The sequence below is a fragment of the Colossoma macropomum genome, unplaced genomic scaffold, assembly GCF_904425465.1.
Source record: "Colossoma macropomum unplaced genomic scaffold, Colossoma_macropomum, whole genome shotgun sequence".
NCBI lineage: Eukaryota > Metazoa > Chordata > Actinopteri > Characiformes > Serrasalmidae > Colossoma > Colossoma macropomum.
The window spans coordinates 43,299,168-43,587,525 of record NW_023494787.1 but is presented as its reverse complement, the minus strand read 5'-3'; the positions used below and the strand labels follow the sequence as shown (position 1 = coordinate 43,587,525).

Here is a 288,358-nt window from a genome sequence, read left to right as displayed (position 1 = left end):
CCCAAAACTTACACCTGCTGTGGGGGTGTAAATATTTAGTAACTACTAAGCTTAACGTTAAAACTAGTTTGTTTGGGGCAACCCGTTCTGATTTAGTGATGCATAAACCTTAGTAAAACGTAGTAAACACTTACGTTACAACTGGTTAATACTAATAGAGGTTGGTGAAGTAGCCTAAACCTGTACTTTCATAAAAGTATTGATGCTTTGATGAAATAAAGACTCAGTGAGGAGTAAAGGTACCTCTCCAAAAAGCTTCAGTAAAAGTAAATTCATTAAGTCATTACATTCTGACTCACAGAGCTGCAGTGGAATGTAGCCTGATTTAGGTTAATGTCTAAAAAAGGTTCAAAGTGCAAAAGGGAATCAAGGCTTATCCCTTCAGCTCGTCTGTTTATCATACAGCCTGAATGTAATTAGCATTGTTTGCATTTTGTACTCCGAGTATGTGTGTGAGGTGTATATGTGTGTGAGATAAACAGATACAGAGGACCAAGTGCAATCAGTTTGCTGTACAATTTTTTGCTCAATTTTGAAGGAGCTTGTTGGAGCTTGTTACAGACGCAGAGAACCTAAATCTGTGTTTTCTTTTTAATTAGGTTAAAATTGTTCTTGCAGTAAACATGTGCTAAGTATACCCTTTGAATAAATAATCAATAAATGGCCGATATATTTCACCATATTTCTCTTGTCTCAATGTAACCCGGGCAGGCCTAATCTTGGGTGATACTTCCATAAGCATTCCACTGACCAATCACAAGGCTGACGTCTCTTGCCCCGCCCACACAAAACAGTTTCAGAGTCAGAGAAGCTTAGCTAGCTAAAGTAAGCAAAAGTAAGCAAGCTAGACCACCCGTCTGTAGCTGCCTGCCGCCCGTTCATTCATTTATCCAGACATGACATCCTTTGCTTGTCTGTTCCTTCATTCATGAGTTGCTTCGTCCGTCCATTTCTTTGTCCTTCCGTCTGCACATCTGTTCGTCCTTCCGTTTGTTCATTCGTCCATCCGTCCATTTGCACGTCTGTTCGTCCGTGACTTTATTCGTTCACTTACTGTCACATAAAAGCTGGATAATGATATTAGTTCTGTATGAGAGGCGGGGCAGACTAGGCATGTTGAACAGAGAGCTGTCAATCAAGCTGTCTGCACAGTTCTCAAGCTGTGTTTTATCATGTTTATATCTTTTTTTTTTTTTTAATAAAAACTTTGCAGGATGTTTAATATAACAATCAAGTTTAGTATCATACAAAGATTTTTAATGTTTTACTCTGTGTTCTGTAGGACTTTAAAGGACGAGTCCAGTGTTCAGCTGTATCTCTATTTGCCACATCCGTAGCATACAGTTGAAGACCACAGACAGTCATTTCTTAGAGATGAACAGAAAGCCCATTGACTGAAAACACTTACAATAGCAGCCAATGAGAAAGTGTTTCATAACTTCCCATTGGCATTTAATATGCAGTACTGTAAGTCATCTAAAATGGCTTTATTATTTCTAAGGAAATTAGATAAAAGATAATCCACTTGTATAAGGAAGAGGAAAAATAAATGAAAAATAAATAAGAAGATAAAATGCAAAGAAAATGTGACTCCTAACAATCATGCAAGACCTGGTAGACACCAGAACTGTCCCCGTCAATTAAATAGCACTTAAAGCTTTCATCTTTGAGAGAGAGGAGAAAATCAAGCTGCTTCAGATCAGAAAACATCCACAGGTGTTTCTGTCCACCCTTCCACTGTGAGAAGACAACTCAGCACTAATAGTCTGAAAGGATGTGTAACTGTCAAGAAGCTCTTACTGAGAAAAGGAAATTTTGCAACTAAAACAAAGGAGCTACTGGTGTTCTCTGATGGACTGACCACACCAGAGTCCAGACCTCAACATCAGTGAGTGTGTTTGGGATTACTTTGATCATGAGAAGCAGAAAATGCAACCAACTTCTAAGACCGAACTTCGGGGATGTGGAAAATCAAGCTCTTAAAAATTCCACAGATGTTTCTGTCCATCCTTCCACCACAACTCAACACTGAGAGTCTGAAAGAATGTGTAACTGGCAAAAAGCCAAAATAGACAAAACAAAAGAATTTTTTTTCACTAAAACACTAAAGCTGGACAATTAAAATGTTAAGTATGGTTTTATAGACTGAGGAGTCTAAATTTGTGGGGGTTATTTAGATCATGAGAAACACGAAAGGCAACCAAGTTCTAAGACTGAACTTTGAAGGTGAGAAAAAATATCCCCGATTTCTTTGAAAAATTCCCAAAAAGAATGGAAGGTACACTAAAAGTAAAGGGTGGACACACTAAATACTGAAAAATTTGATATAATATTTAGTTGTTGAAGCTTCTGTGCCATTCTCTGTTTTACAGATGCAAATGAAAATAAATGACAGTGTAGTCTTTGACTTTACTATAGCACAGTACCGTAAGTGTGTTTTGAGTCAACAAGTTTTCTGCACTTCTTGTACAAGGAATGTGCCAAAATTACTGTCTGGTAATTGAGCATATTACATTATTTGTGTTACTTGTTTAATAAACTCATTATTATTTCATCTTCATTCGCTGAAATGGCTGTGTTACTGTGTCCTTGCCAAATTGTTTTTTTGTCCTTCACATTCTCATTTTGCCTCTCCTCTCTCCCTCTTTCAGTCATAGCCACCATGCGGGACCTGAAGAAGAAGGATAAGCTGGTTGAAGCAGCGGGAGATGCCTTTGGGAAAACCCTTACGCTGGAAGCTCTGGATGTTTGCAGCGATGACTCAGTTAGGCAGTGTATCAACAGTGTCAAAGACCGCCACATTGACATCCTCAGTGAGTCATGCGTGTGCTGAGTGAGCGCCAGGTGCCCTTTGGCCTCATAAGTAATGCTTTAGGGCTAGAGTACATAAACAAGCCTGCTTTGTTACAGTAGAGGCCTCTCAAGTTGTTATGGGTTGCTGTACATTCTAAAACATGAGACACATTCAGGCATGAAAAGGCAGGCAAAACCTGGGGGAGGGATGGATTGATTGGATGTGAGTGGCTTAGAGGGTAATGGAGGCTTATATTTGTTATTTATACAACAGTTAGTTCCGGCCACGCAAGCTGATATTTCGCCATAACATCACGGTTTTTTCACTTAACACTGTATCACTCCGCTGAGACACCGTTGCTAAGCAAAGACTTTGACAGCTGTAGGAGATGCTCAAGACATTTGAACGTTTTTACTTCTTACTTTGCCACAAACAGAAAATGGATACTTTTAAGATCACATTTGACCGACAGCCGATTTGGTCAGACTCTGAAGATGAGACTACACTAAATTCCCAAACTGTCATCACCTCTGAGCAGCTTTTCAGTCGGCAGCTGTGACAGAAGAACAGCTAAACAACCTGGAATCAGCCAGAAATGAACCAAATACCATTCGCCAAACAAAATGGGCTGTAAGATGTTAATATTGATCTAGCAAAAATGGACAAAACTGAGCTACACTTGATTTTGCAGCAGTTTTGTGGCTCAGTCTGATTTGGTCAGACTCTGAAGACGAGACTACACGTTTGGTCAATGGTATTTGGTTCATTTCTGGCTATTTCCAGGTTGTTTAGGTGTTCTTCTGTCACAGCTGCTGACTGAAAAGCTTGCTCAGTTGTAATGACAGTTTGGGAATTTAGTGTAAGGAGCTGGAGAACGAACTGCCGGCTGTGCAGCGAGTGAGCGGAGCTCGTTACTCTGACGCAGCAACAAGCTGATTGTTAAGGAACTATAATTTGCCAGAACTGCTAACATTAAAACATATTAAGTGCCACGTTCACGACCCAGTTTATTTATTTAACTGTTGTATAAAAGCAATAGAACACTCGAGGTCTTGTGTTATCACTATAACATCACGGCTGTGATGATCTACGGTGACCAAATCACAGCCGTGATGTTATTTTGCCATAACACACTCCCTCTCGTGTTCTGTTGCTTAAAAATCACATTAACGTTATGGCCACGCATGCATATGGTCAGCCGCATTGTTTCTAAAACAGTATGACAACTGATATCTACAAAAGGGACAAAAGTACAGACAAAAAAAGTACAAAATTTAATTTTCAGGTTGGCTGCTACTGCTGTTTTCAGCTATGCGTATTCTTTTCTCAGAAACCACACAAGCAAGTCTATTGAAGATTACTTATCAACGGATTACTTAACGCAGTTTGAGGCAAGTTCGTGAGGATTTAGGCATGTGGTTTACACTATACTAATTGGTGGGGTATAAGCTTCCATTACTTGCAGACTTGTAGTTCCAGTACAAAACCAAAAAAGTAAACTTCAGACACCAAACATGTCTTCACAGACTGATCATATTTTAGGTAATGAGTAAATTAGATTTTTTTAAACTATAATGCGAAGGTATGCAGACGGTTCCTTTAATCCTTCAGTTTTAAGCATTTGAGAAACCTTTTAGACTTTTATGATCTCCATGATTCCCTCTGATTCTGCCTCTAGTAAACAACGCTGGAGTGGGTCTGCTGGGACCACTGGAGAGCATCAGCATGGAGCAGATGAAGAGGGTGTTTGAGACCAACTTTTTTGGCACCGTCCGCATGATCAAAGAGGTCATGCCCGACATGAAGAAACGCAGGGCGGGCCACATCATTGTCATGAGCAGCGTCATGGGCATGCAGGGTAGGACAGGTTCTGCCTGGTTCATTTGGAGACACTGGAGACAAATTGTTTTGCTTTGTTGGGTTCAACACCAGGTGGCATTAGTACCCCTGCTGAGAATCTTTAGTGTCATTATCGTGAATACACCACAAAAAGCAACAATAACATTGTACGAATAAAATTATAACGTTTTCAAGAGACAGCAGACAGTAACATGTCTACTGAAAGGGAGTTCTTGTGATTTTTCAAAAATATCTACATGGTAAATTGATATAATGTAATAAGATGTAAACAGATGTGGAATTTGTTGTTCAAGAGAAACTTACAGGATTGTTCACAGTGGTGGTGATAGGAACCAGATGTCTGAAGTGATTAATGCCTCTAAAAGCTCCAAATATGTTGCTCTCAATAGTTTATATATATATATATATATATATATATATATATATATATATATATACACATACACACACACACATATATATATATATATATATATATATAGGGATCTTTCCCCCAGTTTTCTCCCTAACTCTCTTGGATTCCCAGTCATGAATGTAAAACATATTTTTTAATCCATATGGTGGAGATGGTGGAGAGGTACATGCATGTTGTAAGGCAACATGCCTAACTTATTTATTTTAAATATTAAATATAAAAGCTCAGAAGACATGCATAGGTTTACTGATCATTTTGTATAGTAAATAAAATGACTGTTTGCACTGTAGACATCATGACCCCTGGTTCCTATCACCAGCACTGTAAAGAAATCAGTGTTGATACATTTCTCTACAGCAAAACCTTTCACATCAGACCACTCTGAATGACTTTGTTTACATCTTAACCATGGAATTAAGAAGAAATTCAGAAAAAATGGTGGAATTCTCCATTAAATTAGAGTACCTTAAACCAGTGGAAAACTCTAGGATAATTCCTTTGGTCACACCAGATGCCAGTAAATGCAGTATATGCAGTGTTGTTGGCAAATTAACTTACATGTAGAATATTTTTCAAACCTGCTTCCGTATTTCTGGCCTGTCATATATGCTTCAAAAAGCTGTCCAGTTTAAGGGGGGAATATATATTTTTATTATATTGTGTATCTGTGTGTGAAATGTCTGCAGGAGTGGTGTTTAATGACGTCTACACAGCCTCCAAGTTTGCCATCGAGGGCTTCTGTGAAAGCATGGCAGTGCAGCTGCTCAAGTTTAATGTGAAGTCTGTACTCTCTTTCTTCACAGAAGTGTTTTGCTAATGTCTAAGTGGATCTAAATGGATTACATAAAGTGCCATCTTCACATCCCATCTCTCCCTTCAGGCTGTCTTTGATTGAGCCAGGGCCTGTGCACACAGAGTTTGAGTCGAAAATGATGGACGATGTAGCCAAGATGGAGTTTCCCGGAACAGACCCAGACACTGTCAGATACTTCAAGGATGTCTACATGCCGTCTTCCATCGATATCTTCGAGGCAATGGGGCAGATGCCAGAAGATATAGCTAAAGTGAGCAAAGACTTCTGGTCTTAAAGCAGTAACTCATGGTCTTAATGTTCACAGTTTGATTGCAGTTTAGAAGCTTAAATAACTTTAAAGGAGCAGTCAAGCAAAACAAAATCTTTACATAATGTTCCCCCAATTCCAATGTAGTCAACCATAGGCAAGTTTGGTGTTCTAAACGAAAGAAGCAGATTCAGACACCAAACATGCCTGATCAGTTACACCTCAGGGAAAGAGAGAGCTGTGCAGAAGTATTGAAGTTATTTTTTAGCTTCATGTATTTAATACGTGCAAAGTCAGTCAGTTTTTTCAAGTACAGGTCATTGATTTTTTCTATATCTAACAAAACCTCGAATCTCCATTTTTTGTAATTTTTCAGGCTCATAATTACTTGGAAAAACGTATGGTTACATTTACTCACATTAAAAGTAATGTTTTTCTCTCCTGTAAAGTTATCATTTTGCAGATACAAGGTTTTGTTCCAACAACCGTAGTGATATATATCAAATTTTCAAAATTTTCTATATTTAGTGTGTCCATTGTTCATTACAGTTTCCATTCTTTTAGAACGGATCACTTGCTTTCAGTTTTCCAAATAAATCTGCAGGGATATTTTTCCGCACCTCCAAAGTTCAGTCTTAGAAGTTGGTTGCATTTTCTGCTTCTCACAATTCAAGTATTCCCAAACACATTCAGTGATGTTGAGGTCTGGACCTTTAGGTGGACAGTCCGTTGTTCTGAGAACACCAGCAGGTTTTTTGTTTGGTTTACAATTTTTCTACTTTTTTGTCCATTTCTTTTTCCCAGTAACAGCTTCTTGTTAGATATACATTCTTTCAGACCCATAGCTTTGATAGCAGAGCTTCATTTTCTCCAATCTGTCAAAGCTGAAAGCCTTTTGTAGTGTTTAGCTGATGGGTACAGTTTTGGTGGCCTGCCACGTTTTACACAGTTGTTAAGAGTCTCATTTTCAGTAAATCTTCTTAGAAATATATCCTGAAAAATGAATAACTTAAACTTAAAGGTGTCGTTGGCTGTGGTTGGTATAATGTAGTGGGTAACACCTCTGCCTTCTATGCTGTAGACAGGGGTTTAATCTCCCACCTGGGCAAGCACCCTACACTATACCAATAAGAGTCCTTGGGCAAGACTCCTAACACTACCTTCACCTACCTGTGTAAAAATGATTAAATTGTAAGTCACTCTGAATAAGAGCGTCTGCCAAATGCCGTAAATGTTTGACTGGAAATTAAATAAATGAAGGGTGGTATCTGACATACTATATTGTTTTTTTAACATCCCTTTTCCCCTCCAGTGCACTAAGAAGGTGATCGAGTCGAGCAGCCCTCGGTTCAGGAACCTCACCAACAGCCTGTACACACCCATCGTGGCCATGAAGTACGCGGACGAGACTGGCGGTCTGTCTGTACACACCTTCTACAACCTGCTGTTCAATTTCGGCTCCCTGATGCACATCACCATGAGCATCCTCAAATGCCTGACCTGCAGTTGCCTGCGCAGACGCACCATCTCACCCGACTGAAGGGGGCAGCAGTGAGACAAAGACAGAATCATACCATATACCCCAGAATGTCCAGATTAACGTATGGGCCTTGATGAACAGAGCGGCACACGTGAACACATTCAAATATGTATTCATGTATCCAGGGGTTCCTCAGACGATGCCTTAGAACAGTGGCTTCAGTTCTAAGTTCCCAGCCCCATAGACTTTTCTGTTTTCTCTGCTCTGACACACCTGATCTAACTTATCAACTAATAATCAAGCCATTTGCGAATCAGGCAGGTTGGTACAGAGTAATGATGCACTCTAGGTGGGACACAAGATTAGAGCGGGGCAATGTCACCTTAAAGAAATAGGTTACTGCCATAGCAGAAAGTGTTAAAGAAGAGTGGGTCAGTAGTAAATTATTGCGTTATTTATGATGACCGAGACACAGGAATGCAGTCTGGAATCTGGAAATGTAACAGGAGGAAAACAGACAGTCTGAAAAAGCTAATCTAACATATAAGATTAAATCTCAATACTTACTGCCTGTAATTATCGGCCTACGCTAATGATTTCGGTGAATTCTATTGTGAAGCTCTCTTAAAGCTTTTCTTGATATTTTGCCATTTCTGAATTATTATTCTCTGCCTACGCTGTGCATTTTTAAATTAATGTGAATATCTAGGTTATAATGTGATCTCCTTCTAAAGGAGACTTGATTTTAAAATAAAACATTGCGATTTGACAAGACAGATTGTGATTTCACGATGAATGAAGTTTAACCACCTTTTACACCAACGTCCTACTGTGTGGCTCTACTGCTGACGTTCTTTTCCAGTTGTGGTGATTATACACCATGGATTGGAGTCGTGCTTTCTTTCACAGATATAGAATGAACTTCAGACGAACAGCAGAGGGCAGCAGAGCATTTTCTGCCTCCATTTTCGCACTGTGAAGGAATTTGACTTTCCAACCTGAAATAGATTTCTCTGCAAGAACTTGGGTTCATAATGTTAAGGATTAAGGCTGGAGGTCTGTTTTTTTTTTGTCTTTTATTCACTTTTTTTTTTTGAAAAGTCTTAACATCTCATTAAAATGGAGAATAAGCTGAAATGTCACAGAGAAATAGGAAATCAGTGGAGCATCATAGCAATTATTGGATGTTCTTGGAGCATATAAGGGCCTCTATCACCTCTCTGTAGTTGTTTGGATGGGAAGAAGTAAAGGACAAAGCGAGGGAGAAAGAATGTGTGCAAGGAAGTCTGCACATCCATGGAGATGTAAAGGAATGAGATTCCTGTAGACTCCCTTTTAAGGCCATGGATGTGAGGCAGAGGATCCAGAGACAGATGCCATGAAGGTAGATCGACCATGACTCCAGAAGACCCTCCTGTCTTTTTCAACGCTACACATTTGTCTGTCTGACAGACTGACAGAGAGTAAGTGAAAGAGAGAGAGAGAGAGAGAGAGAGAAAGCCACAGAACAAAACGGCTACGCAAGTATATGTAAGCACATCGCAGATTGGACGGCGCACACCCAGCCAATGATATGTTGATGGATATAAAGAGGTCACGGCCTACTCCCCATCCACCACCCTCACCCGGCCTCCCCCCCTCCATCCCTCTCTTATACCCGGCTTTGTGCATAGTGGGGGAATGTGACCTGGTTCTCATCCCAGAGGGTCTGTGTTAACCCCCTAAACTCTAGGCATATTATTCAGTTATTAGTTTCAAAGCAATGCTTTGGCAAAAAATCTGATTTACAGAATTTATCCCTTACAACAAATATCATCAATCAGCCAAGACACGTTTGACGTCCACAGTTTGCTTCTAGTTTCACCGTGGAGCTATGAGGCTAATGTAGCTAACAATGGAAGCTCATGTTCACCAGTTAGCATTGTGCTGCGCTGCATGCCTAAATCATCAAGCCCTTTGCTCGAACAGTGTTGAGTTGTTAAGCAGTCTAGCTTAAGAGGTTTCTGACACTGTTTAATGTGCTGTTTTCTATACAAATGGGCAACAGTACAAGCAAAATTCAGGCTTGAAGATTGCTAATGTTTTCATGTTCAACATAGTTTTTTCCAAAGCTTAAATCTAAAGGTTCACCCTTCAGATACCACCAGATATCATGTCTTGCTGACAGACTACATTTGAGGTAAGCAAAAATGTGTACATTGAATTTTTTAATTGCTTTTACATGTATTACCCAGTACCTGCTATGAATGTTTAACTAATATCAAACTACCATGTAAGGAATGTAGTAATAAGAGTGACAAAGGGACATTGGACCAACAGGTCAAACAGTTTAATGACGAGCTCCTCAGACGAACTTAAAGCACCCGCCGCCCCCAGCCTCTGCCTGGACGGTCAGTGGTTGTTGCAGAAAGACGCAAAAAGAAACCGAGCAGCTTCTCTTTGTGTTCGCCGGGCCATAACTTCACACGCTTGCTCACTATCACACGCCGTTCTGCTGAGTGGGTCAGTGCCCTTGACCGCTCCAGATCCAGAGATGTTTACTTTAAGGAGATGTAGTATAAACATTTGCCGTACGCAGCGGAGCAGTGGTGGCAGGCCTTTTCTGTTCTGTGCAACAAGTGGAGCCGTGGCTGTGTGAGTATGTGTGTGTGTGTGTGTGTGTGTGTGTCTTCATCAGAGGCGACAGCTTCGTACAATGGGACAAAGGATCTGCCAATCACAATCAAAAGGGAGAGGGAAGGCAGTCCTGAGGGGTTTGGGGAGGGGGTCCATGTGTGTCCTGCATCTACTGGGGGCTCCATAGTCCCAATGTGGGACGCAAGGGGGTTGGGAGTGTGGCCGAATTAGGAGGGGGGGGGCGGGGTGTGGTAGATTTGGGAAAATGAGGGCTAGGCTACTGGGTGTTGAATAGGGAACCTCTTTACTAATTGAGCGAATACAGGAGTTACAAATCTCATTAAACAGGACCATTATTCCTATCGCCCCATTATTAGAATGCAAAACAAGACAAACTATTATGTCATAAGCAGCCTATATTCATATTTTGACCCAGTCCTGGGAACAACTGTCATCGCAGAGTACTCACGCAACATTCACACACAAACAACAAGAAGACACACATGCCATCACAGTCATAGGCACAAACACAGGTTTGGTCACATGTGCTTGAGCTCCTATGGCTTTATGTTGCTTTGACTGCTATGAGAACATAGTTTTCTGTTGTTTTGGAAGGCAGACTTTACTGTGATGCCATAAGACCAGTTTTACAAGGATGGAGAGGGTTGACGAGGAGAGAGAGAGTGCAGGCCTGCGCCGTTATCTTTGGCATGCTGGTTGTCGGACGCATTCCTGGGGCGTCTGGTCGGTCCTCTCAGTGCCTGGGTCAGCTCTGGTTCAGCCCTCTGCAGTCTACTACTACATGCCTAGCATCTGAACAGCCTGCAGTATACATGCAGAGAGGGAGTGGTGTAATGACAGAAGAGTAGAGAAAATTTGTCCAAATTCGGGCCTCAAGGGCAAGAGTCTAGCACAGTTTGGTGACTTCCTTTCCCAAATACATCTACTAAACATGGCAAGTAATGGATGAGTTAAAGCAGGGAAATCACCAAATTGTGCTGGGCTCTAAGGCCCTCCAGTACCAGAACTGATGTGCTGGGTTAGAGCTTTAATCAGACCTAAAATTTTGATGCAAACATGAACATGTTATCTAACACCCAACCAGAACCAGTCTGAATCAGTATGAACCCAACTGTAGCCCAAAAGTTGTCTCAATCCAGATATAACCTGAGAAAATTCTGCCTGAATTCAGCAGCAATCAGAAAATATTCTGTCTGAACCTGCCTGTAACCTGAAAGTATTGTCTGAATCTGTCTGCATCCCAACAGAATTCTGTTTGACCTAACTTTAGCCTGACAAAATTCTAACTGTCTAACTGTATCCTGAGAAAATTCTGTCTGAGTCTGACTGTATCCTGAGAAAATTCTTTCTGAGTTTGACTGTATCCTGACAAAATTCTGTCTGAACCCGACTACAGCTTAACAAAATTCTGTCTGAACTCATCTGTAGCCCGATAAAATTCTGTCCAAACCCGACTACAGCTCAACAAAATTCTGTCTGAACCTGACTGTATCCTGATAAAATTCTGTTTAAACCAGCCCTTAACCCAACCATCATCAAGCAGAAACCGAATTAAACCTCACATTCCTAATGGGTTGTTAATATTCATGGCACACTGACGTAAGCAATGGAATGTGTTTAAGTCTTACATTTAAAAATGTTAAACTAAATCTTCCATTTCAATACAAAAGTCACCACAGCATCTCGCCTTTTGCGTCTTCTTCTGCAGTCTTTCAAACATGTTTGTGCTACATGTGAAGGATTGTGGGTGACTGAAGGTATTGAAGAATACATCAGATGAGTCCTTCAATTTCTTGCAAACAAAGGACACATTTCTGGGCCACGTTCAAAGGATCCTACAGAAAAGGACAGCCTTCAATGACATAAAGGCCAAGAAATGCTGCCTTCCTTCGTCTGGTCCCGCAAGACTAATTACACTAACATTGATTAGTGTTAGCTAGTGTTTATGTTAGTTTCAAGAGATTATGGTTTAATCCAATCATTTGCAATCAGTATTCACACATGAATTGGATGACAAAATGATCATACATGGCTAATTTTAGCTGACAGTGTAAATATCATATGGTTGATTGAGGTACCTCTTCACCATAGGGTTGTGGTGAAATATCTAAATGCATATTACCACAATTCCTCGACTGCCAGTAGAAAGCCTTGCACAATGGGTAAAGTTCAGAGGAGAAGTCTGGGAGTGCCTTTCTTTTCCAGAATAGGAACGCAGGGCCATCTTAACCTCTTTCCTCCACTGGAGTCAGAGACTGCTGCTATTGTAAGTTAGAAACACTGCTGGTGGAGCATATGTGTGATTCACTCAATCTTCTGAAGGCCAGGCCCATTAAACCAGTGATAAACTCCTGGAGGGTAATAAAGAGGTAGAACATCATGCTGTCTCTGCTCTGTAGGCAAAGAAAACACCTGGGAGGCATTACGGCCTGATTGAGAACTCCCCGGCTTGGACGCCAAGTCGTGAACACTCCAGGAGAAACAGCAGGGCTGCCACAGTGGTTTTGTGTGCTTGGCTGAAGAGCATATTATGATCTACTATACCATATTTTACATGTATTAGATCAGTACATCTTTTTATGTCTAATCATGTCTAACACAACCATTAATAGTTGTTTAACCTCTAAATCTTTTCTGTGGCCAATTTAAAATCTCTTTTCTGAAGGACTTTTATGAGATCAGATAGAAAGACACAGGGGACGTTTGCTTAAGTCTCCTGCTGCTCAGATGTTTCTCCTGAGCAAAGAAACTAGAAATATCACGTGTCTCCTATTGAGATTCAGCAGAGATCTCAATGAAGTCACACTGTGGGCTCAGATTTGCTAAAACAGTAACACTCGTGCTTATCTGCAACTGAATGCTCATTTGTCCTTAGAGATAAAGGAACTTTTGAGAAATAAAATTTTCCTCAGGGTCATTCCGGGAGGGTCTCCTTTTACTTCTTCTCTGAAACTGGTGTGATGGTAGGGTGGCGTGGTGGTGCAGTGGGTAGTGCTGTAGCCTCACAGCAAGAAGGGCCTGGGGTTGATTCGCTAGTTGGGTGACCAAGGTCCTTTCTGTGTGATGTTCTCCCCATGTCTGCATCGGTTTCCTCCCACAGTCCAAAGATATGCAGTCAGCAGCTGGATATGGGTCATTCTACAGAAACGTCCACTTTTCTATCTCTCCATAGGAGTCACTAGTGTTACCAATCCTCACTGGTGTTACACATAAGAAAGATAACACCAGAGACATTTTCAATGGAAAATGTAATTAAAAAAGTGGCTGCTACAGAGCATCAAACCACAGAATCATGGAATATCCACTAAAATATGTCATTTAATCCATTTGTATTCTGTTTTTCACAATTACCTAAGAATAAAGTCGGTCACACCAGTGACGTCAACTAAAAGCTTCATATGAAATCATGAGCTAAATGAGAAAATCTCTGATAACTGAAAGACACAGTGGACTCACCATGTGCTTTTCTTCATAGATCTTCAGAAAATAGGTAAAAGGAAGCCAAGTGATGTCATCAGTGTGATTATTACTTCAAAATAAGAGATTTTTGATATGCAGTAACACCAATTACACGACTCCTGGGGACCAGAACTTTCATTATATATTTTATAATATTTATTTGGCATTTGTTTTCTTTATGTCATTTAAACCATATATTTCACAGTCATGTACAGATTATTGCAGTTAAAATTGCAGGAAACATATTTTTTACCTCAAAATGTGGCCTCAGCCTTTACACATGACTGTGGGGACGAGCTCTTCTATGGTGCTTGGAATTCAATATGATTGATTTAAAAACCAATATTGCTGAACTGAGGCTCAAGAAGGTGTAATCGTTATAATAACTTATTGTTTTATTTTAAAATATAAATAAATTGTAACCCTAACATGTTTTTCAAGTGTAATATATCTGTAAACGCTAGGGACACAAAAATGGATGCCTTCTGCCCAATGACTGCTGGGATAGGCTCCAGCACCCCTTGTGACCCAGAAGGATAAGTGGCTTAGATAGTGTGTGTGGTGTAATGGTGCCTGCTTATGGGTGTGAACAGGTGAAAGAGCTTCATCTTTGTTTTTTTCAGCCTTTCTTTCTCTGTGTTTCTTATTCTTTTACATAAACCAGTGTTCTGCAAGTACACATGGGCATTTTGATGTACAGAACATATGCTAGTCATGCACCTACCTACTAAAATCAGGTGAAAGATTAAATGAATAACTTGTATTAAAATATGTTTTTAATGTTTTTAAAACATTCAGTTAAAGTGGAATTCCACTTTTTAAAAGTATTTTAATTCAATTAATTTATAATATCTCCATATTCAAATGGTTAAGCTGTAAACAAAGTCATTCAGAGCAGTTTGGTGTGAATCACTGTATAATAATCCACTTAGAAAGTAAAAGGAAAATAAGTGAAAGTTTTGAAGTTTAGGAGTTTTGAAAACTGGATGATTAAGAAGAACAATAAAATGGGACTCGTAATGACAGTGCAAGACCTGGTAGACCACCAGAACTGCCCCCATCAGATAAACAGCACTTAAAGCTTTCATCTTTGAGAGAGAGGAGAAAGTCAAGCTCCACTCTTGAGTCAGATCTGAAAAAATCCACAGGTGTTTCTGTCCATCCTTCCACTGCGAGAAGATAATTTAATGGTCTGAAAGGTTTTATAGCTGTCAAGAAGCTCTTACTGAGAAAAGGAAACTGGACTGGACTGACGACCACATTATATATATATATATATATATATATATATATATATATATATATATATATATATACATATTTTACCATTAGTATTATTTATTTTAAACAATACTGTACATCAAAATTCTAAACTACATGATACTCAAGTAGACCCACTGGAATACTAAATAAACTAGGTTTGCACTGAGCGAGCCCCGACATGATGAGTGATTCAGAGATACAAAAAGTGATACTGTATTTATTGTTGATCCTTCTCACCATGACGGCTGAAGGTAAATAGACCTGCCAGAAGGTTCACAGCGCAGCGAGATGACTTCTCTGCTCTGCTGCATATGATGAAAAAGAGAAAGAAACCCCACCCGTCCACCCCCTTTTCCACTGACTGTAAAACTCTGATTAAAAGACTCAATCTCATATACTACAATTAACCTTGTCAGAGCTCAGGCTGGTGGCCGATTGTGCTGGGATTTGTCTAAGGAACTCAAGCCGCTTTTGTCACCTGGCAGGACGGAAACATGATCTATTTTTCACTCTGGTCTCTGAATGGAGACGGGACTGAACCTCCCCTACCCCAGGAAGGTGCAGCAGGCTCCTGGAAGAGCTGCAGGCCAGGACTGTGCAGCTCAATCATGGCATGAAAACAAGGGGGAGGAGAGAAGATTAGGGCGTCAGAAAACCGAAACTGGTGTAATGGCCCCGGCTCAGGGGTGTGTACAGGTGATGGAGCTTCAACTGTACTTTTCTTCTCTCTTCTCTCTTTCCTGGCGTTTCTTTCTCTCTGTCTTTAAGTCTTTCACATAAACCAGTGTTCTGCAAGTACACATTGGCATTTTGATGAACTTTTATTAAATGACATTTTTATAACATTTTGTAAATATTCAGTTAAGGTGGAATTCCACTTATTTCCCATAATGTCTGCATAGTTAAATAGTTAAGCAAAGTAATTCAGAATGGTTTGGTGTGAAATGCCCTGTTCTGGAGAAACAGAGTCAGAATTGAAGAGAAGAGTTTAACACCTCTAAAAGCCCCCCAGTGCAAAGTTATTACATATAATAGTTATGGATACGATGTTTGAAGCCTGAAATATTGTTTAACAAAAGTTTTAAGATCAAATTTTAGCCAAAAACATATATTTTTAAATCCTTGATGGCATAATGGTACATGCAGGGCAAAAAAGTCCCCAAACAATTTTTTTTTTTCATGAACTACCTCTAGTTTTTCCATCATCAACATATATTACATGTAAAACTCAGATGTTCACTGGTCATTTCGGATAGTAAAGAAATGGCTATATTTGCTTTGTAGACATCATAACTCCTGGTACCTATCAAAAACTAGCGTAGACCAGCATGGTTGGTCACCAACAAAACCAGCATATGCTGTGTTGTGGACATCAGTATGCTGATCATGATCATGCTGGATGACCAGCTAAACAAGCACCAAACCAGCATAAACTAGCTTAAAATGGAATTCATGCTAGTCTAAGCTATTTTTTTCAGCAGGGAATCGAACTCTGTATTAATGTATCAAGTTGTACAAAGACATTGTGCTGTTCAAAGAAGAATCTTTGACTATTGTGTCTATGATTCAAGAGCATCATACCCACAGTGAAGCATGCAGGTGGGAGCATCATGATTTTGGGCTGCTTCTCTGAAAACAGTACAGGGGCATAACACAGCATCAAAGGAAACATCAATGTTGTTGAATTTGTGTAGAAGATGGATGTTTCAACAAGATGATGACCCCAAACATATAGTTAAAACCATCAAGACCACAGACCACCATTCTTTCCAATACCGTTACAATAACATTTCACAGCCACTCAATGACTTTGTTTGCATCTTAATAACTGAAATATGCATACATTCAGAAAAACTGGCTAGAAAATAGTCGCTAAGTTAGCTAGCTCATTGATTATAGATGTTAGCAATAAATAAAAGCAAAATGCCACTAAGCTAGCCACAAAGGAGAGGTTCATTTTGCTATTTGCTATAACTTTTTTCTCAGTATCAGCTAAAAATTGCTGGCAATAGACAAACAAACATTAGCAATGTAGCCTGAAAGATGCTACACACAATGATTCTGTCTGGTAAAAACTTGTGACAGACCTCCAAAAGCATTCCAGATAAAGCTAATAGATTTTAAGCTACTAGAGACAGTATCGAATAAGCGTCTGCCTGCCAGAACAAGAACGAGGACGAGGATGAGGTTGTGCCTGATGTAGAAATATTGTGTGGACCAGTGACATAAACCTGTCCCCCCCCCCTCCAGGTAAGCTTTGGCACCACCTCCGCTCCCACACTCCATGCTGATAGTGGGCCAAACCGCAGCCTCCGTGTGCCAGTCAGGTTCCTCCCTGCCTGCACCTCCTAGGCCACCTGCCAGCAAGCAACCCCTGCACTGCCGCTCCGCACTAAAGAACTGTTTCTCTTTTCCCAGCTCCACCTTTTCCTCTGGGAGACTCCATCACTTCCATAACGGTATGCTTCTCATTCATCTTGCCATTTTTTATATCTAAATCTACTAAAAAGTCGAAGCCCTGGGCTGCCTGTGTTTCTAATTTAAAGCATCTTGTGGGTTCCTTTGTCCTTGGCAGCATCTGTTTTCAGCTTCCATGTTGTCTTGCAGATGATTATCCATTGTGCTGTCTTGGCCAGGATCCTCTCTGTTCATTTGCTGATCGTCCACAGAGTGAGCGAGGCGCTGTCTGCATGCACAGACATTGACGTTGTGACATGGCCTAGGCTCAGAGACAGACGGAGCGCTCATCACTGGCTCTTTATGACTGCCTCCTCATTAAACAAGCTTGTCACATCTCCAGGAACGTGGGCGACAGTCCAACCTCTCTCCAGAAGTCTGGGTACGCCTTAAAGGAATAGTCTGGCAAAAAGTCAAGTTTATGCAAGTTACTCCTTAATCCAAATGAGCAGCACTGTGCAGGTCAATGGCCATTAAGTGCAAGTTATTCATTTTTTAGTATTTAGTGTGTTCATTCTTTGCCTCTGTGGCAGCTTCCATTCAGGAGTTTTTCCAAGAAATCTGCAGGGATATTTTTCCACAACTCCAAAGTTCAGTTTTAGAAGTTGGCTGCATTTTCTGCTTCTCACCATCCGAGTGATCCCAACCACATTCAGTGATGTCGAGATCTGGACAGCTTCTTTGTTTGAATTGCAAAATCTCCTTTTCTCAATGAGGCTTCTTGACAGCTACACATCCTTTCAGACCCATAGCGCTGAGTTGTCTTCTCACAGTGGAAGGATGGACAGAAACACCTGTGGATGTTTTCAGATCTGAATCAAGAGTGGAGCTTGATCTTCTCCATCTCCTTAAAGATGAAAGCCTGAAGTACTGTTTATCTGATGGGAGTTTTGGTGGTCTACCGGGTCTTGTTAGGAGTCCCGTAGCCTCATAACTCCAGTGCAAAACTAAAAAAGCAAACTTTTAAGACCACACCAGTCTTGGCAGATCAAATACCCTAGAGGTGAGTGGAAAACTGGGGTTTAGTGTAGACGGTGTAAATTAAATTGTTTGCCAAACTGTCTTTCTTTCTTTCTTTCTCTCTCTCTCTCTCTATCTATCTCTTTCTCTCACTCTCTCTCTTTCTCTTTCTGTCGTTTGCCAGGCAGTTTCGGAGGGTGGGGGCCTCTCCTCTCTTTGCCAGCAGACTGCTCTAAGGCCACACCGCTCACATCATTGTTTATTCAGCTTGAGAGCATCACTTCTTGGCAAGTGGATGCAGGCAAATAATGTCATTCCATACACCAGCAACAGCGAAACCAGTTTGAACGCAGGCACACGCTCGCAAACACCGGCCATTCAGACAGAACTGGGACATTTTGTTTATTCGCCTTGTACAATTTTATCCCTCCAGCAAGCGTAGTGCTGACTATTGAGCGCGAGGAGACGTGAGAAGATTTGTCCTCACTGAGTTCTTTGTTGGCTGGTGCCAAAGCCGCCTCCACTTGGCCCAATCAGAACACAAACACGCCTCTGTGATTTGGCTGATGCCTCCTCTCATTCTGGTGGACAAGCGTGCACACACGCTCTCATCACCACGTTTACACTTTGCTCTCCCCCCAGTTTTCACCTCACATTCTTTTGCTTCTTGTTCTCTGGGTTCATACGCGACCGCATTACTCTCTGTTTCCACTTCTTTTGGCTTTCTGCTTTTTCCCTCCAGCTTTAAGTTCACACTCTTTCAGACATGCACGCAAACACACACTCAGACACACCCAGATCAGCCCTCATCATCATCATCATCCAGTTTCCTCCTCCTCCTGCTTCTGCTCATTGAACACACACTTATACTGGCCATCGGGGCGTTACCAGACACTATTGCAAATGTTGCTGTGCTCCAATAAAATCACTTAATCAATAAAAATCTAAATTAATCAAAATTGTTGAGCAAAACTACAGAGCACATTATGCAAATTCACTACAGGCAGTACATTTCCCATAATGCCCCAGCATCTTTCCTTCAAAGCTTGAGTAGCTAATGCTTTCAATCACAGCCCATTTCTTTCTGTTTTTTGCATGGACTAATGTACATATGTACATATTCAAAAGAAAGTCAGCCACACAGCAGAAAAGGTAATGATAGCTCACAGCTATATGATTTGGCTATAGCCACTTTTAACTGTATAACCTAAAAATGCATAGTAGACGACTAAAACAAAGGTATTAATAAAATTAGTAAAGGCATCAGTTATGTTAGCAAAAGCTTCATTTTGCTAGCTAGTTAAAGGGTCATTGATGACACAAGTTTACAAAATTAGTGTATATAGTCAGTATAACAATAAAATACTCATTTTGCAAGGCTGTATTATCTCACTAGTATGAACAGATGAGTCAAAGACAAAATCACAGTTTCACATGTAGTTCTATGCTGCAAAGGAATTATTTCACATGCATGAATAATATTCAAATGAAATGTAAACAGCTAAGACAGTAAATGAACCTTTTCTCATGAAGTTAGAGATCAGTCAGAGCGTGGAGCAGGAGGGAGAATAGAAACAGAACAGGGAGAAGGAGAAATAGAGAAAATGCAACAGAGGAAAAAGGGAAAGGAGCTTCAGAACAGAGAGAAAAAGAGAATACAACACAGTGGAAAAGGGAAAGGAGCATCAGAACAAGAAATAGACAGAGAGGGAATACAACCCGGCCCACCCTTCTGCTTGCCAATCAGTCATAGGGGCAAGCAGAGGGGTATGGCTGTGCCCCTCTTAATTCTGTGTGTGCCCCTACTACAACAAGTAGTCCCCTGCCGGCCATCAAAAGATTTGGAGACATCTTACCTTTACCTTTAAATTTTCACTATTTTCAGTTAACTAAGAAAAAATCTTCATGGCCACCCCGTCTCCTCCCCATTCCTCAGTCCTGCATCAGGCCTACTACAGCTATGAGGGGGGATCTGGCCTTCTAGCTACAGGCAGAAGCTGCCCAGAACTCCAGCCCAAGTTCTCAGAGTTCTCCCCCCTCCCTCAATCAATTCTTCCTCATACTACCACTGCCTGGCTGTATCTATCTAGACAAAACAGAGGAAAATTTCCTGATTGGATTATTTTTCTTTCGGGTGTTTAATCCTTTTGTTTCCGACCGAAACTCTACAATACTTGCAGAGTTTAAATACAACAAGCAGAATGATTAAACAAAAATGAACAAAACATTACAGACATGTATTTCTTTAATTTCACAGAAATCTGTCATACATTTTTACATGTATTCTTACTGATAAAACTCACATCTGTCACACCTGGACAGCAATAAACTTACTGCAAGACAAGTATGTTTCTAGTGGGTTGTGTTTTCTATTACCCTTGATTTTTATGTTCAAATAATCATGCTCAATTGACAACATGCCATCCAAACAGAGTGCAAACAGTCAGGTCGACACTGTCTAAATCTACATAAATAAATAAATAAACCAAGTAAATTGTTGACAGTCTCTTTCAAAGCATCGTTTCACATTTCACAAAGTGTTTAATATGGATAAGCTTGCATTGAGTAGCAATGATCAAAAACCTATTTTTCTGCCTGGAGAATCATGGAGACAGTTCCAGTTTTCCGCTACTTTCTGCAGTGGAAAAATGCCTGAAGTGTCCATATGATGAAGAGCAGCTTTTGTCTAAACAGCAATCTGACAGTTTTCTTTTATAAACTGTTGTTAAAAGCTCATATTGAAACTCTTTTGGCTCAAAGGTGGTTTAAACAGCTGAAAAGTTTGAGTGCTGATGAATGCTGATATCACAACAAAGGGAGAAAATGTGGGGTTTGGCATTATTCCCATGGAAGCACTTGAGAAGTTCGTTCAATTGTCTCTTCAGCATAGCAGCTTTAGTAAAGATGCCAAGATCTAAACATGTAATACACTTATATTTAATATGCCAAATGCAAACTAACAAAGAAAACATGGTAAAGCTCTTTGGTATTAAAAACATTTTTATATGTTAGGTGTCTCCAAACTTGTAATAGGCAGCATACACACATGCCTAATTACATCCACCCAATGAGAGCGCACACCTACCTTGACTGGTGCAGAGCTATCAAATGTTTTCTTTAGTTCGGTCTGTTTTACAAAACAACATGATAGATTTATTGTCCGATTTCTCTGAAATTTGTCTTGTGAACACTGTGAACGCTCCACCCTGACTTGGGTTTGCACTAAACAACTGAACCGTGGGCCGCTAAAAATTTCAGGTCTCTGTCCATTTCCAAGTGAGCCCTCCTTCAGTTCTCTGCTGGCGGGAAAGCATTTTTATGATAATCCACACCAAATGAGGGAATTCAACATCAGAGCATGCTTCTAATTCTTCTTGCAGCACATCAGTGCTGTAATGTCCAAGGTTCAAGTAATTCAAGGAATCCAGAAAAACCTCTGTGCATTAAAAGTAAGACTGAAAACTATAGTTAAATGCCCATGACCTTCAACCCCTCAGACGAAACTGCATTAAATTCTGGCATGCTTCTGTGATGGCTATCGCCGTATGGACAAACCGTTTTCAATAAATGCTGTCCATCACTCATCCACAAATTCAAGTTAAAACTGTACTATGCACAGTGGAAGTCATACACCAACAATGTCCTGAAACGCTGCCGACTTTGCTGGGCTTGAACTTACCTGGAATGGACTGATGCACAGTGGAAACATGTACTGTGGACTGATAAGTCAACCTTACAGATAGTATAAAATTTAAAAGCCAGAGTCTGTCATGGTATGGGGGAGTATTAGTGGATAACCTGCATATCTGTGAAAGCACCATTAAAGCTGAAAGATATACACATTTTGGAGCAACATATGCTGCCATGTAGATCTTTTTCAGGGACATTCATGCTTATTTTAGTATGACAACATCAAGAAACATTCTGTAAGTGGTACAACAGTATGGCTGTGTAGTCATTGAGTGTGGGTGCTAGACTGGACTGCCTGTCTCCTTTTGAAAATGTGTGGTGCATTATGAAGTGCAAAATATAACAACAAAGACCTCAAACGGTTGTGCAGATGAAGACTTGTATAACTGAAGAATGGCAAAAAAGTTTGCCTTCAAAACTGGTTTAGTCAATGTCTTCAGTCCTCAAACTTTTATTAAGTACTGTTAAAAGTCGATGTAACACAGTGGTAAACATGATCTAAAAATTATAATGAACATATATTTCGCTGTTGTATCGAAAACCATTTTTGTCTTTTTTCAGTTTTTGACATAATTTGAAAATGTCTGTTGTCCTTTACATTGTATGTAAATTTCATGATGAATGGACTAATAAAAATGACCCAAAATGACTTGGAAAAAATCCTGGTTCCATTGACTTACATTAAAAGTAAAGTAGGTTTTTTTTCTTCTCCTATAAAGTTATCATTTTGGAGATATAAGGTTTTCTTCTCAACAACAGCGATTTACAAAAAAATATTATTATTATTTTTACTGTTTTTCCACTACTTTCTGGTTTTATTAACATTTCACACACTGTCTCAACTGTTTTGGAATTGAGTTTATAGAATGCCCCAAAATTCCAAACTGGTGTGGAACTTGGTGTGAAAACAGCCTTAGTGCCACCACCATACTTCTCGCTTCATCCTACTCCTCCTTTTTTTGCCATGTTCCTCTGGTCTGCTTTCAGGACAGTCTGCTTACCTCAGACTATCCTGCCTCTAGTCCTCCTCCTGTTCTTCACCTCAGCTCCCTCTCCATTAACTCCTGTCCCGTGCTAAAGGGCCTCCAAGGAATTAGTGGTAGTAGCAGGTACCCAGGTAGCAGGTTCTACGGAGAACAGGGCCAAGCTATCTCTAGAGGTCATTTTCTGCTCTTGTTAAAGAATGACAGAACCCCCTCTCCCTTACACCCCCTCCCTCACCCCGCCCCAGCCAAACCAACTAACCAACAAAGGAATGGAAAATCTGGATCACCCATAACTGTGCAGGAGAGAGAGAGAGAAAGAGAGAGAGAGAGCTCTGGAATCTGAACGTATAGTGCTCCTTGGGCTTGTCATTGTTTGACAGAAGCCAGAGTGTTCCCTGGTGGTGGGCCGCTCTGAAGGAGCTGGGCCGTGCCCTCAGAGAGGGGGGTCACGGGCGCCCCGAGCAGCGCGCACGACCCCTCTCATGTGAACACCCACTTTTCTGGGTCCGGGCCAGGAAAGAATAGAGCCGTGTGTTTGGGATTCGGTGGGAAACTGCGTCTCACGGAATGTCACTTTGCGAAGGGTGTGGGGGGGAGAGAAAGACTGGCATGACTGCTCTTGTCTCTCTCAGCAGAATCTTGCTCTCTCAGCTCCTGTGGCTATGAGAGAACCCCTCGTGGGGTCAGGGGGTCAGCCAGCAGCCACACATCCAAACAGACAAAACGTACTGTACTGTGCTGTACTTCCAGCCATGTAAAGTCCCCCAGGCACAAGGTCTGCTCTCACCGCCACCTCACAAACAGCCCACAGTGGGCATTTTGCTGCCTGGACAACCAAGCCTGGTTCTATGGGGGTGGAAAAGTTTGCATTGTAACTCTGAGTTGAATTTTTGCTTCCTCAGAAGAGCTTTGGGGAAAATGCGGTGTGCTAGTGTATATATTGCAGATCTATTAGCATAGAATGGACACTAAAATGAGCCAGAACAGCATACATGCATCTGATGATGCCTCAAAAAGTGCAAACAGAGTGCTCAAACAGCTGCAGTTAGCATTATAGTTAGCTCATTGGAGGTCCTAATGTTGGGAAAACTGTGCAAACCTAGCTAGCATGTAGACCTACTATTATATATGGAATTGGATAAAACTTGCTAACTAAGCTGTTCACTCCCACTGATTTCTAATGAGCCATCAGTGGTGGAACTGGGCCTGTGGACAGCAGCCTCTTTATACTGGCCCTGGAAAGCCTGTAACATTCAGGGACAGCTATCTTTCCATGAGTGATAAAGTCAGAGGCCACCCTATATTTATTTAATTCCCAGTCAAAACAGTTAATCACAAGTTATTCATTTTTTAGAGTCAGGGAAAAAACAGAAAAATACTTTTTCTGTCTAATACTGTCTATTTTCTTTTCTCAGTAAGAGCTTCTTGACAGCTACTCATCCTTTCAGACTCATAACGCTGAGTTGTCTTCTCACAGTGGAAGGATGGCTGTGGATTGTTTCAGATCTAAAGCAAAAGTGGAGCTCGATGTTCTCCTGTCTTTCAAAGATGAAAGCTTTAACTGTTTATCTGAAGGGGACGGTTTTGGTGGTCTACCAGGTCTTGTTCGGAGTCCTGTTTTCTCTAAATGTTTAAAGAAATGCTAGAACCCATTTTTTGGAAGCTTGTATTTTTTCCACTCATTGTCTTTTGATTTTTGGCTTCCTTATGCAAGTGGATTATCTTACATGCGATCTCAGAAATGTCTTCTGAAAAATGAATAACGTTCTTTATGCTTGTTTTGATGTTCAATTTCATAAATGGAGGGTGATCTGTGACCTTTTCACAGTGCTAAACAATACATGATCACGACAGGCCTGTTCAGTTATATTCACGGCAAATATCTTTGGTCTACTCGTCTCATTAAATGCTTTTTTATTCTGTTGGGTCCTTTGTTGTAGCGCTGGGTGGCCATGAATAAAGCATTTTGTTGCTTTTCAACTGATGTCTGTTTATTAACATGTGCCAAATAAACTTGAACTTGACTTGAAAAACAAGGCGGACAGAGATGAGAAACAACGACAACACACCCAGGATGTGATGAAAATCGGTATCTGGTTCCTGGCACACAATAATGTCCCCATTTGCCTGAAGCGGGTTTGGCAGTTGTTTTTCACAGAGTCATGGCGTACGAGCGTCAGCCGAAAGAAAAGCACCAAAACATGAGGCTTTGCCCAGAGGACAGTGACGAGAAGCCACTGTGACTAATTGAAGTGTTGGATTTCCTCACTGGGCCGGAGCTGTGCACTCATGTGAGGAAGTGATTGTGCAAAAATCTTAGGCCAGCCAAGAGGAATGTTTATAACTGTTTATCTGTGCAGTAAGTGTGTTTGCACTTATAAAGGCACTTAAATATCATAGAATAAACAATAAACAATACACTAGAAAAGCAACAAGAATTTCTTGTTTTCAAAAAAAGTTATTGACGTTGTGAACTGGTTAGAAAAACAGGTTGGGTTACTCTTTTTGGGGTGGCCTGGTTACAGGTGGAGGGGGCCAGCTAGGAAGCATGACACTGTGAGGCTGACAAACACCAAACAGCAATACTTCATCGTAGCTGCTGTAAACACAACACATGATTGCTGGCTTTGCATTTAACCACCTAGTTACTATAACGACTGACAGCAAAACATGTCAAGTAAAGGCTAATGAACCAGAGTCCCACCATTTACAGCGCTGGGTGAAAAGGTTGAATGGTCTCATCAGGTCAACTGTACTCCTGAGTAGCAGCCGATGCTAGGAGCTAACACAGCTCAGCAAGGTTCCCACAACCTGCAGAAACACTTGAGCGTGCTAATGCTGTGTTGACATGTTGCTATTAAAAAAAAAGCATCATTCCATGCTTTTATTGGTTTACTGTTACCGACCAGCAGCAGCACGCAGCCCTGTGATAGCAGCCGCCAAAAATCTGTCATGATCAAAGCAGAGCTTTGGTGGTCACTTTTATTTAAGGCAAACAAGACATGAGGATGAAGAACTTGCCACCTTTGGGTTCATCCAGTCGTATGCGAAACTTCGGGTGGCCTGGTCAAATGACACGTTTTAAGTAAACACATGCTGTACAGAGAACATATTTCTGCTGTAATGCACAATCACTGTTTATTTGCTGAATTTTACATGTTCAAAGAAAAAAAAATAAAACATAAAATGTGGCCTGTGCAAATGTTTTGGAAAAATCTTGTGAAAGTCATGTTTCTGCTTGACCTGTCCAGTGTGTTTCCTGCTTTCCGCTCAGTGACCTCTGGGATAGGCTCCGGTTCCCCCGACCCGACCCAGAAGCATGTGTGTGTGTGTGTTTCTGCTTGTGATTCTATGATTTTGTGTTTCTTGTGTTCATTTCTGTCTTTTGTTTTGTGTTTTGAAAATTTGTAAGGGTCTTTGAGTCCTTGAAAGCACTATATTAGTATAACGTACTATTATTATTGTTATTATTATTATTAATAAAGAAATTAAAGAAATAGAAATTATGCAGAATGCCATATTTACATTTTTCCCTGTAGCAACTATGTTAACTAATTTTCAATTAGAAAATCAAGAAACCATGTGATTTAACTAACTTTTGCATATGACTGTAAAAGTGCACAATAAATTACATTTTGAAATATTTTTTGTTGTCATCAGAAGTTTTTTTTTTCTTGTGAGCAATCAGAAATATGTGTGGGCCTATTTTCCAAGTGAGAGGGTCTAGGCCCCCCCAGACCCCCCTGTAGCTTAACTCCTAGTATAATAACTACAAATACTGAGTTGCCTCCATTACTTTAACTTCTGTGTTTCACTACAAACACCCAGCTAATGATGTTTCAGGAGCTCTGACAGTTCACATGATCAAAATCAGGGCATTCCATCAGTTTTGTGTACTTCTGACAGCTGATCAGAGGCCACAAGCAATGGATTACCTTTGTGTTAAAAATATAGGCTCACTTGTTAGATTTGAAAACAAAAAAACATCACGAATAAAACAATAAATACTTTATCATGAAAATAACATTACAACCCTAAATTAACTATATTTCGGGAAAACTGGCCATACTGTTGACATTCAAGGGTCAGCAAATCTATCATTGGACATCTTAAAGGAATATTCCACCAATTTCTCAAAATATCTGAATAATTCAGTCCTTGAGATGTGAACAGAGTCATTCAGAGTGGTTTGATGTGAAATGGTTCATTGTAGCGAAACTTAAGAGCGAAGACTCTTTTCTTTACAGTGGTGCTGATAGGAACCAGGGGTCACAGTCTCTACAACACAAATACAACCATTTTATTTACTATCCAAAACCACCAGTAAACCTACATGTGTCTTCTGAGTTTTTATATGTAATGTTGATAATGTTAAAATAATGATAAATCTGAAACAATATGTTTTCTTTAGGGACTATTTTGCCTTACAGCGCCCTTCATGTACCCCTCCACCATGAAAAGATTAAAATAAATGGATTAAAATACAGTTTAAGCCAAACATTTATGACTGTCATTAAACAATGTATCAGATATCAGGCAGCACATATCTAAACATTTCACTTTGTGTGAAGCAGCTTTTAGAGACATTAAACTGTTCAGACATCTGGTTCCTATCACCACCACTGTGAACAACTCTGACTCTGTAAGTTTCTCTCTACTTTGTTTACATCTTAACCATTTCATTATGTAGAAAGTTTTGAAAAACTGGTGGAGTTCCCCTTTAAAGGGGTCACCATCACTACATCTGTTGTAAACATGCCTACTGGTCTACTGCAGTTCTGCCACAGTAGTGCTGAGAGTGTTGTTTTCTGGTTTAAGGAGTAGGAAGCTTTTTAAAAACTACAGGCCCTTTGAGGTGGATACTTGATGGCAGCTGTTCGAAATGTTTTCCTGCTAGCTGGCTAACGCAGATGGAAGCTACTGCTAGGAGGCCACTACATCTTTATTGCTGTGGAGGTGGGAATACCAATGTCTGTATTTGTCTAATGCATGCTGGGTAGTGTAGTTAAGAAAACATGGATGGATGGAAACACAAAAATGATACTAAATCATGAATTCTGTCCTGCTGTTCAGGCTGAGGGATGTAGTGCTGCACTACATAGTGTTATATAGCATGACAAGCAGCATTAAATGCTATTTTTAGGCCACTTTAAAACTAAATAGAATAATCAATAGAAAGGTTTTACCAAAAAAACCTTTGTATTGAATTGTGTAAGTTTTCTTAACTCAGCCCAGTTAATGGATTTCAGTTTTGGGGTATACAGTGCAGAAAAGCGGCTTTAAAGATGATGTTCTCAGGAGGCTTATATACTGTATGCGCAGTCAGGATTTGCTTAGAATAACAATAAGTGTGTATCGTGTGTCAGTGCCTGAAATGGAACAGAAAAAAAACATGGCTTTGTTTTAAAATGCATATTTTCCTTATTTTTTTCTCTCTCAAGGATATTGTCTATGAAATTTTATGAGTTTCATCTCCTTTGACCCGCAACTCAAGCTCCCCCCTCCTCCTCCCTTTTCCTCTTCTTTCCTCGTAATGCTGCAAGTCCTCACAGGAAAATAATAAACAGATGAGATGGGATGGGAACGGTCCCGCCAAGCAGAGGCTGCTGATTCCCAGGCTTTTTGGGTAAGAGTATCGAGGGCAAGCCATTGCTTGACTCCACTATCCCAGCGAGAGAACCAGAAAAACTGGCCAGGGCTTTACCGTTACCTGTCACTCATTCATTCACACGATCACTCACTCACTTACTCACTCACTCACACTAACACACACCGTAATTTCACCTCCAAAACACACACACGCAAGCATGACACAAGCAAGTCCCAGCACAAACTTCAGCTACTCTATACACTCATCACTCGCTGCTGGCTTTGAGGTCGAAACGCGCCAGGACGGCGGAGGGAGTGTGTGTGTGTGTGTGGATGTTCTCACACACACACACACAAACACACACACACACGCACACACACACACACACACACACACACACAAAGGAAGTTGTAGTTGCGAAACAGTGAAGTCCTCTTGCTCAAAGACACTCGTGGACTGTGCTCTGCTTCGTGGGTGATTACTATTGCAGCCTGCGCTTTGACGTGCTTACGGCTTGTTGAGCAATTTTTGGAAAACCAAAGTCTCCCAAAGTGTTTAAGTCCCAGAAAGGAGCCAGAAGAAACTGCCAAAAGAAACTGTAGAAAGGCATAAATGCACATATACCACGCATGAGGGTTTGAACCACTTTTGCAATTCAAATATCCACATTTTAAATTAATAGTATTCAAAAAATATACCAAGGAAAATAAATGACAACATCAAAATTGACCAAAATTGAACTTAATGTCTCTGGTCATACAGTGAGGGAACATTCAGGCATTTTTGTTGCCTTTCATTGTTGTTTTGTTATTTAATAAACTCCCAGTGCATACATCCACTTCATAATGTCTTTTGACTTTGTATGCATAAATAGGAACAAAAAAGTATGCATCTCTAAGCATAAACACAGTAGTTTTTGTTAGTTCTAGATTAAGGATGCCTTGATACTGATACTGGTATTGGGTATCATGCTATTCTCATGCTCATTTACTCGTACTCAACCTCATAAAAATGCACCGATACCAACATCTGATTCCAGCTGATACCGTGTGATGTAATCCTAGTGTACGCCACCGCGCTAATGAACAAATGACTCAAGCTGGCAGTGATAGACTGTCTTCTCACACAGAGGAGTGTTTCTGACTCCGTGCCAATAGGACAAAATCAGGCGGTCACTTTAAACATTCCGCCTTATGCCTGTGTTAAGGGGTTAAGGAACTTCCTAAAGTTGTCAGGCACAACATTACCAAACAACACTCAAATGAAAAAGCTACAGAGCCCTCACAAAGACCTTAAACATCCCTTCCAGTACAATTTATTCGATAATATGCAAGTAGAAAGTTCACAGAACCACAATTAATCGTCTCTGGACAGGTTTCTCACTGAAAAAGAAGCACAGAGATGTGTGTCTAAGATTTTCACACAAGCATTTAGACAAATCAGAAACCCTTTGGAACAATGTGCTCTGATCAAATGGAAAAAATAGAACTCTTTGGCAATAATTCAGCTCATGTTTGGAGAAAGAAGAATGATCCCAAAAACACCATAGCGACAGTGAAGTATGAAGGTGGGAGCATCATGATATTGGGCTGCTGAAATGGAATAATGTATGGGGGGAGATGGACGTTTCAACAAGATAATGACCCCAAACACACAGCCAAAATAACTTAAGACACTTAATAACTTTAAGATAACCTAAAAACTTTAGACTTGTTAGGGTGGGAACAAACTGACAAGCTGAAGTCTCTATACCAATCCAGTGCCTTACGAAGGTCAATCTCAAAGTTGGGACAATGGTGCACTCATCAACATTGTCCAATGGACAGCATACTTGTTGTTAGCCGACATATGTAAAGTATGTTAGCATAGCTGAAAAGCCCCCCCAAAAATTAAGCATGTAAATGTGTGTCGCATGTGCATAGAATATATTAAATGCAGTAAAAATAAACTTTGGCATTTTCAGGGGAAAAAGAGTTAACGATAGTGTTTTGTTAGCTTGTGTTTTCACCTGTACTACATACATTAAGAGCATGGACTACAGGAATTGGGGAGGTGGGGGGCTTTAGAGGGGCATAACCTTGTTTGTGGCCGCAGCCCAGCACCCAGAAATTCACAGGCTGTCCCTGAGATCACATCTGACCCCACTGCACAAGCACACCTCAGATCTAAAGACAGAGCATGCCAATCACACTGTCCTTAACCCATCACTTCCTTTAGCCTTTTCCTTCACCCTGAGGCTTCTATCACGCCAACACCACAAACCCTCTCACAGCTACACACACAAAGAGTGACCAGCCACACTCAGCGTTCAAACGGAAATACAAAAGGCTATTCCTCGCCTCTGCTGCGGCCTAGTCCTCTCTCACAAATTAAAGCCAGATTCTCCCATAGATTCAGCAGACTGACAGCTCTGTGCCTGCCAGTGCTGCGAGGGTCCAGGAACATGGGATTAGCCCAACTGGCTCGGAACAGTCAAACAAGCTTCTCGCTTGGCACATCTTCTGCAGTCCTTTTCTTTTTTTTCTTCACACTGTAGGGCTCCAACTTGGCAGCTGTGAACAAACAGAGCAATTAAGACAGCCTGCTAACGGTTGCCGGGGTCCATGACGTAAGACTCGGCTTGAATGAATCACGGGGAACGATTCAAGATCCTCACACTGAGAAATCTAGGCCAGCTGAGAAAGGGAAAGCATGGTTTTCTGACAAACCCAGCAATTCATGCTTTTCATTCTGAGGTGTTTTTGTGTGGAAAGTGACTGTGTTTCTAGTTATCTTGTGCAATTCTAAAAAAAAAGATATTGTGAAACTAACCATTCTGCTTCTGAAGCCTAACTGAGCCATGTTCAAAGCCACTGTAAAACATTCAGTATACAGCTGACCATAACATCAACATTGCTAGATAAAACAGCACAGACCAGCATGGCTGGTCACCAGCAAAATGTTGCATTTTAGATGCTGCTATTATAGTCAACCAGCATGACCATGTTGGGTGACCAGCTAAAACAGCACCAGACCAGCATAAACCAGCATAAAATGGTGGTCTAAGCTGTTTTTTTCAGCAGGGAATCCAACTCATTATCAATACACCAAGTTGTCAAAAAACATTGTGCTGTTCATGGAATAGTTTTTGACTGTTATGTCTGCATGATTTCAAGAACACTGTACCCACAGTGTGAAGTACGCAGGTATGAGCATCATGATATGGGGCTGCTTCTCTGCAAATGGTACTGGGGCATTACATAGCATAAAACATGAATGGAGCAGTGTCCCAGAACTGGGGAGAAAATGGGTGTTTTTAATGAGATAATGACCCTAAACACACAGCCAAAATAACTTAAGACTGGGTTCTAAAACATAAGATTAAACAAAAGCCATTGTAAATTTACGCAGCATGGCATCTTTTTATCTTTTAATAAGAATGTCTATGGACCACCCTAAGAAATTGTGGGCTAAATGTGGGTATAAGCATAGACTTTTTAGGATGTGAACAAACTGAGTGTGACAATTTTAAACAAATCCTGTAACTCCAATGCCAGCAGAATTCTGAAAGTATAATATTAAACAAACAGCTCTGTTTTCAAAATCTGGCTAAGCTATGTTTAAAGTCATTGTATAGTACTCGATATTCATATGACCTCAACATCAACTCTGTATTAATGCATTAAGTTTTTAAAAAACATTGTACTGTGCCTTTGAACCATAGTTTACTGTAAACGAGCTACACTGCTTGATGTGGCATTGCTGATTGCTATTCCTGTTAATAATTGTGATACCCTGGAGGGTGCAGGCAGAGGAGTAGGTGGTGTCAGTGGGCAGAGATCTTTTATTCTTCATCTCAAAAATTAACCACAACAAAAAAAACGCTAGGCTGTGAGCGGAAAGCTCTTCACTAGACTTCAGAGTTGTTTCTCTCTCTCTGGAGCTTCAAGTTCAGTTCCTCTCTGCTCGAATGTTCCTGTCACCCAGGGCTCTCTCTCTCTCTACTGGGGAAAGAAGCTCGTATTAGTAGGGAAAGTACACATACTCACTCTGGCCAAGCCTCTCCCCTGCAGACAGCGCTTGACCACACCCCTGCTGCCACAATAATAAATGAAATCATTTATTGAACGTTGGCGTATTATATAACATTCTGATACCATTTCATCAAAACAGAATTTGATGCGAAATGGTTCATTGTACCAATGTATATTTCTTTACAGTGGTAGTGATATAACCCAGGGGCCTTGTCTATAATGCAAATATAGCCATTGTATTCACTGTCCAAATCGATCTGTGAGCCTCAGACCAGGTGTCAGCGTAGTCATTAGTAGAGCAGAATATCATAAAAGAATGTTTCAGGCATCAGGTCTATACAAGAAAACCAAATACTGTATCCCATTGCTGTTCTGGTTGCTACCTCAGTGACTGCTATGCTCATATATGCTAGGCTATCTGCTAAGCTGCTAATATGTCATAGTACGTTACATCCTCCTTTGCACAGCTCCACATACTCTCAGTACCGTGTACTGCCTGTGTCCTGTTTTGTATTTATTGTAAGTCTTACATATTTATTTATTGTACTGTATTGTCTGCACTGTGTTTATTGTATTGTTTTGCACTTGTGTTCCTGTGTTGGTCCTGGAGGAACAGTGTTTCATTTCACTGTGTACTTGTATACAACTGGAATGACAATAAAGCCTGACTTGACTTGACTTGATACATAACTATTTCGCGTAATAACTATCTATGATGTGGCATTCGAGGCATTAAACTCTCCAGATGTCTGGTTCCAGTCACTGCCATTGAAAACAATTGTGGCTCAGTAAGCTTCCCTAGAATGGAACGTTTCACATCAGACCACTCTGGATAACTTTTTAACGACTTAATCGTTCAGAAATTTTGAAAAATCAGTGGACATTCCTTTGCTTCACGTCCTGTTTCTTCATTCTAATTAAAATGGTTATTATAAAAAGAGAATCAAGTGAATTGCAACAAAGCACAACTGTTCCAAGACCGTTAGTTTGCTTTAGGTTCACGTGTGTGTTGGCACACATGAGAGTGATTGAAGGTGTAATCAGGTCAGGCCTGAAGAACTGAAGGTGCCTCAGGAGGCTTGGCTTACACAGATCAGGTTCTGTAAGTTTCCAGTGTTTGAGTCGGCTTAATATGAACATAAGATTACGTTAGAGAAGTAAACAGCTCAAACAGGTTCTAAATCACATCAATTTTAGGGCTGCCGGTCCACACCTGAGACAGGCCACGTGTCAGCCAGCGGGCCTTTGAGGGCCAGGATGGCTTTGCAGGCAAACATTAGACCAATCTGAAAACCATTTTCCACATTAAGCACTTAAGTCTGTAAAGACAGATTAGGTTTATTACTTTATCAGGTAAATGAAGCTGTACAGGAGCAGAGACAGGAGAGACTGAAGGAGGAAACACGTTGGAAGGGTTTATTGCCTAATGGAAACCACAACAACTAGTCATATGTAAGACATGTTCCAGCAGCTCAGCTGTTTACTTTCTCTTTTTTGCAAGTTAAGACGCCGTCATGCAAATTAAGCTACAACACTGCAGTGGGAGGAGCAAATTGGACAGAAATGAGGTATTAGGAGGCATTTCAGTATGGTGTGAATTACAGGTGAACCAAAGCTAGGTCTCCAGGTCAGGACATAATGTCAAAACTCGGACAAAAATGAGGAAAAAACACAGCCATAGTAATGCTAATTTCTGCTAGCGCCCCTAAAAGATTCTAGTAGATTCTAGAACTAAGCTAACAGCAATTCACTTGAACATATTTTGTCCATTCAAGATAAAACACAGATTTTAACAGACGTAAGAACATAGAGCTGCTGCTGCTTGTACTCACAATCAGTGATGTATTTAGGACCTCCAGAAGGCCTAGAGTGACATTCTTTCTCACAAAATGTCAGCTCGTAGTGTTACTTTCCTAACCCTTGTGTGGTGTTCATGGTTTTGTTACTCAGTGGTCTGGTCGACCCACCGCATTATTGTTTTTAAATCAATACAGCCATAACAGTTTATGTAAAAATGCCAGATGTTTAAAATATCACAAGTGGCCAGCGAAGGTTCTCCTTTAGCAGCTGTAGCCAATCAGCAGCCTGTCCATGTTGTCCACCCTCACACACATGCACACGTATACAAACACATATACACACAGACACACACACACACACACTAACACATATACACACAGACACACACACACACACACACACACACACACACACACACACTAACACATACACACACAGACACACACACTAACAGCAGGCCATGTAGGAGGAGAACAGAGTGAAAGACACAGCACCTCCACACTTTTATTCTCTGCGAGTTCACCTGACACCACATGTGTAATATAAATGTATAGGGGGTGAACAGTGTGAAGATACTGAAAATGGGTTATTTTATATGTTCTTCACAGAAAATGAGCAAAAGCCAAAGGTTGAAATAATAATAAATTGCATATTTTTTCTTTTGGTAAACATTGAAAATGGGTCCCACAGACCCCAACAACACACAAGGGTTAAGACACTTTATGCTGGATTTTGCATTCATTTGTCACATATATATATTTTCAGCTGGAAGTTCTTCTCCATCTTTGATAACTTGCAGTTTGTGTCATTGAGAAAACAAATGACTCACAGAAACACAGTTTAGCTAATTCTTAACCATCCAGGTGAGGATAAGGTGAGAAGCACTGTTCCATGACCACCTGAACGTAAATGCTATGTTGATATGTGAGTTGCTATTTTTGGAATGTTCAGTTTGTAAATAGTTTAGTAACGTTATACAGGTAGGTAGCTGTGGTGTTGGGCACTCCTATCATGGAGGAACCATGCTGAACTTGCTGTGATCTTCTTTTTGTTTGGTAGCTTGGCTAAATTTAGTAGCATATACGCTAACACCACCCTATTTCCATCTCCCTACTCACAAACGAATAGTCAAGTCCTTGCTGATGTCCAGAGGTAATGTTCTGGTTGCTCCTAGCTGATTTTCTCTGTGAGCAGGGCGTGGCGGGGCGGGGGCAAGTGGTCTGGTGTTAGGGCCTTGTATGGTGAAATTGTGCAGATACCCTAGTTCATTCCTCAACAGTGACTGAAGGCTATTTTAAACTTTCTGAACTCTCCCACGCATGGACAACAATTTTGGAGGTTAGTTCATTTGTTTGTCCGCAGCGATTTTTCCGTCTAATGAAACCCCTGAGAGAGACGCGTGGAGTTGTTCTTGGCTAGAGGACTAAAAGGGGGAGGCTACAGCAAGGGTGACCGCTACATCCATCAGATGGGGAGAAAGAGAGAGAGGAAGAGAGAGGCCGTTAGAGGATAGCACCCTTTCTGCTGCACTTTTACGCCCCTTGCCTGAAGGTGTGCTGGGACCTTTTCACTTCTCACCTCTCACAGAGGCACCCATGCCCACAGGGAGAACGGCATGTCTCTACTCGCTAGCCACACAGCAATTTATGACTCCATTCATGCATAAAGAGGAGATGGGGGGGACAGAGGGGCTGGCGTGGGAGAGAGACCATGGAGAGAGAGATAGGGAGAGAGAGAGAATGAGAATGACCTTTCGTTCCTCCTCCATAATCATGTGTCTTTTGGTCTCTTTAGGTTTGTAAGAAGGCCATCGTAGGCCTGCATTGATTATGATGTTTTGTTAGAGCTTCAAATTAATATGAGATTCAATTAGGGCTGGACTTCATTAAAAAGTGCTTTAATATCAATACCAGTACTGATACCTTGACTTCGACAGTGATTCCTGAAGGATGCGTTTGTTAGTATAGTCTTTTAAATTACAAAGCGAATGTGGGTGTGGCTTACACCAAAAATATGTTACATTCAGCAAATAAACAGCAATTGTGCATTAAAATGTGCAAAAGTATGTTCTCTGTAAAGCAGGTGTAAACAAAACATGTCATTTGACCAGGGGCACCCAAACCTTTGCACACAACTGTAAGTGTGAGGGACTGGAAGTGGGTGCATTTACAGCAGCCCATGTTGAATTCATTGTTTTTGTGATGTCACAAAAGCCAGCGCATTAACACATTCCCTATTTAATCCACAGCAGGTTTAAGTCAGGTTTAACAAGATAGAATTTGCTCTGCAGAGCTGTGGCCTGCCAGGACTGGAGTCTGACACAAGTGTTATGAATATTGTTTGCTCTATTGTCTCCACTGTCTACTTGTCTTGGACTCTATAGTGTTTGTAATTACCAACTATTGCTTAAAAAATGATTATTTATTTGTGTTTTCTTTCCAGCTGTTCCAATGTGCCCTGACTCATACTCAAACAACTCAAAGCAAAGTCAAAACACTGTGTCTGTTTGTGTCTGATTTAACCACATTAGCACTGGTTAGATTCATTCAGAGCAGGTACTGAACAGCTATGACGCATGATCATCTGAAAAACTAAAAAAACTTCCCCACATCTTATTCAGAAACAGGAAAAAAGGTCAGAAGTGCAGACTCAAACCTGTCGATATATACAATAATATACAGAATGCAAATGCAGGTGTAATCTAACTATGTAATAATACTGATATTATATAACTTTATTGGAAAAGTAAAGCAAAATGACAGACTTTAGAATTCAGTTTGCTAATTCTGCTGAACTGTTGTCTGTTACGGGTCTGTGGGGGTTTAGCTCACTTTCAAATGACTCACACCGTTTAAAAAGACTTACAAATTGAACTGGAAGCAGTTAACCCCTTAAAATCCCAGGCTTATTACATACTAAGGCTTATTATTCAGTAATTACAGGGACTTTAATGCAAACTGGTTGAGCTGTTCTTAGGTTATAGAAGTATCTAATAAAACTTTGGGCCGGCCAGAAGGCTCTGGCCATTTAAGGGGTTAAAGACTAAGTAAGACTTGGTCTCGAAGGGGACTAAATTTTGGATCTCATGACCATCTTGCTTTCATTTGGACTCTGCCTTTACCTGGTCTCTGCCCCTCTTTCGACCCAGTCTGGGCTCGGCTACTCATAATCTTAGACTTAGAAAAGTGGTCTTGACTACAGCCCAAGTTTTAAATGCTGATGTCCGCAGAAGTGTGACCCAATAATGGCTTTCGACTACTTTAGAATAAACCCAGAGTGGTGCAGGATTTCATGTGCAACCATTACATTAGCACAGACTGAAAGAACTAGTAGTATTTAGCAGACACTGAAGTGCAGCTAAAGTTCTCTGATCATGTGCCATTCGGTGGCCCTAACCTCAGTGCTTTGCTGTGCTTTTTTACAGCACATAAAATATCAGAGATAAAGCGTGACTCTTGTTTATGCATTGTAATCTTAACTGTGACATGTTACGCCTCTGCTGGACGCCAGCCCTCATTTAAAGGCACGGTACATTTTGCCTATGAAAAACAGTCCATGTCTTTGAATTCCAAACCAGAACAAACATTAAAAAGCAGACTAAAAATAGAAAAGACAAACAGAATAAAGTGTTCCATCATTCCAGCTCCGTAAAACTATGTAAGTTCCACCACTTGTGGTACCGCATTAAACACAGAACGTATTTTTAGATCAAATACATCAGATTTCAATCCAACATCTGTCTGACATCCTCTATAACTATGTCCTAATATCCCATGCCCCTTCTCATTTAGTTTATATTAAACTAGACTGGTTTCTGCTAGTGGAACCATACATCACTGTGATGTAGCATGAGTGTATTCGCTAGCTTTGGCAGTACGAGGCGAATGGGTCACTACAGGCCAGAAGATGTGAGAGTTATGGTTCATGGCAGACATTATTAACAAAAAATCGTTTTTCATCAGAACTCAGACTGACTCATAGGCAGACTGACTCATAGGCAGGCGTCTTTTGGTAGGCGGCAAGCATAGGCCAAAGCTTTCAGTGTCAGCCAAGTGTGACAGATGCAGATAGTGGCGACCCTTTCTTGTGGCTGTGAGCTCCAATGGGCCTTTTTTTTCTGGAAGACTCTCTTCAAATGACTTCCCTGTGCAACATGGGTAGTGTTACATGGAGGAACTTCAATGGCGAGCCCTGACCAGAGGTTAAATTAGGCTGGAGCTCACTGGGGTGGAGCTCCAGCACCTGTGGTTCATGTGAACTGGTGCTGTAATTTGCTGGAGATGGTGTCATTTCTTCCACAAACTTCATGAGCCATCGTGAATCCTTCCTGCTTTTTTATTTATTAACTTCATAAATTAGTTCACTGTCAAATTATGAATGTAATTATCTCCCATGTTTTGAACATGTTATTTTTCCCAACCATTCTCAAGCTTAGCATGCAATTTGAGTCAAATATGGGCATGACATAATCAACATACCACATATCAACAGTCTGATTGGTCGCCACTCGACTCATTTGCATAAAGTTCATCCAGAGGTAAATATTACAGGAACCTGATTGCTCCTGTTGGAGAATATGGGGAATATTGACTTGTTAAAGAGAGCCTGTTAACAGCAACCTGTTGAAAAAGAATGCATTTAAAACAGTATTCACCTCTTGGAAGTTTCATCATCATATAACAATGAATCACAGTGGATTTTTTATTTACTCTGTCATCCTCATCCTAAACACAGCTTCTTTGTCATGAAGCATGGTGGTGGCAGCATCATGCTGTGGTAATGTTTCCCTGCAGCAGGCCCTGGATGGCTTGTGAGGGTAGAGAGTAGAATGTGATGATGTGAGAGTAGAATGTGGTATAAATAAATCTGACTGATAAGAGCCACTCAGCTTGTTTGTATAAAGTTGGTGCAGGAGAAGTAAGAGCAGAGTCAGGGTGTGTTTCTGGTGTCAGTTACAGGTGTATATTGTTGTGGCATATCATTTTGCTTGACGTCATTATGTATGCCACATATATGCTTGTTTGTGCTTGTGATGTGTGCAAGCCGGTCTACTAGTGGGCTCCCTGTGCATAGGGAGAATCTGTAGCCTTATAAAAATAAAAAAGCATGGGACATTCCGGTCATTTTACTTTTTATATGTTTTGCTCACCATTGATTACAGCACCGGTTCACATGAACCACAGGTGCTGGAGCTCCACTCCAGTCAAGCTCCAGCCTAATTTAACCTCTGGTCAGCGCTCGCCATTGAAGTTCCTCCATGTAACACTACCCATGTTGCACAGGGAAGTCATTTGATGAGAGTTTTCCAGAAAAAAAGGGCCATTGGAGCTCACAGCCACAAGAAAGGGTCGCCACTATCTGCATCCGTCACACTTGGCAGACACTGAAAGCTTTGGCCTACGCTTGTCGCCTACCAAAAGACGCCTGCCTATGAGTCAGTCTGACTGAGTTCTGATGAAAAACTCTCACATCCTCTGGCCTGTAGTGACCCATTCGCCTTGTACTGCCAAAGCTAGCGAACATGATGGGCAGTCATGGGCTGGAGGCTAGGACCAGCCTTGTGACCAGAAGGTTTGATCCCCTGAGATGACAGGAAATGACTGAAGTGCCCTTGAGCAAGGCACCTAACCCCCAACTGCTCCCTGGATGCCGTGGATAGGGCTGCCCACTGCCCTGGGCAAGTGTGCTCACTGCCCCCTAGTGTGTGTGTGTACTAGTGTGCATGTATGTGGCTGTTTCACTGCACGGATGGGTTAAAGGTCTAATGTCTTCATACAGTATGTCTCGTTCATGTGAATTGATTTATAAACTTCACAGCTGACTTATGTGATTGTAATGTTTACTGTTTTGCCAAACAAGGAATACTGAAAGGCTAAAAGTCTGGAAAGTCTAGTTTGCATACATTTTTAATGGTATCAATTCTTAGAACTCCATATACATACATCATCTAAACCACTTATCCTTCTGGGTCGCGGTGGGGTGCTGGAGCCTATCCCAGCTGTCATTGGGCAGAAGGCAGGATACACCCTGGACAGGTTGCCAGTCCATCACAGGGCAGACAGACAGACATACACATTCACACCTAGGGGCAATTTAGCATGTCCAATTAGCTTAACTGCATGTTTTTGGACTGTGGGAGGAAACCGGAGTACCCGGAGGAAACCCACGCAGACACGGGGAGAACAGGCAAACTCCACACAGAAAGGACCCTGGTTGCCCGGCCGGGAATCAAACCCAGGCCCTTCTTGCTGTGAGGCGACAGCGCTACCCACTGCGCCTCTGTGCCGCCCTAGAACTCCAAATAATAACACATAATCATAAGCTAAACTAAACAATATTGTTCCTGCATTGTTGGCACCCATAAAAGAAAGGCCTGCCCCACCTCCTAAATGCCAGTTTAACCCCTGACCTTGACCGCAGTCATCACAGAGATAATAAAGCATCTTTGGAGCTCCAGCTGCAGACTGCTAGTCCAAACCTGCTGGACTTCGGCCTTGCTGCTGAAAGTAACAACAACACGTTTTCAACTCTGCCTCACCTGCTCCATTCACTGTTCCCAGCTCTAAGACAGCCTGCAGCTGGAGTCACCTGCATCCCCAGCGACGGGCCTCTGATGTGGGTTTGGAGTGAAGCTGTCGAGGAGATAACAGTTGTTACTCCAGCTTCACCCGTATCTATATCTCTTATGGGCCTCTATGGGGAGAGAGTGAAACAATAGCAGATGGTGGGTGCTTGCACTTTCCCCTCAGCTGGGAGCAAAGGGTGAGGGACGGGTGGCTGAGAGCGTCTCACACAGCTCGGGTTCCACCATCAGCAGGCGCATGAGGGAGAGACTAGAAAGCCAGACGTGAGCACCATGGGTCGTTCATTGACCTTCAGCTCATTCAATGACTTATGATGGTCAGAGGTGATTAGAGTAGCCTAAACTGATACTCACATAAAAATATTCTTGCTTTTATGAAATAATGACTCATGTAGAAGTAGAAGTAGCCTAGAAAAACCCAACCTGAAACCTCTACAAATCTGCAGTGGAACTTCTCAGTACATCCAGCATCTAGCTGCAGATTTTGCCACTTTAGTAACCTTAGTAACCATATTTATATTTTTGTGCCAAATAACACTGAGAAATAGTATCCCATCACACTGAGGAAAGGAGATCTATTACATATATAACCTGGCTGCTGCGCTCCCTGTTATTAAGGTTAAACCTTCTAATGTTGGTTTTTCAACAGTAAATTACATGATTTTTTCCATGAATGTAGTAAAAAATTTAATAACGGTACATTTTCTCTATATATTTTGTGTGATGGGGTGGACATGATGTGCTTGACGGACCCTGTTAAAGATAGAGAAAATAAATTGTTGATGTTGAATAAATAAAAAGAAAATACCGGCTTGTGAACTTGACTCTTATAAAGATGTAATTTACTCTTCATAATCTCTCTTAATATGACAGTATATCAGTTTTATTGTTAAATATGTTGGTCAGCCTGGTCTACTCATGGAATTAACACTCAAGACATCTTTTCTGAAGGAGGCATCTGTTCATTTTAAACCATCAAGCATAAATACGATCCTCCTAGTTTTTGTACTTACAATTAAGGTCCTAGGTGTGTGTTTATGGTGTTCTGTGAGACAAACTACTCTCAACTCTTCCCCGGATAGACTGGCTAGACCCTAAAACTGACTCTTGGAGAATAGTTTCTAAAATGTATCATGTTTTAATAACATCCCAAAAACCGTCCCTGTTCTCTATATTCGGGAAAAAGAGCTTGAGCCTTATGGTCTTTGGTATCTGGTGTACCTTAACCCTTACCACTAAAAATGAGCTTGTTGGTTAATTTAATATAAAATCATACAGATTTTATTACACACTTTACAGACCTAAACATGGGTCTGATTCCCAATTCCAACTGTTCCAACTGTCATCTCTGTTCTTCAACAATTTAACACTGTGATAACGTGAAATTCAGGTAGATGTGCTGTAATGCATTTCCCCCTGACAAGGTGGACATTGAGTTATGGGAGCTGATGTCCACTCTTAACAGCTCGTTTTATAATTTACAGTAAGTGTCTGTAGAAACTATCCCAGAATTACCAGAAATCTCTATAAAAGCAAGTGGGAAAACAATAAAAATTGCAGTAACTTGACATTTTTACATCTTGTTTTCAATTGAGATTTTTATTTAACTGAATGAAACGTTCTTATAAAATGTCATTCATGTAAACTAATTAGCTATTGCGCTAGCTAGCATACTTGCTAACCAAACAGTATGTTAGGCAACTGTTTCAAGTTGCTTTTTCTCTTTCCTTCAAACATTGCATTTACTGCATGTAATGCCTTGATCAGACTGAAAGCCCTGATTTGTCCTGACTTTAGGTCACCAACATGACTTTGTCCACCCTATTGTGCCCAAGTCCACTTGTGATGTCCTTGTCCATCTTGTCATCTGCATGTTTTAACAAAATAAATACATTATTGCAATGAATAAACTAATTATTTTAAGTGAATAATCATAAACACTGAAGAGGCGAGTTGTATTATTTGAATTTTTCATCAAATCTCATTGCTGTTAGATTTTGTTCAGAAATTAAAGTGCAGCTGGTGTGGATTTGGCCATAAAAAGCACTGATTTTACAGTAGATTTCATAACTGAAAAAGACCTTTACATGAACTAAAAGTGCTGTTGATAAAGGGGCATTTTTCTTAAAATTGTATTATGTTGTATCACTTCAAAGTAATGGATATATCTTTAATCTGTTTTGCATGATATGCTGTGGCTGATTCACAAATAGTCTGCTTGCAGTTAAAAAAATTATGATGTAATTTAGCTTGACAAATGTTTCATGAGCAGCCTACAGTCTGTTTAATATGATGAACGTTCAAAGAAATGGACGATCTAAAGTCATTTTTTGGAAGTCGTAAGGTCCCAGTGGTACCCTATACTGATAATGACTCAAAGAAATATTTGTCTTGTTTTTATATTCATGGTTTTATATTAAACTGATATATGGAAACAGATATACATTGAGCACAAGAAAGGTCTGATGTTAATGTAATTCCTATTTATAATGTTTGAATTTGAATATTTGAATTATTTGGTCTACACAACCATGTAAAACGCCTGCATTCTTAAAAAATATTTAAATAAAATCCTCTTCCTTTGCAAAAACATCATGAACTTTCAGTTGATACATTTAAGTGTGAAAAGTTCTTCATACTTATATATACAAGAGATTCATGTCTCTTATACATAGCAAAAAATATTGTAGATTCAAATAGCACTCTTATGAAGTGCCTCAGGAACTGTTTGTTAGATGCTATTCTTCTCTTTTTGGGATCCTTTTGGTCTAAAATGAAACGCTAAGGCTCAAAAGTGAGTGGTGTGGGCAGCAGCCATGCAGTGCAAGAGTTGAACCAACATTGAAATTAAACACAAAGAGAAATAGTTACTCAAGTGAAGCCAAGTAAAAGAAGACTATTTACATCACAAATGCCCTTGAGTATAAGTAAAACTATTATTATTGGAAAAATACCTAGAGGAGCACCAAAAGTCCACCAAATATTATTTGTTACTGAGTAAATGGATGTGGGTGATAATAACTGTGATTAGCAACAGCATGTTGGTACCACACAAGTGGTTCATGACCACAAGAAAAACACTGAGGATGACTGATATTTTACTCACTGGCCTTTTTCATTCTGGTACAGGTGTTTCTTAATGTGTGCTGTTTGCCTGCTCTAACAAACCTGATCTAACTCACCTATCACCTAATTAATAAGCGTCTGAGTTGAGATGGGTCACACTTGAGTAGCATGACTCACTACTTTACTCAGTCTCACCTTGGTAAAAAACAAAAGCCAAACTTCTTGCAGTTAATTTCCAAACTTACGTGTGTGGCTTTGCCTTTCAGTCTGAGAGACAGAACGGAGCACTACACGCAGTAAATGCACTGTTTAAAGCAAAGAGGAAAGCAACTTGGCTAGCAAGTTTTGATAGCAAGTATGCTAGCTAGCACAACAGCTCATTTAGCTGAAGTTGTCAGCTAATCCAACTGAAGTTTTAGTAAGTTACAGATCAGATTACTTTAAAACATGCTAAAGCTTCAGCTGTATTAGCTATTATGCTAGCTAGCTAGCATGCTTGCTACACAAACTACAGACTTAGCAAATGTTTCAAGGTTTTTTGCTTCTTTCCTTTGCATGTAGTACTTAGGTTTTCCAGGTTTGTCTATAATGAAAGGCTTGTTATTTGAGGCAGTGTAAACCTGATGGGTTCCAAAAAAATTGGGACACTGTGTAAAATGTAAATAAATGTAAATAAAAACAGAATGCAATGATTTGCAAATCTCATAGAACCATATTTTATTCACAATAGGACATAGAAGCCATATCAGATGTTGAAAGTGAGGCTTTTTCCATTTCATGCAAAACATTAACTCATTTAGATCTTAATGGCAGCAACGCATCTCAAAAAAGTCGGGACAAGGCCATGTCTACCATTGTGTAGCATCCCCTCTTCTTTTAACAATAGTCTGTAAACATTTGGGAAATGAGGAGACCAATTGCTGGAGTTTTAGGAGAGGAATGTTGTCCCATTCTTGTCTGATGTAGGATTTTAGCTGCTCAACAGTCCTGGGTCTTCTTTGCTGGATTTTTCGTTTCATGATGCGCCAAATGTTTTGTGTTGGTGAAAGGTCTGGACTGCAGGCAGGCCAGTTCAGCACCCGGACTCTTCTTCTGTGAAGCCATACTGTTGTGATGGATGCAGTATGTGGTTTAGCTTTGTCTTGCTGAAATATGCAAGGCCTTCCCTGAAAGACATGTTGCTTGGAAGGCATCATGTTGCCAAAACCTATATTTTTCATTCAGCATTAATGGTACCTTCACAGATGTGCAAGACACCTATGCTATATGCACTGATGCTCCCCCATACCATCATGGATGCTGGCTTTTGAACTGTGAGCTAATAACAAGCTGGGAGGTCTTTAGCCTGGAGGATGCAGTGTCCATTATTTCCAAAAAGAATTTCAAATTTCGATTCATTGGACCACAGGACACTTTTCCACTTCTCCTCAGTCCATCTTAAATGAGCTTGGGCCCAGAGAAGTTGGCAGCGTTTCTGGATACTGTTCATATATGATTTCTACTTTGCATGATTCAGCTTTAACTTGCGTTTGTGGATTGCACGGCAAACTGTGTTCACAGACAATAATTCCTGGAGGTGTTCCTAAACCTATGCAGTGATTTCCAGCACAGAATCATGACTGTTTTCAATGCAGTGCTGCCTGAGGGCCCGAAGATCACGAGCATCCAATATGGACCGTCAGCCTTGTACCATGTGTACAGGGATTTCTCCAGATTCTCCGAACTTTTTGATGATATTATGTACTGTAAATGGTGGGATATCCAAAGTCTTTGCAATTTTACATTACGGAACGTTTTTCTGAAATTGTTCCGCAATTGTTAGACACACTATTTCGCATAAAATATGGGTCTATGAGATTTGCAAATCATTGCATTTTGTTTTTATTTACATTTATTTACATTTTACACAGTGTCCCAACTTTTTGGGAATTGGGGTTGTACTTGACTTTTGATAAATGTAGTGCCTGCAGTTAATAACAAACTGAACAGAAATTCTGCACTGAAGACATGAGAACCGACTTAGACTCTCATGAAGCTACTTGTGACCGTCTCTTGTTAGAGCAGGAAAATGTCTCGAGAGCTGGGAACCATTGTTCTAAATTTAAACAGTAAGGAGGCTCTGTATTCCATTGACACACAAAATTATACTTCCACAAATACAAGTCTTCCTTTATGGATCATTAAAATGTTGCACAGTATGGACCTAATTAGCTATTAAATGGTTTAATAGGTAACAAGACATTTTTACATTTCTCATGGGAATTGTTTGGACCACCAGCAGACATTTGGAAATCCCAGCTCCACATGGCTCCACATGAGCCTTTGCTGTGCAACACATGGCCGGTGGCGTTCTCACTATTCATTGAGCTTGAACAGGAAGTGATTTCATTAAAGCGGCCCATTTAATCCTTGTACGCGGTCCTGTGGGAGGCTGCCTCTGACCTCCACACTGACATGGGGGTATGGATCCCCCTCAGAGCGCCTCCTTTAACTCTGTCGGGGCTCCCTTCTGATTTTGCCAGTATTGTTTGTTTTTATAGACGGAATATCGTCTTCCGATTCCAGCCTCTTCAAACCAGGCACTCGAATTTCTCATTGATACTCTACTGTTATTAGAGGTAACAATGGATGAAATGTGAAGTGAGTGGGAGTTGCTCAACCATTGAGGGGGGCAGCTTGAATGGGGGGAGTGTAGTTCTAGGTTTGCACCAGTTCCCACTGTTTAGGGTCCCATTAGGATCATAAGTGAGAAAGAAGGGGGGTTGAAGGGACTTCTGGTTGCAATTTGAAGATGCTTTTTTTAGTCATCCTTAAATGTGGGAAGTCAAAGTCATCGAGCTGGGGGCGTCTGTGGGAAGGAGCGGAGGAAGGGTTGGGTACGGGAAAAAAAGTTCCAGCTGTATGTTGCTCGCTCTAGGAGAGGGAGGCAGGAGCTTTGCAGAGGGGCATAGACATAGGAGAAAGTCATCAGCTCTTATTTACGTTAGATTGATTCATTCCGTCAGGCTGGAGAAGCGAGCACGCTGAGCTAATCCCCAGGAAACGGAACAGCCTGCCCACGCCATTTGCAGCATGCCTCTAATGTGGGAATCCAGAGCCGCATGCTGTTGTAAACTGTGGAGAAGGTCTGGAGTTCTACCACAATCTGTGCGATACCTCATACAGTAAAAATAACATTGCTAATTACGAATGAGAGCTAGCACTGTGATGCTAATTCATCTTGCTAACTGGTACTAGCTCTTGTTGTTGTTAGTCAAGAGCAATTTAGATGTGGTAGAGGTTTAAAATTTATCCAGAGGGTGAAAAGTGAGCATGTGTTTCCTGTTCAGTGTGGTAGGTGTTTAGCACACGTTGCGTGTTGTGTCTCATTGTTTCTAAGGTTCCCAGAGCAGCGGCCAGCTGTACTGAGGAACTCCACGGACTTTAGGCCGCACAGCTGCTGCCCAAAACTGATTAGATAAGGCATGCCAACATACTGCCAGACCATTGTTTAACACTATTTTATCAAATATGGAGAGGAATAAGGACAAAAAAGACAACTTGCACATGTATGATTTGTCTTCAATAGGTCTGTAGTGTCTTTCTAAAGTCCCAGCTTTCTAAGTTTGTGACCATATTTCATTTTTTTAATTTGCAGTCAAAACAAGCATAAGTTACTCATATTTCAGGAAATGTTTCTGATGTAAGAGAATCCACCTGCATAAGGCAGCAGAAAAATAAGTGAGATTCCCAGATTAGTACTTGAATTGTGGGGTTTCTTGAATCATGAGAGGAAATAAATTCAACCAACTTTTAAGACTGAACTTTGAAGGTCCCTGCAGATTTCTTTTACAAACTAAAATAAACTCTCCCCAAAAATGGAGGCTGTAAACACTGCAAGAAATCTTATGATCTTAACTATAGTCAATAAATCTAATATTTCTCCTGTTCAGATTGTTGTAAGCTTAGTTTAAGATGAATCACCTTATTTCTAGACATATCTTTCTACTTTGGCAGATAATTTTGCTTCTTTTAAGAAATGTGGTTGAAACCAGCAATATTATCTGCCAGTATAGTGAGATAATTTTTACTTACTAAAATTAATTAAAACAATTGAAAAGTGGCCAGAAAAAGCTAGATAATCTTATAACCAGTGCACAACCATCTCAGAACAGGAAATATTAGATATATATCGACTAAATTTAAGACTATTTCACTTGACAAGATGCCATTTTTTGCAGTGAAAGATTTTTCACTAACTTTCACTAAATATTTAAACGTTATATAGTTGTTGATGCTTTGTGTAATTTTTCTATTATATGTTTCCTGCCTCTGAAAAAGGAATAACCTGTACTTGATGGCTGTTTTGACAGGAAATTACACAAATACAGTGTTGTTTCTGACTGTTGCACAGTGCTGTATATGCTTTTGAGATAAATAAAGAATAGACCTGGAGAAAGAGATGTTGCAGGTGGAAGGAAACAGAACTTTGATCAAACCATAAATCTTCAAATCTGAGAAAAAATCCCATAAAATCTACAGGTGTTGTAACAGATCCTGCGTGAGCCACGCTCACTTTCCATGCAAGCTTTTCCGCACATGGCGCAATACTAGTCCTCCGTTGCTCACGTCCAGATGATCGTGCCTGATCAGACCACTATCAAATCTGCGTGTTAATTCACGGTAAATCCTCTTCAAAGACGCCGCACCTCTCGAGTCTGCTGCACAGAGGGGGTCGAGGCCTCTGAGGCTGCGGCAGAGAGCACTTGAAAGGGCCAAACGCATGGCAGAGGCAAATCCTCAAGCTGCAGCGGACACGGGATAGCCATGAAATTCAGGGAAAGAGAGAAAAAAAGAACGCCTGGTAGGACAGATCACTGGAAGGCACGAAAAGAGAGTTTAAAAGATTTCAGGGAGGCTCTTGGATGTGAACGTGGGCCAATAGCTCAGGCCAAGTCCATTTTCATGCGCATTGTGGTCAGGAACAGGTGGCCGCAGCATTAGAAAGTTTTTGAACAGCCCTGATGCCCTTATTCTGAGATATCTTGCCCAGCTGTAGAAAACTGTCTATGAAAGTTAACATACAGCTCTGCAAAAGTCAAATATTACCCTTCATCTATTTAATTTCCAATCAAAATTGCCCTTTTAAATTGAGATACTTTCAGTTTTTAGAAGTTGGTTGTATTTTCTATTTCTCACAGTCCAAGTAATCTCAAACTTATTTAGTGGTGTTGAGGTCTGGACTCTGAGGTGGTCAGTCTATTTGACAGAAACACCTGTGGATGTTTTCAGATCTGAAGCGAGTGAGTGGAGCTTGATTTTCTCCTCTCTCTCAAAGAAGAAAGCTTTAATTGTTGTTTATCTGTCAGTTTTGGTGGTCTACCAGGTCTTGCACAGTTGTCAGGGGGCCCATTTTCTCTATGTCTTTCCTTATGCAAGTGGATTATCTTGCATTGTTTTGGATTATCTTCTGTCTATATCTAATCTCCTCAGAAACAGCTCCTGAAAAATGTAAACTTGTACTTAACGGCTGTTTTGACTGGAACTTAGTAATGAATAAGTAATATGTAGTCTTTTACTTTTACACAATACTATACAAATGTGAGTAGTCTTCATTCTACATTTGAGGTTGGAGTGGAGAGTAAACAGAACATCTCGTTCATCAGGCTTCAGCCCTGTACCAGTCTCTCTGCTGGGGAAGTGTAATTTGGAAGTTGTGGCCCCCTTGGCCACTGTGGGAAAGTGTTGCTCTTGTTCCCTGTGCTTATTTGTACCAATCTTTTTTTCTAAATGGGACTTTCACAGCCTCTTCGGTCCAATCAGGCCCTTTTACGTCCCTAATCTCAAGAGGCCAGAGCTCGGAGGGGAGAGGTGCTGAGGGCCACGCATTTTTTCCATTCATAACATGAGAAAAAAATGCTGGCATGCCTCGAATTGGCTTTTAACCCCAGATGTTTACAATAGCGGTCAGTCCTAGTAGCAGTCCGAAATGGGCTTGGTCCGCGGGGACCACAATCATACCGACGCAACTAAGTACGTCTCACGAAAAATCTTTGTAAATCGTCTGGAGCTGTTGATGTTTGTTGAACAGTTGCTGATAGTCGCAGCAGATCCTTTGATTTTCTTGTGTTTTTTAATGATGCAGTCTGCTTGTCGGGAAGGAAATGCCTCCAGCCGTGTCGAGGGGCCGGAGGTCAGGACACAATGTCTGCGTTGACATAATTCAAACTAAGTGACCGTAGGATCACGGAGGATTAGGTCTCGGGTGTGTTCTGGACCCTCTGTTGCACTCTGGGAACTCTGAGCCTGGTGCTATTGTTATCTGTGCTGCCAGATCACAGGCTGACCGCATTACGCATTGCACCGCCTGCGCTGATGTTTCAGGCTCGTCCCACAGCTGCATGCGCTGGACCTGGAGCAGAGTGTGAGATATGAGTCCCAACAGGTGCTGGATAAGACAGGCCCTCAAGCCTGGTTCCGCTGCTTAAGCCAAAGTCCACATACAGGCGCTTGTGTAAGGCCTTGTGTAAGTTCCTCTAAGGATAGGCCTGCATGCTGTAAAATCTGATGCCAGGCTGAATCCTAAGCTCTCAAACCAGTGGTGCAACCAGGATCTCCCGAGCCTTAGTGCAAACAAATGAATGGGCCACCCTGTAAAAACAATTAACTTCAATAAATCAAAATAAGACTTGTTTACTTGTTTAGAATTGCTACGTTTTAATTATTTTGATGCGCAAATGTAGGCTAATGGGTGAAGTGCAGTACTGTGCAAAAGTCACAGACCACACATTTATTTCATTTCCAGTCAAAATGGCTGTTAAGTTATTCATTTTTCAGCTTCAAGACAAAAATGAAAAAGATATCGTCACTGTTCAAAGAAAAACAAGTATCTCCAAAATAGTAACTTTACAGGAGAGGGCAAAACATTCTTCACTTTCAGTGTAAGTTGATGCAAAGAGATTTTATTCCAAGCAATTTTGGAATATTTGTGTTGTTCCATTCATCATGAAAATTCCTTACAGTGTAAGGAAGTTCTGTCGTGCTTGATTCATGTAGAAATGTAAAAATTGGAAAAAAAATGGAGATACATGTTTTTCTTTAGACAACGACAATATATTTAACAGAGAAATATATAGAAATCTGAACAGCGAAATATAATACCTATTATTTTCAATCTTTAATTTGTTCACATTGGCTTTTCTTACATCATTCATTCCTTTCAGGAGACTTTTGTTTAGTTTTTTTGCAATGACATTTTTCCACACCTCCAAAGTTCAGTCTAAGAAGTTGGTTGCATTTTTTGCTTCTCACAATCCAAGTAATCCCAAACACATTTAATGTGTTTCACATCTGAAGCAAGAATGGACCTTGAGTTTCTCCTCTCTCTTACAGATGAAAGCTTTAAGTACTGTTTGTCTGCTGGGGACAGTTTTGGTGGCCTACCAGGCCATGCACACTTTGTTAGTCCAATTTTCTCAATTTTGTAATGTTTTGAATTCCAGTTTTGTAATTTTCTGTTTTTTTATTTCATTTCCTTGGACGTTCTCCTTCCGTATGCAATATGATGATTGTATACTGAAATATTTAGAAATATCTCCTGAAAAATAAAAAACTTGTACTCAGTAACCTTTTTGACAGGAAATTAAATAAATAAAAGGTGTTCTCTGACTTTTGAACAGTACATTGTTTGTTGTACAGTACACTGCATGTATTGATGTAGTTACACTAACGCTAGTTTGATTGTGTTTTTAGCCTATAGGTCAATGGCTAGTTTACAAGCTGTAATAATTGGTTACAAGCACTTACAGTTGGTTAACACCACAGAGGCTGTATGTATTTGCATAATGCATGCTGGGTATTGCAGTGAGAGAAAACTGATGAGCGATAACATGGAAACTATATAAAATCATGAATTCTTTCAGTCTAATGCGGCTGAGACATACAATGCTGTACTCCAAAATACTACATAACACAACCAATAACATCAAAATGCTACTTTTAGGCCAAAATTCCATTTTCAGAGAAGGAGGCAATGGAGATGGGTGAGACAGAGAGGCCTGAAAAATGCCTGTATAACTGCTTTCTTGGATCTCTCCAAGCACTGTCATAGTCAATCCATCCCTTCCAGCCCCTGCAAGAGGCTAAAATTGTCCTTCTCTTTCATTCTTCCCTTTCTTTTACTTTTCTTCTTCATCTCCTTTTCCAACAAGCTGATCCAGTTGAACCTCCCTGCTTTTATCCTCCTGGTTAACCTTCTGTTTTCATCCCCCCATAGGTGCCATATTTCTCTCTCCATCTTGAAGCTATCACAAACTGTGGCTCTGGAAGAGACACAGAGAAATCCACAATGGGCTCTGTTCTTTGTCCGTGTTTGCATGTATGTGTCCTTGGATCCTCTCCCTCAGACATACCAGCAGCTGTCGCTAGCTCAGTGTCTTTTTGGCTCGGGCCAGGAGCAGCATTATTCTATTAATGAGTGATTAGTGTCAAATATCTGGCCTGTGCCACCCGCTCCCAACTGTGGGAAATAGGCGTGCTGGGTGCACCTGATCTCTAGCTCAGTTTAGAGTTTCCTCAAGCTGGCTCTACCAATTAGGAGAAAACAGGGAGAACCAGGGTAACTGGACTTTAACGTGAACTAACAGCGCAACCGAATGCCATTTCACAACGATAATCACAGTCCCCCTCCTCTTCGATAACTGGATTCTCTCCAATTTCGCTGTGCCAAATGGAAGAGAACAAAAAAAAACTGGAGAAAATCCTCTCTGGTTAAATCCTATTCACAGAATGACCAGTCCAGCTCAGAGCAAAAGACTTCACTGAGGCCCCAAAAGACTTTGTTAAGCTAGCAGGATTCACAGGTTGCGCTCTAACTGCAGTTTAGAGGAAATTGACGAGGAAATAAGTGTCCGCATTGACACTGCAAGGTGTTATTTTACTTTTTTTTACGGAATTTTGAATGTCTCCTTGGGAAATATGAGATTTTTCTCATGGTGAAAGCAAAGAATCTTGTACATTGTCCACCGAGGCCAGTTGGTCCAAAGCGCTGGCCAGCTCGGGCCAAACCATAGCTCATATGAGGCATGCAACAAGTGAAGCAGCACTTGTGAAAACTCCTTCCAACATCCCCAGCTTTCAAAAGTAGACATTTCATTTTTGGGAAGGAAATTTATTTGCAGAAATATCCTGTAATCACAATCGTAAATTATTTCTCTGCAAATATATAAAAAGGCATTGTTGAACTTGTCTTTCACCAGCCAAACATTTTTGCCTTATCATCACCATTTTATATTTACTACCAGTTCCAATCAGTTAACAGGGCTTGGCTGGCTCACTTCAGTTTTACGCTCTCTGCTCTAAACTCCTTTAAAAAGAGCTCTGGGAGACTGACAGCTGGGCCAACGACTGATGAGTACCATGTGCTTTTTTCACAGGCCTACACAATCTGTAGGCCTCTCTCTGCGCAGTGATTACCTACCGAGTGATAACTGCCAAATGCCTTTGTTAGAGAAATTTCTGGAACAAGGCAGAGGAGAGTTAAGGAATGCATTTGCATAAGTTTCCTCTTCCCCATATGTAGTCAATCTGCCAAGCCATGCTTGGTGCCCAGAGCTACAAGGCTAAAGTAGCTAACATGTTATGGACGTTAATGCAAACTGTATGCTTATGTCATCACACACTTGGAATAGACTTGTTTATGTGGTATAAGAAGCTGTATCATGTACTGGTATCTATGAAAATGGACAAAAGTATGGACAAATATCAGGCTTTAAAATGGCAGCTACTGCTTTTAGCTCTGCAATACTTTTGTCCATTTTTATACAAAATAGTATGCATGGTAGGTTTGTGATACTGTGTGCATTATACCAGTGCCGGATCATGTGCCCTAGCCATTGCCAATGGATGATACGATCATGAGGTCCAGACATGTCGCGATGTGGGGCTGGGAGGAAAGAAAAAGAAAAAGAAAAGAGCATGGCAAAAGCATGCCCAGTGTAAAGGGATGGCCAGGGTGGCCAATGCCACCCCTGAAATCTGATTGGCTACCCAAGATGAAAGTCCAACATTTCTGCCATGTCATTGGCTTCCACCTTGCTGTGAGGTGGGTGTTTGCACCTGGTAAAATTGTCTAGATCTGCCACTAGCCACCAGCACACTGCTAACTTTGTGACCATTTGTTTTGGTATGGTTTGGTAGCTATTGCTACAGATGTAATAAATTGTGTGTTTATTACTATAAATCCTAACTAACAGCCAAAGCTTACTATGTGAAGGAGCCTAAAGGCTACTGTTACTGTAGCTATGCATAGCTAACTGCTGTAATCACAACATAAAGATTTTTCAAGCCCCATTCATGTTTTGTGAGAGAAGGTATTCTGTGTGTGGAAAGTTGCACTAGCAAGGTTAGTGAAATAAAGGTTCTACCTCATGCTGCTTATTGTAAAGCCAAGCAACTTATAAGGGCTGATTCAGGACATTACTCATTAACCCCTTCAACTCTCAGGCTTATTACATTTTAAGGCTTGTTATTCAGTAACTACAGGGACTAAAATGCAAACTGACTGAGCAATTTTGAGCCTGAGAAAAACACAGAAAACTTGTTAAAATGAAACATAATTTGGGATATATATTTACCTTTGTGGATCTCATAGCTGCAGACTGTGTGTTTTCAGACATTTAAATCATCTAACTTGACTAAAAGTTGCGATAGTTGGAAGCTGTTGGTGATTAACAATGCTGTTGTCAATCAGCTCAAGCCTGGAAATGGCCAGGTGGAACCTGACTGTTTTTTGAGTCATTAAAATATAGCTTATTTTTTTAAATCAACCAATAAATGCATAAATCTAGTAAATTTCCTGCATTCAAAATGATGTAGAAGATTTTCCTCTTAAAGTCAACAGCTGGAAGCTTGACTTTTTTTACATCAGGATCTCTGGCCTTCTTTTGCTAACACTAGAAGAACAAAAACACTTTAATTCTGCATGTTGCCAGTTGATTGTTGTAAATACATCAGCTTAATCGCAACTTTAACCTCAGTCCTTCAACCTATTTTACATAGCTGAGAAAATGTTATCATCACATTTTTGTAAAGTTTAATGAACAGCACCATATAAAAAAAAACATCTCCTAAAGGTTAATGGAACAACCACTGCTTGTCAAGACAACTTTGCATTGGCTACACAGGCTGTAGCCTGAAACAGTACAATAGAATTATATGCAGTTTTGCCTATAAAAACTATTTTTACTCCTGGAACAGCGTTCCAGTGCATTCCAGCCCATTTGCACCCCTGATAGTGTGTCATACAGTGTCAGCAAGTCTGTGGAAGATTTCTTAACAACTTAACATGGTTTGAGGCAAATGTGTGATGTTTTAGACATGCAGTTTTCACAGTGCTAATTGACGTACATAAGCTTCTTTTACTTCTTAGCTAAATTAGCCTTGTAGCTCTGGGGCAAAACTAAGAGGTAAACTTAAGAAACCTAACAAGACTTGGACTTGGTGGCAAATTGTGTACAGTTGATTGAACTTTCCTTCGAACAGAAGAAAAACTCAACAGCAGAAGGTTGGAAATTGTGTTTGAACACAATTGCACACTTCTTCTGAGATTACACTCCCTCTCTCCCCCCCTCCCTCTCTCTCCTGCTCTCTGTTTTACAGGCTGTGAGCTGAAGGGTCCGTGAAAGCGTCCATACACCGGCGAAGAGGCTCCGTGCCGGCCGCGCTGTCTGCGCCCAGACAAAAGGAGGATTTGGCAAGAGCCCCGCCGCCGCATCAAAGACGCTCCGTTTGCTGGCGCTGCCTTCTCTCTCCCTCCTCTCGTCATCCAGGGCCTGTTTGGAGATGTGAGGAGGCTCCAGAGCTGCAGAGCTCCAGCACTCTCAGCATACAGCGGGAGTGCCGAGACCACACATGCTGCCGCACGGCACTTAAAACACTACAGCCAAACACTGTACCCGCACTGCCTGTTTACACTTCCACACAGCATATGCTCCTTCTTCTCTGCTCTCTAATCCAGCTTCCTTCATTGCTCTGTTTCTCTTATTCATTCTCATTGTTAGGCTAGAGCAACACCACAAACTCACTAAGTGTAAATTATCACACAAAGGACTGTACTGAATGAGCTACATAGGGTAGGCTTTCCAAAGAAAAACCTCTTGGATTTATATGGTTTCCCCTTAGCCCTTTTTACAATGGACAAAGGGACATTGCTAGAAGCTAGTTAGCAGCCTTCTTGAGGGACTGAATTAGAGTTTTACCCATACTTCTTGTCCTTTCATAGATAACAGTATGTGATACTGTGTAAGGAAGATTACTTAACAACTCACAACAGTTTGAGGCAGGAGATAATTTAGGTGTACAGTTTGCACAGTTAATTGGCACTGCACATAGTACTTGTTAGATACATTAGCCTCTTAGCTTACGTGCACATCTAAAGAACCATCACTGTAAGACCAACTCTGAGAAATTCATAATGATGCTTCCATCATTAAATATTCTCTTAAAAAGTCTTAGTTCTCTTACATTTTCATAAATAGGCTATTTGGTTATTTTTAATATATAGTGCCTGTCAAGATTCATTGCACTACCCTGCTAGAAAAACCAACATAGTTGTGTTTTGGATGTTGGTAATCCGGTCAGCAGCAATGGAAGCTATTATGCTGATCACCACCAAAACCAGCATATGTTGTGTTTTGGATGCTGGTATGCTGGTCAAGTAGTAGGTCATGGTATGCTAGCCAAGTAGACCAGCACCAGACCAGTTGCTGCACCATTTAAGGTGGATTGGAAAATGTGTATAAGAAGTTGGCAGTACTACCACTAATGTTACCGATAAACAAACCTAACGGTGTTGGCAGTAGCTGAGTGAAAGATGTCAGGAAGCTAGCTAACTTAGGTAACTCTGGCAGTAACTGAGTGAAATATGTCAGCAAGCTAGCTAACTGAGGTAAATTTGCCAGTGGTTGAGTGAAGATGTCGGTAAGCTAGCTAACTGAGGTAAGTCTGCGAGTAGTTGAGTGAAAGATGTCAGCAAGCTAGCTAATTGAGGCAAATCCGGCAGTAGTTGAGTGAAACTTGTCAGTAAGCTAGCTAACTTAGGTAACTCTGGCAGTAACTGAGTCAAATATGTTAGCAAGCTAGCTAATTGAGGCAAATCTGGCAGCAGTTGAGTGAAACTTGTCAGTAAGCTAGCTAACTTAGGTAACTCTGGCAGTAACTGAGTCAAATATGTTAGCAAGCTAGCTAACTGAGGCAAATCTGGCAGTAGTTGAGTGAAACTTGTCAGTAAGCTAGCTAACTTAGGTAACTCTGGCAGTAACTGAGTCAAATATGTTAGCAAGCTAGCTAACTGAGGCAAATCTGGCAGTAGTTGAGTGAAGGATGTATAGCTAACTGAGGTAAATTTGCCAGTGACTGAGTGAAAGTTGTCAGTAAGCTAGCTAACTGAGTAAGTCTGCTGGTGGCTGAGGGAAAAATGGCATTAACTGAATTAAATCTGCCAGGGACTGAGGGAAATAACCATTTCTAAACTGTACATGGGCTTCGAGTGACCTAAAAAGTTTGACCTAGTGTAAGTAAATTACCATCCCTGCCAATATAAAAAATAAGAAACATTTAATAACATCTTTAATTTCGAGAGTAACACTTCTTCTTAGAAAAAGGTCATTTAAAGAAAAGTAACTTTTTTCTTAAGTTGGCAGTTAAGAAAAAACATATTTAAGAAGAATATTTTATCATGCAGTGTGATTCCAGTCCAAAGAATGAGCTGAATTTATGCAAAAACCAAAGGCAGAACCTGGTCCTTATTCACCTACACTGAGAAGTATGCTATGTATAATATTAGCCCTCCTGTTAAACCTTTATCCAGTGCACTGAGTTCAGTACCACCAGTGTGTAATTTACACTGTAGGGGTGAATTTGACACTGCTGATTTGGAGCTTTTGAGTAAATGTTCTGTATTTGTCTCTTGACAGAGCAACAAAGAGCGACTCTTTGTCCAGCACCCCTCCTGCACTGTTCTCTTTCTTGTCCACCTTGGTGCTGAGACAGGAATGTAATCTTGTTAAAGGTGATATATGCACCATCAGGCCAGTGGGAGTCCTGCTGCCTTCCTCATTACAGGCCGATACCACGCGAGAGACGCAGGGAGGAACTCCCAAAGGCATAATTCGGCAGATTGCACCATGATCTGAGCTGCTTGCACTCACTGCTCTACCCGCGGCAGTAAATCTTAATGAGAGCATGACAGCAGCAGGAAAAGAGAGCGTGTCTCAGGGTGAGGGAAAGTGTGAAGTGTGGGAAAGTGAGATTGGAAGAGGTGATTACAGTGAGTGCGATAAGTGGAAGAGGAGGATTGTTGATGGGATCAGGTAGAGACAGGTCGCTCTTATCCACAAATCTCCACTTCGGTTCCCATCACGCCGTTGGTATAAACAGTATTAGCACTCAGAATCTGGAGTACACATAGGGGTCTTGGGGGAAGCCCCCAGTTTGGTCACTTTGGCCTACTGGTAGAGCTGTCCTTAAGTATGATTAGTACAATCTAATCTTTTTTCTAAATAAATCAACCGTCTTCATAACAGAAGGCGTGTTGTAACACAGGTGCTTTCATTTTAAATGTTTATGCATCAACGGTGTATTCCAGTAAAACGCCACCTTTGCTTTGTGATTCATCATCATCATAACAACACTTTACAGGAGAAGGTAAATTTTAGTTCAAATTCAAATTCTGGACCATTTTTATTTGGCCATTTATAATACAATATTCACACAATAGAAAAAAACGTTGTTGTTTTTTTTAAATGGCATAAAAGTAGCAACTAAACAAAACGGAGTTATGAAAATGGTAGTTCCCTTATTTTTTTTATTTTTATAAGTTCCACCATATCACCCCCTACATTTCCTGTAGTGCATTGCAATCTGTCAGAATGACTGCATATCATTGTAGATATGAACATTAACCTCCTAAAATCTCAGGCTTATCACACACTAAGGCTTATTATTCTGTAACTACAGAGACTTCAATGCAAGCTAGCTGAGCTATTCTTAGGTTACAGAAGTCTGTCATGGCCATTTAAGGGGTAAAGGGCCGATATCATGAACGACTGAAGTTCCTCACTAGTTTAAAGTAAAAAGTTCATATGGTCCATATATAGAAACAAAGTTGCAGGAACAGTCGCAATTATGAATTCAATGTTTCTGTGATGTCAAAACCAACATATTCACATCTGTCCACCTCTTCAGCCTACAGCAGTAGCTCTGCCCATTCACATTGAAGTTATAAAGAGTGTTTCAGGCTGGAATGCTTTATAAATGAGACACAATACAGGACTGCCTTATTTCCATAAAGGAACAGTAACAACAACAGTCTGTTTAATTCTAATAGATAAACGGAGATTGAAAATTATGAGGGAGAAAAAATAAAATGCAAGAAAAATGAAGGGCCCTTTAAAGAGGAGAGAGCTTTTTAAGTAAATGACACAGTGACTATAAAGATCTATGTCACCATTCATTTTTCATTTTAATCATTATTGTGTCGAGTAACTGACAACTGTGTCATTAGAAATGAAGACTTTCTCACTCATAGCTTGTTGAAGCTCACAAGAAGAGAAATTCTGTTGGATTTCAAACTTTCAGGCAATACCACGTTTGTGTTTGTAAGTAGAAGAGGAGATATTTTATTATAAGTTGAATTTCATAAAGAAAAACGTTATTGTTAGGTGTACAGTCATTTGTCATGTTTTTTGTCATTTTATAACACTGAAAAAGAAGAAGAGAAGTCAGACTCAAGCCTCTCAATACAGAATGTAAATATAATGTAAATCTAAATATTTGTGCATTTAAGTCTGTAATTACATTTGAATAGTATACGCTACAAAAAATGATATCTTGGCAAGTGAAATCATCTAACATACGACCAATATATTAACCCACCCTATTATTCAGTAACTGCAGAGACTTCAATGCAAACTGGTGGAGCTATTCTTAGGATATAGAAGTGTGTAAAAATATCTTTGGGCCTTCTGGTGGACCCTGGCCATTTAAGGGGTTAAATATTCCTCAGTTTGTGACAGTTGTGAGAAAACTAAAAGATTTTTTAAAGAGGCTATATCCTGCATTTTTCTTGTATTTTCAAGTCAAGTCAGTTTTGGCTGTTGTTTGGTTTTGTTTGGTTGATATATACAATTGTGTGTCATTAGTGTAGCAGTCGAAACTGATGCCGTGTTTACAGTAATGGTACCCAGTGGTAGCATATATAATGTCAACAACAGAGGTCTTAAAACAGAACCTCGTGGAACACCATACTGTACTTTTGTAAGAAGAGATGATTCACCATATGTATTTACAAACTGATAGCGGTCAGTCAAGCAAGACTTGAACCTGGAAAGCGCTACTTCTGTTACTCCTACAAGGTTTTCTAGCCTATCTAGTAAGATAGAGTGATCTATCATATCAAATGCCTCAATAAGATCAAGCAGAACCAGCAAAGATGCATTTCCTTGGTCAGAGGATAATAAGAGATTGTTTACAGTTTTCACTAGTGCTGTCTCTGTACTATGATGGAGTCTAAATCCAGACTGGAATATTTTATTTTATTCATTTTTTATTTCATTTTATTTTATTTATTCTCTGAGGCCTGTGATATTAGATAGGTAGCTAGATAGCTAGATAGATAGATAGATAGACAGACATAATATTTGTGTGGTTTTATGTACTAAAAACAGCCATAATTCATTTTTATGTGAATACTTTCCATCTTTTCTTTATCCATTAGAATTAAAGCCTTTAAGACTGATATATGTAAATGAGCTCGGTTTTGATTGGCTGCCCTGTATTTTACCTTTATTCGAAGGCAGGCTGGGCTGAAACACTCTTTTTTACTTCAACCTGAACGGGTGTGGCTAACCTGCTACAAAGTGCAAATGCATTAATTTCTTTAACATCGCAGAAACAATGAATTTAAAATGAGCTGTTTTTGAACATTAATTTCCATATATATACTGCATGGACCTGAGATTAAGTAAGATGGTTTGAAACAAAGTTTATCTACTGCATCAAACCCCCAAAAGTTTCCCATGACAGGGTCTCTTTAACTTATTAATAGATGCCTTTGTTTACTTGTTTTAAGTAATTTTATCTTATTCTATTATTGTTTATATTATTATATTATTGTTTCAGGAAATCATTCTTAAACATGCTCAGTTATCTGCCAATACGAGACACTAGACACAATTACTTAAAACTGGTGAAAACATCTAAAACTTACAGTACTCTTAGAGCAAATGTGAGAGATATTAGATAACGTGATTAGATTTAAGATGATTTCACTTCCTAAGATCATTTTTTGCAGAAAGTACTAACTCTCAACTCAGTGTGTGTTGTGGTCCCATAGAAGCCCCCCCACCCACCCACTCTCTCATATCCCTCATCCTTCTTACGCTTTGTGTACATCAGTGACAGAGGACACTCTCTCTCTCCCACATCCTCTCATCTCTGCCCCTCATTCCCACGCTGGAGCAGCGGACCTAGATGAGAAAAATTCCAGATCGGGACCCTGTCAGGGTTCGGAATACTTGCGGCGCAGTGTGTGTACGCACGGGGAACTAAGGAAAGCGGGAACGTGAAAACGGCGGAGTTCCCATGGTGACCTTGCCTCTGCTCGTGCTCTGCTGAAACTGTGGCGTGGGGAGGAAGTTCTCACACCAAAACACTCTTTCGTCCGTGTCCGACCAAGGCCACTCCGTTTTCTTATCTGCTCCCCATCGATCCCCACTGTGGAGAGCAGTTTTCCCACACTAAAGCCCCCCGCCCCACAACTCCCACCCCCCAACACACGCACAAGCCATGCAAACAAACACCAAGCCTGACATCTGCTCTAGAGCTTGCAGCTAACGGGGCTTCCCTCAGACCCTCAGAGCTGCAGAGCTTCAGAGTCTGGTACTGATTCACCAGAGTCCCACTGCAGCTGCAGAGAGAGAAAGAGAGAGAGAGAGAGAGAGAGAGAGAGAGAGAGAAAGAGAGAGAGAGAGAGAATGAGAGAAAACAGAGAAAGAGAGAGACAGAAACAGAGAGTGAGAGAAAAGAGATATGGAGAAAGGAAAGAATGATACAAAAATAAAGAGAGAGAAAAAGACAAAAATAGAGAGGCAGGACAGAGAAACAGAAATAGAGAAAGAAACAGAAAGAAAAAGAGAGAGAAATAGAGAGACAGAAGACAGAGATAGATACATATTTACCTATTTACAGACTGAAAGAGAAACAGAAGGTGAAAGAGAGAGACTGAGAGACAGAGAGACAGACACAGACAGAGAGAGAGAGACAAAGACAAAGAAACATAGACAGACTGAAAGAAACAGAGAGATAGACACAGAGAGAGAGAAACAGAGAGACAGACAGACAGTCAGACAGAGAGAAACAGAGAGATAGAGAGACAGACAGACAGTGAAACAGATAAAGACAGAGAGAGAGAGACGGTCAGACAGATAGAGAGACGGATGGGGGGAGAAACAGAGAGAGAAAGAGAGAGAGGTGAGGAGTGAGAGAGAAACAGTTAGAGAGAGAGAAGGAGTCAAACGCACTGAAAAAGAAATGAGTCTATCGGATTTAAATGTGAAGTGAATAAAATATAATATGTCTTCCACTTTATTAACAATTGTGTTGATGTAAAATCATCATATATGTTATAAAATCCATGTAACTACATTTTTTCTGTTTTCTTTTACTGCATTCTAAAGTACCAGGCCAACAAAAATTGTCTTGCTTCAGAAGTATACATTAAAGTTGTTTTTGTTTCCATGTTCTGTTAAATTACTATACACGCAAGTGTTTATTATGACAGTGATAATATTTCAGTCATGTGGAAATGATGTACTCATTCAAACCAAGGAAATTCAACACAGTGCGCAGTGGAAAACAGCAGAGGTGGAAAACAGAAAGGCTGATAAGAGCGTACAGCACTCAGCAGGGCCGAGTTAGTTCCAAGTTCGGCATTTCTGAGTCATGAAACAGGGGCTTGGATTGTGGAGCAGTGAGTGGTATGTGCCGGGATGAGTTAGTCAAGGCTGTTCACACACACACAGTCCATGTGTTTCTGTCATCAGTGGGGTCAGATGTGCAGGACGCCTCCTCCTCCTCTTGCCCCATTCGCCGCTAACACTGCAAACACCACAGGCCCTGGATGGGAGGATCTGTCAGAGGTGGTGCGGAGTGAGGAGGAGGAGGAATGAGATCCAAGTCAAAACCACAACAAAGAGTTCAAAGTCAAGCCAGAGCTCACAGAAAGAAAGTGCAGGTCAGACATTGTTTGTTACAACTTTCTGTGTGGCTATTCTGACCCTGGAAAGACCAACAAGACGAGAAGGCTGCACCTCTTTCTTCACCTGTTCCTAAAGCCCACTCAACACCAGACCACTTAAAGGACTCAGCCAGGACGTGTCGGCGGAAGTCTGCTTTTTTAGCTTTGCACTGCAGCTATGAGGCTAATGAGGCTAACAAGTAATGGAAGCTTATGCTGAACCAAATTACATCTCTAATATGGTCAAAATATGTCACAGAAAAACAGTACAACCCGAACACATATTTTTTGTTGTATGACTTTAAAAATATTGAAGTTGGAATAATAATTTTTCTACAAACAACATATACATCTATAAGACAGACAGACAGCTCAACTGATAGATATACACACACATCAAATTATATAAGAACACTGATATGAGTGTCAAACAATGACAGATTTATTTTAATTAAAAAATGTACTTATTTAAATATACTTATTTAAAACCAGAATACTAACATCTGAAAGATACTAATAAAGTAGAAGAAAATCCCTGATTTCAAATGTTTTCTCTGTTTCATCTTAAAATCTGTGTAAACATGTGTAATAAAGACATTTACCGCATTTGTCTTTGTTTACTAAAGGTGACTTAGTTGTAACACCGTGTTACAACTAACCCCGCAGTACAGAGGCTGTACTTAAGCCTAACTAGCACTTGCTGTTTGCTTGTCAGCTGCTTTATAACCGTGCTACATTGTCGGCAACAAGATGGTAATTAAAGTCATGGTTGTGATTTACACAAACAGCTCAGAAACAGAAAAAAAACCTGTGTTGAAAAAAATTACTTACATGCCCTGAAAACACTCTTTGGCACAGATCTCTTTAAAATGCTGATGAATAGCTCTGAATTTTGGTGGGAGACTGTGGCTAGGAAATGTGGTAATGTGGTCAGAAGCACACAGTGCTTGACCTTCTTTAACAACATAAAAAGTCTGTGTTCATTTGTGCCCTGCGTTAGGTTGTTCCCTGCACTCCCCTAATAGCAGCCATCTTGGCGCTTACATTTTATCTGTACTTTTGTCCATTTTTGTAGATAACAGCTCAGAGGCCACACTAGCAAATCTATTTTGAATTTCCTTGATAACACAAATTGAGTGTGTGATGATTAAGGCATGCAGTATGTAGATGCTAATAAGTTTTTATTACTCATTAGCCACATTAGCCTCATGGCTCCGGTGCAAAACTAAAGAAGCAAATTTCACAGAGGCATTATTTGGTTTTACCTCATTTGAGTTTTTTTTATTATATGAGGGGCCCAAACCTGCCTTTTGACAACAAACGTTTTTGTAATTACATACATATTACATATACATATTTTTAAGTTAATTTTCTGATCTAAGACCTGCTGGACCTTCTTGCTAATCTGTCGTGTTTTACTTTTCATTTTATTTACCAGATAAAGTTATGAAGTTATGTCAGCCATGCATGTCATTGCATAGCAATGTTTTAGTTTAATTAAGAAAACTTGCAATTTGCTTTATAGCCTTTTTGATTTGATTACCACTGTTAGCATAATGCTGATCCCTGTTAAATAAACAGATCAGGAATTCCTCATGAATTCCTTGCTGGTCTAAACTGGTTTATGCTGGTTTATGCTGGTCTGGTGCTGGTTTAGTTACCAGTATACCAGCATCCAAAACACAACATATCGTTGTTGTTGGAACAAAACCTTGTATCTCCAAAATAATAACCTTTTAAGAGAAGGAAAAAACCTTTACTCTTAATGTTAGTCAATGGAACCAGACATTTGGGCCGTTGAAATTTACACATAATGTAAGGGGCAACAGGCATTTTCAAATTATGCCATAAACTGAAAAATGACAAAAATGGAGATACGAGGTTTTCTTCCGACAGCAGCGATATGCTGCCTTTGCTGGTGACCAGCTGGTCTACACTGGTTTTTCTAGCATCAAAAGTCTCAAATTATTGTGAGTAAGCTCTTTTGGGAAATCAACATTCAAAATGACTTAAGTGTGACTGTGGGATAATTAAGCAATACAACATGGGAGGAAGTTTTGCTCAGAATAACACATCAGCTGTGATTTGGCAAGTGCGGTATCATCCCATAGAATGAGACTGCAGAACAGCTCACTGTGAGAGAAAATGGGGGAGGTAAAGCTGTGACCAACATATACCTACAACTTTTATATGTATCATTTGTCACTCATGTATTATGTTTTATTTTTTCTGATTTTTAGCAGAAAAAGATTTTTTCCTACCTTCATAAGTTTACACGATAAATAATAATAATAATAATAATTTTCATGCCGGTGTCAGCTCAAAGTACTTTACAGACAGGTGATAAAGTTAACCCTTGTGTGGTGTTCAGGTCTGTGGGACCCATTTTCAATGTTTACTAAAAGAAAAAATAATGTGATTTATTATTAATTCAACCTCAGATTTCTTGACCTTTGCTCATTTTCTGTGAAGAACATATAAATTAACACATTTTCAGTGCTTCACTCTGTTCACCCCCTACACATTTATATTACACATGTGGTGTTGGGCTGAACCCGCGGGGAGTAAAAGTGTGGAGGTGCTGTGTCCTTCACTCTGTTCTCCTCCTACATGGCCTGCTGTTAGTGTGTGTGTGTGTGTGAGTGTGTATGTGTTTGTATGTGCGTGTGTGTTTGTGAGGGTGGACAGCATGGTCGGGCTGCTGACTGGCTACAGCTGCAAAAGGAGAACCCTACGCTGGCCACTTGTGATATTTTAAACATCTGGTGTTTTTACATAAAATGTTATGTAATTTAAAAAACAATAATGCGGTGGGTCGACCAGACCACTGAGTAACAAACACATCAGCACCACACAAGGGTTATGTACACTTAAGTTGCCACAAGCGGTTCCAAAATAATGCATTTAGTATGTATTAAGGTATGTTTTTAATACTATAGACTTGGACTTTAGACTGAAATCCTTTTGCTTTGAGACCCTTTACCTTAATAATGTTTATTTTATTAAAACAAATGAAAATTGAACATTCCATTTTGTCATTACCAAAACAATCATAACACTAACAAAACTTTACCAAATGTTTCAGTAGTGACAGTTTCGGTTCTGACAATTTGAGCTAATTTTGAGTTTAAAACTCAAGTACACAGTCGAACAATTGTACACACACATATGGCTTCAGATTCCATTAGGAAACCAACAAATGCATTCAGAATCAGCCATTTGTCACCTGTTAAAGCATTAGGATCATTTGCATTGTGACATCGACCCATTAAAAAAGCCAAAACACATTAGGAACCAACAGAAACACTTAATGGTTTCTGTGTGTTTCTTCAGCAGGGTTAGCTAAGCTGTGTTAGCTAATGTAACTGGGTTTTTATGCAATTAAAAACAGCATTTCATAGTAAACAAATGAAAAACCTATGGTGCCTCATTGGTAAGGCATGGGAACAAGCTAATTAAGTCGTGCCCACAACGTAGTAAGGCGTGGGAACAAGATCCTAATGGGTAGCCACGACTTAGCAAGACATGATCTCGTTCCCATGCCTTACAAGGTTGTGGCCACAACTTAATTATCTCATTTCCATGCCTTACTAAATCGTGGCCACACATTAGGATCTCGTTCTAACATGTTAATAAGATGTGGCCACATATTATTCTTATTTATATGGGATGTCACGAGTAGGGCTTCATATAAACCTTAGCTGAAAGAGTCCAGACTTTTTAATGAACCCAACTGTCTTTACATACAGACAATGACAGATAGATAGATAGATAGATAGATAGATAGATAGATTTTTATATTGTGAATTTCAGTTTACACACCCTTGCACAAATATAGCCTATACACTGTACATGAGTTGATATTAAAATATAATACCATTAATTAGAGAAAGATGATCTTACCTGCAACACTATGTGTTCTATATGTGTGTGCTGGATGGTATAAACCACATTTATACTTGCATTCTCACACTTCTTTTTCACTGTCACCCTTGTAATGACATCTAAGGGAGATCTTTAAGCTGACTGGATAACATCTTTAACGATCCTGGATCAACTTATAAAAATAATTCCAGGAACAAAAGCAAAGGGAATCAGGTTGCGCGTTCAGACACCAAACATGTCCAAACATGTTTTCACATTTGGGGTATGATGGCAATTTTTTGCATTTGATTCTTCGCCAACACATTCTCTTAACTGTGGGCCGCAGTCGGCTGAGACGCAACAGTTTTTATCACTCCTAATGATACGGCTCTCCCTCAAAGCTGCCAGAGTGAAACCTGCGATGTCCACCCAGCTCCAATTAGCCCATAAACACTTACTGGCCAGTCTTCCGCAGTGTTTCCGACCTTAATTGACCTGCAGCTCTCTGTTTCTCCACAGGCCTCTCCTCCATAAAAATCACCCAGTGGAAAATACCTCATATGCAGAATAAGCGATGAAAGAGAGTTTTACACATTTTAATAGCAGAGCGTCCCAACCACAGGAGAGTGTGCCATTTTTCCTGAGTGAAAGGAGGCAGAGGAACGCCTTTCTTCTCGTTTGTGTAAAACCCGATCGCTATTTACACAAAAAATCCGTTCATTCATGTCTTCCCCCTCGCTTTGAGAGAGTCCCACGGTGACTGTGCATACTTGTGGTGAGGCTAGTGTGGTTTGTCTTCAAAAGCAGACCGCAGTGGACCGGCAGTCTCTGATCAGCTTTTCCACAGAGCCCTGCTCCTGCCCTCCAGCTGTGTTTGAACTGGAAGTATCGCTGGCCGGGCCTGGCCACAGTTGCACATGAAAGACACATGTCGTCTGCAGTCAGAGGTACTTCAGCTTTAAAGTGACACTTTGGCAGAAAAACTCATTTTTCCTTTACGCCAAATGTGGTAAATCAGCCAAGAGATGCTTGTTAGGCTAATGTAGCTAGCAATTAATGGAAGCTTATACCCCCTAACTGCATGCATGAATTATCACACATTTGCCTCAAACCACATTAAGTTGTTCAGTAATCTCAATTAGACTTGTTTATGTGGTTTCTGACACTATTATGAAACACTGTTATTTATAAACATGGACAAAAGTACGGACAAAATTCATGCTTCAAAATTCGTGCTTCACGATGGCTTAATACGCTTTTCAAACATCTTCATTTGTATTCTAGGGGGGGTCCTAGGCTGCCTCAGTTGGAAGCAAGGCCTCCCTGTAGCTATGCCCCAGATTTCTCAAACAAAAAAAAAATCCACCAAGGCCAATGAAAATGTTACAAAGTGTAATTTGTTATACACCGATCAGGCATAACATTATGACCACCTCCTTGTTTCTACACTCATTGTCCATTTTATCAGCTCCACTTACTATATAGGTGCACTTTGTAGTTCTACAGTTACAGACTGTAGTTCATCTGTTTCTCTGCATACTTTGTTAGCCCCCTTTTACCCTGTTCTTCAGTGGTCAGGACCCCCATGGACCCTCACAGAGCAGGTACTATTTGGGTGGTGGATCATTCTCAGCACTGCAGTAACACTGACGTGGTGGTGGTGTGTTACTGTGTGTTGCGCTGGTCTGAGTGGATCAGACACAGCAGTGCTGCTGGAGTTTTTAAACACCTCAGTGTCACTGCTGGACTGAGAATAGTCCACCAACCAAAAATATCCAGCCAACAGTGTCCTGTGGGCAGCGTCCTGTGACCACTGATGAAGGACTAGAGGATGACCAACACAAACTGTGTAGCAGTAGATGAGCTATCGTCTCTGACTTTACATCTACAAGGTGGACTGACAGAGCAGGAGTGTCTAATAGAGTGGACAGTGAGTGGACACAGTGTTTAAAAACTCCAGCAGCACTACTGTGTCTGATCCACTCGGACCAGCACAACACCCACTAACACACCACCACTACGTCAGTGTTACTGCAGTGCTGAGAATGATCCACCACCCAAATAGTACCTACTATGTGAGGGACCATGGGGGTCCTGACCACTGAAGAACAGGGTAAAAGGGGGCTAACAAAGTATCAGAGAAACAGATGGACTACAGTCTGTAACTGTAGAACTACAAAGTGCACCTATATAGTAAGTGGAGCTGATAAAATGGACAATGAGTGCAGAAACAAGGAGGTGGTCATGATGTTATGCCTGATCGGTGTATGCAGTACAGGATGAACCCAAAGGCACCAGGTTCTTGTATTCTCATGCATTTTTTCTCAATGAATAAATAAAAGTAACCAATTTTTTGCGGACGCCATCACCATGGCAACATGATGCATGCCTTGTAGTTTTACCATAGATACACATACCTAGATGCCGCGTTGGGTCCAGCCAGGCACTTCAACGGCGCCACCATTTTAGGGCGGTCAACACCGCTGCTAGACTGCATTCAGTGCCATTACAGAGCGGCAGTTTAAGAAAGATACTGTCCAAAATTATACTGTTTCAAGAATATTGCTCTCAGAAAGCGGGATAGGATTATATAACTGAGGGAACGCAGCGATCCACACCCATGTTTGTGTGATGTTTATTGTTTATGTGATGTGTATGTGTAGATATGGTCATGTGGTTGGTGATGCACAGAGAACCTGTTGATGTGATTGTTTTTCCTCTGGTTTTATATTAAGCTTATTTCATTTAATAGTCTATCCAGGGGATCTTAACTTTATGTAGTAGTATTTATTTACAGTGATGGTTAAGGCTTTGTAGGTAAGTTATAGCATTCCTTAATCTGTGTAGATATTCATAATAGATTAATGTTAGCACCTTCTTACACAAACCTGAAGTCAGCTTCTTATATGCCAGCTTCTTCTTCGAATTTTCCGGTTCCACCTTAAATGGTGCAGCTTCAGGCACCAGAAAGTGACTGCTGCACCATTTAAGGTGGAAGGGGAAAACTCGAACAAGACGCTGGCGAATAGGAAGCCAACTTTAGCTTCGTCCTTTTTACTGTGTTTTGGGAGTTTATTTCATTTTTATGTGTATTAAGATTAAAAGTGAGTCACACATTGAAGGATTTGCTGATGTGTGTGTGATTGTTTCTACCGGAACGCTAAAGGTCAGGTGCAGACTAAATACTTTTCTTTTGGTCTGGACGGATAATTAGCACGATCAATTATTAAAGAAATAAAAGCTACCTAGAGCAGTTTGTGCAACCTGATTAATCCATGTCTGAGGATTATAACTTTTGTATAAATTTGGCGAAAATCGGTTGAGTATTAAGGAAGTTGTGGCCGATTTAATCCTGAGACTCTTCATCTCTCAGTACAAGAGAATTTGTTCACAAGCGGATCTTGACCACTCCAATATGGCGGACGTGCAGACGTATCGCCTCAGATAAAGAACCACAGACAACACGGCATCTATGTATGTATATCTATGAGTTTTACACCAATGCTGCTCTCACTACCCGATTTGGACCACGCATGCCTGAAAATGTATGTCATTTCGGCTACTGCCTGATATTGGCTGTCTGAGACATAATAAATGGTGCCTACTGAAACAGTATTCTGAGGCACTAAGACAGCCAGTCATGTCCAAATTGAATGTTTATGTAAAACGCTGTCTGAGGTTCCTCAGTCTGGTAGCTTTTTTGAAGGCAGCATAGATCTATCCTAGCCTTCTCAAAGGAATGAAAATGGAAAAAAGATGTTAATGCCAACACCTAGCAGTGAGGTGTCATATCTTAGCAACAGCGTGATGTATCACCACCTTTGAAGCATGTCTTGAACGTGATTCAGTTGCGGGTACATTCATCACAACGCTGCCTTCTAAGACCATGACTTATGAGACAACAAGGCATCAAAACAGTTGCCTTCAGTTTCAGATGCAGCCTTAGATAAGCCAGTTCAAATCAGGCAATCACAGCTACAATAAAGCACAGAACAACACTTGTATGTAAATACAATTACCCCTCTCCACTGTTTCTGCAGACTGTGGGAACTAGCGTGGCCTACTGCTTACCTAGTTAGCAAGTAAAGGCGAGTAGTAAAGTTGATGATTGTAAAGAAAATACAGTTGCATACTATGGAAAAATGACAGGAAAATTGCAGTCTTAACTTATTCACCCCAGACATCTACACCTAGTGCTCATGGCCATAACTAGCATGAAGAGGTCTGGACACCAGTAAATTCCAGAAGGGTTTTATAAGATTCAATCTGGCAACAGCAATGAGACTACTTAATCAGCAGTGACTGGTTCTCAGCTGACCTGAGAACAGCCATACTCTGACCACAAACTTAGCTGCAGCTAATGCTACCAGAGCAACTTTGATTTGAAGAACACAGTTATGTAACACACGCACTACAGGCTAACATTAAAAAGCTATGTGAGAGTTTATAAGTGTATATGAATATGAGAGTTTACCGGAGTAATTAACAGTTTATGTCTGTAAAATCCGAACCCCATAGTTTGTTTTTTATTTGGACCACTCAAACTGCTAGCTAAGTCAGTATACTTTAGCCTTGCTCCAGTAGCTGCTCAGTTTAGGCTACAACCTTCCATAGTTAACCTCATAACATACTACAGTGAGCATGAGAAAGTTTACTGTTAATAAGCATATTGATGACAATGTATATGTAATATACTTGAGAATTCAACAGGTACATTAAGCTGTGTTATGTCTGGTTAACTGTATAAGGAGCCTCCCTTCCTGTTAGCTTGGATTTGGTAGCAGGAAAAAAGAGACAAGCACAGAAAGAAGGAGAGAGAGAGAGGTAAACGAAATATAATTAATGTAAATGCCTTAATATATATAGGTTTCAACATTATTTTCGACTAAAACTAAATGAGTAAATACAGAATTAAATAATTAACTACATAACATTAATCTGGGTTACTGTAGTCAAATCAGTTTAGCAGTTTAGGAAAGAATGGTGAGATGGGAAATGAACGAATAAAAAGAAAAGGAACGTAAATATTATGGAGCAATGTATCAATCCTAAAAATCCTAGAATAGAGGCAATACTATATATTCAGAAGTTAGTTTATTCAATGAACACTTAAAAAGATGGTTATTGAAGGGTTCTTTGTGAAGACAGTGGCTCTGTATAGAACCATGAACATTCAAAGAACCATTTGCATGCTTAAATGGTTCTTTACATGGGGAAATCGTTTTTCAGATTGATGGAAAATGTGTTGTATATTTATCTATATAGAATCTTTTTGAAAATGGTTCTATATAGCACCAAAATAACGATCAATGAAATCAAGCTTGTAACAATATGCTATGTAGAACCATTTCAAAAAGGTTCTACATAGAACCATATACAATAGATTCTCCATCTGTCTGAAGAACCATTTCACAATGCGAAGAACCAGTTAAGCATGCAGTGTGTTTATGGCTCTATACAGAGCCATTGTCTTTACTAAAGAACCCTTGAAGAACCATCTTTATGTATGTTTCTACACACCTGGCACCCAGCTAGAGCGGCAAAGGTAGAATATCTGCCAAGGTATTCTGTCAATTGTTATGGTATCTAGGCCTTTAAATATGAGGGTAGCGATCATGTGCTGTGTTTATTCATTCATTTGTTTATTTGTTTGTCTGGTTACGGTAATAGAGGGTTACTTTTTTAATGCTTTAGCTACAGTGAGGTAACTTAGGCCAGCTGGTGGTCCCTCTCACTGTAGTGATGTCTCTTGGACATGATACTTCCTGGCTGGCCCTCCCAGTCTGTATCCAAAGTGAAACTCTGGCTACACTACTAACTGCTGCTACTTTTCTTATTTTTGCAGTGTCCAATTTCTTTTCCACTGAACTATCGCTTTAATGCAGGAACAACAGCCAGTAGGAACAGGCTGGGGTTTTCTGCACGACGTCAAACACTTCCAACCGGAGACATCAGAGTTTGGAAAACCGCAGCACAACAAGCAGAAACTCTCCAAAACGTAAGGAGCGTACGGGTAAGCCCCTTCCTCTGATTTGTGTAATCACCGACCTAATCACTGACACGCTCTCCCCCCGGGCTACGCTCCAGTACTGATGGAGTCTCTTCCAGCGCCTGCCCCAAGGTCAGGCTGATATTCGGGATTTCTTCCTCTGTTTGTCCGGTGCTGAGGAAGAGGCTGAATTAGAACAAGCTGTAGAGAGCTTGCTGAGAGCCCGTGGATGCGCTGGCAGCGGACACTCGTTTATTCATGAGAAAGTTACCAATAAAACCTGCAAGCCAAGAAAGAGTTTCCAGATGAAGTATTTATAACGGATTGATGTTTAGAAACAATTTAGAAGAATGATGTTCCTCCAAACTGAATTCTACAATTCTAAATATGTAAACCAAAAGTAATGGCAAACCCTTGTGATAAGATCTACACTGAGGCCTAAAGACAAGTCAACTCTACAGTTTTTGGCACGAAAAAGCTGTCGCAAACAAACATCACAAATTGTAAAGACGTTTTGAACGGCAAGCTTCATATGCTCTATAATTATTGGCAGCCTTGGTAAAGATGGGTTGTCATTAAAGCTGTATTTGTGGTAAATTATCTCAATCTCACACTGACAACGATTCAAAATGTGTATCTAAATGCACACAAAAAATGCTTCAGTGATCACAGAATTCAGCTTTTGGCATGGCCATCTCGGTCCCCTGACCTGAACCACTCTCAAAGCCGGTGGTGTGAGGAGAAGAGTAGTCCAGAAGAGAGGAGCTGGGGCTCTGGAGGATCTGGAGAGATACAGTATTGAGAAGTTTCTCATCAAGCATTATTAAGGAAGACTGTTATGCTGGCAAAGGGAGGTTGCACAAAGTACTAAATGTGGTGCCGATCGTTATGAAACACGTTTTTGTTTCATTTTTTTAGTCTAAAACTGTCAGTAAAGGTTAGATTTTGTTCAGATTTTAGTGGGAAACCACAAAGACCCTTTTTAACCCAGCTCTAACAAGGGTGCCAATGTGAATGTGACAATACACAGCAGTAACAAATTTAGCACATTTGCAATTCAAGACAGACAGCCACAAAAATGTTCTGGCAACGTTAGAAATTTTGGACTAAAATCATGAAAGTTTAGTTGATGGATGACCCAAGAATGTGGTCATTTTCATCATAAGCCTGCCATTAAAGAATCTGTGCTGTATTGTGTGGCGCACAGCACACGTAAACGTAAATGACATTGCACAGTCTGACAGAATTTAGACACATAGTATTGGAATCAAAAAGTCCACTCTGCTTTAAACTTGTATCTGTAACCTTCTGACTGTGAAGAACAAGCAGTCCATTACTGCCCCAGCTTCCTGTACACTCTTCAAAACAAAGGTGCCAACAAGGGTCCGTCAGAGCGATCGCATACAACCACTTTTGTTTTTTTTAGTGAAGAACCTTGCAATGAATGAGAGAGGAGCACGTTTTTGGAACTTTTTAAAAGTTTGAAGAATGTCAATATTAACTGCAATAAACTGTATAAAAGTGGAACAGTTGAAGTCTTTTTCATAGTTTCACACAAAGCAACCATTTGAGTTTTTTTGTTTTATTTGTTTGTTTGCATTTTCTTTTATCTTTTAATCTGTCTCCAACAAGCACTGATTTATATTCAAGCAACACAAAACCAAATCATTGCATCTGTTTGTGTTTATTTAGCCAAATGATGTTGGTTGGATTTATTCAAAGTGAGCAGTCACTGCCAAGAAACTCCCTGCCAAGAGGAGATATTTTATTTTGATTTGAAGTTGATGATGAATTATTGTTCTGCTTAGAGTTTCGTTTGTGTTTTTGTAGGAAAAATCATTCAAACTGTCAGTAATGAATATAAATTGAATGCAAACTATGTAATTCAGTATGTAATTATGTCATTTATTTGAACAGTATAGCAAAAGGGGTGTTGATTCTGATGTCCAGAGTGGGTCTATGTGGGGCTTTTAAATGACTCAAACAGTTTGAAAAGACCAAGAAATTTGATCTGGAAGCAGTTAAAGGCTAAGGCCGTATCATTTACACTGCTCCAGCGCGTCGACACACTGCAATGTATCCCATTCGTTTTCAAACAAAAATGTGAGTTCCGCCAGACATAGCCGCGCGGTGCATGATGGGTCCGGCACGTCGAGTCCGGGGGATGCAGTGCGGCAAAAAGTTGAGCCGAGCTGAACTTTATGCAGATTAATCCGGCCTACATGATGCGTCTATCCAATCAGAAGATAGCTGGTGTTTGCGCGATAAGTGTTCACAATGCAATGTATGGAACAGTCGTTCCGTATTCAAACGTTCCAAACATGGAGGAAAAGCTCCAAACAATTTTAAACCTAGACATTTTAATATATATATATATTTGTATTAATAACACACCAAATTTGATTTTTGATTATTAGAAAATCAGCACATTTATTACATAAAATTTGACTTAGCAGGACGTGATTTAATTGGATTGACGCAGGGAACATCTTTGTTAATGCCCACATGCGGTCAGCTGAAGAGGGGGAGTGCGTTCACGCCCATTGATGCACCGAAACAGTGTAAATGCAGCGTAAGGCTTGGTCTCAAAAAGGACTCTGTTTTTTGGACTTGGTTTCTTGGTCTCAGCTCCCTGTAGACTAAGGCCCAATCCCATTTCACCCTTTGTCCTACCACTTAGCCCTTACTCCTCTGTTTTGCACATTTATGTCTAGGGGTAGGGTGTACCGATTTTTATTGAGATAGAGGGGTAGGGCAAAGTGTTAGGGCTACATGGCCCTCCAAACGGAGGTTTTTCAGAGGCACACTCCAAACAGAGTGCAATGAGAAAAATACAAAAAACGGCAAGATGGCTGCACAAGCGACCAAAGAAACCCACAAATGTTAGAATTTTCTCTGTGAAAATACGATAACCATTGTATTATCACAGTTTAGTGTCGTGTCAAAGTATTAAGGTCCTTTTCTTCATAATAGGCATAAAAAATCACTAATAGCATTCTAATGTCTTGGGAGCTAGCTAGCTAAATTATCCATTCCAGTTTAAATAGTCCAGCAATACTGACACATAAAGTGCCAGAATGTAACTGCTGCTCCATTTAAGGTGTAACAGTAAAATTCAAACAAGAGGCTGGTGAATAGCTGACTTCAGCTTCATATCACCGAAGAATTAGGTGGTGGGCGATAACAAATCATTGTCGTTTCCCCCTCTTTGAAGGCAGATGATTCCCTAAATGTAACTAAAGCCCAGCAGTGAGGTTGCTGAACCCTCCACTGCTATCACTGCAGACTGGCAGGGTCACCTACAGAGCACCGCTAGAAGCTGTTAATGAAGTAATGTTCTTTTTATTTGAAGGACCCATTTCCTAGGGGAAGATTTCAGCCACTACTTAAGTCTTTATTTGACACCCCTGGGTGTCAATTAGCCATAGTCTTAGACTTGTCTTGGACTCAACAGCAGTGGTCTTCAGTACAGCCCTCTCTTTACAGCAGAATGTTTTTCTATCTGAACGTTGCCTGTACAGGACCCTAAGAGGCATGGGACTGCTCTCCACACAGCGGGACAGATGGGGAGGCATAAATTAATCATCACAACTAGAACTACTGCACGATTTCCACTAATTACGGGCTGTAATGGAGTCAACAGTGTAATTAAGGGTTTACATGGTACAGAAAGCAGACCACATCTGGAATCCCCCAGGGTACCCACGCCTCGACATGTACAGCAGACTGTGAGAACCTGCACTTCACCTACGTCTAAATACATGCAATGAATAACGACTTCACTGGGGCTCCCAGGGGTGTCTTGTGCAACTGACAGTTATTCTAACCCTCTGGGTCGCCAATGGCATAGATATAGTCTTTGAAATGCCTTTTCATTTCTGTTTCTATTATGATTTGAATTGTTTTTTTGCCCAGTTTTTCCCCAGTTAAGTCAGGTTCAGTTTCCTCCAGCTAACTAAGCCCCCCCTCTAACTCTTGTTTTCTGGGACATATGAAGCCCACCACATCTTTTTAAACTGCCACTAATGCAGTGTTCACAATCACTGACTGTCCGGTTCCATTCGAGAGTACTGTATGCATGATTGGTTTTGTTTAGTATTTTTTTGTCTGCTTTTTCTTTGTGTGTTTTTTTTTGTATTTATTTTCTATTTTTGGCGCAATGCCATTTCACCCCTTGCCCCTACCACTTAGCCCTAGCCCTCAGTTTTGTGCATTGCTGTTCAGGGTCAGGGTGTCGCGATTTTTGTTAAGATAAAGGGGTAGGGCGAAGGGTTAGGGCTACATGGCCCTCCAAACGAAGGTTTTTCAGAGGCTCACTCCAAACTGAGTGTTATGAGGAAAAAAGAAAAACCCACAAATGTAAATATTTTCTCAGATAAAAAATTATGATAACCCTTGTATTCTCTTAGTTTAATGTCGTTTTAATGTATTGTGGTCCTTTTCTTCATAAGAAGCATTAAAAATCACTAATATTATGCTAATGTCTCAGTAGCTAGCCAGCTAAATGTCCTGCTCCACCTTAAGTAGTCCAGCAGTACTTACGCCTGACACGCCAGAATGTAACTTTTGCTTTGTTTAAGGTGGAACAGGAAAATATTAGCAAGACGCTGACGAATAGCTGGCTTCAGCTTCATATCACAAAGGATTAGGGGTGGATTTGCTATAATTTCTAAAAGTTTTAAAAGTTTTAACATGTCCAGTCAAATGACATGTTCTGTTGATTTTCTGCATGAAAATAACACATTTTGATTTACTTAAATTTTAGAGCACGATATCTGTTTATTTGAGTTTATACAATTAAAAGGTGCCTCAACTTTTGCACAGGCCACATTTTATGTTTTATGTTTCCCCAGTATGTTAAATTCAGCAAATAAACAGTATTTGTGCATTAAAGTGTGCAGAATTGCGTTCTCTGAATAGGAATCTTAACTTATTTTTACTTAAAAACAGTCAACATGCAGTGTGACCAGGGGTGCCCAGTCTTTTGCACACGACTGTACATAACTAACTAATCAGTTAGCAACGGCAATAATGACTTTAGGCCTCATTGCTTCTGCTGTGAGAAGTCGAAGGCCCAGAGGTAAATGAAACGGTTTCACATGGGTGTATCGACTCAGCTATAATCTCTCTCTTCTGAAGTGATGCCACAGTGTTTTGGTGGCACACACAGCGGTACGAGGTTAGAAGGATTCCCATGCTGAGGATAAAGCAGGCACAGAGGGACGCCCTGCTGATCTCACCACACTGAGGGTTAAAAACAGAGCAGGCGAGCTGGCCGCCGTGTTTCTGTTTGACTGATCGCTCGCTGAGAAGATACGGCAGCTGCAGGTGCTTCTTCCCCTGGGCAAACAAATCACAGAGGTTCCCTCATTGTGGGAACTTTTTACTGAGACCACTTTTCATTTATTGAATTTACAGTCAACCCTTGGGTTGAAGTTCTTCTTTTTTCAGCAACAGAAAATTATGCAGAAGCTTCAACAACTGAATGTAATATTTTTTCAGTTTTTATTGTGTCCACTTTTTACCCTTATTACAGCTTCCATTCTTTTCAGGAGACTCACTTTCAGATTCTCAAAGAAATCTGTTCCAAACCTCCAAAGTTCAGGCTAAGAAGTTGGTTTACCTTTACGTTTATTGCTTCTCATGATCCAAGTATTCCTAAACACATTCAGTCATGTTGAGGTCTGGACTGGAGGGGTGGTCAGTCTATTGTTCTGAGAACACCAGCAGCTTATTTGTCTTCTTTTCTCAGTAAGAGCTTCTTGTCAGCTACACATCCTTTCAGACTCATAGCGCTGAGTTGTCTTCTCACAGTGGAAGGATGGACAGAAACACCTGTGGATGTTTTCAGATCTGAAGCAGCTTGAGTTTCTCCTCTCTCTCAAAGATGAAAGGTTTAATTGATGGGGGCAGTTGTGGTGGTCTACCAGGTCTTGCAGGTGGTTATTAGGAGTCATGTTTTCTCTTTACCTTTTAATACTTTTTTAAACTCCAACTCTGGAAATTCTCATTTTTTACTTGTTTTCCTTTGACTTTGTCCTTCCTTATGCAGGTAGATTATTTAACCTTTGTGTAGTGTTCATGTTTTTGTTACTCAGTGGTCTGGTGGACCCACCGCATTATTGTTTTTAATATCAGTACAGCCATAACAATTTATGTAAAAATACCAGATGTTTAAAATATCAGTGTCAGTGGTCAGTGTAGAGTTCTCCTTTAGCAGCTGTAGCCAGTCAGCAGCCTGTCCATGTTGTCCACCCACACGCACACATATACAAACACACACACACACACACACACACACACCTACACACACACACACACACACACTAACAGCAGGCCATGTAGGAGGAGAACAGAGTGAAGGACACAGCACCTCCACACTTTTACTCCCCGCGGGTTCACCCAACACCACATGTGTAATATAAATGTGTAGGGGGTGAACAGTGTGAAGTCATTGAAAATGGGTTATTTTATATGTTCTTCACAGAAATTGAGCAAAAGCCAAGGAATCTGAGGTTGAATTAATAATAAATCACATCATTTTTTCTTTTGATAAACATTGAAAATGGGTCCCACAGACCTGAACACCACACAAGGGTTAATATCCTTAGAAACATCTCCTGAAAAATAGAAGAAGAATAACTTTTGCTTAATAGCTGTTTTGGCGTATAATTAAAATGAAGGGTGGTCTCACTTTAGTACAGGACTGTAAATGCACACACAAATCAAATAAAAGTTTGCAATGCAAAACCTACCTGAACTTGTTTTAAAAGTAACCAAACTAACACTCTGTATAATTGAATTTTTTGATTGAATAAATTTTGCGATACAAAATTAGCAAAAACGCCTAATCTAATTTTTGACTGGCTGATGTGAAAAGACACTAGCCACTAGATGCCGTGTGCAAAACATGAAAACAGAATGAGTCGCTGTAGAAAAGTTAACACAGTTAGCAAGAAGAGCTAGTCAGGAAGTATATTTCCTGAAATGGCAAAACAATAAAAAACTCTCTTAACTCAAAGCCCTCCAGTCTCTTAGTGACCATCTGTAAAAAGCAGTAGCAGTTGTTTATTTTACTGTTTCTTTACGGTAGCCTCTGAGGGCTGCACTTATCCTATAATCTCCCCGTCTTCCTAACCTAACGCAGGTGTTGCACTGTGGAGTGACCTGAAGGTGGAAAGTGTGTAGAGGAATGAAGAGCGGCCAACAGGGCTGAAAGCAGCCTATAAGCCCCCCCTCAAATGCCCCCACGACCTAGCTTTGATGGTTTGAGGCCTTCCAGAGCCCAACAGCTGCTCCCAAATTAGAGACCAGGAGACAACACGACAAGGCTGTGGAATGCCAAGATTGTCCCAGCGCGGATGCCTGAGAAATCAGAAGCACTTTGGGGCGACTTGTCTACAGATATGCTGCTTCCACTGGTACACAGCTGCATGTGTTTGCCTTTTAGCACAGTTAAACCTCCTCAGGAGGTTTTTGTCATTGTCATTTTTGTATATGCTTTAAATGTAATTACATAATTAGTTATGTGATTATAACATTTATATTCGATTTACATTCTGTATTGAGTCTGCATTACTCAGCACACTGACCTATCAGATCTATGTTCTCATGGAGCTCCTGTAGCATATTCAGTCATTTTTATTGCTCTGAGTTTAATAATACCATCTTCAGCCAAACAACACATGTTAAACAATGGAGCTGATCTGACTGACAGGACAAACCAACAGTCTGTAGGTTTTAGTATACAGTGTAACACCATATGTATACCAAATTAGTTTAAACTGCAGTTCCTCAATAAAAAATACTCAGACTTTAGATGTTTACAATAGAATTATGTTATCCTCTGTTTAACCCAAGGCATTAATTGAGAAGGTCATTAGCTGAATGTATACAAAATCATCATGTATAGGGTACTTTTGGGAGGTGTCTGTCCCAAACCCCAACTCCTAAATTTAAAGATAAAATAATCATTTGAAAATAATTGTTAATTAATTGTTAATAGTTTTTTTTCCCATTTTTAAAGATCTTTCTATTTCTTTTAAAGTGAAGTTGAAATGTTTATATTCATCAGAAATTTAATGTTTAAATAAAAAGCAATTTTAAAAAAATGCAGTGTTTTCATGTCTCTACCGAACTACAAAGAGTTTTAGTTCATGGGTGGAGCCTTATTTTAGCTGTGCCCCTGCATTTTAGAGCAGGAAGTGAGACTGCATCCCTGTCCCTCATGGCCACATGGTGAGCAATAAGATCCCATTCTTTTGACATAAATGTGCCCCAAAGTGAAAATCAATAAGGAACATTAAGAATTGGCACCATCGAAATACATATTTCCTGCTATTGAATACATTTTTGTGTTTGCCATTTGATTGTGTTGACTAGCATTTTTGACTTCTGCTCAAAATGAGCTAAAATTGTCACCACCAAAACAGTCACTACTGAAACATTCCATGAAGTTTCAATACTGTTATGATTGTTTTGGTAGTGACAAAATAGAATGTTCAATCATTTATTTTAATAATAATAATAATAATAATAATAATAATAATAATAATAAGTTCAATTTATATAGCACCTTTCTCAAATCACAAGATTACAAGAAGATCAGATAATAACAAAATACATAATCAACAATAAATAAAACAACACAGAACACACACACACAGCTCTACATGTCCCACAGCTAGCAAGGAGGATTACAATGACCGCAGTATAGAGTCACTTAGTTAGCCTGAAAAGAGTCCTTAGCCGCAGAAAGTCACTCCACAGCTACGGTGCATCACACAGACAGCCAGCTCAGGAAGCCTCAAAGGCCGAAAATGTCCTTAGCCACAAAGGGCGAGCATTTTCCTGCAGCCAAACACCAACAGTCCAGGCAGCCTCATAGCTGCAATGCAGCGTCACCCAAGTGGCCAGCTCAGGCAGCCACACAGCTGCAGTTCAGTGTCATCCAAGCAGCCGGTCCAGCAGCCACGTATCTGCGATGTAGCGGCAATCAGGTCCCCAGTTCAGGCAGCCTAGTAGCCGCAATACAGCGTCACTCAAGCAGCCAGTCCAGGTTATTGTTTAAGAATACAAACATAAAGGTATAGGGTCACTCAAAGCAAAAGGATTTTAGTCCTAAGTCCAAGTCAGTTAAAAGGGTTTTGAACACTGACTTTGAATTTCATTTGGTAAGTTAGAGAGAGAGAGAGAGAGAGAGAGAGAGATAGATAGATAGATAGATAGATAGATAGATAGATAGATAGATAGACTGCACATGTAGAAATGGCACATTTAACAGAATATATCTGCTTTTTTCATTGAGCTACAAATCATTCATATCCAGTTAATTTGTAAATGCTTATTTTATTGCTGGTGATAAAAAGAAGCAACTTCTAAGGGTCACCTAGATTGAGACGATAAGGCCTGCTGTCGTTTAGATCAAAGGCACTTGCAGATGTTCAGAGTACTCTGTATTGGTTTGACTAGATAAGAGCATCAGCTAAAAGAGTCCCTGAAAATGTAACTCTAACAGCAGTGATCACGCTTCGCTGCTGATTCGCTGATCATTTTAAAACGTGACCAGCCAGAGATGGACATCTGATCTGGAGATGAGGAAGTTTCGTGGTTAAAGCTGCTTTGGCCTGCATTATCAGCTTCATCGTTAGCAAGTCGCCATGGAAACACGTTGACCAGGTCAGAAGGGTCAGGACGGCCAGAGGCCTGGTGGCTTAATCACCCTAACAAAGAGGGGGGGTCGAGGATATCAATGAGTGAGCATTATGGTGAGTCAGTGGAATGCGACTCCTTAAGTCTTCTACTGCGAACCACACCCAGAGCAATAACCCTTACCTGAGGGGAGGACTATTGTGTTTTGGGGGGATGGGGGGGATTAGCAAGTTAGGAAATGAGGAGTCGGAGGCTTAGAACAGTGAGCATGAAAGAAAGGCCTGGATCACGTGAGTGGAGAAAGATCTTGAGAAAGGACTCTGAGGAAATGGGTCAGCCTTCACAAAGAAGGGGGAACTTAGGATGAGCCACACTGGCAAGGTGGATGACTGGATATGAAAGAGAGAGAGAGAGAGAGAGAGAGAGAGAGAGACTAAATACAATACAAGAATGTGAGCACAAGAGAAGGACAACTTAAGAGAGGGAGAAAGACAGTGAGAGAGAGACAGAGCGTGTGTGTGTGTGTGTGTGTGTGTGTGTGTGTGTGTGTGTGTGTGAGAGAGAGAGAGAGAGAGAAATAGAAGGAGAAAGAGTGAGTGCAAGTGAGAGAGATGGTAAGGACAAAAGAGAGGAGGAGATGGAGAGAGAAAGAGATGGAATGGGGAGAGGTGGTATGAAAAAAAAAAAGAAGGAAAGAGAGAAAGACAGAATGTGAGATGGAGAGGGGTGAGGGAAAGTGCAGGAAGAAAGAGAGAGAGAGAGAAGATAGAAAAAGAAAAACTGAGAGTGAGAAGATCAGGGAAAAGAGATAGATAGATAGATAGAGAGAGAGAGAGAGAGAGAGAGAGAGAGAGAGAGAGAAGATAGAAAAAGTAAAATTGAGAGTGATAAAATGAAAGGAAAAGAGACCAAAGAGACAGAGATGAGAGAAAAAGAGACGAGAGAGAGAGAGAGAGAGAGAGAGAGAGAGAGTGAGAGAGAAGGGAAGAGAAGGGTTGAGAAAAATAAGAGAGAAAAGAGGCACATTCTTGTGTGAAGAGTGAGAGATGGAAAGAGAGGTGTGGTGGAAAGTGAGAGTTGGGGGGAAAAGAGAGAGAGAAGGAAGTCAGACTAAAAGTAAGAAGCTGAGAGAAAGAGAGAGAGAGAAAGAGAGAGAGAGAGAGAGAGAAAGAGGGAGGGAGAGTCTAGTCTCTAGGGAGTGGGATCTGTCATGCTGATTTTCTGTTAGCCGCCAACAGTGCGCCTCCTTGTTTTCCTTCAATATATTTTAATAAAAGCAGCATTACAGTGTTCCCCCTCCCTGACCTGAGGCCAGTGTGGAATGTCTGCCCCATCCAGCCCCAGCAACAGCCCCCCACCACAGCTGCATAAAGGAGCAGCTAAACTCTAATCACACTGTTGACCCATAGGACCTCGATACAGAGAGAAAAATAATCCATCATAATTAGCTTGTGCTACGATTCCGCTTCCCTTTTCATCCCTGCTGTTGTTGGGAGGCACATGTCTAGAAGCTTTCACAAACACTGAGGGGATCGCTGCTTTTCCTCCGTGAGACAGTTCAGGACCGCTGGATGCGCCGCGGAGGGGAAAAGCTAAAGCTGAGAAAACAGTTTTACAAGGATAAGATGCTTATCTACGGCAAAGTGGATAAGTCACAATGGCCGGCTGTCCTGGGAACCATACATCCGCTTTGCGAGCAGTGGTCAGAGAGCCTCCACAATATTCCTTTGTGGAAGAGAGGCAGCCTCGGGACGCAAGGTATTCAAACCATCCCAGCACTGCAATTTCTCTCCTCCTGTTACACACTATTTCATTCCATTAGGCCTCACACTGGCAGCACAGCATGCCCCCCCGCCCACAATAAGCCTGGCCCACAATTTGATTTAAAGCATGGAATTTGTGAATGGACACTGTCCAGTTCCTCACACTTCCTCCTCTATTTTGCATTATCTCTTTATTTAGTCTGATCCGGGCCTGGTTCTTCAGAGTGATGGAGAACGTGTTGTATATGGTTCCAAACAGAACCTCATTCAAACTCAGGTTTCATATAGTAGCAAAAACGATCTGCTATTGTTACAAGCTTGACAATAGCAGAATCCAGACTTTTATTATGCAGTTATGCAAAAAAATTATATGATTCTGACAAGTGGGGTTGGAAATGGCCAAGTTTTATTGCACTGTAAATGATAAAATATAATAATAATATAATAAAAGTTTTATAAGTTTTCAGAACAGAAATGTAACTAAATAGTAAATTTCTAGGAAATACTACTTATATCAGCTTTTGATTTTGAATCAATGTGACTATGTGTGACTATGCAAAAAAAACTTTAGAATGATTTCTTTTCAAGTATTATTTGCTAAAAACTTGGTATTTAATTTACTTTCTTTCCTGAAACCTTAAATTATTTAAGCAAAATTATAGTCATGCTCAAAATTAGTAAGTAAATCCTCAAAACTTTGTAGCATAGCACAGTGTTGTCATTCACAGTGCAATAAAGCTTGACCACTTCCACGCCGATTGTCTATCACAGCTTCCATATCTGTGCATCATTGGTAATTACGACTTCACAAGTGTGAAGCAGGACCCTCTGATGAGCACTTGAAGGGAGCACAAGCCTGTCACAAACCTTCGCTGTGATGAAGTTAAACAGCTGGCACAGCGTGGTGCGTGACAGCATCCACATCAGGATCAGCCTCTGCTCCTCGGCCTAAGCCCGTCTCGCCTCAGGATCGGACAGAGTGATGTAACAAGGGGGGGTTGCAATTTGATGCTGCTCAAGCAGTGAGCAGTAGTATGGAGGGGGTCCTAGTGATGGATTTTGCAATCAGAGGCATCGTGGCCTGCAGAACAAACAGCTGTGGCTGACCAAAACATATCAGTATAGAGTCTATCACAGTGGTTTTACTGTAGCATTTAAAGTTATTAGCAGTCATAGCTAACTTGCATTGCTTTTACTAACTTTTACTTAATTAAAGTGAACACTGTGCAGTTGTATTGCATTATCTACGATTATATTGGCAGATTCTCATTATTAAATGGCTCTGGGGCCAAAAAACTTTAATTCGACGCTGCTCCAGCAGCAGTGAACAATAGCGTGGGGGGTTACTGGTGATGGATTTCATGATTAGAAACATTTTGGCTTGCAGAACAGACAGCTCTGGTTGACTTTGGCAGCAGAGTGGACGTCATGGACTGTGCCAGGCCTGGCAGCAGCTGTACCAGTCACCAGCACAACCACGGCATTTAGTGCAGGAAGAAGCACACTTCAAAAAGTAAACACAGACTGTTTCTGAGACAGTGATGGGTTCTTAATGTTAATATATGACGTACTATATTCACAACAGGCCAAAAGTACGCTGAAAAAGGCTAACAAGGCTTTTTGACGAAACTGAGAATATGTTAACATTAAATAAATGAATTGTGTTGTCCTTAAGTATCTGGTTAACACAAAGAGAATTTATTTCCAATGAAAAAAAAAATGCATGGAAATGTTTCAATTTTGCTCCATTAACTATTGAACTTCATGTTTATGTAAGAAAATTTGCATGTACTGTTTCTATTTGATTGAATAGAAATGTATCTAAGATATTTCACAATTTAGTCAGGACCCCAACAACCAAAGACCAACCAAATTTTTCCATTTGTCTGCAGTGGTGCACTCTGACATGTTTTGCTGATCATCTAAGTCAGGGGTGTCAAACTCAACACTAAAAGGGCAATATTAAAAAAATCTGAGCAAATCTGTGGGCCAGCTGTGTTTTTATTTAATTTTAGCGAAACATTTTGCCGAACGGGCCGCTGTTTATTCAAAATATGCCAAAACTGCAACAGCAAAATAGGTTAAATAAAAATAAATTGTTTTAGGTAGTTTTTTAAAACTGCCTGTTTGCTTGAACTAGACACCAGGCATCTTTTCTTTTTGTGTAACCACTGGCCCATAGATTGTCATTGGGGGAAGGGGGTCAGAACTATGTTGCAGTGCATGCTGGGGACTGTAGTGCATCTCAGGCTGAAAAAGGCGATAAAGAATAGAAAATTAAAATAAATTCGCGGGCCCAATAGGACTGAGTCACAGGCCTGACTGTTTTACACATGGGGTCTAAGTGAAAGTAAGTTAACAGATCCTCCACAGAGAACACACTTCTGCACATTTTAATTTGCTGAATTTTACGTATTGTGAAAAGAAGAAATGAAAAAAGAAATTGTGCACTAAAATCTGTATTTAAGTGTGTTCCCTGTAGAGGATGTGTTGACCTCTTTTCACTTAGAAGATCTACAAAACATGTCATTTGACTAGTGGTTGATTAGGCTATTTACTAACATCTATAATATTGGTTGGATTATGTACATGTTTGTAATGAGGACAAAAGTGAAGATACATTCTGACATACTGACTTATTCAGTGGGAAAAGCCCTGGGGTTCACAACTAATGATTATTTCTATGACTGATTGATCTTTTGACTACTTTATGATTAAATCATTATGTCTACTTTACTTCCCTCTCATTTTGCCCCCGCTAAGCACCGGCATCCTTTAAAGTTCCATCTTCGAGACAGGTGATTTCTTCTTTCACTGTGGAATGAACAGAACAGAGGCCACAAAGCCATTTGAAGCCATAGAAACTGTGTTTTCTATCACTATGTAAAATATGCACAGGCCTCCTTTCTGCACCATGTTTTTTACACGTTTTCATACGTTTTTTGAGAGTTCAGTAAGCACTTGATTTGTTTACTCAGAGTTACGATAGAGCAGAACTGATTTCTCACTGATATTCCTATTCATGTGTTTTCTTGTTGGTAGGTTATAATATTTGCAATGAAGAAATCTTAGTTACAGCAGGCTACAGCAGGCTATGGTTGCCAAGCAAAGAAAACAATAATAATAATAATAATAATAATAATAAGTTTATCCCTTCAAGGCTGATGCAAAAAGGGGCTTTTACTTCCCATATACAGTCAATCAGCCAAGACATGTTTGGTGTCTGATGTGTGCTTTTTAGTTTACAGTGGGAGATGCTAAGCTAATGTTGCTAATAAGCACTGGACTTGGACTGTCCCAAAACCAGTATATCAGTATAAAATCAGTAAAGATATTAAAATCTTAATTTATTTAAATTTAGATCAAAAAGCTGTAAACAAGTTATTTAACAAAAAAGACAATAGTAAAATGACATAGGTAGAAATTTTATACATTTAAGCTAAAACTAGAACTACATTATCATCCACATACACTTTGTAGTACGATTCCTTCAAACTGGACCGCAAGGGGTGTCGCTGGGTCATTCTCCATTTGGAGGGGAAACCATGTCACAAAGGTTGCAGGGCTTAATAAGATGCTTAAAATATTAGGCACAGCTCCAAAAGTCGGTATGTACATTTACAGAGTTGACCTAATATCAAATAATACTTTTCCCTTATAATTTTTCTGATTTTTATTTTTTATCCTGTTTCATAGTCGCTCTGCGGCTGTAAAACAGCTCGTCACAAAACCAATTTTCAACATTTGAGAAACCGTTTTTAATATAAAAGAACATTTTTTAGAGGTTTAACTTCGGAATTTGTATAAAACAGATTGATGTTCCATTTATATATTAATGTTATACTACATTTAAAAATTGTGTATTTTATTTAATAATTAATTTGTCACAGAGGTTTTGGTCACTGACGTTATCAGGACTCTTATGTTGCATTTTAACACAGTATTTTCAGCTCTATTAAACTGCTTCTTGGAGTCGGGGCTCATCGGAGAGGAAGCGTCTTAATTGTATTAATAATTTCGTTTATCAGGCAGTTCATAACTTCTATGTGTCACTGGTGTTATGTGCTTTAATGGCTGGGTAGTTAAAAATTTGTCAAAATAATGGCAATTATAATTTTTATTACTGATTTTAAACAGTTGCACAAGGTCACCTGATGGCCAATGAGTCAGCCAATTTACAGAATCCTCAGTCTTAACCACAATGTCACTGGAGTCACAGTCACTGGTGTTGCACCATATTCATACAACACCTGTGACTGTAAAATATGTGTTTGGAATTAAGCTCCTTTTTGCATATGATAATAGGACATGTTAATGGACATATTAAGATTATGAAGTTTTGGGATGAAAGAAACTGATTTTTAAAAAATATTTCCACCTGAATTCTCACTCCAAATGAAGAATGACCCCACTATGCAAGTATGTTTGTCAGCATAGCTGAGGCTGTAAGACAGTTAGCTAGAAGTTGCATCTCGAATTACGATAAAGCGAAGAAAATGAGATGTTGCGTTCCATTTTGTATAACAATAAACAGTGATTTTACCACAGTTAAGAAGGTTTCACTCACCACTTAGCCATGCTACAATCACATGGCCACGGCTTACTGTTTTAATCTAGCAAGCCCTCTACCTCCGTGAGAGAGAGGTTTCTGTGCGAAAACTCAGCGAGCGGGATAATTATCCTTTATATGGTCATGCTTGTCCTAATTATACCCTTCTTGTAATGGAGTGATGGCACTGGGGATCTCAGGCTGATATTTGGATTGAGCCGTTGCCATATGTGTGTGTGTTTTTAACTCTGTCTCTCCTCCTTTCAGGTTGTAAGCTGCAGCAAATCTGAAGCTTTACGGCGGGCTGGAGGGCCGTGCCGGGGCAGGTAGCTACAGGTGCGGCTGTGGGTGCAGTTTCACTCACCTCTAGTGCAAAGGTGTGGGAACCGTTGAGCTGCCAGTGGTGCATGAGTAACAAGACCCGCAGGGGAGTGTGGCGTAATCTCCGCTAACGCTTTTCTTTTCACTTTACCTCCGAGACACGCTCGTACACATAAACGTACACATGCATACTGCTCAGTCATTTTAAATGGAACACCATCAATCTGTGTTTGTGCTCCTTCCCTCTCCTTTTACCTCTAGTCCACTCTCCTTGCGCTTACTCAAACACATACACAATGACCCAGTCAGAGACCACCCCTCATTTATTTCAATTCCAGACAAAACAGCCATTAAGTGCTAGCTATTAAATTTTCAGGGGATATTTCTGTGGAGATTAGATATAAGATAATCCACTTGCATTAGGAAAGAGAAAGAAAATACGTGAAAACACAGAAGTTTCCAAAAATGGAGTTCAAAACATACTAAAAGATAAAAGACAAAAGCCTGATGTTTTGTATGGGGTATTTTTGGTGAGGTTCCCAGTGTTGTGATGTCAAATCAGTAGGCAGCAGTGTTCACTTGCATGTAGCAATCACTAGCGAACTGTGGATATTAGAGTTTGGGCCATAAATGTCAAACCATGAGGGACCCTTCCCCCCCTACACCATTATGCTAATTCATGCTAGCGTCCCTATGGGATTCCTGTACCTTGTTAGCGCTAAGCTAACAGTGATTCGCATGAATAGTTTTGGCAGTTCCTGATTAAACACAGACATTTAGGCCTCTTAAAACATTCCATGTTTTACTTGAAGCTTGTGCTAGACATCATAACATATCGCTGCTGTTGGAACAAAATCTCGTATCTCCAAAATGACAACTTTACAGGAGAAGCAAAAAACTTACTTTACTTTTAATGTAAGTCAATGAAGCCAGAAGTTATTTTGGGCCATTTCTTTTGGTCCATTCATTGTGAAATTTACACATAATGTAAAGGGCAACAGGTATTTTCAAATCATGTCAAAAACTGAAAAATGACAAAAATGGAGATACAAGGTTTTGCTCCGACAGCAGCGATATATTTGGCCTCGTAGCAGTTTTACAGTGACTGTTTCAGTAGTGAGCTCTGGTCCTGTTTTCCATTTCCTGATTTGGCTGCCGATCGTTCTTTCTCACGAAATTGGTCCCACTTATTGGAATCAAAACATGATTGGTTGATCCTTCTGTCACTTCATGATAACGCTGGTGGTTAATTGAACACATTAAAACCTCTCCTCAGTTCTGGACGTCCTAACCAATAGGAGAGCTCGCTTAGCTATAATCTGCCTAGGTACTATGGAGAAAAACAATTCCTGGCCAGTTTTTTTACCGTTTCAGCCAAGTGCACTTGGCTAATAAAACGATTCTCAGTCTGATACTAATCCTGTAAAGCATGCATCTAAAAGACATTTCCTAATTGTAATTTACAGAATTATATTTTTATCCCTTATTCACACTTGTAAACAAAGGTCTTGGGAACTGCATTACATCACAAACCTGTTGAACTTGAGGAGCTTGTGTCTCTGACCCAACGTGCCTCATGGAAACCACAACTGTACACAAGCTTACACACATCAGAGCAAACCAAAAGCAGGTACACTTAACTGACTTCAGCATGTTGGCTCAGACCTCTCTGGGTTAGATTGAGTAGATTAAAGATAGGATACATATCATAGGCTGTAATGGAGGGATAGAGGAGTGTCTATGGTGGTGGGGGGGTGAGGGGGATGTAGCCCGGAGATTGTGGGAGGCAGTGGGGCTGGCAGCTGTCGCTGCTGCCTGGGGGCCCTCGGGTCCCGGCCCTATTCCTAATGGCCGGAGCAGCTGTCGGAGTGGTGTCTGTGAGGACTCGGGACTTGCGGGGAGGGCATGAGAACCACCACCCCCCTGTCCTGGGGGGCGTGTCCCAGGCCTGTCTCCCCTCCTCTGAAAGCGGGTGATTGATGGTGCAGGGTTGACACCGGGCTCGGCCAACAATTGGCCCGGGACGGCCAGAGTACTAGGGTCCCCTGGCCCCCATTCTCTTCTGCCTTTTTTCACAGGCAAATGCAGGATCAATTGAAGTTGTAATTCAGTCATTTTTCTCAATATGTCTCTTTCTGACGTGTTTCGCTCGAACATATGCCGCTCTTAACACTCTTCAAAGACCTTTTAACCGCCGAGGGAACGAGACATTCTGCAACTTATTTGTTTAGTGATTATTTGTCAGATTAGGCGAATCAGCCCTGGCCTGGGACGGCCCGCTTGCATGACCCCCAGACATTCCGTTAGATAGGGCTGGGCATTCAGGGATGCGCTTTGGGGTTGTTCCTACCAAGGGGGTAAAACCAGCTACATTAACAGCATGGCCTCAGGCCTGAGTAAGGGTATCAGTTGAGTATCAGGGTTGAGGTCCAGGTCCTTTTTCTTCTCTGACCCCATGGAACCTTTTCAGCAAGTCACTAGTGCCTGCCGTCCTCTGGCCTGATTTACAGCCGCAGGGAGGCGGCGAGGAGCGGAGGGGGCACCTTGCTGTCCGGCAGCTGTTCACAGTGGTCTTAAGCAGTGATTTCACACGGAAACACAGCCACAGCACTCTGAGTTCCTCCAGCTGGCGCTCGTCCAGCCTCTTTCCAAAACGCATTCCCCCACACAGTCATCTTAACACAGGTTGCTGCACACAGAGACACTGAGGGAATGTACTTGCACTCTGCCTGTGCAAAGTTAGGGAGAACCACTGCCATTCCATGGTTGAAGTGGCAGAGATCTAGTTTTTTGTGTAGGTTTGACATATTTCAGAGTTGTGTGAAAAAAATGTGACATTTTTAGCAAATACAGTGCAAAATGCACCCATACCGCATAGAATGCGTCGCAATGAGAGCACTGATACACATCAAGCTTAAGCCCATTTTTACACTCTAAAAATGTAAGTTTTATGGATTAAAACTTAAACATTATTTGAAAGCTTATGGACCTCCCAAGTGGTGCAACTGTCTAACTGTTGGTCCCTATTTGGGCGAATTCAATCCTCGTTGATTAACCATAATTGGTCACACTGTCCACCATTGCTAAGGACAATGTAAGCCAATGCAGATGTCTGTTAGCTAACATAACAGAATTGGCAGCTAGCATTCTTCTCCAAGTGTGCTGAACTTGTCAACGATTGCATTAGCAGCAGTTTGTAAAGACTTGGTGGCTCACTTCACATGTCTCAGAGGAGGTATGTGCTAGCCCTCACCCAAGCAGCAGCTGGATTTGGCAAAGACTAAATTTTGGGAGGAGAATTAAGTAAAAATACGCCACCCTGCCAAAAAAAACATATTTAGGCCAAATCCCATTTCTTATTTTTACCCCTACTCCTTGTTTTTGAGTGTCACCTTGTCCCTTGGAACTGAGTTACTAGGGATAGTGGTTGAAATCTTCCCTACAAAATGGGACCCTCAAACAAAAAAAGAACATTACTTCATTAACAGGCTACTAGCGGTGCTCTGTAGGCAACGCTGCCAGTCTGCAGTGATAGCAGAGAAGGGGAAAGTTCAGAAACCTTCCTGCCATATATTCACAATACAATGAAACAACATTGACTTAAGATAATACAGTGGTTATCATAATTTTTAACAGAGAAAATACTTACATTTGTGGGTTTCTTTGGTCGCTCATGCAGCCATCTTGCTGGTTTTTCTTTTTTTCTCTGTCTCCGAAAAAACTCCATTTGGAGGTCCATGTAGCCCTAACACTTCGCCCTGTCCCTCTATCTCAACAACAATTGGGACGCTCTACCCCTAGACGTGACCGTGCAAAACGGAGGGGTAGGGCTAAGCAATATGGGGCAAGGGGTGAAATGGGATTGGGCCTTAGTATCAGCTTACTATCTCTTCTCAAACTCACTGTTTTAGAGCTGAAAGATATGAGGCTGGTTACAGTTTGTCTGTTCATCTAAAAGACTTTAGAATGATTGGCTTCCTCTGTGTACATTTCAAGCCACATGTTATCTACTATAGCAATTTGTGGTCTTGTTTTGGGTTTAATTTAATGCAGTAATAGCAAAAGGCTTAGCAGCGCACAGAAAAAATGAACAGTGCTGGAAGTCGCCAAGCAATGCTGCGCACCAATGCCTAATGTTAGCGCTGGTGTGTGTCACCCTCATTGAAGACCTTTTCGTCTTCATTACATTTTTGACAGTGTACTGTGGCCTTTATACAGCTAACATTAATGCAAACCTACAGCTAACTGTTAGCATCATGCAAACCGCAAGGCTAAACATCCCACCGTTGCCTCAAAATACATGAGTTGTTCAGTAATCTCATAGACTTGCTTATATGGTTCCTGACACTGCATTACATACCGTTATCTATAAACACAGGCAAAAGTCTACCACAAAATTAACCACAGTAGTAATATCCATCTTGAAGCTTTGTCTATTTTTATAGTAAACAGTAGCTTCATTAGCCTCATAACTCCAGTGCAGACTTCCGACACTGAAAATGTCTTGTCTGGTTGACTACACTTTGGGTTAAGGAGAAAAACTATATAAATTTGGCCGAACCATAGCTTTCAGTTCAAGGGCTCTGAGGCCAGCCACTCACCCCTGGGGCACGAGATTAAAACCCACCAACTGGGCATGGACCACTTGCACACAGAGCCAGTCTGGGCAACAATCACTGCCAGAGGAGGCCAAAGAATAGAGGAACAGAGCTGAGAGAGCGGGAAACGGGCCAGAAAAATAAATGTCCCCTTGATCCCCTACACATAAACATTCGCTCTCTCCCACACATCTGCAGGCAGAGTCCCACACTGCACTGGTCAGGGGGAGTTTAATAAGTGCTTAGAGCGCTGGTGTGAAAATCAAACACCTTGTCCTACAATGCAACAGAGGTCCATCACTCACACTTATTTGCCTAGCATAATAACTCTGCGAGCAGAGAGAAAGAACAGGGAAGGGGTAAGACTGAGGTCATATTGTAATTTGGCAAACTCTTCTACGTTCCCTCACTGCCTGTATCTCGGATAAAGCAAATCAGGTTTTTATTTGTCTATTATTGCGTCACTGACGTAGACTATATGCATGAACAGAATAATGCATGCAAACTATATGTCTAAAAATGTCCGCTGTTTCTTCTGAAATGAAGGGTCTTAATAGGGAGATTTGTCCCTCTTTGCTGCAGTAACAGGCTTTTGGGAAGGCTTTTACGCTAGATGTTACACAACATTGTTGTGAGGATTTGATTGCAATCAGCCATGCAATACTGTGTGCATACTAATGTGTATATTGTGTATATATTTAGAGTGTAATGTGTGTGTATATATATCGCTGTTGTCAGAACAAAACTTCTCCATTTTTGTCATTTTCGGTTTTGACATAGTTTGAAAATGTGGCCCTTTACATTGTGTGTAAATTTCTAGAAGAATGGACCAAAAGAAATGGCCCAAAATCACTTGGAAAAATTTCTGGTTCCATTAAGTTAAAAGTGAAGTATGTTTTTTTGCTTCTCCTGTAAAGTTACCATTTTGGAGATACGAGGTTTTGTTCTGACAGCAGTGATATATATATATATATATATATATATATATATATATATATATATATATATATATATATATATATATATATATATATATGTATGTATATAGACTCTAAATATTAAGTACTACAAAGGGGCTATGCACCTAAGATTGTCACTCACCTTCACACCCGTGTCAATGTTATGTGACAATAAACATGGTTTGATTTGATGACAGCAATAGTGAGGTCACCTACCTGATGTTGGATGATTAGTTCTAGACACTCCAACTCATCCCAAAGGTAGTGGATGGAGCTTTGCACTTAAAAGAGTATAGCTCCACCGCTCCACAGTGCAGTGCTGGGGGGCTTTGTACCTCTCTAGTCACAAATCTCTTCAGGTGAACCCTAGTCGAGTCTCAAGTCTCTGGGGTGCAGGACTGAGTTAAATCTTAAATCGTTATGAGAGAATTTTAATTTGTTCTTGTTGTTAGCTGCAGGCATTGCATCTAACAAAAGTAAACGCTTACTAAAAGGTTTGACACGGCTTCAAACAACTGTAGCTCTTTAGAAATGCATGGGCCATAGCAGAGCAAATGGATGGTTTCTTATAACATTGCTTATGTACTACAACTACAGTTGGAAGTACAGTATAAGTTTGGCCCAACTAAAAACCATACAGTATTTACACACACGCAGATACGCACAAAGCTCCAGCCCCAGGCTTCTACATGATCAAACCCATGGTACTCATGGGGACTCTGTGAGCTGGACTATATTAAAAATAATGAAGCAGAATTACAAGGCTTGGCCGAACGCAGCTCAGGGGACCAAAGAACAGTTCATATTTTTGTTCCTCTGTATTTATCTGGTTGGGAAAAGCAGAGGTGTATCTGCACTGGGAGGTCACCCCCAACTTTCCAGCCCCAACAGGACCATGATGCCTTATCTCATAGGGGAAAGGAGGGGGAGGAAGAAGGTAGGTGTGAGAGATTGTGTTAATGGAAGAAAAGACCAGGACAGTCCTGAACTGATGATAAGAATGATTTAGTTGTGGCGTGTCATAAGTAAAGCTTTCTGAATCTATTTTTAAATCATTTTGATTTTTATATATCTTTAAATCAAAAGGATTGAATCTTCGAAATGCTCATATTGTTTTATATCTCTGGAAACCAAACAGCTCACATGTGACAACTGTGAAGATTAATGTGAAAAAAAATGAATAAATGTGCAAACATGTAGCTACACATGGCAGGCAGCCGCTTGTCGTACCAAATTCTTGGATTTTTTTAAAGAAAAGATTTGGGTGACAATTGACTTCAAGTTTGTTAGCAACATTAGCCTCATAGCTCTGGCGCTAAACTACACAAACAAAAGTGGGATATTAAACATGTCGTGGCTGATCGACTACATCTGGGGTAAGTGAAGAACTGAGTATTACTATTATTTTAAAAGTCTTTTTTATATTATTATTTATTTCTGAATGTTCGTGTGGTTTTATACATTGATGTACAACCAGTGACCAATTTAAACAGATTCGAAATCTAAAAAGTTCACACAGTTTTATTTTTTCACATGTGAAACCAAAAAGCTGGAAAAGATGAGTATAAACTGCAGAAGGCAGCTTTTGCTCTCAAACTGTAAAAAGTTTTCATAACAACACATAGTTTTGCTCCTATGAAATATACAAGCAGTTGCCAGGTTTTATCAGGCAAAAGCAATCTTATGATTATGTATTTAAAAAAACATAATCTTTCGCAATTATGCACATTTCTGTGACAAAATAAACACAACATAATTAGCAGAAAACAATTTCTTGCCATCTACAGAGATACAAATCACAAACTTCAAGGTCTATGTCTGCGGTTTATGGACCATAGTACAACCCCACGCAGTGATGCAATTTCCAAACACTGATCATGGAGAGATCACAGGCATACACCTAAAGGATAAGGACAGCGGACATAAACGGAGCAATCTGATTGGCCGTTTGTCGGCAGGGGGTCTGCTTTGGTGATTGGCCGTGACAGAGTTTGTGGTGGGGGCTGTAATCCTCTCCACACTCTCTGCAGGCGCTCTGCGGAGTTTTCCCACATAAATCATACTGCACCGGGGTGGTAAAGTCATCACCGGCCATTCGGTCCATGCACACACATACATTCAGCTTTTACAAACTGTAATATGACTGTGTAGCATGCTAGCATGAACTGCTTGTATGTTATGAAAAATTCGGACATTAAATGTGAGACTGACTACAAGCTGTTAAGCCTAGCAAAACTACCATTGATTTACCTCATATTATATAAAAACATATGCTACCGTACTAAGCCATTTCTTGTGACTTAGTGAGTTTACATAGATAGATAAGGGTTCAGTATTACGTCCAATATTTTTGTAAACTGCTTAGTTATGCTGTTCAGAGTGGTTTGATGTAAAATAGTTCCTTGTAGAAAAACTTTCCAATTTGGATTTCATTACAGTGGTGGTGAAAGGAACCAACCCAAATATAGCCATTTTATTCACTATCCAAAACAACTAGTGAGACTTCTGATTTTCAATGATAAAATAGTGGGAAATTTGATAAAAATAAGGTTTCTTTCGGCCCTATTTTGCCTTACAACGCCCTGCATGCGCTTCTGCCCTGAACAGATAATAAAAAATATATTTTAGACCAAGATCTTATCACAAAATATCATAAAAATGTTTCAGGCATGAGGCAGTGTATTCAGAACCATTTCACATAGCTTTCCGTAAGGTAGCTTTAAGAAGCATTGACTGTTTCGACGTCTGGTTCCTATCACCACCACAGTGAACAATTCTGACTCTCCATGTCTTTCCAAAAAGAAGCATTTCAAACTGCTCTTAACAATTGTTAACATATTAACCATTTAATTATACAGAAGTTTTAAAAAAAACAGTGGAATTCCACTTTAAGATGACCAAAAGGGCTCCCTTTCTTCTTTACATAAGCTCCTACCATACTGAACAAATCTTCATGCAATTTTCCAAAATGTCTTTACAAACTGCGACTCATTGTTCACAAGTTCAGCATTACATCCAATATCTTTGGCTTTAAGTATTTAGATATGTCAGCATAGCTCAAGATAACGAAAAAGGAATCCCTTTCTTCCTTTATTAATATCTTATCTAATACTGTGGCTCGAGGCTTTCCACTTAACGTTTCTCACATCTTGTTAGCCTAATTATCTTTACGGTCACGGCCTGCGTTATTTTTTCCCAAGTGCTCCACAAGGGGTATTAGCGGCGTCCCCGGGGTGCAGGAGAGACACGAGGGGGGCAGGGTTAAGAGGCCGCTGGGGGAGATAGTGAGGATGTGTGGCTTTGCTCTCCGCAGGGTGGTCCTCTTTTCACAAAGTAACTTTAACCTCCTGCTTTCACTCTCAACAAGGCAAACATACAGTACCATTCACGCTCCACAAAGAGTGCAAGGACCAAACAGAAACGGACCACAAAGCAATGGTGCATCACAATAGCACCAAAACATGTGGGCAATGCTGGATGAGCATCAGTAGAATGCACGGTGTAGGTGCACGCAGCTGAGCAAATGACTTCTGATGTGTACAATCCATGTTAAGCACATCACTTCAAAAGGACAGTGGCTAATTCATTGAGTTTAGCATTAAGCTACGCAGATTAAAGGGAGATTTTTTCTTTTTAAGTTCGGCCAAAAATCAAATTTATGCAGTTTTCTCTTTCAAAAGTAGACTATCAGCCAAGATATGTTTGGCATCTGAGGTTTGCTTCTTTTGTTTTGCGCTGCAGCTACAAGGAAGCTAACGTAGAAGCTAGATGCTAGGTTAGCATTATGAATAATGTGTGTCTAAATCAACACTCACTTGCTTCAAACCGTGTCGAGTTGATAAGTAATCTCAATGAAAGTCACCGATTAGTTTGTGTAACAGTATGATAGGCAGTTATCTAGAAAAATGCAAAGCATTTCATAGCATACCTACAGCTAAAGCCTGGCTTTAAACCTAGCAATTAGCATTGTTCAAACTACATGCCTAAATCATCACAAAGTGCCTCAAAGCTACAAAAATGGACAAAAGTATGGATAAAATTCAGGCTTTACTGCTGTTTTTATCTAGGCAATGAACTTTTGTCTATATTTACAAATAAACATTAGTGATCTTCCATCATTTCCTGAAAAACTGCTGAAAACACTACTGAAAAAAATCATAAAAACCATTAAAAGTGCTTTTGGCTCCTGGTGGTGTCCAATAATCACTAATAGTGTTAGTTTTAGTTCAGTTTTAGATGGGCTCTTGTCACAATGTTAAGGATTCAAATGGTATAATAAGTGTTCTGGGTCTGATTCCAGATGCATTAAATGGTGTCCTATTTGGATCTAAAGTTGTTATACAAACTTGTGGTCTTTATTACTAATGGTAACCACTAAGCCAATTCTCATTAAAAAGCAAAACCACCAGATTTAATCCTAATGGTTCTAACAGTCTTTTTTCAGCAGGGTTGTTAGCTACATTAGGCTTGTAGCTTCAGTGCAAAACTAAAGAAGCAAACATGTCCTGTGGAAAAAGTAACATTCGGGGTAAAAGGAAAACTGTGTGCACATCATTCTTGGCTGAACCTCCAGTCGTTGGAGTTGGTACTGAGTGTTGAAACTTCTAAAAGTTGGAAAGGACAAAGGTATCCATTTCCTCCCAGCAAACACAGGCAGGAGGTGCGTAAATCATGGCCGCCGACACCTTCTTGTTTGTCTGATGTTGGATCCCCTCTGAGCTCGGCGAGAACCCTGTCGCCTGCCTTTCCCTCCATGCACACCCTGCCTTTTACAAACACACACTTACTCACTATTTTGTACAAACACACACAAAGACGTGCTACGTTTCTCGCTTTGTGTGGGAGAAAACCATGGACCAACAAACACTAACCAAAGTATCCTTGAACCTTAACGTAATAATCCAGAGGATCCCAAATGTTTATAGGAAAAAATAAACAATCCATAAACAAAAACAAATTATACTGTGAGAAAGGACTGTAAAAACAGTGCTACTGATTTGGCCCACAAGACTTTTTTTGTTGCATTATTTAACTAAGAGCCAGACCTGAACTGTCAGGAGAAGGTTTATGAGAATTAGTTGTAGTTAGTTCTAGTGGTGTTTATTTCGCATTGCAGCAAAATAAGAAGAGAAATACAATCTGTCACAGGCATGTTGGAGCTGAAGAGGTGTCTTATTCAAGAAGAAGTAAAAGTGACTACCAAAAGTGAATAGTTTTTGAGGTACTAGCCTTAGGCCGATAATTGCTATTGCAATAATATAAGTGCCAACATCATGCAAAATATCTTTCGTTCTCCGTGACGCACCATGTTCCACACTTACCCACAGCTCCTTTATTTAACCATTTCCTTTATACAATCATTTTAATCTCTGGTTATTTCAAAAAATGTATACAATAGAAAAGATTGCACTTAATTATAGGCTTTACAAACAGAACATCACCAACTACTTAGCTACAAACATATACTTTGAAAGCCACTTGGAAATATGATACATAGATTTTCAGTCTGGCAAAGAATGCTGGGAAACATGCAAATGATACAAAAACTACATGAGCTCTACTCTCTGGTAGAGAGCAAAATGGATGAGCTTGTCAGGAGGAAAGTTGATTTTGCCAGTTGGTTGGTTTGACGGACCAAGCCCAGTTTAGAATCCTGAGCTGGATGATGTGGCCTGAGATGTGCTTGCAAATTGGTAGGACTTACTTGACTTGTTAATCTGTTTTCTGCACCAATGACATGTAACGCTGTTAACATTCAGCTGCTCTCTGGGTTTGTTTAGTTAGTTGTTGTAAATTATTAAGCAATATTAGAAGCTCGACCAGTTGGTAATTACATGGTAATTATAACACCAGCAGGGAAAATTAAAGCTAAAGTGTGACGCCCTGTAAAGCTCACATGCAGTACTTTGTAGCTGAAGTAAGATCTTGATAATGATGTTTATCACCATAGATGACAATCGTTTGTCTAAATTTACATTATCATACAAACCTTTTAGGTACTATCCTCTTTTTGAGATCTTTTTGGTCTAAAATAAAATTCTAAACATAAAGTAAGATGCTGTGAGCTACAGTAAAATAGAGGCTGAACCAATACGACACAAATTAATTCCAAAAACAGAATTACGAAATATATTGGAACGGCAAAGTTAACAGTAGAAAAGTTTACTTTTGAAAATGCTCATAAAAGTACAAATCAATCAAAACTATACTTAAGTACAACTGAATAAATGTAGGCCTAACTACTTCCTACCCTCCATTGAGGGATTTCATCTTTAGGGGCTAAATGAATGTCATTCGCATTCTACTTGTGTCATCATCAAAGCCTGTGACGGCAAAGCCATCTCCCTGGACCTGCGCCAAAGGATCTGCCAAGCATAACCGCAAAGTGTCAGACAGACAATACTGTCTCCGCTTTACAGCAGTGAGCGTGGGTGCGCTGCATGAATTAACCTCATAAGCAGACACAACAAAAACAACAACAACATGCCAAACCATGACCATGGGGAAACATCCCATCTGTTGCTTCCAGCAGGCGTAAAAAAGTTCATATATCCCAAATGAAGGAATATGCACAGCCTACTCTACAGCCTTAGTTAAACTAATTGTTTAAAGGGCCCATATTCAACATTTTTCTTGTATTTCAGGTAAAAAAAAACATAAATGTGTGGCTTATGTAACCAAACCAGTCATTATTATTTTTTTCATAATCTTTTTCATTCATCAAATTCTCTTTACTGTGTAAATTGACCTCTGTTTTTATTTCATGTAAAAAGCAGCCCAAGCTGAAACACTCCTCATAAATTCAACCCAAATGGGCAGAGCTAAACAGCTAAATAGGCAGATATATGTACATCACAAAAACAATGAGTTCAAATGGGCTGTTTTTGCAGCTTATTGTGCACATACAGTCATTTGCAAAAGTTTGGATGCCCCTGGTCAAAGGTGTTTACCTGAATTTTTTTTCCTGATACATTTTAATGCACAGTTACTTTTAATAATAGTTTTCCCTCATAAATCATACTGCATTGGGGTGGTAACGTCATCATACTAAGCCGTTTCTTTGGCTCAGTTTACATAGATAGATAAGTGTTCAGTATTACATCCAATATTTTGGGTAAACTACTTAGATATGTTGTTCAGAGTGCTTTGATGAGTTTTGATGAAGTAGTTCCTTGTAGAAAAACTTGCCAATTCGGATTTCATTACAGTGGTGGTGAACCAACCCAAATATAGCCATTTTATTTACTGTCCAAAACAACTAGAGAGACTTCTGACTTTAAATGGTAAAATAGTGGGAAATTTGATTATAAATTAAGGTTTCTTTTGGCCCTATTTTGCCTTACAACACCCTGCATGCACCTCTGCCATGAACAGATAAAAAAATACATTTTAGGCCAAAATCTTATCGCAAAACTATCATAAAACAATGTCTCAGGCATTAGCTAATATATTCAGAACCATTCCATGGAAAAGTTTCCTGTAAGGTAGCTTTAAGAGGCAATGAATGCTTCGACGTCTGGTTCCTATCACCACCACTGTGAACAATCCTGACTCCCCATGTATCTCTAGAACAGAGCATTTCACATCAAACTGCTCTTAATGATTGTAAAAATATTAAGCATTGTTGAAAAATCGGTGGAATTCCACTTTAAGATGATTAAAAGGGGCTCTCTTTCTTCCTTACATAAGTACTATACTACAGAGAACACACTTCTGCACATTTTAATGCACAGTTACTTTTAAATTGCTAAATTTAACTTATTTGGATAAAAATAAAACATAAAATGCAGCCTGCTAAATATGTGAAACTAAGCATATAAATAGAAATTGTGCACTAAAATTTACAGAAAATTACCATATATAAATTTGCTCCCTGTAGACGATGTGTTAACTTATTTTCACTTGTAATTTACTGGGCTTGTATAGACTGCATGGACTGGAGCATGAATGGTACATTTTGAAACTTTAACATTGTTTACATACTAAAGGAAATTTCATTCATGATATTGGCCCTTTAAACTGAACGAAAGAGATGAAGCACAAGAAGCTTTGATTTCTTGTGGTTCCTTTGTGGATTTCACTGTTGCTAAACGCAACAGCGAAATCCATGTTTGGACATATCGGGGTATCACTGTCGGAATCGGTTTTGCTCTTATAAAACCACAATGATCTAGAAAATCCCATTTTCCATTGTGATCCCGTTCAACAAAATCCCAAAATTGATTTGTCTGACTTGTGTTTCTAATCGACTGTGCTGTAGAAGTAGTCTTGGTGGGTGAGAAACAGTAATGAAAGACAGAGCTTTGCTTGAGAATGCTTCTGCTATTTGGTGCAAAGAGCTCTTAAACATGCCATTGTGTTTATTAAGTGTGTTATGGCTGTAGACGGTAGTAACCTGTGCTTATTCACCATCCAGGTCCTTGGCCTGCAACTACACTGTAAACAATGCTCCGACAGTGGCCCAAAGGCTCCAGGTGCTTGGTGAATGCAACAAGCCTTTCAATCTCCTCAAAACATGACATCACTCTCGGTAACGAACTTCTCTCAAACTGGGCTTGTTAGGTTCACTGTCCTTTCCTCGCCACTAATTTATTCAAGGACCGATGAGGGCTGGTGGTGGGTGGGTAAGGGGGTAGACCACGTCCCCACATGTCAGTATGCTTCCCCCCACCCTTCTCCTCTACCTCCTGTGGAGAGAAACTGTGTCATAATGCAGCAGGCCCTTTCTCATTCAAATGGCTGCCATTGTCTCTGTAAGCGAGCGGCTCTGCTCTGTGCCACAGAACAACCGAGGCTCTATACGTGGTGGAGAAAGAGTACAGCAGGACAGGGCAGGCCGCAGAGAGATGGGGGGGGGGATGTCTGCGCTCGCTTCCGTCCCGCAGACACAATTCGTCTTCTTGTACAGCATAAACAGCAACACAAACAGAACCGAGAAAAGCTTGAGTATCATTCGTCCGGGCCTTTTTTGATCGCATGCCCTCTTGGATGACTCGGATGAAATGGTTTTAAAATGGTCCGTTTTTGAGAGACAAAGTAGCAAAGGAGCGCCAAATGATGCATTCCCAAGAAATTGAAAGATTGAATTGCAGCAGAAAACACAAATACGGAGTGTGATTCTTGGCATGTTTGGTCTTCTTGGGACTTACAGGTCAAGTCAGAGCCAAATAGACTGTCAGTCAAGACAAGCACTCTTGCTCTATTAATAGGTCCATGTATTATTAAGTTTTACATCAGACACCCCACAAAAAAAGTTAGTAGCTAAGGGACATTTAGTTTGTTTGGGTCCTCCATAATTCATGAAGCTTCTCAGATCTCAAATCTGATCTAAGATCAGATTTCTCCCTTATTTACTATAACTTTACTGATCCCTTAATAAAGACGGTTCTTCAAGAGTGCTTTAGTAAAGGCAATCGTTCTATTTTAAACTAAAAATTGAAGCATTTCATGCTTTAATGGTTCTTTGCATGGTAAAATGGTTCTTTAGACTGACCGACAGTGTGTTGTATATGGCTCTATATAGAACAGTGTTATTAATGATTTCTGAAAATACATACTCACATATCGCTGTTGTCGGAACAAAACCTTGTGTCTCCAAAATGAGAACTTTACACGAGAAGGAAAAAAACTACTTTACTTTAAATGTAAATCAATGGAACCAGACCTTTTTCCAAGTCATTCTGGGTCAGTTCTTTTAGTCCATTCATCATGTAATTTACATACAATGTAAAGGACAACAGGTACTTTAAAATTATGTCAAGAACTGAATAACATCAAAAATGGAGATACAAGGTTTTGTTCCAACAACAGCGATATACATGTTACAATGCAGAGCTCTTTGAGAACATGTAGGCTAATTTGTCCCCCATTCGCTGCCATGAACAGAGTGCTTGAAATAGACTAATACCATGCTTAGCTAAAATATTAGTTACTTCAATGAAGTAAAGACTTAATTTGAGCAAAAGTAAAAAAAAAAAAATGTATATATCAGGCCCAGAACTTCCCACTGAGTGCCACAGAGAACTAAAGTGGAACGGCTTAGTACTTACAGCATTAGCATAGGACGTTTGAGTGCTATTTTTGTCTAAATGTTTTTGTCTAAAAGTTCCTAAATGAGAGACAGAAGGAGTCTATGTGCTGAACCAAAACAACAGAAATAAGAAAGAATTTAAACCCACCAAGAAACAATTAAAATGAAGTGAATAAAAAGTAGATCCCTATCAAACACACTTGAGCAAAATCACCGCAGCATCATCACCAAAGCACTCAGAAAAGTACAAATTCATAAAAATGTCAAGAGTGTTAGTGTGAGGTAGTAAATTTAAGTAGTAAACGACCGTCTTTATGGCCACGGAATCTCATTCACAGCCGTACCGACTATGCACTATCTGCTCGGGCGGAGGGATTCGCTGTAATGAGGCATGAGAAAGGGGCGGAGTGATACCGCGGCGGCGCTCGACTCGGACCTGAAGCTCAGCGGAGGAGAAAGTTTCCCAAAAGTTTGCGGAGCGTTCAGGAGTCGCAGTGCAGCCGCGTCCGAGCTGCTGAGGACAGTACGGAGCTGGAGCCGCGAGAGTCTGCGAAGCTTCTGCGAACAAACCGAGAAAGAAAAACGTCCCTCACGCGCATTTTATGAGGCTTAATGTGATTCCTCGGAACTTCAGCCTTTTTGTGTCGTTTTTTAAAAGGATGTATTATTGCTAACGCTTCAGAAGAGGAACCACATTTCCACAGAAAATGGGGAATTACAGTATTTGGATATTCCTGACTATTTTAAGTTTCGTACAGAATTGTGAAGGTAAGCTCGTCGCTTTCTTGTTAATTTTAAGGCTTTGTTTTTGTTTTTTGGGTTTGTTTTTTTGTTTTGTAGAAATTTGTACGGACAACCTGCTCGTACAGCCTGAGGAGAACGGACGGGGACTTTTCTGTCTTGTTCGAATTTTCCCGTTCCACCTTAAATGGTGCAGCAGTTACATGTAACTGTGGCGGTTCCATTTAACTCCTGCACAATTTAAGGTGGAACGGGAAAATTGGCACTTTAAGCTTGGTTGACTCGGTGTGTTTAGCTTTCTCGGTGTCTGAGGACATGCCCTGGCATTAGCCATGCCACTTAATAGCACTGGCTCTACCCCCTCGGTTCAGTGTCCTTAAATTATTCTACATAGATGGGATTCAGGATGGAAATGAACGAGACGCAAACCGGCTGCTGGGCTGAAGTGAGCTTTAACTCGTTTCTGTCGGCGGCGAGGCTGAGGAGAAAGTTGCAGATAGAAAAAAGCCGCTTTGTGTGTTATTTTGCACTGTTTTTGTTCCAGTGGAGCTCATTTGGGCTAAATGTGCTCTAAAGCTGCTGCTTATGATTTAGTCCAGGGTCCTGTTCCTCAGCCTCAGAGTGAGTAGATGAACCGTGAGAAAGAAACTGCTCTTCGTAGTTGGAGGCAGTTACAAAGCCCAGGCTGGGATGTGCAAGTGAGGATTTTCCTGTATCATTTAGGGCTGGGCAATGTGGCAGTATTGATCATTATCGTGATACATTACATCGCAGTATGTTTTTCTTGGATATCTTGAGTACTTCAGAAAAACTTCTCAACTGCACGTTTGAAGGCAAAGACAGCATAATTAGTCCTGTTTAGTTGCAGCTCAGTGTGAATTGTTGAAATATGAATTATTGTATTCATCATTTTTGATTTTTTGTTTTTTATATGTGGCATTACTTTGTCTTTTCCAGCTTAGTAGATGCCAGAAAAAATATGTATCGTGACATTGTGTATTGTGAATTTTTTTTTTTAATTATTGTTATATTACATTTTTATATATCATCATCATATATAATCTCTTTTTTGTGCATTTTCAGTCATTTCATGCATGAACTGAAGTTTTTATTGGAGGTTTGTGGTGGGATTCCTCTGTGTGGAGTGAGTGGGGTGATGAGCCATAACTTTGCCCCCCTCCTTCTACCAACAAAGAGCTATTAACAATTGAACTTTGTATCACAGAGCTATGGGGGATGGGGCCAGAACGTGGGCAATGACACTTAAAATAAGCTTTTTAAAATTTTTTCTTGAAGATCAATTAGCAAATTCAGCTCAGATAACTTGTTGCAAAACTGTGCAGTTTGGTCCACTTGGTCAAAAGATGTAGGCCACTTTTAGGGGCAGACTTCACTTCTTACCCCATTTAAACCCGGTTCCTACTGAAGGTAGGTCAGTTGTAGTTGTGAGAACACATGGACACTGTGTTCAGGGCTGTAAAATAAGAAAGTGCATGGATACTGAAGCACGTTTTACTTTTTAAAATGAGATTTTAATCAGAAATCTGACCCGATTCTAACTAATCTCTGTGAAGGAATCTGAATGGGAGCTTTCCACATGTGCAGTCTGCACCGATCGCACCTACATTTGCACAGATAAGGCTTTATTATTTGAGCTCTCAGCTAGGCAAACATGAACGTATCCCACTGTTGTTGTGAAAGAGTGTGAAGAGTAACAAAAGCTGGGTAAGACAATGAAAATGATGCATTGAATGGATGTGATTTGAATGCATATGTTAATTCTACATGTATAAAATATGCTGCATCAACACAGTTATTACACAACACGGTTATTAATGTTCACATTTGAATAAAGTAAATTCAGTGTATTACACTTTGCACTGTAGTGTTATACTGAAGTAGCACAGTAAATTAAAAGTAGCTTATAAGTGACTGGCATTAAGCCTAGTTCTGGACTCTTTTCGTTTCAGTGGAGAATCTCCTTTCAGAATGCTGTGTAGTCCAGGACTTAGGCTTAATCCCTGTGTGGGAAGCTGACCCTTCAGTTTAACAAGCATCCCAAAGTTCTTCACTTTTGAAAGTTTTGTCCTGCAATGTATGTGAAGTGGCTGTTCTCTCCCCTGCAGGCCTGCGCTGTGTGGACACATACAGACCATGTGAGAATGGAGGAATGTGCATAGACTCAAGATGCATGTAAGTGCTCAGTTGTGATTCTACAACATGCTTTTTTCATTTTCGTCACTTAATCCCCAGAGCTCGTGCCAGAACTTTTGAACCAGGCAGTTGCGTGGGAATTCCTTCTCTCCTCTGCTTGCTGAGAGACTGAAGATTGCTGTTGTTGTTTAGCCTTGCTTCTAAGTGTCACATTGTGTTAGGTGTTGCAGCTGCACGTCTGGAGAAAGGATCTGGAATGTAGCCAAAAACAAGGCAACGGTTATCACTTTTCTTTTGCAGTGTTTTTTTCCCTTGGCGAAGGCCTTCTTTCCCCGTTGTTTAGAGTGAACGTGCTGTGTGGCTTTGAGCTGCTCGGTCTGAGAGCCTGAATGGGTTGCCAGGCAAAATGAGCAATAATGTTGCTCAAGTCTTCGCATGTCTGCTGGGATGACACATGGTCCGGTTGCACCTGTCTTTGAGATTTCAGCCGCTTAAATTTATTGGATAAAAAAAAAATATATAATAAACCGCTCATTGCAAAACTATGCAGCTTGCTCGGCAGTCCAAGGAGTGTTATGGACTTTTGGTGTTGCCTGTTTCCACGGCCTTTGTCTTCACTCTGTATGCTAATGCAAAGTGATTGTTATCACATGAAAGCCTGGGGCTGTTGTTTTAAGTTTCCCGCCTGATTTGGAAAGTTGTGTGTGTGTGTGTGCACTCTAGCTTTCATTCATGGTGATTAGTTTTTTTTCCCTCTGGTAGGCATGAGTACGTGGGAAACATTCTCTGTGGCTAAGTATAAGGCCAGGCCATGGCTATTAGGCTGTTGTTCAAACCAAAAACTCTTTATTGCCTTTTTGGGAAGGTATAGTTTTCCCTCTCCAGTGACCATAAGCTGAGGAAGTCAATGGGATGTGACACTTTGTGATGCTTTGTTTACCATTAATGTAAGATTTGCCCCTCTAGGCCACTTCTGGTCACTGTTATTAGTCTATAGTGCATGGCCACTTCTTTACCTAAAACAACATATGCTGAAAGAAGGCTGCATAGACTGTATCTATTCACCCCACTAAAATTCAGAGCTCTTTCCTAAGCACTTTAAGAGGTAGTATTTTCTTGCTTTTTTACTAGAGATGCACAATGGTATCAGAATCTTATCAATGTCAGTATATAATTGCTTAAAATGTATTAGCATTGGACAGTTTAGATTTGAGCTGAACGTTTAGGCGATGCCTAATTGTTCTGCGTTTTATTGATTTTACTGCATTTTTACCAAATAAATGTTATATTTCTCTGTAATGCTAAAACAGGTGGATCTAGTCCCATTTTCTACATTTTATAAACGTTTATGTATCAGCAATGGCACTGACAGATATACTTGTGAAAAATATTGAATATTGCCATCAGACCACAGTTCTATATCCCTTTTCCATACTTTCCTATATTCCCATATAGTGTGAACTTTGAACAATAGCCATTTGCCTGTGAGATTTTATCCTGTCCTGTCCTTTATCCTAATGTTTTCTGCAGAGAAGTCTGCATGCCAGTCTGAGTCTAGAGAATGGCTGTGGTGGGACATCCCAGCTTCTGCTTTGCACATATAACAAGAGACAAGCTATTATCTTAGAAAATATGTTGTTTTGGTGTCCCACAACTCTGTGTTCTCACAGTGTTTCTATTCTAGAGTTTAGACCAGCAGGCATACTGCAAGTGTTTTAGTTCATGTTGATCTGTAACCTATTTGCTTGCCTTTGTCTTTCATCCCTCAAGGCGTTTTGCATCCCTGTAAATTCAGCCTTTTGTTAGCCGTGAATGTTATGTCCTCAGGCGAACGGTTAATACCTGGTTACTGACCAACTCACATCAGCTCCTGGTATGGAAATGTTATGCAGGATCACACCTGAGGGGCAGGTGATTGTTTGTGAAACACAAAGGAGAATGTGGACCCATATTCTTCCTTAAAAGAAGCACAGATGTCTGGCTAAGGAGACACCAGATAGCCTAGGATGAAAGATTTTGTTTATTGTTTTATGAACTTTAGTGTAAAGGAAAAAAAAAAGAAAAGTTGTGACTCAGGAAAACAAAAGCTACACAGGAATAAGAATATGGAATGTGAATGGCCGACTGTGCCTTTTAATCATTACGCATCACACATCAGGCTGAGTGGTATTAAAACAGTGTGTAGGTAAATATTTAACAGAGTTTATGGACCTGCCCTGCTTTGTCCTGTTTCCTCCCCGGCCTGCTCCCTCATACAAGTCTTGTGACACATCTGTATTCTGGCTTCATAGTGTCATTGAGCATGTGGGTTTCCTCAGAGGATATGTAAGCCAATGGTACATTTAAGCTTTAAAGTGGAATAACTGTGTTAGACTGTGTTTTTGTAAGTGTTTGATAGTGCGTAAGGTGGACAAACTTGTTCATACTGTGCGTGCGGAGCAACGGGGCGTGGAGGGTAGTTTTGTGCGTAATCGGTGCAGCTGGTCCGGGGCCAGTAGCAGGGCTGTTTCTTTAAGCGAAAGCACAAGAGCTTCCAAAAGAAAGGGGACAGTAAATGTCATACCACACAACGCGGTAACATGACCGTACCAAAAGCCTCGGCCGCAGCAGAGTGGTCCGACCGGTCGGCCCTTGCGCTAGCTCGGGGTCCAGCGATCCCGCTTCACCACACCCCTCCTTCCCCAGGGAACTGGACGTAACCAGAGCTCCAAAACAGCAGAAAAAAGAACCTTTTATTCTTCCAGATACCAACCTGTAACCTGGCACCGCAGTGGGGGATTGTGAGAGAAGAAAGGGCAAATGAGAGTGACGGAAAAACAGAGAAAAGGAGTGGATAAAGGTAGCTTTAGCAAACAGCAGTGAAGATTGAAATCAGGCACAAGCAGGAAGAACCAACTGCACCTTGAAATTTTGAAAGACTCATTGGGGTCTTTTTTAGTTTATGGTACATTCTTAGGCAGGCTTGTCCTCTCTAGAGGTTGTGCGACATCACATTTCTGTTCCTTTCTTCCAGCACCATTGCTCTCAAGTGACCGTAATATTTTGCGAACACGGCCCCTGTGACTGCCCTAGTTATCGCAGTATTGGCTGCTTTGTTGGCCCTCAGCCAAGTCCTAACAGGTCCTGTCCGAGGCATTTTATGAAAATACCACTCCCCGTTTCACTTTATGTCTCCTTTCTCACTTCATGGTGCTCTGCCCGGAGAGCTTTAGTGGCCAGTGTAGTCCCTGACAGATTACAGGAGTAATCCCTCTCTAACTGACTCCCATGAGTGCCTGCTCACAATGGCGCACAGTTATACTTATGTGAGCAACTGTGGGGTTAATATGTACAACACTCTTAAGTGGATAGACATTACCTCAGATAGTTGAGTCTTATCGAACTTGGCGTCTTGCATCATTATCAAACCCAATGAGAAGTTTTTTTTTACTTGTTTGTTATTGGATGCAATAATGACCCCACTCTACAAGTGGTCAGTTGCATCAAGAGGACTTGGATAGTCTACTGAAGCATTGCTGTACTGCTGGTATGGTCTGTCACGGTCTTTTCGAGATATCTGAGACACAAAGGATGACAGCGCACTTGTTGGTAGAGAGTCTAGGAACGCGTCTCTAGGTGAAGAGTCAGGAAGTCCTTTTGGAGTGGCCGAGGCAGGGCCTCTGATCTCATCCCACCCCCGCGTGGAGAGTGTGCGCAGGCAAGTGCTCGGCCCACTGTGGGATAAAGCCTCAGCTGAAGCAGAGAGATAATTAGGCAGATTGTGAGGGTGTCATTCAGAGAGGCTCCAGCTGGAGGAATGAGGCGGTGGGGGTAGGCTGGGGATGTATGTTGGGGGGGAGGTTGAGCTAGGGTGCAGGGGACAGCAGCTGGTGTATGTTGTGATGGTAATCCAGTGAAGTCAGACTTTCACAAAGGGGGGAGTGGAGGGCCAGGTGCTGCCTTTGAGTGGCCTGCTGCCCCATGCTGAGACAGACAGGCTTCTGGAGGAACAGAGCTGGCGGTGCGTGGGGCTCCACACAGACACTCAGTGAAGAGATATGGAAGCTCGTTTCCTTGGTTGGTGTCACTGTCCAAGTCTTGGTGGTCGTCTTTAGATGAAAGAATGTCCCACAAGATGGAGATGAATAAGCAAAGAGTTTGGAAAGATACAGTGGAGCTCTTTGTGTTTTATTGATGGCATTACTGTGACCTCAGTAGCAGTTAGTATTATAAATTGAGAGTGTTTTAATGACCTTTGAAAGTTCACTGTCTCTTAAGAAATGATGGGTGGCCAGAGTGGACATTACAGTCGATGCCATTATTGCTTACTGACTACAAGTCTAATAGATGTTATTACTTGCTTACCCCACTCATACTTTCATTTCTGCTCATGTTGTCCACTCTGAAAGAGAGCACCACTGTCTCAGTTTATGCCAGCTCTGATTTCATGTACCTAAGCGATGGTGCTTTCTTCCTGGCCCCCTTATGATGGATTTGAGTGGAATGTTTCATAAGATTCCCCCTCTCCCTCTGTTGCAAGCATTGTCCTTGGCTGAAGCGCATTCAGCCCGGTGGCCATGCGAGGAATGCTTTGAACAATAAAGTCAGCTGAGTCCGATTTGATACGGGCTTGTTGGATTGACTTTGAAACTAGGTTACCGGTCTACGTTCGTTACTGGGAATGACTGGGGTCTGCAGCGAGTGTCTTGAGTTATCTGATCCAGTATAAGCTTTGGAAACCGCCTGGATCTCTGGGCTCTGATTGGACAGGCCATTAGACTAGGTTTGAGTGGGAGTGCAGTAAGCAGTTAGCCATGGTTCCCAGGCCCTGAAACAGGAAGTGATGACTCCCTCTGACCCCTCCATTTCACTTACATCCTGTCAGTCAGGGAAGATTAAGACAATTTACGAACAAGTCTCACACTTTCACTCATTTCAGCCTGCATTCTGACGCTATATGATGTCCCACCAACTCAGAGGCAAAGCAGGTTTTTGTATGAGGCTGGTACGCCTGCTGTGGGCCTTAGAGACACTGTGGATGTCAGTAACCCAAGGCTACCCCTTGAGCGAATGAAAACTGGGAAACTGCTGATTCAAAGATGGCCTGTGTGTCCATCTCATGGAGTCCCTGTGAGAGTGCACCGCAGTCGAGTTTCACAACATTTGTTTTGGTGCTTACCCGATGGTGGAGGAGATAAAAGGAGGAACCTCGGCCCTCATGAGTAGTTTATAGGCAACATGGGTGATAAGCCCATGTGATAACAGGCCAGCACAGTGGAACATGCTTACAACTGCTTTGCCCTGCCTTTAAATTGTGCATCAATGTGTAACACATTGAGCCTTGGACTTTTTTCTTTTACCTTATGTGAAGGTTGGCAGGATTTAAAAAAGCATCATTTTGTGCAATATATCAATGCTGTTAGAACAAAACCACGTATCTCCATTTTTGTCATTTTTCATTTTTTGACATAATTTGAAAATGTGTGTTGCCCTTTACATTTTGTGTAAATTTCATGGTGAAAGGACAAAAGGAAATGACCCAAAATGACTTGGTTCCATTGATTTACATTAAAAGTAAAGTACGTTTTTTCCTTCTCCTGTAAAGTTACCGTTTTGGAGATACAAGATTTTCTTCTGACAGCAGCGATTTATGAGTTTCACATATAAAAAAAAGTTGTTTTCATTGGGAGATGAGTTCTTTTAGCTGATTTTTCCATATCTCTTTGTGTATGTACAAGTAAACATTTAGATTCCGAGGGAAACTAAACAATAGGTAGTGATGAAAAAATCATGGTGAGAGAGATGGAAAAGAAACATTGCTTTGTGGTTGTGAAAAAATGATTCATTGAGTGGTTTTATAGACTGCTTTTTCTGTCTTAATTGAGAGTAGGAGCATATCTTTCTTCAGGTCTGTAGCAGAGGCCAGGCCGTCTCTCCGAGTTCCCAAGGATCTGGTTCAGTTTAGGTGGTGGGGTGGGGTTCTGTGGTCAAACACATTGAAGAATGCCTTGGAAGACCTCGACTCCAGGGTGCATGCGATGTGGTTATGGTTGGCTTGTTAGCAATAGCAGAGATTCCAAGCTTCTTTTTTGTCTCTTTCGTTACATTGCTCAATCAAATGTGATCAAAAACACCACAACGTAAGCTCGAGTAGATATCTTTGTTCTCTTACAGGAACTTTTCCTGTGAGACTCTGGTTGTACATTCAGCTGTTAGGTTTGCCAGTTCTGCTATCATAGACTATTATCACATTAAACTGCAAAACCACTCCCTTCCAGTCTCGGTCTAATCTCTAGAACTGAGATAATGGTATGGCAGTGCAACTTAGAAGAATAGAAGAAGAGGCCTAGGAAATAGACTAGCAAATTTCTCTCTGTTTTGCTGTTAAGAAGAAAGGAGGCTGGTTGTTTAGAATGTCCTGTGGAGGAGGTAACTATGTTCGTAATGGTTCGTTGGAGTTCATGCCATGGATGGAAAAAAAAAGCTCCTTCTCATATCAATAGACACACTGTGCACAAAAGACCCATTGTTATATGCAAACTTTGGACTTTTCTTTGGCAAAAAATGTATTTAATTTTCACGTTTCAGTTTCAACTGCGATGTCTGCTGCAGCCAGACACGAAGGGGGAAAAATTCTTGTGAAAGTCCTGAAACTGTCCTTATGGAACCCTGTCTCATAAGCCCCCTCTACTCTCTCTCTCTCTCTCTCTCTGTCTCTCTCTCCTCAGCCATGGGTTACTGTTGCCAGGCTACAGCTGAGGCCTGTTGGTCCGTATAAGAACGGGCCTAAAAGCCTGGCTGTTTGGGTCACTGCCCCCCTCCCCTCTCCCTTCCCACACAATGGGGTTCTGACTACTTTAGCTCTTTTATTTGGGCCACAAAATGCTCCCCTACCCCCACTTTGGTTCCTCTCTGAGAAAGGGGGGAGTTGGGGGAGGGAGGGTTGCAGGCTCTTGTTGGCAGTGTGGTGTCAGTATGGACTCTTTACAAAGGAATGGAGTTGCTCCCCACTTGTGGAGCTTTGGACAGTGGGGGTTGCGCTGTGTGTGCCAGACATTGCCACAGACCTGGTTTTGTAAGGGTTTTTCTTCTATTCCAATTCGCTCCCTTCCCCTAAAGTGGGCCCCCAAACTCATATTTTCATGGTGCAACTTAAGACAGATAAGAAAACATATCTAGTTTCCTTGACAACAGTAGATTGTGACCCAAAATCCAGAGCTGAACAGCTTTCTTTCGCATTGAGGTGCCTGCCCTGAGGAACGTGCACCTATTGTCTTTCACCTTGGTGTGGGAAGCATGTCTCGAAAATACCTGGGGGGGAGTGGAATCCTTCCGTTGGGAATTCTCCCATGTTCGGCAGCTGATGGACCATGACTGACCATGCAGGGCTCCTTTCAGGATGAGGCAGCTTGTTTGTGCCTCTCCTCTGCAGGTGCCGTGACCTTACGATTGTGTGGGATAGCAGTGTCCGATTACCTGCCCACAGTGACCTCCAGAACAGGAAAAACGGCGTCAGGTTCCAATAACAAGCGAAGACGATGAGGTTCACATATTCATGTATCGTTCGGTCAGCATCCCTAAAGGTCTTCCATGAAATTCTTAAGGCATGGTCTGCTAGTGGTTTTTAGATGATTTTTAGGCTTACAGTATATGTGCTATGGAATGTTTTTATTATAGTTCACTGTACAGTTTTTTTTTCAGAATTTATAAAGTTACATGCAGCTTTCTCTTACTCTAAAATGTTTTTGTGTTCTTAGTGCACTGCCGTTTCTCTAGTGGGTCGCCTTACCCCCAGAACCTCCAGAGGAGCATGTCGGGTTTGTAAGTCTTTTTGGCCCCCATTTATCAAATATCTTTGATGAAGAGTGCTGATACAGGATCAGTTTGGACTATATAAATATAGTTAGAAGGACTGCAAAAGCACATACTGATCCTGGAGCAGCGCTCTTGCTCTCAGAACATTTGATAAATAGGACCCAGTGTGAGTTTGAGTGTGTGCATTGAGCAAGAGCGTGTGCATGGGAGTTGCTGTGGTTGTGTTTGGTTTTCTTTGCATCAGTGACTGAAGTTGTTTGCCTTCTACTCACTTCTGAGATAGCCTGAACTATCAGACTTCTATATTAACCTGCTTTTATTGACAGACCAAATATTACCATGGGAAGTGTGTTGGGGCATATTGGCACACTCACGTGCATGGCATTGTTTCAGGGGCATGCCTGTGTGTGTATGTGTGTTGAAGCTCATCTCTGAGGCAGAATAGCACCATTGTTTGGCCCATAAGCCCCAGCAGAGGTGGCCAGCTGGGGCTGTGCTGACAGATGTGCACAGATGTGGAGCGCCGAGCTGCAGCTGGCGCGAGCCTTCAGAAGTGTTGTGACGTGCCGGGATTAGCGTCTCAGCACACACTCCAGCCTCACTCTCCACTGCCCCTGCTCTTCCTCTGGGGTTAGAGGTCAAGGCTCCGAATCAGTCTTGCCGCCTACGTTGCGTAACGTCTCGCACCTGTCCGAAACCACAACTATATAAGCGTCTTCTTCCGAAAAAGCTTTCAATTACTTTTTGCTCTACGGATGGGATATGAGAATTCTAGTCCGCTGTCCAATATTTTTCGTGTACCTGCCAGAGACAATACATAAACATTTATGAAATATGGACATTAGGGATAGGTCCACATGGCTCAGAAATTATGGATAAATACAACATTTATTTATATAGGATTTTAAATAGGAGTGGGAAACATGGCAAAAATATATCATGATGCTTCATGGTGTTCACTATACATAATAAAATCACAATATTTAGTCTGACAAGCTGATAACAGATGAAACAAAGCCCTATTTGTGCCACATTTTAAAAATACTATCAAAAAATATGATTTTTGTTTTAACTTTTTATATATACTGTGCTGCACTAATTACAGTGCAACAGGACTGATTATGCTCCCTTTGTAAGGAAATATACGGATTGCTCTTTTAAGTACTGACAACATTTACAATATGCTCGGAAAGCCATATCGTGACTTAATGCAACAAATTTAATTACGATAGCAATGAATACAGTCATATTGCCCACTCTTAGTAACAATAAAATTGATAAAAAATAATAAAATATAGACATTTTAACATGGTGACCCAGCAATACCTAAATGTTAAGCTCTTTCAAGGTACAGTAAGTACATTGTCAAACGTCTGATCAAACCTAAATATCTGTCCAGTGCTAATAATGATTAAACAATACAGTTTAAACAATTATCTGCGATACCATTATGATAATGATATAATCTCTGCTTTGCTCCACTTGGATGAAAGTTCAGTTGTCTTGTATAAATGTGTAAAGACATTTCATTAAGGCTGGAATACATACGAGAGAGAACACACGAGAGAGAACTGTTTGCCTCACAGAAAGTGCTGATAGACTTCTTGGCCGTATGTTGGAGAAATAGAATGATAGGAACAGCCAAGGCCCAGACAAAAGAATGTGTGTTTTGGCTGCTGTGCCCCGTGTGAGGACAAATAACCTTTCCTTTCCTGTCCTCCCTCCTGAGACTGCCTGACCAATATCTTCACGCTCACGTGCACACTTTCACAATCCAGACACCAACACTGATACACCCATGTACATCCACACGTGCTTACATCCACACATATACATTAAAACATGTTTGCGTTTCTGGGGCTTTTTCTCCATGTGCTGTGTTGAAATTGCTCTTGTCAGCATATCCAGCAATTCCTCATAGTCTATTAACTGTTAGAAATTCCCACTGCAACTGTTCAGCACTCCTGCCCCAGCTGCTCGTTCCAAAACATATTTGTCTTGATCCGTATTACAATGTCTTGTAATTTTATAGCAAGAAAATAACTCAACAAATTTCCCTAGATGAGATGAGGTTAGGTCCTACCACACATTCCACATTCCACTATTTCTCTCTCGCTGACATGTGCATACATTCGCCTTGCATTCATACCAGATCCTCGAGGTGGCTAGAAGTAATTTTGAGTGCACTGAGAGCTGTGAGGAACCCAGGAGAATAACTAGAGATGGTGCCAGGTTAGGAAAAAAGGTGAATTGATGTGATCCAAACCTGTAACAAATCCTGCCTGAAGTAGCGCTCCCTCTCCTTGTGTGATGTCAAGTTGTTAGGATCTATATTTCTTTCTCTGGGGTAGCAAAGTGTGTGAGTAGTTTCAATATGACGGCCTTCGTCAGTTAAAACATGACCAGATCAGTGTCAGTATTGGCTCAAGGCTTAAATGTCTGTTGGAGAATAATGGTATCGTCCCTTAGTTCTAAGGGATGCTGACTGGGATAAAGCTTTCTTCAGCGTTTTAAATGGCCAATGAGCACGTTTCGAAGAGTGTCAGACTGCGTACTAGCTAAAAAAAAAGCCTGACACAGGTCCCCCTCCATACCACCAAACCTCTCTTTGTGCAGAGGCCCCTGGTTTCATTTTTTTCAGTGACACCCGAAATTCCAGACATAGTTAATTTGCCTCTAAATAAACCCCACCAAGCCATGACAAATAGCCAAGGGGACGGAGGGTAGCGTCTGATTGGTGGTGTGTCAGGCCTTGCTTGCTCGTCTGTGAGGTTGCCAAGGCGACGGGGATCTGGGATTCGGAGAGAGGACGAGTGTTTTCAGAGCAGGAGACGGAGGATTACAGGAAGTATGACATGACATTCCCTCAGTACCGGACCCTAGTCTGTGCCACCCCCACCCCCTACCCCCCAAGCCCTCAACCCCCCAAGCCCTCAACCCCCGCCCTCTGCCTTGCAAAGACATTCCGCCCAAAACAGACGCCCACACCCCACCCTCCGCTCCTCTGCCTCACGAAACATTATCATTACAATCAGACTGCTGACCTCTGACATTTGACCTCCCAGCGTGTGAGAGGTTTCATAAGGAAGGCAGTGCAGTGCTCCGGGGGGGCTTCAGGAGGTGGAGGAGTAGCCCTGGTAACTCAACAAGAACTTTTCCTACTGTCAGTATGGCTGGGGCTGATCAAGTCAGTCTGAAACACTGCATGTCGGCCTGAGCTGGACTGTGTAGTCTGATAGTAAAGGAATTGTTTGGCAAAAAAATGTAATTAAAGGATTTCGCCTTTCCCCGAATGTATTTAGTCTATTTGTATAGATATAGGTATGCATGAGAGTGTCAGAAACCATATGAGTACGCCTGTTTGAGATAACAACTCAGCGTAGTTTTAGTCAAGCAAATAATGATTTAGGCAGGCCATTTGCACCATGCTAATTGGTGAGGTACAACCGTCCGATTTTTTTTATTTGTTAGGAATAATCTCATAATTTCACTCCCACCACAAAACATGTTTTGGTTAATTTAGACTAAGGAAAAAATTGTGTCAATGTGATTTTTTGCTGTGTGAATATAAATAAGCACAGTGGAATCAGGCCATCTGAAACTTTTTTTGACTGCTTCTGTTGTATAGGATGAGCTCCTAAGTGGTGGTCATCTTGGATCTAGAACTCATTTCCAGTTTTCAGTAAACAGGACATTTTTCATCCTCCAGGCCGAGTGCTGTGGCCTCATTTTCTGTCCATTGTCTTACTGGGGAGGGCAAAAAACTGTTGCCACAGTTTAGAGTAGTCCTTGTTTTGATGAAGCCGGCCAGCGAACTGTGCGCTTCCCGGGCCAGCGGTCTTTCACTAGCAACTAGTAACAGCGCCCTCTGGAGCTAGGCCACCACATACCTCTTCAGAGCCCAAAAAACCTATTTAATGAGTTCAGGGGAGGAGCGGCGGCCCACAAAAGAACGCAATAAAGGATGAGATAGCTCAGTGTAAAAAGTGTCCATCCCATAACAGAGAGGCAGAGGAAAAGCAATTGTTTGTCTCTGCCCAGGGGTTTGGTTTACAGTGAAAAGAGAGGGAGAACAGCCATCCCAGGCCTTGTCGTCAGCTTCAAACAGCCTGTTTGATGTGGCCCATCCTGTGGCTCCCTGGGTGGGTGTAGGGTTACCCCTCATACACTGGCCTCTCAAGCCCAGCGGACCAAAGGCTCCGGCTCTGGCCCCCGAGAGACGACCTTTAAAACCCAAAAGGCTGCTTGTGTGTTATCTCACCCGAGCAGTTTCAGGTCACACTCAACCATCCATCAAGATAATATACAACCTGGATGAAAGGCATAGAATCAAGACAGGAAGGAACCACTGCAAATTCATCACAAAGCAGTTTGACCAGTATTGCATTGACTCTATATCATGTACTATGTAGTCTTTTGAGTTTTTGAATGACCTCTTTTTTTATACTGAACAATTGAAGTCTTGTACTGTATGTTCGGCCCTAGTTGTATAGACTGTTGTAGGTAAATCCTGTTCTTTTCAGGCTTGTCTTTGAGTGTGGAGGCAAGCCTTGGCTACGGCGCTCAGAAAGAGTAATGATGGTGGAATGTGGACTGGCACAGACAGAGCGAAATGATGCAGCTGGGAATATTGGGGGAATTTGGAGAGTGGGCTTGTCTGTTTCAGTGGAGAACGGAAGATAGGTTGCATCTGTCCTGGAGCATGAAATTTTGCATTTGTGTGTGTGTGTGTGTGTGTGTGTGTGTGTGTGTGTATGTATGTTTGTCCTAATATCAACTAGCAAAAGCGCTGTTAGTATAAAGACTGAACTGTGGTTTGTGTGCTTGTGTTGGCAGTATGTGAGTCAGATCCTAGCAGGATTGTCACTGGGTGTTGGGTGCTGAGCTGTTCCGCTTCTTGTGCTTTACACCTGTGTTCTGTGTTTCTCATGCTCTGATTGGTTGTTGCTCCACAGGTGTCGGCCAGGGTTTATCGGACAGCTGTGTCAGCACCTGGATCCATGTCACCGCTCCCCGTGCCTTAACGGAGCCGCCTGCAAGAGCCAGGTGGCCAATGGTGTCCCACAGTTCACCTGTGTGTGCCAGAGGGGCTTCAGAGGTAAACCAAATCAAAAGAAGTTGTATGTTTTAAAAAAAAAAATTGAATTTACCAATTTTTTCCCCCTTAATACAAATGTAGTGGGCCAGAAAAGACACACGTAGACTCTTTTTTTAGTTTAGCGCTGGAGTCTCATGTAGCTAACTAGTAACTGCCTGTAACCACAACTAACAAGGCACCCAACTTGTCTTGGCTGATCAGCTACATTTGGGCTCAGAGGAAATTTGTCAATTTGATTTTTGGCTTAATCATCACTTGGAGTTAATTTATTGTATTTTATGCTGAGACATCATTTTGCTTTAAGCATGAATAATACAATAAGAGATAAACTCTAGGCTTATTATTCAATTATTAATCTTGAAGCTTATTATTCAGTTATTAAGCCTAAAGCTTGTTATTCAGTAACTACTACAAAGTATTTGATCATTATTATGAAACTAATAGGGGAGGGCTACATATGACATCTGATATCATATGATATCACAATACATTTTCATGATAGGCAATACGTATCACAACATTTAGTTTTTCTGAGAATTGAGTTAAAATAGTCAAAAAGCATTAGTAGAGTCCCATTAAAAAAAAAAATAAAAAATTGTCAATAAAGATCAGTCCAACCCACATATGGGCATTAGTAGGGGATACTTTCATGTCCCACTCTATCTTGTTATATCTCACAGTTCCTTTTGGTTTATGTTAATGATCATTTTCTGTCTTTTGTGTGTTTGTAGGACAAAACTGCTCTCTGATTGATGCCTGTGCCACCAGCCCGTGTGCCAACGGCGCCCGCTGCGCTAACTGGAACAACCACTACAACTGCTCCTGTCCTCCAGGCTACCAAGGAAAAAACTGCCGCACCGACATAGACGAGTGCCGCAAGCCTGGCAAATGCCTGAACGGCGGAATCTGCCTTAACGCACACGGCTCCTTCCGCTGCGAGTGCATGGTGGGCTACAGCGGGCGGACGTGTGAGGTGCCCACTCAGCCCTGCGCCCCTTCACAGTGCCTTAATGGGGGAACCTGCCACCAGACCGGAGACCACACTTATGAATGTGCCTGCCTGCCAGGTACATACGGACAAACACACACACTGGGGAAAAGCGTGATTATTTGAATGTTGCGGAAATCCGAACTCACCTTAATATTTGTTTGATACTGTAAATGTATTATAATAACTACTTTTATTAGTGTTCCTTTACCTTTTATACATAATAAATTGAGTATTTCAATAATGCGTGCATAGTTTGGAATTAACAAAATATAAGAAATAGTAGAACTATAACAAAAATTATAAATATGTACAGGGCGAAGTTGTGTGAATTATCATTCTGTAAAACTAGTGGTGTGTTGAAGGGGAATTCCACCAATTTTTCAATTTTTTTTCATAATTCAATCGGTGAGATGTAAACAAAGTCATTCAGATTGGTTTGATGCAAAAATGGTTCAATTTAGAGAAACTTACCAACTTGGAATTCTCTGCAGTGGTGGTGATATGAACTGGGGGTCGTCTACGGTGCAAGTATAGTTGTATTATGTGCTATCCACAAGTTGTTACATGTAATATTGATAATGAAAGAATAGTATTTCTTTGGGGACTGTTTGGCCTTAAAGCATTTTGATAACCATTTCATGTAAAAAAAAAAAACTCTTGAGACGTCTGGTTCCTGTCACCACCTCTGTGAACAATTCTGACTTGAGAAGTTTCTCTCAGACAGAGCATTTCACATCAAACCACTCTGTAGGACTTGTATCTGTTTAATTATGCAGAAATTTGGAAAACGGAAAAAGTTGAAATTCCCCTTTAAATAATCTCTTTTATAAACTGTATAAACTAATAAATGTTAAACTGCATTACTGAATAAATGTTAACCCCTCTTTAATTTGTTTTGTTCAAAATTCTATAAAACATTTTCTCTTTATTTAAACACTGTTAAAGTGCAGGTAAATAGTTAAAATCCCCATTCCTAACACACGTAGACTCCCACAGTCATATTCCCACACTCCCGCATGTGCGTCCTCCTTGAGGCTCAGGGTTCTCTTCCCCTGCTGCACACTGCAGGCTTTCCCAGGCTAGTGGTGCTGCTATAAGCCTGCTATAGGTCAAACTGCTGCCTGCTATAAATAGCCTAGAGAGTGGAGGGGAGGAGAGAGAATAAAAGAGAGGGAGAGAGAGCGAGGCTGCTCAGTATCAAGGAGGAATTTGCTTTGTGACCCTCTTGCTTTGCCTCTGGGGAGTGGGACAGGAAATAGCTCTCACCAGAGAGGAAGTCATTGAAACCGTGAGCGAATGTAAAACAAGCAAGCCCGGCAGGGAGGGTGGCCCGGCACAGGAGGGTTCGCTCTGGCCACTGTGGGAACCGCCAGGAGAACATGTAAACACTCCAACACCCACTGGACCTTTTATTAACTCCTGCTTGCAAGCGCTGCTCGTAGAGAGTGCAAGCGAGGGAGAGTTATGATGTGTGCAGTGGGCATTTGGAGTGGCTGATGTTAGTACCTCTGTGTTTCTCGCACCGCCGAGCTACAGCTGTTTTGTCTCTCACAGGTTTTGGGGGCCTTAACTGCGAGATAAATGTGGACGACTGTCCCGGCCACAAGTGCATGAATGGAGGGACTTGTGTGGACGGAGTCAACACTTACAACTGTCAGTGCCCACCTGAGTGGACAGGTATATGACCTTTAACACAAAGTGAAACGTCTAGATATGTTTGATGTCTGAAGTTTGCATCTTTGGTTTTGCACAGGAAGTTCAAGACCAATGTACCTAACAAGTAATGAGAGCTTATACTGAACCAGTTAGCATATCTGCATCATCACACACTAATCTCAAACAACATTGAGTTGTTAAAGGAGAATTCCACTAACATTAAAAAAAAATGCATCATTCACTCATTTAGATGTAAACAGTCATTCAGAGTGTTTCAGTGTGAAACGGTTCATTGTAGAGGTTTCTGTACAGTGGTGGTGGTAGGGACCAGGGCTTGCAATGTCCGCAACACAAATATAACCATTTTATTTACTGTCTAAAATGTCTGGTGAACATACATGTCCTCTCAGTTTTTATATGTAATGTTGATGATGGTAAAATTGTGCTAAATTCAAAAACAAATTTCTGGACGGACTATTTTACCTTAGAACGCCCTTCATGCACCTCTCTCTGTGAATATGTTTAAAAATATTATTTATGCCAAAACTTTATCTCAAAGCAACAAACTTCTAACCATTTTGTGTAAAAGCTTTCTCTGACGTAGGTTTTATAGACATTAAACCCTTTAGATGTCTGGTTCCTATCAGTCATTGCTGTGAACAATTCTGAGCCAGTAAGCTTCTCTAGAATATAGTATATCACATCACACTACTCTGAAAGACTTTGTTTACATCTTAACCGTTTAATTATGCAGAAATTAAAAAAGGGGAGAAACTCTGTTGTAGTAATCTTAGATCTAAAACTTTATGACACACTTTTATGTATCAACACAAGCAAGAGTACATAACATATCTAAAAACGGTTATAACCAGCATATTGAACCCTGAAATTTGTCTTTTTTATATAGATTACATTTGATTTTTCACTTGAATTTCATTTTAAGCTTCTATAGCTTTTTCTTCCAGTTCCTTGTGTGTAATGAGACATGACAAGTACGGAACTGTGTGTGTTCTCAGGTCAGTACTGTGCCGAGGATGTAAATGAGTGCCTCATGCAGCCCAATGCCTGCCACAACGGCGGCACGTGCTTCAACACCATTGGCGGTCACACGTGCGTCTGTGTTAACGGCTGGACGGGCGACGACTGCAGTGAGAACATCGACGACTGTGCCACTGCCGTGTGCTTTAATGGAGCAACCTGCCACGACCGTGTGGCCTCCTTCTACTGCGAGTGTCCTGTTGGCAAGACTGGTACTGTCTCTCTCCTCTCCGCTCAGACACGCCCTCTTTCTCCCATCATTCCGCTGCTTTCATTCTGACACACTGTGTGTCTACAGGTCTGCTGTGTCACCTGGATGACGCGTGCGTCAGTAATCCCTGTAACGAGGGTGCAGTGTGTGATACCAACCCGCTGAATGGCCGGGCCATCTGCACCTGTCCCGCCGGCTTCATCGGGGGAGCCTGCAACCAGGACATGGACGAGTGCTCTATCGGTACCTTTAACATTTACAATATTTACACCAGTGCTGGATATCTCTCCTCTCTGTCTGTCTTTCATTATCACTCTGTCTCTCATTCTTTTACTGGCTGTATTTCTCCAACCACTTTGGCACTAAAAGAAAAATTCTTGGTCAAAGCTGGAAACGAATTCAGGACTTGCTGGGCAGATTTTGAGGTTACTGAAGACCATAAGCCAAGTTACAAGTCTACGAGTAGCTGGCACTGTTCGAGCACGCTAGCAGTGATCTGTGCAAAAAAGCAAAGGAAACTGTCTTGACAGCATGGAAACAGCTCTTTTGGGACACCAAATGTGCAAAGTGAATAAGCTGTTGATAAACATCTCTCTCTCTCTCTCTCTCTCTCTCTCTCTCTCTCTCTCTCTCTGTTCTTGTCTCTCTCTGTCAGGTGCGAACCCATGTGAACACTTCGGGAAGTGTGTTAACACTGAGGGTTCGTTTCAGTGCCAGTGCGGTCGGGGCTACACAGGCCCTCGCTGTGAGATTGACATAAACGAGTGCCTCTCAATGCCCTGCCAGAACGACGCTACCTGCCTGGATCGCATCGGAGAGTTCACCTGCATCTGCATGCCTGGTACAGCCCAAACTCACAGCCACCAGCATGTTACACACCAGAAAACCCCTGGTTATAATACTAGCCAGGTTTAAATCGCTCAAAGTACCCATATCATGGAAAACTGAATTTCTCTCACTTAAATAAAGGAGTTAACAATATGTAAAGCGGTAATATTTAAACGTTGTTTAAGATTTATTCACTCCTCAGTCTATATATGGAAACTAAGCTGCAAACGCAGCCTGTTTTGAATGAACTGTTTCTGTGATTTCATGAGAACCAACTCATTTACATATATTCTCCGATTCAGCCTATAGCAGTTTAGCCCCATCTATTCATATTTAAGTTCTAAGCAGTGTTTCAGCTCTGAGTGCTTTTTGAATGAAGCACAATACAGGATGGCCAATCAGAACAGAGACTATTTATCTTGAATCAGTCTTAAAGGCACAGTAGCAGAACAGCCTGTGCAATTCTAAGGGATAAGGAGAGATTGGAACATAGTCATGTAAAAATGAATTATGACCATTTTGTGGTACGTATAAAATGTATTATAGTCTGTAAGACCAGAATGTTTAGGCAGCGCTAGACTACTGTGATAAAATATCTGCAGTCGTTATGCAAATCCAGGTTGATCTTGTCCCTATTCCTACACTGTATAAATGTATACGTATCGGCAGTATTGGTAGATCTGTACGTGAAAAATATCAGGTATCATCAGTGGCCCACAGTTCCCATATCTGTGCATCCCTAGATTTGCTGAGGGAGCAACAAGTAATACTTAGCCTATGAATCTGTTACCTCACTCAGTTAGCGAGGGGTGGGGGCTAGCCATATGTTCGAGCCACCGCTGGCATCTCAGCATCACGGATGTGTAAGAAGCATCGAGCAACAACCCAAAGCTTTTCTTGTCTCCAGCACACACGCACTTACAGACGCACACAGACTCTCAAAAGTTTCGAACCCGGCACTTACATGCATCCCAGGGTCCCGGGGTCTATACAAATGAGGGCTGGGAGTGTGAGGTGTATAGGGCTAGCAGAGAGAGAGAGAGAGAGAGAGAGAGAGAGAGAGAGAGAGGTGGGGGGAGGAGTGTGTGATGCATGATAATGAGCAGTGGAGTGGTGGGAATGGACAGCAACAATAGGGCCCCTCTGTGCTCCTCTCTGTGCCCCTCGCACAGAGAGAGAGAGAGCAAACTTTTTCCCAGCGCTTTTCCCCCAACCCCCCAACCCCCCACCCCCCTGCCAAAACCCCTTTCATTTCCACAGACACCTCTTCCTCTCCATCCTCCTCATCGTCGTCGGCCACTGTGGGCCTGGCTGGTTTAGTTCTGATTCCACTACACTGCTGCCACCATCCATATTTGAATGGGGTGGCAGTATGAGCTGCTGTTTATGGGGCATGCTAGTGCTCCATTGAGACATGTCTATAGTACTCTGGGGTCATGCCACAGACAGTAGGGAGTAGAGGTTCTGCTCAAAGGAGAGGCCCCAGTGTGTACATATAGAACCATTATCCATAACCTCTGAGACATGAATTTGTAGTGTAGCCTGTTCTTCGGGCCTCTGGCATTGTGAGAAGGCCCCTGAGCTGCTCTAAAGGGCCAGGTTAATATGTAGTCTACTTTAACCCTCAGTCTAGAGTAAGCACTGTCATCTTAGCGGATATATAATGAATTAATCTAGGTCGCGTTTCTGTCATTTTCGGTGTGTTTCAATGCTACACACAGAGTAGAGGGTGACTTTTCTTTGCGTAAAACAAGAGAACAGGAGAAGGAAAAAACATTTTTACTTCCAATGTAAGTTAACGTGAGATTTTATTTCAAAGAATGTTGGGCTATTTCTGTTGGTCCATTCATCATGAAATTTTCACACAATGTAGATATAACTGCTGTGTTCAAATGACATAGAAAAAATAATGTTAATAATGAAACATAATGTTCTACTTTAACTGCACGATTTGTGGAAAATATGTAATTGTGATTTCGTTTCTATGAATTTCGCTAAGAACACCAGCACATCCTTTTTTTTCAGACAGGCTTGAACGTTGAATCTAGTGTGCCAGACTGCCAGTTCATGAGCTCTGCATCAATAGGTTACATTTCTCCACATAAAGGTTGCTAAGACATTGTTAAATAATGCGAGAGAGTTTTTTCATGAAAACGATTCTTTAGCCTCATGCAATTTTAACTGAAAGTTTAGAATCTTTACTTTCAACAGAATTTCTCCATTTGCTCGAATGAGCTATAAGTAATCGGTGTCAAATTCCTACATACCTTTGTTGTAACTGGTGATAACTGCAACTTCTAAAGGGTTAAACCATTAAACAGCAAACGTTTTATTCAGTTATTAACCTTGAAGCTTACGTTATTTTTTTCATCTGTGATGTAAGTTATGTAAGTATGAGTGAGGGAGTGAAGTCTGCACCCACCAGCTCCTTGATGTGTTAAATACACTATTATTATGGCTCTGTGTCTGATGGGAGTGTTTGTATGTGTCTTTGTTGCTCAGGCTACATGGGCACACACTGTGAGGTGGACATAGATGAGTGCGAGAGCAACCCCTGTGTAAACGACGGTATCTGCAGAGACCTCGTCAACGGCTTCACCTGCACCTGCCAGCCAGGTAGGGGACTGTCTCTGTTAACCCGCATGCAGTCAGCATCCACTCAGCGAACTCAGGAAATCATCCAAATTCATTGTCAAGAGTGCAAGGCCACTTGTGGAATGTTTAAGTCAATTAATATTAGACTGGTGCTGCTTCTCCTGCCGGTCTGATGCTCTGTGTAATTACTCATAAGAGCCGGGCCTTTGGGGGCAGCAGGGCTGCGTGCCAGGACAAAGGCACCATTGTGCCCCCCCTCCTCCCCAAACCATCCCCCACTCATCCATAGTGCAGCATGGTTTAGGCGGATGGGGGGTAACAGCAGTCCTGCTAATGAGATTCTTTTCCTGGTCTGCAATTTACATCTGGGGCAGACAACCCCCCCAAAAAACCCCCCATCTAGCTATTGAGTCGGCAGAGCTTGTGCTAGGAGTGCAATGGGATGGGGGGGCTTTTCTGGCGCATGGAGAAAACAATTCCAGTGTCCTCTCCCCCCCACCTCTAACCTCCTGCCCCAAGCATCGTCGCACAAGATCCCATCACAACACTGTTAATCAACATGCCGCATTCTGTCCAAGCAGAAATGGACGTTTTCCACGGGGGCCCCTGCCTATAGATTGCTCTTACTTTGCCCCAGTGCACGTTTTCCCAGCCTACACATGCCAGGCAGTAATTAAAAGCTCAGCGCAAACCACTGCATATCCACAGAGTTGTAGGGAAAGACACTGCAGAAATATGTGCCAGCTACAAACAATGTACTTGTTGAATGGCTAATCGCCATAGCTGGCATGTTTTACTACTTATTTGGCAGTGCGCAAATCCCGCCCATTCTTTTTAGTTAGTTTTGTTGTCTACATGGATAAGAGAAAGAGGATGGAACTAAGTGTAGTTGGTGTTCTGCCTTAGTCATTCCTTGAAAAACAGTGAAGAAAAAGTGTTTTTTTTTGTCCTCTCTAGCCGTTCTCAAATCTAGATTAGGCTAAACATTTCAGGATGTGGGCCTGAACTTCAGCCGGTTATAAACATGTTATGGAGAATTCTCAGAAGCAAACAGTACACAGTCAGAGAAATCCACATTACTGTTTTTGGACAGTCTCTTTTGACTTTAAATGTCAGGGCCATTGTGCAGTTATTGTTGTATGTGGTTGATTAATGTTAATGTGTTTCCCTGAACAGAAAACCCGCTGATGTCAAACACATTTATAATAAAAGTCAGTGGACAAATGCTAAATTTCCCATTGGCCCTTATTTTATGTTGTCTTTTGAGTCTGCGGGTTTTCCGTGTCAAGATTGTTGCATTTGGTAATTGACCATATGCTAGTTAAGTTTAAAATGGTGGAGTGTTCTTGTAAGTAATTGCTATGATTTATTCAGTAACTACTATGAAAGTAATACATAGTTATGAGAATCAGGACTTGAAGCAGCTTCTTAGAGTCGAAGGGATTAACCAAATGCAGACTTTGTTAACTATGTTAACTGGTCACAGCTTGATTAGCGCCTGTGGCCCAAGCTCTGTACACATAGCCGAAACCTAGGCCGGACACCTCTGCCCTCTGAGGCTGAGCACAGTGACCCTTTGCTGCCTCAGTGTGACCCCTGCCCTCTGTGTTTGCCTGTCCCAGGCTTCTCTGGCACCATGTGTCAAATCGACATTGATGAGTGCGCCAGCACACCCTGCCAGAACGGAGCCAAGTGCATCGACCGGCCCAATGGCTACGAGTGCCGCTGTGCTGAAGGTAGGCCAACATTTGTACATGTATACTTGCATTCTTGTATCGTAAAAAGTGAAGTGACCCAGTCTGTAGGTGTGGGCTTATGTTTTGGCCAAAATAAAATCCTCTGGCTATTTTCTAATCTATATATCTAAAAAAGGCTTGGTTTGTATTCTGTATATTGTCTGTATTTCTCTACTCTGTACATTGGGGTGCTCAAACATTTTGCTCTGGGGGCCTAAAGTGCAGTGTTTGTGGTGGCCAAGGGCCAAGAAGACAAAATAATATGTAATTGAAGATAGTAGGTTGGTTTTTGAAAGTACACTTCATTTAATTACTAAATACTTAAGAAGATAATTTTATAAAAAATTGTGAAGTTAAATTGAATATCCTCATGGGCCAACTTTGGCATGCAGGCCTCATTTTGGGCAGCCCTGGTGTGAATAGTTGCTCCAATCATATTTTCATATTCATTTTTTTTAAAAACATAACTCTAATTTCATACTAAAATAGTCTAATCATATTTAAGGATGGTGAAATTTGTGATTTCATGAAGCATTAAATCATTGCCTAATCGAATCGTTGTGAGGTCGGAGATTTACATCCTTACATAATACCCCCTTGACTCTGTCCGGCATCTCCAGAGTTCAAGTCAATATCAGCATCAGACTGGCCATACATACCTGTGTCCCCATAGAAAATGAGTCTGATGTGGAGGTCAGACGCCCCCTTTATCCCTCACTGATCAGACTGTCAACAGACTCTTAATCCCCCTCTTCCCCCTGCTGGACCTCGGGGATCACAGGGTCACTCAGGGCCAGCAGCTGGTGAGGATGGGGGTTACACTCTGCTGTCACCCCGACATCTGCTCATCCGTACCCCACAATAACATACCCACACAGCGCCGTATGGCACAGCCCAAAACTCCCAGCAGCCCCGTTCACATTGTCCTGTCTGGAGGAATGTGTCATCTGTCGTCCTCATTGAACCTATTGGCCAAATTCTCCATGAGGCCAAGTGCATGTAGTAGTAAAGGACTGTGAGAATGCATGTTAAGTGTGTAAAACGCCTGCCTTTAGTTACTTATATGTAAGTGTGTGGTACAATATAGCATGTATGTAATTTACAGGTGGGTGTACGGTACCAGACACCTGGCTGGATTTGTAATCACGAAGATGTTTTCATCTAAAGGCCTCAGCATAAATTCTTGAAATTAGTTTCTAAGACAAATCTAGATAGTTATGCTAGTATGAATTTATGTCTGAAACACTGAAATATTTATGGATGCGGCGAGATGGGAATACCAGTAGCAGATATTTTTTATGTCTGGATTTGTTGATGACAATATACTGATACTTAAACATTAAATTGTGACTGTGTTTACGTTGATTAGCATTATGGAGAAATAACATTATTTCTATAGGGTTACTAATGCAGTAAAGTGAATAAAATGCAGAGATTTTAGCACAATAACTCAGTGCTGCTTAAACGTTCTGCTCTTCCAGACCCGAATGTTTTAAGCAATTATCCACAGATACCGATATGATTCCAATACTGTTGTGCATCCCTAGAAATTACGTTTAAAAGGTCATTTTTATGGCATTTACGCCTAACAAGTAGTTTTAGCATCCCAGGTTGCTCCTCAGGGAATGTCAAGATTGTAAAGAGAATAAAGTTGCATTATGGCAAAGGGGGATTACTTTAAAGAATCTAAAATCGAAGATTTAGAAGGTGATTTGTTCCACACTTTTTTGGCCTCTGAATAATTCCTTGTGAGTTACTTCACAGATTTGTTTTTCTAAAAGGTGAACTTATGAGAAAACTCATGTTTGAGTAAATGTCTGTGAAGGAAAAAGTGTAGTGTGCAAAATGTGAGGTATTGTCTAGAGAAGCCAGCTGCTTGGTATTCTGCTGCTCCTGTTCTGCTGCATGGAGTTGTCCCGTTAGCAGGGGCGCAGGGTATTGTCCCACAACTCTCTGGGACAAAAGCAGTTCTGTGAGGCCCAGTGAAAGGCACCCTCCACCCCTCCTCCCTCCCCCCACAGCGGACCGGCCCGGCCCGGCCCTGCCCCGCTCTGCCACTGCCTGACAACCTGTCGGCATGGAAACCACGGGAACCCGGGCACCACACTGTAGGACCTTTCAGCAAAGAGGGAGAGGGGGAGAGAGAGAGAGAGAGAGAGCGAAGGAAACAGAGGAAGCAGAAAGGAACCTTCGAAAGAGGAGGAAAAAAACACCATCACGCAGACAGAGAACGAGGAAAAGGAATTGGAAGTTTTCAGAGTTGAAAAAAAAAGAATCTGGAAAAGAGGTGGAGGGCGAAGGGGGAGAAGGAGCGTGCGAGTGAAAGAGAGGAAGTCTTCACATCGCAGACAAAACCATGAATAGCAGGGGCTGAATCGGTGTGTGAAATGCAGTAGCGCTGCGAGAAAAGAGACGCTGTCCCACAGACTGTTGTGGATGAGCGCACGTCTGAGTCACACAGAGGGAAGCCACTGTAACCCATCAAAAGTTTGGGGACAGAGCTAAACTTTTTAATCCTTTAAGAACAACACTAAAATCTCTGCAGTTTGATTACTCTGAAAGATTTGTTTACTGATGTTAATTCGATTTGTCTGATGTGTATTCGGTTTGTCTCAAACTACCTTTTTGAACAAACAGAATTATTTGTTATTAAACAAAACAATAAAAAGTGCTTACCATGCTCTTAAGGAGTTCACTCATCCACTCAAACATAGTGCATCCAATAATAAAGTAAGCCTTGTGCATATTTTATATGGTGATACAAAACATAAACACAAAACTCTTGATCTACGTGCTGAAAGTGATAAAAAATTATTTTGCTTTTGCCAGTGAGGACATGCCTGTGGTACTTCTGGTGGCAGATTTGAACTGGCTTTCTTTTTTGGGGGCCAGGTACCGGGCTTGTTGGGTTCATCTGGTTAATAAATGGCCTAGTTTTAAAAACTGCAAAACTAAAGACTTGTAATTGGTAAAACTGTAAATCTCTGACTTTTATTGATTCAATTGCGATTGTTAGGAAATTATTTATGTTACCTTAAACAGTCTCAGATTTCTCCACAATTGAATTTGATTTAATTGTTTTTGGGATTTTTTTGTTGCATTTGAAACCACCTGAGAATTTTGTTTTAGGCCAAAACATAAGTAAATGCTTTATATGAAATATTATTGTAATAGATTATAGTCTCTTCTTCTAGCAGTTGAATCTCTACTTTGAGATACACTTTTACAACCTTAGTACTTGACCAATAAAGTGATTCGGATTTTGATTCTGTGTCTGTCTCTAGGCTTTGAGGGCAGACTCTGTGAGAGCAACATTGATAATTGCCAGCCTGACCCATGCCACCATGGCACCTGCGTGGACGGCATCGCCAGCTACACATGTAACTGTGTGCCCGGCTACACAGGTTACCGCTGCGAGAACCAGCTCAACGAGTGCCACAGCAACCCCTGCCAGAATGGGGGCAAGTGCGTGGACCTGGTCAACAAATACATCTGCCAGTGCCAGCATGGCACATCAGGTGAGAGACTTGCTCCGACTTGTGTAGCCAAAGTGACAGTTCAGTAAAAATCAAACAGTTTTGACTGATTTGCTACATTTGAGATAAGGAGGAAACTAACCAATATACTACCAAATATAAATTACCAAATAAAAGTAGTCCCATTTACAGTATTAATTACTGTTTTTTTTTTGTTTTTTTTTTTGTTTTTTTTAAACAGGCACCAACTGTGAAATCAACTATGACGATTGTGCCAGCAATCCATGTGAATATGGCATCTGCAAGGATGGCATTAACCGTTACGACTGCGTGTGCAAACCCGGCTTCACTGGTGAGATTTTTTCTGCCTCTCGGTTCTCTGTGGGAGCTGTGGCCTTGTTCAGGAAACTAGGCAGGATCAGGTTTCATCTTTTACTTACAATGACATGACCTGAAGATACATGATCTTGGATCAGCTCTCTGAGATGTCTGAGAAATGTAGTATAGTTATCATTAACAGTAGTGTGGGAAAAGAACACCAGTGAATTCTTGTTCGTTCCTTCATCAGTAAAACTCTGTGATCTCTGTCTCACTCTCAGGCCCTCAGTGTAACGTGGAGCTGGATGAGTGTTCATCGAACCCTTGCCGAAACGGAGGCACCTGCGTGGACGAGGAGAACGGCTTCCGCTGCCTGTGTCCCGCTGGATTTCACGAGCCTTACTGCTACTCGCATGTGGACGAGTGCAGCAGCAGCCCGTGTGTGCATGGAGCCTGCAGAGAGGACCCCAACGGGTACCACACTATAGCTTTTTTGCTTGAACATGGGTGTTGAACTACAGCACCTTTACCTTTAAACCCTGGCAGGCTTAAAAATCAGTTGACGAAAGGAATCAGGTGAAAAGGGTGCAGTCCTTAAGCACTGGGGTTTGACACCTTTCCTGTTAAGTAATAGCTTGACCAAAAGTGATCACCTGGTTTTCAAGCAATGAAATTCAGCAGCCACTATTTAGTATTATATAAATTACATCATGCTAACTCATGGCTTGCTGTCACTTATTCTTAGCATTTTCAGTCAAACTATTTTTAGACAATGTAAAAAGTGAATGGAGTGTGCAACCATGGCTGGCTTTCAGTTTTAGCATTTTTAGCAGGCTGCTTCTTTTGTACTATCGATATACGAAGAGTGCATGCGGTGCGTGAATGTGACAGTGAGTGACTCTGGATTGTATTGCACAGGTACCGCTGTGATTGTGAGCCAGGCTGGATGGGCAAGAACTGTGACCTTGACCGCAATGACTGTCTGCCCAACCCCTGCCAAAACGCTGGCACCTGCATCGACCAGCTCAACGGCTTCACCTGCAAGTGTCGACAAGGCTTCAGAGGTGGGTGTGGGATCCTATTCATCCAGCTAATTCCCTTAACTCATAATACATGACAAAGCTGACAGTCCTGACGTATATTAGCCTAAAAAGTATTAGTTAAAGATAATTATAAGTATTAAAAGTTTTATTCATAAGGCTCAGGCACTTTCTAGGAAAATGAGTCTTAAGACATGTTTGAGTTCAAAGACAGCCTGTTTTCTGAATACAAAAAGTCCCTACAGATCCCATGCGAATCCTATTTGTAGTACTTGAGGGATTGAAACATCTCCGTCTCACAAGAATTGGGCCATGTCGCCCCCTACAGGGTGATTCTATGGTCTGCTCATCTTGTGTTACCCAATGCAGTATGTGCCACTCCTTCTTGTTCTCACCAACATATCATTTCTATCTCTTCCTCTTTCCCTCTTTCTCAATTCCTCAGGTAACCTATGCCAGTTGAACATCAATGAGTGTGCTTCCAGCCCCTGTCTGAATCAGGGCACTTGTTTGGACAGAGTGGCCAGTTTTACCTGTCTGTGTGAGCCGCCCTACAGTGGGCCCACCTGCGCTGAGGTGCTCACACCCTGCTCACCCAATCCCTGCGCCAACCACGCCATCTGCACGCACACGCCCGACTACCTTGGTTACCAGTGCAACTGCCAGCCAGGATGGAAGGGTGAGTGGCCCCATCATGCTAGTGCAGAGTTCCACAAGTTAATGCACTTGAATGTTTTTTGGTCATGCCTGCAGCATCTGTTCAGAAATAATTCATTATTTTTTATTTGATTACACTTATTTATATGAAAGTAAGCAAGCAAACAAGTAGGATCACGTAGGCTTCTGCTAGTTTGGTGTGAACACCCTTTTGCTAGTTAGTTATCATTACCTATTGTTGGGAGTGCTATATAAACCTGCAGCATGCCTTTAGGCCAGCCACAGTGGAGCTTTTTTATGGGTATCAGACAAAACTCCTTCACAATGTAGGCTTATAAACTTTGTGAATGTTTCATACAAATATCTGAAAATGCCTTGCAAATATTCATGACAGTTATTTGTTAAATGACTGACCATGCGTTGCTGTCTACACAGGCCAGCTGTGTAATATTGACGTAAACGAGTGCACATCTAACCCATGTAAGAACCGTGGCACCTGCACCAATATGTTGGGCGGCTATGTGTGCTCATGCCGTGCCGGATACACTGGACCCAACTGCGAAACCGACATCAATGACTGTATCCCGAGTGAGTAAAATCAGCTTCTGCAAGTTTTTCTTGCACAGTTTAGTGTCTTTCCTGTTCTGCCACACTCAGAAAATGATTGCCAAGCTCTTTAGTAAGCCTTACTGCAAGTTTACTGCTGGTCAACCTGTACAAAATGAAGCCAAAAACGGGCGTTTTCACACTTGTCCCAAATACTTGAGTCTGTAACCAGGGCTGATTCTGTGTTCGTTTGGGGGAGAGGCTCATTATCACTGGTTTGCTTTCTGTTACAAAAAAAACCAATCGCATGGCCCCACATGCAGCGCCGAGAGTGAATAACTTCCACATGTTCCACATGAGTTTACTGGAAGCAAACCCCAGACAACCGATTTTAGGAGGAGCAGAGATTGGTTCTCTGGACTGTTCCGGGGCTAGAAAACAGCTTTCACACTTGACCAAAACTACCAAACTCACAGAGCAAGCGGACCTGGGTCCAGAAAAAACTCTACTGTGAAAACGCCTGAAGTCCTAACAATCAGTGCATTTGTGGCTGTGTCCTCCAGTCTTTGACTGCTATTCCTCTGTCTGCCTGCAGACCCGTGTCTGAGTGGAGGCACGTGCACAGATGGCATTGACACCTTTTACTGCACCTGTCTGCCCGGCTTCACGGGCCCACGCTGTGCCATCGAGGTGAACGAGTGCCAGAGCGCCCCCTGCAAGAACGGGGGCACCTGCACCGACTACGTCAACAGTTACACCTGCACCTGCAAGCCAGGTTTCACCGGCCTGCACTGCGAGACCAACATACCTGACTGTACTGAGAGGTGAGAGAGCAAGTCTCTGAATGCATTAGTAAATCTTTAAAGTAAAAACATCCTAGTGAATAAGAATATCCTCATATATGGGAAATGGTTAGAAAGGTTCACATGTAAGATTTCTATTAATCCATTCATTATGAAAAGTTCCTACAGTGCAATTTCAAATGAGAAGAGGAGTGAAGTGTGGTCAGAAATAGTGCTAACTACTGCTGTATGTGTTCTGCAGCTCATGCTTTAATGGCGGTACCTGCCTGGATAAGATCAATGGCTTTTCCTGCATGTGCCGCTCAGGCTTTACCGGAGACCACTGTCAGTATGAGGTGAACAAGTGCAACTCACAGCCTTGCCTCAACGGAGGATTGTGTCAGGATGGCTTGGAGTCGTTCCACTGCTCCTGCCCAAAGGGCTACACTGGCAGCCGCTGCCAGGTACACACCCCAGCCTTCACTAATGCGAAGTAGATTGAGAATAATTACATAGGATTCATTGGCTGATGTTTCCATAGCTTTTAATTTTGTGTCCAGTGACACTTTCCTAAAATGTCTATCAAACTCATAAAAGTGTTTTAAAAGTCATTGAGCATATATATAATTCATAAATACACATAGCATGATTGTCACACAACTTCACACAACCACAACTAAGTGTCTGTATTGCTGGGAAGATGCCTGTGGACTGGTGCAGACGCCCAAATCCATGTCAGAACGGTGGACGCTGCAGGCCTAAAGACGGCTCCTGCGACTGCGTGGGCGGCTGGTCTGGACGCTACTGTGACATTCCGGGGGTCTCCTGCGAGATGGCTGCCATTCAGAGACGTATGTGTGACCTCATTGGACATCTACCCATGCTTGAAGTGTTCTATTCTAACTTTGGTCCTGGAGCACCAGTATTCTAGTGTCTTTCAGTATTTTTTTTCACTGAGCCACTCAGAAGGGTCTTGTTAAGTAGCTTATTAGTTGAATGAGGTTCAGTCCAGTGCTAAATCAATTAGTGTTCATTTGTGCTTAGTATTTAGAGTCCAAAGAACTACAGATTAGTGTAAATTAGGGTTTTGTTTCGCTGATGTGACTTTGTTTGTGCTTCTCCAGGTATTCAGATAGATGAGCTTTGTCATCACGGCGGTCACTGTGTGAACACTGGGAACACACACTATTGCAAGTGTCCAGTTGATTATACAGGCAGCTACTGTGAAAGTCAGGTGGACCACTGTGAGGACAAACCCTGCCTCAATGGCGCCACCTGCAGAGGCTACGTAGGAGGATACACGTGTGATGTGAGTGACAGCACAAAATCTGTTCTATAATTAAATACTGCAGTGAACAGGATCAAAGATTATTAAAATATTCCATCATTCTGCATCATAGATGAAAATGGCTGTAATCTATTAAACTAAGTCCACCTGTCTACTCATTCGCTCCTTTGCCCCGTGTTCTCTCAGTGTATGCCAGGGTTTGAAGGACAGAACTGCGAGAGGGAGATAAACGAGTGCCGCTCTCATCCCTGTCAGAACGGAGGCACCTGCATTGATCTAGTGGGCCGCTACATCTGCTCCTGCCCTCCTGGAACACTGGGTAGGTCTAAGAATAATCAGAATCTTTTTCATTTTTGCAGTTATAAGTTTAATTTCTATTGATGCATGTGACAACATAAAATTCAATAATAAAAGACAATACATAATGAGTGGAAGAGTTACATTATTAACATTAAAAATGTGTATAGTTGTAGTGGATTCTTGGAAAACACTGGAAGAGAGGGTGGCAGGTCTATGTGGAGGAAGCAGTAGCAGCCAGCGAAATGTAATGTTAATGTAAAACAATGTCTTCCCAGGGGTTCTGTGTGAGATAAACGAAGACGACTGTGCCACTCCTACAAGGCCTCATGGCATGCCCAAATGTCAGAATAACGGAACCTGTGTGGACCGGGTAGGAGGCTATCGCTGTAACTGTCCTCCAGGCTTCACGGGCGAACGCTGTGAGGGAGATATAAATGAGTGTCACTCCAACCCCTGCAACCCGGCCAACAGCCTGGACTGCATCCAGCTGCCTAATGACTACCTGTGTGTCTGCAAGCCGGGCTTTACAGGTACTTTACAAGAGCATTCTGAGTAGTTTTGGGTTAGGTATGGAAGTGTGTATCAGCGAGTGTGGGTGTGGGAGGGTGTAGGTGGGTGTGCACCCACAGGCTCTAATCACTTTGATTGTGTGTGGATGTCCAGGTCGAGGCTGTCAGAACAGGTTTGGTGTGTGCGAGTCACAGCCTTGTAAGAATGGTGGAGCATGCTCAGGGTCCAGCAGCTCACCACTGGGATACATTTGCACATGTCAGCTGGTGAGTAACCTTATTTATCCTTCCTCTTCTTGTTCATAGTCTACATAGTGTCCCCACAATCAGCAAAAACAAGTCAAACATTGACAGGGCTGGGCAGCCCAAAAAAATCCAATCACAACATATGTTTTGTTTTACTATTTATTATTAGGCTTATTCTGGTATTATTAATAGGCTTTTACTGGTGATTTTTTTTATGTTCAAGATACAACATGAAATAAATAATTATAAATACAATATATAAATTAAACTCTGTATTTTGAAGCATTATTTCACCACTGGGAATAGCTAGATAACTGCTAATCATCTCACTAGTTTGTGCTGTGAGTAAAGGCACACATTGCCACCTAATGTACAGTAGAAGCCACAAATCTCAAGCATTTGCTTCAAAAATGCCTCTGATGTAGACATTGTCTTCAATAATGATCTTTTACTAAATTATTGAGGATAATTTAATCATTTGATAAACAAATTATAATCATAATTCAGTAATTTTATTGCACAGATCAAGTCATACTTCCTCAGTCATTCACCACAATCTTTCTTTTTCTCAGGGCTATACAGGGGCTAACTGTGAGCGCAGCATGTCATGCAGAGAGTTGTCCTGCTACAATGGTGGCACCTGCACTGTGACATCTCATGGCGCACGTTGCTCCTGCCAGCAGGGCTTCGCTGGACCGCAGTGTCAGCACCGCAGCAACCAGAGCTGTTCGTCCAAGCCCTGCCGCAATGGCGGCGTTTGCACCGAGGAGGCTATCTTCCCTTTCTTCAGCTGCCATTGCATAGGAGGCTGGAAAGGTAAGCGCTGTGAACAGGAGCCCCGCATGCCAGAGCTGACGTTGCCCTCATGCCCTATTGCTGACTGCCACGGCAAGGCCAATGATGGTGTCTGCGATAAGGAGTGCAACACCTTCCCCTGCCACTGGGATGGGGGAGACTGCTCGCTGGCTGTGGACCCTTGGGCACGCTGTGCTGACCCACGCTGCTGGCGCGTCTTCAACAACAGCCAGTGCGACGAGTCGTGCAATAACGCAGACTGCCTGTATGACAACTTCGACTGTAAGAGCAAGGAGAAGGTCTGCAAGTAAGTGTGAACTTTTTTTTTTTCTTTTTCATTGCCTATTGTCTGATTGCTTATGCTTATTTTGCATCTAGAATTATGCTTATTTAAGAGTTATGCTTGCATGGCTTATGCTTATTTTGCCTGAAGTCCAGCATAGTCCACCAAAGCTTTGCATTTTATGGTTTTATATACCAGAATTAGTCATAATTATTTTTTTCACCAATAATAGGATCATCAGGGGTGTTTTAGATTAGTATTACACTAATACATACCCTATATTTCAGAAAGGACTAAGGAGAATGAAAAAGTTAACAACTTCAATTAATATAACTTTAAAAAATCTTGAAAGGTTAGCATGTCAAAAATTCTATTTGTCCATTCATCCTTTTTGAATGAAGGAAAAAAAAGTAAAAATCTTAGATTGCCTTTCCAGGACATTAAACATCTTTTTCGTTCTTTTTCTCTCTCAACCTCTCTCACCCCAGTCCCATCTATGAGACATACTGCATGGACCACTATGCAGATGGGCGCTGCGATCAGGGCTGTAATAATGAGGAGTGTGGCTGGGATGGTCTGGACTGTGCGAAGGCGGTTCCTGAGGACCTTGCAGATGGGGTACTGGTCATCGTGGTTCTGCTGCCTCCAGAGGAGCTGCTGCGGACAGGCACTGCCTTCCTGCAGAAACTTAGCGGCATCCTGCGCACGTCCCTGCGCTTCCGACTCGACCACAACGGAGAGGCCATGATCCGGCCCTACACTCGCCGCGAAGCACGCCTCAAACGAGAACTCATGCCCCAACAGGAGGTCATCGGGTGAGCAGTCAGAAATACATATACAGAACCATACAAATTTTCATATTAACATTCGAAAGTGGAGTAGGAATTATTTTATGGTCATCTAATACTTTGACTAATGGCATTTTTTTGTGCAGGTCAATCGTGTACCTGGAGATCGATAACCGCCTCTGCTCCCAAGATTCGGATAATTGTTTCCCCACAGCAGACAGTGCTGCTGAATACCTTGGTGCACTGTCTGCTCAGGAGATGCTGCGCTTCCCTTACCCACTCAAAGAGGTCCGCGGTAAGTACATTTGCATTCCGCACTTCGCTCACTGAGGTAGAGGGCTATCAGTGTCTTAACAAAGCCAAAGACAAAACAATGCATTCAATAAAAACGGGCAAAGAATGTTTAGTGTTTGAGCCATCCTTGTATAGAGTTACTGTTGCCATTTTAAACTCCGTTTTACATCCTTAGGTGAGAAAATTCCGAACCCAACTGAAGTGCCTGATTGGGCTAAGCTGCTGCTAGTGGGTGTTGCAGCGCTCTTCTTGATGGTCATCCTGGTAGTGGGCATGCTGATTGCTCGGCGTAAGCGTGAGCACAGCACCCTCTGGTTCCCTGAGGGATTCTTCCTCAAAAAGGAGACCAGCAGCAACAAGAACCGAAGAGAGCCAGTGGGCCAGGACGCTCTGGGCATGAAGTGAGTTATTTCATCCTCACAGTGCACTCAGACCACTAGTCTTAAAATGAATAACTGAAAAACAAGCCTGCAGTTAATTTGTGGGCCGTTGTCTCATTTAATGGTGCCAAATCAGAAGTTTCCTCACATTTTTAAAGAGTTTAATTTAGCATGTGAACAGTCTATGTAGAGTCCATACAGTCCATATATATGAAAGCTGCAAAAACAGCTTGTTTTGAATTCAGACATATATTCACTATTCACCTTCCTGTTTAGCTTCACTCACACAATGCTTATTGAATGGGGCACAACTTACGCAAATATCATAAGTAGACATCCTAAATGGAAAAAATAAAATACAAAAAAAATTTAGGATATGCAAGTTTAAACAGTTGTATTGTCTCATGTGACAACCTGAAAAGAGTTGTATACTTGCTGTATTTAAATCTGTATACTTGCTTTAGTGAACTTATACGCCTTATACGTTTAAGGATTGAATCAAACCACTTTCGTCCCTGTTTGCAGGCACATGCCAAAGACAGTGGAGGAGTCCTTACTTGGAGACCACAGTGACCAGTGGATAGACACAGACTGCCCTGAGGCCAAGAGACTAAAGGTGATTATCTTGTTTTCTTCCTTTGGCTAACAGTTGTTTGCCATTTGCCACAACAATAGAATTAAAATGAGAGTATATCAGAGGATCTAATTATTCTAGTTCTCTGAGAACAGCCAGGTTTTCCAAGCCAGAATAGGTTGAGGTTGAGGAAAAAAGGAGTCAAATCTAATACAAAAATGCATGCAGAAACATCTCAGATGCAAACACATGGAAGACTGACATGACTAACATTGTATATACATTTTTATAGAAGTGTAGTCAACTGTGAAACACTACAGGTGTGCACAATGCATTTTAACAGTAAACTGGGGAGACAGTGGCCTCTGTTGGTGCACTTGAGAGGTTCTAGACACGGCTGTGAAGTATAATAACATTTTTGTGCTTCAGGTGGAGGAGCCCAGTATTCTCTCAGACAGCGAGGACGCTGTGGACAGCAGGCAGTGGACACAGCATCATTTGGCAGCCGCAGACATCCGCATGCCTCCCTCCATGGCCCTCACACCTCCACAGGGCGAGTTTGATGGTGACTGCATGGATGTCAATGTGCGAGGACCAGGTACATGTCATAAAAAACAGCTTATCCATGGACTGTACAATACTAACATATCACTATAGTTGAACACTGAACAGATTAACTGATGGAATTGTGTTGCTGTAGATGGCTTTACTCCGCTGATGCTGGCCTCATTCTGTGGAGGAGGGCTGGAGCCGGAGGTGGCAGAAGACGATGACTCAGAAGAGTCTTCCGCCAACATCATATCAGACCTGATCTACCAGGGGGCATCTCTGGGTGCGCAGACAGACCGGACTGGAGAGACTGCGCTGCACCTGGCTGCCCGCTATGCACGTGCTGATGCTGCAAAGAGGCTGCTGGACGCTGGAGCGGATGCAAACGCACAGGACAACACCGGCCGCACACCACTGCACGCAGCCGTGGCCGCTGATGCCCAGGGAGTCTTCCAGGTACGTCAGCGCACTAATGCAGCTTCCTGTGTGTGGGAGTTATTAGATGAGGTTTATATGTGCACAGGCCGTTAGATCCATTCACTGATGTCTTCATAAGTCCTAAGAAGAAATAGTCTACGTCAGATTCATGACGTGTTCTTAAACTGCAGAATTGTTACCCAAGAACAAATCACTTAAATGAAAACATTGGTGAATACCAGAAAACTGTGTAAATGGATTTTAAGAAGAAATTGCTTTCTAAGAACGGTTGGTAAATGAGGCCCAATGAGTTCTGGAATGCTGTCCTCCCTCCAGATTGCACTGTGGCTTTTCGTTTCATACATATGTCTTAGATTTATGGTGGAACTAACGTGTCTCTTCATCTTCCCCCAGATTTTGATCAGGACAAGGGCAACAGATCTGGATGCACGAATGTACGATGGTTCCACAGCTCTGATCCTGGCAGCCAGGCTGGCTGTGGAGGGCATGGTGGAGGAGCTAATTACATGCCACGCTGATGTCAACGCTGTGGATGAGCTAGGTGAGTGCAGTTAAAATTTATGATCATTTATTTATGCTCTTAGTTATACTTTGATTTCTAAAGCTTTACTTCAAAATTCTGTTTCACTGATTTCAAATGACTTCATCTATTTTTCTGTATTCTGATTACATTTTCTGTCATTAGCAATGGTTTATCTTTATAGTTACCTGTCCATTGTTCTTGTAGAGGTGCAATTGAACTGTAGGAAAAGTTTCTTAAGTAGGTTTCATATGTTACTGTTAGAATGGCTCAGATATGTGATGGTCATGTTGTTTCACCCTCCAGGTAAATCTGCACTGCACTGGGCAGCAGCTGTGAACAATGTTGAAGCAACTGTTGCCCTGCTGAAGAATGGAGCCAATAAAGATATGCAAGACCTTAAGGTATTGCAGTCCTGTGATGGTGGTCTCTTTTACCTTGCCCACACCATTATTATTAGATATCATGGCATTATTCTCAGCACAATTTTGCACCAACTCATGCAGCTTTCTGTTTATTCATCCTTAGGAGGAAACACCACTTTTCCTGGCAGCCAGAGAGGGCAGCTGTGAGGCAGTGAAGGTACTGCTGGCTCACTTTGCGAACCGGGAGATCACAGACCACATGGACCGGCTCCCGCGTGACATCGCCCAGGAGCGCATGCATCACGACATTGTGCAGCTACTGGATGAGTACAACACGGTACGCAGTCCCCAGAGCCACTCCGGAGCCCCAGGACACCACCTGACTGGTGCCCACACGCTTTCACCCCTCATGTGCCCCCCCAGCAGCTTCCTGCCCGGCCTGAAAAATGCTCCACAGGGCAAGAAGAGTCGCCGCCCAGGTGCCAAAGGTCTGGGTGGAGGGCACGCATCCAGCTTGAAAGATTCGGTGAAGGCACGGAACAAGAAGCTGACACTGGACATGCAAAGTGCTCTGCTGGAAAGCTCAGTCACCCTTTCGCCTGTTGACTCGCTGGACTCACCACGTGGGGGTGCTAGCAATGCTGGATATGTCACTAACCCCACCTCCCCAGCTGCCATGCCTTCCCCAGGCCTTTTCCACACCTCCATGTCTGTGCCCAGCACTCCCATGGTTCATACCAGCCTGCTGGATGGCAGCAGTGGTCCGTTTGCAGTGTCTATGGCTGGCCTAAGTGACCTGGCTGATGGTGGCCTTTCCATGCAGAGTCGCCTGTCTATGCAGGGGGCCCAGCCCACACATAGCTACGTTCTGAACCCCGGGCAAATGGCACTGGGTATGGGCTTGGTCAACCCAGTCAGCGTGCCATTCGACTGGCACACCCGTGTACCCCCCTCATCCCAGTGCGGCCCGCCAATGGTGGGCATGGTGCACCCGGCAGGCGGCCAAGGGGCCATGCATCCGCAGACGCCCAGTGCAATGCAGCCTATGCTCATGCACCAGCAGGTGTTCCGCAGCAGTCAGCAGCCCATGCTTCAGCCTACGCCAGTGTCCAGCACACCCTCACTCAGCCCGGTCAAGCTGCCCTCCATGGCCGAACAGCAACAGCAGCAGCAGCAGATCCACAACCATGCCCTCAGCAACCAGCAAAGCTTGGCCAATATGGGTTCCTCAACTCCTCCAACACCACAGCAGCCACAGAATCCTCCAGCCTTCTACCAGCAGCAGCAGCAGCAGAGTCAAGGTCAGCCCCAGCAGCAGCAGCAACAGCAGCAGCAGCCCCAGGCCCCCCCAGCTCCACAGCCTTCACAAAGCCAGGCTGCCCCATCTCAGGCGTCCCAGGCTCCCCCAACCCAGGCCAGCAGCAGCAGCAACAGCGCAGGTTTAGAGGACTACCCCACCCCGCCGTCACAGCACAGCTACACCTCTGCCATGGATGCCACGCCCAAGCATTATCTGCACCTGCCCAACGAGCACCCCTACCTGACCCCCTCTCCCGAATCTCCAGAGGCTTGGTCTAGCCCCTCGCCCCACTGCGTGTCTGACTGGTCCGATTCCACCCCCAGCCCGGCAGTCGCCGGTCCCAACCAGACCCAGATCCCCCACGTCTCAGAGCCCAACGGCAAGATGCAGGTGTTCGCATAAAACAAGCTGAACTTCTGGGACCTGTCGAGAGTAGAGGAGAAAATCTCACTCTAGGGCTCATGTATTTTTTGTGCTTTTAATTACACGTCAGCCCATTTCCAAGATTTTAATTGGATTAAGGATTGACTTGGTGTTCGTTGAGAAGACCCGTCTGCCGGTTTTTGTCCGCAGAAGAAAAGAGTAAAAGGGAAAAAAATTGTGTTGTCTTAAAAAGAAAAGACAATTTAATGAAGTAAGACGTTCTGTCACAGATGGACTTCTTTTTTTATTATTAAAAAAAAAAAAGTATATGAAGAAGAAAGAAACCACGTCTTTCATTTCAAAGACTTGGGGACACTCACCTGAAACTAACAAACTGTTTAAAAAGTAGAATTAAGAGAAAAAGTGAAAATTTTGAAGGAAATTCCTTTCTTTTTATTTATTGTCACGACATGTTCCTCTAAAAACTGCCTTGTGGGGGCGTCCTCTCCGTCTGTCTTCAGTTCTCACAGTCAGATGCATTTGTCTCTTGCCATGCTGCTCCATATCTGTTACGTGAAGCACCTGAGCTTAACAGAAGTTCCCGTGCATGCTGATTGTTACAGAAATAGAGGCTCGTTGCCTTTGTTTGTACCCCCGTGTCGGCTTTATCCGTCATCACACAAGCCAGTGGAACCCACAACTATAGTTACAGACAGAAAGAGTTGGGCGTCTCGCATTTTTTGAGTGATATTATTTATTTAGGCCAGCATTGACAAAAATCGGCTTCCCAAAATGCGTAGGTATGCATGAATTGGCCAAAATTAGTGATATATTGTAATTTGATGAACTAAAGTGAACCGATACATTCCATCGGAGTAATGTGTAATATTGTCAAGGGGCATCTTTGAAGCACTTCTGAGGCCATGCATGTAAGGGTTAACGTGACAGCTGCCATTCCAGAACAGCATCCATGTAGACTGACATTCATTAATGCATTATCGCTAATCGACACTACTGTTTAAGTGCTGATGTAAGTGGTCAGTTTTAGATCCTGAATTAAAACTGCCTGTCAATGACCTCAAAAGGGCCTAGCTTCTGTCACCCCTCACAGTCCTTCAGCTTGTTCAGAGGTCATTTGGCAACACTTAAACTGTCACCCTCTGCCCTTTTGTCTTTTTTTATTAATTGTACGAATTTCTGGTTTTTTTTTTATTGTTTTTATTCTGTATGTTATAACCATGGTTACCTTTGGAACATCGCTATGATGTGCTAAGCTGTGTTTTTATAGGCTGCTGCTTTCTGTCACTCTACTGTGACATCTCTGTCTCTCTCCTGGTGAACAGTCCTGCTCACTGCCCACAAATGGCTGGCTAGTGGCCATCCCGAGCTTCTGGTCTTGTCCATTTCAACACTGCCACAGCCTCTGCTGAAACCTGACCAGAAGAAAGCGTTTTCGGTTGCATTCTGACCCCTGGTCCCGTGGAGCTCGAGGCTTATAACAGTAGGGCCTTGTTTGCCAGACGAAGGAATGTGTCGACCAAACGTACCAATGTGGCTTACAATGAATAAAATATAAGAGCCATCAGTTTGCATAATGCATAGTGCTAATCGGTGGCTCTTTGCTTCCATTCATTATAAGAAACATTAGTATTTTGATTGAACCGTTCCTTTAGGCCTACTCTTTGAATGAAGACCAAGTAAAAGACTAGGCATCATATAAACAAACAAACCCTGGGTGCTCCATCCTGTTGGTTCATTTCTGTACGGTCCAGTCGTATTCAGGCCGCAATTAGTTAGGTGTGAACTCCTGTATGTGTGAAAGGGGTGAATGTCTGGAGAGGTGACTAGCGGGCTGCTAGCGCTCTGTTACTCCTCAGGGAGGTGTTATATAGCATGCAGTGTTGTCTGCATCTCTAGCAGTCCCCACCCAGCCAGCCTGGAGGGATGGTGCCTGGCCTTCGTGGTCAAAGTGGAGCTAACGCTGCCATGTAGCGCTGCCCCCTACTGTCTGCTACAGGTACAGGTCCTTTTCTCTCTTGGAGAAATCCCGTCCCGAGCGCAAAATCCATTTGTTAAAAAGCTTGACCCATGGTGTACTGTGGTAAGGGTTCACAAGATTGTTGGAAACAAGCACCCTTACACTCTGACTCACTGACTGGCTGAACTCAAATACACCTGCCACATATGAAACACCAAGCTGCGCAATAACAAATGGTTTTGGACCTCAGTGTTTTTTTTCTACATAAGGGCTAAAAACAGGCCACCCTCCAGTTCTCTTTCTCAAATCCTCTTTTTTTTACCCATTAGCCTTCAGTCTTCCCGCAGTGCTCTGGACATTTCATAAACCCAACATCTTGTAAATACAATTGTCTTGTTTAGGTCTATTTTGTGTAAGAGAAGTCTTATGTTTCTAAAAAAAATGATTATGTACTAAAAATGAGAAAAAGTGTACTTTCTATTAGCATTATTTTTGAAAGGATGTGACTGATATATATTTTGTCTTGCATTACTAGAACAGCCATAGATATTTTCTGGCTATTAATTCCTATACTTGTTTAAAGTAGTTTAAATCATTGTATATAAACACCTTTTCACATTGTTTCTTTCTACAGACAAAAGTTGTAAAATATGTTACTTCTAATAAAACAGTAGGGAACTACATTTCTCTCCCGTCTCCTTCGCTGTATTCTGTCCAAACACAGCACTGTTTTAACTGGAAAATGAAGACCTTCTGTAATCTTCATGACCAGGGCTTGACTGGGAGCCAAATTCAGCCCTGGATTTTTGTCTAGACCAACCCACTACAACCACAGTGATGACCTTCCCCTACCACGATCCCCAAAAACTGCAACAAGGCCTGCTGTCATAGTTAACCGTTTTGTTTCAAACAATAATAATCACAGAAAATAATTTATATTATCTTACATTAAAATATATCATTTCATGATGAAAATACAGCTTTGAAAGTGAAAATAACTGATCATGCTTTCATTAAGTTTAAGTGATCCTAATGAACTGCTTACTACTGATTCTTCAGTGCTTTTCATGTACAATCTATTGTGAATGGATTTTTCTATTTCCGAACATAGTCTCAATGGGATTTAAATTCAGTCATCCATGTCGTCATAATCTCAAATTCCTCCACCTCAAACCACTTAAATCACTTGACCAGCAGTTGCACTGCTGCAGAATGCGGAGTCATTTTTGTTGTTTTTCTCTTTTAAGTGAAATAAACCCCTTCAAAGAAATTAATAGACTTGCTAAAAATAGTTTAGAAACTTAAATGCATATAAGCCACTGTTTTTGACTGCCAGTGTAAGAAACTGCGCGGTGCTTTGTGGAAGACTGTATATGATAAACAGTAGAATAGACCAGCATCAGATGAAGTATGAAATACATCCTTTATTTAAATGTTATGTTCCAAACTTTCTGGAAACACAAACACGTATGTATGAATGTCTCGCAGTATCTCCCTGTATTTTGCTCCAATTCCTTAAATTTTAAGAAGATGCCAAGTCCGCGCTGAAGAAAAGCATCAACACCTGCCACACTTATACTTTACAGCAGGGATGGTATTTGTTGAAGAATGCGCAGTGTTAGGTTTGTGTCACACATTCTATATAGGTATGTATATTAGGGGTGAAACGATTAATCGACTAAACTCGACGACCAAATTAGTTGACAACCAATTTAGTAGTTAATTAGTTGGTGGCGTCATCACGCACGCATTTTTCTCGCGCTCACTAGGAATGTTTTGACATTACAGCTCACTGGAGAGTTAAGAACAGCGCGACGGCAGCCTCGAGAACAAATTCCTCAAAAGTGTGGGAGCTAAAGGTTGTCAGTGGTGCTATTTGTGAAGCCGACCTTGGCGGACGTGGGACCACATCCTCCATGTTGGAGCATCTGAAGAGTAAACTTGTCGGCTCACTGGGTGAAGAACACTGCTCGGTAAGACATGCCGCGTCCCAAACCGCACACTAGCACACTAAACAGTGTGTAGAAATAGCGCATATACCACTAGACGTGCTCTCATTAGTGTAGTGTGTGATTTGGGACACGGCGATAGTTGTGCTAGCGAGCTATTTAGCTAATGTTAATGGGGTTGTAACAGAGAAGCAAGTAGCTGTTATTCACAGCGACTATGTTTACTTTCCGGATTACGTTTACAGGTTAAACACTGCATTGTCGTCTTAGCGTCGAGGCCACCGGTGCGTTCAAACATAGGAGAGCGACTGCGAACAGTTTTCTGTTCCCCACGAATGTTTGGCTCCACTCGCTAACAGTTTAGCTTAGGTAGCTGGACGAAGGGTCACCGTTGAAATAAAGTGTTTACACGAAATCATTCTAATTTAACTGTTCATAGAGAAGTTTCCCACAAACGTTCGCCACTTTCCCATCCGCCCCATCAGAGCGCGCCTCCTCTGCAGCGGGGAGAATCTGCTCTCAGAGGAGATCAAGCCTCTCACAGGAGCACGGAGAGATGCTGACTTTCCACCGTTGTAAAATTTAGTTGTAACAGAGTTTAGACAGACAGCAGAGCACAGATCAGACTGCACTGTTTAAATTTAACATTTAATTTTTATAATGTTTTTTTATTTACTTAAAGAAAAACTGATGTAGTTTTATTTTATTTTATTGCTGCTACTTTGCACATGCTTGGTTATAAATATAGACAGGAAAAATATATTTAAGTTTTATTTTTTTATCTTGTTTTAACAGGAAAGTTCATTAAAACAGTGAATTCTTGAATGTTATTAATCTTTATTGTCTTTATTGTTGGTTAGCAAATGCATAAAACAACCTCAAGCTAAATTTAAAACCTAACAGGTACATAAAAGTTATTTAGTAATGTAGTGATTCATAATCCGAATAATCGATTATTCGTTTCAGTAATCGACAGATTATTAGACTATCAAATTAGTCATTTGTTGCAGCCCTAATGTATATGTATATATATTAGACGCGATTTGTGTCGCTTATATTTCATTTATTCAATTGGCAAAATGCAATTTTTTGTCTATAAAATAAAGAGAGGTCTTGATTCTTGATCATAAGGCATCATCAAATTTTCTACACTGTAGAAAAAACTTGTTTTTTAACTTAAAGTGGTTAGTTACTGGGCTGCTTTACATTTGTGAGTTTATTACAGTTTTTATATAGTATGTTGACAGAATAAGACTTATGTTATTTTAATAAGTTCTAATGTTTCTTCCACCTCTCTGACAGCTGCCAGGCCTGTGGACAGTATTCATATGTAGTTAGACCAGCTTCCTCAGAAATTCTAAGTCCATGAATCCTGCTCATGCTACTGAAGATTCTCTCACTCTTTAGATTTCCCCATCCTCTTCTGCAGCATCCGCATGACGGCCAGACTGGCATTGAACACGCGGCCGTGCTGAAAGATCATCTTGTAGAAGGCATCTATAGGCAGACGGCCTGTGGGGTCCGCATGCTTCATGGCCGTCATAGGAGTGTACAGACGGTTGGTCTGGTGACGGAATGGAGGGTTCTTCGCTACAATCAGCTGGTGGGTTTGCTGCAACAGATTAAAGAGGTTTTGTTTTTATTCAATGAATTAGATATTAACATACATTTGACATGTATGGAATCAAAAATTGTCACTTTTACATTCGTCATCTCCACTTTTAACATATCGAAATATATGTCATTAAATGTTCAATATAGTTAGCACACATATTTTAAAACACCACATATACTGCAAATATATGTACATATAATTTTCTTCCATATAGGTTTTCTTATACTATTCAATTCACCACCTACTGAGGGCCCTTCCTCACCTCTGCAACCTCCTCTGGCGTCTGGCCCAGTGAAGAGAACACCTTTCTGGAGTAGGGCAGGTAAATCTCGTGGAAGATTCTGGCCGTTTCTTCATCTGTGCTTGACAGGTCCATGTTTTGCATCTCCTCATAAACCTTCCTCTCAAACTCGGTCACCACTGGACCCGGCTCCACCAAGGTCATCCTGTAGACAGTGGGACAAGTTTAATAGGAAATGCTTTCCAAAATAAACCCAAATGTGAAATAATGATATGAATGAACTCATCAATTATAGAAAAAACAAAGATGGACTTCATGCAACTGCAAGGCCACCTCAGACTGAGAGAGGCTTGCACAGCACCTAGCTGTTAATTCAACTACTTCAGCTACTCCTGCTCTGAGGAAAAAGTTCAACTAGTATCCACTGTAACTCACTTAATGTTAAACTTCATAGCTTGCACAGCAAGGCTCTCACAAAAGCCCTCTACTGCGAATTTTGAAGCAGCGTAGACATCATTGAAGAGCAGCCCTGCAAGCAACAAACATCAGCTCATGCAGTGGTGGAGCATCCTCTAAACTACTGTTATATATGATAAATGATGTCTCTTTATGACGTGGGTGGCAAGTTACAATCCTGGAAATCACAGAACTGCTGTTTCCATGTTCGTAAGCTAAAGCTAATGAGTTGAACTGGCTTTACTAGAGCAGGGAAAACATTAAATTGTGCAGTGCTGTGAATCTTCAAGCAAAAAATTTAATTAACTACTATTAAAATAACTTGATTTCCCTCTTAGACCAAATGTAACTGATAAGCCAAGACATGTTTGGTCTACAGCCTTTGCACTGCAGCTATGAGGCTGACCACTAACAAGTAATGGAAGATTGCATGCATGCTCATTTTTTGGCCAAAATAAAATTCTCACTCTGTTTTCGAATGTCAAGAAGTACTAAATTCAGATGTCCAGTGCTTGTTTGATCATTGATCTAGCATTGTGTTGCAGAGGTAAGCTGGTTTGTGCCAGAGGAGCAGCATCTAGCTCCAATCTTCCTGCAGCTACTTAAAATAGGCTTTAATCACTGTGATGGTTTTACTGAAACATAGTGTTGTGCCCTTGAATTGGGGTAATAAAATATGTAATACTCAAGCATAGAGTTTCATCTTTCCTGTTTTATCAAAGCACTCAAGAGAGCGTCCCCTTCTGGATGTTTACAGACCAATCAACTTCCTTTAGTACACTTCAAGCTCCAGTACGGAAGAGCAGATGAACTTGGGCTTTCTTGTAGGACAAATAACACTATTGTATATAGTATATATATCCTCATACATTTTTATAAAAATATATGCAAACTCTTTGGCCAAGTATGAGCTATAAAGCATTCAGTCGCACATAAATTCTTCTGGTATAAACTGACTGACTACAAATTAACTGATGAAGATGATTATGATGACGAACTCAATCAAACACAGTTACACTCCTTTAAAAAAGATAAAGAGAAAGTAAAACTTGGTGTATTCACATGTACAGTGTGTTTACGGTATTTTGAAAAATAATTTTGCTTGATGATACGACTCTGGACCTGCATGTTATGACATCACATATGCACAACACTGGTGGTTCTGAACGGTCAACCACCAGTCCTGAAAATCTAAAGGAAACACTGTGCTGTTTTTAGCTATTTTTATGTATTACAGAAACCACACAAGCAAGTCTATGTGAAACTGGCTCGGCTGACTACACCTGGGGGAAAAGGAAAATCGCACATTTGATTTCTCACTGAACTACTGCTTTCCGGATTGCAGTTCCCCTGCTGGTCTGCATACAACAGGGGCGTCACGATACACATATTATTATCACTTTTTTTATTCGGGGGTTACAAGACAATAAATGCTGTAAATTGAATATATTTATATTTCATGTTATTATGCGTGATCAAAAAAACCTTTACAACCACTGGAAGTGGAAACAACTGGTTTGGATGGTTGATCAGCCAAACTGTTTGAAATGGTCAGGTGTCTTAGTACAGTAATGATGGGCAAAGAGAGGCAGACCAAACAGTGACAGCATGCCAACACTGCTGAACGTGAAGATCAAATGCCTGTACTAGTATCTCAAATATGCTGATTCACTTGTGAAAATATCAGCCAAATATATCAGCGAGAGGAAACACATTCACAACACGTTATTTTATGTCTTATAAGAAAATGACTTGTGCCAGTTGTCCTTTCAACAAGCACTGCTGTCTTTTAGAGACAACAGTGGAAATGACAAAAAAGTTTTAAGAATTACTCAAAAATCAATTAACACAAAAATAAATGATGTTAGCATTTCTTTTCTAATTCTGTATCAATAATGTATCGTATCGTTATGGAAAAATGACAGTACGCACCATAACGTGAAATTTGTGTATCATTACACCCCTAATAAACAATATGTGACGGTGTTCTGTGTGTACCCTGAACACCCATGACACTGCTCATCACCACGATGTGGCCACTCTGGCGCCTCTTCATGTCCGGCAGCACCTCCTTCACCAGCCGCACCAGCCCGAAGAAATTAGTGTTGAAGAGGTCCTGCATGTCCTTCACGCTCTGGCACTCCAACGGTCCAATCATGCCCATGCCTGCATTATTCACTGCACATGGGACAGGGGTGAGCTTCCCAAAAGCATAGCAAAATATATATAAAACAGTACAGTGAGAACCACTTTGAACACTTTCTTCACTAATGAAGGTGAATTCCACACTACAGAGCAATATAGACATTTTATTTAATGTCCCAAACAACCAGTGAACCTACACGTGTGTTTTCAATTTGTAATGGTAATTATGGTAAAACAGTGGTAAAAAATATGTTTTCCCTCATCCTGTATTAAGTAATGTATCTGAAAACTATTGTAAAACAATATCTCGGGCATATTCTGCAGCATATCCATAATAATTTTATGAACTAACTTTGTTATGTCTTGCTTTAAGGGGATTTAAATGCTTCGGACATCTGGTTCCTATCAGCACCACTGTGAACAATTCAGATGGTAAGTTTGTTTAAAACAGAGCATTTCACATCAAACCACTCTGAAAGACTTTGTTTACACCTTAATGATTGTATTATGTCAAACTTTTGAAAAAAATGTGGAATTCCCCTTTAATTACACAATAAATACCATAGATATACTGTTTTTTCTTTCTGCAAAACCAGACTTCATGCACAATAATAACTTTTCATAAAATGCAAATTATAATAAAAATATCTCATCTTACACTTGCTTATATTATGAATCCTAGCATTCTTTAAAATATGGCCTATTTATTCAGGTCTTCAGACTGAAAAGAATACTATAGAATCATCAAGAACCCTGTGAGTGTGGCAGTGACAGTGCTATACTGTCTGCTTCGTGGTTAGCACTGAAATAATCTATTTATGCTCTTTTGTTAAAACACAGATGAAATGTTTGGAAAAAAATACAAAAACATCTCTTACTCACCCAGAACATCGACCCGCCGCTCTGGCAGGCTGTTCACACACTCTCTGATGGAGTTTTCACAGCAGGCGTCCAGCTGCCGGATCTCCATGGTCCTGTTCAGTGTCTCTCCAGCTGCTCTCTCCAAAGCCCCCCGCTTCTCCACGTCCCGCATGGTGGCCACCACTGACTCAAACACACAACAGATGAGTGTAGTTGATTTATACAGCTGAGCACAACATTTAATACATCTATTTTAAATATTTATTATTTATTTATTATGATATTTATTATAATAGAGCATTTTAAACGTAATGCAATAGTGCTGGATGATATATCGTCTATCTTGTGACATTGCTTTTCAATTTTAGTGATATTTTTAGTAATATATTTAATAGATATTGAGCATCACACCCATGACATAATGTTCATAACTTTGTAGTATTTAATTGTATTTTGTGCTCTTGTAGTATCTAGAACTTGACAGTTAACCCCCTAACAAGCCATGGGTGAGCCGGCAGGCCCGAAGGTTTATTGCACACTTCTATAACCTAAGAATAGCTCCTTTAGTTTTATACTGAAGTCCCTGTAGTTACTGAATAATAAGCCTTTGTATGAAATAAACCTGGATTGTTAAGGGGTTAACTACAATGTATGTTATTTATTATGTACTGAATAAGCAGTAAGTTTTTATTCCTTCTCCATACTCTGTAAGGTTCCTTGGTGCAATTTTGCATGAAAAAATGAATTTAAAACAAGCTATAACAGGTTTATAAGACATTCTTCTAGGATAGAGTAGCAGCACTCAGAAAGCATGTTTCACTTGCTTCACTGATGCAAACCACAACCGATACTGTGATATACTTGGAAAATATCACAGTATTGAATTATCACCCAGCACTAATAAGCAGACAGACTGACTGATTCTGTTAAACATCAGCATTTTTCTAACCTTTGAACCTCTTCAGTTCATCCTTGGCGAGTCGTACCGCTATCGCCAAACCGATTCCAGAGGAGCACCCCGTCACTAAAACTCTTTGTGTTCCCATAATGCCGTGGGCTTCAGTCAGAAACAATTTCCAGTCTAGGACCACAATAAGGTGACAATGCAATGTTACAGCTTCCTGTCTTCGTGTGAGCAGTGACAAAGGCCCTCTTTCACCCTCCAGCTCCAACTCAGATTAACTCCTAATCTGGTTTACGCTCCTCGGATTGTGTTTGAAGTCGTTGCCCCAGGTCTACAACATAAACTCTGCGGCAGACACCATCTGACCTAGTTCTCCTCTGCATGTGCTTAAATACTGCCTCATTACTTTGTTCCTCAATGAGTAACACAAGGTGGAAAAGAGCCAACATGTTCATTTAGACACGGACCAAAAACCCAACTAATGTAAAAGTACTGTTACTTCAATTACACAACTAAAAGTAAAGGTAGCTGCCAAAAAACAAATCAAGCTAAACAACTTCTTAAAGGGGAATTCCACCAATTTTTCTAAATTTCTTCATAATTTAATGGTTAAGATGTAAACATAGTCATTCAGAGTGGTTTGATAAAATGGTGAAATGCACAGTTCTAGAAAATTTTGAGAGTCAGAATTGTTCACACTGGTGTTGATAGGAACCAGACTTCTGAAGTGTTTAATACCTTTAAACGCTCCCTCACAGAAAGCCATTTCAAGAAATGGTTACGAATACACTGCTTGATGTCTGAGACACTGTTTCACCATAGTTTTGGAATAAGGTGTTCGCCTTTTTTTAATCCATTCATGGCAGAGAGGCACATGCAGAACAATATCAGACAAAACAGTCCCCAACGATTTTTTTATTTTCAGATTTACTGCTATTTTACCAATATTAAAGCTTCATGTAAAACCTCATTTGGTGAATGTAAGCAGGTAAGTTTCTCTACAATAAACCATTTCACATCAAACCTTTTTGAATAACTGTTTATATCTCAAAGACAGAATTATTCAGGAATTTTGAAAAATCTGTTACTTCTCCCTTAAGTCCTGAGTTATCTATAGTACTGCAGGAAAAGTACATCCAGCATCCATAAGCATACTGAAGTTTATTAGGTAGAATTCTTTTCTTTTTGGTATTTTATTTTTCTCTTTTTGGTCTAAAATAAAATGCTGAAGCTCCAATGTGAGCCTTTTAACAGTAGTTTAGGTGCTGTCAACCACAGAATAGAATGAAATAAATTCCAAAAAGATAATTACTAAATTTGAATAATAAGTTAAAGGTATTATTATTTGAAAATAACCAGAAAAGTACAAATGAATCAAGTTCAAGTACATGTTGGCTTTAACTGAGTACCTGTTGTCACTACCCACTGCTGTTTTTACATTACACAGACCAAAGAAGACAAAAAACAGACTAAGGAAGAAATAGAGATTAATAATATTAATATTAGAGATAATATTCAGCTCTATACTTACATTGATTTTACATCTGACAATAAACATCCAGCTCACTTTGAAATTACAAATAAGGTCTTATTTTGTTGGCAAGAGGACAGAAAATCAATAAAAACAATTCAAGATTATGTTAATCATTTTTTTCCTCAGTAATAAGCAACAAAATGAACCACCATCAAAATGTTTGCGTTTTCAGCTCAGACACTTTATGAAAAGATCTCTAAGTTGACACTTGTTTTCAATGACTGTAGAAGCAAAAATCTACAATTAGAGTAAACCTCTGATCAAAAATTCATAAAGATATCAAAACTCTGTTAGCATTGACAAGTAATAGCGTATCTTAGCAGGCCTGGGTCTCCTGAAAATAACAACATATGGCATGTAAGACTGTCTCATGTTAATACTTCATTACTGTAATTGTAACTTAATTGACCAAAACAATTACACCATATTATCTTAGCGTTGTATGTATTAAACCTGTTAACAGCTCGTACTCACTGACCACTACTGCCCGCTGGAGAAAGCTGTGGTTCCTGCTGAAAGCAGCTCTCGATGGCTGTAAAGTAATAAACGCGTTCCTGCTAACCGACTTCTTTTCCCAGCGCATTTTGTTTCTCGTGTATCACGTTACTGCCCTCCGTCAACAGGTCAGCAGGACACTGGTCACAAACCTGTAGATCGCGCAGTGCCTCAAAGCACTGTGGGAATTGCAGTTTTTAAGAACTCTCGCGCGCCGCAGCAATCAAAGGATTTCGAGGGTGTACGTTAAAAATGATATATGAAAGCGGGATCACACTCATTCAGTCTCTTAAAGTGAGAATGAAGCCTTTTAGGCCATTTAGCAGTCTATCAAATAAGCCTTTTTTGACGAAGCTGAAATTGGCTTTTTTGAGTTTTCCCGTTCCACCTTAAACGGTGCAGCAGTTACGCAGGGGTAACTGCTGCAGCGTTTAAGGTGGAACGGGAAATTTCAAAAAAGCCAACTTCAGCTTCGTCAAAAACGGGAACGGGGAAATTCGAACAAGAAGCTGACGGATACGAAGCTGAGTTCAGCTTCGTCTTTATGTGAGTACCATTTAAGGTGGGACGGTAAAATCAAAACAAGAAGCTGACTTCAGCTTTGTCTTTATTTGTGTAACATTTAAAGTAGAACATTTAAGGCGGAACGGGAGAATCCAAACAAGAAGCTGGGGAGTAAGACGCTGACTTCAGCATTGCCAGTTTGAGTAACATTTAAGGTGGAACGGGAAATTCCGAACAAGAAGCTGAGTTCAATTTTGTCTTGATTTGAGTAACTTTTAAGGTCGAACATTTAAGGTGGAACGGGAGAATCCAAACAAGAAGCTGGCGATTCAGACGCTGACTTCAGCTTCGTCTGTTTGAGTAATATCATTTCGTGTGTTTTTTAATAGGCGTTTGGCGACACCTGGTGGTGGTTTACTGAAAGCGCTCTCGGTTTGGAAACCGAAAGTGATCTGTTGTGAGTGAAGACCAGGAAAACGAACCTGCACACATTTCAGGACGCATTTCTGGTTTTGCTGTTGTGAAAGAATAACGGACTTTGAGAAATGAGTCGTTTTCAGCAGGAAGTGGAGGTAAGCTGTATTACTACAAATTGTTCTAAAAGGGGTTTAAATCGTTATGTAGTCCGCAATGGAGGTCCAGAACGGCTGAAACTAAGCAAATACACACAGCTGTCAAACCCACAAAGCAGAACGGAAATCGTAAATGCTTGATCTGTGTGCCTAATAACATAATACGTGCATGACATTAGTGCGAAATTTTAGTAAAGGTTGCTATACGGTCCTTTATTTACATCTTGAAGTGTATGTGAGTGTGATTTGTAGGCCTAGTTCGTCTTAGTTCATGTATGTACCCGTTATAAAGTACTTCTGCTTGTTGTCCTTTGTGTCTAATAGGGAGACAATGGAGGAGATAAATATAGTTGCAGTTAGTTCTTAATGTTTTGGACATATTGATGTTTTACAGTATGTATTTATTATATACACCGATCAGTCATAGCATTAACACCACATCATTGTTTCTGCAACCAAATTGTCCAGTTTATCAGCTCCACTTACTATATAGGAGCACGACTGTAGTCCATCTGTTTCTCTGCATACTTTGTTAGCCCACTTTCATCCTGCTCTTCAGTGATCAGGACCCCCACAGGACCACCACAGAGTAGGTACTATTTGAGTGGTGGATCATTCTCAGCTCTGCAGTGACACTGACGTGGTGGTGGTGTGTTAGTGTGTGTTGTGCTATTATGAGTGGATCAGACGCAGCAGTGCTGCTGGAGTTTTTAAACACTGTGTCCACTCACTGTCCACTCTATTAGACACTCCTACCTTGTTGGTCCACCTTGTAGATGTAAAGTCAGAGATGATAGCTCATCTGCTGCTGCACAGTATGTGTTGGTCATCCTCTAGTCCTTCATCAGTGCTCACAGGACGCTGTTGGCTGGATATTTTTGGTCTTTAATGTCACTGAAAGCTACATCACATGACATATTACTCAAAATGCTTATGGATATATTGCCTGATGCGTTCACTTACAGTAGTTTTTGCTAGATTTTGGCCTGTATGTAGGCAGAAAAGTGCATGCGGGGTGTGGAAGGCAAAATAGTGCCCAGGGAAAACTCTTTTGTTTTGTTTTTTTTTTTAATTTTCTGGTTTTATCATTCTCAACATTACAGATAAACCCTCAGAAAATACACGTAGGCTCACTGGTGGTTTTGGTTAGTAAATAAAATGGCTATATTTGTGCTGTCGATGTCAAAACCCCTGGTTCCTATCACTACCACTGTAAATGATCATCGGAGTCATTCATTTTCTCTACAGTTAACCATTTCATATAAAACAGTCTTCATGACATTGTTTATATCACCAAGATTAATTTACCCAGATAACAAGCATATATTGGTCCGCTGGCTTCATAAGGTTAGCGCCCCGCTGACTGTTTGCCATTTCTGGTCCACCCTTGGACCACCAGTTTACTGTCTTGCATACTGTCCTGCATCCTGCAAGTTCTGACTGTTTTTTAATCTCCCCAAACAGATTTTAAATGCACAGAGACTTTTATTTTAGAAAATAAGCTTAGAAAAATATTGCAAACAACTGAGAGAAAAAAATAATGACTAGGCCTAATATAAAATGATTTTATAGAAAATGTTGCTGACACTGTGCTAGATTCAAATTATTTACTAAATAATTTACAAAGTATAAATAAAGAAAGAAAACGAAGGAAAAATAAGTAAATTAGACTGTGAGTGGAAAATGAGTGATGGTAAGTGGAATACTGCCTATTACTCTGCCTATCCACTGGTGGGCCACTGAGCAAAACCCAAGTAGACCACCAGCTCTGCCATCGGCGGGCCGGCAGTGGTCCGCTATCCTCTTGCTATCAGGGTACAGAGCCGTTTTGAAACATCAGTGAAGTTTCCCTTAATGTTAATTGTGTATTTAATAGTTACTCGTCAACAGGAGATAAAATAGATGTTCAGCTAGTAGCTGGTAACCTGTCCACATAATATGAGGGACTTTAATTATTAACCTGTCAGACAGGAAAACTCCATGGGTTTTATGTTTATTTGATTTCCAACTAAGAAAAGCCGATAATGAGAAATAGAAAGTGAAGAGCCTTTTGCTCAGGTTGTTACCTTTGAACTTACTGTATATGTGTTGAAGTTATTACAGGTGTGGACTGTGAAGTGCTCTGTTGTGGTGCTCAAGCATATCTACATGAATCTGAATGCTCTGCTCTGTTCTGCTGACTCAGTTGGAAAAAAGCGTAAGGCGACTGAGGGAGAAGTTCCATGGGAAAATTCCAGTGGACAAAGCGACTTTACTCATGCAACGCTATGGAAATGACCACCGAATGGTCGCCATGGAGATTGTCTTGATGAAAGACAGAGGTAAAGGGAGGGGATGTTTGGGTGTGTTCAGAAAAAACCTGTTCTGCTTCTTTGAAATTGCATTGGATGTAATTTACTTCCTTCGTAACAGCAGTATAGCACCCGTGTCATGCATTGTGTTCCCTTCTACTGCATGCATTATCTAATACACAGACTTGGATGAAGAGGACAAATGGTCTCTGAAGAATGACCCAGTTGTTAGGGTAAGGTGCCCTCTCACTTGGGATCAGGACATGTAAATACAATTATAGGATGCACAGAGCTTGTTTTGCATGAGTGAAACAAGACTGAATGCATTTCCTGCTTACTTTCAGAATGTTGTTCAGAAACTGCAAGCTGAGGAAAGAGAACAGGTAACAGTTTCACATGCCTCCTTTCACCACCTGAGCATTTAAAATGGATGTTTAAAAGAAATCAAATTTAGGCATTTTTTCTGTTATTCAAAATGGGAAGTATGGACAAAATTCAAGCTTCAAAATGGCAGTTGCTATGCTAACATACTTTTTCCATTTTAACAAGTTTCCAAGTTTTCCAAGTTTATTTGTCATTTGCACAACATGTCAGGACATTCATGCATTGAAATGCTTGTGGTAAGGCTCAGGTAATCGCAGGGCAGCATGATATACGTACTAAAAACCAGTGCAGACAAAACAAAGTAAAAATACAAAAGAAAATACTATAACTGGAATATTAAATATACACAAAATATAGAGACAGGAGGGACATACGTAGAAGAGCTCTCTGCTATGTACAAATATATTAAACAAGGGATAATCTGAGAAAAAATATATTCATTTTAAAGAGATATTTAGTGTTATTGTCCATAGCAGTGATATGGTATAATAAATAATACCGACAAAGTGACCGAGTGAAATGGTGACTGGGAAAGGACCCACAGCATCACAGTATGTCAGCGTCAGCAACCACTTAAGCAAGTCTATTTGACATTTATAAAAACTCAACACGGTTTAAGGCAAGTGTGCAGTTAGACGGGGTAAACATTCCCATTGTTGGGAATTTCTCTTGTTTGTCCCTTTCTGATCCCTCCACTGAACCTGTTTGCTCTCTCTGGAAGCTTCGAGGAGTGTATCAGAGAAAAAATGACACAAAAGCATCAAAATTCAGAGACACAATGTAGGTATGTTATAACTGAAGTTTGGGGGGAAGAACATGCCTGAAACACCTCCTTCTTCCAGTCTCCCATCCTATAAATTCACATCCTCACCTTCCATTCCCATGGCGAAGGGTTCACACTCCCCACTGCCCCCCTATCTCCTCCCTGTTCCTCAGTCCTACATCAGTCCTACTATAGCTATGAGGGGGGTCTGGCCTTCTAGCTACAGGCAGAAGCTGCCCAGAACTCCAGCCCAAGTTCTCAGAGTTCTCCCCCCTCCCTCAATCGGTCTTCCCTCATACTACCACCCTGTTGAAGGCAGGTCTGAACTCACAAACTCAGGACAGCATTTTTATACTTCGGCGATTCCAATAGATATATATGATTAACATTAGAGATATGGTGTAATTCATACATTTATAGGTTAAGGAAGTTTCAAACAAGACATGTATGGTTATGGTTGTAAGTCTGGAGCGCTTTGCAGAACAGCTTAGTCTACAGAAACAAATTCTCGTTTTTGGAAATCCGTCATTACAATTAGCTCCATAGCTCGAGTGCACAGCTAACCAGTGGGCTTCCCGTAAACGCCAGTCCAGTGGTCCAGCAGCTTTGCCGTCAGCACGCCAACAGTGGCCCTTTATCCTCTTGCTGTCTGGGAAGAAGCAAACTATGGACACCAAACATGTCTTGGCTGATCGACTAAATGGGAAAATTGTGCAAATTAGATTTTTGACTAAGCCATCAGCCAAGACATGGACAAAATGTACAAAAGTGCAGAGCTTCAAGAAGACCGCTACTGCTATTTTTAGCTATGCACTTTTGTGCATATTATAGATAACATAACGTGATATTATAGTATCAGAAAGCAAGTCAGTTTGAGATTACTTAATAACTCCACAAGGTTTGAAATAAGTGTGTGATGATTTAGGCAGGCTGTTAGCATGATGCTAATTTGTGGGGTACGGTGCGTTCGACTGAAGCTCGGACTAGAAAAAACTAAGAAAACTGCCTCTTAACTGGGAATTCCTGTTTGAAAAGGTCTTATCTCAGCATATGACGTCTAGTCAGCGATAAAGTTCTCTGCTTTGAATAATGTTTGTTTTAGATCATCACACAAACACAGTAGTGGGCTATATATAACACTGACCTTACAGTTCACCGTTTTGAGAATATCACTAGCGTTAGCTGGCTAGCTTGTTGTTAACAATACTTGCTTTTTTGGAAGTGCCCTTGTTTTTCACACTTTTTAGCTTAAACACACAAAGGTCATGATACAATTCGCTCCTTCTGCTTTCCACTTCCAAGCTAACCGCAGCATTAGTTTTCATTTCTTGTTAGCTACATTAGCCTTGTAGCTCAAGTGCAAAACAAAGCAAACCAGGCTGATAAACAACATATGGGCTAAGGGGGAATTTGTGTAAACTTCACATTAAATGAATTACTCTGTGAAAAATTGCTTCGTTGTAATGTCTGAGATTTGATCATCAAAACTGCAGGGTGAAAGGGAAGCGAGGTCATCAGGAGCCAGTGATGACTCTGGACGCTCTGACAAAGTAAGTAAAGTTGTCAGACTCTACTGTGTAATTTAAAGGAGCAGTGTGTAAGATTTAGTGGCATCTGGTCAGTTGGTTTCAGATTGCAACACCTCCCCTTCAGCCCTTCCTCACCAATTGTGTAGTAGAACCTACGGTGGCTGCCATGTTTTCATTTCTTTGATGAGAAGGATCCACCCTCCCCTGCTTTTTTGTGCCAAATAATAAGTACGACCGTCCATTTGGGACAATTTGGGTTCTCAAACTTCTCACAACACAAAAAAAAACGTACACACTGCACCTTTAATATAAGCGATGTAGCACCAGCACCAGCCTAAACCCTTCTGTCTCTCTGCAGTCTAAAACAAACAAAGGGCCCAAAGAGGACAAGGACATACAGGTCAGTCACCTAAAGCCCACTTTCAGTCTTTTGCTTTTTCAAACAGTAAAACACCTCTGCAGCTTTATGAAAACATCTGAGGTTACTAAAGGCAAACAATGGTTGCTGCACGTTTTACCTCACATGTCAGATGTTAGAAGTTGTCATGTTTAAGCTTATGGGTGTGAGTGTGTGTGTTTAGGAGCTTGGGAAGCATCTTCGTATCCTGCCTCTGACCGAGAAGAACAAACGCATGTTTGATCAGGCACAGAAGAACCAAATGCCCTCCGACATCCATCAGTTTGCCTGCCCGACATGTGACCAGGTGTGGTGGCGACGAGTGCCGCAGAGAAAAAGGGTAAAGACCACAAATCCTCACACCAGTATTCTAGTCTGAAGTAGCAGCTATTATATCTGACACGGTCACCTTAGCAAGCTTAGCAAGACTGTGCACACTGGCAGCACATAACAAGGTAACACTGACTGTAGCTAGCGATATAAATAGCTTCACTTCAAATATAAATGTTTAACTTCAAATATAATCCTAAGTGTTATCCACATATCATTACCTAGCAGAACTTAATGAAAAAAAGTCATGTTAAAAGTCACCTGAGTATTACGACTACAATGCTATTTTAATACTAGTTTAAAATTTCAGTTTAATGTTAGTGCCAAGCTAACGGTGGTGTACATTTACTTCTCACACAGGGTTTAAGACTTCTTATGCCAGTTCTACTTAAACATTCACTCTAAATGTTACTGCTAGCTTGTTAGCTGCCTGCTGAGCTGCTCAGCCTAGACATAGTTAAAGAGGACCATTCACTTTATAAGCACATAAGCAATTATTAATAACAGCAAACAATTAATTTAATCTCAAATACATGTAATTTGCAATTACAAGCATACGTGACATGATTAGTGAGGTCCTGCTGGTGTGAGTTTCTTCTTTTTCACCCATGTAAACTAAAGCATGGAGTGGTAATACATGCCTTAATTCACATGTGAACTAAGCAGATTGATTGAGAACATATATTTGAATAAATTATTTTAACCAAGTAATCAAGTAATCGAGTAATCGTGACAGCCCTAAATTTTACCACATAATACAACATAACAGTAGGTGAAATTATTACGCATTTCATAGTCAGTATATGCAGATTCTAGTGGATATAGAGCATATATAACATATATCTGTCACCTATACGTCACTTCTACCTCACACATACAGTACCAGTCAAGTTTGAACACACCTAGTTGTAGAAAGGTTTTCCTTATTTTTACTATTTTAGGATAATAGTGAAGATGTCACAAGAATGAAATAACACTTATTGAACTACTAAAAATATATTACAAACCTATTTTAGATTGTTTAAAGTTCACAATCTTATCATTCTCTCAAGCAGCTTCATGAAGAGCCACTTGAGATGCTTTTCCAACAGACTTTCTGAAGATACATGTATAAAGAGACCTTCTTAGCTGCTGAAACTACTTTGGGAGCATTTCAAGAAACCAATATTCATATTTTTCTTTAAAACAAATTTCAAGCATTTGTTCAAAATGTTTCTAAGATTCTGAAACAAAAATCTTTCAGGTGTGCCCAAACTTCTGACTGGTACTGTATAATGTCTGTTTAAACTGGGACTCATTCAGACTGATGCCTACGACTAGATGGAGGCATATTATTTAGCTGATATGCTGTGGGATGATTTCAAAGCAGAGTAATGTGAGTACATAAACTGTTAACATGTGGGCTGGGATCTTTTTTAGGTGTCTCGCTGCCATCGATGCAGAAAGAAATACGACCCAGTGCCACCGGACAAAATGTGGGGCATTGCAGAGTTCTTCTGTCCAAACTGCTCTCGATCGTTCAAGTAAGTAAAAGTACTGAAAGAGCAGGTGTGCTGAGCTGAGGCCCTGGAGGGTCACAGCAATGTAGAGATTTCCCTGCTGTAACACATACAGCTCATACAGTCGGATGCAAAAGTTTGAATACCCCCAGTCAATGTTTTGTTGATTTTCTAAGTAAAAATAAGTTAACACTCCTGCACCCCCAGCCACCAGAGGGAGCCACCAGAGGGAGATGAAGAGTAGAACCCGGCTGATTAGGACTGATGATGATCAGTTGTGCTCACTCAATTTAAGGAGAGCACACACACGGGTCCCTGCTCAGTCCTGAGTTCATGCTGCTGTGAGCACTTGACCCTTGACCAAGCTGGTAACCTTTGGTATTGCTCTCTTGAGCTAAGGGTCTTGGGCCTTTGGTCCTCTCGAGTAAAACCCCCAGTGTAAGTATTTAAAAAAAATATAAAAAGGGGAAAAAAAAACAAAAAAAGAAAAACACCATACTCTTATGTCCCTTTTATTGACTACCTTCCCTGCAGTTTTCTGAAGTTCTCTTTTGTTCTGAACGCTCTAGCGTTTCTTTTGTTTGTCCTTCTCCCCCCCCCCCACTTTTGTTATCTTTCCCCCCACAAAACCTAAATCTCCTTAAATTGAGTGAGCACAGCTGATCATCATCAGTCCTAATCAGCCCGGTTCTACTTTTTGTCTCCCTCTGGTGGCTGGGGGTGGCTGAGCAGGAGACAGAGACTTTACAGTGTTTTTGATTAAATTGAAAAAAAAAATATATATATATATATATATATATATATATATATACATATATATATATGTGCTGAAACTACTGCACAGGCCATGTTTTTTTATCTCAGTATGATAAATTCAGCAAATACAGAGTAATTTTGCATTAAAATGTGCAGAAAGGTGTTCTCTGTCAAGGAGAGAAAATCACTTAGAAAATCAATGAAACATAATATGACCGGGGTGCACAAACTTTTGCATATGACTGGTTATTAGCTAACAAATACTTTGCCTAGGCGTGTTAGGAGTGGTTTGGTGAAAAATAAAAAAAATTCCTTTACCACAAATGCATTCATTCAGTCTAGTTTTCAAAGTTTAGTTCTTTAGTTTTGCACTGGAGGGGTCATTCATGTGTTCCCAGGGTTCTGTGCTCCTCAGGCCCTTTATTTTCTCACTGAAATTTCTGGAAAGTAGCCCTTTGTTTCCAAGCCTCTGTGTTCCCTCTTTTTCATTTTTGGAAACAGTCTTATATTACCAGCTTCCTCATTGAAATTTTCATGGGAAACATGTTCTCATGTTACCTCATATCATATCTCCTTAATATGAAAAACAAGATTAACATCCATACCTCTTGAATATTTACAAATGTACATATTCTAATGTTATTTGTTCAGTAAGTCTAAATTGAAATTGTGTTTATGATAGATAAATAGATAGATAGATTACTTCATTAATCCCAGAGGGAAATTCTTCTATTGCAGCAGTACTTCTATTGTGGCTGTATGATATGACATAAGATACACAAAATAAACAAACTAAACAAAGTGGCAGTGCAATATGAGTGGCTCAATGTACAATAATGTCCTGGTACAGTGACGAGGTGTAGTACAGCGCGATCGCTTTTGGCACGACTGACCTCCTGTACCGTTCATTGCTACAGCGGAGTGGAATGAGCTTGTTGCTGAAGGTGCTCTGCTGTGTGACCAGTAGGTCATGGAGGGGGTGTGTTGTATTGTTCAGGATAGCAGTGAGTTTATTAAGTGACCTCCTTTCAACGAGCACCTCAAAACCATCCAGTGAGCATCCTGAGACAGAGCCAGCCTTCTTGATCAGTTTGTTGATCTTATTTGCATCTCCCCCTCTGATGCTGCCTCCCCACCAGACTGCTGCAAAGAAGACAGCACCTGCAACAACAGACTGGTAGTAGATCACCAACATCTTGGTGCACACATTAAAGGACCTGGGCCTTCTCAGAAAGTAGAGACTGCTCATCCCCTTCCTGTACACAACCTCTGTGTTGGCCATCCTATCCAGTTTGTTGTCTATATATACATGCTGCTTCCTAAAATCCCATATTAAATACACACTATGACTAAACATTTCAGAAGAATGAGAATCTATTCAGTGATAGATTGCATTAAAATATTTTAGTCATATTTTTATTTAAATTTCACAATATGAACAACATTGCAAAACATTAGCACTTTTGGCATCTGTGCTAACAGTGGAATCTTTGAACACAGACTAAACAACATCTACCCTCCGTTTCAGTACTATTTTTAACATGCTTGTGTTGACTTGCCATCACTATTCCCCAAGGATGCAACGGTACAATGGGCCCACGGTTCAGAATGTGTCATGTTTTTTGGGCCGGGTGCCTGTGTTAATTTGTGTTTCAGTTTCTTTCTGTGATATTTAACAGAGTTTGGGAATTACACTATATAGACAAAAGTGTTGAGACACCCCTCCTAATTATTGAGTTCAGGTGTTTCAGCCACACCTATTGCTCACAGTTGGATAAAGTTAAGCACATAGCTTAGATAGACAAACACTGCAGTAGAATGGGTCGTACTGAAGAACTCAGTGACTCAGAGGATGCCAGTCAGTCAGTTTTGTCCCTCTGTTGAATCACTCACAAAAGAGTTCCAGATTGCCTCTGGAAGCAACGTCAGCAAAAGAACTGCATGTTAGGAGCTTCACAAAATTTTCCATGGCCGAGCAGCTACACACAAGTCTAAGATCAAAATGCACAATGCCAAGTGTGGGGCGGAGCGGTGTAAAGCACACCACCACTGAACTCTGGAGCAGTGGAAACGTATTCTGTGGAGTGACAAATCACGCTTCTCTATCTGGCAGTCTTATCTGCCTGAGTGCATTGTACCAATTGTAGAGTTTAGTGGAGGAGGGATAATGCTATGGGGTTGTTTTTCAGGGGATGGGCTAGGCCCCTTAGTTCCAGTGAAGGGAAATCTTAATGCTTCAGCAGACCAAGACATTTGTATACTGAAGCATTACACATGGACTGTTGTATGCTTCCAACTTTGTGGGAACAGTTTGGGCAAGACCCTGTTCTGTTCCAGCATGACTGTGCCCCATAAAAGCATGGCAAATATAGAAATTTAATGTATCATCCAAAACCATCAGTAAACCTATGCATGTCTGAGTTTTTATATGTAATGTTGATGATGGTAAAATAGTGGTAAATCTGAAAAAATAAGTTTCCTTTGGGGATTATTCCACCTCACATCGCCCTGCATGTATCGCTCCACCTTTTAAAAAATACATTTTAGGCAAAAGCCTTATCTCAGAACTACTGTAAAACAGTGTCTCAGACATCAAGCAGTGCATTTGTAACCATTTAATGAAATACATTCTGTGAGGTAGATTTTAAAAGCACTAAATACTTCATATCTCTGATTCTTATCACCACCACTGTGAACAGTTCTGAATCTGTTTTTCTAGAATGGATCCAAATCTTTTCCCCTTTAAGTGTACAAACATGGACTTGCATCCTTTGATGACACAATTTGCACAGCTGTTTCTTTAAAAGCTGTGGCTCTCTAGGAATGCAGTGTCTCATTTTAGTGCTCATTAAAATCCATTCCTGTGTATTCCACACAGTAATGTTGACAGTGAGGCTAATGTGTGTACATATACAGGCTGTGTGAATGAATTTCTTAACTCAAATACAATTGCAAATTATGCCTCGATTCTTTGATTCATTCTGCTTTTCTACCAGGGGGTTTGGCCGAATGGACCTGGGCTCTCCCTGTTACGGCTGTCGGTGCATTATACTGCCAACGCAAATCCTGCCTCCACGCAGAAGCACAATGGACCAAGGCCCTAGAAGAAGACAGCACAGCTGCCTGGCTGAGGACTGCTACAACAGACAGGGTAACATGCTGCTGGCCTTCACTGGACATTAGCGTTGCACAGTTTAAACATGCCTACTGCACAGCAAACTGGGCAGTTAAACATCTTACCCCAAATGTAGTCAGTCAGCCAACACATGTTTGTTGTTCTATAGTTTTGCAGTGGTGCTATGAATTTAATGTTCAGTACTGTGGAAAAGTCAGAGACCACCATACATTTACTTTCCAGTTAAAACAGCTATTACAAGTACAAGTTATTAATTTTTCATGACATGAGAAGAAGACTGAAAAATATACCTGCAAAATTTCTTTAAAAACTGACAGCAAGTCTCGCGAAAAGAATGGAAGCTGTAATAAAAACCAATAATGGACACCCTAGATGCTGAAAAATGCTATTTATTTGTTGAGGCTTTTGTGTAATATTCTGTTAAATATATGTTTTCTGAAAAATAAATAACATAATATCTGTTTAGACTGGAAACTGAATGAACGAAAGCACGGTCTCTGACTTTTGCACAGTACAGTACATTAACAGCATGTCATACAAAAGCCTGTCTTAGCTGAATTATAAATTTCACTAAAATATTACTTAAACAGAAGATTTTTTATTGTTTACCAATTGAGCCCCTCTAATGAAAAAACATATCAACCATTCCCCTCTTTTCTGAATGATCGATTATTTCGTTTTCTGTTTTCTTTTGTGCAGCCTTTTGCATTAAAAAGCCACCCTGTTCTTTATTCAGGTTTTAGTGACCCCTTTCATTTAAATACAGGGCATCAAACAATGCCAAACCATGCTTATATGATTTTTACCAAAAATATCACATAAACTGTTTTTTGTTGCAAGGGCTCATTTGTCTGTCTGGATCTGTCTGTTGTAGAGCCCCATGTGCCTGGGACAGAATGCGTCCACCCTCGCAGCAGGCAGAGGAACAGGAAGCCACAGGTGGTCAACCCCAGCATGGCCCACATCAGCAGCGGCTCCACGGTCAACACGTGCCTGAGCCAGGGCAGCCTGCTGGAGCAGGTGTTTGATCTCATCATGGACGACATCGGTGAGGAAGAGAGCCAAGAGGAGTCGGACAGCAGCGGCAGCGGGCACAGCGTGAGCAGCTGAAGCGATTGTGTCCGCTGCTCCGACAGGCCAAAGTTGCATTCAGTAAGAATGCTTGGTTTCTGATTGTAAATGTGTTCTAGCCTGAGGGAACCTCCCTGCTGTCTTAATGCAAAACACTGTGCATTTCCTTTTAAAGCATGTGAGGACAATGCACAGTGCTTTGCTCTTGGAGAAGCAGTGACTTCTCCAGAATTTTCAGGAATCTGCAGCATATTTGTATTTCAATTTGCACAAAATACACAAAAAATAAGGGCGTCCGTCGGTTTTGTATACTTGTAATTGGGTAGCTACACTGATAATTCATAAACTGTTCATTCCATTCCATACTTCTGTCCTCCAGGGACAGTTTAACTGAAGGACTGTATTGCATATTATGTGTTGCACTGCACAGGAAGATAAACTTTGTAATTTAAAAATTGTAACAAACCTACACTGTAGTGGAGAGTGGAGCACAACCTAGCACATGTTTATTTATTGCTAAATAATTCTACATATATTTTAAACATTAATCATTCTTTTACAGACAACTTTACAGATACTCCCTGTATCAGTTGTAAAAGTGCCTACTGTGAACAATTTGTCTGAAGGCAGTAACAGTCACAAAAAACTCTGGTAAATGGATGCAAACACTATTAATTCAGTTAGGGATACAACGATATGAGAATTGCGTGATATTCGATATTTTTGTGCGTATATCTCAGGGGTCGGCAACTCAAACGTTAAGAAGAGCCATTTTGTCCTTTCAACAAAAAACAAACTACCTTGGAAGCCACAACATTTCATGTCCACTTTACTGAGATCATTTTTTACCATCTTGGCTGTAAATATGTTTCAGTATGTGCTGATGTGCTAGTATAGGCTAAAAATACAATATAAACAAAAACACAGACTTACTTTGCTTTGCTTTAAGCTTTAGCTCAGCTATATCCACTTTTCTCACATCTCTGGCAGTAAAATGTCTCTCAACGTTCGATTTTTTGCAAAGTTGAAGTCGCTTCTCATTCGCCAGCGTCTCGTTTCAATTTTCCCGTTCCACCTTAAATGGTGCCTGAGATGCCAGAAGGTGAATTCTGCAACTGCTGCACAATTTAAGGTGGAACAGGAAAATTCAAATGAGAAACTGACTTCAGCTTGTTTGACAGTTTCTCATTGCAGATTAAACGCATCAGGAAACCACCTGGAGTGATTATATGCAATTAAGTCCATTTGTCTCTAAATCATCGATGTCCGTCTTAAATCCCTCTCTTTGTCTTTTCGTTAGCTGCTAGATAGGCGAGACTGCTGTCTGCATTGTTGTGTGACTAGCAGTCATGATCTTCAGGGTTAAAGGTTGGTGAATTAGCAGTGTATAAGACCATTTATGAATTAACTCCAGCATTTAAGACCATTTATTGTTATTTTATGATTATAAAATATATTTATATATATATATATATATATATATATATATATATATATATATATATATATATATATATATAATATTTTATTTCTACCAACAAATCTAATTCAGCTGTGGAACCACAACATGGCTCTGGAGCTGCATGTTGCCGACCCCTGGTATATCTCTTTCATGTATAAACATCTCTCTGATGTATTTTTATTTTAAGCAATTATCTGCTGATACCGATATGATTCTGATTATTGTGCATCTCTAAATTCAATATATTTCACTGAGGTTTGACCTAGATGAGCCTTTCAACTTAAATACACAAAAATATTTATTTCTGACTACAAAGTATAATAGTAAATATCAGAACAATAAAATTTAAACTTATTACATTTGTAATGCATTTTTGATCAGACCCACTGTGTGGAGGCTGAACTTTAGCCTGGCTAGCTGTTGCTGTGAGTTGATTGTATGCGTCAAAATGGGGCATATTACAGCCACCAAGAGGGTAATAAAAATAATGTTGGTGTTAAATGTGTAACCTTTGCTTTTATTGTTCTTCAGATTTAGTCTTGAAAAATATCTGTTTCACAGATGATGTTGCTATGGGAATATGAGAAGAGCCAAAAGCATGTTCATTTTCCCTTTGAGTGTGTTAAAACCTCCATGTTATGTTTTACTCTGTGTTAATTTGTGCCCTGCTCTCTCCTACAGTATGTACAAAGCAGCTGTTAGGGCTGATGATTTTGCTGCGGGCAAACCAGCAAAACAGCGATTACCTTCATGTTTTCAGCAATGCACTGAAATGTGATACTTACAGAATTACATTTTATCTCATATTTATAGGTTTACGTTACATTTAATTGGTCCTTGTATTTGTATGTGATTGATCTCATGGAGTGCCACAATGAGAAGTACTCAGGATGCAGTTTTGTAAGATCTTATGCTGAACAGTTATATAACGGTTTATGTGAACACTGTGCAGTAAATGTGCAGCAAGATTTCAAGCAAAAAAATGCTATAACAAGCAGTTATTACCACATTGTACAAACCATAAGGCTTATTATTCAGATATTATGCAAGACTGAATATTTAGTTCTTGTACATATTGCTACAATAAATTGAGGATCTGCTGACTGAACTCTTCTGTGGAAATCGATGTCTAGTAGGGCTGCAGTATTTTGTAATTGTTGGCGTGGTATTGGCATTTTACCAATATGTAAATGAGTCTTTTAATGTTTAACATTTTATGAATATGTTGACCAATCACAGATGAGCATCCTGACCAATCAAGATGAGTGCTTCTGAGAGTGTTTTGATGAATCGAGGCTCATTTAGTCCACACACACACACACACACATTCATTTTCTAAGCCGCTTATGCTTCTGGGTCACAAGAGGGTGCTGGAGCCTATCCCAGCGGTCATTGGACAGAAGACAGAAAACACGCCAGTCCATCGCAGGGCTCTTTTCGTCCAACAAAAGTAAATTATTATGTCAAAACAATGCAGTCAAGTCTTTAACGGACAGTACATGTCCACTTGCAACTTTGCCAACATCTTTCACATTTCTGCTTATGCAAGTGATCCCTGCCACATTGCATTTAGACAATTGGGCAAGCACAGACTAGTCTGTGGCATGAATGGCAAGACGGTAGAAAGGAGCAATAGTGGTTGTCTTTCTCTTGTTTGAATCCATTACAGTTTCACATAATAAAAAAAAAAACTTGGTTTATACATAATAGATGACAGTGACAGTTTGATGGGATTGGATGTTGGAATGCAAGTAGTCTATGTCGTTTGTACTTAACATGCTAAGCTAGCTTTTTCGATCAGGCATGGTGCAATGTGGCCACAAAATGTGCAAGTGAATGTGTGCTGTAACTATTTGGCTGGCTTTACATGGCAATTTTTTGCATGTTGTGAATTGCCTGCAACATAATTTCTATGCAACTTTTGCAGTTACACAAAGCAATTCAGAAACAATTCATCTTTGTAAATTTTATTCCAGCTTACCATTCTTTATATGTCTTTATAACTGTTTTCTAAATGTATCTGTTAAGGGTTATATACAATATATTTGTGTTTATGGTGATATCTGTTCTTCGTATGTTAAGCCTTTGAAAATTACAGTTGTACTGTCTCGCTCATCTTGTCCTAGAAGCACAAGTTCTTCGTGGACCGTGTCTACGGTCCTCTTCTGTAATAATTATCATCCTTTGGATCCCGAGCAGATCTGAGCTCTGTGTAAAATCGGGGGCCATCAAAAGAGGAGAAAATAAATCTAGCTACACAAATCACGATAACAGCAGGCTGAAGAAGAGTAAATGCAGGAAAAGCAGCTGTTTATACAGCTGTTAGCTTTAGCTGGCTAGTTAACACAGCTGGTTACAGAAAGGCTCTTCCTTTCAACTGCCTTCCTTTCATTTTTTTTTGCAGTCAAGTATCAAATGAGTTGCAGGATGCTTTACATTGTACAATTTACAACTCAAGTGCATATTTGTTTCATGTAGGTTTCATGCAACAAAGCTTTGTCTTGCCACACACTATTCATTTCAGTGGCTTCATGCAATGCAAAATTTGAATCACCAAAACAGCTTCATGCAAATGAATCCTGCTGCTGCATTGCATTTATCCAATCAAAAGAATAGACGGCAAATGTGAAACTTTCTCTGAAGGTAGAGGGGAAACAACTGCACTCTTTCATGAATCCATGACAGCTTTACATAATGAAAATACTTGCTTTTATATAGAACGGTTGAAAGTAAAGTTTAGAAGGGGGAACGTTTGATTGGATGTCGTTCACATTGGTCGAGCAGGAAGGCAAATTTTTCAATCAAATGTTTCATAGGTTACTTTCTAAGGTATCTAGCTTGCTCATGAACTTGAGCAAGCTAATGATCTAGCTTGTGTGGACGGCCGAAGCATTCTGGAAATCATTAAAACATACAAACCATAGGTCTGTATTTTAGTCTCATTATAAGCCTCTGTGCAACAGCAAGCAGCGTATAGGACTGTTTACTATGTTTAACATGTTTAATTTGGTTCCTTCATTTGAGAGACTCAGTGCGGCAGAATGTGGTGAGAAAAAGTGGACACAAACAGTAACTGTTATGTTGTTGATTCACCAGTGCAGTGCATCAACTGCAAGATGCATTACGGTCACAATATGTAGCAATATAATCACCATACTGTGCAGCCTTTGTGTCCAGTCAGAAATGTTTGAAGCCCCGGCAGGAAGCTAAGAAGACTGCCCATGCTCTGTCCACTTTTCAAAGCTTTTCAAAGCTTTTCCTAGCTTTTTAATTTCCAAACCAACCAAAGGTTTCTGACGGTCATTTTCTAACAACTGCATTCTGACATATCTTTTTATATCGCTGCTGTGGGAACAAAACCTCTTATCTCACAAATGGTAACTTTACAGAAGAAGCAAAAAACATGCTTTACTTATAATGTAAGTCAATGGAACCAGACATTTTTACAAGTAATTTTGGGCCATTTCTTATGGTCCATCCATCTTAAAATTTACGCACAATATAAAGGACAGTAGGTTTGTTTAAAATTATGTCAAAAACTGAAAAACGACAAAAATGGAGTTAAGAGGTTTTGTTCCGACAGCAGCAATATCCTTGATTTTAAGCAATACTGATACAGAAACAGTGCCACAGTGCAGGCGCTAGAAACTGGAATGAATGTTTTATTTGTATGGTTCCTTTTAAAATCCCAAAACTGCACTTTCGCTGCTTTAACTGTTAAATAGCACCATGTTATTTTTATGATTTCTCAGGAACATTCTCCTTCTTTTGTGTACCACCTTTCACAAATGCTTATGTTCACTGTTATTTAGAGGCTCAGACTCCATACAAAGCATAGGTCTGGAGTTTAGCCTCATTGTACGTGGCCATCTGGTGTGAGAGGAATGAATTCACTACAGTTAGACAGTTTAGAGAGTTTAGAACCCCACAGTGGGTTAAGCCTCCTCACACCACATCTCACAGCACCATGAATCTACACAAATACACAAGTGTAAGCTGAATGTAGCCATTCCTCTGTAGGAGGGACATCGAGGTCTGCACAGCTGCACATTCTGCTGCCCGGCCTTGACCCCTTGTTTTTTAAAAGGCCTTTATGCTGTGCAGGCTTTTCATACAGAAAGCAGCTTTTGCATTGCTGCTTGAGTTCACTTATTTTTGAATGCTCATAAATTTGCATAGTATGTCTTGAAGTAGGGGTGGACCACATGGCAAACGTAACATGACGATACTTCAGGATATTTTCATCATACATGATACACGTCACAATATTTTGTTTTCCGAGGTTTGGTAAGTTGGAACAAACAAAAAGCTCCACATTTAAAAAAATTCTATCAAACTATCAATACTTTTTTATTCATTCATACATTCTACACTGCACTTAATCCAGGTAAACAGGTCCAGCTGTGCTCTCTTTGTAATGAAACATGCAGTGTTCTGTAGTCATGCTATCCACAATATACTCAGAAACAATTGATCATGATCACCGTACAAAATATACAGTGTTGTGGTAAAGATCAGAGGCCACCCTTCGTTTTTTCCAGTCAAAACAGCCATTAAGTGCTCATTTTATTCATTCATGTTATTTATTTATTTGTTTAGGGAAAGTATTTTCAGTACTGAGTATGTCCACCTTTTTCCTTTATGTGCCTTCCAAAGTTCAGTCTTAGAAGTTGGTTGCATTTTCTGCTTTTCACTATCAAAGTAATCCCACACTTTCAGTGATTTTGAGGTCTGGACTCTGGGGTGGTCAGTCCAATGTTTTGAGAACCCCAGCAGCTTCTTTGTTCGAGTTGCAATTTTTCACCCTTTTTGTTTCCTTTTCTCAGTGAGGGCTTCTTGGAAACTGCACATCCTTTCAGACTCATAGCGCTGAGTTGTCTTCTCACAGTGGAAGGATGGAAACACCTGTGGATATTTTCAGATCTGAAGCAGCTTGATTTTCTCCTCTCTGTCAAAGATGAAAGCTTTAAGTGCTGTTTATCTGATGGGGACAGTTTTGGTTGTCTACCAGGTTTTGCAGGATCGTTGGGAGTTCCATTTTCTCTGTGTATCTTTTTAAATCTATTTTTTGAACTCCAGTTTAAGAATCACACGTTTTTCACTTATTTTTGGCTGCAAGCGAATCATCTCATGAAAAATCAGGATTGTCCCCTGAGAAATATCCTGATAACTGAAGAACTTGTTCTTGATGGCTGTTTTGACTGTAAATTAAATAAATGAAGCAGGTGTAAATCTATGACCTCAAAATAATCAATTCTATGAGGAAGTAATTTAACACGGCATGGAATTTCAGATTTCACCATGATTCATTTTGGTATCTGGAATTTTTTTTCCAGAACTCAGTTTTAAAATACATTGAATATGCAAATCAGACTAGAGGAACTATTTATATAGTAGAGGAATATAGACAATAATATATTTTGGCAAAAATATTAATATATCAGAACCCAACCGCTTCAGGGTGGATTTTGGGGGCCAGTCTGTTTATAAATGTTAAGTGCAGAAGGTCAGATTGCCAACGTTAGTCTGAGGAAGCTGAAAACAGTATTGCGGCCATATATATGTAGCAACTATCTTGAAATCATCATTACACTGGAGAGAATGGATTACTCAACCGACAGAAAAGACTTGTCAGATGAGGAGGACAACAAGCTAAAGGCTAAAGTTAGCAAAGTACTGTAGATATTCGACTATGTGGATAACTTACCTCAGTTTGGCTCCTTCTCTCAGGTTGAAAAGATGAAAAAAAAAAGCGAAAATTGATGATTGAGGCAAGAGCTACACCCCAGATAGCAGATAGATGTGGCCCAAAAGTGGGCCAGACAAATTTTGCTAACTGGGACCAATGTTAGCTCAGTGTGACAGTCACGCCCTGCACTTTGAAGTTCAGGTTCAGAATGGTGGAGCACAAAAAACTGCAGAACAAACACTTAGATCACTCAGAATGAGCGAAATGTGAGAAAACTCAGCAGTTACCACTGGGATTTATTTTTGTCACTATAATGACATTCTGTGTCATCTTTGTTGTCTCATTTAAGAACACAAACATTCACATCTTTGTATTCAGTGACACTTTATTTTGAGTGGTCCTTTTAGATGAAACAAACACTCAACAGACTCTCAGTATCATATCAAAAACATATGAGGGTTAGGGTTAGGTTTTGGATTGAGGTCAGGGTTAGGCAGTGGTGGACAGTAACTAAGTAAATGTAATTCGTTACTGTACTTGAGGAGTTTTTTCGTGTATCTGTACTTTACTGAAGTTTTTCCATTTTGGGTGACTTTTTACTTTCACTTCACTACATTTCAAAGTCAAATATCTTACTTTTTACTCCACTACATTATGAGAAATCTGTCGTTCGTTTTGGCTTATGCATGTACAAAAACGTAAAATGTCAAAACGAAGAAGCGCAAAGCAAGAACACCAATCAGGGCACAGTGCGCACTTAGTTTTGAGCTTGTTTTGACCTGTTGGTCATACCGACCCAGTGCAGCATACAGTTAAACGTCAGTGCAGCAGCGTAAGCGTTTGGGATGCCTATTCCAACATAAATGATGGAAGAAACTCCCAACTCTAACCTAACTTTGTGTAAATAGAACACAATATAGAAATATGTACACATCAAGTTGTGACTGACGTGTCTTTTTTCTGAATTTATACAAACACTTTCATTTTACAGTAAATTTGTTTTTGCTAGTCTATGTTTATGAACAGAGACCTACAGATGTAGTTTAGTAAAGGAAAACTCATTTGTGAATCTGAGTTTAAAGCAAGTTTTTATTAGACTTAAACTTGTAACCAAGTTGCAAATAAATCTTAAACCGAAACTTTGCTTGTTCACAAAAAGTGATTTCAGAGCCACTCAGTTCTACCTAATGGAAATTGTTTGACTTCAGTGTTTTGTGCTTCTGATAATTTTAATAGACGTCAGCGTCACTAATTAATGACATTCTATTAAAAGATTGGTGTATCAAAAGTGACACTGGAGTATTTTTACCTAAAATGAGTTGATGAAGCAAGAGTTTTGTTACAGATTTCACTTTCGATACTTAAGTACAATTGAGGGCAAATACTTTTGTACTTCTACTCAAGTGGAGGTCTAAAGGGAGGAACTTCTACTTTTACTGGAGTAATATTTTACCTTTGGGTATCTCTACTTTAACTCAAGTACATGATTTGTGTACTTCGTCCACCACTGGGGTTAGGATTAGAGCCAGGTTTAGAGTTAGAAAATAGTGTATATAGTAGATACACTATATTGCCCAAAGTATTCACTCACCCATCCAATTTATTGAATTCAGGTGTTCCAATCACTTCCATGGCCACAGGTGTATAAAACCAAGCACCTAGGCATGCAGACTGCTTCTACAAACATTTGTGGAAGAATGGGTCGCTCTCAGGAGCTCGGTGAATTCCAGCATGGTACTGTGATAGGATGGCACGTGTGCAACAAGTCCAGTCATGAAATTTCCTCACTAATAAATATTCCACAGTCAACTGTCAGTGGTATTATAACAAAGTGGAAGCGATTGGGAACGACAGCAACTCAGCCACGAAGTGGTAGGCCACGTAAAATGACGGGGTCAGCGAATGCTGAGGCGCATAGTGCGCAGAGGTCGCCAACTTTCTGCAGTCAATCGCTACAAACCTCCAAACTTCATGTGGCCTTCAGATTAGCTTAAGAACAGCATAGAGAGCTTCATGGAATGGGTTTCCATGGCCGAGCAGCTGCATCCAAGCCTTACATCACCAAGCGCAATGCAAAGCGTCAAATGCAGTGGTGTAAAGTGCCACCACTGGACTCTAGAGCAGTGGAGACGTGTTCTCTGGAGTGACGAATCACGCTTCTCCGCCTGGCAATCCGATGGATGACTCTGGGTTTGGCGGTTGCCAGGAGAACGGTACTTGTCTGACTGCATTGTGCCAAGTGTAAAGTTTGGTGGAGGGGGGATTATGGTGTGGGGTTGTTTTTCAGGAGTTGGGCTCGGCCCCTTAGTTCCAGTGAAAGGAACTCTTAATGCTTCAGCAGACCAAGAGATTTTGGACAATTTCATGCTCCCAACTTTGTGGGAACAGTTTGGGGATGGCCCCTTCCTGTTCCAACATGACTGCAAACCAGTGCACAAAGCAAGGTCCATAAAGACATGAATGAGCGAGTTTGGAGTGGAAGAACTTGACTGGCCTGTACAGAGTCCTGACCTCAACCCGATAGAACACGTTTGGGATGAATTAGAGCAGAGACTGCGAGCCAGGCCTTCTTGTCCAACATCAGTCTGACCTCACAAATGCTCTTCTGGAAGAATGGGCAAAAATTCCCATAAACACTCCTATACCTTGTGGAAAGTCTTCACAGAAGAGTTGAAGCTGTTATAGCTGCAAAGGGTGGGCCGACATCATATTACACCCTATGGATTAAGAATGGGATGTCACTCAAGTTCATATGCGTGTGAAAGCAGATGAGCGAATTCTTTTGGCAATATTGTGTATTTAGTTGAAGGTAACTTGAATGTGAATTAATTATCTACAAAGCATCTAAATTGGACTATCCAAAAAAAGTGTTACTCAGTGTGTTAGTATATATACTTCTACCCAGACAGACTGTCAAACTAAATACACTGACTCAAAGTTGCCTTTGTGTGTCTTCATTTTTATCTCAAGTGCCTCACTTAAAAGGGATTTTTGAATTGAAACAAGTCGTTCAGGATGGTTTGATGTAAAATGGTTTATTTTCAAGAAACTTCCTGAGTCTGGCTCTGACTCTGATTTCTTTACAGTACTGTTGTTAGGAACCCAGGGTCATGATATCTACAACAAAATGTATGATGTGTTCAATAACACACTTGTGTTAAGCATTTTAACACATTTTATGTCATATTGTTTTCTGTTTTAACACATTCTGTGTTGAAAGTAACACAAAATATGTTGTCTCTATCTAAACACTCCATTGTGTCAAGTTAGGGATAGAATGTGTTGTTAAAGTTTAGCTGTTTTATTTACTATCCAAAAGAGAAAAAATGAATAAAAAGGGTTTTAGGAGCTTTAGGAACAGGGAGCTTCACTAGGTGGGTCTTCATCAGCTTTCATAACGAAAGCAGCCTTAAATAAGAGGTTTGAGGCTCTTCCAACCAGCTGCACTGCTAGCCTCGACAAAATGTAAGTAGACTTTATTTTTATTTAAAACCACTTTCTCATTTTACTGGAGAGACAGAAAAATAATTTCAGAAAGAAAGTAAATCCAATGATACACATTAAAAAATCTAATTTGGAAAGTACTTAATCCAAACTTTTATACAATATGAAAAGACAAAGATTTTTATTATCATTGAAACAGAACGCATAACCCCAATTTTAAAAGGGTTCTTTAGTAAAGAGACTAAAGTTCTATTTAGAATTCTATTTAGAGTTCTATATAGAGCCATTTCATGCTTAATGGTTCTTTGCATGGTAAAATGGTTCTTCAGCTTGATGGAGAATGTGTTGTATATGGTTCTTCTATTACAATGTCAAGCTTTTAACAATAGAAGAACCCTTTTCGGTGCTTTATAGAAGAGTTTTCAAAAAAAATCTATATGGAGTCATATACAACACATTCTCCATCACTGAAGAACCATTTCACCATGAAAAGAGCTATTCAAGCATGAAACAGTGCTATTCTTTTTAAAAGTATACTTTTAGAATCGATTTTATTTATTTTTATTTAAATAATATCCTTTTTATTTGGATGCAAAATGTACTGCAGTTCTGGATTGACGCACGTGGGTTAATGACTGTAATCTAAGTCTTAGACCATATGACCATGTCTGAACGTTAACATGCTCTTTAATAAACTTCTTGCAGGATCTTCTTTGCAGGAGCGATTGTGTTGCTGTTGACTGTGACGGCAGAAGCCAGGGTTGGGTAAGCAGAAACCTCTCTGACTCTGCCTTTATTGAGATGCCTCAGAGGCCTTCATTACCAGTCTGGTCTAGTCCAGGTGTCAGCAAATAGGTTTGACCTGGCGCCAAATTCTCAGAAGGGGGTGGTGTTAGCATTCAAAAAGCTTTGTGTGTGTCATTGAAAGACAAAACTTGCTTGACAACTAGCACACAAGGCAATGCTGAAGGATGTATTGAAGCATTTTTAATACAACCCTATTTCCAAAAAAGTTGGGATGTTGTGAAAAATGTAAATAAAAACAAAATGCAATGATGTGCAGATCATTTAACCCCTATAATTAATTGAAAATAGTACAAAGACAACATATCAAATGTTGACACTAAGGAATTTTATTGATTTTTGAAAAATGTAAGCCCATTTTGAATTTAATGCTAACAACACGTTCCAAAAAAGTTGGGATGGGGGCAACAAAAGGCTGGTAAGGTTGTGAAATGCTTAAAAAAAACATCTGGTGGTTAATTGGCAGCAGGTCAATAACATGATTGGGTATAAAGTTAGCATCTCCGAGAGGCTGAGTCTTTCAGAAGTAAAGATGAGGAGGGGTTCACCACTCTGTGAAAGACTGCACGATTAAATAGTGCAACAATTCAAGAATAACATTTCTCAACATAAAATAGCCAAGAACTTGTGCTTTTCATCATCTGCAGTACATAATATTAAAAGAAATCTCTGTATGTAAGGGACAAGGCCAAAAACCAGTATTTGCTGGCTGTGATCTTTGGGCCTTCAGAAGGCATTGCATTAAAAACCGCAAATAATGAAAAAAAAATGAGTTTTAGGCCAAAATATTTCCTCACAACTATGTCCCAGGCATCCGGCAGCAAATTAGCAAACATTTTATGAAAATGTACTTTCTGTGATGTTTTATTTTAACACACTTCAGACGTCTGGTTCCTATCAAAACCACTGTAAACCACTCTGACTCTGTACGTTTCTCTAAATGGAGCATCTCACATCAAACCACTCTGATTGACTTTGCTTGCTTCTAATAGATTAAATTATCCAGACATTTTGAACAATTTGTGAAATTTCTGTTTGTTTATGTACTGTAGCTTACACAGCAATGTTTGAGGGATCTGATTGCATATTACTGCACAGTTATTACCAAACGAACCCTGCCGAGCAATAAAGGTGCTTATTTCTGTCTTGGCACTGAAGAAAGGCTGAAAAAGAAGAAAGACTCCTGCTGAAACTGTAAAGGCTGTGCTGCTGTTGCTCCTCTAGAGTTTGACTTTTAACATTTAAGAAACAGGGGGCTTCACTTGCTGCCCTGTAGCGTGAGCTCATGATGATATTGAGTACAGCTGGGATTATGTTTCATCTGGCAATGGCCAGTGTGAGCTGAGTTTAGATCATTCGGTCCAGTATTAGTTAACACTGTTTTCCAGGCTCATTTTTTGTGCCACATACACAAAAAAGATCTTCCTCAAAACAAAGAACATGCACTTTTATAATCTTCAAAAAAACTTCCCCCTGCTTTAGGACTCTAACCTAACATAACCACACCTGTATTAGTGCGAGAACCACTGATAGCTCACACAACATGGGTGGGTGGGACAGAATTCCCACCAGAACTTGATATTTCCCAAGGATTGAATTGTTGGTGTGAAACTGACCCAATGGATAAAAGATGTTAGTAAATCTGAAGACAACAGGAGGGCTGGAGAAACTTATTGAGTCAAAACAACTATATAATAGTAAAATTACTCATATCGAAGGTGTGGATCCAAACAAACTACCAAAGGGTTAAAGAGGAACTCTTTTCCAAAATTCTACATAATTAAATGGTTGAGATGTAAACAAAGTCATTGAGAGCGGTTTGGTGTGAAACGCTCCATTCTAGAGAAACTTGCTGAGTCAGAATTGTTCACAGTGGTGGTGACAGGAACCACTGAAGGGCTGAATGTCTCTAAAAGCTCTCTCATGGGAAGCTACTAGACAAAATGATTGTGAATAAACGGCCTGATGCCTGAGACATTGTTTTATGATAGTCTCACAAAAAGCTTTTGCCATAAAATGTATTTTAAAGATACAAATCGGGCAGAGAGGTATATGCAGAACAGTGTACACTCTCAAAAAACAAAGTTATGAAACTGTCACTGGGGCAGTACCCCTCTTGTCACTGGGGTGGGACCCTCAAGGACCCATCTCAGTACCTTTAGTCAGGGAACATAACTGTACCATAATCTACTGAAATGATATTTTCTGAGTTGTACTGACTCCACACACCCCGTCTCATCTCCAGGCTTTTTACTTTATTGTTCTGTTTTAAAACATTTGGTTATGAAAAGGTACAAATATGAACTTTTCATCTGAGTGAAACTTATTTAGGGTTGACAACCGTACCTTAAAACCACTGTTATACCTTTGAGGGAACATTAACAGACACATGTAGGTTCACTGTTGTAGACATGGTGACCCCTGGTTCCTGTCACCACCACCCCAAACCACTCTGAGTGACTCTGTTTACATCTCAAACGGTGAATTATGTTGACCTCTTTATTAATCCGTAGACTCCCCCTTTAAATGACAGGCACAAACCGCTGTGTCATGTCGCGGACGTGTAAGTCCAAACCTAAAACCCGCATTTCTTCGAGGCTATTCGATCCATTTCATAATCTGCTTCACAAAAGACTAAAAAACTGATTCGTTAGGTAAGAATTGATGCATCATTTGTGTAACTCCTCACTTAGGATGTTTTGAAACAGCCACGACTGGAACCCAGTTCCAGATGACTTTCTCACACCAGCGTTACGGCAAACCACGCCCACCTCGCTAGGATTGGCTAGTAGAGGAGACTCCCGCGCTAGGATTGACTGAAAGCTCATAGCTCGCCGAACCTACTATCCAATCGTAGCGTGCGAGGCGGGGCGTGTCCGAAAACGGGTGGGAAAAACAACGTGTTGAGTGTTTTTATGTAAGACGGTTACATGAACAGGGAGCTTCACTGGGTGGGTCTTCATCAGCTTTCATAACAAAAGCGGCCTTAAATAAGAGGCTGGAGGCTCTTCGCATTTCATCCGACCAGCTGCACTGCTAGCCTCGACAAAATGTAAGTAGACTTTATTTTTATTTAAAACCACTTTCTCATTTTACTGGAGAGACAGAAAAATAATTTCAATTTAAGTAAAAAAGTAAATCCAATGATACACATTAAAAAATCTAATTTGGAAAGTACTTAATCCAAACTTTTATACAATATGAAAAGACAACGATTTTTATCATCATTGAAACAGAACGCATAACCCCAGTTTTAAAAGGGTTCTTTAGTAAAGAGACTAAAGTTCTATTTAGAATTCTATTTAGAGTTCTATATAGAGCCATTTCATGCTTAATGGTTCTTTGCATGGTAAAATGGTTCTTCAGCTTGATGGAGAATGTGTTGTATATGGTTCTTCTATTACAATGTCAAGCTTTTAACAATAGAAGAACCCTTTTCGGTGCTTTATAGAAGAGTTTTCAAAAAAAATCTATATGGAGTCATATACAACACATTCTCCATCACTGAAGAACCATTTCACCATGAAAAGAGCTATTCAAGCATGAAACAGTGCTATTAGAACTCTACATAGAACCTTTCCCTTCACTAAAGCACTCCTGAAGAACCATCTTTTTAAAAGTATACTTTTAGAATCAATTTTATTTATTTTACATGATAAATACTATACTTTTTACTATAATTTGGAAAGTACTTAATCCAAACTTTTATGCAGTATGAAGATTTTTATCACATCAATGATGGTGATCATTGAAACAGAATGCATAACCCCAATTTTAAAAGGGTTCTTTGGTTCTATTTAGAATTCTATTTAGAATTCTATAAAGAGCCATTTCATGCATGTTATCTGCATGGTAAAATGGTTCTTCAGATTGATGGAGAATGTGTTGTATATGGTTCTCTGTAGTACCAAAATGAGTTCTTTATTTATTACAATGTGAAGCTAGTAACAACAGACGAACCTCTTTTTGGTGCTTTATAGAGCAATTTTCAAAAAAGGTTCTATATAGTATCACTGATACTCCTATGTTCATCTTTGAAACAGAATGCATAACCCCACTCTTAAAAAGCGTTCTTTAGTAAAGAGACTGGTTCTATTTAGAACCATGAGTTCTTTATAGAGCCATTTCATGCTTAATGGTTCTTTGCATGGTAAATTTGTTGTTCAGCTTGATGGAGAATGTGTTGTATATGGTTCCATGTAGTAGCAAAATGAGTTCTTCTATTACAATGTCAAGCTTTTAACAATAGAAGAACTCTTTTCGGTGCTTTATTGAAGAGTTTTCAAAAAAAGTCTATATGGAGTCATATACAACACATTCTCCATCACTGAAGAACCATTTCACCATGAAAAGAACTATTCAAGCATGAAACAGTGCTATTAGAACTCTACATAGAACCTTTCCCTTCACTAAAGCACTCCTGAAGAACCATCTTTTTAAAAGTATACTTTTAGAATCAATGTTATTTATTTTTATTTAAATACTATCCTTTTTATTTGGATGCAAAATGTACTGCAATTCTGGATTGACGCACGTGGGTTAATGACTGTAATCTAAGTCTTAGACCATATGACCATGTCTGAACGTTAACATGCTCTTTAATAAACTTCTTGCAGGATCTTCTTTGCAGGAGCGATTGTGTTGCTGTTGACTGTGACGGCAGAAGCCAGGGTTGGGTAAGCAGAAACCTCTCTGACTCTGCCTTTATTGAGATGCCTCAGAGGCCTTCATTACCAGTCTGGTCTAGTCCAGGGGTCATCAAATAGGTTTGACCTGGCGCCAAATTCTCAGAAGGGGGTGGTGTTAGCATTCAAAAAGCTTTGTGCGTGTTGTTGAAAGACAAAACTTGCTTGAACCCACACAAGGCAATGCTGAAGGATGTATTGAAGCATTCAGAGTAAAAATGCAACATTAAAAGTGTTGCCACACATGCTAGTAACCCTAGTGGAACAGTAAATGTACACCATAGTTAGTTTAGTGCTAACATTGCAAATCCCATAGAGGCACTAAAGGGAGCATTATTCTTGCGGTGGTCCAAATGAGAAAAATGTACCCTGATAAGTAACAAAGAAAGAACAATATGTCTTTGTCTCTTACCAAAATGCTTAATCAACATGTTTGATCTGCAATGAAACAATTGCTATCATAAACAGTAGGCATCAAGCGGGCTCATGTAGCCTTTTTGACACACTGTACAGCCCACCTGCTTGTCCCCAGTATGTGCTTATGTACCCCTTTTAGTTTTTCAGGTATATCGCATGGCACAAATTATGAATAGGTGTTATAAATATAGGTTATACATTTCTACATTTTTATTTCAATCATACTGTGGTAAATTACCCAGCAACCTTTTGGTTTAAGCTTGCTTTGGGCTTTGGGTTCAAGGGTTTAAGGTTATGGTTAAGTCTAGGGCTTAAAGATTAGTCGTTTTTGTATCAAAATCACCATTTGAAAGAAGGCAATTTTCTAATTGCAAGAACTGCAGCTTTAATTATAGCCTACATTACTAACAACATTTTTAGTTTTCAAAAGCAACTAAACACCCGAGTGCTGTGACATCACAACTATAACTAATTGGTGGCTAGGCGTACAATGTCAAACGTCCAAGTCTCAAGCCAGACAAAGTGAATACTGTCGTCTTCCTGGCCAAAATAACAGGTCTGGACCTTAATTTAAACTAAATAATCGTAATCTATATTGTGGTCACAATATTAATCAGAAAAATTGCAATTAGATATTTTCCCCAAAGTATTCAGCCCTAGTAAGACAGGTTAATGAGAATATAGAGTTATGAGGCCAAACAGCATAAATAGAGTAAAAACACAACAGAAACTTATTCAGTCATTGTGTTTAAAAGTACACTGTGTAGCAATGCTGTTAGAAGATCACACACTGCTACCATCCTAATATAATGCTACATCTCAACTTTTACTCCTCAGCAACTCTACTGAACCCAACTCCTTCTGCACGGAGACCAAGGAGTGCTTGCTGTTTGATTTGATTTGCGAGGGAGACGGATATGAGGTGAGTTCCAGAACAGATGTTTAGAAAACTACAGACCGGAGGACAATAAGTCTTACTGTCCTCCCCCACTCACTCACTCACTCACTCACTCACATTTAGCAGGCTCCACCAGGGGGGCACAATAAGCAATCAAAAGCTTTTGATGCTTAATAAGACTTTGTATCAGTGATACCATCCTTGTTCATAGGTGCGCCACTATGAGGCTTCCAAATGGGTGGCCACTGAGGTCAACTCTCACTTCATGGAGTTTGCAGTAATGAGAGCTTTCAGAAAACTTTTCAAGTATATCACTGGTGAAAATGAAGCAGGTGAGTTCACAAACTCAATTTTGTGAATGGCTGTCGAGAGAGATAGAGACAGAGAGAGGGAGAGAGAGACAGTGGTAATTGTGGGCGATGTACCAAAGATATAACATGACGATACATGATAAATTATCACGATATTTAGTTTTGTGCTCAAATGGGAATGGACGAAATGCACCAGCAAAACTGTAGTGCCTGTAGTGTTTTAATTCAGAAGTAAAAGGAGGAAAATCAAACAACTTGTCAAAATAAATTAAGAAAATAAGGTGATGTCATACTGAACATCCAATTAGATACTATATGCAGATTATGTACTTACTACTCTCTGGTTGTTGTTTTTCACAGGCTCTCTATATGTGAGAGCTACATATACACAGAAAAAACGTATCATTATGTAATCACAGTAATGATAACAGAGACATTTTACACGGTATATCTTTTCCTGCACATATATTACTAAGCTTTTTTTTATATTTGTAGGTGTTAAGATTGAAATGACAGCCCCAGTAATCACTAAAGTGAAAGAGGACGGGGGCATGTTGGACCAATCAGTCTACATTCTCAGCTTTCTCTTGCCCTCTGCCTACCAGAACTCTGCTCCCGAACCCACTGACAGCACAGTGAGTCTACAGGACAAAATCACAGCACTCACTCTAAAATTCTTCAGTAATATGACACTTTCCTAATGATTTCATCTGCTTTATTTATCAGGTGTATCTCACTGACATGCCGGACATGAATGTGTATGTGAAGACTTATGGAGGCTGGACGGTATCGGCGACAGCTAAATTTTATTCGTATCGCCTGAAACAGTTGCTGGACAAAGTCAAAGCCTCTTACAACAAAGAGTACCATTACAATGTCGGCTATAACAGGTACTGGGGTCATAATCAGTTTTTTTTCCACCGTTCAGAATCATTTGTAAAGGGGCTGTATTCTGTTTTTCTTGGAATTTAGTTTTTTCCCCGAGATTCATTAATGAACGTTGTCTGGTTTTATGTACTACAAACTACAAACAATGACAGACCAGGGGACAATAACTCCTACTCTCCTCACTCACATACTCACTCAAACACATTTGGCAGGCTAAAACGTCTCCACAAGGAGGCACCATTAGCAATCAAAGGCATAAGTTCATTTTCCCATTTTCCACCCTCTCTTCATCCCTTAGAAATGAGGCAGGTGTTACAGTGCCTTTAAGACTGATATATGTAAATTACCTCTGTTTTGCATGGCTGTCTTATATTGTGCCCATTCAAAAAGCAGTCCAGGATGAAACATAATAATAGAAAATAAACAAAAATGATTCATATTGAAGTTATAAGGAGTTATAACTTCAATATGGATCATTTTTGCTTATTTTGTATCTATTTACTGTACTGTAGGGAGTAAATTGTATGTTTTTAAATTTTTGCAGTGCTTACAATATATCTCAGAAAAAGCGAGGAAAATGCTGTTTTGCATGTTATACACCCCTTAAAAGTAATATGTGACTGGAGGAACTGTTTACATAGTAGTGGAAAGTAAACAAATAAAACAATACACATTTTTATATTTAAAAATAGCCCACGACCTTACTTTGCCCCAGAATGAGCGCACACTCTTCTAAAAATCACTTATTCACATAATAACAGGCCCTAAGAAACAACAACTTCAGAATGATTTAATACTTAATGTTAATAATTACATTGTAGTTACATAAGCATTAATAAATGGTACCATTTGAAATATAGACTATATGACAAATTAATAATTATTTTGAATTGTAGAAATTTGATCATTAATTATAGTTTGTTTAATTATAGTTATTTTACTTAGTTGATACTCATAACTCAAACCATGTATAGCCTGAAGTAGTAAGCATTTTCTTATTTACATTTCATAATAATTTTGATTGAATTGTCTATGTTCTGTTTTAAATGATCAGTGTTTAGTAGGTATTTACTATCTTTGTGATGCATAAACTTTTCAGCGATTAGTTAACCATTATTAACCCCTTAAATGCCCAGGTCCTGCCGGCGGGCCTAAAGTTTTACTACACGCTTCAATAACTGAAGAACAGCTCAGCCACACTCTTAAAAAAATGGTTCTTCAAGGGTTCTTTAGTAAAGAAAATGGTTCTATATAGAACAACGAATACTCAAAGAACCCTCTGCATGTTTAAAGGGTTCTTTACATCATTAAATATTTTTTCTTCAGATTGATAAAGAATGTGTTGGATATGGTTCTAAGGGTTCTTCTTTTGGTACGATGTCAATCTTGCAACAATGGAAGAACCAAAAAGTTTCTATATAGAACCGTCTACAGCACATTCTCCATCAATCTGAAGAACGCTTTCACAACGCAAAGAACCCTTTAATCATGCAAGGAGTCCTTTGAGTGTTCATGGTCTGTATAAAACCATGCTCTCTATTAAAGAACCCTTGAAAAACCATAATTTTAAGTGTGCTGCTGAATCCCTGTAGTTACTGAAAAATAAGCCTTAGTATGTAATATGCCTGTGATTTTAAGGGGTTAAGTAGTTAAACATACTTTGAACATGAAAACATTAGGGCCCCGTAATAAAGATGTGACTTTATAATGTATTTATGCAGACATATTGTTTTGTTATTGGAATAATAATACAGTGAATGGGCTGATAGAATTGGTGCAAAATTTGCTGGGAAAAAATTAATTCCCATTAAGTTAAGTATGTTTTTCCATCTCCTAAAAAGTTACCATTTTGGAGATAAGGTTTTTGAAGACAAGGTTTTTTCTGATGGCAACGAATTATTAATAATCATTCAAAAACAATTAAAGAGGGTTTACATTGCTGTTTATATTGGCCACTTTTACTGAATGTCATCATAATCATTATTGATTAATGATTCATTAAAAAGTCATGTAATTTCCCAAATTGATGCAGTAGAATTGCTACTTTCAGATCAAAGCATCACAACGCATCAATAGGCATACACACTTAAAAATGATGGTTCTTTAAGGGTTCTTTAGTAAAGACAATGGTTCTATATACAATGGTTCTGTGTTTGGATATGTTTTCAGTCCAATGAAGCTGATGAACAGACATAATGAGGTGTGGTACGTGGTTGAAGGAACGCCTGTGTGTTCCGCATCTGAGTAATGTTCCACTTCTTCCTGGTCTGAGGTAAAGCAGGACCCGTCTCACAAACCTTTTGTTTCTGTACAGCATTGAAAAATGAGTGAAGAGTTTTACATGAGAAGCTCAATCCTGATTTATTTATTTATTTTCCATTTCAGATGTATGGCAAGCTGCAGAGCGCTCCTCTACAGACCTGTAAAGCAAGTCGGCTTACTTCTGCGAACTTTGTTGAAAGACCCTAGAAGTCTTGTCACACTTTCTACTATTTGATAACCCACTAATATCTTTATGACACTTTTTCTATGCAACTGACTATGCAACATTTGCTAAATAAATCAATAATTAAAACAGGTGTGTCATGTTTCATTTTTCATTCGTTTTAAATTCTAAACTGTTCAATTTGATTTAAGTGAATATAGTGTGACCACAGTATATAATACAATACTGTCTTGGAAGAACAATGACAGCAGGGGTCACTATTTGGCACTGCAGCAGGAGCCTGGCCGCTTCCTATTTCTCCCGTTGTCAAAAGCATGACTGCAAAACACCAGAGGGCGCCCGTGAGAGGGATGAATGGGGATGAATGGAGCTAAACAGCTAAAAACAAAAAATTAAAATAGTTTCTAACCACGTCTCAATGACCTTCCCTTCATTTTAGAAAGTAGAAGGATGTATCACACCAAAAAGCAAAGACAGCAGTATTTTTCCCTTTTTTCTGCAGTAAACGAGTCTTGGGCAAAAAGAAGTCCTTCTGCCCAAAACTGAGTGCTGATTGGTTGGCATTACTACTACTGAGTGATGATTAGTTGGTGAGTAGAGCAGCTGATTGACTGAGTGAAGTGGCTCGTGCTCACTGACATCATGAACAGACAATCAAAATCATGACTTACAAGAAATATTACTGTTTTTTAAAATTATTATTATTATTCTGACCCTCTAAGCTTCACATATGAGAAGACTGAGTGAGAACTGATTGTCCTTTCTGCAGTCTGTTGATTCTGACATTATGGTATAGCACACACTCACACACACACACTCATGAAACTATTCAGATCCAGCCTGCATCTACCTACCCTGCCACAATGGTGGATCACCCATAAGACACAGACCAAGCTGCTAACCACCATAACGTATTCCCCATAGAGGGCGCTGTTGATTAAGCAATCAGCTCACTCCAGACATCCTTCTGCTTGAGGTAAGTGGGGAAAAAAATGGAGTTCATTTTTGTTCACTGTAAAGGACGTTGGTCTGATATGAAAATCATGTGTACCCCTTTTAATTTTGTGCAAATCTGTTTTATTTTGTTGACCTGTCCTCCAGATCGAACTACTTTGCTTAACAGGTGTCTAAACTTAGGCGCAGGCAATAAAAAATATATCATGATACTTTGAGACACGTTCATGATACACAATATGCATCACGATATTTAGTTTTTCTGAACAGACAAAATAGAACCTGTGTAGTCTATAAAAAAACCCTATAATAAAAATAAGAAACTTGCAGCTACAGTGATTTTACAAGCTGGACTGCACTGAATCCAGTTGATCCAGGAGATATTATAATATATTACCAGTTATGGGAGAGTAGCTAAATAGTGTGCTACTTTTCATAGTTAGCTACAATTATTTGTAGCTAATAGCTGTAGCGCTACAGTTTTGTGAAATGTAGCTAATAGCTGTAGCACCAACAAATTTTTGTGTAGCTATAGTGATCATTTTCGCTACAATTTTCACTACAGGCTTCAGACAATCCGTGCAAAATCTGAACCACTGAACACGGCCGCTATCCGGGCTGGTGGCGATTGTGCAAACCTGACAATTCGAGCAAACGGTCACATGCTGCCCCCACGCGCTGATCACCCCTTACTAGCAGGCTTAGCTCAGAGGCCGGCAGCCAAATTTTGAAAAGAAAAGCAATTTCAACAAAAATGAAACCACCTTGGGAACCACAACATTTTATGTCCATTTTACCATCTTGGTAAGTATGTCAGTATGTGCTGATGTGTGGGTACAGGCTAAAAATACAAACAAAAACGCAGACTCACTTTGCTCTGCTTTAACCTTTAGCTCAGCTATAGCTGCTTTTCTCGCACCTCAGTCAGGAAACTTCTCTACGAGTTTCTTGTAAAATGTCTTTTAATGTTCGACTTTTACGAGGCTGAAGTCGCGTCTCATTCTCCAGCTTCTCGTTCGAATTGTCCCATTCCACCTTAAGTGGTGCCTGAGGGACCAGATTGTACTGCTGCATCATTTACTGTGGAACTGGAAAATGCGAAAGAGAAGCTGGAGAATGAGAAGCGACTTCAGCTCCGCAACTTGTTTCAGATTAAACATATGAGGAAACCAGCTGGAGTGATTATAAATGCAAATAATCCCGTCCATCTCCAAATTATCTATGTTCGTCTTAAATCTCTCTCTTTGCCGTTTCGTTATCTGAGTTGCTGTGTGTCCAGCAGTCTGCGCTTCAGTCTTCAGCGTTAAAGGTTGGTGAATTAGCAGTTATGTGTTAACTCCAGCGTTTAAGACCGTTTATTATGAAAACTGTGGTAGAACTGTGTGTTATAACGATTTTACAGTAAAGGATGATTATGTTACTTTACCTAAAAATCTAGTTCTGTTGTGGAGTCGCAACAGCTCTGCAGCAGTGGAGAGATTATTCAGGCCTGATTCTCACCCCAAACAGAACCAAGGTCACTGCTGAGGATTTTGAGGCTGTTGTTTAACAAAGGACTCTGAATGTCATGTCTGTACAGATCTTGCTGAAATGTTTAAACTGGAGCAGTTTTATTTCAATTTTACTTTAAATTTTTGTTGGATATCACGCTTTTGGTTGTGTAAGTTTGATTGTTGGTTACACTTAATCTTACTTTTTGGTGATCTTTTTGTGTATTTGCAGCTATGCTGAATAAAGAGTTACAAGATCAATTGGCAGCCCAGTTGTGGAATCACCTTTTACTGCACTTTTGCTTGGACACATTGAATGAAATAGGGTTTGCTCAAAGAAAAATAAATGACAAAGTGCAGAAACTAAGAACAAAAGAGTTCACATTGCATTCTGAATCATGTACTTCGCTATTGTTCGCACTATCAGAAATAAGGAACTCCATATCAAATCTGTTAGAATAGGTATCTGTTCACCACGTCAAGTCATCTCGTTCTGAATAATCTGTCACCCTTGAACTGCTTTATCTCTTTTGACGTCAGGCGTCTTATAATCCAGATCACCTAAACTGGCTGCCTTGGTATGCCAGTTTTATTGCCAATGTCAAAGGTGGTGCTACAGTTTAGTGTTTCACAATTAATCACTAACACTAATCAGCAGAAACAGCGATTATTACTATGGAAAATACTGATTATAGTGTAAGAAGTCATGTACCATACATTGTGTTCAAGAAGCTCCAGTAACACTGGTGTTACAGTTTCTCAAAAGTTTGGAATCATTTATCATATTTACTTTTTGTACAATAACTGTACAATGATAACTCGCACAAAGTAGATGCAAATATTAAAAATGAAACAATAAGAGATACACCAGATGGCCAAAAGTATGTGGACACCTGACCGTCACACCTATATGAGCTCGTTGGACATCTCATTCCAAAACCATGGGCATTAATATGGAGTTGCTCCCACCACCCCTTTACGCCTATAACAGCCTCCACTCTTCTAGGAAGACCTTGGAGTGTCTCTGTGAGAATTTGTGGCCATTCACTGAACAGAGCATTTGTAGGCCATGTTGGATGAGAAGTTTATTCCAATGGTGTTCAGTGGGGTTGAGGTGTAAACCACTGGAGCTTCTCCACACGAAACTCATCAAACCTCATTGTGCACTGAGGTACAGTTATGGTGGAACAGGAAAGGGCCTTTCACAAACTGTTGCCTCCAAGTTGGAAGCATATAAATGTCTAAAACGTATTTGTGTGCTGTAGCACTAACATTATTCCTCCTCCACCAAACTGTCTAGTACTATTGGCACTGTGCATTTACCAAACACAATTTGTTTAAACTGAGGGGCTAATAGATAGCTAACAGGCTAAAGTGCATTCATTATTAGTGGTTGGCTTTTAACTGAAGCATTTTTTATGTTGTCACCATTTCATAAAAGCAAAAAGCCACTTGAGGTTGTGCAGTAAAATGATTTTCTCATGAGTAAAGGGATTTTACTCTGCCTTACACCACCCCTTACACATACAATCACAGTAATGCAAAGGCTCCTGTGTCCCTCTTTCATCTAACGATACTGTCGGGGATCAATGCAAACAGCCTAACAGTCCTTTCACAGCACAGTGATTAGGCACATTAATACAGATTTAAATTGGGGTGGTCATGGGTGTGCTTATATGCTCACAGTAATTTTTTTCTTAAGTTGTCTGCCTTGAGATTTGATCACCAAATTTAAATTTTTAGGCATTCTGAATATTAATGTCGTTCCATTTTCTTAAACTTTTTCTGCAGTGGCCAGTAAACTAGCGTATCAAATCAAATAGTCAAACATTTTCCCCCCAAACCGCTGTTATCAGATTAACCAGGACACTGTTGGCTCTTTGTATGTGATTCTGTGTTGAGCTGCTAGTGAGCAATGATGGATGAAAGAGGAGGGGTGAGAAACAAAAAAACACTTTTATGAATGTTGCCATGCTTGCTCACCTACAAAGACAAAAAAACCACTTCCATGTATTGTATTCCATGTATTCCATCGACGTCTTTGAAGAAAAATACACGGTGCAAAAAACTGAGGGCCTCCAAAACAGGCAGAAATGGCATTTTGTGGCTACTGTGAAAAGGGGTTAAAATTTCATTGTTGATGTTCTACATCACAGCTTTTTCACAGCTTTCAATTATTATCTGAAACCTGTGAATTTTGCACAAGAATAGCATTTTACAATCATTTTCTTAGGTAGAGGCTTTGTATAAGCCTATTAGGCTTTTTTCGCCTCTCTCTGCACTGCATATTCTGTTATCTTTGTTTATTTGTGTGCATTTTAAATCATGCAAAAAATAAACTAAACTAATTATTACATGTAAAATTTAACCAGACCAACTTGCACCAATGCAGTGTGCACAGTGATGATTTTTGGAGAATAAGCTTTCATTACGTTAACATTGTAGCAAACTTCATACACCAAACAGGTCTTGCCTGACTGACTACATTTGAGGTAAGAGCAAAAGGTCTATAAATTCCTTTTATATATTGTTTTGACATCATTGTAAACTTTGTTTACTTTTGAATGGTTGTATGTGTGACATCTACAGTCACCTTCTCTACAGTGCTCCTGCTGTATTATGGCATGCTCCAGACTGGAAAGGTGTGCCAAAGGCAGGTTTATTACTGTCAGCATGGAGCAAAGTCCTCCAGCAGGCCTCCACACAGCACCAGCTGTTTGGCGCTCTCTCTTCACCCCCGTTCCCACTCTCCTGTCCCAGGGCATCCACGGCTATGAGTGACAGGTCGGGGCGGTCCATGTACCCCCTCTCCTCATGACCATGAATGTTCCAAGATATCACCAGGAAAACCCACAGCCTATGGCCCCGCACCCCGCTGGGTACGCGCAGGACCTGCCGACACAGGACGGCCCGTCAACATGTAAGTACAGACTCGTGACGAGGACGGACTGCTTTGGCTACATAATGTGCCTGGTGAACTTGTATCATTGTTTTCGTAGTGACTAGCTTTGCTTTGCTCTATTTGGTTTCAATTAGAAGTCAAACGGTCAAGAATTTTAACCTCCAGGTAAATGACTTTATATGACTTGAATATAGGCTTATAAATAAGTTCACTTATATATCAGTCACAGTTAATTTGTGCATAAACTCTAAATCAATGTTGCTTCCATTACCCATCCTTCAAACTGTTGTTATGTATTATTAAAGGAAAACTGACCTTATGTTTAGAAGAATTAGGGTTTTTTCCAGTCACATTTGCTTACAATTACAATTTTGTATCAAGACTGAGTCAATTTAACATGTGCATACATCCCAATCAGTGTTGTTTACATTACTCACCCTTCTTGTTTTCATTCATATTTTTTAAAAGAATAAATTTGCACGTTGACTGAACTAAATCAAATCATGCCGATTGCATAATTAAGCACCAGTTTAGAGTTCAAACAGTCAAGTGATAAGAGACTATTGAGTAAAATGCACTGAAGTGGCGGCAGGCTGGAATTGCCACTCTATCTCTGCTAAATGTGGACCATTCAGGATTGTTCATATTTTATGTTAATTTCCATCAGATAATCAGCTTTTCCACATAATTCAATCTTTGAGATTAAACAAAGTTGTTTAAGTGGTTTGATGTGAAATGGTACCTTGTAGACCAAACTCTTTAAAGTGGTAGTGATAAAAACTAGAGGTTATAATGTCCAAAACCACCAGTGAACCTGCATGTATCTTCTGAGTTATTATATGTGATGTTGATGGTAGTAAAATAGCGATAAATCTGAAAAAAAAATATTGGGAATCTTTGGGGACTATTTTGCCTTGCAACACCCTGCATGTACTTCGCCATGAACATACTTCGTATGTCTAGAGATTTCCCAAGTTGGTGTCAAATATCTGCTTAGACTGGCTTTACATGGTGAAACTTTCATGCAACCAGTTGCACATTGTGAGTTGCCTGGAACATAATTCCTGTGCAACTTGACAGTTACACAAAGCAATTCATAATAATCAAATGAATGCAACTTTCCACTAGTTAGCCAAATTACTAAACATGATAATCACATGATGTGTTTTGGCATTTTGATTGGCTGTTTCATGAAACTTGCTTGCAATAGAGATTCAAGTTGCAGGACGATTTATATAATCTAACACAAGTGTGATTTAGTTTCATGTAGGTTTCGAGCAACTTAAATTGCAAGAAAGTTTCACTGTGTACAGCCAAACGTAGAGTCCAGATATGGAAGTGACAGTCAATGATAGCATCCTGACCTTATTTAAGTCATTTGTTCTGCTATCCCTGATGGAAATGAAATGGTTGTGTTGTCTCTCAGCAGGGGAGCTGAAGGCAGACCCTGATGTGCGTCCGGAGCAGGAGGAGGCATGTCCTGTGTGTGGCGATCGAGTGTCCGGATACCACTATGGGCTCCTGACCTGCGAGAGCTGCAAGGCAAGGCCTGATCACACACACACGCACACACAATAACACTCTCATTTGCTCATCTTAATGCAGTCCAGTCTTATGGTGTCCAGTTTTTGGAATGAAAACCTGCAATCACACCGGCCCTTTGTGGATAAGATTGTACTCGCCTGACTTAAAGTTAACCTGACATCAAAAATGTCCTTTTTTTACCTTGTTGGTAAAAAGGATTGACAGTTAAGCTTTGTGAAATGTGGTAGTTCAGTAGCTTTGGCAATATTAGGGTACATTAGGAGTAACTGGTATTGGTATATAGTAGTGTTGAAGTTTAACAGTAGACTTACTTTCATATGACATCATTTCAGTGTGCAGGATTGTTAGCTTGCTATTTGCACAGATGTAGCAATGTTTATATTTCTTCTTCATAACAAGCCTGTAATTCAGAGGATCCAGCATTTAGTAGGAAATGTACCTAGGAAAAAACGTATGGCGTTTGGAACGTTGTTTACAGCATGGGGCAATTTCCCAAAATCCCATTCATAGAGAAATCTGGCTTAGACTTGAGTTTTCTAATATGGGCATGATGCCAACTACAGAATGACGCACGACTTCAGAGGCCTGTCACATTACGAAAGAAAAATGCATTGATTTCTCACTCATGTTGACTTCAAGGTTTGTTTTCAATTCATCAGCCAGCTGGATGATGGAGTGAGGGGGAGTTTTATTTTCATGGCTGTTCAGAATTGGGTTTTGCTTTTAATTCGTTACTTGTCATTACTTCATTCTTTTCATTTATCCCTATACAATATGTATCATTTTTTAAGTGGGTATATGAAATTTCTTCTCCACAAAGAGTTAAATACGTAGACAAATCCAAATCATGTTAGTTTCCTAGTGGGTGTTCAATATGCATACATATCACAGTTGCATGTTGTGAGTTGCCTGAAGCATAATTTCCACACAACTTGACACAAAGCAATCCATAATTATCAAAAGTGCATGCAACTTTCCACTAGTTAGCCAAATTACTGAATTCAGTGGTTTGAAATTATGTTGTTTGACATGATCACGAAATGTGCTTTTGGCATTTTGATTAGCTGTTTCATGCAACTTAAGTTGCTCGAAACCTACATGAAACTAAATGACACTTGAGTTGCATAATAAAAGCCGTCCCTGTCCTGCAACTCACTTGAATCTCTGTTGCAAGCTAGTTTCATGAAAGTTTCATTGTGTACAGCCAGACTTAGAGTGCAGATATGGAAGTGTCTGTCAATGATAGCATCCTGACCTTACATATCACATAGACTACACCTCTGGTGTCAAACCCTACAGCAGGGGTGGGGAAATGAGGACCAGTGTCCAGCAAATTTGGTGATTTCCCTGCTCTAGCATACCAACTAAACCTGATAATTATCTGCTGAGTTAGATCAGGTGTGCTAGAGCAGGGAAATCACCCAACTGGGAAGGAATCCAGCCTTCCAGGACCGGAGTTCTCCACCCCTGCCCTATAGTTCCAGCCCTAATCTAACAAAACAGATCCAGGTCTAACTAATCGAGGTCTTCTGGAGTACCTGAATATTAGTTGAAGTGAGGAACAGTAGACCTCCAGTTGCAGATTGAGGCATCAATTCAATTCAGTTCAATTCAATCAGAGTGTCAGCTGCAGATGCTTTTAGCAGGAAAGCTTTTCTCTTTATCTTTGGATGAGACAGCAACAAGTGCAAGTGAATGAGTCACATCTCTCTTTTTTTCTCTCTCTCTTTCTCTCTTTGATGCTCTCCAGGGCTTCTTTAAGCGCTCTGTGCAGAATAATAAGCGCTACACCTGCGCTGAGCGGCAGAGCTGCCCTATGGATCCAGCTCAGAGGAAGAGGTGCCCCTACTGCCGCTTCCAGAAGTGCCTTGCTGTGGGCATGAAGAGAGAGGGTGTGCCTCCATTCACACACACACATACACACACATACACATACACACACACACACACACATACATAGTTTGTATTCCTATATTTGTGAGCCTTTGCAATTGCCTTATGTAGTTAAATGCCAAATGCTAGTTGTAGTGAAATGCTGCTGTGCTCTTAATCTTTAACGTAATCAGGTATCTTTTACTTTTGCCAAAAAAAGCTTCAGGTTTGTTGAAAATCCCCAAGTGGAGTGGCTAAATGTCAGCAAAAATGTTCTTGTTTTCATCATCCTGTGATCATCTTGTCCCCACAAAGAGCCAAAAACATGCCCACATGTATACAAGACCAGAACAGTCCCTGGTGTAAAGGATTAACTGGTCACAATTTTAGCATTTAGCCTCTATGATCAAGTGCTGTTATTATTGTTATTCTATTATTTTTTGTGTCTTTTGTTCTCAGTACTCTTCCCTTTTTGAGACTCTTTTCATACTTTTTTCTTGAAATGCATGTTAGTTTTCAGTTAATGTGTGCACCGCAAGCGTGTCAGTGAGCGTTCAGTCATTCTGCATTCAGAGATTGCTCCGGCCCTTATTCCACTTATCTTTGAACCCATAAAACAACAGCAGACTTTGATGGCAGAGATAAAACAGGCTGAAAATGAACTTTACAGAAAGACACAGGAAGGATTTCAATCAGTGAGAAAAAGGACAATTCTAAGAAAGAAGAGGAGAATGTATAGTATGTACAGAGAGTGCATGTTTTTCCTATTTTGGGCCACTCATGACAGAGTCTACAACCAGTATATCAGCTCTAAAATAGGCCTTCAGGCCTCACAGTAGCCTTTTGGTGTGGTGTACACTGTGCCTCAAAGGTGTGAGGTGTGTGTTTTTGTTTTCCAAATGAGCACAATAATTTAACATTTTAAATATGAACCAGGTTTATATAAATGACAATAATAAATAATAATGAATAAATAACATATTATAAATAATCATTTATAAATACATATTTGCAACAACATATGTCTTCACACCAACTTGCTCTTACCAAAGAAGACATTTTGGTGAATGTGAAGTTGCTCTAAGACAAGATGCTGAGAAATTAGTTCATGCTTTCATAATACCTGATTAGACTGCTGTAATGTGTTATCAGCTGGTTGCTCTTAATCAGATCCAACTAGTGCAGAATGCAGCGGTGTGTGTGCTTATCAGGAAAAGAGAGTTTAAGCATCACTGTAAAAAGAAAAAGTCTGCTCAACTTAAAATGTTATAGTAACTGATATAGTAACAAATTCTCCCAGCTACTGTTTCCAGCTCTGCATCTCAGGTAGATGAACAAAACTGAATTTGCTTTTTTTACTCCATTTTCCCACTAGCTAGCACTCCTTCTATCACACAGCCTCATCTGGCATATTTCCCTCTTCATCTGGGTGTGGACAGCTGTGGCATTGCTGGGATTTGAACTCACAAACTCCTGATGTTGGGATGAATTATTAGACAGTTGCACCACATGAGATGATGCCATGCTTTAAAGTAAAACAGCAAATATTTTCTCCAGTGTATTAAACATTTCTGTAAATCTGAGCAGCTTCATGTGTTCCTGGGTGGTGCAGTGGACTAAGCTGTCACCCCAACAAGAGGTTGTGAGTTTGAGCCCCAGTGATGCTGTAGCCATTCGTAAGTGTGTACCCAAGAAAAAAACTGTCTAGCAGGATTGTGTGATGGAAAGAGTCCTGGCTAGTGGGGAAGTTGAGTATAAACAAACAACTTATTTACCTGACTGAGATGCAGAACTACAAAATTAAGAGAACTTTTGACTCAACTAAGAAGTTTGAGTTGTGTGAACTCTGGTGTCCTCAAGTTGAGTTAACTCAAGAAAAGCTGTGTAATCAGTTACTATATCATTTTGAGTTGAGCTAACCTCTCATTTTTTACAGTATACTGACTACAATGATTTGCTTATGACACTTAAAGCTTCAGCATAATTAAGTGATTTAGGCTGTCCAGACATTTCACTCAGCTGAGACAGGCTTACTGCAAACTCCTAGACTCTCTCACAGCTTAGGTGGTGAAAGATTATTTTCTTATATAGCTAGTATTTTATAGTATATATATATATATATATATGTATATAATTTATATATAGTTTTATTTTTATTTAGAGTGTAGTGTTTTACTTATACCCCACCGTGACCCAGAAGGATAAGCGCTTTAGATGATGTATGTATGTATGTTTTACTTATATTTTGGGATAAACCACTTTAAGATATGTAACCAAACTGAATAGTGCTGTATAAATCAAGATTTATTATTTTTATTGTTATTATTATTAGCCGGACATGTTCATAGGCTGCACATGTTCCCTTTATTCAACTCCCTTTGAGTCTTTCAATATTAATAAGCTATAAAGGTCTCTCCAAGTTCTTTCAGTGTGACGAAACTTGTTTTATGAATATATATTTACAGCTGTGAGGGCAGACAGAATGAGGGGTGGACGGAACAAATTTGGACCTCTCTATCGTCGGGACAGGCAGCTCAAACAGCAAAGAGGGGGCTTCCACCAAGCCAGCACTGCCCACTACAGGATCAAACTAGAAGGACCACAAGCACCTTTGCCTGCCCTATCACATGACTTTCACCTGCTGCCCGGCCCTTTCCCAGCGGCACTTGGCCCTGACCCCTTCCACCAGTCACAGCCCATTTCCCCCACAGTCAGCCAACCTGAGCTCCCAGTGGTGTTGGATTGCACCATGGCCAGAGAAAGAGCACTGACTGCTGCAGGCCTTCCCTATGGCGGACTTTACCACCCTGGTTTCCACGGTTACCCTCATGAGAAGAGGGAGATGGCCTATAGCTACAGTTCGGCCTCTGTGACGCCCCTGACCCCAGGTGCAATACACAGTGTTCCCACACCGGTGCTCACGCCCCCTTCCACACACACACCGACGTCCACTCCCACTCTGACCCCCGACCCCCCAGCATCCAGCACAAGCTTCCTGAGCGAGCTGCTGCAGGGCGAGCCAGAGGAGTCACAGGTCAGCGCGCGGGTGGTAGCCAGCCTGCGGAGAGAGCAGGCCAGCCGTGGCAAACATGACCGTCTCAACACCTTCAGTATCATGTGCAAGATGGCTGACCAGACGCTGTTCGGGCTGGTGGAGTGGGCCCGAAACTGCACGCTGTTCAAGGAGCTTAAGGTGCAAGACGGTACAAGTACAAGTACACTACTGTGCTAAAGTCAGAGCACACACTTTGGTTTATTTCATTTCCAGTCAGAATAAAGACAAGTTATTCATTTTTCAGTGTCAGGAAAAAAAGCAAAAATCATATGTTTTTCAGAAAATTACCCAGAAGCCTCCAACACTAAGTAGTAATATGAAATAGTATTTAATTTGTCCACTCTTTACTTTTATGCAGCTACTGCAACTTTAACTCTTCCGTCCTTCCAGTCTTTAAGCCAGTCAGTTACAGCTGTGTACCTTTTTACTGTGTGATGTATGTGTTTCTGAAAATACAACCAACTTCTGAGACTGAACTTGTGGAAAGAAATCCCTGTAGATTTCTTTGGAAAACTAAAAGCAAGTCTACTTAAAAGAATGTAAGCTGTAATAAAGGCAAAGTGGACACAGTAAATTCTGAAAAAAATATTATATTTTACAGATATTATATTTCACAGATTAAATGCTGTGCTGTTTCTGGCTGTCAGGAAGCAAATAGATCACTGCAGCCTTCCAAAGGGTCCACACAATTGAAGAGAGAAGCTAAAGTTGAATCTCTCTAACATCCATGAGGATTTAAGTCTGACCCTAACTGTTCACTCAGTCCATTTCAACCTGAACTACATTTTGGCTATAATTTGTCTTATTTGACATGGGAAGAGGCTCAGCCAATCAGAACAGAGTTAGTTACATATTGTTACTGTTGGACAAAAACATCATATCTTAACTTTCAATGTAAATTAATATCCAAATATTTCATTCTAAATAACTTTGGACCATTTCTGATAAATGATGAAAAACGCCAAAAATGGAGATAAAAGCTTTGTTTACAAAAACAACAATATAGCATTCTTAAAGGCACAGTAACAAAACCTTTCGTTCTAAGGGATAAAATGAGGTGGGAAAGTTTTTATGACTGACTGTTTTTGGTGCATAAAACCTTTACCAGTGCCAGTTTCCTAGACATGTATTAAGCCTAGTCTTGGAGTAAAGAATTTCCAATGGTGATTCAATATTGGCACTGCAGTTTAGTCCAAAATTAGGCTTAATCCTAAATCCATATTTCTAAGTGTGATATCATAGGGTCACTTTACTAAATGAGGGCCAGACAAGAAAACAATTTTCACATTTTACTTCCTTCTACATCCACAGAAACACATGCTTCACACTCTTGTACCTGGTGTGTTGTCTGTACTATATGTCATTACAGTGTGTGATGGCTTGCAGGTGGAGGATCAGATGGTGTTGCTGCAGAGCTGCTGGAGCGAGCTGCTGGTCCTGGACCACCTGTGCCGACAGGTGGCTTATGGGAGAGATGGCAGCATCTACCTGGTTACAGGACAACAGGTCAACACGCATCTATAACTTCACTCCATTTACTGGATTTCATTAAAGTAATAATTCAAAAAACAAGTTTACACAGTTTTCCACTTTATCCCAAATATAGTAGATCAACCAAGATGTGTTTGGACTCATTTAGTTTTGCACTAGAGCTACAAGGCTAATGTAGCTAACAAGTAATGGAAGTTTGTACACTACTGATTGGCATTGTGCTAACTGCATGTCTAGATCATTACACACTTGCCTCGCGTTGTAAGGTAATCTCAATTATACTTACACTTTATGTCCAAAAGTATCCAGACACTCCTAATTAGTGAATTCAGCTACTTTAAAGTGCAGTCCTTGCTGATACAGGTGCTCAACTGTGCACAAAAGTTTGTATAATCTCCATAGAAAAGCATTAATCAATGGAAATAGCCACACGAGTCCCCATGCACAATGCCAAGTGTTGAAAATTATAGTGATTCAGAACTAAAAATTTAGAGTGATTCAGAACTAATCATCCAACATCAGTAGCTGACTTTACTAATGCTTGTGTGGCTGAATGCAATCAAATTCTCACAGCAATGTTCCAACGTCTAGTGTAAAACCTTCCCAGAAGAGTAGAAAGTGTTACTGCAGCAAGGTTACAGGAACAAGCAACCTATTAATACCAGTGATTTCAGAAGAAACACTGGATGAACAGGTGTCTACAAACCTTTGGACATGCTTTCTAAAAATATATCATACAGCTGTCTAAAAAAATGGAGGTACAGACAAAATTCAGGCTTCAGGATGGCTCCTTTTCCTGGCTTTAGTTATGCACCATACTTGTGTTCCTTAGTGGGGTGGAACATCCATTGCTTTTTAGATACATTAGCCTTGTAGCTAACTTCACGCACCAAACCTGCCTTGGCTACATTTTATAAGGGGAGAATTATGTATTTTTAATTTACCATCAATCCATTCCTTTAAGGCCTCGGGATCACACTCCACTCATCCATCCTTCTGCACCCAAGTAACAGTTTCCGATGGTCTGACGTAAAAAATAAGCTGTTTTAAAATCTGAAGTTAATATCTTTCTCCTTTTGCCTCTGTAGATTGAGGTGTCTACAGTGCTGTCCCAGGCTGGGCCGACGTTGAGCAGTCTGGTCTCCAGGGCGCAGGACCTGGTGTCTAAGCTCAGGGCGCTCCAGCTGGACAGACAAGAGTTTGTCTGTCTTAAGTACCTTGTTCTCTTCAACCCAGGTGGGACATTATATGCCTATCAACTGTTTCTGGAGAACCACCATCCATCTGATCTGAATCTTACAGCTAACTATGCTAACTTAACTTCAGCATTGCTGTGCATGTGGTAAATATCCAGAAACAGCCCCCTCTACTCTGGTGTTTTTCTTTTCCAGCTATGGAGGGTCACACTGCCTATTTCAGTACACATACTAATAATTCCTGATGGCATCTTAAGGCCATTCCATTACTGTATTAGCTCAAGTGAAGTTTATTAGATGAATCCTCAGAGTGTCGACTTCAGCAGGAAAACTTGCCAATAAATGATTGTGACCGGAATCATTTTTCTTTTAAAACCCCAAAATGTCTTCCATGTTGACCCCTCCTCCCCTTACCACTTGGGCAATGTAGGTGTAACACATTTCTGAGAAAGTCGAAGCTGGCGATGTCATGTTGCTGTTTTCAGATTTCATTCTCATTTTCTGTGATATGCTTATAACAGCAGTCGCTGGTTTTCAAAGATCTATTTCTCACTGCTACTCTGATAGGCCTCAAACAGTAGCCAGTGACAGTAACAGGGACTGTAACATTGTCGTTTCTGAGGTTTAAATAATATCAGATGTTCGTAATTTTAATCAGGTAGTTCTGACAGTTCTGTGTCTTTTCCAAAGGGTAACAGGCATTTTCAAATTATGTCAAAAAGTGGAAAACGACAAAATGGAGATATGAGGTTTTGTCCCGACAGCAGTGATATATGTTGCTCCAAAACCTTATCATTCAGCATTAATGGTGCCTTCACAGATATGCAGTTCACCAATGCCACGTGCACTACGCACCCCCATACCATCACAGATAATGGTTTTTGAACTGTGTGCTGATAACAAGCCGGATGGTCACTCTCCTTTTCATACAGGAGGACGCGGCGTCCATGAGTTCCAAAAAGACAGCTCACATTTTGATTCTTCATATGACACTTCTCTACTTCACCTCAGTCCATGAGCTTGGGCCCAGAGAAGGCGGCGGTGTTTCTGGATCCTGTTAATATATGATTTCTTTGCATGGTAGTTTTAACCAGTATTTGTGGATTTTCAATCATATCGGAAAAAAAAATTACATATATATACACCGATCAGGCATAACATTATGACCACCTCCTTGTTTCTACGCTCATTGTCCATTTTATCAGCTCCACTTACTATATAGGAGCACTTTGTAGTTCTACAGTTACAGACTGTAGTCCATCTGTTTCTCTGCATACTTTGTTAGCCCCTTTTACCCTGTTCTTCAGTGGTCAGGACCCCCATGGTCCCTCACAGAGCAGGTACTATTTGGGTGGTGGATCATTCTCAGCACTGCAGTAACACTGACATGGTGGTGGTGTAGTGTGTATTAATGTGTGTTGTGCTGGATCAGACACACCAGTGCTACTGACGTTTTTAAATACTGTGTTCACTCACTGTCCACTCTGTTTGACACTCCTACCTTATCAGTCCACCTTGTAGATGTAAAGTCAGAGACGATAGCTCATCTGCTGCTATACAGTTTGTGTTGGTCATCCTCTAGTCCTTCATCAGTGGTCACAGGACGCTGCCCACAGGATGCTGTTGGCTAGATATTTTTGGTTGGTGGACTATTCTCAGTCCAGCAGTGACACTGAGGTGTTTAAAAACTCCAGCAGCACTGCTGTGTCTGATCCACTCGTACCAGCACAACACATACTAACACCACCACCAGTGTCACTGCAGTGCTAAGAATTGCTAGGGCTGCTGCTCGTATGGGGCAGACATTAAAATGTGAATGTGTCTGTGTTACAGATGTGAAGTCTGTGCAGGACCGACAGCAGGTGGAGCGCACGCAGGAGCGGGTGAACAGAGCTCTAATGGAACACACCCTGCAGACTCACCCCGGCCACTCCGACAAGTTCGGCCAGCTGCTGCTCCGGCTGCCTGAAGTGCGCAGCATCAGCCTGCAGGTGGAGGAGTACCTGTATCAACGCCACCTGCTGGGCGACCTGCCCTGCAACTCACTGCTCACCGAAATGCTGCACGCCAAGCACACCTGACACAGCCTTTCTGCAACTTGTTAGAATATTTAAGTGCCTTGCTGTCTTTTAATCCCCCCAGTACTAAAGCACTCAGGACAGCAACCAAACACACATACCGTAGTTTGCAAAAGTCAGAGACCATCCTTCATTGTTTTAACTACCAAGGTAAACGGCCACTAAGTACAGCTCATACATTTTTCTGGATGAGGATATTAGATATAAGAAAATCCACTTGCATAAGAAAGTCAAAGAAAAATAAAACAGGAATTTCCAATACAGGAGTTCAAAATATTATTCGAAACAACAATGAAAGACCTGGTTGACCACAAAAACTGTCCCCCTCTGATAAACAGGACTTAAAGCTTTCATCTTTGAAAGGATCAGATTTTAAAAAAATCCACAGGTGTTTCTGTCCATCCTTCCACTGTGAGAAGACAACTCAACACTATGGGTCTGAAAGGATGTGTGGCTGTCAAGAAGCTCTTACTCCAGTAACACTTTATTCAGAGTGGTCCTTTGTAGTTGATTAATTAACTCTTAAAAGATTATCAGTAACACATCAACATTACAGTGAAGTGGCAGCAGTGAAGCATCTGAATACACTGAAGTAAATATCTTGTAGATGTTCTGCTGATACATTACTTACATTAAGTAGTATTGTAAATATGTTACTTCCATTACACAAAACCCAACCTTCACCCTGGCCCTAATCCTAACCCTAACCTCAACCTCAACCCAGAACCTAACCCTAACCCTCATCCTAAAACCTAATCTTAACCCTCATATGTTTGACAAGTTACTGAAAGTCCGTTGAGTTTGTTTTATCTAAAAAGGACCACTCAAAATAGTGTCACCAAATATCCCTGCAGATTTCTTTGAAAAACATTGTCTCTCAAAAAGAACGGAAGCTGTAATAAAGACAAAACGTGGATACACTAAATACTGAAAAATAGTATATTTAGTTGTTGAGACTTCTGTGTAATTTTCTGCTGAATATGTTTTCTATTTCTTCTTGTACTTAATGGCCATTCTGACTGGAAATTACATAAATTAAGGGTCGTCTCTCACTTTTGGTCACCATCTCTGGTCTTGGAGATTTACCTTCCAACCACAATCTGTTTCAGCTAATTAACGTCTTCAGAAGACCTTGATTGGCTGCATCAGATGCATCAGTGATAGGTGAGCATGTAAAATGCAGGTAGGAGCTGACCTCTGCCAGAAAGTACATTTCCAGAAGAAGGGTTTGTGTCCACTAATCTTCACAGTAAGTGGGAGGACTCAAACACTGCCCTTTGTTAAAAAAAACACCCACTGTACATCCCTCAATCACACACACTCATTACAGACAGTGCAATATTCCTGTAATTAATGTTCATAAGAATGTACTAGAATAAAGTGCATCTGTGAATCAAGTCTGTCTAAATTGATTCCAAACTTGCCGTGAAGCTGATATGATCACAAATGAAGCGAATTTCAAAATAAAAGTAGAAGGTATGCTTAAACACTCGATATGAAACAAACACTGCAAACAGTAATGAACAGGATGATTTAAAAATGATTTTATTCCTCAGATCAGTCGCTCGGACTGACAGATCCGCAATTACGAACAATCGGGGAGGAAAGAAAGACTACCGACATGAACATGGTGACAAAGACAAAAAAGAAAATGGCCAGTATGTTCAATGTGCCTTTTAAAGTATGAAATGAACGTGTGAATCACCACCTCACCAGAACATAAATAATAAAAATCTGAAACTAAACATCAAAGAAAATAATAATAATAGTAATTCCAGCTAGTCCTTAACCAATAAATAAACCAGAACCGACATAACATTCTACAGGAGGATTGCACAGACTCCAGTTTCATCACTATGATAACTTTCATCACTATGATCTCTCATTGGACCAAGACAAGACACAGACACGCGGCTCACACATATGCATTAATTGCCCATTCACTAGACATAGAAACGTATTCAACCACTCCACAAAACAATGATTGCGTTTATATAAAAATATTCACATCTTCACTTCAGATAAGCAAATGGCCTCTTTATTAGCAGGAGGCAGTTTATTCTTTTCATTCTTAGAGCCAGGAGAAAGCAGTTTGGCTGAATCAATTGTTCTAGTGCTTAACAAAGGTTTTTAAGTATGAACAGCCCGAAAGCCCTCTGCGTAAAGAACGACGGGGCAGTTGCATCACGCCCGAAATGAATAAAGCCGATATACATGAAGCTAATTCTCAATTAACAACAACTTAAAGGAAGATTTTTTCAGCTTAAACTCTGTCTGTTGCACCTGTAATGTTTCCCTGTACTTGGAAAAGAACTATAAACACCATTGATTTGGGATTCACCTAAAACAGAAGCCAATGGGCAGTTGCTGAATTATGCAGTAGATGTTCATGAACATTCATGAACAGTTCAGTCAAATGTAACTGTAAATTAAACTGTAAACCTGTATAATTCATTCTTTTAGAGATTAAACTAGTTTTGTGGTAGGCTACTAGCGTAGTGATGTCATTCTTTAATGGGATTGCCCATATTGTGACCTCCAAGTCTAAGCTGGTTTTCTTTAGGGGAGATATGATAATGACGGACATTACATTGATGAATTATATTGATGGACACTTTTCCTCCCAAAGTCACTGGATCTTTTGAATTATAAAGTCTCTAAGGAGCCAAAATATGAATATTGCTACACACTCTACTGTGCACTGAATTGACTGGCTTGCGCTATAATGCACAAAGCCTCTCTTCGCCATATACAAACCATATTCAACAATAAAAAGGATCATTAACAGCACTCATAATATATATTACATAATCATCTGTTTTTTCCTCCTCCAATTTTTTATCCCAGTTACAGCTGAAGAGAAAAAGAATCAGTAATCACAGACTGACTTCATTTTTTTTTTTTTCTTCATTCAATCTTACTGAACTGAAAGAGATAAAAGAACCCATGCAAACCAGCAAGCTTTGTTAAATAAGCAAGTAGCTTTGGCATTAACGGTGTGCAGTTTGAGTAGCTGGTATTGTTGAATAATAGTGATGAAAATTAATAGAAGACTAAACAAGCTCATAATTCAGAGAATCCAGTGTCAGGGGAAAATGCATATAGGACAAAACATATCATTTTTGTAAATGCTGACTGCAGAATGATGCCCGAGGTTTATTTGAGTTGTATGGTAACACATTTTAACCGTTTCTTTATAAAGTTCAGCAGCTGCCCAAAGGCCACTACTATAAATATATTCGAGTCAACAGGTTTTTAGTTCTTTTCTAACTACAAATATCAAATAAACATGTTGAAATTACACTCCATGGTAATAAACTGTAAGCTACAGATGCAGCAGATAGACATTAAGTTGAAAAAGACTGGAGTATTTCCTTTAACATGTTGTACTGCAGGCTTACTTGCATGCTACAGCATGTTAGCGCATGTGATCAGTGTAGATTCAGCAGACAGGGCGTTTTAACCTGAAATGAGAGGAATTTAATCACGTTTCTGTAGATGTGATCTTTATTCGTTTTCTCTCTCCCTTGCGTCTCACTCTCTTTCTCTTTCATGCTCACATACATACCCACACCCGCACAAGCGTGCAGCTCCTAGTGCTGAAGCCACAGGGCAGCTTATTCATACCTTAACAAAGCCTCTCTTCGCCATATACAAATCATAGTCAAAAATGAAAAGAATCATTAACAGCATTCATGATATACATTAAATGATCGTCTTTTTTTTTCTCCTCCAAATTTTTTTTCCAGTTACAGATGAAGAGAGAAAGAATCAGTGACTTCATTTTTTCTCTTCATTCATTCTTAATGAACTGAAAGAGATGAAGCACATGGAGGAAAACCTACATGGGCTGAGTTTTAACCCAGCTCACCTGAGGCCCGAAGGCGAGCGTTGATACTCGGATAAATATGTCAAAAGTAGTATTAAAAAAAACATCCAGATGTCTACAGCTAACTTTAAGTAAGGGCTAGGCAGAGGACAGGGCTGCAGTGTGCACGCTAGAGGCACTCAACACATTGTAGCACGAGCCTTCACTCTTATCGGACAATTAGGCACAGTAGCATGAATAACCATGGCCCTCTTCTCCCCAGTGGAAGATTTCGAAACTCCAGCCCCCTGGACTGACTGGCCATCGACAAAAGACAGTGGGAAGCCCTTGGCTGGCTTGTGCCCTACATTCATTAAGGGGCAATGATAGTCTGGATTCAGCTGTGGTATTTCAAGATTTGAGTTCACTGATGCTATCCAGTGCCCTGGACAGGAAGGACCAGACAGGAAGAAAAACGAGAAGAGAGAGATAAAGGATTAATGTATATAAAAAAAGGAAGGAAAGGGAAGAAGGAAGAGGAAGATTGAAAACGGAGACTAAGCTCCGGCTTAATGGCATGTCCTTAAAGCAGTGTCAGTTTGTCAGCGCCGGGTCCCATTCTGAATAGCCAGAAGGTCACATTCATGATGACTGAATGGGGTCAGGTTGGAAAGGGCAGGGCTGAAATGGGAGAAGTCACTTCATCTACAGCGATTAAATGTCAAACACAGGGTGTTTTGTACAATTCCAGTTGGCCACAGCACCAGAAAAGGTGTTGTCTTGTGACGTTGAAAATGGCTATGGCATTTTTTCCTCTCCATCTGTCCATTTGAACAGATGGATGCGTTCAGCTGGAGCACTGCTGAATCTGAGGGACCACAGATTGTGAGATTTTCGACCACACAATTTAATACTCCTCTTAGAAGTGGTGCACACCCAGCTCCGACTCTGCTCCGGTGCTGAACTGCAGGGGGTAAGGGGGAAAGAAAATTTGGGTATCACTGGCCAGATCAGGCGAGACCCATTTGTTTCATTTGGGGGTTCCAAGCTTCTTAGGTGTCCCTGGACGCTTGCTCTGCCACAGGTGGCCAGGGATGGTGAAGGCGTCCACGCTCATCGACATGGTTTTGGACGGGATTGCGGTAAACTGCTTGCGGTCGGAACTGTACTTGTAGATGGACTCGATCACGGAGGGGCTGATAATCCTTGGGCCGATTCCAGTCAGACGCACCAGCTCTTCTGTCTCTGGGTTCATGGTGTAAACCGCACGGAACTGGCAGCTCGAGTCCCGGAAAAGGATGAGGAAGTGGTTGGCGGTACTCTTCTCCATTTCCTGTGGCAGAGAGATTAAAAGATATGAAACATTAAGAAAACAAAATTTGTGTCAGAATTTTCATACCATGAAAAAGAGTCAATGATTAATTTTATAAGTTACAGTATAATTGAACCACATGAATCTGCTTAACTCAAAAAAATGAAAACCACTCTTTTAAAGTTGTGTGGTAACATGAATTCTATCACTATATAAAAGATGCATGGCAGTTTGTTTATTATTGTACCGCTTTTGTACTGTTGTACTGTTTTTTGTTTTTTTCCTAGCAAGCATGTGAGCTAATTAAAAACAGAATTCAGGTAGGTAAGCACTTAATTTTGAGTCAAACTGAATAAATGCAACAACAGCACTCAGAAGTAGTCACTTTTCTTGCATCTGCATTAAAGTGTTTAAAGAACATTCAATAAACAAGTTGTTTTGGGTGTGCTCCTGCTTGGCAATGATAAAAATGGTAATAATAAAAATCTTCACACTGATCCCTGCAGACAGGATTAGATAATCTGCTTACTGAGGACAAAACATCCATCTTATGTATCCCACACAAAGGACTTGGCCACCAAACTACTACTTTTGCACATGTGCATCAATCAAATAGAGAGAGCAGTCTCATACTTCTGTTTTTAACATAACAGTATGGATAGGTTCCTTCAAAATAGGTTCCTAAATGTTGGTGTGCATCTGAGCTATTCTTGTTTATGTCCAGCGTACAAAATGATAGGAAAAACACAGTACGAAAACACAGTTGTGTAAGAAGTGGCTGCAACAGAGGCAAGTGACTGAAAGGTCTCTCACCTCTATAATCTTGTTTTTCTGCGGTTCATTGACCTTGCCTGCCAAACAGCAGCGGGAGATGGCATTATGGATGATGAACTTGTTGGATTTGAAGCTTGGCTCCTTATACAGTTTGGGTCCTGACACAAAAATCAAGATTAATAACCCATCACATGTGAATACAATTGTAAATCCATTAAAATGTATGTCAAAAATAAATCATTCAATATACTATCATTTATTATAAGCCAAAATACAAAAAAAAGACATGCATCAAGCTGTGATACTGTACCAGTGTACTCTGGGATGGAGGCTGGGGAGGAAATGGTGGATGCATTTTCCCAGTCCCTCTCACCGTTCTGCATGGCCTGGCGGCCTGGGGACATCAGTCTTGATGGAGAATGAGAGCGACTGCAGAGCAGGAAATAAGAGTTAGAAACTGCAGGTGCTTCTGTGTCAGCGGTATTCAGTAAACAGGTTCCTTGCTTTGAGCAGATATAGGCTCAAGGTTGAGATGAAGTAAACACAAGGGAATAGATAGGCAGACAGATATTAGTTGATCAGACTCCAGCTAGCTACCTTGGAGATTTCCTGACGGTAAGTGTCCCATCATTTGCCATGGAGGAAAGGTTATTGGTGGAATGAGAGTACACCCTATTCAGCCTAGAACCTATGGGAAAATATAAACACAAGAATTAGCATTGTAGTGTTATCCGATACTGAAAAGTAAGAAAGTGATAAAACTACTACTGGAAACAAATCGGCTGTGGATCAGAATAAGCTCATTTTTGGTCTATTTAGGCGATTAGTGATTGGCTGATATTCCTTTCATTTGGCTGATTGTGAGAGCCAATCAGTGACGCAAAATACACAAGCCAAGTTTCACAATGAGCACTGAAAGGAAACATTTGTCAGTCTGGCAGTTGTTTTTGTTCCCCTCCACCCACAGTATCAGACTCCCAACAAGTCAATATTATTTGCACAGTTTGAAAAACTAACATGACTCGTGAGGGAAGCAAAGTAAACACCATTTTAACTTTTAACATCATTAACCAGATGCAAACTTGAGACATCATCCATTTTGCCTGGGTATCATGTTTCCACCCCTGGAATTAGCATCAGCCAATTTATGCAAATGCATAATCAGCCTTCAGTCGCACTAAACACTGATCAGGCAATTTCTAGATAAAACCCATTTTGGCAATGGTGAGGGTAAACATTTTACTTAAACTTATTTCGGCAATGCTGCTTACCCATAAATCCTTTAGCTGGGCTGCGGGAGAGAGCAGAGTCATCGTGGAACACCGTTTTGGGCCGCTGTTTCTTGACTCCTCGGACAGTGGTGGGTTTCTGCCGCAGTACTTTGTCCAGGTCCTCCATGATTTTGAGCTGCTGGCGGCGTTCATACTCCTGCCGAGTGAAGTCTCCACGCCGTTGTGGGGTACCCTCAGGCGGAGGGGTGCGTGCTGGGGGCGGGGTGCAAGGTGTCTGGGGTCGGTCCACTCTGTCAGCTGTCCGCAATTCATCCACTGAGCCACTTCGGCTGTGAAAACGACAGAAACTGCTGTTAACACCTTGAAACTCTACATACTGTATGACTTCACTGGTGTAAATTTCCAGTTTATAACTGCATATACAAATTCAGAGTTATGCAAATTGGCGTTCCCACCACATGACAGTAAATAAACAGGTATTTAGGGGGATTTCCAACCTAAACCTATATTTGTTTGACAGAATTCACAATTTTATACTGTTTTCATTAATTTGTGTTCTCTCACTACACGTAGGGATGTTTACAACGGAAGTACTGATGGTTACATTTTTCATTAAGGCCAAAGTGTCCCTTTAAAACTACAGATGCACATATCGCTGCTGTCAGAGCAAAACCTTGTATCTCCAAAATGGAAACTTCACAGGAGAAGGAAAAAACATACTCTGCTTTTAATGTAAGTCAATGGAACCAGAAATTTTTTCCACATAATTTTTGGGCCGTTTCTTTTGGTCCATTCATCATGAAATTTAAAAACGGAAAAATGACAAAAATGGAGATACAAGGTTTTGTTCCGACAGCAGCGATATATAAATTGAGAAAGAAAACATAAGAACTCCTGACACACTGTTATTAATTCTCTAAATAATTCATTAAAAATCTGTTCTTCACTTCCAGTCCTGGAATCACCCCGGCTCCAACAAGTCAAAGTGTAAAGTGGGGGGGGAGAGAGGAAAAAAAAAAAAAATGCAGTGGTCTTTTAGGATTTGAGTGTTTCAAGTACACAGATTTAGAGGATAATTTCAGGTGTATTAGACTTACCTTGCTTCCCTCTCTCTCTCCTGCTCCTGCTTCTTCCTCTTCAGTTCCTCAGCTCTCTTTTGCTGCTTCTCCAGCAATGCAGCTCTCCTCTGAGCCATCTCGTCTTCCGGCCGAGCCTCGTCCTGCTGCGGAAGCACCATCCCAAAATGTTACATCAGTGGTTCTCAACTCAAGACACACTGCAGTTTTGTGTATTCACTGCCTCAACACACCTGATCTAACACATCATCCAGCCCTTCATATGCGGGACAAGGGAATACTGGAAAGTGCGCAAGGCAGTGAGATCCCAGGAATGGAGTTAAAAGCCACTATGTTAGATCATACTACACGTGTGCGCACACGCACACACGCACATGCGCACACACACACACACACACACACACACACACACACACACACACACACACAGCTTTCAATTTCTCCTTTTGCACCAACCTTAAAGAAGAATCCGACTCCAGGCCTCATCTCCGGCTCTGTCAGGTCACTCATAGAGTCAGAGATTGCATCAGGACCGTGGTCAGTATCTTCTCCCTCGAGCCCTCTCAGTGAGGACAGTGAGATTTCTATCAGACTGCCGCGCTTGCCACTAATGGAAGGTGGCTGGACGTCACTTTCAAAGGAGCACTCAGATGGAGCTCCAGAGCTGCCGCCACCAGACAGGTACTCTTTCCTTGTCATGGGTTGACCAGTGGAGCCCCCTTCCAGGTCCAGGCTGAAGATAGTGCGGTCTTCGCTGGAACCGGCCTCCGAATGGTTGTCATCCTCTGGTCGAAGTAGCTGAGAAGCTGGTCGCGATTCACTCTGGCTTGCTGGCGAGCCAATGCTAAAGGAGGATGAGGTCTGGTCACGGTATTGCCATGGGGACACCCTGCGCCGGTGGGGGATGTTGTCCACACTTTGAGGGGCCGTGATAACTCGAGTGAGTGTGGGTGTCTTAAGGTCAGATGACCGTGAGTGGGGCTGGTGGTGTTTGGGGCTTTTGGGGGGTGCAGACTGTGCCCGCCGGTGGGAGCCAGGTGACTTAGGGGGCGTGGCCTGAGCGGTGACCCTGCGGGATGGGGAGGGGGACGAGGAGGCGGAGGTGGGGGGCAATTCACGGGTTGACTCCCTGGATAGTCGTGGAGGTGCTGGAGTGGATGTTTTTGTGCTGGGTGGGATTACCCAGGCTTGGGTGGAAGGTTGGGCCTTCTTCTTCATCAGCTGACTTTGCTGCTCGGATAGCCGTTGCATATCGCTCTGCAGTGAGCTGAGAGCCGCGTTCAGCTTTGATACAGCGTTGTTGTAGTCACCCAGAGGGACTGTGCTCTTTTCTCCCAGTGTACCTGCCACTGGCTTTTCTTTAGGGGCTTGCTGTACCGAGGCTTGCTTTGAGGCATTACCCTCATCCTCCAATAGAGAGCGCTGTTTCTTCTGCTCCTCCTCCTCATCCTGTCGTTCCTCATTCTCCAAGCGTGCTAATCTCTCATCTAGCTCGGCAGAGGAGGAACCGATCTCCCCCTGGCCTCCCTCTTCGGATTCCTCCTTCTTGAGCTGCAAAAAAGCGCTCTTGCCCAGCCTCTGTCGATGCTTGGCGAAGATGGCCTCGATGCGTTTTTTCTGTGCTTCAATGGCCTTGCGTTTCTCCTCCAGCCTGGCGCCCAACTCCGACATCTCACTGCTGAGAGTTGGGCTTTTGCCAGGGCTCTCTTCTGCCTTTTTAGCTGCCCAGGTAGTCATCTGCGGGGCTGCTTGCTCGCTAGGTTTGGGCTCCTCTGGTACTACTTTCTTCTTGCGCTCGGCGAAGCTGGTCATTTTTATTCCACTGTCTGGGGTCTCAGCACCCTGGGGGCGGACAATTCTTGCACCTCCTGCAGGGGTTGCGGGCGTAGAATGCACTTTGGGGAGGTCCTCAGACGCGTCTGAGTCCACGCTCCCATCTCTGAGCACAGAGTCATCGTCTCTTGACCCCTCTGATGTGTGTCTGGTACGGCCAGGCTCACGTGTGACCCCAGATGGCCGGTGCTGCATTCCTGAGTTTGACGGGGCAGAGCAACTGAGGGCTGCTGGGCCTCCGTTGTGTCTGCGGTTGGATGGATCATCTGGCGAGTGCAAGTAGAAGCCGTCGGGCGCCCCATCTGGATGCAGCCGGGGCTCCATTTTGCCCTCATTGTGGATGATCTGCAGGGCCTCCTCAATGGTGGGCAACTCACCTGTCTCGCTCTCATCCAGGCCATTCTCCTCAGCCAGTAGGGGCACCTTTGGGCTCTGGGTGGCCCAGGAGGCACGGTGCGGGCCATTGGGGCCTGAAGGCTTGGTCAGCAGGTGAGTGAGGTCCTCTGGAGGAGTGTATGGGACACGTGTCTTGGGCTGTCCTACGGGATTTAGGTTGTCAGAGCTGACTGAGCGGGTTATCACAGGGTTGCCCATCACTATATCCACATCGCTGTCTAGACCGAAGGGGATGCTGAAGGACACTGCGGAGGACAGAGAGCGACTGCACACACACAGAGAAAGGACAAGTGTTAAAAAATACAACCCAGAGACAGGAACCATCATAAAACAGAAAAATAATGTCAAGAATAAATGATCTTGCCTGGGAGGTTTCTTAGTCGATGTTCGTCCAGCTGCCTCTACATGAGACATTGAGGTAGACTGAGTCAAAGAGCCTGATCCCACAGAGACACAAAACACACAAACACAGAGACTGATGTCAATGGATGAATATACATATGACATATGCACATTGTTGCTGCTATAAGACAACCTTGTACCTCCTTGTACCTTAACTAGAAATGCACTGAAATTTCAAACACCAAACATTTTCTGCTCTAAATTGCCAAAAAGTGGCACTTTCTGTTTTCGGCTGAAGGAGAGAAACGGAGGAAAATTTTGACCAAAAAATACTAAGATAAACAGGCCTACAAAGAAGTGTCAAAACTTTACACTTTACAGACTTTACAAATAATTTGAATGCTAATGAAAATGAGAAATAGGGATTAAAAACACTTATTTCCGTTTGTTTTTCCTGCACCGGTCAGTGCACACAGATTCCAACTATTTAAACATGTTGACTGTGTGGAACTATTTCTCAGTTTCTACAACGGACAATAGACAAGTGATTTGTAAAGTTGAGAGGTTTACTTTTCAGAATTTGTACTGGTCTATTCACCATCAAATGTTTACACAATATAAAAGACAGCTGGCATTAAAATATGGTGTAAAACAAAAAATTTAGATCTTAAGACAGCAACAATATGCATGCAGAACACAAAGACATCCCAGTGACATACAAATACACATCCACAAAACACTGATGGCAAAAACAGTGTAACATGCATAGAGACACAAGATGTTAAGCGAATGACTAGAGAATGTATAGTAGTTTTGTATTTAGCTCACCTGGAGCTGGGGTGATGGGGGAGGAAATCGGCAGAAAGGGCTTTTTAAAGATCGAGGGAGAGCTACTGCAAGAGAGCAGAGGCAAACACTTTTAGCACTTTCAGCACAGACCAAGATAAGAAACAGACACTTTCTAGGTGCGCTGTGTGTTCATGTACCTGTTGCTGCTTCCACCGTTGCCATTGTCAGTCCTACCAGAGGATTCTAAGGAGAGAAATACATATTAGTATAAATTTGTCCAGCCATCCATTCCCTCCAAGATACCATAAATAAAAAGCTGCCCCCAAAGAAACTTGTAGCAGCTTTCAGAAATGAAATACGTAATTTTTAAAAGCAGACTGATGCTTACCAGTCAGCTCTGGGGCCTGCAGGGGCTGAACGAACTCAGGCTTCGAAACCTCAAACCAATATAGGAGCTCTGCCAGAAAGCTCAGTATGTTCACCTGCACAACAGATGATGCTTTATTAGATGAACAAAACTAAAACAAAAGACAGTGTGCAAAACTATAAGAATAAATGTGTAATTTACAGAGAATGCAGGCATTCTCTGTGATTCTAACTGCCAGTAGATCACCAGCTTACTCAAAGGCAGAGAGCAGCAGGTGAGGCTAGGAAAATTCTTATCAGGCACTCAAAATCAGTACTGGCACCCCACCAAGGATGCATGCTCTCCCCACTGCTCTTTTCACTGTACACTAATCACTGCACCTCAATAGATCGCTCTGTCAAAATCTCTAAGTTTGCACACAGCACTAGAGCCATTTGTCTCATCCAAGATGACAAGTCTGGTTCCAGACTGGCGACTGAACAGCTGTTCTTCTGAAGCAGTCATAACATGGAGCTATTGGCGCTCAAAGCATGAGATGACGGAGGACATCAGAAGACTCCCTCCTCAGTCACCCATTCATGGTCTATCCTTACAATAATACGATGGCAGTGGAGTCCTTCAAGTTCCTGGGAACTACAATCACCAAGGACCTGAAGTGGGACTGTACCAGCTGAAGTTCAACCTGCCTCAGAAGCTGTTGGTTCAGTTATACACTGCCATTAGAGTCGGTCGCCCCACCTCCATCACACTCTGGTGCAGCTCTGCCACGAAACATGACATCCACAAACTGCAGCGCATCATCAGGTCTGCAGAAAAGACCTCTGGTACTAATCTACCCACCCTGCTTTATCGCTGACCCATCACACCTGTTTCAGCTCCGCTCCTCAGGCAGATGCTTCAGCCCAATAACCAGTCATTACACGCATGAACAACTGCAAGTAAGCATGTTGAGTTACTTGACACCGTTTTGGACTTAAGCTTTCACATTTTATTCTGTGATTTACAATATTTTAGTCAGTACTGCTACATCTTACCTTGCTGTTGTACTCTGCCTACCTACAAATACGCTTCTCTTTTTATTAACTACTTATTTATGAACATGAGTTTGTGTTTGTCAACAGGAGTGGATGTTTATATGTGTACGATGTGTTTGTATGTGTATGGGTGGTAGAAGTTCTTTTGCCAGCTACTAAAGGTGTAATAATGCATCATTATATCGCAATGCACAACTGTGACGATGTGCGTCGTGAAAGTATGATAATGGATTGTGGAGAATATACATTCTATAGGCCACCTAATGCTACTGCATTAATTGGAACACAAATGTTTGCAATCAACTTATTCCAGCCTTCCTCCTGCCTCCCAGCTCTAGTATTGTTATGATCATCATCTCTTGAATTGAATTTTGGTCAAATACACTGAATCATGAACCCAGCATTGTGAATCAAATCGAATCGCAGGCTGAGTATATTGATACGCTCCTTTCAGCTGCTGTGTAACTGTGAGCTATAGCATTACCGAGATAAACTCCTCATATGGGCAAACAAATTTGACCAATAAAGCTAGATTCTGATTCTGACAAGTCCTTGCACAACACTCAAAATGTTACATTTGTAACTGGTATGATATGTAAATGTTTACATTAATAATCATGTCTGTTGTGATTATGTAAAATAATGTTTATCATTTTTACCTGTCTCACGCTCATATAGGAAGCATAGTGTGTTAACAACAAAAGTTATCTGGATTGGTAACCGGGCACAATACAGTGCTAATTATCAGTTATTATTATCGGCTATGCAGAAATCGCACATCTGTGCACCTCTGAATGAACAGTACCTGTAACTCTGGAGGGCTGTAAAGCATGTCCTCTAACACTAGGTGGCAGCAGCTCTTCAGACAGCTGTCTGAGAACTCCCGAATGAGCTGTAGATTGTACAGACTATCAGCCAGAGACATTGCATCCTTCATGCAAACATCTGAGAGAGAGAGAGAGAGAGAGAGAGAGAGAGAGAGAGAGAGAGAGAGAGATCACCTTAACGATACAAGGCAACAAACGAGGAACGACGTTCTTGCCTGGAGCTTGAACTTTGAAGCTTGTGAATGTGAATGACTTGGAAGATTGCTTTATTTACTGTATTGCTAACAATACATACTGATAAAATTAGATAGAAGATTATAAGATGATAAAGCATGTACAAGGAATAAGTACAGTTTACTGATTGGACATGAAAATACAGCAGGGGAAAGTTATCAATTCTTCACAAGCATTGTTTGGTGTGTGTTTCTACCTTCTAGGCGCAGCAGGTCGGGGCAGTAGTAGTGTATGACAGCAGCTATGGCACAGCCATTGGAGAGATCCTTCACTTCCTTTACCACAGGAAAACAGGGCTTGAGCTTAGACAGCATCTTATCCTTCCTGTACCGGAGCTGCATGAGACAAGAGGGGGTGATTGGTGGGAGTTGTTGGGCATGCATGCTCAAATGACGTTTGTTTGTGTTGATGTGGTTTTAATATGATTCAAATTTATCTTTTTTGTGAACCCTACATGGAGGGTGAAAAACATGAATAAATAACAAAAACAGGCATGAGGAATAATACAAAATAATGGAATGTCTATATATACCCCCAAATAAACACTTACCTACAGCACTGTGCAAAAGTCAGAGAACACCCTCTTTATTTACTGTTCAGTCAAAATTATTTACAAATTAATCTTTTCTGTGTCAGAAAAAAACAGAAAAACATATACTTTACAGAAAACCACAAAAAGGCTCAACAATTAAATGTGATATCAAATTTACTGGTATATAATTTGCCCACTCTTTACTTCTGTGCACTCTAAAGCCATTTTGAACTTTTCCATCCCTCCAATCTTAAAACCAATAAGTTACAGCTGCATCCTCCTAATAAAAGCTGTTTCCAAAGGTGTCACAAAACTGTCACCGTCAGATGGTCAGTACTCAAAGCAGTAGAAAATCTGCACTAGAACACTGAACCTGGACATTTGAGATGTGGAGTTAAGTTTTATGGTCTGACGAGTCTAAATTTGTAATCAGGATCATTTCAATCCTGGGAAGTAGAAAATACAACCAACTCCTAACACCGAACTTTACAAATGTTCACAAGAATAATATCTCTACAGATGTCTTTGAAAAACTGAAAGCACGTCTCCAGAAGAAATGGAAACTGATAAAGTCAAAGGTTGGACAAAAATACGTTGAGGTTTCTGTGTAATTTCTGTTACATATATGCTTTCTTCTTCTTTCCTTATACTGAAAAAGAAATAACTTGTACTTAATGCCTGTTTTGACTGGACATTAAATAAATGAAAGGGTGGTCTCTGACTTTTGCACACTACTGTACTTGAAAAGAAAGGCGGAGAGAGTACGAGAGAAAGAGAAACCATGCAAGCCACTGCAGCCAAACATGGTGAGAATGAAGCAAACCGACGAAATGAGGAACAGCGAAGACATTGTTATAGGAAAGTGGGACAGCAGAGACTCAGGAGAGAAGTCTCAGAAACTCCGACAGGTCACAGCGCTGAACAGAGGCAGCTGTGTGAACGGCCAACACCTGATACGCCACCGGAGCCTGGTTTATCTAACATTACTCTAATCTCTGTCTCACACCCACGTCAAGCCAATATAAACATGTCTCATTCATGCTGTGCCATTGCCAGGTTATGTTGGATTCTCTGAGTCTTGCAGTCTGTAATTCACCAAACATCTTGTAAATAGTTGACATGTAAACAGTTCCGGGCCACTATGATCAGCATGCTTTTGGTCGCCTACCAGAGAAAGCTCTGCATCCCATCATTAATTAGAATTTCTCCTGCCTTGTTTGCACATATGGCACTTTCTTTTCGAAATAAGGCAGTTAGTAGAACTGCTGCTACCAAACTTGCACATATTTAACCATAAATCTGTAGTTGGTATAGTGTGGCTGGCGTTGGTGAACCGCGACTATTAGAGCTAGGCCTTAAGTTCAGGCCATAAATGTCAAAAATCTGTCAAAAAATAAATAAATAAATTCACACATCTCTTCGATAATGCTAGTTTATGCTAGCAACCCTATGGGTTTCTAGTAGCAAGTTAACACAAACAGAGATTCACATTTAGCTGGTAAAAGACACTGAGTTTTATTTAAAGCTTGTAAATGACATATTAAAACAGATTTTAGCTGGTATGTAGCAGTTTCGAAGCAACTCTTTCAGTAAAGAACACTGGCATTCGACTGCTGTTGGTTTCCAACATCTGACTGAAACACACTGGCTAGACTACCACTCATAATCGCAGTCAGTGACTTATCTTGAACTCCCAGAAGGCCTAGAATGATATTGCTTCTCACAGAACTGCTCCCACACACTGGAAATCAAATATGGTTGATTCCTATTTATGTTGGTTCCTATTTCTGTTAGCAGTCCATCTGACACATTAGGCCTTCAGTTCAGCTCCTGAAGTCCTATCTAATGGAAAAGCTAGCCTGGCTGTATCTACCTAGATAACACAGAGAAGAAAAGAATCCTGATTGGCTAATTTCTCAGTTATGATTTCAAGACTTTCCCATTGTTTCTGATGAAAACTTAATAATAAAAGAAAAGCAGTACTTCAACAGTGCTGCTATTTAAACACAACAAAATGACGATTACATTAAACTCAAAATTATAGATTTTTTTTCTCAGAAATCAAGGCACTGAGGGTTCCCTGACTAGTAGTGGGAAACATCATTGCTTTCCATGCAGCACACTGGGGTTCAATTCTCTATTCGGGCATGCACACCACTGCTATAGCGATGACTGTCCTTAGGCAAGATTCCCACTACATTCACCTGCCTCTGTAACATGACTAAACTGTGAGTGATTCTTGATAAGAGATTAATGTAAACATGTATTACTATTTGTATTCTGTACTTCCTGTTGGTCCCATTGTATATATTCTTTGCTTTAAGTCTGTATTTGTTTGTCTCGTTTTAAAATGGTGCCAATAAGGGACCACAAACTAATTCGGTAACTAATGCCTTTCTCTCCACAATTCATTGAGACACAGATCAGAATTGATACATTTGCTGGCAGGATTAAAATGTATTGGTTTATTGTTTCTGAGCTACAGTATGCTTGTAATCTGGATTAAGCCACTGTAGATAAGCAAATCAGCCAATTAAAAAAAATACGTTACACAAATATGTTTCAAATGCACGCTTCTAAACCTAGTAGCCTTGAGTTCTCTTGCCTGCTACATCCACAAGCTATTGAGGTCACCAAACTGAAAAAGGGCCACAGAACAGAGCACCATTTGAGAGAGATCTTAAGAATTTCTATTGTACTGTGTTTCTATTATACTCAGTGCAAATGTAAAAGAATTTGACTTAACGACTGAATTTAAGCCATGCCTTTTAGAAATCTACTACTGTAGCTGCACGATGTAAGGCGCTGCCTTGAAGTACAGTGTTAGATCTAGACCTCTGCCTAACCTTTCTGCTCTACTGCTAATGCTGAATGACATCAGCACTGTGAAGGAGTGTGTCTGGTTTAAGAGAGGAGAGAAGCTCGCTAATGTTACAGACTGCTGTGCATCATGCCAGCAGGGGGCAAAAGAGGACAGTCACACTTGATACTAAGACAGGAAAATGGAGGAAAAGAGGGATGGAATGGAAGACAAAGTGAGAGAAAGAGACTTACAGGAACAAGTTTCCAGTACCAGCGGGTGGGACACTGTTAGAGACGAGTGGAGGGGGGGTATGAAGAGAAAACGGGAGCGAAGAAGGGAGAGCAAAGAGGAGAGGTAGTAAGTACACCGCAGTGGAAGTTTTGAGGGAGAGGACGGCACTGTCCAGAAAGAATTCTGCATATGTGTGTCTGAATGTCTTACCGAGGGCTGAACAGGCTGTGGCTCAGCGCTAGGCTGGGTTTGGTCATTCTCTGTCCTTTCCTTCAGCTTCTGATTTAACTGTTGAGGGAAAAAAAACAAAAAACAACTGTTATTACGTTTCAACATATAAGGCACTTTCTGATGATCTGCTTTCTGAAGCAGCACCCAGGAGAGCATGATATTATTTCTGGCCAAGAGAAATCATTTTCTCCATTAGGATACAGCCTTTGATAAAAGTTTGTAACCCAGATAGTAATGCATTAGCTGACCACTCTCATATCCATGATGGAACTAAGAAGCCGACAGGGCTTTCACAGTTACCACGTTTTTCCAAGACTGACTGTAGTAAAAGAAACAGTATTACGCAAAAGTCCACTGTTGGAGTGGAATTTCCCCGAGACCGTGCCCTGAACTCTTTGCTTTCAATATTTAGGCCCCGTGTAAGTACAATTTTAACTTTATGTTTATTTCTATCGTTGTTTAACCCTCTGGGTCTTTTCTTTATTTTTGCATATATTCTTAAATTGCATATAACATGATATCCATATGTTTCATATCCAAATGCTCCCTTATCTTTGTTGCTACTTTCCAAAGCTGCTAGATCAATTTCAGTGGCTTTTTGCATGCCATTTCACATGTGTCTCCAGTGTCGACTGAATTAAGAATAAAGCGTCTCCAACATGATGGATAAATTTGATTTGTGTGTCTGTTGGTCCATTTCACACGAAATGTTGATGGACACACGAATCCGCCAACTACACACGGCGAGAGGCAGATCACGTGTATCTTAGCCCCTCTTCATAGCCTCATATCTCCAGATGTGAGTCACGTACGATCTCATAAGATGGAATAAGATGTTTAGGTGCTGTAGCATCACAAGGATAGAGAAACAGAAAACATCAAATTTGACATGCAGTTCATGGTCCTCAGAGGGTTAAAATATGTCTGACAGTATTTTATTTATTTATTTCTCAGTAAGCTGATATGGATACTTGGGTTTGGGCTGTTACCATGATGATACTGCATAGTCCACCACTGTTTCGTGAAGAAAAACTATTTTGAGGATGTGAAAACTCATGACACTTTGACGTCACAGCTATGTACATATTTAACAAAACATTACACAGAAGGCTTAACAATGAAATAAGATAATATCAAAATTTTCCACATCTCCAAAGTTCCGTCTAAAGCCGCAGTCAGAACACAAGAACGTGAAAAATCTATTCACTTCTGACAGCATTATTCTTCACTGTGCGCCAAGATCATCTAGGTAAAATTTAACCCTGTGAATTTGCGAACCACTGAAGCTTCAGCCAATAGGAAACAAGAGGGCGAGCTGTGACGTCTTCTTTCTGAAAAGAATATTAAACTGAGAAATTCCTCAGTCACAGCTGCAAAAAACAAACTAGTTACCCAGCTAACATTAACCGTTTACTGATCGATACATTCTCTCCAAAATCACCTTGATCAGTACTGTCTGTACTCACCTGATTGTTGCTCCACCCCCATAAAGAAAATACCTGGGCAGCAGTCCATTGTGACTGTGGCTTTAGAAGTTGGGCAAAATTTCTGCTTCTCATTATCCAAGTAATCCCAAGCACATTCAGTTATATTGAAATCTGGACTCTGAGGTAGTCAGTCCATCGTTCTAAGAATACAAGTAGCATCTTTGTTTGATTTGTAAATTTTCTTTACTTTGGTCTTTTTTTTTCCCCTCAGTGAGGCTTCTTGACAGCTACACATTCTTTCAGACCCATGGTGCTGAGTTGTCTTCTCACAGTGGAAGAAAGGACAGAAATAACAGTGGATTTTTCAGCAAATCTCCAAGATGACAGCTTTAAGTACTTGTAACAGCCATTTTGACTGGGAATTAAATGAAGGGTGGAGGTCACATCTGCCCAGTACTGTTGGTAACAGGGGAAAATATCTGAAAACATGGGATATATCGGATAGCGTTATATACAGTATTACACTAAGTTGGCTTCTCACTCTCTAACCAGTGACTAGCAAGGTAACACCATCCTGGAACCAAAAACCTTGGTAAGTATGATGCAATGCTACATCAAAGACTAAACAAACAGTGTATGTGCTTCAGTCATGCTGTTGTTTCTGTCATAATGCATGTTGCAATAAACTGAAACAAATAGCATGGCTAAGTATGATTATACAGCCTTGCCCTAATCATGTATAGGCCTGGGTGCGGTCGAAACATGACTGTATGCGTGAGGTGTTCCCTGTTGTACAAACTGAATTTCTTTATTAAAATTGGTAATAGTTGTAAAATAAAACACATATACGAGGTGATCTGAGGTTGCACAACACTGGTTGTCTGGTTCAGATATACTGACCACAAAAAATGGTTTGTTGGTTGTTGGATTGGGGCCCTCTGCAGGATTCAGTTAGGCTGGATGTGCTGTATGAGGTTATCTGTGTTGCCTGAACGTGTGCATGAGGAATGGAAAGGATGTATACTGATATATGAGGCTGTGTGGGCACTATACGTGTTGTGAGTCAGGTTATGTGTTAGAAAAGAGGTCTTCAAATCTAGGCCTTGCATCCAGTTTCCAGGTCCTGGATTTTGTAAACACTGGTAGGTCTAGTTGTAGGTGGCCAAACAGCTCCATCAGCAGTTCAATTAACCACCAGTGTTTACAAAATACAGACTGGAAACTGGATTCAAGGTCCAGATTTAAAGACCTCTGTCTCTGACTATTTATTGAAGCTGTGTACAGTAATTATTTGTATTTGTGGCAAAACAAAATAACACAAATTTCCCTTAACCTAAATGTAGCCTGATAGGCCAAAACATGTTTGCTGTCTGAAATTTGCTTCTTCACTTTTGCACTGGAGCTTTAAGGCTGATGTAGTGAACATGCAACAGAAGCTTATATTCACTGGTTAACAATGTGTAAAGCGCCTAATGCATACATTATAGTGTCATAATATGACAGTGACATAACAGGGTAATATTACCTTTACAGGTAATTATCATGACAGATTCTATAATGTCTGAAGTCATGACAGATTATGTCACATGCAACTTTTTGCTAAATGTACTCTATTTCGCCCTGATGACATCAAACATCATAACTTTAGTCTTGACAATTACTGGTAATGGTAACATAACGGTGAACACAATCTCTCATGACAACTCATGACAGCATGTGACATATGCCATGACATGTTTATGGCACAGTTATGTCAAAGTTATGTATCAGTATTCAAATATAACATTAGCTGGAATTTGCTTATGCTGTCTCTGACACTGTATGACAGTGTCATCTATGAAAATAGACAAAAGTATGATGCATGTGTATAGCATTCATTGATAACTGAACTGTTACTTGTAGCTACATTAGCCTCATAGCTCCTGTGTAGAACTGAAGAAGCTTCAGACACCAAATCATGTCTTGTGAACAATCGTGGGGGAGGAAATTGTGTATATTTGATTTTCACTCTAAAGTTGAGTATGTTATCTCCATGCGCTGCTGTATGAATCTGTTTACAGTTGCACACTCACCGTGTTGACCCAGTGCAGCAGGGCACTCTCCCAGTCAGCCTCTCCCTCGATCAGATCTGCTCCTCCACTCGCCCGCACCGTGCTCAACGTCTCCATGGCACCCACTGCCATCAGCACGTCTATCAAAGCCAAGTGGGCAGTCTGCACCAATCACAGAGGAGAAGAGCAACTGTCAGAGGGCGAACGAAACCCAGCCACCATTAAGACCAGCCTCATTCAATAATGCAGTCCAGTGACATTTACAGCAGTCTGACAGCATCGCAGAGGCTAATGGAGGAAGCCTGGAGAGAATCTCTGTGACGGGAAGAATCAGAAGTGGCTCTGAGGCGCTGGTGTGCCATTTGAACAAACCTGTTATCTGCATGAGATTTAGGTGAAACAGTGACTTACAGGGCAGAACAGATATGAAAACTGTCACTGATATCAATTTTAAGAAGTACAAATTCTGATAACCGATAATAATCTGATAATCAACCAGGATAATTTGACTGGTGATGCCCCAAAGTGAAACGTCTGCACCAAAAAATGAAACAAACAAATAAACAACAAATAAAATCATTAAACAAAAAACAAACTAAATTTGTTACAGTATGTAGGCTACAGTTTGTGCTCCAAACAACCTTGACAACAGAAAAAAGTTGGTCATCGAAAGCGAATGATTTAGATTTTGTTTTTTTGGTTATGCTTTGCACTTTGGCACTGCTGTTTGTGAATTTTTTTGCCATTTCAAAACTGTAGCTACACACAGCATTAGCATGCAAGCAGGGACTTTCGCTTCTGCCTCTGTTGTTTCGCTGTATTCTGTGTATCAAGTGGAATTGTGTGTTCTCAAGTGGTATCAAACCTGTAGTGGAGATGTTCTCGGGTTGTGTACCTCATCTTGGTATTTGACATGAACAGCAGTAACAAATTATTTGTCTAATGTCCCTTATAGGAAATGTGAAATAATTACATATGGCTGACATTTTCACTATTGATCTGCTACTGATCAAACTGTTCGAACCTGTCTGCACTGACCAGCGCCAGAAAGCATTTATTTAACGTTATTTGTAAAGACTTGTATTTTGACATTCGTTGTATGCCTACTTAATCTTTGTGCTATTTGGTCAAAATTTTTAGATTACAGCAAACATTCTGAAAATATTCTGAAACTACCAATTCTGTTAACTTATTTTCATATAGAAAAATCGACAAAATCTAGTTTAACCAGGGTGCCCAAACTTTTGCATGTGACTGTGTATATCCGCTGATGCCAATATATAAACATTTATAAAACATACAAATTAGGACCATATCTACCTGGATTAGCATTACTGAGAAACAAAATTTATTTCTATTTATTTATAAGGGGGTTATACATGCAGTAAAATGAATAAAACAAAAGACATTTTAGTGCAGTAGCCCTGCATCGCTTAAATGTTCTGCCTGCAAATGTTCAAAATTAAATGTATGCTGATACGAATATGATTCCGATATTATTGAGCATCCCCATTTTATATGGTCAAAAATGAAAGATTCATACAGTTTTTACAGAATGATATCCCGATTCCCAGGTCCTAATTGTCCAATTTTACTGACATTATATTGGTTTTCCAATAACAAAAGGCAAAGTTGACCTGCATTTTTTCAGATCAGTAAAAAAAAAACCTATTGTTGATTATGCACCAATAACTGTCGACTTTTTTGGTTGCAGCATCATCAGGATTCTAGCTCAAGACATCCAGGTGACAGACTGAAACCTTTGAGTCACCCTCTGTTTAATGATGTTGCAGCAATACAGGCAGAAAAAATAAATCTAAACACAAAACACCATCATGGTTAAGACAGCAAGGTTATGACAGCATGAGACTAACGTCATTAAACAAACTGCTTTTTGGTATGAAGCAAACAACATGGAAAAATAAGGAAAAAAAAGAAAGTAATAAATGGAAACAAAACCTTCAAAAAACTTTTGGGTAGACCTGCCCTAGTGCTACTTCTTGTTTTGAGTTTAAGAAGAAGTGTAACAATTGAGAAAGCACAATCAATTCAATCACTAAAGCACTGTCTAACTAAAACTACTGGAGTATAAAATTAAAATATGAACATCAAATTTGATCAAAATTTAAAATCAGTATAAGCCAGAAAATTTTCATATTTTCAGGCCCTAATTCTAATATAAATCAAGCAAACAATCCATGAGATTTTTGCCTGTAAAGACCAATACCTGAAACTCTAATTCTGGGTGATTTTATCAGCCATGTGATATCGGTTGGGCCAAGTAAATCACAGAGTGATGGACAGATGGACAGAGAAACAGACAGACACAAATGTGCTTCTGTTTGTGTGCTGTGTTTTGCTGTATAATACAGTCTGAAACAGCTGCAGTGAGTCACACTCTGGAACAGATCAATATTGAATATGCAGTCTGCACTTTTTCCCTTTCCCTCTGCCCGAGTTAAAGCAGGACACTCCTCTCCTCCTGCCTCAACTTCCCCTCTCTCTCTGATATATTGCAGCATGACTCACGCGTTGGAACCAACACAACCCAACCATGTAAATGAACTCACTGGGGAATGTACCCTGTTCTACAGACCTCGCATCCACATCTGCGCTCTATGTGCGTCTCCAGAGTGCAGCCGAATCAGAGCGTAGGCGAACAAAGTATCCATCATAACCCCTTCCTTCCTAACATCATCAACGCAGCCATTTCAAATATACGCCAGGAGCAGCATTTCCGGCTCCCGTCCAAAAACAGAGGAGAGAGATGTGAAGGACCTCCTGCATCCTGAAGCCATTAGTTCTCCTCCTCTCATCCTCCCAGCCCATTAAAAACAACCCGCCAACATTAGCAGCTCAGCCAGGGAGAGCTCCTTAGTGCTGATAAGAGGGTTAGGTCATTACCCACAGCCTCCGCTTACACCAGGAGCCACTTTCTACACCTGCTCACCCTGATGCACTGACATTGCTACTGTTACTAGTTCTACGGTTATAACTGCTACTACTGTTACTACCACCAGCACTATCACCGTTACTATCACTGTTACTAACACCACTCTTGATACTGTTACTACTGCTACACCCCCACTGTTACTACAATTACTGCTGCTGCTGTTACTAGGACTACTTTTGCTACTGCTACAAGCACCACTGTTAACAGTTACAGCTGCTGCTAGAGCTACTACCATGCTAGCATTGTTAGCATTACTATTACTACTGTTACTACCTCTACTGTTACAAGAACCACTGTTATTGTCACTACTACCACTGTTACTACTGCTACTTTTACTACTCCTGTTACTACAACTACTGTTATTGTAACAGTAGTTGTAGCAACAGTTACTGCTCCTATTGTTAGCTTTACTATTACTACTGTCACTACCTCTACTGTTATTGGCACAACTTTTACTACTGCTAGTATGACCACTGTTAATTACTGTTAATTACACCACTATAATTACTACAGCTACTACCACTGTTACTACTGCTACTTTTATTACTACCACTGTTACTATCACCATTGTTACTACTGTTACTACAATTACTACTGCTACTACTACTCACTACTAATACCGTTACTACCACTACTGTTACTACCAGTGTTACTTCTGCTACTACCACCACTGTTACACCTGCTACTGTTTCTACAAATACTGTTGCTGCTCCTGTTGCTAGAGTTACTACTGTTACTACTACTGTTTATGCTACTGTTACTACTACTACTGTTACTAGCACTAGTGTTATTTTTACTAGTACTACTGTTACTACAGCTACTACCACCGTTACTGCTGCTACTTTTATTACTACCACTGTTACTACCACTATTGTTACTACTATTACTACAATTACTACTGCTACTACTTACTACCACTACTGTTACTACCAGTGTTACTTCTGCTACTACCACCACTGTTACACCTGCTACTGTTTCTACAAATACTGTTGCTGCTCCTGTTGCTAGAGTTATTACTGTTACTACTACTGTTTATGCTACTGTTACTACTACTACTACTACTGTTACTAGCACTAGTGTTATGGTTACTAGTACTACTGTTACTACAGCTACTACCACTGTTACTACTGCTACTTTTATTACTACCACTGTTATTACCACTATTATTACTACTGTTACTACAATTACTACTGCTACTACTTACTACTAATACTGTTACTACCAGTGTTACTTCTGCTACTACTACTACCACCTCTGTTACACCTGCTACTGTTTCTACAAATACTGTTACTACTCCTATTGCTAGAGTTATTACTGTTCATGCTACTGTTACTACTACTACTACTACTACTACTACAACTACTACTACTACTACTACTACTTCTATATTATACAGTTGTGTTTCTATTATATTTAAATATATATTTGGCAGCTTCACAAAAGTCTTTAAGTAGAATAGCACATCTCAAAGTGCTGTTCTCAGAACAAAGGACACATCACTGCAGAATGAATGAAAACATCACTGAATATGTTTGGGATTACCTGAGTTGTGAGAAGCAGAAAACTTCTAAGACTGACCTGAAAAATATCCCTGCAGATTTCTATGAAAACTGAAAGCAAGTCTCCCAAAAAGAACAGAAGCTGTAATAAAGGCTTTTTTGTGCAGGCACACTAAGTGCCTTATACTGTATATCATCATATTGCCCACCTGTTACTACTACTACTACTACTACTGTTATTACTACTACTTGCATCATTAGCCACTTTCTACACCCCTGATCAACCCTGTCTTAATGACACTGCTACTACTTTCACTGCTATCGCACTTACTACCCTTACTACTGTTTCTGTAATAGACACCAAGTTACACTCTGTGGGGCCAGGACAATGGAAGATGTGAGGTCACTCAAGTGCTTCAGACACTGGAGGAACCTTTGACCTAATGAGGGAGTGAAAGCCGCCTGAGCGCACACTGGCTGGACAGAGGCCAGACCTTGCACTTGGAGCATTTGTTTAAGTAAACTGTACTGATCTAGGATCATCTTATAATCTTTTAGATACCAACATAGCATACAGTGCAGATGTATTCCGGCAGTGTAGGTCACAACACAGAATTTCTTAGTTAGAAACTGACTCACAAATGTTAAACTACAAACAGAACCACAACCAAATACAGCCTTAGACCAGCCCTCTTAATGTGAGTCATTGCTCTGTTTATACAAATCTACATTTGCAGGATTCTTCAAGGACAGGCCCTGTGTATTTCCTCTAGCCGTCCACTTGATGGACAGTGAGAGGGTCATGCCAAGCCCGGCCCTCTGAGGACAGCCAGTCACTTCCAGTGAGCTGGAGGATTGCCAGGTCTTTACCGACCACTCCAAGGGTTCATGTGGTCAGGCCATGTTTTGGCCACAATGCATGGGAAAAGACTACTCACACTGCAGCTTGAGCTGTATGTCATGTTATCTGCAGAGTCTGGGCACCGTGTTCTAAGTACGATTCCTTTCTGCGGTGTTACTACACACACTGTGGTCTCCTCCCTCTCCTGCACTGGCTACGAACACTCTCTCTGTTATAATCATTAACTCTCTCAAGTGAAGGAACAGTCAGAAGAACACATTCCCCAGTGCATGCTGCCACATGGTCTTCAAGAGCCTGAGTCTGCAGTATACATACATACATACATACATACATACATACATACATACAGTCAAATTTCATCAGGCTTGAAACTAGCGAATATTTTCATTTTTAAATATTCTATCAAATATCCTCAAACGTCTAAAGGAATAAAAAAAATGTGTCACACTGTAATAACTTTGACAAAAATGTTTAAATCTTACTTTTGCTTACATGTTATTGTTATTTTTGTTGTAATATTTAATTTCTACTAATTAGTATTGTTACAAATACAGTATTTAGTTCTTGCACTTAAACAAATTCAAATTATTTATTTTGCTGAGCCAAATCACCATCTCTAAAGAATCTGGTGTTTTTTATGAATCAACAGGAGTAGTGGAAGCAACTGGAAACAAGACAGATAATTAGCCAATTTGGCTACTTTAGGTTTGTACTTTAATAGTTGCATTCGATGAAGAAAAAATACATAACTAAATAAAAACATTAACTGCAATTATTTATATGGCAAATAACCATCAACTAAAATTTCAAGAAGTAATAACTCACATTACTTTTAATTTTGAAAGCAAATAAATCTGTTTTACTTAATTAGAAACAGAGAACTTCTACTTTAGTAATATTTTACAAAGGGTATCTGTACATTTCCAAGAGTTGGTCCACCACTGAAAATAGTCCTAAACCATTGACACAGTAGAGGAATATAGGCTATGAAAACAACACTATACAATGAAAGTTATTATTTTGTCATGACCATAAATATAAAAATATATAGAAAAAGTGTAGAATGCACACTTAAATGTTATTCCAATATTAAAAATTACTGTAATCGGCTTGCATCTAATTATAATCAACGCAGTTAAATCTTCAGGCCTGTGCACCATGACGCACTTTTTATGTCCCTAACACACACACAAACACACACACACACACACACACACACACACACACGAACTACACTTTCTGATCTTTTGTGAGCGACCACCAGACCGCTGCAGTTACACACTTGAGCGGTGGGGAGAGTGAGTTGGAGCTGAAATGCTGACCTCTGCACAGCCCAGAGCATGACGCCCCGTCACACAGCATTCATTCAGCAGCCTGGGACGAGCGACCCAGGCCAAGGGACTGCACTGCATGGGATAAGCCTTCAGAGATTAGGGTTTAGCCCACTGGAGTGCAGGACCAGTGGAGAGCTGCAAGGAGAAGACCAGACTGTAGTCTGTTACAGACTCATGTGGAGTCGCGGAGGACAGCTGTGCTACTTTTGAAATGCATGATTAAGTGTAGAAGGTGCACAGAAACAATGTGTTCCAGACTGAGAGAAAGTGAGAGCGAGAGAGAGCAAGAGAGAGAGAGAAGGGTCACAAGCCCAGCTCTGCTGTGAGGTACAGTAATTATTCTGAGGAGGGAGTGGAGAGCAATTCATGACAAAGGCGAGGAATGAAAGAGAGAGAGAAAAGGAAAGAGACGGCGGGGGAACGCAGGCTTGGGTTTCCCGTGACGGCCCTACAGAACTCGCTAAGCCAAATCACAAGTTCTCCCTAATGAGAGGGGAGCGAGGCCCAGTCCTGGAACACAGAGCACAAACAAACCTGCCACATCACCATAGCAACCAACCATGACCCACAGTGCACCTCCCTACAGGCAGGAGCTGCGCGCTAAGGCTCTCGGAGTCCTGGGGCAGCAGCAGCCACCCGACTGCACAGAGCCGCCATCAGTCTAGAGCTCAGTGATATGGCCAAAAATCTTGTCAGGTTTTTTTTTTTTTTTTTGCATTTAAATCAATATTGATAAACACTTTATCATCACTGTCATATCAAAAATTCTAATGCATCAGTTTTTGTCGAAATGGTTCAGAATTACTTTGAATAAAATGTTGTTAAATTCAAATACAATAAAGTTAAGAATGTTTTTTTCCAGCTCCTATAAAGTTATCATTTTGAGATTGACGCAATCAAAAGCAACTGATTACACGTCTGCCTTCCACTGATGATTATCAACTTTTTATTTATTTATTTTTTTTAACACAGCTTTTCTTCCCAATTCAGTCACTGTCAAATCCACCCATGAGCTAGGTCTCCCCTCATGATGCTGCCAAGCATGCTTCCTCCCAGACATCTTTTGGAACTACCTCTATTGCAACGGCGTTGGACAGCTCAACATGCTTGGAGGAGAACACTATCTGCCAATTCTGTTACATCAGCTAGCATCGCAATGATGAGGGAACAGGGACACCATCCTGAAAGAGTGAAGCGCATTCCCGTACCACCAGCACAGCTCCTTATGATATAAGACTGAGAAGCCTCAATTAACCTCCACACCATCATTCTGCAATGACTCATTTCAGCATGGAAAGTTATGCAGTAACACCTCATTACCTGCCATGCCTGTTTAAACCAGTGAAAAACATGCTTCCTGCTCAAAAACTTGTAAGCTAACATTGTTGTTGGCTTAGTAGTTGCAAATTGTGTGAAAATCGCTTAATCTTAACTATCTGAAGAAGACTAAAGGCAACTGTTACTGCAGCTGTGTGCTGTATGTTTTGTTTTTAATAACTGATGTAAATCACAATATAAAAATCTTATTAGTCCTGGTCATGTTTCGTGAGAGAAGTCATCCCATGCCTGTAAAGCTGCAGCACGGCTTTAGCAGTTTAACGAGCATGACAGTGGGTAAAAGTCTATCTCGCACTGCTAGAAAATGTTCTAAAGGTGCTGAATCAGGACATGGACTAACATTATGATACTACTGTTGGTTGGCTCAAGTCTACTCCTGGCCACTGATGGCTACAGTATCACCTGGGATTGGATGCATGATTTCCTGATAAGGTAAACCCTTAGATGGTTGCACCACTCACGACTGTTTTTAGCAACTGTTCTTGATGTGTTTATTCTATCTGTTCACTTAAAAAGTATGACAAAGCACTGTGCAGTTTTCCTCGATAAGCTGCAAAATGATACACTACAAACTGTTTTTTTTGCTATTTGCTATTTTGCCTTCACGTTTTGTCGTCAGTGATCAATACAAAAAAAGTCTTTTAACTGCGTAGTGTTCAATCATAATTTTTAGCTCCTCTAGTCTCAATTTCAATTTCCCCTCTTAAAACAACGCTTTTGCTAATGTACACACTTTAAAACGGTTGTTCAAGGGTTCTCTAGTAAAGAAAATGGTTCTATATAGAACCATAAACACTCAATGACTCACTTGCATGCTTAAAAAGTTCTCTGCGTAGTGAAATCGTTCTTTAGATTTATGGAGAGTGTGTTGTAAATGGTTCTATATATCACCTTTCTTAAAAAGGGTCCTATATAGCACCAAAATGTTCTTTTACTGTTACAAGCTTGGTATCATAACAATAGCAGAGCTCTTTTTGGTGCTATATGGAATCACATGCAACACATTTCTCCAACAATCTGAAGAGCTATTTCACCATGCAGAGAACCGTTTAAGCATGCAAATGGGTTGTTGAGTGTTCATGGTTCTATACCTTTTTAATTACTTTACTAAAGAACCACCTTTTTCAAGAACCTTGAAGAACTCTCTTTTTTAACCATGTAGACAATAAAAAAAAAATTGCAGCTCTTGGGATCTTAAATTGCGATTTCAATATAAAAACGATTAATCTTTCAGCCCTACTGCTTCAAACACATTCTTCACTGCTGTCCACACACCATCCATACTGGGTAGACTCCTTTTCAAATGTTTCCCAATCTAGCCCCACAAAATCTCAATGGATTTACATGGTGTCTCAATTTATATTAATAAACTGCACAGCTTCTTGAACAGAAAATAGCTTGCTGGAGTATCCATCACTTGTTATGGTTTTTAAGTGAACAGACAGTGTTGACATGCATGTGAGCAAATCTTTGACTGCCACTGTATATTTTTCCTAATATTCTATTTTAAATCTGAGTAGCATTTTGAACCTTGAACAAATGGCTTTTGATGTAATAAAAAAAATGATCCATTGGTTTGTACAGGTGAGGAGCTAGTCGTGTTCACCCTGACTAGTAAGTAAAATGTGTACATCGCCACCTAGCATTTCAAAGTAGTCACTGATCATAGTTATTTCATCAAAAATCTCATCGGAATATCATTTTTTGATTTTGATAAATATCATTAACGTTGTATTGCCCAGGCCCAAGTCAATCTTCTCATAGCATCAAAACAAACCCTTGAAGCAGAGACTCCATGACAGAACGAAGTAGAAACAAAAGAACCGCCGCCTCAGTGATTATAGCTGCAGTTTAACAACATTAAAAAAAAAAATCCAACCATGTACACATACTTAGCCCAACCCCCCAGACCTTTACCCCGCACAGCCACGAGCAGGAGGCTGAGTGGGGTCAAGCTCTCAGTAGGGGGTGGTTTTCAGGAAACCGTGCATGATGGTGTGGACTGTGTCCTTCTTCCTCATAGCAGACACATGTAAACACACAGGCCGCAAGAGCAATCTGTATTAGCTTAGGCAAAACCAGCCCATCTGGAAGGCCATTAAACACAACAGAGCAATGTCGCAATCTAAAGAAGACTTTGTTGTCTAGCATGCAGCTATGGGGGAAAGAAAAAAAAAACAAAAAAGCCACATTACTTACTTAGTTGGAGAAATACACAGCCTTACACAATATATAATAATGTCATTTTGCTCTGCCTTAGTAGAACCACTACAAATGAACAACACGTACACCATTTCGAACCAAGAGCAACTGCCTCACAGGAAGTGGACTGAATTCTGTATCTCTGTCCTGTTTTGGTTGTGCATGTTAAGGCATTCATTAGACAGTTCCCTCATCAATTTACTAGAAAAACAACCCAGGGCTCAACTGGAGCAGATCCAGACCCCTGCACTCCCAGCCTGTAGGTGAGACGGGTTTATGTACGGGTGACACCTCCTGTTCGCGGCTGCTTTCTCGTAGGGAATGCTGTCTACGCAGCAAGAGTTAAACGCAAAGCGTGTTGGCTCCTGTCCGAACCCCATTAACCAGAGCTGGTGGAGTAGAGCCTCACTCCGCTGATATACTGCAGCGGCTGACGTGGAGTCTGGATCACAGATTATCACTAATCTTCACAGATCTTTTATCCTCAATCTGAGGAGTGCTGGGTGGGGGATGTGACAGACAGACAGACAGACAGACAGACAGAGAGAGAGAGAGAGAGAGAGAGAGAGAGAGAGAGAGAGAGAGAGAGAGAGAGCGAGAGAGAGAGAGAGGGCGAGAGGGTGAGAAAAAGATACAGTGTAATACACAGAAAAAGATAAAGGAAAAAAGAGACTGAGAAAAAAGAAAGAAGGAAAAAAAAAACAAGAGTGTAAGACAAAGAAAGGCTGAAAGCAAGAATAGCTTGAAGAAAGAGTGTGAAAATGAATGGGAAGAAAAAGAAGAAAGGCAAAAAGAAATGAAAAAAAGAAAAGACAGTGGCAGTGAGACAGAGGGAAAGACAGATAAGAAAGATAAGAAAGAGAAAAAAGAAAAAATAAAGAGCGAAATAGAAAAATATAAAAGCAATAAAGAACAGAAAGGAGGGGGAGAAAGAAAGTGGGAGCTAAAGCAAGAAAGAAAGAGTTACATACAGAAAAAAGTCTGTAAGAGAAATGAAAGAAAGATAAAGCAAGGAAAAAAGTGAGAGTAAGAAAATAAGAGAAGGCAAGAAAAAGTTAGCAGGCTAGAAAGAGAGAGAAAAGTAAGGGGGAAAGAAACAAAGACAGAAAGAAAGAAAAAGAAAAAAACAGATACATTTCAATTACACACAAACGCAAGTGTACAGTACAATGAAATGATGGGCAGAGTGAGAGAGAAGACAGAAGAAAGACAGATATAAAAACAAGGGTCTCAATCTCATCATGTCTTTCAGTCAGTCAGTCAGTCAGTCAGTGAGTTTATATATAACGTGAGCAGTAAGATCAGTGACTGTACAGTGCCCTCGTTCTCATAGTGAACGGATGCTGTTTGATGTTTCACTGACTCTGCACAGTTAAGTCTGCCTCATGCATGCCAGTAGATTGAGCTTTGCACCGATTGCTGCTGTTCCAAAGCTGTTTACTGGCTGTGGCCCACCCTGCTGCTCCATCCTCCTAATGCTGCTGCCGCGTGACCCACTTTCCCCGCCGCTACCGCAGCCAGCCAGCCAGCGCAGCCCGCGCCAGACCGTTACAGCCAAACCCCAGCGCTCCCTCACAGCCAGGCCTGGGAACGGCTCCCCACACCGCCAGACAGCGCAGACCGAGCACAGAGCACATCATCACACCTCACTGAACCCGTCGCTATGGCACCAGCGCAGCACCTGCTGCCATGACCACCAGACAGAGGCAGCTGAGTGCAGAGCGCTCACTATGGTGAGAGCCGCACACGCACCAATCCGCTAGGAGATATTATGAAGCTTATGTCTCTGTTAGGAAAATACTCTCTGAGGCGTGACAGAAAAAAGAAAGAAGGTAACAGGTAGGCGAATCCACGGAAAGAAAAGAATAATAATCAGGTCACTGCAGAAGACTGACAAATCAAACAGAGTTATTCATGTCTGAAAACGCAGCTCTTTCAATGTGTGGGTTCACGTTTTATTCTAAAAAGGTGAACAGCCTTCAGAAAGATTAATTCCCTTGAGGATACGAGCAACAGCTGATGCTAGAGGATCACATCTGAGAAAAGGCACAAATAAGAGGTGTCCCCTGACTTCAACCCTGTGATGAGAGATGGAGCAGAAAGAGCAACATCCACACAGAATTAGCTCTCTTTATTCGGTTTATTGCTTCAGAGGAACAGTTAAATCTTTTTTAGATTAACACAACTTTCACTTTATACCACATAGAGTCCATTAAATCAATCATTAAGATATAAACAAAGTCATTCTGAATGGATTGATGTGAAATGTAAGTTTCTAGAAAATCTTGCTGAGTCAGAGTTTTTCACAGCAGCGACAATTTGAACCAGACGTCTGAAGAGTTTAATGCATTAAGCATGTATTTATAGTTCGGTTCCCTTGGTCTGTACCAAAGTGGAAAACGATACGCTGTTGCATTTTAGTGCTGGTTTGCTTAGCATTCACATTGATATTTTTTTATTTATTCTTTATATATATATATATATATATATATATATATATATATATATAAAGAATAAATAATAATAATATATTTTTTTATTCTATTTTTCTACAAATAGTGTTTATTTCTACGATCAGTGTTTATTGTTTATTTAGTATCTATTTAATTCACACATTTCCTGTTTACTGCCTATTTAACGTTATTGCTACACCATGGGGTCTGAGAGTAATGCAATTTCAATACTCTGTATGTCCTGTACATATTGTAGTATTGACAATAAAGCTGACTTGACTTGATGATTTTGCAGGATGCAGAGCAAGGTAAAATCCACGTAATACAGCCTCGAGTGGCTAATACACAATACAATTTGTGTGTGAAGTCAAACGTGCATATTAAATATAACAGCTTTGAACGTGCCTCAGCCTTGAAAATATTTAAAAGTCAAACCATCTGTTCTATGATTTACAAGTCTGAGTTTATGAAGAGATGATCAAACACATGCACTTGTCAAAACAACATCAGAAATTCGTCTTTTCCACATACCAAAGAAGGTACGCAGGGAGGGGACGATGGTTCATTCTGTTTCACACCCTAAATGCTACCTGACTGGACGTTATTACATTAAATAATTATGAATACACTGCTTAATGTCTGAGACATTGTTTTATGGTAGTTTGAGAAGGTTTGGCCTACACTGCATTTTTAAATTCGATTCACGATGGTGAGGTACATGCAAGATAAAATAGTCCCCAGACAAAACATAATTTTTTTAGACTTATCACTATTTTACCATCAACAACACATGAAATACAAAAAATATATTTTTAGAAAAAAAAAATTCAGAAGACAGTAGGTCCAGTGGTTGTGTTTGATGGTAAATAAAACAACTACACTGACGCTGTAGACACTGCGAAGTCTGGTTCCTAAAACCACCACTGTAAAGAAAATCAGTCAGTACATTTCTCTACAATTAACCATTACACATGAAACCACTCTGAATGACTGTTTACACAGATTGCATTATGCAAAAAATTTGAATAATTTATGAAATTCTCCTTTAAAGCCTGATCTATAGTACTTTATTATTGTATATTATCAGGACACAGTCTCTTACAGATAAAGCCACTCAGCCTTAATGACTGCTAGAGTGGGGGGTTGGTCTTTATGCCCTCTAATCCCTCGAATCACAGCGTAACCGGGACTCACCCCATCCCAGCCCCTCCCTCTCTCAATACTCTCCTGGTCAGCAGAACCCTTTTCTAAATGCGATCACAAAAATCCCATTCCCTGTCCCAGCGAGGTAAAAGGTCAACTACTGGATTGATTTGGATGTTTGGACAGGCTCCAGCGCGACCGGGGCGTTCTCTGATCTGAAGCCATGCTCACCAGCAGACACAGATGCTCAATAATTCACACAGCTGTGTCTGAAAAATCCACCCCCCCCCACCAGACACTCTTCTATCTGCACATGCCAGATGGGAATGTGCCTGCGAACCACAACCTCAACACAGCACCTCTTACCATTTTGATGGGTTTGTGGCTGAGGTCAGCTTCGGTCACAGGGATGTTCTGATCTTTTGGAACCAGGCCCTTTTTGCTGAGGGTCTGCAGGAGGGCGGCATTGTCTCTGGGAGGCCCTTCAGCCCCAGAGCCTCCGGCCAGTAGCAGGCCGTATGTGCGGCAGTAGAGGTCGGGTGACAGCAGTAGCCGGGTCACGGGCGGCTTCAGGTGCTCCTGCTCGTATTGGTCGCAGTAGAATGGGTCTCGTAGCTCCACCGGAACATTCTCTACAACGTACAGGAAAATAAACAATCAGATCAGCTACAGTGCATTTATACTAGTGTCCTGTAATCTGGCATAGTGCAATATTAAAGGGAATTCAGAATTTCTGCAAAATTAAACAGTGAAGATGTAAATGGTCTTTCAGAGCGGTTTGATGTGAAATGCACCATTTAAGAGAAACTTACTGAGCTAAATTTATTCACAGAGGTGGAACCAGACGTTATCATGCTGCTGAGACATTGTCTTCCCAATAGCTATGAGGGAGGTTTCGGTCTAAAACGAAATATTTTATATGCATGGTGTTGTGAGGTAAAATAGTCTGGTTTATGACAGTTATGGCACTTTTTAACACTACATACAAAAACTCAGAAGGCACGTGTCAATTCACTGGTGGTTATAGATAATAAGTAAAATGGCTTAATTCGCGTCATGGACTCAATCATCCTATGATCATCACCACTGTAAAGAAATCCCAGTCAGTCAGTTTCTCTACAATTAACAACTCCACATCAAATCTCTCTGAATGACTGTATTTACATCTCAACAACTGAATTAAGCAGAAATAATATTTAAAAGGGTATGTTTTTAACACCTGCTGTAAAATTATTGTGGGCAATCTAGTTAAGCAAGTTGCAGGTTGCTCTAAGAGATCCAGTTCTTCTTCTGAGCTGATCATACACAGAGGTAAACATTCTCTATTAAACATAGTACATAGTAAACATACTCTACCTAAGAACCTCAAAACAGCCAACTCGGCAGGGCTGCAGTGCACTTTATCAGCCATTCTCAACTCCAATCTTATATGATAAACAGTCTTATTTGATAATTACACAATGTGAGCATCTATACGTGGAGTGTGCATAATATATATGCACTTCATTTAATACACCTCGTTGTATCTACACTTTTCTGTCCATTCTATTAGCTCTACTTACCATATAGAGGCACTTTGTAGTTCTACAATTACAGACTGTAGTCCATCTGTTTCTCTGCATACTTTGTTAGCCCCTTTCACCCTGTTCTTTAAATGGTCAGGACCACCACAGAGCAGGTATTATCTGGGTGGTGAACGTGGTGGTGGTGGTGGCGGCGTGTTTGTGTTGTGCTGATATGAGTGGATCAGACATGGCAGTCCTACGTGTCCGGACCATTGAAGAACAGAGTGAAAGGTGGCTACAAAGTTTGTAGAACTACAAAGTGCACCTATTTGTTATGTGGATCTAATAAAATGGACAATGAATGCAGATGTTATTTAAGTAGGTGTGCTTAATGTAGTAGCCAGTCAGCGTGTATATGTACTTACAATAAACAAAAGTTCAGGACAGAAACTGGCTGAACACTACGTTCTTGCATTCTTTCCTTTACCGCTGGCTTCTCAAATATGGGACACTGCTGGGTAGTCAGCTGGATTGTGCCCATTAAACAATTTGCAATGCAGCATAAGCAGAAAATGTCAAATATGTGGATACAAATAAGAAGCAGCTGTAATAAATACATATTTGTTGCGACATGTATCCCAATCCACAGGCGTGGAATCAAAACTGTCTTGAAGCAAGAGGGAAAAAAGTTGCTCCAGATGCTGCAGCTGTGGTAACAAGATGTTTATGGGTGGGTGGGGGGTAGCTTGTGTATTAAGATGTAAAGAGAACTATGTATGAAGGGACGATGTAGCTTAAGAAACATCACTGTAATTCTGTCCATATTTTTGGGCTGGATTTTCTAGTTAATATACTAGACAACAACACAGAGTGTCAGAAGCCACACAAGCAAATCTTTTTAAGATTACTTCACATGGTTTCAGTTAGAGGTGGGCGATATGACAAAAATACAAACACCATGATACTTCAAGATCTTTCGACAAGACACAATATGAATCACGATATTAGGTTTTTCTGAGGTTTGCTAATTTGCAACACACAAAAAGCTCCAGTCATGTCCACATATAAAAATATACCATCAACACTATGTACACAACGTTTTTTATTCAACTTTTTACTTCCTGTGCTGCACTGAACCAATTATGCTCTCTTTATAATCAACCATGCAGTTGATCCGTATTTTTAAGTATTGACATCCATGATAAGTTCAGAAAAACACTGTGTAATAAACCACAATGTAATTTATCAATACAGCAGAAATATTACCATATTACCCATCACTAGTTTGTCAAGTTTGTGATGATTCAGGCATACACGATGATAACTAGTGTAAAATTTTATTGACTGCTAGCTATGTTTCACATACTGTGCTGTGCTTAATCCAGTTAAACAGGAATAATTTTGCTCTCTTTGTGGTCACACATGTAGTTGGAAAGTGTTTTAAGTACTGATTATGTCCAAAATGTGCTCAGAGAAGCATATTGACATATTGTGAAGTAATTTATCATGATAACTATAAATACTGTCATATCGCCCAACCCTATAATGTACAGTATATGATATAATGAAATATTTCCTGTTATAAATTGTGTGTATCATTTCTTGCCTAATCATCAAAATAACTGCTAGATTACTCGACAACTAACGCAATCGATAGTGACAGCCCTACAAAGGACACAAAAGAGAAAGGCAAGGGATTAGTGCCGCAGGACAGTGTGGAATAATCATCTGAACGAGTGAGCAGAGCAGGGGTTAAACGAAGCATGATCACATGTGTCCTGAAGGCCAGCTACCACCTACGAGAGCAGAGCAGTTCTGGGTGACAGGCGTGACATGCTGGCTCCAGCTTTGTCTATCTGGGCTTCCTCTGCACCATCTCTGTCTCTGACTGACGACTCTCTGTGTGACACCCACGTCACTTCCAGCCTCCAGGATACACAGCAGTCCATCTCAACCACCCACCCAGAGCGTCGTCCCATCAGAGACGGGAGTGTACATGATCAGCACTACATGTGGGAAGCTTACTGGTTTTAGATGTACATCATGCTATAAAACCCAATGATAATCAAACCATTTCAAAGTTTACCCATTCTGATAACCGTATATGATTATCATGTTTTTTTTTTTTATTTGGATATTTATTAGTTTACATATGCCAGTATTCCTACATGTACACACATTTTGTTGAAACATGGTTGTGTTGCACATTCAATGCCAATTTATGTACATTTGACCTGATGCTCTTGGCTGTTGCACTTTTAATGTTAATACATGCACATTTGATACATATGTTGTGTACATGGTTCTACTGTTGTAGTTCATGTTTACATTGTCACAATCTGAATAGCAGACCTAGAGTTTTTTTGGGGTTTTTTTTTCACGATGGACAGTAGACCCATCCAAGCTACTTGTGTCGTCATTCATACATGGTGTCAAATGCATGCTGGGCCGAAGTTTATATCCAAAAAAATTCATGAATTCTTCATAGTTCATGCTGAATAATTTGCACAGATTTCTACTGAAATATCTAAGAACATGGGTGTGAATTCCAACTAATTTTGACAGGTTAGTGTGTGTTGCGCTGGTCTGAGTGGATCAGGCACAGCAGTGCTGCTGGAGTTTTTAAAACATCTCAGTGTCACTGCTGGACTGAGAATAGTCCACCAACCAAATATATCCAGCCAACAGCGTCCTGTGACCACTGATGAAGGACTAGAGGATGACCAACACAAACTGTGCAGCAGATGAGCTATCGTCTCTGACTTTACATCTACAAGGTGGACTGACAAGGTAGAAGTGTCTAATAGAGTGGACAGTGAGTGGACACAGTGTTTAAAAACTCCAGCAGCACTGGTGTGTCTGATCCACTCATACCAGCGCAACACACACTAACACACCACCACCACCTCAGTGTTACTGCAGTGCTGAGAATGATCCACCACTGAAGAACAGGGTAAAAGGGGGCTAACAAAGTATGCAGAGAAACAGATGGACTACAGTCTGTAATTGTAGAGCTACAAAGTGCACCTATATAGTAAGTGAAGTTGATAAAATGGACAATGAAACAAGGAGGTGGTCATAATGTTATGCCTGATCTGTGTATATTTTCACTCTCAAGAAAAATTAAAGCTTTGCTCAACTACACTCGATTCTGAAATATTTGAGCACATTAATTAGACAGTACCACCTACATTAGCTACTAAGCATCCAGGAAGCAAGATGGCTATTAAGCCAATTTGACCTTTACCATGAACAAGACAACTACATTGCCAATTGCAGTTATTTCTATAACAAATGTCAGCTAAAACTTCATGAGTGTGACAGGCCTAACTGCCAGCATATTGGAACTAAATTACAATAATACAGAAAACTGATCACTAGGGATTCTGACATCATGACAGAAAATTTTCATACAGCCTGGTGTTGGACGTTCTGGTAAAAAAAAACAACATTTCATGATACAAATCCATGATACAATATTTATTTATTTATTTTTTTAATATAATGACTTCTATTCAACATTTCACATACTGTGCTGCACTAAATCCAGTTAAACAGGATTAATTATGCTCAATTTGTAATAAAACGCTGTTGATCAATGTAACTAAGTACTGATGTCCACAACACGCTCAGAAAAGCTTACGATGATCATTGTCCACACCTAATACTGCTCCAACCCTATAGCACGTACATTTCAGCTGGTATACAGAGTGTAAACAGGAGCCAGGTGCAGGAGCTTGTCTATGTTTTTGATGTTCTTTACAATGAAAGGCACAGTTCTGGAGAGGCACACACACACACACAGGCAGACAATTCTTGAGGCTGTGGGGCAAAGGAATACAGCTAAAAATGAAACCTGAACCACTTTACCAACAGGGAAGCAATGACCCACATACATACATAAAGCTTCTGCTACAATGGCCCATTCTGGAGCTGCAGACAGTCTCATCAGTGTATGTCACACTAGTCTGAGCGCTCTGCTAAGGACATGTTTTCAAGCAGTTATGACACAGCTTGGTTTAACTCTGGTTAAACAAGCACCAAAACAAACACAAAGACCTGTGAAAGTCAAACCTGAAACATATACTGCACACACCCACAGCAAACAGGTTCTGCTGCATTTATGGCCAATCAAAACCACACAGTGACTACAGCTCGTCCCCACACTCGCAGACATGCTAAAGAGGCAATTAAAAGCCGCAGGACCTGTTCTGAGATGAGGGAAAGGACACATTCTAGGACAAGGAAAAGGTTCCTACTGAAACAGACTCAGCTCATAGAAATCTAGAGGTTTTCCAGGTTGCGACAAAACAGGACTGGCCAATCAATAGCTTTAATCAATGTAGTGAATATGCAAAAGACAACAAGCACTGCTCTCAGTCCCACTCCCACGCCTGCTCAAAACCCCCAAGAAGTAGATTCCCAATTCAGACCACATCTTTAGAACCAGGTCTAATTCACAATAAATAAGTTATCACTTTATCATTGTGATCAAGTAAACTGGGAAACATTTAAAAAGCCTTTAAAACACTTTAAAAATGCCATTTTAAAAATAAAACAGCTGTTATGTTAGCTGTAAAAATAAACAGTGCAAATTGATGTTCATGTGCTGTCTATCAGCTGCTTCCTATGTAGAGCTCAAACCCAGAATGCAAAGCAGGATGCAAAGGCCTCAGCAGAGTCTGATGAGGGGAACTGATAGAGCTGTTTCCCTGTGGGACCGGCAGTAAATGAATGACTGCTCTGTGCTACACCTTGAGAGAAAAGCAGGGAAAGAGTTATACCTGGAAATAGAGAAGGCTTTGCAAATCTAGGACGAATTCTGAAGCCCAGACTGGTGCATCAAAAAGACACACACACACACACACACACACACACACACAGTATATACAGTAGCACACAAAAGTCACAGCCCTTCATCTGTTTAACTTCAGTCAAAATTGCCATTAAGTTATTTGTGTTCAGGAGATACTTTAAAGGAAAAAATTTCCAAAAAAGTGGTTTATTTTTATATATATGTTTAAAGACACAGAGAAAACAGGACTCCTAACAACTGTGTAAGACCTGGTAGACCACCAAAACTGTCCCCTTCAGATAAACAGCAATTAAAGTTTTCATCTTTCAAAGAAAGGAAAAAAAAAAAAAAAATCAAGCTCTGAAAAAAGTGTTTCTGTCCATCCTTCCACGGTGAGAACATAACTCAGCGCTATGGGTCTGAAAGGATGTGTAGATGACAAGAAGCTCTCACTGAGAAAAGGAAATAGACAAAAAAAGAGCATCATTTGCAAATCAAAACAAGCAGAGATGCTGTCGGTGTTCTCAGAATACTGGACTGCCCACCCCAAAGCCCAGAACTCAACGTCACTGAACATGTTTGTGATTACGTGAATCAGGAGAAGCAGAAAATACAACCTGCATACTTTGTTAGCTCCTTTTTTTCCTGTTCTTTTATGGTCAGGACCACCACAGAGCAGGTACTATTTGGGTGGTGGATCATTCTCAGCACTCCAGTAACACTGATGTGGTGGTGGTGTGTTAGCACTGCTGTGTCTGATCCACTCATACCAGCGCAACACACACTAACACACCACCACCACGTCAGTGTCACTGTAGTGCTGAGAATGATCCACCACTCAAATAATATCTGATCTGTGGTGGTCCTGTGGGGGTCCTGACCACTAAAGAACAGAGTGAAAGAGTGCTAAGAAAGTATGCAGAGAAGCAATGATATCACAAAAATAAAATAGATTTCAACCCCACAGTATAGCTTCACGGATTCACAGAAAATGTTAATATTACACAAAATCAGAATTTTGTAAAAAAATAACATTTCCATTGATATTTAAGCTCAGTTCAGTTATTCTGTAAGTAATATTAAATTCCATATTTAAGACGTAATTTAGAGTGTAAAACATTCATAGCTAAAAAAATGACACAACTTCGAAATTTGTTGAGTTAAACTGACGCTTGAATTTTGACTGGACAGATATTAGTTTTAAAGTCAAAACATGAATCACCTCACAAAGTCAGGACCATTTTGTAGGCCCTGTAGTTAAGCTCTGTTCTTTGGTTTTCCTTTAAATCTCTGGGATCTCTTTAGCATTTCTCCTGAAAATCAGCTGAAACACAGAAACAAATACACAAACTTACAATGTAACACACCAGAGAGGGGGGGGGGTAAAAAAGTTTTTGCTCACTAAATAAGCACAAACAGGATCAGCTGACTGCTGCCTTCAACGTCCCCTAAAGACATTATTGTGACAGCAAACAGCACTCCTTATGTACACATTACCTGAAGAACTAGGCCTGTACTACCAACCTCTGTCTTTCTCACCACCAGAGCGCTCACACAGACCCCAGTCAACCTCAATCATGAAGGAGGTGAAGGGCTGAGGCTGAGAGATTTGACTGATTTAATTTAGAAAGCATCAGGGCTGACTGAGCGCTAAAATTAGTCTACAGACTATTAGAGCAGTCCTGAATATCACTTCAGCCAAAAGTTGGCAAAACAAGACTCCAAAAAGCAAACGGATAGCTTTTATAGTGACTCCAGGAGACAACAGCAAACAGGATACGGGTTCCCTGCTGCCACTGGTCATGTGGAACAGTGCCTAATTGATCACTCTCTCTGACTTCAAATCATGTCCCAAATTCTACTGGCTGTATCCAAGCACGACGGCAGACATCTGAGGAACCCTGTCTATAAAAGGTTTTGTTCCAAAATGCATTACAGACATTTTTCAAGAGTTTTCTTTTTTCATTACATATGTTGTTTAGAGTGGGCTTCACATGCAGGAAATATCAGTGCTACACTATGATTAGTACCACCTTGATTAGGGAAAGACAAATGTGAGATACATTATACATCAACCTTCATTCTATACAAAAACCTGTTATATTCAAAATTGTTATAAACAGATAAACAGAAACTCTTCACATAAAGACAGCACTAATACAAAACACAGTACCACTATCGGGGCGATAACAGGGCTGCAACGAATAAAATTCTCTACTTAGAATATTCAAAAACACCACAGCTATTTGAATAACTGATACTTTCACCTCTTTTATAAGACCTTCTGTGGGGAAACAAATGTTTGCTTATCAAGCTAAATTTTAGTTCGTCATCAGTAGCATGCAGTCATCAGCTCCACACATCAGACTCTCTGGAGGCTCAGCCTTTTTATTTTTAAGTAAACAGTCGGTCTTAAACCACCCAGGACAAATAAGCGTCCCACTGCTATGGACTGATTTCTAGCTACCATGATCTCAGTCGTATGAAACAGTCACATGCAAAAGTTTGAGTACCCTCCATTGTTCTGTAATATGTTAATCAAATCTGCCATATTTAAGTGTGGAAACTCATTTTCACTTAGAAAACCAACAAAACATTTAACTGACCAGGAGTTTTCATTTTTTTAGACAATGACTTAAAAGAAACCATATGCTCTGCTTTCCTGCATCACTGACATGTTCAAACAGCACCAGCGACCTGTTCAGTGTCGCCAGATTGGGCATTAGTAGTGGGCAATATGATAAAAATATATTATGATATTTTAAGAAAATGTTCACACTATTCGATATTTATCTTCTCTGACATCTGATAATGATTTTGTCTGGGACAGACAAAAAAGCCAGTAGTAACACATTTAATAAAATAGAAAAATCCTTGAATACAACAATTTTTATTCAGTGTTTCATATACTGTGCTGCACTAAATCAACTAACACAGTACTATTTATGCTGTCTTTGTAATGAAACATGCAGTTGGTCAGTGTTCGTTATAGACTGATAACATCCACAACATGCTCAGAAAAGCATATTGTGACATATTGTACAATTTTTTCACGAAAACGTTAGATATTGTCATGTTGCCCACCCTACTGGGCGTGATCCCTGAGATCAATATTTTTCCTAGAAATAAGTGTTGCAGTGGTGTTTTTTCATTGTATTGTAGTATTTCAAAAGTGTCACTAAAAAGCAAAAATAAATGTACGTAATAGTACAAAAAATTAAGTGATGTGTCTTTTTTGAGAGTTTACCTGGAGAAAAAAAAAAAAAGGTACTTGTAGATGGACACCTTAAGCGATGTGCACCAACATAAAAGAGCTCATTTTAAAACTTGGTAGTGTTTACAATGAAAAGAATATCACCGTTGGTATCAGCCGATACTCATGGTTTAAGTATCGTGGTATCGTGCCATCTCTAACAGCAGCTCATTAAATCGAAACGCAATGAGAGACCCAAGGTTGAGGGATTTCTGTAATTATTGTGCACATTTAATGTGAATTAGTCCTTCACAACTGAGAGCAGTGGCTTCGCTTCAGTTTCAAGAGGGTTGTCATGGGAACGTGGAGCGTTAAGTACACTTTATTCTGATTGGGGGCCATGGACGCTGGCACAATGGTCAGATGGCAGGAGGCCTTTTTGGCTCAGAACCCTCTATGAAGTCAAGATGAACCTCAATATATGTGGATATAAAAGCTCTAACATGAAAAGAAATAACAAAACGCGGCTAAACCACACAGCGCCTCGCGGCCTTTTAAGTACATATCAGAATTTCCTGCTAATGCGCCGCCTGAATGCAGCTACCTCAAACACAAAACACACGCGCGTGTGCATACACACAAAAAAGAATAGACTAGTCCATTTCTGATAATGCACAATGTCCTTTTGGAACATGCAGGAATCTGAGGTCAGCCACAGAGCGACGCTTGTTATGTTATGAAGTAAAAAAAGCCTGCTGTGATGTTATCGTCCGCACAATCAGATTTTTTTTGATATGTAAAACAAGTTTGTTGTGCTGAAGGGAGACAAACAGAAGAAAGCCAAACGATTTGCTCTAAAGACTTTAGAATCAGACAGCAAAGGAAAGGTTTATGTATTTTTCAACGTTTCAAGTTATTCAAGCAATGTATTTACATACATTTTTAACAAGCAAATATTACAAAAACTGATATTACTAGGTATTTAATCTACGTACAGTACTGTGCAAAAATCTTAGGCACCTAAACATTTAAAACTATTTATTTTGGCAATAAGTGCATTTTTCCTGATAGAAAATTGAAATATCATTAAAATAGATGCAAATAAAACAGTAACAAGAATTTCATAAAAGCAGTAAATGTCTTGTGTTTGAAGAACGAAGTTTGGTTCTAGATTTCTCCTGGATGCCACCAGCCATCACATGGATTTCTTCAGTTCCACCTGATGTTACTTAAATAAGCATTAATTAGCCAAACCAGGTATTGGATGACAACTACAAATAATACTGCACTTCCTCGAGGTGAGGTTTGGAAAGGGTTCAACAAACACAGTGGCATGCATAAAATCCCATTTACTGTATTATTAATATCGACATTTATTGTAATATCGCAAATGAGCATGTACTGTCCAGACAAATAGCTTTTTCAGTGTAATTTTCTCAGGTGCTTAAAACCTTTCCACAGCACTGTATGTGTTTATATTTCAATATAATGACACACAGGCACATGCAAAAGTTTGGGTGCCCCTGGTTAAATGTTTGTTGATTTTCTAAGTGAATATAAGTTTACACGCCCTCTGCAGAGGAGACACTTTTGCACATTTTAATGCACAATTACTTTATTATTTTATTATTTTTAGCTGAATTTAACATGCTGGAAAGAAAGCTAACCTAAAATGTGGCCTGTGCAAATGTTGTGGCACATTTTATGTTTTTTTTCCCAATAATAAAATAAATAAACAAACTGCAAATAAATACAAACTGTGCACTATAATTTGCAGAAAAATGCCATATTTAAGTTTGTTCCCTGTAAAGGATGTTTTAACTTATTTTCAAAACGTGTCATTTGACCAAGGGTGTTTAAACTTTTGCATATGTCTGTATATGCACGTATATTCAACATCTCAAAAACGGCATATTTAAACTTCTTTAGCACATGTATCTCATATATATTTCTGATATGAGCAAATACATCAAAATATTTTTTTCTCCAGTGTTTTTTTGTTCTGTCTTGTATTTTATGCCAGTAGCATAACCTTTGACCTAATACCTTTAAAAGATGCTCAGATTAAGCAACAGTGTTCTGTTTAAGCTTTTTGGTTTTAGCTGCTTCTCACAGGGAACCAATTTACACCCCATGTTGAGGAAAAAGGGATACAAGCATGTGGTACTGACAGCTCAGTTCCTTTAACATCTGTGTGTAAACACTTGCATAGCTGCACCACATCTTCCAATACAGCTCAGAGAGACTGACCACGAGTTCACGCAGGCCTGCTTTATGTCACATCCTTTAACCCAGATGGTGAACAGAAGATGACACTTAACTGCCCTTTATAACCTTGTTGTGGGGGTCCCTTTGTCTTAAAAGGTCCCATATCATGGAAAACAGTTTTTTTTCTGAAATAAAACAGTTTGATGTAATATATAAAGATTGTTAAAGTTTTAAAACATACCATTCTGCCCTATTCCATACAGTCTTTATACTGTAACTAAGCTGCAAACACAGTCTGTTTTGAATTCACCGTTTCTGTAATGTCACAGATATGAACACATTTAAATATATCCACTTATTCAGGCGACAGCAGTTCAGCTCCTTCCATTTATACTTAGTGTTTCAGCCCAAACATCTTTTTGTGTTTAAAATGAGGCCATTAATAAGGCCTTGGAGGTCATATACACATTTTAGTCTTAAAGCCACAGTCACAAAAACAGCCTGTTTAATTCTCAGGCACAAAGAGAGGCTGGAAAACAGTCATGTAAACATGAATTAGGGCTGTTTTTGGTAAGAAAACCACATTAATCTCATAAGTCAAGGAAAATATACAAGAAAAACACATGATATGGGCCCTTTAAAACTAAAGGAAGAATAGTTGGGAATAGATTCTTTTCTGGGCTTTTACTGGAAAGTTCAACAGTACAAAGGAAGTTTTAGAAGCTAAAAGATGTGTTTACATTAATTAAACCAGGGAATCTGTTAGCAACCAGATGTTAAAGTGGTAGGTTTTCATGTCTAATAAGGACTCAGTTTAAGACAAGAAAGGTGTCCCTTCAGAGGAACTCATGTTAAAGCTAATGCAAGGCAGGATTTGTTATTCTTTATGTAAAATCTTTCAACAAAAAAAATACACAATGAAGTGTACAAGGGCATTAACATCTCTTTACACAGAATGTTAATTGTTCATTTTAAACATACCATTCTCCCCTGTGCGCTGTACAGTCCAGTTTAATCCGACTGATTTATCAAGCTAACTGTCAGAAGCTACAGTAAAAGCTAACTTAATGAATTTTGATAACTAATCTCAACATTGTTAGATATCATTAAAATGTGCATTAATAAATACAGTGACCCAGATGTTTAAAGAAGTTCAGCCTACTTTAAAAACTCATGTCAGCCTGTTATTAGTTTTGACTTTGAGCTGTGAGGTCTTTAAATTATTCTGACTAATTCATTGCCACCAATGTTCTCACTGCAGGTTTGTTCTGAGGAGTTTTGAAAAGAGTTTTCCCTTCACTTGACAGAGGAAAAAAAGCTCAGAGACGACTGTGATTGACTGAGAGGCTTGTCAAATTGTAATTTTGCCAAGGGTCAATTATCCTTCCAGGAGTTATTTTTCCCTTCCCAAAATGTTTCTTTGACATTCTGCCTTTAAAACACTGAAGTTTTACAGTTCAAGAATATTTCAAAAGTAGTTGTTAATAATTATCAATCACAATGTATGAACATGTTTAATTATATTGGCTTGGAGTCCTGAAGGATATTTCAAAAAGCAAGATTTCAGTCTGCCAGACAACTTCAGCCCAAAGTCAAGCCTGTCCAATAGCTGGACGTTACAGGACCATCACAAACAATTCTCACTTCAGGCTTAATTATCAAGCTTACTGAGAAATCCTGCTTGGTGAAATACACCCCAGGGCAGCCTGGGCCATGTTTAAGCTCTTATTTAAATGAAATCCACCCCCACTGGACCTCATCATAAATAAGGTAAGCCTGACAAAACAAAGGAGGGCATGGGGAGGAGGGGCATTTGCTGAAACACTTTGTGGAGAGAGCAAAACGCCTGGATCCTTTAAACAGTAGACACTCAAATTGTCAGGGATTTTAAAGGGATTGTCCGACAACACTCCTCTCACACCGTCATCCTTGCACCCTCCTGACCTGCTGACTCATCATGGTGACACACCACTGGGACACAGATGACTAATCATACCAACGAGCTTCCAGCTGAGTGCTGGGGCAGGGCCAGAGAAACCAGCTTCCTGCTGGGCGATCCAAACAATAGTGACAGTTAAGGTGGGCCATAGGCATGTGCCAATATAAGAATTACCTTTTATCACAGTTCACAACAACACAATACTGTGTTTAAAAAAAAACAAAACACACACACACACACACACACACACATTTTAAAGATACACACACACTTTATTCCTCTGAACATCATTTTTTAATAGACACTAATGTGTTGGTGGTTATACTTTTTGGAGATTTGCATAGCCCTCATTCATTTTTGCAAGTGCCATAATGGATAATGGGCAACCTGTCTTGGTTTCCCTAGATATGTATTTTTCAGGCTGAGAGGTAAACCCTTGGTACTCTAGCCAGCACTCTTGCTTCTTTGGTGTAGTACTGAGCAGAGTTTAACTAAAACACCAAGTTTATTTTTGACCACATCAAATTTTATCCACTTACAACATTCCAATGTTATTGGAATTATGATTGGTTTTTAAAATTGTTTACTTCTTAAAATTCTGCCCACCCCTAAAGACCAAAGGGAGCTTTATCAGAGGAATTCATTCTCCCAAAAAGCGTGGTCAGTGGGGAGGAGGGGGATAAGTGGTTGCACTTCTTATGTTTAGTCCTGGTTGCCTATTTACACCTTGCATTAACACCCAAGTGTCAAACACAAGGCCCACGTGCCAGACCAGGCCCACCACACAATCCTATCCAGCCTGCAAAAGTATTTTAATTCTCTATTAATATTGGCCTGTTTCACAATGTGTTGCACAACAGTCCCCAGCATGCACTGCAATATAATGTGCTCCGACTCTCCTACCCCAAAAACAATCGACGGGACAGCGGTTACACCTCAATTCTAAACAATTCTGTGCAACTCTACACCAGTCATATCACAAAAAGCATTTCAGATGCAGTTCAACCAATATAAACACCTAACATTAGCTCAGCAACTCAGAAATAGAGCCTAAGTCTTAACGAACTTGCAGCAGAGAAAGGATGTCAGATGTCTAGTTCAAGCACATAGGTAGGTTTAAAAGACTGAGCTTCTGGGGACATTTAAATTTTAAATATATTTCAAGGGTCCATGTAATATTTCAAGGTCTACTTCAAGTGTCTATATTTTACTGTTGATGCTTTTTGCATATTTTAAATAAAAATGGCCAGTTCGGGTTACAGCGCAACATTAATTAAAAATGAAATGAAAACATTTTTTTTCTCTGGCCCAAAGATTCGATGAGTTTTTTTAATATGGCCCTTTTTCTAGTTGAGTTTGACACCCATGCATTAACATGTGTTTTCGGTGATCGGATCATGTTCGTATTTCACTTGAACCCATAAAAAGCCAGGTGTAAGCACATCCAGGACACACTGCGAGGGGACTGTGATCAGATCGTTCAATCCACATTTGGAGATGGTCAGAGATGGATCTTGAACGCATTCGCAACAAGTGTAAACAGAATGCTTTGCTGATATCTGTAAACAATTACATGAGCAGAAATGTGTCTCTCAATTGATTAGCAGGTGAGAGAATAAACAACAGAATGAAAGATGCGGATAAGTAAGGCTGGAGTTCACCAAACCAGGAGCCTTCTTACACCCCAGGCTGATGAATGCACCCAAGCTGAGCTTATATTGTGGAAAAAAAACAAAGATAAACTGGAAACAAGTGTGTTGACGTGTTCTAATCTTATCTATTCAAACTGGGGACGCATTTTAGTAAAAAGAGTAAATGGAATCTGGCCAAAGTTTATTCCGATATGATCCAGACACACATAGCAAGACATAAACAGGCACTATGTCTCAGTGCTGGACAGTAGAATCATCTTCCATCCATAAGTGAGCTGAGCTTCGTTCAAGCCGAGCCAAGTAACAATTACAGTTAGGGTTATTCTTCATCATTTGGATTTTAACTCTAGACGCACAGAGAAGGAGACTGAGTGAGACTGCCAAGCAACAGCACCTTCCATTGTGCAGAAATAGGAATGGTTGGGGGGCAGTAAATAGATTTAGATCCATCAATTAGGACAAAGCACACAGGGACTACGCCTCAACAGATCTGACTTCATACAGAGTAAATACAGCCCACACAGAAAGGAAAAGAACACCCACATGCTAAGAAAGTGCTCAGATAATACAGGTAGCAATTAACAGCATGGTGTGCTCTTAAGTGCTGGAGTTAAGAGAGACTTGTAGACTCACTCTTCAGCATTTGGGTTCAGCACAGACACTCAAGGCCATGGTGGAGCCGAGCCGCTGCGTTACCAGTGCCACTATCTGCACGGCCATGGGCGAAGGCCTGTAGTGTCTACTGATTACTCACAGAACGTACTCAGAACTAGATAGTAATTAAGCAAATGAGGGTCTGGCCGTTAAAGTACTCGATAAAATAAACCAATGTTAAAGGGACCGTATAAGGGAGCGCCAAACTTTTCACTTTTTCCAAGCAAGTTTTAAATCCATATCTGGAAACTAAGCTAAACTAGGTGGCAAAAAAAGCAGCTTGTTTAACTGTAAGGGATAAAGAAAGGTTGGAAAATGTTCATGTAAAACTGATTTACGGCTGTTTATGGTACATAAAACATCACAAATATTATACACGGATATTGAGACTGCGTTTCAGAGATTTACAACAAAAAGATACATGTAAAATGACCAGAAATGCTAATTTCTGAGGATTTTGATGGCTTTACGTTCTTATGCCAGCCAGAGACTGCTAAGCTGCTAAACAGTCACCAGTTTGCATACTTTTATAACAGTAATACAAGCTAATCTTGTTTTTAAAAATACTTTGAATACACATATGTGAATGGAGGAACTACCACCCAAATAGTACCTGCTCTGTGAGGGTCCATGGGGGTCCTAATCACTGAAGAACAGGGTAAAAAGGGTCTAACAAAGTATGCAGAGAAACAGATGGACTACAGTCTGTAATTGTAGAACTACAAAGTGCACCTATATAGTAAGTGGAGCTCATAAAATGGACAATGAGTGTAGAAACAAGGAGGTGGTCATAATGTTACGCCTGATCGGTGTATTTACACACTAATGGGACATTGATATTGAATGTTGGGAGGGGGCAATATGACAATACTGATTCCTTTTTGTATTATGAATACCATCAGCACTGACAAACCGCATTTATCATTATAAACAGAGCATAATTAGTCTTGTTTACCAGGATTTAGTACAGCACAGTATGTCAGCCATTAATAAGAACTCCATAGGTTTTGATAGCTTTTTATCTGTTAAAACTTATGAAATCAGGAAAAACTTAGTATCGTGACGCATATATAATGAAAATATCTGTACTGTGACTGGTCAGAACAGCAGGCTTAGAATACTCACTGCTATTTCTGTGTGTGTACTTGAATACACATGAACCTGACTTGCCACATGTACTTGAATAGCCATGTTTGTAGTCCTCTCATTCAAATACAGTTTTTATGGATTTCTGTATCCACTGCCAGAACTACAACAAACAAGTCTGAGACTCTGAGCATCCAGGTTTTGGTGTCATCCTCACCAGAGACCAGTGGGATTCAAATAAGTATCACTATTCTTAGATATTGTTCATTAAACTTGTTGTGCCTCTGTGATATACAAACCTTTTATAATAACTTCTGTGTATTCTGAATATTTTTTGAGTATTGAGTATTTTAAGTACTTTTCTTGATGTAAAGTGCTCCCCTGAATGAATTTTTCAGGTATCGTTATCTTCAAATGCCACATGTAAAGTAGTGTAGCTGTAGCTGATATTAGGTGAAGTGACATGGATGCCTTGCATCTAAGCTAATCCAGCTACAATTTATTTATATTCATCACATTTTAAATTATGTTTTATAAGGTAAACTTAATAAAATAAAGAGAAATTTGCACAGAAAGCTGTATAAAATGCCATATGTGAATGCCATGTAGAGGATGTGTTACTTTCACTTAGAAAATCAATAGAACATGTCATATGACAGTGTTCAAACGTTTTTTTTATACGACTATATACTCAACATGTTCATCTTAAACACAAAAAGCATAAACTGTACAGGGGACAAGTTACAACTTGCCTCACTTATGAAAGTAGGAGTACTGATTAATAAATTAATGGTGTTGCTGAAGTCACATGAAGCATCACTGAGGTGGAAATGCACTACTGGGCCAAAATATCCATTTACTTCCTGAAACACATCCAGCAGGATCATATTTACTTAACAAAATCCACTAATAAGTAGATCATTCAGGGCATTTTAGGTGTAGGCTTACTCGGGTTAGGCAGCTGCCAATTTTCTAACTAAATATGCCATAAACAGTGTAGCAGTGACAGGGGCAGTGACAGGGGCAGTGACAGGGGCAGTGACAGCACAGGACAAAACAGCAGGACTGGAGCTCACTACACAGTCCAGGTTCAGAGAGGAGAACTGATGATGTCATCAAAGTCAGACAGGAAGATAAGTGCAGTCCTGGCTCAGCAGGATCTTGTCGCTGTAGGGTCGTATACATACACAAACACGCTCCCATACAGGCATGCCCACACGTAGCGAAATCCTCACTCCAGCCAAGCTCGCTTAATCTGCTCTGCTTCAGCCCCCCCCTTCAGTTTCAGCGTGCGTTCCAGGGAGGGTGACTTTGACCAGAGGGTGTGGTCAAGCAGCCTGGCCATTGATGCAAAGAGAGAGCGAAAACAAACAGAGCTAGAGCCTACTGCTTGCATAACTAACGACACATTGGCCAAGCTGATAAAGTACAACTCAGTTTGTGTCCCTCCCAGGTCTAACTCAAGTACTCCACTGGAGGGACTTGTTTGTTTTCATCTGTTGAACTAAGAGCTAAGATATTCCGATAAAACAATGAGACAGTTACTGACATAGAAGTCATAAACTGACAGTACATGTGCAGACCTTGATCTACCGTAACACATCAGTGATGGTTTTACTGTGCTTAACTCAATGTCTGCACTGTGTCCGCTTGCCTTTAGTCTGGGCTGCTGTTTTGTACACTAGCCAACGAAAACTAAGGCAAAGCGAGTACAGGAATGCAGAGTAATAAGTGAATTAAAAGCGGCTCATTAGGTGCACCATGGGACAGGGAACAGGGGAAGAAAGAGAAGAGAGATAAAATAAACACACACAACAACACACGTGTTGGCTCATTTTTCTTCTACAGTAAGCAAGTTAAATTTTCAACGTCAGCTTACTATAGCAAAGCCCGGGGTCTATCCTTCACTGCAACTCTTAGCTTGGGGGGGAAAAGACATGGGACACAGATACGGTAATTTGTGCCAATGCTGATATGCTGATATTTTTCATGTACATATCTGCCGATAGAAAATAAATAAACTAGGGATATACGATGATATTAGAATCATTTCAGTATCAACAGACATTTAGTCTAGAGGTTTTTAAATCCAGGCTCAAAACGCTCCTATTTGAGCAGGATTTCAGCGCAGTTTAAAACACTGTTGCCGTTTTTAGACCCTTTTCCTCTGTAACAGCACCTTTTTTCCCCCTAATCTAACTTTTTAGTTTTAATTAGATTTTTAACCTATCTTAATTTAATTTAGAATTTGATTTTAATGTAGTGATTTTTAAAACTATTGTTTTAATCATGTGTTAATTCATGTTTTTAATTTCTGTTGTCATTTATTTATATTATATTAGTAGTGGGCAGTGGGGATATATATATATATACACACACACACACACACACACACACACACCCTCAACCTATAGTCCACAATACACCATATTTAAAGCAAATATATTCTGATATTGACAATGATGATTCTAATGTCATCATGCAGCCCCTTTCAAAAACACTGGAAACATCAGAACTTGTTGTTAAGCCATTGCTGTTGTACAACAAGCCAGCCAACAACAACAACAACAACAACAACAGGCCTTAGAACATTTACTTGCCCTAATCCAACTCCCAACAACCCTGAGCCAGAAAAACAAATGTCTAGGGATCATGACTTCTTTGTTACATTTACATGGTACACAAGTTTCTCTGTAGATTTGTGTGTTAAAGAGAAATCCCACTGATTTTCACATTTTCTCCATAATGAAATGGTCAAGGCATAAACAAACCATTCGGGTGGTTTGATGTGGAATGCTCCGTTCTAGAGAAACTTGCCGAGTCAGACTTGTTCACAGAGGTGGTGATGGGAAGCAGACGTCTGAAGAGTTCAATGCCTCTAAAAGCTACCTCACAGAAAGTAATCACATGAAATCGTTATAAATATGAATGTGTGACATTTTCACACTAGGTATAAAATAAGCTTTTGAGCTAAAATGTATTTCTTTAGTCCCTTCATGGAACACGCAGGGAGCTGTAAGGCAAAACAGTCCCTAAAGAAGACATTTTTTTTCAGATTTACCAGCACTTTACCACCACCATTACATATAAAAACTCAGAAGACACATGTAGACTCACTGGTGGGTTTGAATAGTGAATAAAATGGCTGTATTTGTGTTGCAGACATTGTGACCCCGTAAGAAAATCCGAACAAGTTTCTCAACAAAGAACCGCCTCACATCAAGCCACATCGAATGATTTTGTTTACATCTCAGCCGCTGCATTATTCATAAAATTTGCACAAAATGGTGGAATTCCCCTTGAAAGGTGTAGGGTCCCAAGGTGGTCACAGTGGAGGGGGAAAAAACTTTCAAGTCCCAGTCAGACAGAAGCATAACCTGCCAAATGAAAACCTGAAACTGCATCAAAGAAGTGGTGCGCTCCCACCACACTCTCAGAAGCAGTGAGACTCCCATTAGAAACCGTGATGTGGCTGCATTAACAAAAGGATCAGTGTAGGTGGGTGTGTGCTCGCCTCACTGACAGGCCAAGGCTCACAGAGCCAGCTCCCACAATAACACTCATTTACATTTAAGTAAAAAAATAATCCCACAGCATGCAGGAATTGACTACCTATTGTCTACTGTAATGGAAAATAGGCAGCACCGGCACACTGCTGCAATGCCTCATTCCCTAGGTCATCATTCACTCATTCATTCATCAATATCACCATATCAGCATCACACAAGTCAACAGAAAAGCAGTAGTCACTTTTGTATGGTAAGTGGCAACCACATGATATTCACTGAGCTCTAAAATGACCGTTATAGACATGTAGCACTGAGGTATTTTCTATAGTGAGGAGGCCTTTAGCATTATGCTGTGGATAGAAAGACAGAGAACGGTTAACATGAATAGCTCTCCACTCCACACATGTGCTCTTTGTGTGCCCCCCTTCAAAAAGCGCTGAGTTCACAGCCCGGCTGTTCACCTTCATGCTTTTTGATGGCAGGGCGAGAGAACAACAGCACTCAGATGCTGAAGGGAGTAGAAACAGTGAAACAGTGCTGTGCTTTTCTATGTGAGGGAGGAAAGCGACACATTTCCTAGGTTTCTCCCAGTTATATCCGTACCTGCATTGCCGTAGGATTTCGCCAGCAGCCAGCCCACACTGCAGCAGATCCTGGCTCTGCTGAAATCGTACTGATCCAAAGGCTTTATGTCCGGGACCACGAAAGTCTTCCTCATCGCACTCGAGTCCACCATAGCGAGTCCGGAGGAAGGTTGGAGGGGGGAAAAGGCGAGGTAGAGCCGTAGAAATGGTAGAAACCGGGAAATAAATCAAGCAGTCATCCTTTCAGTATTCCCACCTCATTCAGTCTGCTGAAATACGGTTAGCTCTCGGGTGGCGTCCTCCTCCTCCTCCCTCTCCTTCTCCTTCTCCTCCTCCTCTGCTTCTTTTCCCCACAGGAAAAAAACGAAACGAGTAGCCTAGCCTGGGAAAAAGTGGTTCCTCTGAGAAAAATATTCCCTCTTTCTCTTCTTTTCAGACATCCAAACGGGCAGCGGACACACCGGGACGACTGTGGGGGTCCCACAGAGGTGCGGTTGTTCAGCGACTTTCCAGATAATGGTGTATTTTTTGACCCCGTTTCAGAGTCCGCATCGTGCTGCGTTTCTGGGCGAATCGCTGCGCTGACTGATTTCCAGGTGCTCCGCACGCCTGTCAATCATCCCGCCGCCGACCAATCAGCGCGCGGGACAGGCGAACCTGCGTAAGGAGGGGGCGGGATTAACCCTCTGAACGCCAACAGCAGGTAGCAGAGAGGCGTTTTCCAAACAGGTGCAGTGCCACAGGTGTAACCTGCTGTATTCTAATGGGAGGAGGAAAAGAGCAGTCTTAGTCAGCAGTGGACTGACTTCGCTCACAAGGCTGGCGTTCACAAACCACCTCAGCAGTGGCGCTGATCTGCGGTCAGTCTCATCATAAATATGGACGAACCTGATCTGAGATCAGAGCACCAACTCAGGAGTCCTTCATGAACCTTGTGTTCTTTTTCTGAAGATGAAAAGCATTAATAATTTAGAATAGTTTCACTGGATAAAGACATAAACAAGGTTTTCAGAGTTTGTTCTCAAAAATTCAGTTCCAGTTGGTGTTTAGGGCTGATTCTCAAATGGCTCCTCACTACAAAGAGCATGAAATAATGGCTTTTACACCCAAACATGAACATTTCCTGGACATGTTTATGCTCAGTCAGGTATAAAACTGTCACTGGGGTGGGACCCTCAAGGGTACATCACAGTACCTTTAGTCAGGGAACATAATTGTACCATAATCCACTGAAAATCCATTTTCTAAGTTATATTCACTCCACACACCCTGTCTCGTCTCCCGGCCTTTTATTTTATTGTTCTGTTTTAAACCATTAGGTCATGAAAAGGTACAAATATGTACTTTTCACCTGGAAAAACTTATTTAAGGTACATAGTTAGACATTAAAACCCTGTTGAGGGAACATTTACATTGTTTGTACCTTGATTTCTAACAGTGTAGGAAACCATCCATAAATGTCCCAACAGGCAGCAATTTGGGATTCAGTCCAAAATCTAGCCTGTTTGCTGCATACTTGTCATAAGACATATGCTGGAAATGTAAGTACATGTACAGTACAGTTTTGAGCATGGGCCTGGCCAAGCTTAAGGAGTTACAGATGTGAAACACACAGTCTTGTGTCAATTTCACGGTTTGAACCAGGGACTCCAATCCAGTAGGGCTCCAATCGCTGAATCGTAAATGGAGTCCCCTACACAGTTTTCTTCCTATATAGTGCATACAGAGGTCATGGAAGGCTGACGTCTCCACTTAAATAGTAAACTCAACACCCATCTCAATACCAGTTTTAACAAGCCCTCCTTCACTCGGCCTTACCATTTCCGCTCGTGGGATCCCACTTTAGTGAGTGATCCATTACTTTATCAACTCTATTAACTGGTTAAAATGCTTTGTTCATGACAACTGAAAACTTTTCAAAGCGTCCAGCTGTCCACCTCAAAGTGTTCATACAACTCACTATTTGAGGTTGGACAAAATGGGTGCTCACAGTATGCTAGTGCTGGTTTGGTTGCGCTGACCAGCATACCAGCATCCCATACACAATGCTGGTCTATGCTGGTTTTTCCAGGGGAGTTATTTGGTTAGGGCTTGATTTATTTAATAAGTGATGTATACTTTTAAAAAAGATGGTGCTTCAAGGTTTCTTTAGTAAAGAAAATGGTTCTATACAGAACTATGGACACTCAAAGAACCCTTTGCATGATTAAAGATTCTTTGCATCATGAAAAGGTTCTTCAGATCGATGGAAAATGTGCATGACTGTGCTACAGACGATTCTACATATAGAAACGTTTTGAAAAGGGTTCTTCTATTGTTACAAGCTTGACACTGTAACAATAGAAGAACCCGTTTGGGTGCTATATAGAATAATTTTCAAAAAAGCAACGCATTCTCCATCAGCCTGAAGAACCCTTTCGTAATGCAAAGAAGTTGTACTTTTAGTCGTACAAAGGGTTCTTTGCATGTCCATTTTCTTTACTGAAGAACCTGTGAAGCACCATCTTTTTTAAGAGTGTAGGCTATGGAAATTCACCACTAATACAGTTGCAAAACTGAAATGCAAGAGCACAGTTTGAGTAAAAATCTTGCACAGAATAATTGAAGTTTGCAAAGAAGGAACTCAAAAGTTGAAATACGCTATTATTTCTTGTTCTAAGTGTGAGCCATGTTGTAGTGATGTCAAGGAACAGCAACTTGGTGAAGTCAGAGCTCTTCAGAAACTCAAGACTTATTACTTATTAATGGGAATTATGAGTTGGATGGCTGTTCAAATGAACTCCTATTTGAAAGATGGAAACTTCCCTGTTCCTACTTGGTTATAAAAGCAGCATTAGCCATAGCATAACATTGAATTTGCAGGGCTTTAAGTGGCAAACTACTCCATCTGTTATACATGACCGCTGATACAGATTCATTACTTTACCAAGCTACATGGCTAACACCAATAAGGGAAGTATACCATGGCTTCAAAGCAAAACTTTGAGCACGACAAATCAGTTATTCACAAAATGTATATACGTTATGTTTGAACAAAAAAAAATGGTTCTGCATTACAAAGCTTGCATGTAGAGCCGTCATGATCATTAAATTTTACCTGACGATCAGTTGGCATATAAAAATTGTGATTAATGATTTAATTGTTTATGTTAATTCGATTCTTCTATACAAGTCCAAATTGGCTTATTAGCAATCTTGCTTTGTGTGTTTACTAAGAAGATATTACTGGTAGTGCTGTCGAATTGGTAGACACTTAAAAAGATGGTTCTTCTTCAGTAAAGAAAATAGTTCTACATAGAACCATGAACACTGAAAGAACCCTTTGCATGATTAAAGGGTTCTTTGCATCATGAAAGACTTCTTCAGACTGATGGACAATGTGCTGCAGATGGTTCTACATAGCACAAAAAAGGTTCTACTATGGTTACACTCTTAAAAGTGATGATTCGTCAAGGGTTCTTTAGTAAAGAAAATGGTTATATATAGAATCACGAACACTCAAAGAATAATTTTAGGTTCTTCAGACTGATGGAGAATGTGCTGTAGATGGTGCTATATAGAACCTTTTTGAAAAAGGGTTATGTATAGCACCTAAAATAGTTCTTCTATTGTAAAAAGCCTGACATTGTAACAATAGAAGAACCCTTTCTGAAAAGATTCTATATAGAACCATCAATCTGAAGACCCTTGAAGACCCTGAAGACCCTTGCATGATGCAAAGAACCCTTTAATCATGGAAAGGGTTCTTTCATGATTTTCTTTACTAAAAAACCCTTGAAGAACCATCTTTTTGTCAAGCTTGCAACAATAGAGCCCTTTTCAAAAAGTTGCTATATAGAACCATCTACAGCACAGTCTCCATTAATCTGTTGCAAAGAACCCTTTAATCATCCGAAGGGTTCCTTCTGTACAGAACCATTTTCTTTACCAAAGAACCCTTGAAGAACCATCTTTTCAAAGAGGGTATACTACACACATGCACACACCTTCACACCAATGTTTGAGTTACACAGAACCATTTGTAGGGTCTGGCAAAGCTTATATGTTTTCTTAAGAGTGAAAATATAAGCAAAAAACAAATTCTGCAAAAACATCAGAAATAACAGCCAGCAAATAAACAAACATTACTTGGCGCCATGTCTCAATGAACGTATTTACCGCTTACTTTTATTTACATTTATTTGCCCTCACCCACCACACCCAAATAATATATCATTGTGAAATCAAATGTGGAAAATGATGATTACAATCATCTGAAATAACTGCGATTAGGCAATTATGTTGTAATAATTCTGACAGGCCTATTTGCACGGTTAACATACTGAGGATAACCTAGGGCGAGTGTGTTTCAACTGAAAAATCAGCCCCCCCCCCCTTGTATTGTGAGTGGCCACGTGTGTAACGTAGGTGTGACATAAAATCTGAGTGGTGAGTCAAAGTTGGCATGTTTAAAAAAAGTACTACAGTTTGGACCTACATGTCCTATAAAGAGCCATTTGAGGGTTTGGCCTGTGTTTGACAGTCCATCTCATTTAGCACAGCTGAATCATCCCATGGGCTAATTCCCAAAGCCCTTATTAATTGAATTGGATGTGTTAAAGGAGGGCACAATACTCATCTCTGCAAAGCTCTGGCCTACTGAGTTTGACATCGTTGACAAACTCTGGTGTGTAATTTTAATGATATAAAGTAGGTTAGAAATTATGACCATGACTGTCATCTGCTCTCCGTCATATTTAACAATAATATTCAGACTGAAGCAGCCTTTTTTTTCTTTTTGAAGGCATTGGATTGTACGAATACTCTTCTTCTGATAGAGAAATATGACCTTGTAATTAAAGTTTTCCATAGCCACTATAAAAGTCAGACCTCTACTGGACCCAGGACCTTTAGCTTTAAAAAGTTAGCAAGCTGTATATCAACTCTGGCTGTGCCTCTTGGACTAAACTGAAAGAAATCAAAGTCCTCTGTAAGTCCACATCACATGTCCCCTGAGAGTCTGGAGGGACCTCGCCAAAGGCAGCACCGCAGTAACTGCATTAAGAGGATTAGCTCTCGTAACTATTTTAATCTAATTACAGGGAACATGACATTTTTTCTTCATTCTTGCTGTGCTTAAGCTTTTCGCTGTTGTTGTGGACGAAGTAACTTAAAATACACTTTGCTTTTACTGAGTATAACCAAGTTTATGTTTAGCTTACTCACTTCTGCTGGCTTGATTATAAACACTGTACATTTTGACAAAAACTCAGGGCATTTTTAAAAGTGTAGATTCATTACTACATTAATGCAGAATGGTTCTTTACATCAACTGAATTTTTAAGAATAGGTACAAAATTTTGCAGTAAAAAGAGAGACAGTGAAAATATTATTCCTGACATGAAGGCCATAATTCCAAGAACACAAATGTGGGCTTCTCCAATCTACAGTGTCAAAACCTTTTTCTCTTGTAGCTCCAGCCAGTGCATGTTCTGGTAGGCCACAATAAAAATGTCTTTATTGTGCAGAAAAGCAAAAATGTGTTGAGCTTGCAGATGCAGTAACCTTGGTTAATCTGTCTTGTATCACCAGAGGCGCAAAGTAAAAAACATTCATGGGTGCTGAAATATGCCTTTATAGCCTTTCAACAAACAGATGAACAGTGACTGTGGGAAAGAGTGACCTCTTGTGTTCTGAACTGGCATTTCGCAAATGCTGGACACCAGCATTTCTTCAACTCGACCAAGTGAAACCTACAGTGGCTCGACCAGTTCAAATAAGTCCTTTGCATTTTGACTTTTGACATATTTTGATATATCCTCTGTTTCCAGCTAGGGTCAAAAGATGCGTCATCTACACCGTCAGACATCAGTGGTGAGCATTCAGTCATCCTTCAGTCCTCCAAAGACGGCAGTGGGGACGCTCTTCTGCTCTAGCTGCACCTCTGCTCAAAAGACGAAAGAGAGACCATTAGACTACTGAACCTATTTACTGCCACAAATGCAGATTTGGCAGCGGAACTCACCATCTGGTTCATCATCTCCATCTTCATCCTCCTCATCATCATCAATGTCAATCTCATCTGGGTTGGCTTGTTTGGCCAGTTCACCTAGTTCGCTCCGAGAAGCATCACTCCTGCACAAATATTAGACACAGTTACGTTGTAGAACAGGGCCAGTTAATTCAACAGAAACTGTGTTTGCTTAAGCTTGCGAACATGCAGCGTGGATCTTGTGAATAATTCCAGTCCACAGTACCTAGACAGGTAAACAGAAAAGAGCAAAAAGGAGTATTTCTCACCTGACAAACAGTATCTTGTCTTTGGGTTTAGGTTTGTCCTGCTCAGCTTCCACAGCTAACTGCTGTGCCTTCTGCTCCAACATCTTCATGTCGTCAATGCCACTCTGGCCTGGGGCAAGGTCTGATACTGATGGGAAAAGACACATGTATTAGAGAGAAAGACTCAGAAAATGCATTTTGTTTGGCACACTACACATTAACCTAGTGACATGCTGTCCCAAATCCCAAGAATTCTGTTTATAGTCCTACACATCTCAGTGATAAAACTCACATCCAAATGGAAACAGAATTACTGCAAGAAAAGTGAGTTTCTAGTAAGTTGTATTTTCTATGAACTCAGATGAACAGTTGACACTGTGAATATAAAGTAAGGCTTTATTCCTGTAGCTTCTGTTCAACTGCCACTTTAATTAACCAGGATAATCAGCCTCACTTTTCTGACTGACTTTTTTCATCTTGCTGCTATTGTCTTCTCAATGTGGATGATGGAGACAAGGTTTTACCATCCAGACTAGTAAAATTGTTCAGAGACTCTTCCAAAGCTTGCCTTGTTCCGCGATTCGGGAAGTGTTTAATATGGATGCGTGCTAGGAACTAAATGCAACACGTAGCAGAAGTCAAAAACCTTTTTTCCCACCAATTCAAGGCAACACCTGCCTGGAAAATCACAGAGATGTACATCCATACTAGACTAAAAATACCATTGCTTTCATGTTCTGTGAAAAACAGTATGTAATTTGGCTTTTGTTTCTCAGGAGAGACGGGAGAATAACACAGACATGGCCAATCCAAGTGGAAATAAAATCAACAAGTAACACATGTAAAAGACCCCATTAGGGCTTGTGTGTGTGTGCGTATGTGTGTGTGTGTGTGTGTGTGTGTGTGTGTGTGTGTGTGTTCGGTGCATACACAACAAATTACAAGGTGCCGGTTCTTCTAGATTACCTACGTGAAAAATAATAGCAAATTATGGCTCACTCACTTGTGCCTGTAGCGCTGGTGGTTGCTTTGAGCATCTGTGAGGACATGAAGTTGACCTGAGTGTTGTAGGTCGCTTGGACACTGCGCTTTATCCGAAGCATCTCACGAATGGTGTCTTCGTTCCCATGGCGAATCTCAAATTCCTTCCACGTCTGCCAGAAATTTGCCGTCATCTGAGTAGCAAACAGAGAGAAAATTTTCTTCTTAGGACAAATGTAGTTTATTAGTCAAAACATGGCATCTAGTACTTGCTTGTTTTACACTGGAGCTACAAGGCTAATTTAGCTAACAAGTAATGGAATGTTACCCCACTAGTTAGCACAGGCTAAACTAAACATGCTTTAAGCATTACACACTTTTGCCTAGGGTTAGGTAAGGCCTGTTGGGTTATGAAGTAATCTAAAATAGACATACTTATGAGGTTTCTGGCACTGTAACACAGATGTGTTATGAAACAGTCGTATGCAAAAATTTGGGCACCGCTGGTCACTGGTTTTGTTGATTTTCTAAGTGAAAACAAGTTAACATGTTCTTTACAGGGAACATACTTTAGCATGCTTTAAGGCACAATTATTGTTTGGTTATTTTTAGAACATCAACAAAAAATAATTTTTGTTTTATATTGATTTTGTATTGTGCAAACTTTTGCGTATGACTGTACAAAACTGGGAAAGACTGCGTAACCCCAGTGCATAACCTATGAAACAAAGCTTCAGACACCAAATATGTCTTGGCTGACTGACAATTTTTGGGGTAAGGGGATGTATCATGTTGTAGGAGTTTTAGGGTGGGAGTCTCACCCTTGGATCACACATCTGGGAGCAGTAGGAATAGATGGCTCTGGCCCGATCAATCTCGCCCAGTTTGCTCTCCATATCAGCAAATCGTAGACACATGTCCCTGGCATGCTCATCTGGGAGGATCTGCAATTCAAACAATAGTTATGGCGCACAGCTGAAACAAATACCTTCAGCCACTGATTGTCTGAGCTCAGTACACTGTAAAAATGAAATGTTTATAAAATGTGTCAAGAACAGGAGTAGAAAGTTACTTGAACACATTACTGTGTTAAAATCGAGTATAGATCTTTGAGTATTATTTTACCTTACAGCACACTGCATGCATGTGCCTCTACACCGACATATTAAAAAGAAACAAGGCCAAAATCGTCTCAAAACTACTGTAAAACAATGTCTCAGAAATGAGCCATTGCATTCATAAGCAGTTTAAGTAATAACTTTATGTGAGGTAGCTATAAGATGCATCAAATGCTTTAGAGGTCTGGTTCCTATCACCAGTACTGTGAAATATTCTGCATGAGTTTCTCTACACTAGAGCACTTAACATCAGACTACTCTGAATGACTGTTCACATCCTGATTAAATTATGCAGAAATTTTGAAAAATCAATGGAATACCCCTTTGCCCGAGAAACACTTCACAGTGTACTCTTTATGGCCCTCACGTTCAAAGCCATACCTCAATTGCTTTCTGGTAGATAGCTCTGGTGTGGGTGACGCCATAGATTTCTGCAGCTCTTTTTATGTAGATGTTGAACATTTGAAGGCGCTCTTCTGTCTCCACAGCCTGCGTGGCTCTCTCATACACAGCCATGGCGTGCCTGGCTAGCCCGTACTCTTCCTCCAGCTTGGCATACAGCAGGTAGATCGCTGTTAAATAGAACAGATCACACAAAATCCTCAATTAGTCACAACACCTGCACAAATGAAAAGTTGCTTATAAAAGATGACAAGGCTAAAAATGTGGCCTAATTAATTCTGAAGCTGCAAAGCTTTCTCTGAACGTTCTTGGCTTCAAGACAGATTAAATAACTTTCTTAAGTCACAAAGGCCTTCAGAACAAAAGGTTCAAACAGATTTTGATTAATACACTCAAAGCCTCTTTAAATTCTTAAATTCTTTCTGCAAGCTAATTCAATCTTTGTCACTCTTCAAGCAATAGCTTACTTTTGGCAAACTTCGCAGGGCAACCATCCAAAGCCTGCTCAAACAGATCTCGTGCTCTTTCCAGCTTTTTGCCGCCATAACGATCGATGAACTTGGTGAGATATGTGTTCCAGATGTCATATACGTTGGGCCACCTGAAGAGTGCAATGCCACGTTCATATGCCTGGAATATACAAAAGACAAATTTTTAAAGTGTAATTAATAAAAGCTAAAATCAACAATGAATAAACTGTAAGGGGCATTCCAGCATAAAACTAGCCTTGGAATGTTATTTGTCATGTTTTGTAGTATTTTGTAGCGCAAGCGTTAGTTCCTTTATCCTTTTGCTCTTGCCCATCAATGTCCTTTCAGTATACTACACGGCATGCATTACACATATACAAAATAAACAATGGAACCCGCCACCCCATCATGTATATTTCCTCCAACCTTTAAGACATGTTATCAGAAAGGTGTTTTCCTAGTCTTTAAACTGGAAAACCTCATTCCAGAGACTAGTGTGGCACCACTGTGTGAGTAGGCATGTTCACAACAGGTGAACCAATGGTTACATTTTTTATAATTTGGCCAGAATGCCCCTTTAATATCATTAGCAACAGATTTACCAAAGATTGAGATTATAATCTTACCTTGAAGCTTTCCTCAAAGTAATTGTGTTCCTCAAGAAACATTGCATAATTAATGATGATCTGTGGTGTGGCTATACGGAGATCAATAATGCGGTCATACACCGCCTTTGTTGACTGCAAGGATAACAAAAGCATCACATCAAAAATAGCAAAAGTTAAATGCTTCAAAAATATGTGCTACCCATAATTTATTGTTAAAAATGTGACAACTGCATTTAAATGGTACCTGGAAAGTGCCAAGACTCTCTTCCAAATCAGCCAGCATGGACCACACCTTCAGCGACTTATACACTCGATTCTGCACTGGTTCTGATGAATCAAAGTACTCTGCTTTTCTTGCTGGGATAGCTGTGGCTTTCTGTGAAAATAAGACAACAGCTGGCATGACGAGGAGAACTCATTTGCTCACTGAATGACACTGACTGAAGCAGGTTAACACACTAGTGTGTTAAGTACCATCGAGAACACTGAACATTGACAATCTTACCCTGAGTATCCGTAGCGCCTGGTCGTAGTTCTCATGCCGTAATTCCATCTCCCCATATTCACACCACACTGCTGCCAGATCATCTACCTGTTTATAGTTCACCTTGGTGGCCTTCTCAAAGATCGTCCTGGCCTTTAAGGAGAATACAGCATTGAATAATTAGGAATAATTTATAACACTGTGCAAAATAGTCATATCTACATAATCAAAACAGTACTATAAGATTGGACACACATAGCATATGGGTTCCTTACATCATCCAGCTGTTCATTATCTTCGTAGAATCTGGCAAATGCTACCCAGAGGGAGTGAGGCTTCCCTGTCGCTTTCATGGCATCCACTGTCTGCACAGCCTCAGTGTAGGTGTTGATTATCTACAAATAAACAATACAAACAGGCATTTACTCAAACCGATGTTGACATTGAACAAGTGGAAAAAACACATATAATGGGGTATTTTCTTTTGGATATTTCATAACTTGAACAAATGCAAACTGTATGTGGCAGGCAGTCCAATTCTGCAAGCCATCAGAGTTTTTTGATTTTCCTGCCCAAACACACACAATAAACCTGGGGTCAGTCTCACAAAACAGGATTTCTTACTTAGCCAGCTAACTTTGAGCTTAGTTCAATCTAACCCTGGATCACTTTCTACCAGGCTACATAATCATAGCAACTTAAGCCGGGCCTACACTATACAATGTTTTGCCCATTTTAAACCCGATTTGCCCCTTGCGACAAATTTGTACAATCTGAAGCAATTTTCCAGGTCGGGAGCTTGATCGGAAGTGACAGACAACACGGAGGATCTGGAAGTGTGAGAGGAGAAACGCGTGAATCTTTAGCCCTTCAACCGAGCTCTGAAGTGATCAGAGGCCCTCTGATATTATCAAACATGTTTGATATTTATGACTTAAAAGGTTCACGAATCTTGCAGTGTGAGAAGGTCAGAGATTTACTCAGTGAGTGATTCAAACAACAGCCTATTAGAGAGACAGACGAGCAGAGAAAAAGGAAAAAAAGGATGAAGAGATGTGCATGAAAACCGCCTGAACAGCAGAGCCGGAGACAGAGGGGCAAATAAGAGCCGTTATGTTTATAATGTTTGGATCCAGACATCAAGGCACTCTCTTTACAATTTCAAGTCAGCTGCCAGTTTGTAGTGAAACATTTCTCCAGCTCTTACTGTAATATCAGTGTTTTTCAACCCCAAATTAATCCCCAGTTTGCGCTTTCGCTACGCAAACAGGTCCTGTCCAGTAAGTTTAGCTTTGTTTGTGTCATGTGATATTTGAGGAGATCTAGGAGTTTGAGTTCTTATTCGTAGCCAAAATACCCCTTTAGTCCTTTTCAGGTTACTTTTTCTCCAATAAGACCTACCACAGTGGTAATGGTGACAGTGTTGCTTTTTGCCATATTTACATAGTACGATTTTTTTTCCTTATTGGAAAAATAAGAGACCCTCATGTTTCACGCTGTTCATCATAAAAGTCATGCCTTCATATGCACAAAATCTAAACTTCAGTTAACAGAAATAAGTACTTTTGTTAGATGTTGTGAAGCTGTCATTTACTCAGGAAACCTGTCCAAGTTAAACGCGCTTCATGAGACAGGCCCCTGATTATTAACTGCTGAGTTGAATCGTGTGTGTTTAAGCAGCAAAATCACCAAACTGTGCTTGACCCTGGCCCTCCAGGCCTGGAGCTGGGCACACCTGTCTAAGGTAATGTAAGTGCCTGAACAACAAATCCAAGCCATTTCATCAAGTCTCCACCTACCTGTCGAGGATTGCCTTCGTACAGTTTGACTCTCTTGTGCCACTCGTGAACATTGTGCGGGTTCTGTCGGAGCAGCACGCTGTTCAGTAAGAGCGGCCGGCGGGTGATCAGCTGCTCAAACCGAGCCAAGCGCAACTCCAGATCAATATCATCTATAGCAGGGAGATTACGATGTCTGTCAGAACAACTCAGCTGACAACAAAAGGGCCTATTAAAAGTGCCCTATAAATAAAGTTATTATTATTATTGATTGGTATTATTACACTATATTGCCAAAAGTATTCGCTCGTCTTCATTCACACGCATATGACCTTGAGTGACATCCCATTCTTAATCCATAGGATTTAATATGATGTCGGCCCACCCTTTGCAGCTATAACAGCTTCAACTGGGAAGACTTTCCACAAGGTATAGCAGTGTGTTTATAGGAATTTTTGACCATTCTTCCAGAAGCGCATTTGAGGTCAGACACTGATGTTGGATGAAAAGGCCTGGCTCGCAGTCTCCGCTCTAATTCATCCCAAAGGTGTTCTACCGGGCTGAGGTCAGGACTCTGTGCCGGCCAGTCAAGTTCTTCCACACCAAACTCGCTCATCCATGTCTTTATGGACCTTGCTTTGTGCACTGGTGCACAGTCATGTTGGAACAGGAAGGGGCCGTCCTCAAACTGTTTCCACAAAGTTGGGAGCATGAAATTGTCCAAAATCTCTTGGTCTGCTGAAGCATTAAGAGTTCCTTTCACTGGAACTAAGGGGCCGAGCCCAACTCCTGAAAAACAACCCCACACCATAATCCCCCTCCACCAAACTTTACACTTGGCACAATGCAGTCAGACAAGTACCGTCTCCTGGCAACCACCAAACCCAGAGTCATCCATCGGATTGCCAGGCGGAGAAGCGTGATTCGTCACTCCAGAGAAAACGTCTCCACTGCTCTAGAGTCCAATGGTGGCACTTTACACCACTGCATTCGACGCTTTGCATTGCACTTGGTGATGTAAGGCTTGGATGCAGCTGCTCGGCCATGGAAACCCATTCCATGAAGCTCTCTATGGTGTTCTTGAGCTAATCTGAAGGCCACATGAAGTTTGGAGATCTGTAGTGATTGACTCTGCAGAAAGTTGGTAACCTCTGCGTAGTATGCGCCTGAGCATCCGCTGACCAAGCTTTTACGTGGCCTACCACTTCATGGCTGATTTCCTGTCATTCCCGATCACTTCCACTTTGTTATAATACCACTGACAGTTGACTGTGGAATATTTCATAGTGAGGAAATTTCACAACTGGACTTGTTGCACACGTGCCATCCTATCACGGTACCATGCTGGAATTCACTGAGCTCCTGAGAGCGACCCATTCTTTCACAAATGTTTGTAGAAGCAGTCTGCATGACTAGGTGCTTGGTTTTATACACCTGTGGCCATGGAAGTGATTGAAACACCTGAATCCAATGATTTGGATGGGTGAGTGAATACTTTAGGCAATATAGTGTATGTTCCAGGCTTGAAACAACCATTTAACATTGACCATGTCAATTATGCAAAAAAAAGCCCTTAATTTGTTACAGGACTGTATTGTATTTATTCTTTTTTTCCCCGCTGATATTTGATCCCAGATTTTCTGCTGATGTCAGTCAATTAACCAAACAATAGTCTATAGATTATAAGCACTGCGAAAATGACTGAAATAATAATATGTTGCAGCCCCAAACACAAAGCAAGACATTTACTAATGTCACAAGAGTTTCTCACCGTCTTCGTCATGTCCCATCTCGGATGTGGTCTCCATCTTAGCAGCGATCATGCTCTCCTCAAACTGGGCATAGCTGTCGAACACTTGAGTGAAGTCTCTTACAGTGACTACTGTCTGGATAGCCTCCTCGTACACATCACGTGCCTTGAAGCATAAATTACAAGAGAAGACAATATTTTTGTTTACATGCTTTCTGAGTGGCTGTGGAAGTTGCATCCTTCTGAGCGAAAGAAACAAGAGAATGTACGCAGAATGCAGAAAGTGAATGAAAGCATACCTTTTCAAAATGACCGCTGCGGATGTAGTAATCAGCCATAGAGCACCAGAGCTTGCCCAGCTGATCTGTGAAACGAGTGAGGCCACCTCGTATGATGGCACCCACATTCAGCGAGGACACCTTGTCTGGATTCTGAGAGATGAGGTCACACAGCTCGTGCCACAGCTGCAGAGGAGACCAAGACAAATTATGTGTCTTGCAACACAACCTGTGCATTATCTGCATAGCACATGGGACACCATGAACCCTAAGGTTAGTACTACATGCCTTGGTTAAGTCAAACATATGTCTAGGGATGGACTGGGGGTGAGGTGTCAATTTTGACTGAAATAACATACTATGTAAATAATTTTAATGGTAACAATTTCCTGCATCAGACAGCATAGATGTGTTCAAACAGATGGAGCCACAGCGGTTAAAAAGTGAACATGTCAACCATGTGGAACTATTTCAAGGTTTCTAGGAGGGACATTAGGCAAGCTCTCATAATCTCTGATCATGCTGAAAATCAAGAGATGATACAAAAACTTCTCTCCTTTGATATCATTAGAAAACAAGATTCAATATGCAAAAAAAAAGGGAAAAAAATCGTAAACGACATTGCAAAACGTATAACTAAACAAATGGAATTAACTTCCTTGGGTGACCATTTGTTCTCTGTTGTCAAAGATGTTTCATGGCACATACTGTGATAATTTTAGTATGTTTATTTTATTTTTATTTATTGTCAGTTTCAGTTTTCCACCCAGTTTGTTCCAAATTTCAGATTCTACCAGGAATTTTTATTCCCGTAGATCACTATTGTGAGCTGTTATCCACAAAGAGTCTGAATGTATTAATCATACAGGAGCTAAAACTCAAGCTCACCTGGTAGTTTGACTTCCCTTCTTTTGAGACAAAGCTTTCATCGTTGACCACAGCGGCTAGTCGCACTGCTGCCTCATCCAGGCGTCCTACAGAACGCAGGTAATCGATGTATTCCTCTGCGTTCTCTGGACAAAGCTGACAAAACCACAGAGGAGAGGAGTGAATGTTTGATGCTGTATAAACAACACGAACGCTTGATAGAGTTGCACTTCTGTAATGGCTTCTTTGCATTATGTTTTAAATATATTCATAAATCATAAATATTAAATTCCATCAGATTATGGTATTGGTTTATTGTATACAATACACTGTACTGGATGTTCAGTAGGCTTGTTTTTATTAAAGGTACAGCACAATCACACCTTCTTACCTTGAGGTATCTACGGTAAACACGGATGGCGGTCTCAGGTAAGGGTAAGTTTCGTGCAAACTGAAGGTAGAGGGGCCAGATTCTAGTGTGCTGGGTAATGGGCAGGGCTCTGAGCGCCCGGTCAAATGTGCGACGGCTCCTTGAGATTTTGCGCTGAGACACAATGAACTGACAGTAATCCAGCCATATCCTTGGCATCTGAAGAGAGTCCAGAGACGAGGTATTTAAAGACTGGCAGCCAAACTATTATTGTAAAACCACTGACAGCCCTGATGACACTAAATTGCACAACATTTTAATTTAAAACGCGATACTGAGGGATAAGGTTGAGCGGGCCGTGGTTATATAACCATTAATTTAATAAGGTGTAAAAATAAGATGTGGTGGGCATTTTTACCTTGTGCATAAACACCAGCGCTCTCTCGTGGCAGTTGTTGACCTCCTCATAGGCTGGATCTGTCACGCATCTTCCCTTTACTTGCTTCCTCCGCTCTCTCAGATAGTTGTACCACAACTTGTAACTGTGCAGTTGACAAACACATATAACACGTACAAATGTAAAACAATCTTGAAAAGGAATTTCATCTATTTTGTATTTGGTTCTGCACAGTTGAATCACTAAGATGTAAACAGTCATTCAGAGTGGTTTGATACGAAATGTTCCTTTCTAGAGAAACTTAGAAAGTCAGTTGTTTGCGGTATTGGTAATACGAACCATGCAGCCAAAGCCTGTAATGCAGGGGTGCCTAATCCTGGTCCTGAAGATCTACCACCCTGCAGAAGCTAATCTAACACACCTGATGCAGGTAATGAAGGTTTTCAGGAGCATCTGAATATTAGATCTCTCACAGAAAATTATTGCATAGCTACAGATACATTGCTTGATACCCAAGATATTGTTTCATGATAGTTTTGAGAAGCTTTTAGCCTAAAATTATTTTTTTTTTAAATCCTCCAACGGCAGATAGGTACATGCAAGATATTCTAAGGTAAAGTAACAGCTATACACATTCAGCTTTATCACTATTTCACCTTTATCAACATTACTTATAAAATCTCTGATCACTCGTCATTTTACATAGTTAATAATATTTTGCAACTGATAATATACACTGCAACCCCTGGTTTCTATCATCGCCATGTAAAGAAATTTGAGTGGTAAAGTTTCTCTACAATACATAATTTCACAACAAACCACTCTGAATGACACTGTTTATATCTCAGTAACTGAATTATGCTGCAAATTTGTAAAACTGATTGAACTCCCCTTTAAGGGCTGCACAAACCAACACCAGGGCAAATATTCATGAAGCCTGTCAGAGCAGAAGTGCTGAGTTAACTGTTCCTGTCAGTAAACATTAAATAAAAAAGAAATCTGATCCTACTGCAGAGACCCTACTCTGAAAAGCTTTAGGAATAAAGGTCCAGGGCTCATAAAGGGGAACGCCACCAAACTTTTTTTTGTCTACATATTTAAATAGTTGAGATATAATCATTCAGAGTGGTTTGGTCTGCAATGCTCCGTTCTAGAGAAACAAGACTTCTAGAGTCGGTCACAGAGAATTGGTCACAGTGGTGGTGACAGGAACCAGACATCCACCTCTAAAAGTGCCTTTATAGAGAGTTGGTTAGCTATATGCTCCTTGATATCTGACACACTGTTTTATGATAGGTTTGTGATAAAGTGTTGGCTTAAAATGTATATTAATCCATTCATTTTAATCCGTTCACGGCAGAGGGGCATTTGCAGGATGAGGCAAAATGTTTCCCAAAGAAAACTCAATTTTTCAGATTGACTGCTACTTTACCATCATCAACATTACACAAAAAACTTTAAAGACAGATACTTTTGGATGGTCAATAAAATGGCTGCATTTGTGTTGTACACATAGAAACCCCTGGTTCCTATCACCACCACTGTAAAGACATCAGAGACTTTCCAATAAACCATTTCATGTCAAATTATTCTGAGTGACTGTTTACATCTCAAGGACTGAGTTCAGAATTTAGAAGGTAGAAATCCCCTTAATAAACGACTTACCTGCCAGGTAGCTCCTTCAGTGCTCGTTCATAAACCATATTAAGCACCGACTTTGGACCGTTTTGTTTATGCTCGATATAGCGCATCCAGCACTTGACTGAGTATGGGTTTCTGATGATTTCCTCTTCGTAAGGCAGGTCATCTTCCTCCTGAGAAGAAGTGTAAATTTGAGGATGAAGTTAGTTCATATCATAGGGGCAAATGTGGAGGCACAACAGCTCGGTTATCCAGCTGGTCGAATAACCGTTAGCCAAGCTGGAAGTTCAAGACGAGGCTGAAGCTGACTCGTCCGTACCATTTAAACCAGAGCTGGAAATTCGGACAAGAAGCGAATAGGGAGCCAACTTAGGTAACCTAGTTAGCTAATTGGCTAATAAATTCAGCTAAAAGAAACGAATTTCTAAAAGACACTCCCTTCAATTACATTATCCTAAGCAAAAAGGAGCGAGCTTTCATTAAACCAGCGTGCCTGACAGTGAGGTTTCTCGGTCCCTAACTAGCTGGATAGTTAGCAACACAGCTAAATCTTAATGAAAACTTAGATCAGCTACCGTTAGCTCAGTGCTAGCCGTGCAGCGGGAATAGGAGACATAGAAATACATACAAATGTAACATCTGGCTTTCCATTAAAAGTCGGCATGTTTCTTCTGCTAGAAGAACTGTATGATAAAGTTGTTTGTGCGCAATAAAACCAGCTAACTGATGTAGCTTTAACGCGTTGTAAACGCAGTGCTAACTCCGCCTTGACTGTCTTCTTCTTCGGGGTTTTGGCGGGCTGTGGCGGGCTGCTGCCCCTTTCGTTTCAACATGTTACTGCATCTGTTTGTCTGAGGCTGCATCTCAGATGACCCTTTACTCCCTATATAGGTCAAGTTCAAGTCAGGCTTTATTGTCACTTCAGCTGTACACAAGTACACGGTGAAATGAAACACTGTTCCTCCAGGACCAACACAGGAACATAAGCGCGAGACAATACAATAAACACAGTGCAGACAATACAGTACAATAAATAAATACGTAAAACTTACAATAAATACAAAACAGGACACAGGCAGTACACGGTACTGAGAGTATGTGGAGCTGTGCAAAGGAGGATGTAACATACTATGACATATTAGCAGCTTAGCAGATAGCCTAGCATATATGAGCATAGCAGTCACTGAGGTAGCAACCAGAGCAGCAATGGGATACAGTATTTGGTTGATACAGTAAATCTAGCAGCTAACATTGTTAAAGTGAAGTCAAGTAAAATGTGCAAAAATGGAAGTAATCAGATCTACAGACATATCAAATGAAGTGTTTCAGTGAAATGCAGTAATTACATTTAAATACAGTTTTCCGGACATAATCTGGAATTGCAAGTAGTGGGGAGTGAGATAGTCTCATATTGTTATGGATATGTGTGTTGGTCCATGTGGGCTTCCTTCAATTCAGTCTGTGGGAGCTGAGGAATCTGATGGCTTGTGGAAAGAAACTGTTGCACAGTCTGGCTGTGAAGGCCTGAAAGCTGTGGTACCTTCTTCCAGATGGCAGAAGAGAGAAGAGACTGTGTAAGGGGTGTGTGGGGTCAGTCACAATGCTAGTGGCCTGTGGACCTGTAAGAAATGAGTTTAAAAAAAAACTAACAAGTAATGCTAAAATATTTTGGCGTCCTTTCCCCTGGCCACACTGCTGTAAGAGCACGAGAGGCGTGGCCAAGGAAAGCAGACATGCAAAGCAGCCCTGCAAAGGGGCTATCGTGAGGCGCTGTGCTCCAGTAGGAAAGCAATTTATTGTTTACAGTGTGGATGTAAATTTAATATGTGTTTACTTGTTATGTGTGATTTATTGTGCAGGGCTGTGGGGTTAGTTAGTTAGTTGGGTTAAGTGTCTCTAAGAACTGGCCTGCGACAAGAACCTGTTGACAGAACAAAATGGTGACAGTGTTGACCGTGGCTCTCCAGCAGCGCTTCCGGCAGGCACTGGCAGCATGGTTGGCCAGGCGACCGCTTCCTGAAGAGTGATGACAATACAGTATCATTGGTAAAGGTAATTTAATGGTAGTCATTCTTAAAAACTGTACTGGAACTGTACTGTTCGTGAGAGGAAATCTCTGCAGAGGGTGGTGCGGACAGCACAGTCCATCACCGGGGTTCAGCTCCCTAACCTATTGGATTTATACACCAGTCGCTGCCTGAGGAAATCCAGAAGGATTATGAAGGACCCCTCCCATCCTAGTCACTGTCTGTTCTCTCAGCTGCCGAGTGGTAGGAGGCTCAGAAGCTTAAAAGCCAGAACCAGTCGGCTCAAAGACAGCTTCTTCCCCCATGCAACCAGGCTATTGAACAGCCAGTAATCACTGCTCTGCCCAGCCCAACCCTTCCCATTACACGTACGTGCACCCACTGTACTCCCGCACTTTACTTGCATAGCTGGACTTTGAATACCTATCCAAAGACAATACTCTCCCCCTGCGCTTCCACTTAACTTCCTGTACCTTGCACTTTACTAAATACTCTGCCACCTACTGTACCATCTTCTACCTCCACACCTAGTGTGATTATTTGCACATCTACATAGCATTGTAATATCCATTACTATATATAGTATATAGTTGATTACACTCACTCTACATTCCCAGTGCAATATTATATGTCTCGGTGCAATATTATTATTTTTAAGTTATTGTGTAAGATTATATGTATATATTTTAGTTAAATTGGTTTATCTATTCTTCTATCCTATCTATAGTTTTGTTTATCTATGTGTAAATACTGTTCTCTGCATAATTTGTGGAACTCGCACTCAAGTTTTTCACTCACCTGTGTCCCTGTACTCTTGTGATGTGACAATAAATCTGATTTGATTTGATTTGATTTGATTTGAAAATGAATTGTTATCAACAGTATAAGCTATATACTTTTTCCACAAAATTGATCAAACCTTTTATAAATCAAAGCATGATTGGTTGACTCTGCTATCTGTTTCTAATGAAATTAGTGGTTAATCTGACATGTAAGGCCTTCAGTTGTGCTCCTGAACTCCTAACCATTTGAAGAGCTTGCTTAGCTGTATCTACCAAGATGCCACAGAGAAAAAAAAATCGTGATTGATAATTTTTCATTGGACGTTTTAAGATTTTACGTCATTTGTTTCTAACCAAAATTTAAAAATGAAATAAGAGTATTAATACAATATTTGCAGAGTAGGGGAACCCTGTGCTGTTTATCATTTTTGGTGAAGCTGGTTTCATGTTCATGCTCATAAGCACAGTTACATAGTTCATCTGTTTAACCCATTCATCACTGGCCCCTTTAACCCATTCATAACAGGACCACCACAGAGCAGGTACTATTTGTGTGGTGATCACTCTCAGCACTGCAGTGACTCTAACGTGGTGGTGTGTTAGTGGGTCTTGTTTTGGTACCAGAGAATGAGAGAAAGCAGTGCTGCTGGAGTTTAAGTAGTAAAGTTGCAGTGTATTGGAGTAAGAGTATTAGAACAGTGACGCCAACAACACACTCAGTTAGACACACATGAACAATCATTCATTATCATTTATTAACTTTCAATTTCCAGTAAAAAACCTAACAATGCTGTTTTAAGCTCATTCCTTACTTGCTTTCCATACATGTTAACAACTGTAAATTAACAGAAAGTGGTAGCTTTACAATAAAAACATTTGACAAGTGGTCAACCTTCTTTTTACGCCAGAGAAATGATGCCATCTGGTGGGCAAGATCATTTGACTTTTACTATGTGTAACAGTTTGATGGGTTTTTTGTAAAATGCTTAGAAAGTAAGATGCAACCTCTACCTCTACAGACCATACCACTGCATTCATTTTCAGCATAAAACAGCTTTGTCTCCTGAGATTATATGGTGATTGCATTACAAAATTAATGTAAATTATCAGTGCATTGATAAACAGTGTGCACAGAACTGTCATTGCTGCTGTGGACCAACAGATGGTCTGTTTTCTCTTTTGTCCTGGGCTCAATGGCTGCATAGTTGCAGTTATTGTATAGTGTTTGTATAGCTCGTATTTATTGTATTTATAATCTGTCTACGCTGTTATCTGCTGCTGTTCTGTGTTAAATGTAGCACCGTGTCCAGGAGAAACTGATAAGAAGGAATGACAAAAAAGCTGACTTTGACTTTGATCAATGACACAACGGAAACACATTCAGACGGGTGTCCAGTAGTACAGTTAGAGGACACTGTCACTGCATTAGTGGGATATTTGTGTATTTAAGACTCTCTCACTGCCCCATGGAAGCCTTTAAAAGTTCATGTTTCATGAAGACAACTTGAAAAAATGTTTTTGGATTAAAAATTGGATTATTCCTGCACTGTTTTGTTACTGACCACCAAAGTCAGTTATGAAGAAATATGTCGCCGCTATTGTGTCAAAACCGTGTATCTCCAAAATATTACAGGAGAAAGAAAAACATTGTTATCTTTGAATAGAATACAGTGGAACACATTTTTTTCCAAGTAATTTTGGAGCATCATGCAATTATAACACAATGTAAGGGACAGTTGTCATTTCCAAAGTCTGCAAAAACCTTAAAACAACAACAATGGAGATACAAGGTTTTGTGCTATACATATATACAATATACAGTACTGTGCAAATCGACTTTCATAATGAAGAGGAAAGTAAGTAAAAAAAAACAGAGGTTTTCAAAATTGGAGTTAAAAAATGATTAAAGGATACAGAGAAAATGGGATTCCTAACAACTATGCAAGACCTGGTAGACCACCAAAAACTGTCCCCATCAGATGAACAGCACTTAAAGCTTTCATCTTTGAGAGAGAGGAGAAAATCAGTGGAATGTCCACCCCAGAGTCCAGACCTCAACATCACTGAAAGTGACTGGTATTAATTGGATTGTGAGAAGCAGAAAATGCAACCAGCTTCTAAGACGAAACTTTGGAGGTGTGGAAAAATATTCCTGTAGATTTCTTTGAAAAACTGAAAGTGAGTCTCCCAAAATAATGCAAGCTATAATAAACGTTAATACTGAGAAAATGTGCATATAGTTAAAATACTGAAAAATAGATTACTTGTTCTTAACTGCTGTTTTGATGAAAACGCTAAATAAATGAAGTGTGATGTTTGCACAGTATTGTGTGTATGTAAATGTATGCCTGAGCGTTTTTATTCAGTGGAACATGTAGCTACTTGTTTGCTAAACACAGATGAAACAAACAGATGCAGATTGAACTGATTATAGTTCAACAAAAAAAGGACATTCAGTCTTTTGCCACTACAGCCTACTTTTTGTTCTGTAGTAAAAAAAACAAACCACTAAATCTACAGCACTGACATTAACACTAATTAACTTAAATCATTTTAATATTCTTCTCTAATAAAAACTGGTCACTCTGTACATCAGCAGATAAATTATCCTATTCACATAATAATTTATACCTATACACATTAAATGTAAAGAAGTGTTGACAGTTGATTTGTGAAGGTGATTATCATGCATTTTATTAGTTGTGTGGTCACCTTTGAGTTAAGATAGAAGTGTTGTAGTGTTTACTGACATAGTCACTTTATTCCTGGCCACTTTTAGAAACATCTCTCTTGTAGCTCCACTATGGTGGCGTACAGTTAGAGACTGTAGCTCATTTGTTGATGCAGTTTGTGTTAGCCATCCTCCAGCTCTTCATTGATGGTCACTTTCTGTACCAGTGCCGCACATGCTGTTGCCATGCTGGTATCATTGCTGTGCTGAGAATGGTGATCCTATTAGTGGTCTCTTTCCATTGATGGATGGGGTAGAGGGGGCTGATAAACTGTGAGGTACAGTCAGTAACTATAATCCTACAAAAGACACACTGATCAGCCATTACATTAAAAGCATCCTTGTTTCTACACTCATTGTCCATTTTATCAGTTCCACTTACTATATAGGAGCATTTTGTAGTTCTA

The 288,358-nt window shown here is 40.6% G+C and overlaps 8 protein-coding genes across 14 annotated transcripts in view; 5 read left to right on the top strand and 3 right to left on the bottom strand.

The window, feature by feature from the left end:
* Positions 1–8,384, top strand: part of rdh8a (retinol dehydrogenase 8a) — a 12,114-nt gene extending 3,730 nt beyond the window's left edge. The window contains exons 2-6 of the mRNA XM_036567510.1: positions 2,652–2,813; positions 4,473–4,652; positions 5,756–5,849; positions 5,950–6,133; positions 7,443–8,384. Coding sequence (XP_036423403.1) covers positions 2,652–2,813; positions 4,473–4,652; positions 5,756–5,849; positions 5,950–6,133; positions 7,443–7,670 — 848 coding nt within the window. The 3' untranslated portion in view covers positions 7,671–8,384. The remainder of the gene's footprint in view (positions 1–2,651; positions 2,814–4,472; positions 4,653–5,755; positions 5,850–5,949; positions 6,134–7,442) is intronic.
* A 96,704-nt stretch (positions 8,385–105,088) lies between these two features.
* notch3 (notch receptor 3) lies at positions 105,089–146,137 on the top strand. Its single transcript, XM_036567509.1, has 33 exons — positions 105,089–105,879; positions 107,979–108,045; positions 120,756–120,898; positions 121,630–121,965; positions 123,444–123,566; positions 124,562–124,795; positions 124,882–125,037; positions 125,450–125,635; positions 128,125–128,238; positions 129,840–129,953; positions 133,238–133,471; positions 133,671–133,781; positions 134,029–134,221; positions 134,666–134,811; positions 135,233–135,466; positions 135,880–136,032; positions 136,586–136,814; positions 137,035–137,236; positions 137,473–137,623; positions 137,897–138,081; positions 138,247–138,379; positions 138,636–138,890; positions 139,024–139,136; positions 139,688–140,217; positions 140,682–141,008; positions 141,128–141,276; positions 141,451–141,676; positions 142,181–142,271; positions 142,659–142,827; positions 142,930–143,234; positions 143,610–143,757; positions 144,043–144,140; positions 144,265–146,137. Exons 1-33 carry the CDS (start codon positions 105,819–105,821, stop codon positions 145,801–145,803), a joined length of 7,455 nt encoding a protein of 2,484 aa, XP_036423402.1. The 5' UTR covers positions 105,089–105,818; the 3' UTR covers positions 145,804–146,137.
* Positions 146,138–150,525: 4,388 nt separating this feature from the next.
* Positions 150,526–158,067, bottom strand: LOC118806137 (retinol dehydrogenase 8). 3 transcript variants are annotated; one of them, XM_036567506.1, is made up of 7 exons: positions 157,922–158,067; positions 155,959–156,090; positions 155,031–155,192; positions 154,002–154,181; positions 151,983–152,076; positions 151,569–151,752; positions 150,526–151,303 (listed from the first exon to the last, which is right to left on the bottom strand). In XM_036567506.1, exons 1-7 carry the CDS (start codon positions 158,028–158,030, stop codon positions 151,088–151,090), a joined length of 1,077 nt encoding a protein of 358 aa, XP_036423399.1. In that variant the 5' UTR covers positions 158,031–158,067; the 3' UTR covers positions 150,526–151,087. The 3 variants fall into 3 exon arrangements, with proteins under 3 accessions (XP_036423399.1, XP_036423400.1, XP_036423401.1); XM_036567507.1 differs by having other exon boundaries at positions 157,926–158,054; XM_036567508.1 differs by having other exon boundaries at positions 157,918–158,022.
* A 406-nt stretch (positions 158,068–158,473) lies between these two features.
* On the top strand, positions 158,474–172,039 carry shfl (shiftless antiviral inhibitor of ribosomal frameshifting). Its single transcript, XM_036567505.1, has 11 exons — positions 158,474–158,488; positions 158,836–159,018; positions 161,204–161,339; positions 161,493–161,542; positions 161,654–161,692; positions 163,950–164,006; positions 164,344–164,385; positions 164,567–164,722; positions 166,132–166,235; positions 169,964–170,118; positions 170,978–172,039. The coding sequence occupies exons 2-11, from the start codon at positions 158,992–158,994 to the stop codon at positions 171,211–171,213; spliced, it is 1,002 nt and encodes a 333-aa protein (XP_036423398.1). The 5' UTR covers positions 158,474–158,488; positions 158,836–158,991; the 3' UTR covers positions 171,214–172,039.
* Positions 172,040–181,758: 9,719 nt separating this feature from the next.
* On the top strand, positions 181,759–192,347 carry soul5 (heme-binding protein soul5). 2 transcript variants are annotated; one of them, XM_036567503.1, is made up of 8 exons: positions 181,759–181,790; positions 187,190–187,249; positions 188,513–188,597; positions 188,785–188,905; positions 189,380–189,519; positions 189,611–189,774; positions 191,942–192,044; positions 192,158–192,347. In XM_036567503.1, coding segments are annotated over exons 1-7 (651 nt in total). In that variant the 5' UTR covers positions 181,759–181,788; the 3' UTR covers positions 192,021–192,044; positions 192,158–192,347. The 2 variants fall into 2 exon arrangements, with proteins under 2 accessions (XP_036423396.1, XP_036423395.1); XM_036567502.1 differs by lacking the exon at positions 181,759–181,790 and adding an exon at positions 185,505–185,625.
* A 4,966-nt stretch (positions 192,348–197,313) lies between these two features.
* On the top strand, positions 197,314–210,198 carry nr5a5 (nuclear receptor subfamily 5, group A, member 5). 4 transcript variants are annotated; one of them, XM_036567499.1, is made up of 7 exons: positions 197,314–197,582; positions 198,994–199,106; positions 200,860–201,001; positions 203,447–204,174; positions 205,423–205,542; positions 206,616–206,763; positions 208,557–210,198. In XM_036567499.1, exons 1-7 carry the CDS (start codon positions 197,477–197,479, stop codon positions 208,802–208,804), a joined length of 1,605 nt encoding a protein of 534 aa, XP_036423392.1. In that variant the 5' UTR covers positions 197,314–197,476; the 3' UTR covers positions 208,805–210,198. The 4 variants fall into 4 exon arrangements, with proteins under 4 accessions (XP_036423392.1, XP_036423391.1, XP_036423393.1 ...); XM_036567498.1 differs by having other exon boundaries at positions 197,315–197,582; positions 198,991–199,106; XM_036567500.1 differs by lacking the exon at positions 197,314–197,582 and adding an exon at positions 197,600–197,729 and having other exon boundaries at positions 198,991–199,106.
* A 131-nt stretch (positions 210,199–210,329) lies between these two features.
* On the bottom strand, positions 210,330–265,585 carry camsap3 (calmodulin regulated spectrin-associated protein family, member 3). Its single transcript, XM_036567497.1, has 17 exons — positions 265,029–265,585; positions 244,251–244,516; positions 230,122–230,262; positions 226,602–226,679; positions 223,022–223,160; positions 222,570–222,709; positions 220,752–220,845; positions 220,561–220,606; positions 220,403–220,467; positions 219,597–219,669; positions 217,460–219,497; positions 217,025–217,149; positions 215,967–216,256; positions 215,293–215,383; positions 215,006–215,124; positions 214,735–214,853; positions 210,330–213,942 (listed from the first exon to the last, which is right to left on the bottom strand). Exons 1-17 carry the CDS (start codon positions 265,159–265,161, stop codon positions 213,640–213,642), a joined length of 4,260 nt encoding a protein of 1,419 aa, XP_036423390.1. The 5' UTR covers positions 265,162–265,585; the 3' UTR covers positions 210,330–213,639.
* A 4,679-nt stretch (positions 265,586–270,264) lies between these two features.
* xab2 (XPA binding protein 2) lies at positions 270,265–283,194 on the bottom strand. Its single transcript, XM_036567496.1, has 19 exons — positions 283,040–283,194; positions 282,436–282,584; positions 280,792–280,915; positions 280,395–280,592; positions 280,025–280,159; positions 279,158–279,322; positions 278,880–279,024; positions 277,130–277,281; positions 275,606–275,725; positions 275,352–275,483; positions 275,091–275,222; positions 274,865–274,978; positions 274,236–274,398; positions 273,748–273,938; positions 273,070–273,192; positions 272,271–272,442; positions 271,289–271,415; positions 271,014–271,123; positions 270,265–270,932 (listed from the first exon to the last, which is right to left on the bottom strand). Exons 1-19 carry the CDS (start codon positions 283,073–283,075, stop codon positions 270,871–270,873), a joined length of 2,550 nt encoding a protein of 849 aa, XP_036423389.1. The 5' UTR covers positions 283,076–283,194; the 3' UTR covers positions 270,265–270,870.
* Positions 283,195–288,358: the final 5,164 nt, after the last annotated feature.

Bases quoted from the DNA above. Each gene is read 5' to 3' on its own strand.
- notch3 (XM_036567509.1), top strand. From the start codon at position 105,819: ATGGGGAATTACAGTATTTGGATATTCCTGACTATTTTAAGTTTCGTA. The intron at 133,472-133,670 runs GTGAGAGACTTG...TTTTTTAAACAG, and splicing joins GTGCCAGCATGGCACATCAG to GCACCAACTGTGAAATCAAC. The intron at 137,624-137,896 runs GTATGTGTGACC...GTGCTTCTCCAG, and splicing joins GATGGCTGCCATTCAGAGAC to GTATTCAGATAGATGAGCTT.
- LOC118806137 (XM_036567506.1), bottom strand. From the start codon at position 158,030: ATGCGCTGGGAAAAGAAGTCGGTTAGCAGGAACGCGTTTATTACTTTA. The intron at 156,091-157,921 runs GTGAGTACGAGC...TTGTGGTCCTAG, and splicing joins CCAGCGGGCAGTAGTGGTCA to ACTGGAAATTGTTTCTGACT. The intron at 151,304-151,568 runs GTGAGGAAGGGC...AATCTGTTGCAG, and splicing joins CGCCAGAGGAGGTTGCAGAG to CAAACCCACCAGCTGATTGT.
- shfl (XM_036567505.1), top strand. From the start codon at position 158,992: ATGAGTCGTTTTCAGCAGGAAGTGGAG. The intron at 159,019-161,203 runs GTAAGCTGTATT...CTGCTGACTCAG, and splicing joins GTTTTCAGCAGGAAGTGGAG to TTGGAAAAAAGCGTAAGGCG. The intron at 164,386-164,566 runs GTCAGTCACCTA...GTGTGTGTTTAG, and splicing joins AAGAGGACAAGGACATACAG to GAGCTTGGGAAGCATCTTCG.
- soul5 (XM_036567503.1), top strand. The intron at 187,250-188,512 runs GTAAGCAGAAAC...TTTACTCCTCAG, and splicing joins ACGGCAGAAGCCAGGGTTGG to CAACTCTACTGAACCCAACT. The intron at 189,775-191,941 runs GTACTGGGGTCA...ATATGTTTTCAG, and splicing joins TACAATGTCGGCTATAACAG to TCCAATGAAGCTGATGAACA.
- nr5a5 (XM_036567498.1), top strand. From the start codon at position 197,477: ATGACCATGAATGTTCCAAGATATCACCAGGAAAACCCACAGCCTATG. The intron at 205,543-206,615 runs GTCAACACGCAT...TTGCCTCTGTAG, and splicing joins ACCTGGTTACAGGACAACAG to ATTGAGGTGTCTACAGTGCT. The intron at 206,764-208,556 runs GTGGGACATTAT...TCTGTGTTACAG, and splicing joins CCTTGTTCTCTTCAACCCAG to ATGTGAAGTCTGTGCAGGAC.
- camsap3 (XM_036567497.1), bottom strand. From the start codon at position 265,161: ATGGTGGACTCGAGTGCGATGAGGAAGACTTTCGTGGTCCCGGACATA. The intron at 226,680-230,121 runs GTGAGTGTGCAA...TTCCCTCAACAG, and splicing joins TGCTGCACTGGGTCAACACG to TTAAATCAGAAGCTGAAGGA. The intron at 216,257-217,024 runs GTAAGTCTAATA...TCGTTTTCACAG, and splicing joins GAGAGAGAGAGGGAAGCAAG to CCGAAGTGGCTCAGTGGATG.
- xab2 (XM_036567496.1), bottom strand. From the start codon at position 283,075: ATGCCGACTTTTAATGGAAAGCCAGATGTTACATTT. The intron at 282,585-283,039 runs GTATGTATTTCT...ACTTCTTCTCAG, and splicing joins GAAAGCCAGATGTTACATTT to GAGGAAGATGACCTGCCTTA. The intron at 271,124-271,288 runs GTGAGAAATACT...ATATTTGTGCAG, and splicing joins GACAAGATACTGTTTGTCAG to GAGTGATGCTTCTCGGAGCG.